Source organism: Conger conger, chromosome 7 (genome assembly GCF_963514075.1).
Source record: "Conger conger chromosome 7, fConCon1.1, whole genome shotgun sequence".
In the NCBI taxonomy this organism is placed as follows: domain Eukaryota; kingdom Metazoa; phylum Chordata; class Actinopteri; order Anguilliformes; family Congridae; genus Conger; species Conger conger.
In genome coordinates this window covers 45,710,112-45,965,423 of record NC_083766.1, presented here as the reverse complement: position 1 = coordinate 45,965,423, position 255,312 = coordinate 45,710,112, and the positions used below count along the sequence as shown (strand labels likewise).

At 41.6% G+C, this 255,312-nt stretch overlaps 2 protein-coding genes across 9 annotated transcripts; both read right to left on the bottom strand.

Annotated features, from left to right (window-relative positions):
- Positions 1–15,713: 15,713 nt before the first annotated feature.
- LOC133132631 (teneurin-4-like) lies at positions 15,714–224,188 on the bottom strand. 8 transcript variants are annotated; one of them, XM_061248181.1, is made up of 32 exons: positions 223,936–224,164; positions 219,689–219,952; positions 178,796–179,017; positions 161,752–162,001; positions 159,128–159,202; positions 158,634–158,732; positions 157,405–157,640; positions 145,265–145,423; positions 140,412–140,626; positions 138,622–138,832; positions 132,892–132,993; positions 130,714–130,908; positions 126,490–126,690; positions 122,621–122,806; positions 119,286–119,312; positions 116,015–116,161; positions 113,465–113,681; positions 99,463–99,582; positions 95,163–95,424; positions 92,757–93,024; positions 90,226–90,369; positions 88,248–88,497; positions 87,647–87,667; positions 82,538–82,770; positions 75,093–75,247; positions 63,082–63,959; positions 57,914–58,086; positions 52,932–53,167; positions 39,406–39,702; positions 35,085–36,699; positions 28,971–29,113; positions 15,714–18,853 (listed from the first exon to the last, which is right to left on the bottom strand). In XM_061248181.1, the coding sequence occupies exons 1-32, from the start codon at positions 224,162–224,164 to the stop codon at positions 18,092–18,094; spliced, it is 8,592 nt and encodes a 2,863-aa protein (XP_061104165.1). In that variant the 3' UTR covers positions 15,714–18,091. The 8 variants fall into 8 exon arrangements, with proteins under 8 accessions (XP_061104165.1, XP_061104164.1, XP_061104172.1 ...); XM_061248180.1 differs by having other exon boundaries at positions 219,689–219,958; positions 223,942–224,164; XM_061248188.1 differs by lacking the exons at positions 159,128–159,202; positions 178,796–179,017 and adding an exon at positions 186,043–186,062 and having other exon boundaries at positions 161,752–161,987; positions 223,936–224,188.
- LOC133132448 (small ribosomal subunit protein uS2m-like) lies at positions 200,923–201,640 on the bottom strand. Its single transcript, XM_061247894.1, is given in 2 exon segments — positions 200,923–201,346; positions 201,348–201,640. Coding segments are annotated over 2 exon segments (717 nt in total).
- Positions 224,189–255,312: the final 31,124 nt, after the last annotated feature.

Here is a 255,312-nt window from a genome sequence, read left to right as displayed (position 1 = left end):
ATTGTGGAAGGAAATATGTTGCATTTTGGCAGATAAATGAAACTATATGCTTGAAATACGTAAGACAGATCATTCTGATTTGAGCAGAAAGTTTATTCAGTTTATTCCATTTCTTTTGTTTGCAGCCTTGTTACCATCTATACAAAAGTGATCATACTTGCATTGAAATGTGCATGTATATAGGGTAAATATAGATGTAGTTGTCACTGAAGAGATTTTTCCACTATTACTGCTGTATATGTACTGCTGAAACACCTGGCTGTCATTTCAGTGAACAACCTACCCAGGTGTTTGTTGTTTGTGCCCCGTTACCACATGTAAAAAAGGGGCCACCTTTGGATTGGCTTTTGCATTCTTTAGCCTTGGTGGGGAAAATGGATGCACCCAGAGGTAACACCAGAATGTTTCCGCAGGTTGATCAAAGCTCCAAAGAATGTCACGGTGCTGCACGAGAAAAACAAAGGCGAGTTCTGGAGTGATCATATATTTTGTGATGTACTCTCACAGGATAATAACATGAAACAGAGGGAAGAGATTACCAGTCAAATATTTTGATTTTGCTCTATTATGCTAGCTAACAATAGCACTATGCTTCAACAAATATCCGGAAAAGCTAATGCTGGTAAACCAGACTGGAAGTCAGAAATTGCGGATAACGTTATTTAGCTGAAGTAACGGTACTTGGCTATCCGGCTGTTTTATTGTAGCCTACTAGATCTGCAATATACAATATTCGCCAAACATTCTAACTGAACCTGAATCGTATTCCAGTTAACGTTACTGCTTACTGCGTACAATAAACAGTGTGAGCTAGCCAGCTGCGTTACCTGTTGGGTTTTTCGTTCGGTCTAACGTTACTCAGTAAAGTGCAGTGAGGTCCCTCCAGAAATAATATTTTAGTTACTCACTGAACTAAAGAGGGGTTTCCAACGATGAAAGCCTTTTCTCCGTCGTGGCTGCAGTTTCTACTCTTCAACCCAATTAAGCATGAATTTCACTTGCTGAAGACCAGACTGAAGGCAAATAGCGCCCAAATCATGCAGGAGCTGAAGGAGGCAGCGCATCACCAGGGAAGATATTGAACATCGTGATATCTATGGGCTGTAGACTTCAGGCAGTCATTGATTATAGCACATCTCCTATAATATGCAAGGCAAGCGTATACTCCATTACTACTATTCCCTCTTCTGGATTGCATCAAAGGACCTCCTTCACCCTCTGTTTGACTAATTGGATCACTCATCCATCCAGCTTCTTCCTGCCTATAGGCATAAGTTGAAACAGGAAGCGGCCGTACTAAACTCTACATGTGCACACTACTGCCTTTCACGCTGGGAATGTGGAGAAACTGTTAAAAGACCTGTTATAATTAGCTACCGTGGCACCACATGTCTACTATCTTAATTCGTTTGCCTGTTAAAACCTTTGTATTAAGATTTTCTATTTAATCTTGTCTGGATGCACAACTACACTCACCGAGCACTTTATTAGGAACATTTTTACTTTATTGAATCTACTTATTCATGTGATTATCTAATCAGCCAGTGGCAGCAGTGCAATGCATACAATCATGTAGATACGGGTCAGGATGTTCAGTTAATGAGGTTAATGTTGACCATCAGAATGTGGAAAAAATGTGATCGAAGTGACTTTGACTGTGGAATGATTGTTGGGAAAGTCAGGGTGATTTGAATATCTCAGAAACTGCTGATCGCCTGGGATTTTCACGCACACTAGTCTCTAGAATTTGCAAAGAATGGTGCAAAAAACAACAACAAAAAAAAATCCAGTGGGCGGCACGGATGGTGCAGTGGGTAGCACTGCCGCCTCACAGCAAGGAGGTCCTGGGTTTGAATCCCGTCGGCCGGGGCCTCTCTGTGTGGAGTTTGCATGTTCTCCACGTGTTCGCGTGGGTTTCCTCCGTGTACTCCGGTTTCCTCCCACAGTCCAAAGACATGCAGGTTAGGCTGATTGGAGAGTCTAAATTGCCCATAGGCATGAGTGTGTGAGTGAATGGTGTGTGTGCCCTGCGATGGACTGGCGACCTGTCCAGGGTGTATTCCTGCCCTTCGCGCAATGTATGCTGGGATAGACTCCAGCCCCCCTGCGACCCTGTTCAGGATAAGCGGGATAATGAATGAATGAATGAATGAAAAAAATCCAGTGAGCAGCAGTTCTGCAGACAGAAACACCTTGAGAGATGTCAGAGGAGAATGGCCAAACTGGTCAAGGCTGACAGGAAGGTGACAGTAACTCGAATAGCCACACATTACAACAGTGGTATGCAGAGAGCATCTCTGAACACACAACGCCTCATAGCTCTAAGTGGATAGGCTACAGCAGTAGAAGTCTAAAAAATAAGTCTCATAAATACCATATAAAGTGCTTGGTGAGTATATCTTTGTTTTACTTTTCCTAAAAAGGCCGCCAGTGATTGCTTACTAAAGGCCGGATTAGTGATTACTTAGATTGATTTTGTGTATGACCATTGCCTTGTCTTTTCTGACTCTGACTCTGTATACTCAGACAGGAGTGGAGTTACTCATCTGCAGTGTTCATTTCCGCTCCCCACTCCACACCACACCCCACTCCACTATTCTTTGTCCTGTTACGGCCGGAAACTAGACCTGGTTATAACACTGCCAAAGCATGAACATGGCTGTCTGCACTTTTAGTCACTTAGCCACTGGGCAAGACAATGCTATTTTCAGCGCTATTCTGACAGCGCCATTCTCTTCTCTGTCCTGAGACAGATTTAACCTTAGGAATGATTACCCTAATAAAAGTACTTGAGTTGCTGTCAATATGATTTGGGTAATGTGTGAAGCTGCTGTCTTGTCCCTGAATGCACAGCTCATCTGACCTGAAGAGTCCTCTGCTGACATTTCTGTTGGTGGCAAGTGTGTTTGCACCTGTCAGAGGGACCACAGTGAGAACCTCAACAGAACCTCTCTTCCTGTTTAATATTGCAAAATGTCTCCCATCGAGTCCAGCTCCCAGAGGAGCAGTCATTTCTCAATTAATTCCTTTAAATTTTTCTCCCAGCTTCCCTTTTATTTCTCCCAGCTTCCCTGTGCTTTCAGCAAAGGTTACTTACATGTTTTATGTTTTTGATGTTGATATTAGGTTAATGGCTAGCAGCAGCATTTTCATCGGTAAGTAAGATATCAGATATAGACTACCAGCAGCAGATGTTGGTTTTGTATATTTTAGCACTGAGACTGAATATTAATGTCATTTTGTACTTAGTATTAGTAGGAGGGGCAGAATCACACAGTAACTTTCAAAATTGAAGATAAATGTACCAGGCGATGATAAAATGCACATTTTTTATATTTGATGTAAAAATGCACATACCTCCTGGATAGCCTTTGGGAAGAAAACAAATAAGCCAAAATTTGCACCCGTTTTTCCAGTCTTTTTAAGGGAGGGATATGTCAAAACGGATTTGTCTCTAACATTGTACTGGCTGCGTGCAACACCCCCCCACCCCCCCCCTTCCTTGTCCTTGTCCCCGACCCCGATGGGTACTGACATCTCCCCTCGTAATGGAAACCAATCTGACGTCTCTCTGACCTTTTTAAAAATTGCACATCAAAGGCAGCCCACGCGATGATCATTTACAAGTCTACATTCCCTTCATTAGCATGCCGGCTGCTCCAAGGGTCTGGAGAAAACTGTTGCACCCAATGAGGCTCAAACAGTAGAGGGATGGGCCACAGCCTCTCTTTCTCATAGCCCATAGCCACGTTGTAATTCCTCGCCTCTTTAGCTGGTGATTTTCCTGAGAAATAATTACAGGCAGCAGGGCATTTATGTGCTCCTGAATTGTAAAACGGCAATTATGTGTAGGTTGCATAAAAAACATGGGTCTATTAATACGCAGTAATTTCACACTGAAGAGGTGTGAATTTACAGCATATTACAACATATTGTACATACATAGTCACAAAGCATTGGCCACTGAAGTCTTGTCTATTAATCGCTTACAGTGTGGCTAAATGTGAATGTATTTAATAGTGCAATGAATAACAAGAAGATATCAATTTTTAATCTTGACCAGGAGCCTACTGCATATGACAGCAGGATAGTTGTTTAAGGCTCATTTCATACCTTGGACCCTTGATGACTTACAAGCATTTAGCCAAAAGATTTGTTCCATATAGTATCAACATAATTTACAGCTGACTCCAGCCTCACCCCAAAATTACCATTGAGATCCATTAACATGCAAAGACTTTTTTAGTATTGCTTGTAGGACTACCTGAAAATAAGATATTCAGACTCTGATGAAGTCACAGACATCAGGAAGTCATAGCATGCCAAAAGATATGTAACCAAATAAAAAACATGACTTGATTATGTTCATTTTTTGTCTCAAACATTGAAATGGGAGACTAAACATAAAAAGTTCTGGAATTACTACATGGTGAAACCAAAATATACAGTCAGGTCCATAAATATTGGGACATCGACATAATTCTCCTCTTTTTGGCTCTATACACCGCCACAATGGATTTGAAATGAAACGAACAAGATATGCTCTAACTGACTTTCAGCTTTAATTTGAGGGTATTCATATCCAAATCAGGTGAACGGTGTAGGAATTACAACAGTTTCTATATGTGCCTCCCACTTTTTAAGGGACCAAAAGTAATGGGACAATTGGCTGCTCAGCTGTTCCATGGCCAGGTGTGTGTTATTCCCTCATTACATTTACAAGGAGCAGATAAAAGGTCAAGTTTCATTTCAAGTGTGCTATTTGCATTTGGAATCTGTTGCTGTCAACTCTCAATATGAGATCCAAAGAGCTGTCACTATCAGTGAAGCAAGCCATCATTAGGCTGAAAAATCCAAACAAACCCATCAGAGAGATAGCAAAAACATTAGGTGTGGCCAAATCAACTGTTTGGAACATTCTTAAAAAGAAAGAATGTGAGCTCAGTGTAGGAGGGAGGCGAAGTGTGACTGCCATTTGTGAGGAGCCTGTGAGCTGGGGGTTCTGGAGGAAGCCAAAGTGTGACTCTACCATTTGTGAGGTGGGGGTTCTGGTGTGTGTCAAAAGGGACAAAGGACAATGCTGTTTGTAGTACCTTTTGACGAGTTCCAGACCAGTGACGCCAAGAAGATAAGGGATAGATATATGGTGGGTGGATGAGCGGTTCCCGGGCAATTAGGCCATGTGGGCCATTAAAACTCCTGGGAAAAGAATGTGCCTAAAATCTTATGACCCCACACCTGGTCACTTCCAGGGGGAAAGACTCCGGGCAGTACCACAGTGCCCTCCTTTGGGCACTGCTGTCATTACCCCAGGGACTACTCTCTTGGAGGAAAACCTCAGAACTGTGGTTGAGATAGTCAATAGACCCGGTACAATATTGTAAACATTGCCCATGTGATCCTTGTTGTATTGCATTATGCCCATTGTTGTAATAACAGGAATTACATGTAAAATGGATACACAGGAGGGAGGTTTCATGATAACTGCTCCATAACAAAACATTAGGATAATCTGTTTGGTATGGATGTGATCCAGTAAAATCAAGGAATCAGATGAGATACATTTCATACCAAATGGATTTTAATAAACCATAGTTTCAATAACTCAAGGGAAAACCTACACGTCCTCTCTTGGTAATCATCTCATTTTCCCTACGCAACAACCCCCAACGGTGGGGGTCTAAATTCCAGATTCGACAACCCCACCAGGCTAATTTATGGCACTGCCGCCTGGATCAAACACATGATTTGGCATAAAAGCCAGGGAGACGAGCCTATCAGGGAAGATCGCACTCGACTTCCCACACTGTGCATACTTTGTATATGTGTGTAGCGAAAGCAGGCTGGGTAAGACTATGTCACTCTATTCTTTTTATCTTCAATTTGTCTTTTCGTAATTGACAGTGTAATTCTACGCTAACTGCCTACCCGTCTGCAAATAAACTATTTTGTTTGTAACTTGCGTGATCTCCATGACTCTAATTCATCTTGTACCTTTTCTGCCTAAATTACAACTGAATATTGAGGGGGACAATGGGGACCAAGGACTGACCGATCGGCAGTCCCTTGGTACAGATGATAGTTCTAAGCTGTGAGGCCAGCAAGTTTCTGCTAACGTAAAGGGTCGGCTATGCACGGCTCTAGTGGTTTGACGCGAAGGGAACCCCTGGGCATTACGGCGCTGGTTCCTGTCAAATTATCTCTAAGGAGCCCAGTTAATGCTACGCCGACCTGGGCTCACAACTATCATGACTGTGTTGCATGTATTGTGTTGACTGGACCCTCAGCCTCTGAGTTCTACACCAAACTGAGAGCTTGGTACCCATGTGATAGTTCTAAGCTGTGAGGCCAGCAAGTTTATGCCAACTTAAAGGGTCGGTTAGGCACGGCTCTTGTGATTTGACGCGAAGGGAACCCCTGGGTGTTACGGCGCTGGTTCCTGTCAAATTATCTCTAAGGAGCCCAGTTAATGCTACGCCGACCTGGGCTCGCAACTATCATGACAGTGTTGCATGTATTGTGTTGACTGGACCCTCAGCCTCTGAGTTCTACACCGAACTGAGATTTTCAGCAATAATGTTAATCGCGAGAACATATATTGAGTAATGGTGGCGCAGGTACGAGTCGAGTGTAATCACTCCCGAGGTTCGCGTAAATTTCAAACCCAAATTTCTAAATTATATATCTTAAATGGAGTCAGATAAACGAGTGGAATGAGAGTAACCACTAAGCTTTCAAATACGGCCCCGTTTACGAACGGAGAATATTAGGAATTTTACTGATCTGTTTCAGGCCAGTTGTAAGCGGGATATGGGGCAGGTCAATCCATATCCGACCCGTGGCAACAGACCCAGTATATTCCTAAACATAATTGTGCTCTGTCCGTGTGCGATTTTTAATGATAATTAAAATCTTTCATTCACTTCCAAACAGCCAGGAAAGAACACGTCGTCCCTTCACCTCCAGCTATTCCCTCATTGGTCTAGCTGTGCAGGTTCTACATCAGCAACACCAAAAGACCCGGAAGACCACGGAAAACAACTGTGGTGGATGACAGAAGAATTCTTTCCCTGGTGAAGAAAAACCCCTTCACAACAGTTGGCCAGATCAAGAACACTCTCCAGGAGGTAGGTGTATATGTGTCAAAGTCAACAATCAATAGAAGACTTCACCAGAGTGAATACAGAGGGTTCACCACAAGATGTAAACCATTGGTAAGCCTCAAAAACAGGAAGATTAGAGTTTGCCAAACAACATCTAAAAAAGCCTTTACAGTTCTGGAACAACATCCTATGGACAGATGAGACAAAGATCAACTTGTACCAGAATGATGGGAAGAGAAGAGTATAGAGAAGGAAAGGAACTGCTCATGATCCAAAACATACCACCTCATCAGTGAAGCATGGTGGTGGTAGTGTCATGGCGTGGGCATGTATGGCTGCCAATGGAACTGGTTCCCTTGTATTTATTGATGATGTGACTGCTGACAAAACCAGCAGGATGAATTCTGAAGTTAAATACAACTGTAAATAACATGCACTCTCTCAAATAATGAAAAATAATTCTCTATTACTGAATGAGTGTCAGTTCTTGATGCAGTCATGAATATGATCAAGGCATCAGTGTATCCAAGACACAAAAACACAAGTAGTGGCTATTTCTGAATGACCCTGAGCTTTTGTAAAAGGTCAGCCACATCTGCATATTCACCTCTGTAATTCAGTTTTAGGAGGTGAGTTTCAGAAAACAGAAATGGGAATCTTGAAATTGTTAAGATGAAGAAAGAAGAAGAACCTCCGTAATTGCATTGGCAGTGCTCTTCGTTTTTACTCTTTCATGTTCTTTTAAATACAAGATTTCCAAATAATGTTGTGCCAAACAACTCCCCTGTGTTAATCAATACAACTGAAATGTGTGCAGGGCTCTCTACTTGGACAGCGTGGGCTTGTGGCTGAGAGAATATGTTCACATAAACAGTAAAGGAACAGGTATGACTCTCCCTACCCTCTCTTCAATCTAATTACACTGCCAAACAGTGTGAAGAATTGCCTGAGGCGCTGGAATCATGCCATTGTCCTCATGTTACTGATAGGCAAGTTTTGATAGACACCCTGAGTGTAGCTTTGAACCTTTGCTATTAACAAGTAACTGCACTGCCTTTTCTCTGTTTTACGAATAATACATTTTCATTTTCAATATGTATGCTACAGATGTGAAAAGCCAGCAAATGAAAGCTGCCTTTCCTCACCATGCTCCCAACAAAATGTCAGAGCAGGAAAAAGATAACCTGAAAATGTAGAAAGCCACCTCATGACCAGACATCAAAGGCGGACATTGGTAACTGCAGGAGGCAGGACGACTGAATATCTACACCTTTGAGTTCTTCCCATTCCATCAGACTTCCTGCTATTTACAATGCCCCCTATGAATCAAAACGGTCATTACCAGCTGTTTCTCTTCAGTGCTGGCATATTTGGTATCATCTGTACATTTGCCTTTGAACTGCAAAAAATAAGCTACTTACCTCTGGACTGTGACTGTGGAATGCTGGGTAATCCAGTCTGTCCTGTGCTCAGGAGAATACTCAATCTTCAGCCTGGAGGCATTACCTGAGGGCCTTTTCTAACATGCCATTAACTGAATTCACAAATGCAAAAAGGATCTAATGGGCTACAGACATTTAAAACAACAGCTTTGGTAACAAACAATTGTAGCCAAATAATCGTAGCTAAATATATACAATAAACACACAGCGACTGTTTTGTCTTCTGAGCTGAAGGATACACAGACCATCACTTAAGAAGACATAATACCTCACCACCTTGTGTCCAAGATGATTTCAGGGTTAGTTTCCCCACCAGTGTTTGTTTATTGACCTATAAGTTGCATCTCAAGTGCAAATCCAACAAATAGTGTCAGCAGACTGTTAATGAAATAGTGTCAACAGACTATCAGCTAATAGTTTTGAACGAATGCTTAAAAAAGAGTAGTTTCAACTAAACGACGGATCAAAATAAAATGTTACCCAAAGGATCGAATGGCTGATTAACTGATTGATATGCACTGCTAATGACTCCATTACCCCTATAAGCCATAGTGGCTGAATAGGTGAACCACAGAGGCTGAACCTGTTTGAGTAGTGTCATGCTATACCTGCAGATGTATTTTTCCAGGCTTCACATGGCTTCATTAGTGTGTATTCCTTGTATGCTGACAAGTGGAGGGACATGTAAGGAGGCCTTCAACCCTTTGGCTTTGCTGTTTTTCACACCAGTAGATGTGAGGATAACTACTACAGTACCTCACTCTGTGCTAGCTGATGCAATTGTCTATATTGCTACTGGAGAACCTGCAAAGCTGCTGACTTGTGACATTGTCACAAGATTGCCTGATCATCTCTACCTCTGGCAGTTGAAGGTGCTATGCTATAATTACTTTGCATTATGTACAGTATGAACTTAGGTTTCAGAATTAAGACCCCAAAATCTTTGCCCATCAATCTACACTCAATAACCCATAATGACAAAGTGAAAATACAGTTTTTTAAAAAGTCAAAAACTGAAATTTATATTAGTATTCAGACCCTTAATTAATTAGTTTGTAGAAGCCCCTTTAGCAGCAATTACAGTTTCAAGTCCACAAGCTTTGCACTGTATTTGGCTGCAAATAGGCTGCCTCAAGAGTGGCTTCCATCTAGCCACTCTACCATGAAGGCCTGATTGATGAGTGATGAGTGCTGCTGAGATGGTCGTCCTTGTGGCAGGTTCTCCCATCTCTTCAGAGGACTTCCGACACTCTGTTAGAGTGACCGTTGGGTTCTTGATCACCTCCCTGACCTTTTTGCCTGGTTACACTAGGCCAACTCTAGGAAGACTCCAAACTTCTTACATTTCAAAATTATTGAAGTCACTGTGCTCCTGGAAACAGTCACAGCTTTAGAAATGGTTTTATATCCTTGCCCTGATCTATGCCTCATCACAATTTTATGGTCTACAGAGAGTTCCTTTAGATTTACAACACAATAAATTGTGCAAAAAGTGAGGGGGTCTGAATACTTTCTGAAACCACTATATGCTACTCTTTTGAGATAATTCCTTGTGATGATTGTAGAAAAAGTGTCATTCTTAGGTTAGAAAATGTCTCCTTATTGTTCCATGAAACCATTTAAAGAAGCAGTAGCCGTGCCCGTATTTAAATATTTATGAGCCTGGCATAGTTTGTCAATTGTCATGACTCAATGCTAAAAATATAGCATTGCATAATATATTTCCTGTCAGTATTTTTGTTCAGCTTGTGTTTTAGCAGTGATTCTGGCAAGGAATGTGTCTAACCATGGCGGTGCTAGTGCTACCCCAATTTACTGCTATCCTAAGGTACATGGACCCCAAAATTCAAATTAAGAAAAGGTTTTAGTAAATGTTCTCTTGTCAAAGTTGCCACACACACTATAATCCAATAAATTTAAGAACTCCCCTTACTAAAAACTCACATGTGAAAATCATGTGAACACAGTAGGTGACGTGTACAAATGTGAACAAAAAAATTATCAGATTTTTTCATTTTAGCCCATATCGCCTGAATCGTTTGATCAAGAATCTAAATTCTCTTTTCCCCAGATGCTGCAAACTGTTTGCCCACAAATTAAGAATTTTGATGCAACATTTTTGATGAGTATCCAATGACAAATTGGCAGTGTTTGCAAAAAGTGGTGCACATAAATTAATCCACAACGAGGTGTGAGTGACAGGGTTTTAACTATGGTGGCCCACAAGGACATTCATGGTTCAAAAAGGAAAGCACAAGCATTTTAGGGAAACGTGCTCCAAATCTTGAAACAAGATGTCCTTTATAATATAGTATATCTATAGTACTGTAGGTGGGTTTAAGATCATGGCCAATGGGATTAACAAGAACAAGGGACATCTACCACATTGTCGGCACCTGATTAGGTAGACTGCTGTTCATTGGTTTTTAGGTAAACACTCTCTTATTCATCCTCAACAGTCCACTAAAAAATATTTCTGAAAACATTTCAGCTCAGCCTATGGATAGAGACTGTAGTCTTATTCTGTAGATCTCATCTAGATTATTCAGAGATCATGGAAGAAGGACATTATACTTTCTCCATTCTTGACTCTCTGTTTCATGTTTCATGGTTCTTTGTTGTCTCCCAAGGATCTTACTACACAGTAATATCACCTTCTACAGCTTAGTCTGTCTGTTGTTATTTAGAAAGCTGTTAGACTGAAGGTCAGTGCTGATTATATGAAGCAGGTGTAAAACACTTGCAGTACTGATTGACATTCAATTTCCTGAGTTTGCATAGGAAGAACAGTCTTAATTTACATATGGCATGCAATCAATGACAGTTTGCATCACAACATTGTTGGACCTCGTTGATAGTAGTTTGAGTGTATCCTCAGAGTTTGAGGTGACCACAATTGCCATGTCATCTGAAGATCACTGAGCTTTGCAGTGAGCCTGTGGAGATGCTCCTGATGTCACCGCATTGGCCTTTCTATCAAACCCATGGAGGTCTTTCTGTCATATAATACAATATAATATAAACACCATAAGATGACATAAGATGGGTTAATATGTTTGAAGTTTCCAAATCATCAAATGTGGCTGAATTGCATTGAATGCACAACGGAAAATCTATAAACACCATTTTGCAACACCATAAACGAGTGGGGTCAGAGGACCAAACATGACCAAGAGGGGTTCTAATAGTTACCCACCAGACGTGGGATAATCACTGATATTTTCAAGGGGTATCCCTAGAGGAAGGGGAAAAAAGAAAGGGAATAAATAACTCCCCGACACATTATTACATTACATTATTGGCATTTGGCAGACGCTCTTATCCAGAGCGACGTACAGTTGATTAGACTAAGCAGGAGACAATCCTCCCCTGGAGCAATGCAGGGTTAAGGGCCTTGCTCAAGGGCCCAACGGCTGTGCTGATTTTATTGTGGCTACACCGGGATTAGAACCACCCAGTGTCCCAGTCCTTTACCTTAACCACTACGCTACAGGCCGCCCACTTAGCCAACAAAAAGAACAACCTATCAAAATGGTCAGGAGGAGTCACAAACGGTAGGGAAACTCAACCTCATGCCCTACTGATAACAGCGATTGTAAAACAATAGGAAGTAGGTATGCAAACAGCATCAGGGAGAAAACTACACAGGCTCCCAACTGTGTTATAACCTAACTAGGACTGGGAACGGGCAAGTGATAATGATAAGACAAACAAGACATCCTATCTCTAATTCAACTGACAAAGCAGGATTACTGATACTGACACTAGAATACACAAAAAACATTAAAACTCGAATTCAACTGACGAAGCAGGAATACTAATACAGAAGTAGGAAATGTACACAAACAGCAACGGAGGTCTCAGTCACGGAACCCCGGGCTTATCGGCGAGTTCACAAAGCTCTTCTCTGAGAGGGGCGACACTCCAAAAACCACGTACACCACAGAGATTTAGCTGATGCTCACCTTGGCTCAACAAACCAGGCAAGAGACTTACAAGTGCGCCAACTAAATGCTCACCAATGAGAGGGGCGGTCTCTAATGACCATGCATTCAGCCTCAGTGAAATCCCCACACTAAAAGCAAACATACATTAATCATGAAACAAAGACAATGGGGTGGATCTCCAACGACTGTGTATTTAGAATTTATGAGAAAAATCATTACAAACATACACTAAGACGGAAATACAGTGCACTTCTCGGCTCTGACGACCCTTATACTTGGCCTAGACAGAAGCTGCTAATGGGGTCTCAATTCCCAGAGGAATCCTGTCTTCCAACTGTCGTGTGTCTGACATTTGTGCACAAAATAAAATGTGAAGGTGAACTTGTGACAGACAGTCCTCACTACCGTAAGGTAACAAAGGGTTGGTGCATGTTCAGCTCTCATACCCTTCGCAACAACAGGTAAATGAGTATCGTCAGTCATATACTTCCCATAGTGCACAATAAAAGACACAAACGTGCAATGGAAATAAGACCCAAGCCCCAAGTCAAAGAAACGCAGGATTTAAATAGAAAGACTGAAGCTGACCTTCAACAATAATCAGACCATGCGTGGCAGACAATTGGAATCAGTCGTCAGTACCAAGGTATTGATTACCTGAGCGGCGCTCATTGCCAAAGTGAAACTGCATCCCAAATTGGCAGAAATACGACAAGAGACGGCAAAACGTGCCAAAAGGTAATGCCCAAAAAATCAGAAGAGCAGGCAGGTAAAACCGTGACAAGTAACTGTGTTACTGTTCAAATACTTATGGACCCTACTGTGGAGTAGGGTTGCCACATTAGATTTGTGAAAAACAGGGACATTTGATGCATGACCCGGGGCGTTAAACCTTATTTGCGAATATACTATGTTAACAGTTGTAGGACTCCCTATTGCCTCTCTTACCTCTATTTGTCCTGACGTAGATGCACCTTGTGGCAACCAGAGGGGAGATGTGCACATAATCATATTTAATCATTATCTTGGCTGGACACAAAATACATGTAGTGGAGAACGGATCTCCTTGGGTTGGCCTTATCCATTCAGAAAAGTGCTCTCTTTTTGCCCAGTCTGAGTTGTACGTTGTATATGGTTTTTTTTTATTTTTTGCTGCAGGTTGCTTGTCTGATTTTGTTCTCTCGTCCTCCTCGTCCGTCTCCGTCCCACCATTTTATAAAAGCAACAAAAAAAAATTAAAAAATCGGAAGTATTAGGCGATTACCTCTAGGCTAGTAGCTAGCTGAACTTTCCTACGGTAGGGTCATTGAAGTGAATGCACACGCCAGACTGCCCATGTAGCAGTTGCTTTCGTATTTCTGCTACTAATTAAAAAGAAATATAGGCATATGGCCAATCATCGCTGTGTTTTATTCATTTTTACCTGTTTACAGACACAGGATTGGATGTCTAAACGTAAAGAAGAAAAAACTGAATAGCAGTAGAAGAATCCGGTTTTATTTGGAACTCTGACATTTACAAAAAACTGGGACAATTTGTGTCCCGGGAAAGAAGTCGCTTAAAAAAGAGAACAATCCTGGGAAAACCAGAACGTGTGGCAACCCAACTGTGGAGGAACCACTGAAGGCAATGGGTGCAGTAGATATAGTTTTGTAGCTAGATGGGGAGTCTGACTACCTGTTCTTCCTGATGGAGGTCAGGATGCACTGGTGTTGAAAATAATGCAACGGGCTTGTGCTGGATTCTGGCCCTGCTGCTACTGGCTGAAACAGGACTCTCGCTACTCTAGCTACGTGAGGCACATCCACTTTCATCGCTCCTTTCTTCTTGTAGGACTGCAACTAGGTGGTATCTGTCATCCCTCTAAAGCTGAATTGGCCATAAGGCAGTAGCAGCAAAGACAATCTGGTTCAAAGGACTGTGTGAAAGATCCTCAAAAATGCTGCCAGTAAAGACGGTTAGTCACACAATGACTCTGGTTGGAGAACATAGTGCTAAATGCAACAACAGAATGACAATGATTATAATACGCATACTCACATTATACAAATAGCACACAGTGAAATGTAATATGTCATGCTTCCAAATTAACCCTATTACAGTTCCCCCACCACTGGATTAGCTTAATTGTCTTCTACAACCAGGTTGGCACCACATTTGCATAAAATCATAAATTGCGTTTTACCGTTTTTTACGTTTTACCTGCCAGAATGAAATCACAAAGCATAATTACAATCAGAGCAATGTTACGCTTGTGTGGAGAACACACATTAACAAGGCCAGTTAGGCTGCTTAATTAAGTTTGTCGTCAAAAATTGGTTCAACAACAAACTTAACTTATTATTATCATTCACTACAGAGGACCTTGCAGTAATATTCATGTGTCAGCCATTTATGTATACACATTAATGCGCCAAATAGGTCCTCTTTGGTAAATGTTCACAGAGTTACACTGTGTGTTAAGAGCAAGAGTCTACTTGAGCGAGACAGAATTCATGAGTTTTCCCTGACTACTTCACAGTGCTAATTGCTTCAGCTGCTGTGTGGAGACTCCGCTCGCACTAACTTATACTCATCAAAGCAGCCTTGGCGGCGGTGAAATGAATGGTTGAACTATGTAATTGCGCTGTCAGATTGTTGCTTGCCACTTTCAGAACAATAGCATTAATGGACAGGTTTCATCACAAGTTCTAGTGAACAAATCCACAGACAGACTCACCACAAATATATCAACCATTTCATAAATAGGACTGGCAAACAGTACCAAAACCACACTCTAGCTACGTGAGGCACATCCACTTTCATCGCTCCTTTCTTCTTGTAGGACTGCAACTAGGTGGTATCTGTCATACAGCTATTTACTAATGGATCAAGTGCGATAGTCAAACCTCGGGAAGGGAGATGTGCAGGGCACAAACGGCCAAGCAAAGAAATGCTAATGTTAACTTAAAAAGCAGGTTACCATATCATATCATAGATGCTTGAAGTATTTTCTTGCTTTACACTACAAACCCCATAATGCCCTTACACCAGCCACAGTAAAGCCAGCTAGTTGTCAGAGACCTTGATAAGTAGAATATTGTGCATTGCACATAAAAATTGTCAATTAACATATGTTAAAAGTGAAATAATATCAACAAACCTAGAACATGAACTATAGTTTTAAAAATAAGTGCAACCCCCATCATAACTACTGTAGCAAAACCATCAGGAAGATAATATAAACACAAAATATTATTTTTATTTCTTTTTTTTTTTACCTAAAGACTACACAGGATCACCAATGTAGCTCTAGAAGGCATCTACATTTGCATTTTATTTACAGCAGTTTTTCTTTCTTATTTACATAGTCAAAGAATACAGTGTTGGAAACAAGTGTTGAGGGGGAAAAAATGAACAGAAAACAAAACTGAACAATCCTCAAAAAGATTTAAAAAGAATCTTCAGAATAAAAAAGGGCCTTGTAGCAATGGGACAGTTCTCAGTACAATTTAAATCAGTACAATTTAAATTGCAACAGCGAACAAATCCCATCTCAAATGGGCTTAAGTTCATGAGAGTAACAAGAAACACCCATGATAGATGGGGCATCCCTAGAGTTTTTAAATTCAGATCCCAGTGCTATTTGGATGTCCATGGATCGTGGGCAAAGGTGTCACAAAGGGTTGCACAACACCATTCCCATAGGGCCTATGTGTTCGCAGGTTTTTGTTCCAACCAATTATTCATGATTCATTTCCTAAACAGCTCTATGCACCAGCGTTGACCCACTCCTCTATGGGACCACAGTACAACAATTTCAGCTCATGACTTTATCAAAAATGTCAGACGAAATAAATGATCAGACTAATTAAGTGATGAAATGCAGAAGTTGGCAAGAACTTGATCCCCAAACAAGACCGGCCCTTATGTACCCTGGGTATAACATCTGAATTGTTGACAAGTCACTTTAAGTCTTCTTAAGACCGATTCAGACGTGAGTAAGCTGTGTAATAGCATAAGCACTGTAACACACTGACTGCATAAAAACATCTAAAGGGAAAGGATACAGCACATTGGGAAATGTAGGCAGCTGGACTGATCAGGGAGTGAGCATGTGCAAGGGAGGGAGCAGAGCTAAGGCTACTCACATTTCAACTGACTGCAGCACAGTTCAACAGACCTGCAGACTCCATATTAAAAAAATCAGGCATATAAGGTTTATGTAGTACTGTGCTACATCTTCCATTTTGTGTTCCCCTTTGTCACTCGGACAGCCTCTCTGACACAGACACAGATAAATTATGCTTTCAGTAAAAGCACATATCACTAACAAAAAAAATACGATAAAATGAACAAAAACAAGCACCCCCCCAAAAAAAACAAAAAAAATACTTCAGACATTATGAATGCTGGCCTAAAACAAGTCAAATGCGTCCCTGTACACTTAAAGTTCCACATTTCTAAAAACATTCTTATTAATAAAACAGCTTTCCAAACATGTTTTTACATTATTTCACATGTGGAAACACCCTTTAACATTTTTCAAGTACAACAGTTAGCAATAAATGGGACAATAGTTCACACTGCTTAATTCACATTTCTTATACTGTAGTTATATATATAAACAAGTCAAAAGAAATTTAAAACCATTTCAGTAAAGTACCTTTTGCTCTTTTATACAGGATAATGATTTCAACAGTATTTTTCTCTGGCTGCGGTTTAAAATGAGTCATTTAGTTTCCACATGTATGATATGAACAATGCTTCTGCTAGTGTCTCTCTTGTATAGCAAAAGGGGCAAAACAAATGAAAATAAATATTTCATAAAATGGATATTGTTACCACAACTGGTACCTACACACTCCCCATTTGGTCAAAGTTTAAAGAAAGGATGCATTTCAGTTCAGGCAATGTGTAGGGGAAATTCAGCCCTTTGGAGCTTTGAGATTGTGTGAGTCTATGTCAAGGAGCATTAGAACATTAACACAGAAACCAGCAGGCATGTGGACCCAGGTCAGAAGAACAGCAAAGGTGATGGGTACCAAGTCGCATCGTACTTCCTTTTGTGCTTGTGCGTGTATGTGCTCATATGCAAGTTTGTGACGGTGTCTCTGCATATACGTATGTCTGTGTACGTATATAAGTGTGTGTGCATGTGTGTGTGTGTGTGTGTGTGTGTGCGTGTGTTCTCCGAATGACTATGGGTTTTCAAGTATAAAATGCAAGGAGGAAAAGAGAAGGCACCTCCTTGGCTGAAACTTGACCAGGCAGTATAGAACAGGTTTGTGATTTACACCGCAGAACACAAGCTTTTCCACCACCCCTTCACCAAGTATTTTATTTATTTTACCAACAAGGGGCAAAAAAATGTCTCCAGCTTCATTGTTTAGCAGCTGTACTTTCGAATGACTGTCCATCGACAGCAAAAAACAAATGCAAGTGTAAAGTAAAAAATGGGCACTCATTGTTAAGTATAGTGCAACAAAAGTTTAAACACACAGAGAAAGAAATGAAAGTGGCCACTTAAGCAGCTGTCTTTGGCAAAGAGTCCTCAACACCGTCTGTGTCCTTCTCGCACATGCACACGTGTGTGACGGGGGCTGACTTGGCCCCCGTGTCACCTCCGGCCCATCTCGCTCTGTCTCATGAAGTGTATGTTGCTGACGCTGTCTGAGAGCTCGGGGTACTGGTCCACCGAGACCACGAAGTAGCCCTCGTACCCCTGCACCCGACCGGTGCCGAGCAGCTGCTGCCTCTCCCCGTCGGTCCAGGGTCGCGACCCGTCTTCGCCCTCCCTGAGTCTTTGGCGCTCGCGCACCCAGGCCTGACTGACGGCCCTCTGTCGAGCCAGCTCCAGCACCCGCGCCTTCTCCTCGTCAGCGGTGCTGCCGTAGCGCGTGTTGAGGCGGAGCGTGCCGTGCTCCAGGGCGATGTCTGTGATGCGCCTCGCCCTCCCCCCGACCGCCGGCGTGTTCACCTGCGTCACGGTCACGTTCACGCCCGTCTCCAGGGTGCGCCGTCCCGTCGTCATGCCCACCAGCGACAGGTCGGCCTCGGCGGGGCCCGGCTTGACAAAGTAGTGCGTGTCCACGCCGTCAACCGTGAAGTGCAGGCCCTGCAGGTAGAGGGCGCCGTGGAGCACGGCCGCAGCCCGCCGGCCGTCCTCGTTGGCCACGCTGATGACGTCGGCCTCCACCCGGCCGGCCCGCAGGGCAAACTTCACGCCCTTGCCGAAGACGCTGGGCCCCGAGGCGAAGAGGGTCCGGCCGGGGCCCTGGGGACAGCCCGCGCTGGCCGCCCCGTAGATCTGCCCGAATCGTTCCAGCTTCACAAAGTTGTGCACCTGCCTCTGTACCTCGCACTGCACCCCCATCAGTGACTGCAAAACACAGAAAGAGAAACTACCATCACTGCCATCATCCTGTACTACAAATGCTACAAATTAATTCATGGTTGTTTTGCCTAAACATTGCATGCCTCCAAGTGGCAAAACAAAGAAAACATTTCTGAATGCTAACATTGGGATGCACATCCAACGTTTGACCCCCCACCGGGTGTAGAATTTGGCCGCATCACATTGAGCTGGTTCAGCTGTGCAGCAAGCATGAACAGAAAGAGAAACCGGCTTCATTGACACCCTCTGCCATGCTGTACATGCACTACTCTTCAGCATTCATCAAACAAACACTACATTCATTAACGGGTGCAGTGAAGCACTCCCTGTTTCAAGAAAACTGTTCAAGCTGGTAGCTGGTTGACCAGTTAATGCAAGCTCCCAGCTTGACATCGTTTAGCTGGTTGACCAGTTCAGGCCAGCTCCCAGCTCAGCATGATTTAGCTGGTTGACCAGTTCAGACCAGCTCCCAGGTTGACATGTTTAGACCAGCTATGTTTTGAAACAGCCTGCTGGTTGCCCAGCTCATACCCAACTAGGCCAGCTTTATGACCAGCTTAGCCATGCTGGTTGACCAGTTCATACCCAGCTAGACTAGCATATGATGAGCTTGACCAGCTCAGTTTTCAAACTGGTCAAGCTGGCAAGGCTAGATTTTACAACAGAGCTGCTACACTGTCTTTATCTATACACGGCGTGCTAGAATTTCTACCAGCTCACAAAGACCCCGCAGTGATTCACACTCCTACCCTCCTGCCATTGCGTTTCTCCAGTGAATGCCACGCTTCCCAATAGCACGCCTCTGTAGGCGAGCAACAGCAGGGAGCCGTCTCTCTCCTCCGAAGCTTCAGCTGTTCTCCTCCGCTCCCTCAGTCTATCCTTCTTTCTTAGAAAAGAATCACGCTGCTCCATTAACACTTCAAACACTGAACGTTCTTTCACCCGAGCTATGATGAATTATCTATTCTTTTCATGTTAAGAAAGGTGTGTGCTGTACCATAGGGGGTATGAGAACCATGGAGAGACTAGAGGGATGAGAACCTCCCGCTTGCTGGAGAGTCACTATGGAAGCAGGCCACCACTCCAGTATTACATTTGTTTGTTTTCGGCATTCCCTTTTTTCATTTTTGTTGCATCGCCGTGCCCCTGCTAATGTAAAAGCACAGCATTTGCCCTCGGCAGTGAAACGAAGCGCTCCAAATACAAAACATCCCCACGATTAATACTACTAGAATACATATTCGGCAACCAAAAAAAAAAATCAGTATCTGACTTTAATATAAGATGCACCTATGGAAGGGAGAAGTATCTTGTTTTCCCCACCACTTCCAATTCAATCTGAATGAATGCAGTCTCATTCACTTCCTGTCTTGTGTTTGTATCAGGATGCATATTAGGTATCACTGTAAAATCTACAGAAATAAAGAAGAATAATAATAATAATAATAATAATAATAATAATAATAATAATAATAACAACAACAATAATAATGATAATGATAATTAGATTAATAATAATTAGTATTATTACTATTAAAAACATAAGCAAATAATATAAAATAATACCACTCAGGTCATAGTTTATTTAGTAGTGTGTAAGAGTTAGAGATGAGAGACCAAATTTGAGTGCCTTGGCAGACATTTTCCCCCTGAATGTGAAAAGCCTCCCCTCTCTTTCATGCCTGGCTTTGACAGCTTCTTTGATATGATAAATAAGATAATAAATAAACTCTTGCCAGTATCCCTTTGGTAACCCGCCTGTTACTAATTTCATGTCTAGACTGCAATGGCCGTGATAAACAGCAATTGCCTCACGCTGAAAAAATAATTGGCAGCCCATTAATGCAAAAGAACTTCAGCCAGAGTCACAGCAAGAATAATTGCAAATTAATAAGCGATAAAGGTATTTGTACAATTTCAATTGATGCAAACTGTTCGCTTTCATACTGTGCATTATCACAGGTTGCTGTGGTTACAAGCACAGTCTCTAATTTATGTCCACCTTTTAAAATATATACAGAGTCATGTTTGGGACAAAGACCCATTAAGTCTTGATTTGTCACAATTGTAGATTTGGAATCACACAATTAACATGTGGTTAAAGTGCACATTGTGAGATTATATAAAATTGTATTTTTATACATTTTGGTTTCGCCATGTAGAAATGACAGCGGTGTTTATACATCGTCGCCGATTTCAGAGCACCATAGCCTAGAGACATGGCTTCACAGGTTTTTGTAATTGCTCAGTTGTGTTTAATTGCCTCCTTAATGCAAGGAGCTGAAAGCTTTCCTCTAGTCTTTTGATCACCTTTGGCGACTATTATTGCTGTTTCACATGAGGACCAAAGTTGTGGCAATAACAGTCAAAGAAGCCATTGTGAGACTGAGAAACAAGAATAAAACGGTTAGAGACATCGGCCAAACCTTGGGCTTACCAAAATCATAACATAATTAAGAAGAAAGAGACCGCCAGTGAGCTTGCTAATAGCAAAGGGACTGGTAGGCCAAGGAAGACCTCCACAGCTGATGACAGGAAAATCTCCATATTAAAGAAAAATCCGCAAACACCTGTCCGACAGATCAAAACACACTTCAGGAGTCAGGTGTGGATTTGTCAATGACCACTGTCAGCAGAAGACTTCATGAAATACAGAGGCTACAGTGCACGATGCAAACCACTGGTTAGTAGCAAAAACAGGATGGCCAGGCTACAGTTTGCCAAGAAGTACTTACATTTACATTTTACATTTTAGTCATTTGGCAGATGCTTTTAATCCAAAGCGACTTACAAGTGCATAAGTTCTTCCATAACTAGTAAAATACACATGAAGTGCTGTTCTAAACATACAGTCATCATAAGTGTAATTATTATTAGTATTATTTTTATTTTTTGGGGGTTAGACAAGAGGGATAGGGATATTGGAAAAGGGGGGGGGGGGATCAGGAGGTAGGACTAAGGTACAGTTTGAAAAGGTGTGTCTGCATTGAAATAGTCCTGACAGTGGTAGGCAAGTCATTCCACCACTGAGGAACCAGAACGGAAAACAGGCGTGAACGTGCAGCTCGACCACCAGGTGCTCGTAGTGAGGGAACCATAAGGTGACCAGAGCTGGCAGACCGGAGTGGTCTAGCTGGGGAGTAGGGAGTGATTAAGGATTGTATGTAAGGTGGGGCAATCCCCTTAGCAGTCTGAAATGCCAGCACTAGGGCCTTGAATCGGATGCGTGCGGCAATAGGAAGCCAGTGGATGCCAATGAGGAGTGGCGTGACACAGTAAAAGAGTAACCACAGTTCTGGAAAAAGGTGTTGTGGACAGATCAGACGAAGATGAACTTATATAAGAGGGATGGCAAAAGCAAAGTATGGAGGAGAATTTAAACATTTGTCCGGGAATTAAAAACATTCATTGCAAAGTTCCCCATCAAAAAGTTAAGAAAGGCACCATAAAAACACTCATTTTTTTTATGTAACAAGTGGCTGAAAGTTTGAGAAGGGTCTGGCTGCAGACCTCCCCAACCGGGAACCTCCACCTCAAATGAAAGCTGCTGCCTTCTAGACCGAATTAGACAATGAAAATATGGGAAATATGTGGCTTCCGCCTCCTCAGTGAAAACTGTGAGGTAATGGGTCCCAGTGGGGAGGTGAACATAATGGGTCCTCACTGGGGATTTCGGTCCTTGTTATCAATTTTACAGAATTAATGCACATAGAAATAATTCATAACAATATTGACCAAAAAGGTGTAGGCTGAAGCTTTAGCTTATTATACCCACCATTTTTACATAACATATTCTAATAATCAACCCTTTCACAACAAGGTTTAGGCTAAACAAAACAGAAATAAAAACAAAAGTTCAAAACGTTTCATACACAATAATAATCATACCTCAGTTGTATATTTGTTTAACACCTTTTTTTTACATTGTAAGTGTAGTGTCTGCCATACACTGTTGGACAGCTGAGAGTAGTAAATACCAGGAGATAAACCATCTCCCATTCTGTCTGTTCCTCCAGTCCTTTAATACCAAAAGTATGAACATACACTCAACCCAGGATCTCCACACTAAGCAAACCAGTGGTTGGCGGTCCATGACGGATGTTAAAATGTCAGCGTCAGCGGCGATAGGGAGAAGGCTCTAACCTTCTGATGAGAAGGTGTTTAAAGCTTAAACCTGGCGGTGTGATAACACTGTTACACCTCTGTAACAGGAAGGCACTGAGAGGCTCTACTTAAGAAAACTGCAGAAGAGATTACTGAAGCCAGTGGTGGAGGGTTATGGAGTATGTGTGTGTGTGTAATGCATGTGTGTTTGATCTTAATTTGCAGTGTAAAAAGTGTGCTCGCATCCTAAAGAACTGATGGATAACCTTTGGCCATCTTCCTAAATTCTCATTCTGTTGACCCCCTTCTACTCCTGATGAGGGGGACAGGGGGGTCCCCTCTCTGTCCTGTTGCTGCTTTGAAGGCCGCCATGGAACAACCATGGAAGGCCCCGAAGTTGTATGTGTGTTTGTGTTGTGTGTGTGTGTGGGGGCTAAAGAGAGGCAAACCCCCCTGGAGGGCTGGCTGAGTTGACATTCTGAGGGTTTTCAGTAGGACACACCCAAAAAAGATTAAGACTAATTAAGGGGTACCTGGGGTTTGGATTTGGTGGAAGGGGGGTGGGGGGTGGGGTGGTGGTGGGGGAATACCAGAAGGCCTGTTCCAAAGAGGGCGACTGCAGAATCTGTTGCATTATAATGCAGAGCTGACATTTTCATAGGTTCCCATAAAAGTCCAGATGAACTAACAGACACCTGTGTGTGTCTGTGTGTGTGTGTTGGAGTGGTAGGGGGCACCGATATAGGATACAGTACTGAAAATGCTTTGATTGCACAAATAAATACATTCCTCTAGGGTACTTTTATACGTGTTATTTTGTCATAAAATAACATTTCCGATGAATAACAAACCCCATGTAAATATGTAAATGATTTGTGTAAATGACTCCACTGGTGGTGTTTCGTGGGGTAGGTGCCCTTTGTGAAATGTTAAATTCTAGATTAATGTACGGCCCTTACTGGCATGAAGAGTCATGCTTTTTTAATGTCAGAAGAGAACAGTGCCCAAAAAAATAGCTAATCTGAGAGCTCCACAAGGACTCAAAAAGATTAAGTGTCCTCGTTACGGGGAAACACACTGCTAATTTCAATTTTGAAAGGGTAGTTTTACTCAACAAATTACCAACAGTATCTCTAAAACAATCTCTCCCTTGTGGCTCACAAAAGCCTTCCGGTTATTTCTATAAAATTGCATGACCTCTCCTGGGCCGTACCACGGCTCTGCGTGTAATAGAGGCTGCCTGAAAGGGTACAGCCACAGAGATAGAATAAATGATATTATTGCTGCTCCAAGGTTACTTGTACCGTTTTGCCTTTTTATGTTTTTAATTTATTTGATTTTAGTGTCCTTGAATGCATATGAAATCCATATTAAAACCCAGTAAGACTGCTGCTTTCTAATTGCTTTTGCGGCTGATCTACCATAACATCTCTATTCCACTCACCAAGTTTTTTGAAGCCCATGTGAATACCTTTATGAGGCCTGCAGTGTGCTTGAAAAATCTCATCAGGATTCAGTGATGATTTGAAAAGATACCTCTGAGCGGAGCCTAATTCCACAGTTTGCCAGGGAGATTGAGACCATGGTCTTTCAGCATAGCCGTAAAAGAGAATTTCCACCTAATCATCCACTGATTTAATTACCCAAAAAAAGCTCTCTCCCTTTCCACACTAGCTGATGTTCATTCTGGAGCAAAATGGCTGCTGTTGCATGACCCCGCTGGGTCGCTGGGTGACTGTAAAGCAAATTGAGTGTGAGAAAAGCGCTATATAAATGAAACTACATATCTCTCTCCATCTCAGAGACTAAAAGGCACTGCATGAGATCGGATTTTAAATCATCACTAACCTCATATTCGTGATTGTCACCATAAAAAAATTTAAATAAAAAAAATGACAGTGGAGAGGCTTCAAGGTATTGTCTAGATTGCTCACGGAAACCCACAAAAATGATAATGCATAGATGGTCCCCACAGATATAAAATGTAGACCATGCCAGTGCTGACAAAGGGCAAAGCACCAGTGGTTCTGGTATCATTCAGAGGAGGGAGGGTCCAGTTGGCTGGGAATACAGCATCTCATTGCTCACTAACGACCCCTACTGCACAATGGGGTGCCTGCAATGCGCAGATTTTCATCTACATAAGCTAGACTATATGTGTCCTGCAATGAAGACTGTCTGGTGTCGAGCCGATCCTGCACGCTAATTAATCTGACCATTTTGTAGTTGTGTTCCATGGTTGTGGGTGCCTTGTCATCTCCCTGCGATCCTGGCCTGTACACTTTTTCCCTGAATAGCCCTTTACTGACTTGACCTTTACTCAGCCGAGCAGCAACTTTTATCCCTGAGTTGTTATAAACAAACTGATGTTTGCACAATTAGCACTGTGTCTGCCCTGTTTAATTTGCCAGACCTTTCCACTGTGCTATTTATGTACGCTTCTGTGGGCAGGAGACATGAAAACCATGTTTTGGATTCAAATACTTTTCTGTGCACGATTGATCTTACCTAGTGCAGCTGAGCCAACCAAGAGGACCAGGAGGGGTTTGCACTTTTGAGAGTATTTCATACAGGTAGGTTCCAATACACCAAACAAACTCAGCAAAGCATAGAAATGTTTTTGAACCCAAAACGTATTTGACCCAGGTGGAAACATGCAATGACAAAGTGAAAAAAGGGGTTTGATTTTGTACACTAACTAGGTAATAAAGATGCTTTTCTCACCATTTCATGACTGAAAGATTGCTTGGCTAGTCACCTAGGTATCTTGTCAGCTAACACAACTGATCAAGTATGTAGGGCTACCGCAATCTATTGGCATGTTATAGCTAGCGATGGTGGTTTACTTGTTAGCTAAATATTGTTTTGGACACTATTTTCCAGCTACCTTGGTGGCTAATAGCTGCATTTTGTAAATACTGTATATTTCAGATATTAACATCTGTATGGAGGCAGGGAAATAGATTAATTACAGAAAAGTAGAGAAGATTGGACGCTCACAATAAAACTTAACTTGATTAAAATTATGACCTTGTAAGGCGGCGGCACAGATGGTGCAGTGGGTAGCACTGCCGCCTCACAGCAAGGAGGTCCTGGGTTCGAATCCCCGTCGGCCAGGACCTCTCTGTGCGGAGTTTGCATGTTCTCCCCGTGTCTGCGTGGGTTTCCTCCGGGTACTCCGGTTTCCTCCCACAGTCCAAAGACATGCATGTTAGGCTGATTGGAGAGTCTAAATTGCCCGTAGGCATGAGTGTGTGAGTGAATGGTGCCCTGTGATGGACTGGCGACCTGTCCAGGGTGTATTCCTGCCTTTCGCCCAATCCAGCCCCCCTGCGACCCTGATCAGGATAAGCGGGTTCAGATAATGGATGGATGGATGGATGACCTTGTAAGTGTCATTTTTTTGAACTTTTGAACAGGAAGGGGGTACCTAGAGAGACTACAGCACTGCACTGCAAGCATTTAGTAATATTTTATGGTTATGGCACATGGTATTATAGAACTATTAGGTAACAGACATCATAATTAGTCCATTACTTTTTAATCATGTGAGTCAATTGAGGGAGGCTTAGATTAAATTAATGCCAGAGTTTGCAGGAACCCTCAGAAATGAATTGCTCAATTTCTGATTGCTCCCATAGACTGCACTTTTTCTTAGTTAGCTCGCTAATCTAAAATATGGGGAACACCCTATGCAAGCCAAGCCCAGCATTTACTTATTGAAGCGGCCTCAAACCCCTGGTTGGTGCCTGTCTGCCTGACGGACAGAATGAGAGCCACTGACAGAGCTGAAATAAGTGGGGTTGAGGGGGACATGGACATGATTTTCCCATTAAGGAGAAAAAAGACATGGCTGGGGAGGGGTCGAGATGGGTCATTATGTAGTCCTGTCAAGCATTATTTTGGGTACCAGATTTGTTTCCTGGTGAACCTGCTTCTACTTTTCACAGACTGAGGGCCATATTTTGTCTGGTGTGTTGCAAGCTGGCGTGCTGTTGAGTTCGTATTTTCTGGACGATCCAGATGCCTCTGGAAATTTCTGGCAAAGTGGGAGGAGAGCCATTGCTCGGGGTGTATCATTTGTGTGAGCAGCTCTTTGCCATTTTCATATAGCTTACCTTTTCCAGTCAGAAAGGTCCGCATTTCACCCTTTCGACACCTGCCTGCACAAACCAGGTCTAAGGCACAAGTTGCAGTCCAGTCTATGGCATATTGATCATTTTGGGGATTTCAAATGCAATGCGTACATGATCAGCCAATTAACAGTTTTATGCTGTTCAGTTTGTTTTTAATATAGCTAAAACCCACCAGCAGGAAAACTGCATGGGCTACATTGTATTTATTGTTCATTGTTTTTTTTTCTTCTTTATAATTTTAATTCCTGTATTTATTTCGGTTTTTAATTGTTTGTAGCTGTTCTGATTATAGACTGTGATCCCTGGGGTACTGTATTTTGTTTTCTTACACCTGTTTGTAATGAGAAGAATGGCATAATGCAACTTGAACAATCTTCATGTTAATTAGGTGACAGTAGTAAAAAAGATAACGACAGTAGGTCCTAGTGACGAAAATTATGTATAGATTACAATTTCTCTCTTGGTATAATACATGTAATATGTATTAAATATAATATCAATGTAAATGTAAAGACATAATTACTGTTTGTTTTAAACAAGCAATGATCATTACACCTACCATTATGTAGCCTACTGGTTACTACCATTGACCAGTCTTGCTGTTAAGAGAACTAAACTGCACTGTGTTTCTCATTTGTGCAAGTCCTGCAAGCAGCATTACGTTATCTTCATTTAGTTGTGCTCAATATCAAAGAGGCCAATAAACAACAAGGTGTGTTATTATTTTTTGTCTGGAGTTCAGGCAAGATGTGAAGTTGTGGAGAAAGGGTGGAGAAAGTCGCACATGAACCGTTTTTAACTTGCTCAGTTAAGTTTAATAAGCCATATCATTCATATGAATTAATTATTTAATTGTATGCTTTTTTTGGTTTTGTTTGAGCAACAGTTCGTACTGAGCCATTCACTGCTGAGAACAGCTGGATAGCCTGTGTTATCTTCCCTGGTTTTATTTTGTTTTATTTTGTTTATCCGCATAAGGGGTTAAAGGTAATGAAAATAGTTAATTTGATTGGATATGGATATGATAGTTGATATGCAGGCTCCTCGTTTCACTTTCCACATGCAAAAGCCACATCAAGTGCTCCACGCATCTCGCCAGTGGCTGTGCCCAGGCACCATGCGAAGTTGATTCTGGAAATTACGGCCCTAAATGTCTGTAAAGGAGGCTCTCTAAACCAAATGGTGTATATTTCTCAACATTATGCATCAGCGGAAATTTCATTGGCTGAGAGACTTTGAAAGAGTTACGTTATCTCAAGATAAGTCACTCCTAACTCAGCAAACTGCTATATTTATAGTTGTTTGATTCATTGTGTCAGAGATATCATAAACTCGTAACCTAGTAACACAGAAGTACTCCGTTCTGTTGTAAAAACAGCGAAATAAAAAACGTTTGAATACGATCGGCCTTCAGCCTCATGCCTGCAAAAGCAGCACTGCAGTGACAATATCTCACAATATCTCTTGGTAAGTCACTCCTTGTGTAAATTTGTTTGTCATGTAATTTTGTACTTTGTATTTTCAGCCATCATTTACTGCAACTTGCTGCTACCTTGGACTAATTCTCTTTTGAAAAATGATTTAAATGCAATGGGATTATCATACAATCATAATTAATGTCATAATTTCTTCCCCATTCTGACATTTTCTCTGAAAAACAGCTAAACTTCTTGACCACGTCTACATGCCTTTATACGTTTAGTTGCTGCCACATGATTAGCTGATCAAATATTTGCATTAACACGCTGGTGTACAGGTCTACCTAATAAAGTGATCACTGGGCTACTACCTAGGTCTTGTAGAATAGATTCTTTAATCTGGATGGATAAATGGATGGATGGATTGATAGATGGACAGTATACCTTGCTGCTGTCCCATTCTTGGGTCTTGGTCTGTGTGCGGGTAAGCTCGTAGGATGGCTCCATGGCCTCTGTATTGGGCTTTGGGTATCCAGGGATAACGTTGTATAGCTGAAAACCAAAAGTCAGCAGCCAGCTGTTCACATCTGGAGGAGAAACAGAAGTGATGACATATTTACATCATATCAGTGTCACAACCAATATAATTAATTACACAAACATAAAATGAATGGTATGTGCCACTGTAGATGTAGGAGATATACTATATGGAAGACATAGTGCTTTAAGCTGCAAATTGGTTTGAGGGTACACCAATAAATGTACCAGAAATCATATTTAAAAAATGTAATGTATAAAAAATAAAAAGAAACCATTTTGCTTTTATGAAACACACTTTACTATGATTGGAAACATATAATTTGGCTTCATAAGAAAAAGCCGTATCCAAAAAGGCCTCCTTTCATTATTGCATTACATTAGACACATTTTAGTTACATTTTGTTTTGAGCAAACTTTACAGAGCCATCAACCACTGACAGTAGACCTAACGATGTACACTTTCTACTCATATATCAAACAAATGTAGATGCAAAGCCTTTTATGACACTGACAAATTGAATTTATTATACATGCACAAAGAACCAAAAACAATGGCATGTGTTTAGCATTCCCCTTGCAGAACATCTTTAGGATATGACACAAAATATGACTTGCAAGCACAAGCAGACAGTTGCATCTGCTCCTACATTTGTGAAAGTAAAAACCATAATGGGATTTTCATACACATTGGTCTCTATGGTTCAAGATATTTAATTCCAGCAATACACACTTGGGTTGATTTAGATTACAAATGATCGTTTTGAAAGCCTCAAAAAGTAAATTTGAGCTGTTTTGATCTGATGTGATTTCCTATTTAAATATCTTCACATGAAAGAAAGCTGCAAAGAGTGTGCCACAGTAAGGTTTCCATTTTAGAACCTGGCATTATTTTATTCCACTATTTATTTTTGCAGCCATCCTACCGAGGCATCATGAGACAATTCAGGTTTATGTTGCCTAGTAAGCACTCCATTACTTAACTGGATCACAGTAAACAAATGCAGATGACCAATGCTAAAGGCTCAGCTTTGCACTATTTAGCCAGACCAAGGAGTGTGGCACCCCAGGGAAAAGCCAGCCTACGCCTTGGTTTGAGTGACATCTAATCGCCATTGTTAGAGAAGGCTATTCTTTTCTTCTCTGAAGAGGGAGGACTGCAGAAATTGACTCATGAATTGAAAATTGATGCCTGTCATTCGGCTGTCAGAATAGCCCTTCATTTGAGAGAAATTTGGCATAATGGTACGGGCGAGGTTTGTCTTGGAGGATGGTGACCGCTTGGGGAATATGCATATCAAATGCAAGCAGCCGTCAAAAAGTCCATCTGCGGTGTCACTGATAACAAAGCGTGAAAATGAGAAGACCATAGAATATTTATGAACCCTTGTTATTGTGTATTGGCTGTCAATATGGATTCCAGGATGATGACCTTTATCTACAGACTGAAATATAAGAGAAAGGTAAGCTATTTGTGGCATATGCAGATATGAAAGCCAAGCCCATATAAAAAAACTGCTTGGGTACAGTTAACTTTTTCTGCCAATTCCTCCTCTCGTGCTAAGTGTTTTTCTATGGAGCACCTCACGAGAATATTAGAGGCACAAATCCACTCAATCCTCAATCATTAAGCTGATTTAGCAACTGGACACTATCATATACAGTAATTTGCAAAAGTTTTAGGCAGGTGTGAAAAAAGTCTGTAAAATAAGAATGCTTTCAAAAATAGAAATGTTAATAGTTCATTATTTTAATTATTAATAAAATGTTCCAAACATCTTGGAGAACTAGCTACAGTTCTTCAGTGGATTTAGGCAGCCTCAAATGCTTTGGTTTCTTCATGTAATCCCAGACAGATGTTGAGATCAGGGCTCAACATCCACCATGCTTCACCGTTGCCTGCAGACACTCATTCTTGTACTGCATGGTTGAGTCGCTTGGCTTTGTTTCCACTTCGGGGGTATAGCTTTTTGGCCGCAATTTTTCCACGAAGACCACTTCTGACCAGACTTCTCCACACAGTAGATGGGTGTACCTGGGTCCCACTGATTTCTGCCAATTCTGAGCTGATGGCACTGCTGGACATCTTCCGATTGCGAAGGGAAGTAAGCGTGATGTGTCTTTCATCTGCTGCACTTCCTTCTGCTGCCGACCACTGCGTCTACGGTCCTCACTGTAGCCCATTTCTTTGTGCTTCTTCAACAGAGCTTGGACAGCACATCTGGAAACCCCTGTCTGCCTTGAAATTTCTACCTGGGTGAGACCTTGCTGATGCAATATAACCACCTTGTCTTGTCTTGTTGCTGAGCTCAGTCTTGCCATGGTGTATGACTTGGCAAGTTTAACTAACATTAAACTGTCTTCAGCAACCTCACCTTGGAAGCAGAGTTTGACTGTTCCTCAACCAGTTTTAACCCTCCTACACAACTGTTTCTGTTTCAGTTAATGATTATGTTTCAACCTACATATTAAACTGATGATCATTAGCTCCTGTTTGGTATAATTGGTTAATCACACACCTGACTATATGCCTACAAAATCCATGACCTGTATCTACATGGATTGTATGCAATAATAAAAATAATAACAAAAAATCTTTCCTAATAAAGTGCTTGGTGAATGTATATATCTGAATTAATCACAGAATTAATGGTCTTGTGTCAGGATCCATTGGACTTAAATTGAGTTATTTTTGTGCAAAAAAGTCTTAATGTTATATGCAATTATTTTATCCATAACACAGAAATGACGCAAAATTACGTAGCAATACCAAAATCAGTAGTTGGCAAGCCTGTTGCCATTGTGAAATGGCACTGCAAAATGCATTGAGGTTTTGAAATGGGTGAGATATTGAGTTTAGAAATGTGCTATTCTGAATTTAAGTGCCAACCAATGCAAACAAACAATACTACCACAATCACTATAATCTAATTGACTGATGTTTCGTAGAATGTATTCTTTCATATAATGAGACAGTTATCTAATCTAGTACTAGCATCTGTTTGGTCTTACTGCTATTTGTTATTTTTAGCATATCTTAAATGTATATAAAAAGTGAAATACAGTTTATCCAGGTTATCACCGGGGTCCAGGGCCAAAGAATATGACATGCTCAATGTTACAAACACAAATAACCTTTAAAGATGGTGTTCATAGTATTTTTATGTGCTGGTATAGCTGCCGCTCACCCACCCACCGCAAAAAATCCAGTTTTATGAGTAGAGGTGACTTGAAAGAACCCCTTTTTACAGATCATCTGTTTTTACGGCATCTTGCCACTTTAATCTTTCACGTTTTATTGCTTACAGCAAATTCTGTCTTTTTCTGACGGCCGCAAAAAAAAATCTCACCAGGGAGAACAAAAAAAACTGAAAATAACTGGGTCAAAAAAGGCCTGAAAAGAGACTTTAAAGACATACTTAACTGCTAGAAATGGTCAGTAATTACGGCACTCCTGTTGTCACTAACTCTTTGTTCTGCATTGTGGCACCTGACAAAGCCTTTTATAAACACATTTTCTTAGGATGGCAAATATAACGCTCCTTAATTCTTGGAGACGGATTGGAAATGTCAATGCCATCCATCAGAATTGTGGAAGCTGGCCTGCCACTGTGAGATGCCTCAGAGCACAAAATCTAACAGTCTTTTTAGCATTCTGCCTCCTGGTTAGAGCCATAATGGCGGTGTGCCAGCGTAACAGCTCACTGTTTAGCTTGGTAATAACTACAGCCACCACAAGCTATTACACGCATACAAAGAGAAGTGGAATGGGAGCCGACATGGTGTTACCTGTTGAAGTGAGACATGAATGTGAATGTGTTTTTTTTCAAAATCATTCACTTAAATGCTTGCACCTCAGTTATTTTGCATTGTGAATTACATCCACTAGTTAAACTAATTTTTTTTATCTAAAAAAAAAAAGTAGATTTTTACATCTAATTTACCAGCCATATCCCTCCTTTTTCTCCAGCAGCAGTCCCAGATGGAACTACTTTGGCTGGATAGCATTAAACAGCCAGTCACAACAGGGAAGAACAGACCCATTAACAAATGAACTTGGTGCATCGGCAAATGCATGACCCAGTTTTGAGTCTGGTAGAGAGCTGGGTATCACAAAAATCTATTTCTCTGATTTACTGAACCATGCCTCGAAGACGCCTTTGAGCATAGGCCGAGCCTCCTAGACAACTGTGTACACTTCAAATAATTATTATGTATTATTATTATATATATTAATACTGAGAGAGAGAAAGAGACAGAGACAATTTCATTCTTTAAAAGCCCCATACTGACCCCAGCCACGATGGCTGTCTGCCCACAACTTGACATGCCTGTCATCTTAAAACTGGTCCTCAGTTTATACCACAAGACATGCCAATGTGGCAAAGAGGATGGCGAACTAGGCTGCAAGTTGAAATTCCAAGGTGGGGTGCTGCTGTTGAACCACTGAGAAAGGCACTTGACCTGCACTGCTTTAGCGCATATTCAGCTCTTTAAATGGTGTTGTAATTTGTGTTATGTAGCTCTCCCAGGGTCAACAAACATATATGAATTATATTTAGGTAACCCCTTAATTATCGCCCCTTTTCTTGACACAAGCTTAAAAATGACATATAACCAAAATAAAATGGTTATTATTCTTCATCCCTTTGACTACAGGCATAATCCCAGCTTTTCTGAAAGGTAACCCTTTCAGATTTGAATCAGAATTACTCCAAATATTACTAAAACAAAGTTACAGAAACTTTTTTTCTCACTGAGCCAAGTCACAACACTGGACAAATTTGAAGACAATATCACCAAAAATGAGCATTCTGCATTGCTTTTTTCGAATCAATGTATTCAATTATATGATGGCTCTTATGAGGTATAAAATACTGCATTTTGATAACTAAACTATACAACACCTTTTATCCTGAAAAAAAGTGTTGTCGCCTGTCACCCTCTGCTACCTCTCTGTTCCAAACTCCCTCTCCTTGCAGCAACAGGTCGAGAAGGTCATAAAAAATAAGTACAATAGTCACAATAATACCCTCTTGTATACTAATATATTCATTGAGGTCCATTGATTAACATTCTTGTCCAATACCCAACCTTCATCAGTAAGTTAAACAATCCATAATTTCATGTTATTTATTATTCAAAAGCAGACTGGATCCTTATTTATAAGCATACTGAATAATAAAACATTTTTTAAATGTATTTAGATATAAAATGGAGTCACGTCACTGAAAATGCCCGCTATATGGAGATAAAGCAGAAGTATGGAGACCAAAACTTCCCGTATACTGCTCCCTATTAAATAGAGTGGCGAAAGATAAATATAAGCACACTACGTAATGTTGAAGTGGTCATTCATTATACTGAATACGACAGGATTTCAGAGTGTAAAAAGTCATGTTCTGCATATTTAGATCGCAGAGATATACTACACCTCAGCCTCCCATAATGCTTTCCCTTTCATCGTGACAAAATCTCCACAATTTCCACCATCCTAATGCCACCGACAGTGTGCCTGTATTCATTTATTGTTCATTTATTGAAAAAATTTGACTTAAGTAGCATGATTCTAAGTAAGAAACTTGATTTACAAATAGGATACATTCGTGCAATCAGTGGCCTATTGATGGCCAATACACTTGTATTATTACAATATTATTAAAAGAGCACAATTTTAATCAATAAATGTTATGGAATATATAGAATATATGGGTGGACAACACCCAACCCTGCCCACTACGACTGTTGCACCTAGTTTCAGTCTAAACCCGTTTGTCGATGAATACTCAGCCAAAGAAGAGTCAGTGCCAGTAAAGCATAGAATAAATTGATCAGAGACATAGGAAGACCACTTCCATGGAAGACCGCTGTACTGGATGAACAAAGAATAATGTCAATTGTAAAGAAAAACCCTTTAAAACTGTCAAACATATTAAGGACGCTCTAACAGACGAGTACAAGAGAAGATTATACCATCATAAAATCCCAGAATAATATAACTCCCCAGAACTCCTGACTCACCTGTCATGTAGCATTTGGTCTCACGGCTGTTACTGACAGGGTTGTTGCTCTTGAACATGTAGAGGTTGAATGGCACAATGTTGTTGGCATTCAGTTGCTTCCAGATGTTGTGGTCCGGCGTGGTCCATCGGCCGGCCAGAACATCATAATCCCTTCGGCCCATATGTACCAGCCTGGTCAGAGGTTCATACAGGCCCCCTTGGTAGCCTACAATTAGCTGCAAGCTGGGGTTAGAGTCCACGTAGACGTCCCCATAGGCTGTGTACAGCATCTGTTTGATCATGAGGCCAGTCCCGCTGAAGACCGCCAGGGGAGTGCCAATGTTGTCACAGGCTACATAGAACTCATCCCCGCTGCTCAGTTCCATGGCGAACAAGTGTCCTTGGAGGTCATAGTAGAGTGAGGTGATCTCGGAACTTGAGTGGTTGTACAAGTGGGTGACCCGGGTGGGGCTGGATAGGTCAGCGTAAAATAATTGCAGGTGATGCCCATTGCTGGTCCGGCTTGACACCCTTCGGCCCAGTCCATCATAGCGGTACTTCACGCTCCACCCGTTGACCCGGTTGTAGGCCCTCACGAGCAGGCCGGCTGAGTTGTAGTCGAAATACTCATTGCCCCTCTGCTTGAGGAAGCCGTCCTCGTCCATTCGGTACTGAACGTCTCCTAGCCTGGTGATGCGGTCCCGCAGGTCATAGCGGAGGGGAGTGAGCCGAGCACTGTTCCCAGGGCTAAGTAGGTGGAGGTTCCCATTCAGGTCGTAGTTGTACCTCCACAGGGGTTTATCATTGATGGAGACAGTCTGCAGCTGGCCATCCACATCGTACTCATAGGTGTAGCGGGTGGTGTTGGCATAGGGCCCCACCTTCAGCTCCTTGGCCACCACCCGGCCCATGTTGTCATACTGAACCATCATCCAGTACATGAGAGAGCGGAAAATCTCATACTGCACCTCCTTGATGCGTCCGTAGGCATCAAAGTGCTTAGTGTGTGTCATGACAGCGGTGGTGATGATCTGGTTGATGTCGTAGTAGATAACACCAAACTTGCCAAACTGCTCTGTCTTCCCTGAGACGTCATCATACCGGTAGAGGTCGATGGGAAGCGGGGTCTCATTGATGACCGCCTGCATGCTGGTCACACGGAAGCTGTTGTCATAGTTGTAATCGAATCGGGCATTGACCATCCCCTCCTCGCTGAAGCGGAAGATCTGCCGATCGATGAGCGGACCGATCTGCCGGTACCGGATGGTGGAAGTGAACCCCTCGCTCTGCAGGTTGACGGTCTTCAGCATCCCCGCTGTCTCGTCGTAGCCGAAGGCCACTCGCGTGGTGTCGTACAGCAGCTCCAGGAGCTTGGACAGCTTGCCGTACTTGTAGATGACACGTCGTCCTGTGCCCTGGTACGTGGTCCGCAGCAGGTTCCCATCCTCACTGTAGTCCTGTAGGACGGATGCATTACCCTCAGGCGGCCGATATGTGTTCCGGTAATACCCAATTGACCTCATGGTCTCCAGGGTTTGCCTCGCGACATTGGGCATGGTCACAGAGGAAAGACGGTCGTTCTTGTCAAATTCAAAGATGTACTGTCTCTGGCTGTAAAGTAGCAGCACCATAGACTGGACAGACAGGGTGAGACAAAGAGAGAGAGGGAAGAACAATTTATATTTACATGTAATACACATTTAGCAGATTCTCTTTTCCAGAGCAACTTTCAACAGATAGTAGTAGTCAGTAAATAAACCACAAATATATTAGGTGCCACTGTAGGTGCAAGAGGGAAATTTAAGATATAATAAATACAAGTGCTAAGTGTCAGTTCAGCCAAGAAGCTATGAAAACAGGAAGGCTCTCAGGCTGTGGCCAAAGATAGACATTGACCTGGCTGTCTTGACTGTAGTGGGGAGCTCATTCCACAACTCAACCAGGGTAAAGAAGAGGGATGTTCACAGAACAAAATTAGAAAAGCACCCATACACGCTCACAGTTTCAAACTAAATTCCAAACTTTGTCTTACTGACCCAGGCACTCCTCTGTGGAATAACCGGGATGTGCTCAACTGCTACCTGACCCAGAATACACAGTGATTAATCCTGGAACAAATAATCCTCCAGGACACCACAAAAGACACATAAACATTTCTGATCTTGTGACATCCATAGACACAATTGTGTGGTGTATTTCACTGACATTCTCTGGTTCTGTCACTTTTCCTGAAATACTTTCCTGCTGATTACCTTTGAAGGTTTTTATTTATTTATACTGAGCAATAACTGATATAAAATGTTATTAACAGGTTTCAGTTAATGTCTACACAATACAACCTTATAGAAAAAAAGAGCAAATCTCATGAAAGGCCTGTATTTTTAAAATCTTTAGTAGTCTTCAATTTTATGGTCAAATTCAGAGACATTACAGTCCCATAGATTCACAAAATAAGGTTACAAAGACACAGGCATTGAGTGTCAATCTTACGCTCACATGCTCAGCTCCCAAAATGTCACGTTTCAACGAAGGTGACCATACTGGCTTATTATTGGTTTTGATTGTAATGAACTGAAATAAATTAACAGAAAAAAAAAAAAAGTAGTGCAACCACCACAGCCAATCACCACTATTTTGGCCAGAATATCGTTTTAAATAAACCATCATTCAGAAGAGATGTTTCATTTAAAATGTTCAGTAATCTATGATATATTCTTTTAATGGATAAAGTATTTCATATATTTCTTCCAGGTCTGACTCTGATTCTGCAATATTTAAGCTCTTGCCAAGCATTAGTCTTGCCATCTTCTGAAATTCAGGCACTTTCTGTGCTTTCGAAACATGGGGTGCTTTCTCACTCCTTCAATACGACTAAGCGTGAACAAACATGGAGTGTTGCTTCCTACAACCCAGCAAGTGTGTGCGCGTGCGCGTGAGCGTGTGTGTCTGTGTGTGCGTGTGTGAGAAAGAAAGAGAGAGAGTGAAAACCCTTCCTGGGAATGAGAATAAAATCCTAAACAGATACTTTAATGATGGGAAAACAGAGTGGTCAAAATGACAGAAAGTAGTTTTGGCTATACATTTTTAAAAGGCGTCAAAATTTAATTAAGAATACAGCTGTGATTATTATAGTGCACCAGTGCAATCAACTTCAATTACTGTATACTATATCAGATCAAAAAGATAAAGGTTGTGGTCAGATGCTAAAAACATAATTAACGGTGAAAGACAAGAGTGGGCAATTTGTTATCTTAAGAATATCTTCAAAATGATAATAAATGTGGGTGTCACTTTTTTCCATTCTCAGAGAGCTTTGCATTCATTAACCAGTGGAAAGTGACATTTTTCTGTGTTATACTGATTAGTGCAATTCTAGGTCAAATCTGTCAACCTGTCTGTTGTAGTGTCTAATCCAGGAGAATGTGGTGCCAGTTTGATGTAATTTTCACAGATTTCTAGGAACTAACATGACAGTGGCATACTTCTGTGACAGACAGCAAGGTTAAAGGGAACCTCCAATAGATAAAAAACAGTGGATGACTAGCATGATGGCAGCAAAGTGGAAGCCAATGCTTTGGATACAGTTATGTTATAATGAGGTGGCTAGCTACTATGTCAGGGAAAGGTTCTGCAAATAAATAAAAACTATATAGGTGAATAAAGCGAATAATCCAGAAATTAAGCAGGACCAAGAACCAAATGAGAAATGTTTTTGCCATTCTCTACAATTTCAGGATGCTTTTTAAATCTCCTTTCAAGACTTTTAATTTTATATGCAAGCCATTCTTCCAATTGTTCACTGATTTCTATTTAGTAGTGTCTTTGTGCTGAAAGATTTGAAGTGGTAAATCGGTAAAATAAATGTTTTATAGATTCTTTCCACTCCCATATTTCAATACACATACAGTACATTCCGTAACTATTTGAACAGTGTTACGATTCAACAATGAGGGTATGAACATCCATTTTGGGTGATTCATGCAAGAATTACATACTCTTTTTATACATAGTCCCCCTATTTCAGGGGAACCAAAATAATTGGACATATGGCTTCTCAGCTATTTTTGATTAGGCAGGTCTACTCAATTTCTCCCTTAGTGCAAGACATCTTTCAGTATCTTGTCTTGATTCTAGGCTTTTGTCTGTCAGAAAATGTACCACTGTCCAAATAATTTGCACTGTATATTTGTAGATCCATATGTTCTGTCAACCAAAATAAAAAAAGGATAATGAAAGAAAGAACCCCCCCCCCCCCCTGCCACACCTCCACAGGAATAAACACAACCAACAAAATTGACAATAAAAGAAAAAATAATTCATTAACAAATGTAGTTTTTTACCTTCTCCAGGTAGGTGTAGGTCCAGGATTTCCCGTCTGCAAATATCTGCGAGGTGATGCGGCCGTTCTGGTCATACTCCATGCGCACAGACATCGTACCCCTCTGGATGCCCGCCACATGCCCACTGGAGGAATAAGTTACATTGATGCCATTGAGCCGGCTGCTAGGGGCCCAAAGCGTGGGCCTGCCGTCCGGATCATAGTGGATGCGCAGGGTGAACTTCCTGTGGTCGTCGTACACCTTTTCTGTCCTGGTGATTCGGTCAAAATCCAAGGACAGCAAGTTCCTGTTATGCACCTGTTGAAGGATGAATGTGTACAAGGAGGAGAGACTCCTGTTAAGAGATGCAAATGATAATATTAAATACATTTGTATTGTCCAGGGTCAAAGACATTTAGTAGCCACTACTACAGAAATAAATAAGTAACAAAGTATGTAAGCATTTTTGTTCTTGGAATGACATGAAGAGCGATAGTTTATAAAAGCAGTTTTTTACAAGGGAAACCAAGTCTACCAATGAGCCAAACAAAGGTGAATAGTGATTAAGTGGGTCTCAGGAGTTTGAAGGAGCATTGTTAAATGGAGATGACTTTTCATCTTATCCGCAGCTGCAAATTCGGAACATGGCTTGAGTGACATCTTGAAGTAGGCTTGCTGGAGTTCAATTGTGATGCACAACCAACTGGCTGACCCAGACCCTGGACCTGTGGCCAATCCTCTGCAAACAATGGCATTGGGGTCAAGTCAGAGTCAGCCAAGTCTGGACTGCATAAATTTGCACGTGAGCAGAAGCAGCACAACACTGAGTTAACATAGTGCAGAGCATTATTTGTGGTCATCTGCTTGACTAGTAATGCAATACATTGTCAACTTTCAGACATTGCTGATACATTGATTAATTTAACTTAATTTTAACTTTACATACAGTCTATACAGTGCAGTCCATATGCCTTTGGACAGTTTATGTTCTTTTGGCTCTGTAGTCCAGCACAATGGATGTAAAATGAAACAATAAATGTGAGGTTAAAGTGCAGACTGTCCCCTTTAATGTGAGGGTACATCCATATCAGGTGAAGTGTGTAGGAATCATATCCCTTTTTATACATAGCCCCTCCACGACCATTTTAGGGGAGTAGTCAGGTATATTCAATTGCTACCTTAGTGCGGGGATAAGAAAGCTTATAGTATCTAGTCTTGATTCTAGGCTTTTGATTTAGGCTTTGAAGTCTGCTATTGGCATCTGTCAACATGAGGTTCAGAGTTGTGCCAATGACAGCCAAGGTACCAGGCAGGGTGGTTTCAGTATCTCAGAAAACTGCCCTGGGATTGTCACACACACAGAAAATGGCGCAAAAAACAAAAAACATCCAGTTGGTAGCAGTTCTGTGGCCAGAAAAGCCTTGTTAATGAGAGTAAGAGGAGAAGAGCCAGACTGGTTCCAGCTGACAGGAAAGCGATAGTAATGCTAATAGCCACACAACACACCCTTGAAGTAGATGGTATACAGCAGCAGACTAACAAGTAAAGAACATGTGTTTAATACCTAATAAACTCACTAAGTGCATGTATAGCCTACATACTACATGCATACATAGAAAAGCACAGGCTGCAGGTGTGACTGAAGTTCCACCGAAGTCTGGAAGTGCCCACAGAAAAGCAGTAAGCGGTAGCTACACATTAGCTAATGCCGACCTACGACCTTTCCTCCCTCATACCCGCCTGCTCGCTTCAGAACTTCACCGTCTGGTGGAGTCAGTGAATTCTGCGTGGGGCCTGCGGGGGGGTGCGGTACAGACAGCGAGCTCTAATTAAAACCCTTGCTGATTTACTCCCTGGCAATCCTCCATCCTGTCGCTCAGGGTAATCTGTTAAAGTTGATTAATCTGTTGGGTTCGTGCTCTCCCCCCACACCTTGGCCTGCAGATTGGCGGAGCCGACTCTTAAGCGCCGGATTGCATTGGCCTACTTCCAGTGACACGAGGACGAGCGATCGGCTTATGAGACGATGCTGGCACTACCTTTCATAGCCACCTTCAAGCCTGGCCCCGGTCTGCTAAGAACCAATTATACTGAGGCCAATTAATGCTACTAATGCAACTAATACCTAATTGAGAGGATTATTTTACAGTTAAAGTGACTAGTTAATTAATAAAGGGGGCTGGACTCCTTTCTATATCCCATGAGTTTGTTATCGAGATACATTAGAGTACATTTAATATGATTGATGAGGCTTTTTAAAGTTTTCTTTAATTTACATTGCTTTTGCTTCTTTTATTGTGTTTCACAGTATATCACTGAAAGTGCTTTGGAATCTGTCAGTGACTCAACTTTTCACTAATCTGGAGCAAATAAGGGTCAAGAATAGCAAAATAATCGATTTTTAGATGTTAATTTTTTGGTTTAATTGTCCAAAAGAAGAGTTTGCTGGGTAAAAGATGTAGTTTTAATCAATACATCTGCAAGCTTTCCTTTTCTATTTTTGGATCTGCCTCTATTTTATTTCAATTTTGATGAACGCTGTAAATGAAGTGCTCAGAGAAAGTTCAGTCAGCATGGTTGGTGGTTCAATCCCCGGTGTAGCCACAATAAGATCCGCACAGCCATTGGGCCCTTGAGCAAGGCCCTTAACCTTGCATTGCTTCAGGGGAGGATTGTCTCCTGCTTAGCCTAATCAACTGTACGTCGCTCTGGATAAGAGCATCTGCCAAAATCCCATCAATGTAATGTACTGTGGCCAACCAATAGTTGGCCTCAGCAGTCACATACACAGGCAACCAATTGCATACACACAACACATTTTCTTGTACTCATCCAATCATGTGCACACATCACTCATTACCTATGAAGGGCTGTGTATATGCAGGTTTTCATTCCAATTACTGCTGCCTTAATTGATTCCAATCATTCATTCAGCCATATGCATTAAAGCACAGAATAGAAGCAACAGTTGTACATTTCACTTTATATACATTATACAGACCTACAGCCATAATTCAGCAAATAACTGAATTATATAATCAAAATCTGAGGTTGGAATAAAAACCAGCATACACACGAGTTTGAGACCACTGCACTACAGGCAATTATGTGCTTCCCCGCAGGCCTGACGGCCACAGTTGGCACTGTCTAAAATTGGATTCTATACACAAGCCTCAACAGAATGAGCCATCCACCAGTGCTGCCAAATTATGATTTTGTGATGAGATAAAATGTGGTGAAAGCATTTATGGCTGTGGACGGGAATGCCCAGACACTCCAAGCAGAGAAACGGTAAACAAGCTCATACTGTAGCACCTGCCAGAGCAGCCTTCAATCATTTAAAGGTAATGGGAATTTGAGGAGGCCTGCTCAGACAGAGCACCTCTTGTGCATACTGTTCTTTCTCCTGTCTGAGCTGAGGCACAGCTAACTAAAACAACAGAAAAGCCCAATTCGGACTAGTGTCTCCAAATCGTCTGAATTGACCATGTCAATATTTTCATGCACTGCCTCTGTGAAAATTACGGAGCAAATTATAGATTTTTCATTTAACTGGGGGGTACTGTGATACACTGAATCCTGTCTGAACTGAAACCTTGATTTGGAACCTGTCAATTTAAAACATTTCTTTTTGTACATAAACATGTTTTAGCCCATTATCAGGTAACTTTCTTTATTATCATTATTGTCCTGAAGCATGGCAATATAAATAGCTGTTTCTTGTATGTTTTTTTTTTAACCGTGTGCATGTGGGTCATGGCACATCCACACCAATAACTATAACAACAGCAATAACTATAACAATAACGATGTGAGCATCCACACTGCTGAACAATAACGTTCTGAAAACAGTCTCTTAGCTAAATAATCTGCCATTTTGCATGTGGCACCCTGCGTTTTATCAATTATACAGCTGGAAACAATTGCTCTGAAAGTGATCCCAATGATATTGATTGTCACTGTTGTTGTCGTTATAGTTGTGGTGTGGACTCCACTTGAGTTTGAACGATATTTAAAAGGACATATTTATAGGTATCATTATAGTTATCGTTCTTGGTGTGAATGAGCCTTTTTTCCATGTACGATTTACCATTAAAAACAGACATCTGTATCCAAACAGCTGAGTCTATTGTCATCCATTTTCCAGCAGACTGCCAATAAAATGTGTCCCTCAAATGTTGTCTGCATCGTGATTGGATTTCACTTTCCCCTGCACTGTGTAAAGAAGGCTGTAATTCCGTAACGGGTGGGGGCAGCCCGCAGACGTAGACCGGGGTTATACAATCAATGTTGGACCCACGAGTTGCAATTTCTGTGCAACCGTCTTTGATGATAGTGGCCATACCGACTAGTTAGAGTTGCAGCCTTGTAGTGGCTGGCCACTGGAGCTGGCGACAGAATGACCACTCATTTATTAGTTTAAGTAAAGAATCGGTGTGGATATTCGTACATGAAATGTCAACATACTGTAATGCTGTAGAGGGGAGAGGAAATTGTGTCTGGCTTTGAGAGCAGATGGGATTTTCCCCCGTGCACAGGGACAATAGATGGTTTCCGCATAACCAAAACGATTTAACTGGAAAAGGTGTATGTTGGACCACAGGCTGTCATGGACCATCAACACTGGTAAGAGCCGTATTTCTCTTATGGTGTTTCAATTGTCCTTGCGAGATGACATAAGGGGTGGGATTGAATAACCATGAACCATTTCCACAGCTCAATGCGTTTACACACCTCCGGAGGTGGTTTTGTTGATCCGATCACGATGACAAATTTAAATATGTCTCTTGTGCGTTTACACCTCCCCTTTGACATATTAATGTAATGTAATCAGAGACTTGTTCTTGGAGTGATAGACAAGAACAAAAGAACATAACATAAGAATACATAATGCTGGAAAGAGGTCATTCAGCACATCGAGGCTCACATACAAACTAGAGTATTCAAGTGTCAAGCTTGGACTTTAATAATCCTGTGTCTCTTTTCTTCATGGGAAGGAGAGATGTGAAATAGAAAAAATAGAGTCCTCATGCTGCCTTTTGATGAACCCAAAAAATGTCAAGTACTCCACTGAACTGTGAGTCGGATGCTATCGAGCTAAGGAATGTCGCTGATATGTAGTTTAAGTAGTTCCATCCTAGCACAAGAAGTTTTTGCCAGTATTAATGCCACAGATGTGCTTACCTTTATAATATTCCAAAAAAGCAAACACAAACAAGAGCTAATGATTAAAGCATCTCCGCAGGTTTAAACAAGATTTATTTGGCTTGGGCTAAATCTTATCATCGCAATGATAAATTATTCATTTTGTTGTAATTTATTCACTAAATCTCCCACACATCTAATGGTGTTCATTTTAATAAATCCTTGCCTAATTTACAACCCCTATCAGTAAATATTGAAACTTCCATGTTTAATGTCCAGTGCTGGTTGGGATTTATTAGATTTTTCAAAATGTGCTCCTGCTGTTCACAGAGAATATTGATATCTTATTAATATCTTGTTTGCGCAGTACAGAATGTTCTCTGCATACATAAATACAAGCTCATGTACACACACACAGAAACACACACACATAGGTGGACAGACAGGCACACAATACAGTTTGTATGCATAATGTCTGATTTGTGTGGACAGTCAACTATAGGCTAGTTGATACTCCAACAGCACACTGACACATGCAGGTATCTAGATCAGCTTCCAAACAAATGGCTTGTGACTGAACTCAAGTCAAGATAAACTTACGGACATTTAGACCCTTATGGAAGTAGAATGCACTGCAATATATTGCAAATATACAGATTTTTTGGTGGTGCTAGTGTTGTGCCTGCATAAATCTGGTGGCTATGCAACAGGGAAGCTGAGGGCCAACATTGATTTGTTTATCTGCATGGCACACACACCCACACACCCACACATACACGCACACACGTATATACAGTGCATCCGGAAAGTATTCACAGCGCTTCACTTTTACAGCCTTTTTCCAAAATTGAATAAATTCATTTTTTTCCTCAAAATTCTACACATAACACCCCATAATGACAACATGAAAGAAGTTTTTTTGAAACTTTTTCAAATTTATTAAAAATAAAAAACTAAGAAATCACATGTACAGTTGAGGCCAAAATTATTAGCCCCCCTTGTGAAATCAGACAAAAACCTTTGATTTCTCCATGGAAATGACCATTAACAGTGTTTATAGTTTGTTTGTTTCCAAAATATCAAAGACAAAATGCCCACTAAGTTTGATTAGAATATTTTATTGATGCACTGAGTTGAAACAAGAAAAGGCAAAAATGACACAGCCAAAATTATTAGCCCCCTGGCCATTAATAGTCAATTGTGTACCCGTTCTGGGCCACAACTGACAACAACCTCTAAGAGTAGTTCTTCACAACGTTGGCACATGTCTCTTGAGGGATTTTGGCTCATTCTTCCATTGCAAATTGTTCCAGCTGGTCCAAATTGCGTGGTTTCCGAGCATGGACATTCACTTTGAGCACCTGCCACAGATCCTCAATGGGATTGAGATCTGGGCGATGTGCGGGCCACCTTGGTTTTGGTGTCCTTTAAGAACTGTTGGACCAATTTTGAGGTATGCTTTGGATCATTGTCTTGTTGGAAAACCCAGCGACGACCTAAGCCTAGATTAAGAGCAGATTTCTTCATATTATCCCTCAAAATGTCAATATAATTTTCTTTTCTCATGATGCCATGCACCCAAACAAGGCTCCCTGCAAAACCACAGCATGATGCTCCCACCACCATGTTTAACTGTGGGAACTGTGTTCTTAGGGTTGAAGGCCTCTCGCCCTTTCTTCGCCATCCATGTGCCCAAACAGTTCCAGTTTAGTCTCATCAGACCAAAGGACAGACTTCCAAAACTCATCTTTACCTTTCAAATGTTCACGGGCAAACCTCAGTCTGGCTCTGATGTGCCGCTCTTTGAGTAAAGGGGTTCTTCTGGGACGATGGCCCTGAAGCCCACCACGATGAAGAGCCCTCACAACTGTGTTCCTAGAAACATTAACTCCAGAAGAGGCCAGGTCAGCAACAATCATCTTGGCAGATGTCCGGGGCTTCTTGTTGACATCTCTGACTATTTTCCTCTCCAGAGTTCTTGAAATCTTGCGCTTTCAACCACGCCCAGGTTTGTTTCTTACAGAATTTGTCACCTTGTACTTAGCAATTCTAATAGCTGTTCTAGACACTGTAAAACGCTTGGAAATGGCAGTATACCCTTCCCCCTTATTATGAGCCTCCACTATCTTCTTTCTGAGCTCAAGACTGATTTCCTTTGTCTTTGGCATGGTGAGTAAGAGTAGTCCCTCTCAATGTGTTCAAGTGCCCTGTTCTTTGGAGTCCCTTAAGTAAAGCTCAATGAATAAGTAAAGTTGATTGAATGCTCAGGTGTTATTGGGAAGCGAATTGACTGCACATGTGTGGTTTGAAAGCTAATTGCTTGATTGTATGTGTTTTAAAAGCAAAAATGCACATGGGGGCTAATATTTTTGACCACCCAATTTTTCACTACATTTGATATAAAGCAAGCCTAAAAATGTTTTTTACATTCCAAAATGTACCAAAAGCTACTAAATAGCACTGGTGAATGTTTGATTATATCAAGTTTTAGCAATAATGCAAGCATTTAGCAGAATTTTAGGAAAATGTTCATAATTCCTGGGGGGCTAATAATTTTGGCCTCAACTGTACATAAGTATTCACAGCCTTTGCCATGAAGCTCAAAATTGAGCTCAGGTGCATCCTGTTTCCACTGATCAAACTTGAGATGTTTCTACAGCTTAATTGGAGTCCACCTGTGGTAAATTCAGTTGATTGGACATAATTTGGAAAGTCTATATAAGGTCCCACAGTTGACAGTGCATGTCGGAGCACAAACCAAGCATGAAGTCAAAGGAATTGTCTGTAGACCTCCGAGACAGGATTGTCTCGAGGCACAAATCTCGGGAAGGGTACAGAAAAGGTTCTGCTGCTTTGAAGGTCCCAATGAGCACAGTGGCCTCCATCATCCGTAAATGGAAGAAGTTCGGAAGTTCGACTCTTCCTAGAGCTGGCCGCCCATCTAAACTGAGCAATTGGGAGAGAAGGGCCTTAGTCAGGGAGGTGACCAAAAACCCGATGGTCACTCTGTCAGAGCTCCAGCGTTCCTCTGTGGAGAGAGGAGAACCTTCCAGAAGGACAACCATCTCTGCAGCAATCCACCAATCAGGCCTCTATGGTAGAGTGGCCAGACGGAAGCCACTCCTTAGTAAAAGGCACACGGCAACCCGGAGTTTGCCAAAAGGCACCTGAAGGACTCTCAGACTATAATAAACAAAATTCTCTGGTCTGAAGAGACAAAGATTGAACTCTTTGGCGTGAATGCCAGGCATCATGTTTGGAGGAAACCAGGCACCGCTCATCACCTGGCCAATACCATCCCTACAGTGAAGCATAGTGGTGGCAGCATCATGCTGTTTTTCAGCGGCAGGAACTGGGAGACTAGTCAGGATTGAGGGAAAGATGAATGCAGCAATGTACAGAGACATCCTGGATGAAAACCTGCTCCAGAGCGCTCTTGACCTCAGACTGGGGCGACAGTTCATATTTCAGCAGGACAACGACCCTAAGCACACAGCCAAGATATCAAAGGAGTGGCTTCAGGACAACTCTGTGAATGTCCTTGAGTGGCCCAGCCAGAGCCCAGACTTGAATCCGATTGAACATCTCTGGAGAGATCTGAAAATGGCTGTGCACCGACGCTCCCCATCCAACCTGATGGAGCTTGAGAGGTGCTGCAAAGAGGAATGGGCGAAACTGCCCAAAGATAGGTGTGCCAAGCTTGTGGCATCATATTCAAAAAGACTTGAGGCTGTAATTGCTGCCAAAGGTGCATCAACAAAGTATTGAGCAAGGCTGTGAATACTTATGTGCATGTGATTTCTTAGTTTTTATTTTTAATAAATGTGCAAAAATTTCAAAAAAACTTATTTCATGTTGTCATTATGGGAGGTTGTGTGTAGAATTTTGAGAATTTTTTAAAATTTATTCAATTTTGGAATAAGGCTGTAACATAACAAAATGTGGGAAAAGTGAAGCACTGTGAATACTTTCCGGATGCACTGTATGCATGCACATACACACACACAAACATCCATACAGACATGCGCAGGCACACACGCACACACACACACACACACACACACACACACACACAGAGGGACACACACAGCTATACATGCACACACAGACACACATGTTCATATGTGTGCACATACACACACACAAACATACATACAGGCATGTGCAGGCACACACACACAGAGGGACACACACACAGCTACACATGCACACACAGACACACACATATATACTCAGAGAACATGTTGTTAGGAACACTATACTCATACTGGGTGGGGCCTCCCTTTGCTCTTAGCCTCAATTCTTTGTGGCATGGATTCCACATTCTGTTCCATGTTGACAGAATTGCATCATGCAGTTCTGCAGATTTATCAGCTGCCCATTCATGCATCTCCTGTTCTACCACATCCCAAAGGTGTCCTATTGGATTCAGATCTGGTGACTGGGAAGGCCACTGAAGAACATTGAACTCGTTATCATGCTCATGAAACAAGTTAGAGACGACTTTGCTTTGTGACCTGGTGCATTATCATGCAGAAAGTAGCCATGGTACATCATGGCCATGAAAGGACGCACATGGTCAGCAACAATACAAAAAAAAGCTGTGGCATTCAAGCCAAGAAAACATTCCCTACACCATTACACCACCGCCACCAGACTGTTGACACAAGGCAGGCTGAGTCCATGCGGTTGCTGCCAAATTCTGACCCTACCATCTGTATGACTATGTTTTTTCAGTCTTCAACTGTTCAGTTTTGGTGAGCCTGCGCCCATTGCAGCCTCAGCTTTCTGCTCTTGGCTGACACAAGTGGAACCCAATGTGGTCTTCAGCTGTTGTAGCCCAACCACCTCAAGGTTCAACGTGTTGTGCATTCTGAGATGCTTTTCTGCTCACCACAATTGTTAAGAGTAACAATAGCAATACTCTAAAACTGGATATTTTGTGTTTTTCGCACCATTCTGAGTAAACTGAAACTGTCGTGTGTGAACCAGCCTGTCAGGCACCAACAATCATGCCACACTTGAAATCACTGATGGTTGATGGGAACATTAACTGAAGTTCCTGACCGGTATCTGCATGATTTTATGCATTGCACTGCTGGCACATGTTTGGCTGATGAGATAATTGCATGAATAAATAGGTGTACAGGTGTTCCTAATAAAGCACTCATCAAATTTGAGCCAAACAAAATGTGTGATTCAACAAGTTCTCGGATGTCAGCTTTTTAGTAGGAGCCGAAATCTGGCCTCTCTTAACATCACATGTAAATGTATTGCTTTAGCCTATTACAAGATTTGAGGCATGGTGTAGCCTAGTTCGGAAAGAATGCATATTCAAAGACCGAGCCGATTTCTTTGTTGAGGCTCACAAAAGATACAAACAAACAATAACAGCGAGTTCAAGTTCAAACATCATGGTATGGAAGTGGCATAGCATGTGGCTGATGCGCTTCATTTGTAATGAGTTTTTTGCCTCGCATATAATTTCAGAGGTTGACGTGAACTGTTTTTCCCAGTCGGAAGGTGGTAAATCGGTCATTCCGATATGACTTAAAGATTAAGACTTTTTAGATTACATTTATTGCTTTAATAGAAGATTAAAGTCTGGCTTACTTCCAGAACATGGTCAGGTGCTTTCCGTCCTCAGCTTCTTGCGGACTGGTACAGGACAGTGAAAATATATCACTCCTTGATAATCCCAGACTGTAACGTCTCTCCTATAATTTTATAAATTTGCCTCCAATTTTATGTCAAACCATTTTTGTTTCACCTGTTCCACATTATGTGGAACTCAACACAGAGATTACAAAAACAGCTATATCTCTGATGCATAGGCCAATGCAGCATTCCAGTCCTATGTGGCACATACATAGTTTATGCAGCCTATATAAACAAAAATAGGCTAATTACCAATGTTTAGATGTTAGTTTGGATGAAAAGAAGGACCACTGCACACTGATATGCTCCTTCCACACCTTTATTGCAGACAACGTTTAGATCCCAGTGGATCTTCATCAGGCTTGGCACATCGCTTTATGTTTCTCCACGAGGACAATCAGCTTAATTTCCTTGTCAGTTTTTGAACAGAATAAACAACAAATAATAACGGCGAGTTCAACTTCAAGTTCATGGTAAGAAAACATCATGGCATAGAAGATGTTAAGACCTAAATAAGTTTTATGTATTTTCATGTTCGCAAAGAGAAGTTACAAAGTAGCTGTAGCGCACACAGTCAATAAATTAATCAAATCATGTGTAGGCTACACAGTATTTTTTTCTCTGCCATCTCTTTAAATTGGCTGAAATTGATTTTCGTGGTCCCTATAAGGTATTTAGGGGTGTCAATTTATGCTAATTATAAATTTTGTGCACAGTCTTTTAGTTTACGATTGATTGATACAAAAAAAATAGGAAAAAAAGCCATGCCTACTCCTTCATAAATCCGGCACAAATTTTTAGTTTGTTTCCAATCACACAGACATTTTCACACAGATTTCACACAGGGGGCGACATGGCTCAGGCAGTAAGAGCAGTTGTGTTGCGGTCGGAGGGTTGCCGGTTCGATCCCCCGCCCGGGCTGTGTCGAAGTGTCCCTGAGCAAGGCACCTAACCCCCAAATGCTCCTGACGAGCTGGTCGGCGCCTTGCATGGCAGCCAGTCGCCGTCGGTGTGCGAGTGTGTGTATGAATGGGTGAATGAGAAGCATCAGTTGTACAGCGCTTTGGATAAAGGCGCTATATAAATGCCAACCATTTACCATTTCCAAAAATATTGATAAATGAGGCACGATATATACATACGTATATGCATGCACATACACACAGGCACACACACATACAGGTATGCGTGCACACACACTGCCACACACGCACACACGTGCCTGCAGACAGACACCACTTGACACCCACTCAAGGTCATCCAATGACTCAGTCCCTTGGCAGTGATTCCAGCTCCTCATCCTCCTGTTCTCACCATTAAGCTGACCCCATTTCCTATACCCCCCCAGGGGCCACTGTCTGTTACATGCATTAGAGGCTTTCACTTCAACTCTGTCCAGAGGGCTATTAAATGAACAACCAATGACAGACAGCGTGGCACCTTCCAGTCAACTCTGCTTCTATTCACAATGACCAGACAGCCATCTTGACAATGTGCCACCATTTTCCTTCTGTGTACTCGCCCGTGAAAATAAAAACACAACAAAAATGAATACAAATGAAAATAATTAAGTAACTAAAATAGAATTATTTATAGGGACACTGTAACCAATGAAACGTCGAAAACTGAAAATACAAAAAACACATTGTATTACATGCTGGTGTGAATATTGATGAAATAAAATAATTTGTCATTTAGCTGATGCTTCTTTATAGCAGGTGACAACCCTCTCTTGCTCAAGGGCCCAACAGCTGTGTGGATCTTATTGTGGCTACACTGGGGCTTGGACCACCAATCTTCTGGGTCCCAGTCATGCACCTTAGCCACGAGGCTACAGGCTGCCCCATTGATGGTGCAGGAAGATGGAAAGCCCCTCTTAGAAAAATGGCATGTGAGGTACTCGGTGCAGCATGAGGAAGATAGATGGCTCAAAGGCCTTGGAATGAGTGCGCAAGTTTGTTACTGCTGTCAATTTATTTCCAGGGCCTACTTACAACTATAATATACATTTCAACAGGTGAGACCGATTCACTGAGCCCTATATAGCTATTTGCATCACAGACATTGCATTTTTCACGCAGCCCTAGGTAACACCCCAAGAAATCAACACCCTTGGGGGTTGCTGTCATCCTCTTTTCGTGTTACTCATGACCTAAATTTGAGCTTGGCATTGTTTGTTATGCCCAGGTGTGGCAGGAAATGTGCGGGTAGGTGAAAGCCACTCCCTGGTAATGTTGGGGCCGTGGTGCATCAGCCAAAAGCTACTCCAGTCAGGAGAGTAATCTACTGTCTTTCTGTCTTACCTCTTCATGGCTTAACTGAATTAATTATGTGAACAGGAAATCTGTACTGTGGCCAAGATTTGGTAGGTGATCTAATCGAGAGGAATTTACATACAGAAGAGCAGAGATGATATCCAGTATGATGGTTTCCAGTGTTACAGCTGGTTGGATGGTGTTCCACAGATAACTAGAATCGTTATAGAAACCAATAGACTAGTTATAGACAAGATCTATTCTCCTGAAGATCTATTTCAAGGCAGAAAGAATAAATAAATTTTCTGAAAACTGGTCAAAACTGAGGGTCATTCAGGAATTTTGCTAGTGCCTCAGGGCACTTTCATATTAAGTATTTGACCCGAGTCTGCACATGACTGCATTCGCCTGAGTGAGTGTGACTGCACGTGTCTCTGCATAACCGACCACCTCTGCGTGTGTGCAACTGTGACGGTACAGTCCACTCACCCTCAGCCTGCGCCCGAACACGGTCACCTGACCACGGGCCTGCTCCTTACGCTGCCTCCACTCCACCAGGTTGAGGCCGTTGTCGATGGGCAGGGTGACGTTCCTCCTGCTGACCGTAGGGTTGACCGTTCCAGCCAGCAGGTGGGGCTCCGTGTGCAGGGACACCTCCATACCGTTCGCCAGCACCAGCCGCAGAGACCCGTCCATCCCCACGTAGTAGCTGTTTCGCACTTGATCTGAGGGTCATTCATGCATATGTAACAGGTGAGAAATTGCCTGAGTCCGAGGTGGGATTTGAACCCCGGCCTCTCACTTGTCCAAATATTTGTTGAATGAACGCGTTACCAGTCAGCTAAAGACAAACTCGCCTCTAGCCAAGGGCAACAACGTTCTTTTGAATTTGAGGGTTACGTCATCGGGGAGTGTTGTCGCAATAACCTGCTACCAGCCTTCGCTTTCACTGCACTTCACCATACTTACTAGCGAACTAGCTGAGCTAACCATGCTACACATATACATACATACACATGTACACAGAAACACACAGAGACACACACACACACACACACACACACACACACTTAGTTATACACACCCACTATACGTACACTGGGCAGTACGTTTCGCTCCACAATGCCTTGATAGTCCTGAGATTCAATTGTGCCCTGGCTTTTTAGTTTTTCTAAAGTCCTCCTGGGTCTTCTTCCATGGAGCCCACTTTCGCTCAAAAAGCAACGGATGGTGTGATCAGAAACTGACGTACCTTCACCTCGGAGTTAAGCTTGTATCTCTTTGGCAGTTATCCTTCGTTCTTTTTCTACCAGTCGCACTATCCTTCTGTTCGGGTTGATTTTCCTTTTGTAGCCATGCCCAGAGAGGTTGGTTACAGTTCCATGGACCTTAAACTTCTCAATAATATTTGCCACTGTTGTCACAGGAACATCAAGCTGCTTGGAGATGGACTTGTAGCCTTTACCTATACCATGCTTGTCTATTATTTTATTTCTGATTTCCTCAACAACCCTCTCCTTTGCTTTCTCTGGTGTTCAGTGTGGTGCACACAATACCAAACAGCACAGTGACTACTTTTCTCCATCTAGGCTGAATGACTGATTACGATTGGAGATGTGTGATACTAATAAAATTAACTAATTAGTTTGAAATATCACTATAATCCAATTATTTATTATCGTTTTTAAGGGTACCAACAAATATGTCCAGGCAATTTTAGAACATCTTTGTAGAATAAGCAATAATTAATCTATTTTCACAGCTACATTGCTTTATTTTGTGACATACCAAAGGCATGCAAGTATAATGACAAAATAGCCTTTAATTTAATCACTTTTCAGGAGGAATGAAGCATTATTATGAGCTGTAAGGGTACCAACAAATTTGACCACGTCTGTAAATGCAGTTAATTTCTCCATTTACATTTACATTTACACGCTAACATTTTTTAAACATACAATCCATTCTCACAGCATCCTATTTACTAAAGCAATTCCAAGTTCAGTGCCTTGCTCAAGGGTATCTTTGGTACATAAGTGTCAAAATTGGAAATCAAACCTACAACTTCAGATTTAGAAACCCAGTTCCCTGACCAACATCTGCATGGTAAAGTTTTGCAGTAGCTCTGTTCTCAGTTGAGGAGAAGGTACGCAGTCAAGCTTGGCCGAGTTTGCCTGTCTCCTTCGAACCACCCTGGGAGCTGAGAGCAGGAGGGACTGTCTGTCATCATCCCCTAGGGGTTGTGCGATGCTCCAGGTAAGAGATGAGTGAATGATCCCTTTGCCGAGAATCTCCTTCACCACCACTGCTGTCCTGAGCCCATCAGCTGTCAGGGCCTGCTTGATGTATACTGGCATCATTAAGCACTATTGTGACTAATGAGATGCCGGAGGGGATACTAATTACTTCATTGCGTGCACTCTGGAAAAATGCACTACGTGTATAGATGGTGTATAGCAGGAGTGAGGAGCAGTGGTCGCCACATTAGCTTACAGGAAGAAAATTCCGGACTCTCTGTTTCTCACAACTGGCTGCTCCCATCCTATCCCCTCCCCACCTCTCTGCTGAACTGGCGCTCAGACAAAATGAACAAAATTAAACCAAAGAAAACAACAACATGTCCATGATTAATGGTGCGTTTAACTTCACTTCAGAGAGACTCCTGCAAGCTCTCCAATTCCCCCTCTCTCCCCAGTTGTAGGATTTGAGAGCCCCGAAAGACGAGGGTGAGTCGGGCCGTCTTTGTGCCAACCTCTGGCCTCATTCCATCTTCTATTGGACAAGCACTTCAGGGACCCAGAAGGCCTCCGTTGGGCCCCCTATCTTCACTGTATTTGCCTGATGTAAGCTAAAATTGTGCTGATCGGAGAGATTTGTTTCATACTTTTTCCTTTAATCAGAAACAAGCACAGAATCTTGCCATGACATTTACTGCTGTGTGATGCCCTCATTTTGAAAAAAGCAGAGTGTTCATTTTGATGTAGTGCAAACAGGAAGTTGGACAATGAGCATGTATTGTATCGATATTCCATGAACATGAACTTTAATGAACTACTGCAAGGATCTCAACCTGCAGTCCTAAGGGCTAGCGTGTCTTTTGGTTTTCAGTGTGTTTGACCACATAATTATTAGTCATTGATTAGATAAAGAGTCCATGGACCTTGTTGCCAAGGCTTAAATTGGCTGCTGATTGAAAAGACACCACCATGGCCCTCCATGGCTGGAGTTAAACCTGTAGACACTACAATCCTCCAGGACTGGATATAAACTTATAGACACCACAATCCTCCAGGACTGGTTTTAAAACAGTAGACCCCACAATTCACCAGGACTGAATATAAACCTCTAGACTCCACAGAGCTCCAGGACTGGAGTTAAACATGTAGACACCAAGGCCATGCAAGAATGGATTTAAACTGGTAGAGATCATAGCCATCCAGGACTAAGGTTAGACAAGGACTAGAACAGGGGTCGGCAACCCTGGTCCTGGAGAGCCGCAGGGTGTGCTGGCTTTCGTTGTTACTTGGCATTAATTGATCAATGAAAGCCGTTGATTAAACAGTTAACTCGCCTCACCTGGTTTCTTGGGTCTGAATCGGTTGCTTATTTTAAGGTGGAGACGAAAGCCAGCACACCCTGCGGCTCTCCAGGACCAGGGTTGCCGACCCCTGGACTAGAGTGACCCCTAAACCTGTGATCTATGCTCTCCCTCAGTATTTAAGAAGTTAATGCTTTTGCCTGGCCACCAGAGGATGCCAGCAGGTGAACAACTGGAGGGACACCGGGGGAAGATGGGCTTTTTGGGCTCCTGTTGTCCAGCATCAAAGCAAGGCACGATGCTGGAGTGGAAAATGGCTTTGATGCCTCCATTACTTTAGAGTGTTGGGTTGGGTCATTATCTCCCTCTGGCTTAGCTTCAACCCTGGGGTCACATGGCTGTTGGCAGTCTTTCAAATGGGGAAAATGAGTCGTCGTCCACCCCACCTCCCATGCTCACTGTCTCTTTAGGAGCCAGCACAGCAGAGTTCAGAGAAATCACCAGAGAAAACACCAGAGCACACAGGAAAAACAACAACTCTGGGGGCCTGACCTCAATCACAGAGGAACCTAAGCCTTCCATTTGATTCAGGATTTTCTAAACAGCATTATTTTCAAAAACACACAAAGCCAGATTCTGTGCTGCTATTCTTTAACCCAACATCTTGACAATAACAGTTGCAACGCCAAACCAGCAGCTCTCCTTCAAAAGGCTTGTATGCCTGTTTGACTTTCAAGGGAACGAACCCTACTTATCATGCAGCGCTTTTTTTTTTGTAATTGCCATCTACGCCGGCTTCCGGAGTTAGGCAGAAAATGCTTGGAGCGAACAGGTAATTCTGAGTGTTTACAGAGGCTTTGCAGAAAAAAAGCAGTCCTCCCTTGTGATTCTAAATGCTGATTTATTTATTTATTTTTTGTACGGTTTCCCTCCCTTCAATCAGCCAACATCATTTCGCTCCCAGGGTACAATGAGCACGTATGGCCTTTTCTTCTCCACTGTCCTGTCAATCAATCACAGAGGCTGACTGTTTCAATCTCCCCCCCCCCTCACCAATTCTCTCTCAGCAACCTCGCTCACAATTCAATTTTTTGGCAACGTTGTGTTGTTGTGAAGGAAATGGGCTTGCATGGTGCTGAATTGCAGGTTGGAGCTCTGCATGGGGGCATTACCTTTATAGCACTGGTGCTTAACCTGTAAGACAAGAAATAGTAATCCTCTGTCCAGGATTAAGGTATGGTTTTTTGCTTCATCCAAACCCCTAGCTATATGAATTGTTCCCTTATTCAGGCCCAAAGAAAACAGGTTTCAGAGTTCAATTTAATTAGACACATAGTTCTGAAAATGTTCTATAATGATCTGATAGAGGAGGGAACAAGAAGTATGATATATGATGTAATAAGATGTAGTATTCAGCTTCTTTAAAAAACACTTGGTGTTTTTGATTGGATTGGTAATTGGTTGGATAAAAACCCAGGTGCACACTGAGCAATCAATACACAAAGCTTTGATAGAACAAAACCCAAAAAACATCTCTGGCCCTCCAGGACCAAGGTCAACTACTGCTACTGTACGGAATAAGCAAACCGATAATATGAGGTAGAACATTTCACCCTTTTATTTCTTCAGTAGTTGATTTCCTCTAACCTTCCTAGTGGTAGAGAGATAAGAGATAATATGTGAGGCACGGCCCCACAAATGACAAAATAAGGAACAGTTGTCTCTAAAGTAATGGCATCATGAAATAATTTAACGGTATATCCTGTGACCATTTTCGAATGAAGGAATTTCCACAAATGAATGAATACAAAAAAACCCCACTCCGCACTTATGGGGTTAAGTAACTAAATTACCAAATTGGCATTAAATCCCGAAATAGATTGACCGCCAATGTGTATCCCCTGGTACAGAAGGTTCCGGAAACTGAGCTTACCCTGCATGAGCGTGTAGAAAGTCCCAGAGGCCGACAGGTTGGTGGATATGGTGACATCCTCCTTGCTGGCCGTCTCAGTCTGGACCCTCACAGCACTGTCCAAATCCATACGCAGGCTGCTGACCTGTCCAGTCGGGTAGGTGACATTTCTCAAGCGGCCGTAGCTGTCATACCTGAGAAGAGAAGGGCAAGTGTGGTATAATGGTCAGAGCTTGTCATTTAGAGGTTACATATTCAATTCCCAGATGGCAAAGGTACATAAACTGAACTGTAGTAAATATGTCAATACATGTATAAATGTATTATATAAATGTAATTATAATTATTTACAAACACATACGTATTAAACAGTGTATTCATGATGATCTGTGATTATCCATTGTTATTTGTGACTACTGCTGCTGCGACACAATTTCAAAGAGGGTAACAACTCGGGAATAGCCTCCTACACATCCAAATCCAATGCATCAATATGCTCTCGCTGAATCATACAGCAGCACTGATGTGCAGCAGGATTGTGTCCTGATTCGTACTGTCCAGGCAACGCTACCCAGCACAAAGGACCCACTGTCAATACAGTCAGGTTGGCCCCAGGAATAATTAGCCATACCATCCAGCAGATGACTGCTTGTAAAAGCACTGTGCTCTTACGGCGGTCCTTGGTCACTCAGAAGGAATTATATAAAGGGTGGGTCAGGGCAGGGAGAAACAGCGATCATCATTCTGCAGGAATGTTGGCCTCTGCAATCCCGCATAGCTGATTTCCATTACAAAATGAGACAATGCTGTGCCGTTTAATTTGAGAGAGAGAGAGAGAAATAAAAGATCTGTTTGTCTGTAGAGATAAGCTGACTGAATTGGGAGGCACTGAAAGATTATGAATGGGGGGGAATACATATTCTTCTTTTTAGAAGCACTCCCTTCATCTACAAGGAGCCAAATCAGTCATTTTTTATGAAACAGAAGTGCAAAACAATAAGTCATTGCTTAAGACAGAATACTAACTAAATACTAACCTAAGTGGCTAAGGTGGTTACCTTAAAATAGGGAAACACATGAATAAATGACAGTTTGACTACAATAGTGGCCACAGTTGTGATTACGGCACTAGAGGTGTGGGCAGTCCTACACCCACAATTCTCACAGGATTCTCGTCTACAATCAGTCTAAATATATATATTTCCCTATTCACCGCAAGAGAGGCTTTTTACGTTTCTTTCAATAAAGACTTAAAAGGGAAGCCTACAATCGATTATTCTACCCTGTGTTACCCTGTGATTATCAACTGCAGAAAATGTTCTCACCGTAACTGGCAGCCATAATTGACCAAAGAGAAATGGGGTCTACTTTGGAAACTTTCACAGTTCCAAGTAAGCATAAAAAGGAGAGAAATACTACATTGCAAAAACATATTATATGGTGCACAGTTTAGACAACCTTGGATTTCGCATTTGGAATAATGCTGATGGAAAATTAATCAGTGAGACATATGGGGTCATCGACAAATCAATTTGCAAACAACAGCAATTCCAAACAAGAAAAGAGTAATCTCAGGATAATTTTATTGTTATGTTATTATTATTCCACAACATTCATCAGACTTTAGCATGAGATGATCTCTGGGTATACCCATGAGCTTTTTTAAATTAAACATACAAGAATTGTTGAGTTGAAAGCTCTCACCTACTGAAACCCCTTAGCACATTTATTGACAAATGTTTGATATGCCCAACATAGAACACCTACCCAAAATTCCACATTTAATATAAAATTGAAAACAAATGTGATCCTGTGGGTATGCCAAGTAAATTCTGCAAGTGATTAATTTATGCTAGCTCAAGGGCAAGTGATATTCTTTTCTCTTCGTATTTCAGAGTCCTGTGCCAAGAACAGCATTCCTTCAACAGACGACCAGGTGGTCATCCGCCATTTTGGAGCCCACTGGGTGTGAATCTGTGACGAGCTGGTCCGCCCCAAGCACAAATGGTATTGCAGACTGAAAGCACGATCACAGAAATGTTATGGACATAATCCAGATTTCTGCTATTTCAGTTATGGATCTATAGAGGAGAGCCTGGACTGGGCATGTTTCTGATTCCTAAAGACCGTAACTTGATCACTGTGAGCTAATATTGATCATTGTGTATTGGGCTTATTGAGAAATTAAGAGAAGGTAGCAGTGATCTGTTTATACCCCAGGGATGGCCAAATCAATTTTAACCCCTCTGAAGTCCTGACTCTAGGCTCCACAAGCCTGCTCTCAGTCAAACATCCCATAATGTAACACAAATATCACATCACTAAACTGGCTATTTCCATTCCACTTTATCACTGGCCACGTTCTGTGAACACTAAAAAATGGAAACTGACAGTTGCTGCTTTAATCAAAATAACAGTAAAAACATTTAAAAAAACTACTCGACACTAACATTTAATTTCCCAGAGCCAGCAAAATGTCTTTTGTAATTGCTTGTGAAAATAAATTCCATCTATAGGCTAAACAGCAAAATCAATTAATCCCTTTCAACTGAACGGGAAACATCAGCACAGGAGGAGACAATGGGCTTCATGCGTGTGCCAAATCGCATTCAACAAACGCTCCTCATTTCAGACAACTGTCCTATATGAAGATGTCCATTTTAATATGGTATACACGATACTGTAGGTCAGTTCCATCGGATAGATGCCAATGGGATTAACAAGAACAAGGGACGATTGATACCTGATTGGGTAGACTGCAGTTCATTGATTTTTGGTAAAACGTTGATGGACGTTCTTTTTTTTCTGCTAAACAGTCCACTAAAATACACTTCTGAAAACATTTGAATCGAGAAATAAGTTGCTGAATCTTGACTCATATTTGATCTGCAATGCCTAGTTTGATCTGAGTTCTGTGCGCCAGGCGAGCGGCGCGGACATGCGTCTCCATGGAAAATGAATGGGATGCTTTCATACGACAGGTTGGGACCACTCGTAAATGTTGCACCTACCTAAGATAAATATGTAAATAAGTTCAAATTGATTAACGCTAAGCTAAGTTCTCTTAAATCACTCGTACAAGTTTTAAGCAATGTTTAGTGCTTTGCCCACTGGGGGGGATTGTATCCTGCTTAGTCTAATCAACTCAAAGCCTTTTTGGATAAAAGCATCAGCCAAATAACATGCAGTATAAAAGCAAAGCAAAACCCATCATACAGGGGATACAAATGGAACCTGAATAGATAAACTGTTTTATTGGGAAGCACATAAATATGTGTATCAATAAAGTTTTTGACTGTCTCATTGAGAGTTTCACAGCAAAGTCATTTCATTTAAAACTTCTTCCACAATCATTCTTACTTGGTTCTGCCAAGGATAAAATAAGGGACAACTTTTCTCAAAAATATATTCAGAGGAAAAAAAACAGAATATAATAAATAAATAAATAAATGGAAAAGAATCCCATCAAAGCAAGAAACAGCCGGTGACTCACAATGATGGCCTCGCGGGTCAACAGTGTTGAAGAGTTCTAAACAGCAAACTATTTAACAGTTGAGTCAGTGATGAGTTCTGAAGAGACCATTGGAAACCTTCTCAACAGCATCATGAAAGAATAATATCTGAGAAAACACAAGGGGCTTTTGATTCCACAGGAGACAAATCCATGCTAATGAGCACAGGATTTTGACAGACAGCAATGATCTGTGTCAGGCATCTTGACATGGAACAGACTGCACGCCTGTTCCTGTTTAACCTCAGAAACTGCCGGTAAGCTGAAGGATTCTGACAGTTAAAGTACACATTTCATATTAAATAGCCCGCTGGTTCATAAAAATAAAAAACAGTGATCCCAAAAGGGAGGCCAATGTGATTCATTGCTTAGTAGCCAAGAGTAATGGGGACAATACCACAGCCACAGCCATGATGCTGTTGCCTCATCTGTGCTAAGGTGATGGGGCTCAAGTACACCTGGGTTGAATACGTAATTCAAACTCCTTAGATGCAAGAAAACACTCTCCTTCCCCCCCCCCCCCTTTTTGTTTCAGATTCTTCCCATTTCCCCCAATTTGGTTGGCAAAGTGTTTATTTCAATCGCCCATGTTAGTACAGGAAACACCACTACAATCCTGTCCCCCGGCAGCCGGAAAGAGTTCAACGCGCCTTCTTCAAGCCACAATGTCCCCGTCCGAGGCGATCAGGGCACTGCTGTATGTGGTGAACCTCCCTCCCGAGCCCTCCTCCCGCCCTCAAAGTGGCAGGGCGATTATGTTGCTCCCTTGAGTGACTGGACGCTGGCAGGACCGGGTGTGAACCCTGGTCCTCAGTGTAAAACACACTACAGAAACCAAAGTGTACTAACAACGTCGTGAGAATTTTGTATGGAACACTGGTAAAAACGGATGTTTCTTTTAAAGATTGCCAGCAAGTTCCAGGAATTCTAGTGTCTAAAGGGTTAGAGCACAGAAAATGGTTATCTGACTGAGGTCTGGGCTCAAGAACAATGTGCAAATATTTTTGCTGTTAAAAGACAGCACCCTGAATGGAAGACCTCTAATCACAAACATTGTTGAGATTATACAGGCATGAAGTTCAAACCGTGATGCACGGCATTCTTCAATTCATTGTTGCAAAAACTGTGTTCTGTATCTGCCTTCTCCTTCAGGAAGCTGTCACACAGAACCCCCCTGTTGCCAGGTGTTATTATAGGTAATAACTGCTTGCTGGACCTGGTCCAGTTCAGCGGTACTTTCTCCTTGTCATTGGAATTTAAATCGGTGGTGTGATGTCCGGTCCACTTTAGACTTCAATCTGCCAACATGCCACAGCTGTAACTGATAATCATCCGGGTTGGGCATTTCAAAGGCACAGTGGTTTTAAATGAAGCTATCACTGGACCTGGAAAACTGTGAGACAGCTAGCAGGTGTAATTCTCATCTGTTGCAGAATTGTGGGGCTAATCTGAGGACCAGGTTACAAAAAACAGATTTCACATATGCTAATATATAAGGGATATATAAGAAAGTAAAGGACTGGATCCAATCACTCACTCTCATATAAATTCAAGTGAAACTGGTGATTTGAAAGTTGAGCAGCATTCTGTGGACACGTAGGTGGCTTGAGACAACACACATTTTTTAAGTGTTACTGGGAATAGTACATGCAGGATAAAAAGGTATAAGTGCACTTACTCATAAAAAGTTGTCCAGCCGTTTTCATCGGTCATGGATGCGAGCAGTCCTGAACTGCCATGGTAGGTCATCAAGGCCAGCTCCTGGTCTTGTGCAGCCACACTTTTGAGGGCGTCGTTGGTTCCAATGGTCACCCAAAAGGTCTGTCCATCCGGCACCATGATCCACTGGGCCATTCCAGTAGCATCCCGGCGAATGCTAATTGTGCTTCGGTTCTTATCTGTGACGGTGCTGACGTCCCCCTCTCCAGTGTAGGTGAGGTTGTACAGGTAGTCCCCTGTGGTCAGGCTCTGGGTGTAGATGTGACTGCTGTTGGCGTCAAACAGGTAGAGCTCATCGTCGATGGGGGAGGAAACCTCGTAAAGGTTGAGCGGGCTAAGGTAGGGTCGGTTCTGCCGCACATAGCGGATTCGGATGTTACCTAGGTCGGCGATGAAGAGTTCACCATCGGGGGAGATGGCCAGGGAGGACGGTGCATTGAGCTTGGCGTCTTTGGCATAGCCTTCGTCCCCGGAGTAGCAGTCACAGTTGGCGTCGTTCTTGCAGTCGCAGCCACTGGCGGCCCCCGCCACCAGGGAGATTTCCCCACTGGTGGACACCTGCCGCACGCGGTTGACCTTCTTCTCGTCCGATTCGGCGATGTAGAGGATGCCGTTGTGGGAGACTGCCAGTGCTGTTGCCGACTCTAGGGTCGCGTGAATGGCCACCTTGCCCAGCAGGAAGTGGTCAATGCCAGGCACCTGGCAATGCATGGGACGCCCTGCCACGATGTGGACCTGGTGACTTTCGGAGATCTGAAGGACCACGTTGTTGTCCAGAACATACAGGGAGTTGTCCATGGGGCTGACGGCTAGGTCTGTGGGCCACTCCAGACGGATCTGGGTAAAAAGAGATCATAGGACGAGAGTCTCCAATCATACTTCGGTCAAATAAGAATTTGAAGGAATACTATTAAACCTGTGGTCCTGGAGCCAAGTGTAGCTGTGTATAGGCATAATCTTTGCCCTTTGTTGATTGAAGAAAATTACACATCAATAATGAGATATTAAGAAAAAAGAAAAGCTATAATAATAATGTGAGATTCGGTCTGTTGGAGAAACAGAATGTCTCGCGCCTGCCTACTGGTGGAGAGGGCACAGCACAAACAAGTTTTTCTGTTGTGGTTTTTATTTTGTTTATCCTTCAGTTCTTCACGCCGCACGAGAAAAGGAAGTCGCAGAGGAAAACTATTTCTTTCTTTTGGCTTTTTAATTTTAGTTTATTGTGTTAATTATTATTATTTTTTTAGAATTATTTTTGCCCGGAACCCATGAGGGGAAAATAAACTTTTTATTATTTATTTTGAGTTGGTGTGGACGCTCTCTCTCACCATGCGGCAAACAACAGCAAGATACCCAAAAGTGTCATCTCAGGGGAGTCACATGGTGTGTGACAAATAATAATAATAATAATAATAATAATAATAATAATTTGCAAATAAAATGAATAACAACAACAGACTGTCAAACTGCTAACACAGATACAGAAAAGAGTTCCAAGATGTCCACAAATGCCATGGCTAGCAATAGCAAGAAAAGATAGGAGATCCAAGTGGAATGATCAGATTAGCACGGTTGAACACCATTTACCAGATACAGTCTATGTAATGCCTTTCTTTGCTGCGGGTTAATACTTTCCTAATAGACAGAGACTGCTGGAAGCCATATCCTTGAGGGAGATGTGCTACACCTTTAATATGTAGCTTCGGCTGATTCCACATCCCAAATTATTACTTATTACTCTGCAAATAGTGGACCTGTCTTTTACAGAATTGTGATAATCATCTTGCAAAAGAGCTGAAGACCCTGCTCTGCTCACCAATAAACCCCGCTGAGCTTTCTCCCTTCATGTGAAAATGGCCAAAATGGCTGACTTTCATCATTTTCTCAGAAGTGAAACAAAGAGGAGGGAATCAAAGATGGTGTCATTTCAACAAACAACAGACTTTTATTCTACCTGCTTGGTTCAGTTCTAGGAAAGTAAATATTTGCTTTGCAAAAGATCTGAACAAAATTCTTGTCTGTGCTGAAATGACTCAAAAGAGGTTCTACTCTGAAGAACTGCAATACCTTCTAACTTCAAAGGCTTCCAGCAAGGAGAGACACCTACAGTACAGTACCCGAGTTCTAATACTTCTAAGACTAAAAATGTCCAGAGCAAGCACTACTGATGTAGATTATTAGATTATTTTAAGAAAGCAAATATTTCTCTTTGCCAATGGGAAATCTGCAAATTCTCTCAAGGTATTGCCCAATTATTCCAGTTGAGCAAGTAAAGAAGGCATGCATGAGTTAATCCAAGAAAAAAATATCTGAAGATTATACCTCCAAGTATCACTTTACAAGTGCAAAAAGCCTCAAATAGATTTTTTCAAACACAATAATTAACAGAAAACGCAATGTACTTGAAAGAACAGGGAAGTAAATCACAAATCCATATTCCATTTCATATTCATAGATGTAATTTTATCCCAGACTATTTCTGTAGATGACGTAGTGACTTATCAGTGCACAAATAAAACAAGGCTGAGAAATGCATCCTGTTGCCAATCAGGCATAGAACAGTTTCAGTTGCCTCTCCAGTTTTTGTCCTGAGACAGTTGGAATACGTCATTAAAACCTCAGTTAAAACTTTTAAGGGATAATTGATTAAAATCCTGCCAAGTTGAAGACCAACTTCTCATTTAAAATAGTTTAGATACGGGCAGAGGATGCACACACAAAAATGTAGCAATTATTTAATGGAGAAAGATTGTCGCACACTCTATTATGCTCCCAAGTAATACATTACAAAACCAATGTTTTGACACACATTGTCTTCTTCAGCCCCCACTATCATTTCTGGAAAACAAAGACAAGCAAATGCTCTCCTCTGAAACATGTGACATAAAGCAAACACTTCTTAGCACACCACAGTTTGCAAGTTTGAGGAAGACGAAGCATGTGCGGCTTGAATAAGATGATGGTGGGCACTCAATTTACCACCAGGGTTTGCGGGTGAGCAATGCGACATGGTACTCCTGGCTGACTGAATCCCTCCCTCTTTGAATGATGCTATGGTTAATTATACAGCACTTTGCTGAACTGCCTGCCACAGTCGGCACTGTACAGTCCAAATTTGATTGCCACCCTGCTGTAAAATGCAGCAGGTGAAACTGGTCATAAGCTGGTCTCGCTGGGAATGAGCATGGCCAAGCTGGTCATAATGTTGGTCAAGCTGATTATGAGCTGGTCGACTTGCTAGTGCTGGTAGATTGTCAGAGCTGGTAGCTGGTTAACCAGTTTCCAGCTGTTTCAAAACATACGTAGCTTGAGCTGGTCAAACCATGCCAAGCTGGGAGCTGGTCTGAACTGGTCAAACAGCTACCAGAGGTTTCAAAACCTAGCATAACATGTTTTTTTCGGTAGGAAAACTATTGGGGGCCATCCACATACTGGATCATTGTGAGCGAGGATGAGCCACCCAGCAGCAACTAAGGTTTTTTTCATGTTTAACGGTACTGGGAGTAATCTGAGCTTATTCAATTCTGTTCTACACAGTTCTACACAGTGCTACAGAGTTCAGCTAGATTGGAAATAACCAACACAGACTGTGGCAAGTTGAGCTTGTATGGTTTTTGGTGCATGACAAATTCATCCAAAACTATTTGTTTCCTTAATGTTTCTCAGTTACCAGATCAATCCTGAATATTTCTGAAACATATGGCTGTTGCAGATGTCACGGCAACGGTAAATTTGAGTGTCTGGTGCAGTGTTGGTTATCACAAAATCTATTACTCTGATTTACTGAACCATGTCTTGAAGATGCCTTCTGAGCAGAGGCCAAGCCTTCGACTAAAAAAAATGGGTGTACTGAAGGTCGTAAGCAATATCTCAAAAAAGACAGCCAGATATATATACCTTGAAAGTGAGGGGGGAGCACTAAAAGGGCATTTACTTTCCAAAAAGCTAGGGGGGCATTAATGTCTTAAAACCAATTTTTTATCAAGACTTATTGTAAGCGAAATATTGTAAGACCTGGGGTGGGTTGGGAGGGGTGGGGTGTCTTGGGGGAACTGAGTGGAATGCATTCTTGCTGTTTTGAATGATGGGACTGACATTTCCCTTGGTGGCTGCCCGATCCTGCCCTGTGCCCCTCATCACCAGCAAAGCTGAATGGACTGGATTAACAGTCATGCACCGACAAAGAAGAGGCTATATACTGGTACTCTCTTTGGGTTTCACAGTGCTACTGCTTTTCATATTTATCAAGCCCTGCAAATATCCCCAAATCTGTACTGCCCCCACTCAGTTTTAGACAGTGGGTCATCAACAGTATGGTTCACTGGATGCTTTCAGGAGCTCATAATGCACTTTTAAGCAAAATAAAATAAATAAAATAAATGCTAATAATAAAAAATAAAAAACTTTTTCTGCTTGGGGTTCATGCATAGCAGGGGGTGAGGAGGACACTAATGCTCTGTACCAGTAATTATGTTTTCAGAACATGTTTCTGTATAGAAATACACCAGGAGCACTCCTCTACGGCTTTCAAACATCAAGAGACATCTCCAAAGGAATCCCTCCCAAAAGCTCATAAAGGGAATGAAATCTTATGGCTGAGTTTACAGCTCGTATTGCACACCTTACATTTCACACAAAACCTCATACTCTTTCTCCAAATAGCATGTGCTAATAAATGTTAATTTGGTATATTTGTGCATGACGTGAGCCTGATTAATAACTGAAAATGGTAAATAGACTGCATTTACATAGCGCTTTTATCCAAAGTTCTTTAAAATTGAAGCCTTTCATTCGCCAATTCACAAACATATTCACACACCAATGAACATGCAGTACCATCAGCTTGTTGGGAGCAATGGGGATGAGATGTCTTGCTCAGGGACATTTCAACACACCTGGAGGGCGATCGAAATGGCAGCTTTCCGACTGCCAGACTACTGCATTTACCTCCTGAGCTAATGTAATATTTAAGCAATAACTCACAACAGGCAGTGGTATATAGAAATTGTATCACAGCTAAGGGGCGTTGTTCAGTTGTTCACGCAATACGCTCACCGCCCTGCTATGAACCAATCATATTGTGAGATTTGACTTACCCGTTTTATCATTTAAAATAACTTAATTCCAATTTGATTGGTCTAAATGATTGCAAATAATTATTTGACATTATTGGACACGGGTCACAGTGAATTTCATTTTAAATTTTCACATAACTCAAAATTTAAAATGAAATTCACTGTGACCCGTGTCCAAATTTTCACATAACTCAAAATCCCCTCCGAGGAATCGCCACCTTAACGTGGTGGAGGGGTTTGTGTGTCCCGGTGATCCTGGGAGCTAGGTTGTCGGGGGCACTGTTAGCCCCCAGTAGGGTCTCCCAAGGCAAATTGGTCCCGGGGGAGGGGCCGGACTAAGAGCGATTCAAAGACTCCCATGACACGGCCACACAAAGACCCAGTTACCTCGCCCGGAAAAGGGAAACCGGGGCCCCCTGCTGGAGCCAGACCCGGGAGGGGAGCTCGTCGGCGAGCGTCTGGTGGCCGGGCCTTATCCCATGGGGCCCGGCCGGGCACAGCCCGAACTGGTCACGTGGGGTCGCCGCCCTGTGGGCTCACCACCTGCAGGGGTCGGCATCGGAGTCGGGTGCTTTGCCCAACGGGCAGTAGGCAAAGGCGGGGATCTGGGCGTGCTGATCCTCGGCGTCGCAGACTGGTTCTGGGGACGTGGAACGTCACCTCTCTGGTGGGGAAGGAACCTGAGCTAGTGCGGGAGGCGGAGCGGTACCAACTAGATATAGTTGGGCTCACCTCCACGCACAGTACTGGTTCCGGAACCAAACTCCTGGAGAGGGGCTGGACTCTGTTCTTTTCTGGAGTTGCTCAAGGTGAGAGGCGCCGGGCGGGTGTGGGGATACTCACAAGCCACCGGCTGAGCGCCACTGTGTTGGAGTTCCACCCGGGGAACGAGAGGGTCGCTTCTCTGCGACTACGTGTCGCTGGGGGGAAGGCTCTGACTGTCATTTGTGCGTATGCACCAAATGGCAGTTCAGAGTATCCGGCCTTCTTGGAGTCACTGGGTGGCATCCTGGAAAGGGTGCCACCCGGAGACTCCATAGTTCTGCTGGGCGACTTCAACGCTCACGTGGGCAATGACGGAGAAACCTGGAGGGGGGTGATTGGGAGGAACGGCCTGCCTGATCTGAACCCAAGCGGTGTTTTGTTATTGGACTTCTGTGCTGGCCATGGATTGTCGATAACAAACACCATGTTCGAGCATAGGGTAGCTCATAAGTGTACTTGGTACCAGAGCACCTTAGGCCAAAGATCGATGATCGACTTTGTGGTCGTATCATCAGACCTGCGGCCGTATGTCTTGGACACTCGGGTGAAGAGAGGAGCAGAGCTGTCAACTGATCACCACCTGGTGGTGAGTTGGATCAAGTGGCCGGGGAGGCTGCCTGACAGACCCGGTAAACCCAAACGTGTAGTGAGGGTGAACTGGGAACGTCTGGCGGAGGCCCCTGTTCGCGAGGTCTTCAACTCCCACCTCCGGAAGAACTTCTCACGCATCCCGGGGGAAGCTGGGGACATGGAGTCCGAGTGGGCCATGTTCAAAGCCTCCATTGCAGAGGCGGCAAGCAGGAGCTGTGGTCAGAAGGTCATCGGTGCCTGTCGGGGCGGCAACCCAAGAACCCGCTGGTGGACACCAGCGGTGAGGGAGGCCGTCAAGCTGAAGAAGGAGGCCTTTCGGGCTTGGCTGGCCCGGGGGTCCCCTGAAGCAGCAGATAGGTACCGGGTGGCCAGAAGGGCTGCAGCTTCGGCAGTCACTGAAGCAAAAACCCGGGTATGGGAGGAGTTCGGGGAGGCTATGGAGAAGGACTTTCGGTTGGCCTCGAGGAAGTTCTGGCAAACCATCCGACGACTCAGAAAGGGAAAGCAGGGCTTGTCTCAGGCTGTTTTCAGCAGGGGAGGAGAACTGCTGACCCGGACTGGGGATATTGTCGGACGGTGGAAAGAGCACTTCGAGGAGCTCCTGAACCCGAACAACACGTCCTCTGTGGAAGAGGCAGAGCCTGAAGACTCGGGGGAATCTGCACCTATATCCCTGGCGGAAGTTGCTGAGGTAGTCAAAAAGCTCCTCAGTGGCAAGTCGCCGGGTGTAGATGAGATTCGCCCTGAGATGCTGAAGGCTCTGGACATTGTTGGGCTGTCTTGGCTGACACGCCTCTTCAGTGTCGCGTGGAGATCGGGGACAGTACCTGTAGAGTGGCAGACCGGGGTGGTGGTCCCCATTTTCAAGAAGGGGGATCGGAGGGTGTGCTCCAATTACCGGGGTATCACACTCCTCAGCCTCCCTGGGAAAGCTTACTCTAGGGTACTGGAAAGGAGGCTCCGACCGACGGTCGAACCTCGGATTCAGGAGGAGCAATGTGGCTTCCGTCCTGGCCGTGGAACAGTGGACCAGCTCTTTACCTTGGCAGGGTTGCTGGCGGGGTCATGGGAGTTTGCCCATCCAGTCCACATGTGCTTCGTGGACTTGGAGAAGGCTTTCGACCGTGTCCCCCGGGGAACCCTGTGGGGTGTACTGCGGGAGTATGGGGTACCGGGGCCGTTGTTACGAGCCATCCGGTCCCTGTATAACCAAAGTGAGAGCTGTGTCCGCATTCTCGGCACAAAGTCAAGCACGTTTCCGGTGGGTGTTGGACTCCGCCAAGGTTGCCCCTTGTCACCGGTCCTGTTTGTGGTATTCATGGACAGGATCTCAAGGCGCAGCCGAGGTCAGGAGAGTGTCCGGTTTGGTGACCTCAGAATCGCATCTCTGCTTTTTGCGGATGATGTGGTTCTGCTGGCTTCATCGGACCGTGACCTTCAGCACGCACTGGAGCGGTTTGCAGCCGAGTGTGAAGCGGCCGGGATGAGAGTCAGCACCTCCAAGTCCGAGGCCATGGTTCTCTGCCGGAAAACGGTGGATTGCTCCCTCCGGGTTGGGAACGAGTCTTTGCCCCAAGTGAAGGAGTTCAAGTATCTCGGGGTCTTGTTCACGAGTGAGGGTAGAAGGGAGCGTGAGATCGACAGGCGGATCGGTGCAGCGTCAGCAGTAATGCGGGCGTTGCACCGGACCGTTGTGGTGAAGAAGGAGCTGAGCCGGAAGGCGAAGCTCTCGATTTACTGGTCGATCTACGTCCCAACCCTCACCTATGGTCACGAGCTTTGGGTAGTGACCGAAAGAACGAGATCGCGTATACAAGCGGCCGAAATGAGCTTCCTCCGTAGGGTGGCCGGGCTCAGCCTTAGAGATAGGGTGAGGAGCTCGGACATCCGGAGGGAGCTCGGAGTAGAGCCGCTGCTCCTTCGCGTCGAAAGGAGCCAATTGAGGTGGTTCGGGCATCTGATCAGGATGCCTCCCGGGCGCCTCCCTTTGGAGGTTTTCCGGGCTCGTCCAACTGGGCGGAGACCCCGAGGGAGACCCAGAGCCCGCTGGAGAGATTATATATCTCTCCTGGCCAGGGAACGCCTCGGGATCCCCCAGGAGGAGCTAGAATGCGTTGCTGGGGAGAGGGACGCCTGGAATACCCGGCTTTGCCTACTGCCCCCGCGACCCGACTCCGGATAAGCGGGTGACGATGGATGGATGGATGGATGGACATAACTCAAAATTAGAATTCAATTCAGTGTAAATGTACAGTTGCATATTTAAATGACTATTCTTAATTACTCAATAGGTTGTGAAAATGGCAGTAGCTCTTAATTTCATATTTTAAAGGACCTTTCGATTTTTTCATTCAAGCACGAGGAGATACGGCATTTTTGCAGAAAGCAGCAGACATCCGAATATAAGATTGCTTGCAGTTGTTAAATTCAGAAGTCAGAAGCAAGACCATATATAGTATATAGTAGTCCAGCACAGTCACTAGGTTTCTTTACTCTAAATGACCCATTATTTGTTGTCAAACCTTGTAGAAAGTGTTAATTATATCCATCAAGCTATTACCTTGCATTATCTATCTGAAGCCCATTATCACGGCCCCAAGTTCACAATGTTGGTGCTGCCTCTGATTTCCACATTTTTAATATTTGGCCAGAAACATTGCAAGAGAAAATGGCTGGTTTCTCCTATTTATTTGGCCTGCCAACACCATGAACATAAGAATGTGTTCACTTTATTAGGTATTTACTAAAACCTTTTTATTTTTTGTACTTCTACTGCTGTAGCCTATCCACTTAAGAGTTATGATGCGTTGTGTGTTCAGAGATGCTCTTCTGCATACCACTGTTGTAATGTGTGGTTATCTGCGTTACTGTCACCTTCCTGTCAGCTTTGACCAGTCTGGCCATTCCCCTCTGATCTCTCTTATTAACAAGTCGTTTCTGAGATCAGCAGTTTCTGAGATACTCAAACCACCCTGTCTGCCACCAACAATCATTCCCCGGTCAAAGTCACTTAGATCACATTTTTTCCCCATTCTGATGGTTGATGTGAACATTAGCTGAAGCTCCTGACCCATATCTACATGTTTTTATGCATTGCACTGCAATTGCCTGATTAGATAATCGCATGAACAAGTAGGTGTAATAAGGTTCCTAATAAAGTGCTCTGTGAGTGTATATTTTTATAGCTTTCTTTCTTTTTGAGTTGCAATACTGAAATTGGGGTATGATATAAACCCTTCACTAATATAAGAATTGGAGAGATTTCACAGAGCCTTGGATAGCTTGCATATAGATAGCAGGTCTTTCCTGCCAGAGAGAGGCAGTGGCAGACATCCCAAAATGAACCAAGCAGATAGGTGTGGGAGGAGGGGGGGACTGACATCTGGAGGTTATTCCCTGTTCTGTCTTTTGGTCTATCTCGCCACAGAAATACAACTCCACTCTCCGGCAGCTGGGACCCCTTCTGGACCTATTTGCCATGAGTCACAAATAACCTTGTCCAGCCCAGATGCTACAAAAGTGGATTGGGAGGGAGGGAGAGGGAGAATGCCCACGAGAACAAACAGGGCTGCAGCTCCACCGATGCCAATGCTGCGGGCTTCCATAGCATAACACGCTCTGTCCTGTTTCTCTGCGATTTCAATTAAAGACACCTTGCTTAGGTGCCATGTACATGGAGTCCACTACAAGCCCAAAATTTGAATTAATAACGGTATACAATATGTCTGTTAGACAGGCTAGGTGGCCGTTTGAGACAATAAAGTGCTACTTATGTTACACTCTCCCTTGCATCTACTATAGTATTTAATGTTGAGGTCTATGCAAAGTCTCGGTACTGTGAGTTGTGATACAGTCACGTTGATATTGTTTCTGTTCTTTGGTGGTTCAGGAATTGAATCCATGGCAACCTGGGGGGATTTGCATATGGGCTGAGAGTCGGCTGTCCTATGGATTGCATGTAGGCACATTTTATACCCCCCATTTTATCCACTCAGCAGTGGATAAAATAATTTGCTCAATTTCTCAGTGTAATTAAGGATTTCATGACAAATGTCATTCTAAAATGGCAGGGGTAAACAAACAGAACCAACCCGGTAGAGTCTGTGGAGACAGCGAGTCCTAATATCACAACTTTCAAAGTCCCCCCGGTACATAAACAAAGATTAACAGCAATTTTAGGGGTAGTTTTGGTAGAAAATGGGCCAGAAGAAGAGAACAAGAGAAACTAATTTACCACTAAAGATGAGTGTGCTAAGCCGTTAATCTTCGTAATATGCAGATAGTTTAATATGCTCATGTCCAGTTTAATAAGCTCATGTCCAGGGCTTAATTAGCAGGATGAACTGTCCCATTGACTGGAAAATAGCAATGGCCTGAGATCACACAGGATGGTCAATGTAACAGCTATAATTTAGTTCTGTTCTCTGGCACTGTAGCAATGCCTTATACTGGATAACATCAGCAAAATGGTGAAAACTCATCTACGTAATGATAACGACAGTCCAGGCCTGTTTAACTGCTCGTAATTATCAAAACGAGCTTCAATGCATTGCATTTTGTTGTATCTCGAAATGAACTAATGAGACTGCACTTGGGTAAAGATATATTGTATTCAAATCTGCAAGAAAGGATAAGTCTACAGTATGTATATTATGCTACACCACCTTTTGTGACCTAATGTATAAGTGTTTCAATGTTATCAGCCAGTTGGACACATTGGTATTACCAAATAAATAAATAAATAACAAAGTTGGTAAATGGTAAATGGTTGGCATTTATATAGTGCCTTTATCCAAAGCACTGTACAATTTATGTGTCTCATTCAACTGCTCTCACACACAAACGGTGATTGGCAGCCATGCAAGGCAGCGACCAGCTCATCAGAAGCAACCCTCCGACTGCCAGACAACTTTTACCTGAGCCATTGTCACCCCCAACATTGGAAATTCAGGAAATTAAGAGTAATGTCACTGACGACAAACCCCGGGACTAAATAACTTTAATTAGTTGGACATTTTCCCCCCTGTTGTGTTTAGCACATTTCTTGTTATTAAAGACTGGGGAATATAGTATACTAGAAACAAATTAATTTAATGTAATCTAACAAAATTCCAGCATGGACAGACAGCAGACCTGAACTTTTTTTCATACAACAAATTGTATTACTTGTATTACTATGTTTTCTTTTAAACTGCTGGTAAAGCTGTATGACCTGTTACTAACTATAACCTATAATCATATGAAAGGGAAATTCTGTCCTGGATATTGGTGAAAATTGTAACACCAAAGGTTTGTTGGTTCCTGTCTCAAGTAAAGCTAGGTAATTACCTGGAACAGCCTGTACATGACTGGGACCTGGAGGGTTGGTGGTTCAAACCCCAGTGCAGCCATGATAAGATCTGCACAGCTGTTGTGATCTTGAACGAGGTCCTTAACCCTACATAGACCCAGTGGGATTGTCCCCTGCTTAGTGCAATTCACATGAGATAAAAGTGAAATAACAAATAATTGATGTATTATTTAATGGCTGGAGGCATACCTGGGACATGTCCATGACTGAATCACAGCTGAGGGGTCGGGCTGAGGTCAGGTCGTTGGAGCCCAAGAGCGTGGAGATGATCCCGTTTCCGTCAATCCTGCGGATCATGGTGCCGTCTACAAAGTATACCAGGCCAAACTTGTCCACTGCAATACCTGTACACAGAAGACAACCAGAGCGTCTGTTTAAATGCTTATTGCTTAATTAGTGTTATAAAGTACTTTTTTTTTTTTTTTTAAGATTTTTTTTTAGGCCTTTTTCAGCTTTATTGGACAGTATATAGCATAGAGAGACAGGAAGAATGGAAGCGAGAGAGAGGGGAAGACATACGACAAATGTCGGACGGTCGGATTCGAACCGCCGACGTCGCGGCTCGCAATGAGCATGCGGTCAGTGCTCTACAGGCTGCGCCACCGAGACACCCATAAAGTACTTTTGAAGATATGCGGTATTTGGTCTGGACCTGGGTTAAAACAGTATTTGTTTTGGATTCAAATACTTTTCTGGATTTCACTAAGCTTGGAACAAATGAAATTATCCCAAAGGTGTAAGCCCTGCCTTTATGCTTGCAGCAAATACACCTGGCAAGATGAATAGATCACAGTAATTGAATCTAACATATACTATTTGAAACCAGGTCTGATTCGGAAATAATACATGATGCATAATTATAGGGGAATCTTAGATGAAGGGAACATGATTAATTTAATAAAACAATTCATTAGGGGGAGAATTCAGGAAATTAATCACAATTAAATTAATTAAAGTTAATTTGTTGTTCAATAATTAAATGTCCCAGGGCCCAGAACAATGCATTAATTGAAATACAACTTAATCTTGAGTGCCAGAATCTGAAGAGCTTGTTTCTAACTGAGGGACATAGTTTCACATTAAATAAATGTACATTTAGAAATGAATTTTGCTTTGATCATTGGACTCATAAACAACCACATACACAACCCAAATACTGCTAATAAGTGACAAGAGAGAAATTAGTGCATTCAATTAGCAGCCAAATAAAGAAGGGTCTTAATGAACAATCATCAAATCCAGCCTACATAGTGGACCACCTACTGTAGTCCAACAGACCCCAGTCCAAGGGGAAACCAGATAAATAGATTATGGGGTCACAAATAGAACATTTATTTTTAGATCAACATTTATCAGTTAGGCTGTGAAATAACTTCTGCATTGTAATGTCAGTCGTGTAATGTCAGTCCATGTGAACTACTGTACATTATCATTATCACACATGTGATATGTGCCATATAATTCCAAATGCCTCCACAGAAAAAGGAAATAATAAGAAAAAACAATTGGAAAGGGAAACTGGGATATTTTTTTTTAACCCCCCCCCCCCCCCCCACCTTTTATTTGTTATTTATTTATTATAACATTTTACCCGTGAAAATGCACCAACAATCTACACAACAATATTTTTTAAGATCAGGTTCATAAACAAGTGCGAGGGATCTTCATCGGTGTGAAGGAGGTATATTGATGCAGGATTAAAAACCTCTCTTTTTCCAATCAGATTACACTCCTCAGCTCTGAACAATAGACTTGGCAGACAGGGCTGTTGGCGTTTATTGGAAATCTAACTTAATTCCACCCCATTCTCACAGATAAAGGAGTAAAGGCTTATGTTATGGGTGCCAGTAACATAACTAACTAAATGCAGTTGTCATCCAAAATATATATTGAGCTATTATTACGAAATGACCATTTTACTATTAATCTGACATCGCAAAAGAAGAAAATCTGGTTTGCAGCAGCAGAAGACTTCTTATTTTCCAATGGAAATCACCTCACACCTTTTTTTACACATTATATACACTGAAGAAATATTATGACCACTCACAGATTATCTCGTAACAACGTCGCAGGTCAAGGTCTGGGATATATTAGACAGTAAGATAACAGTTGGTTCACATAGTCGATATGGCGGATGCAGGATAAATGGGCATGCGTAAAGACCTGAACGACTTTGACAAGGGCCAGAGCGTTATGTCCAGACGAATGGGTCGGAGCATATCCGAGACAGCAAAGCTTATGGGGTGTCACAACACAACCCTGGGTCCGGGCATTCATGAGGACCTCAATTTGACACGTGCCACCTACCTAAACATTGTTAGGGACCAGGTACACCCCTTCATGGCAACAGTATTCCCTGATGGCAGTGGCCTCTTTCAGAAGAATAATGCACCCTGCCACACTGCAAACATTGATTGGGGTTTTTCTTCACAGCTCTCACAATGATTCTGTCATCAACTGCAGTTGTTTTCCTTGGTCAACCTGTATGCCAGTGGTTTCATTCTTTTTCAGGACGTTCCAAGTTGTTGTACACACTATCCCCAATGCTTGTGCAATGGCTCTGTTCCCCTCTTTTCTAAGCTTCAAAATGGCTTGCTTTTCTCCCAATGACAGTTCTCTGGTCTTCATGTTAGTTTATCTTTTCTAACACAAATGCAGTCTTCACAGGCAAAACCCAAGTCTAAAACCAAGAGTAGACATTCAGAACTATTTATTGCTTAGCCAATCAATCTTACAGGACACAAATGGGAAACAAGATACACCTGTCAGTCACATGTTCCAATACTTTTACTCACATAAAAATTGGGTGGACTGATACAAAAGGTGATATATTCTCAGTTGTGTAACAAATCTAGATACAAATGCCAGGAAATAAAAGCTGAAATTTGAATCTGTCATCTCATGTACATGTTTTGGAGGGGACTGTATGGAACAGTCCACTGCACGAAAGCATAGTGCTAAAGGAACAGCTTTGGAGACATGGATCAATGCTGCTGCAGAGGTGAAGTCTTTTTCACAAACTTAACATCAATCTTCTTTCCCATTTTATTTTCCTACAGTGGGAGCAATAATTATTTGATCCCTTGCTGATTTTGTAGGTTTGCCCACTTACAAAGAATGGAACTGTGTAGAATTTTAATCATAGGTACATTTTAACATTGAGAGATGGAATATCACAAAATAATCGTATTTTTGCATGAAATAAGTATTTGATCCCCTACCAATCAGCAATAATTCTGGCTCCCACAGACCAGTTCGTTTTCCATTAAGAAGCACTCCTAATCTCAACTCATTACCCAAAACACCTGTGTCAACTCGTTACTGTAGCCTGTCCACACAATCAATCAGATTCCAACGTTTCCACCATGGACAAGACAAAGGAGCTGTCTAAGGACATCAGGGACAAAATTGTAGACCTGCACAAGTCTGGGATGGGCTACAAGAAAATAAGCAATGGAAGAAACACAAAGTCACCGCCAATCTCCCTTGGTCTGGGGCTCCACGCAAGATCTCGCCTCGTGGGATATCAATGATCATGAGAAAGGTCAGGGATCAGCCCAGGACTACACAGGAGGAGCTTGTTAATGACCTGAAGGCAGTTGGGACCACAGTCACGAAGAGAACCAGCAGTAACACACTACACCGTGAAGGATTAAAATCCTGCTGCGCGTGCAAGGTTCCTCTGCTGAAGCAATTTGGCATCAACTGGACTCGCCGTGTTTGGAGGAAGAGAAATGCTGAGTACAACGCCAAGAACACCATCCCCACTGTGAAGCATGGAGGTGGAAACCTTATGCTTTGGGGGTGTTTCTCAGCTAAGGGGACATGACAATGACCCAAAACATATGGCCAAGGCAACAAAGAAGTGGCTCAAAAATAAGTCCTATTGTTCTATGGATCAAATACTTATTTCATGTGAAAATATGATATAAAATTTATATGATGTTGTTATTGTGGATTATTTTGTGATATTCTGTCTCTCAATGTTAAAATGTACCTATGATTAAAATTCTACACAGTTCCATTCTTTGTAAGTGGGCAAACCTACAAAATCAGCAAGGGATCAAATAATTATTGCTCCCACTGTATGTATATTTTTTACTGCTGTGTTATGTGTCTATGTATGTATCTTTCTAAGGGGTTACCATCAACAAGGGTATTTGAAGGGGGTTTGGGTTTGTATCCAAATACTAATTCTGATACGCCGACTTTGTATACGTAAAAAACATTTGGTAACGAAAACACAAAAATATATTGCTGCTGAAGACAGACACGAGAGTTACCATTTAAAAAAAAATCTTCTTCCTTCACTTTTATCCAGTTTGGAATGCCCTCATATTCAGCAGCCACACTCATTGCTACAACCGCAATTATCAATTTGAGTGTGGACAAGCCCACGCTCCATAAGATGTCATCGAGTCACTGCTTCCAGAGGTGTGAAGCCCAGGGGTTAGAAAGTAACAGTCCTGCCCTATGTTTTTTCCACCCATTAACTCATCCAGCTGATTTCACTCATTAGATCTAGCACCTGGCTGAAGAATTGTGCAAATTAGCAAATCCAGGTGATTGAAACAAAATACTGGGAAGGACCTTTACTTTCTGAAACTGGATTTTCCACCTCCAGCCACGAGCTTGCACAGACACGAGGCAGAGGAAGACACTTCCTGTACATCTTGAGCAAGCAGACTGCCTGACTGACCAAAGGGGGCAACAGTGACTAATGTAATGCATCCCAGCCAACTGAGTCCATCCCTCCCCGAGTGACACCACACCCAATCACACTCCATGCTGCAGGGCTGCAGTTACAGTTGGCACTTGCGCGATTCGATGCCAGGCCATGGAGGCTATCCACACACTTTAGACTGTAGCCCAGTGGCTAAGGCACATGACTGAAACCAGGAAGGTTGGTGTTTGAAGCTACAACAAGATTCGCACAGCTGTTGGGCCCTTGAGCAAGGTCCTTAATCCTGCATTTCACCAGATCCCCTGCCCAGTCTAATCAACTGTAAGTCACTTTGGATAAAAGTGTCAGCTAAATTACCAGAATTAACAGAATCACCCAGCAGCCGCTACAGATAGACATACATGGGTTGGTTTCCATTGCGAAGCAGGGCCATGCTAAAACCTGCCCTTTATCATCATCAAAACAGCCAGATCGCAGCCTTTTTCCTTATTATTTTCCATACTTATTAATTCAACGCAGGTCAGCGGCCAGAAGAAATCCTCTCATGACTGTTCTCAAATAGCTTTCCAAACCCCTCCACCACGTCCCCCAGTCCCCCTTCACGCCTCTGGCAGTAAACTGAGACAGAAAATGAGATTCCGTCTCGGTGGAGCCGTGCTGCTCTAAATATCTTCAAACAGACTATTATTGACAGAGAAAATACTCGCAGTGCACTTTGTGTTTCCAAGGCTGAATATTTCACCTACACTGTTGCTGGCATCCATCATATTGATCATCTTCACTTTCTCTCCAGAACCCCAGAAAAAAAAGCTTCAACCTTTTGTTTAGGGAAATGGAAAAACAAAGCATTTCTTGGTGCTATGCTCCAAAATAAAAAGTTAGAATCCACCAAAGCAGATGCAATTTGTGCCTGTTCTTACTCTCATTTGTGGTACAGTAACTTGGAGTTACTATAGAGCTGACATAGCACATTAACTCTCTTATTCTTTTATTTTTATAAAAATGGTTCAGTTTTGTACCTTATTCACACAGGGGCACAGAGCACACTAAAACAGGAATCTGATCCTGGAGAACCACAAGATCTATTGTTTTGTTTTTTTCCAAACAATTTTAGCCAATTTGGATTTAACCCCTTAAGTAAAACTGCCGTTTTTCTTGGCACAAGCTTGAAATGACCCAAAATAAAATGGGTACTATTCTTGAATCCTTTTTACTACAGGCGTGATCCTGGTCTCTTCTGAAGGAAGATTTTCTGTTTTTGACTGGATACAGAATATTGTAGCTGTGGGTGGTGCACTTAGAAACACCAAGTGCACCACCGAAGCCAAGTCACAACACAGGACAAATCCCTTTCAAATTTGAGGGCAACATCACCAAAAATGAGCATTCTGCATTGCTTTTTCTAATCTATATCTAGGCAGTTTTCCAAAAAGAACATTTGGAGACTCCAAAAGATACATGGAAACTAAATTATATTATGGGTCTTACTTGGAAAATACTGCATTTTGCTTACTAAATTATATGACACTTCCCCCCACCTGTCGCCCTGCCCTCCGTCTCGACCTCCCTCTCCTTGCACTCTCCTCAGACAGTCGAGACGATCATACAAAATAAGTACAATAATCACAATAATAACATCTTGCATAGTAATATATTCATTGAGGTCCATTGATTGAAGTTTTTGTCAAATTCCCAACCTCCATCAACAGGTTGAACACAGTCCTCTATTTTACATGCTATGTACTATTGAAAAGCAGGATGGCTTCTTATTTATAAATATACTGAATAATGATAAAATACTTTGAGAATGTATTTAGATGCTCACCAAAATAAAATGTGGTCACGTCACTGAATGCTCTCTATTGTGTATTCAAAGGTGTTTTCACTATCTTCCTATATTCACAGACAAAATAATTGTTTTATTGTATTTTTGGTATAAAATCTGAAGAACTGTAATAGTCTCAGCATGTGTATTGAAAATTGTACAGTTTTGTTACACAGGTGAAAAAATGTGTTGTTTGAAAGCTTTAGCCTAACATACTATACACTGCTGGAAATGTAATGTCATTAGCTAAAATGCTTTTATCAGTTGTCACTTCAGTAACATGACAGTTTGTAAAAAATCGTTTTTTTGCTAGACATAATTTATACTTACAAACATGTATGGCGGTAATGTATTCACTATGCAACTGAATTACCAATACTGCCCAGAAGCTCATACGTGGGTTCATCATGTTCCAGAGAGCCTATAGAAAATGTAGATAATAGCATCCCTATGTACAAACACTTGTATAGGAGTATGCAATGGCCAAACAGACAACAATGATAATTCCTCCAGAGAAATTTTAAGTAAACAATGGACATTCTATCAACACTTCTCCAAGTTACCACGTTTTTACAATGAGAAACTAATATGCATTTGGTCTGCTGGACCCTTGCCATGAAAAGGACACTGACATTACCATATTTCTTGGAGTATGAGGATTTCCAAAATACAATTCCAAAAGGCGAGGTCCCCCCACACTTGTTTTACTACCCACAAAATAAGGAACTGTCGCTAAACCAATGGCATCTTGAAATACTGTAGGTTGTACAGATAGAACTGTGAGTTTTAACACTTTAAATTGGTATATCCTGTTACCATAGCGATGGAAAATTGAACCTGGAAATGGACTAAATGAAGAAGAAAAAGAAAAAGAAAAAGAAAAAAAAACCACAACAGCCCTGAATGGAAAATTTACCTACCACTGAATAATACCAAAAGTCAGCACACCCTGTGACCCAGTCCCCTGACCTAAACCAGTAGCACAATGTCATATTTTATATATCACATTGTATGGTACATGATCAATCAAGTGCAGAGTAACAATGAAAACCAGCATATACCAGCATAGGTTCCCCAGGACCTCCATGTTTTATAATGGCATACTCTTAGTACAAGACCTACCTCGGGGGTTGGTGAGCGTGGCCTCCACAGCCTTCCCTCCATCCCCACATCGAGTCTCATCGAAGGGGAGGCATTGGTCTCCGGTCCCAGCAACCAGCTCCAGATTCTTGGCCACATCCTTCACCACGTTCAGAGACTTCACCTTGAACACCTTTCTGCTGTTGGTGTCTGACAGGTAGACTGTCCCCATCACTGGACAGGCCGCCAGGTAGTACTTGTGTGCTGGACTGTTACTGGGGGTAGGGGTGAAACAAGGGACAGTCATAAGTCAAGAGGATGCTATTTAATTGGGGCATAGTCCGATTACTGCTGGTGGTTGATGGTTTTTGGATGGTTCCTCCTAAATATTGTTTAATCAAGATAGCTGTACACACATAGCAAAATGCTTTCACCAAAGACTCATACGCAGTTTCTGTCTGCAAGTGTAGCACATGGTTTCATCAAAAATGTCAGTTCAAATAATCAGTCGGGCTAATGACATCATCAAGACAAGAAGTCCTGAAAGAGATCAGACCTCCTTGCCCACCCTTGAAACAGTGGCTCGACATCTCTCAGAAGTAACCAGGTCACCTTTCAGAAGAGACTGCTTTTTGCTGCTAAATACCTCTTCACCTATTTTTATCTGAAAAGCACAGCTGACTCGAGAATATCTAGTAATTACACTTACTCTGGAAAAGCCAATTAATCTTTTTATTATGAGGTGCAGTTCATCTCAGAGAAAGAAAAGGTACATGTAAAACTTGCTATATCTGCCTGAAACACTTTACGCTTTCCTTAAATAAGGAGAATAAGATAATAAGGCACCCTATTAAGGCCTGGGGAGTCCTCAAGACAATCTTTCATTTAGGTTAGCAATGACAGAAACTAAACTAAGTCATAAAATAAATCAACTGATAATATCACATTGTGCACCAGGGCTACCCAAACCCTGTTCCTGGAGAACTACCATCCAGTAGATTTTCAATTAACCCTAATTTGGCACACCTGACTCTACATATTAACAGCTGGACCGAAATGTCTAAATGTTGTTGAATGTGGTGTGCTTTGTTAGAATTTAAAAGAAAACCTACAGGACAGTCAGTCTCCAGGAACAAGGGCAGCCATGTTCTAGAGATTTCACTCAGAACATCTGCAATGATAGAGGTTGGTAGGAGTGCACCTGCAAATTAACTGATATAAATTCAACATACAGTACAGCCACAGCCAGGAAGTTCGCAGCCACACATTAAACTGTGGCAGATTGTTTCAGAATTCAATAGGAATCAAGGCTCATGATTTGTAGTATCCGACACGGAATAGAAAATCAATACTTGGCAAATCGGTCAGAAAGCGAAATCGTCTGTGCACGAATATAAACGGCGGTGCACCCAAGCATTTAGAGGTCGCTGGCTGCATTCGAGCTATGGAAGAGAGACGGTAGAGGAGGTGAAGGGGGAGGGCAAACTTTGGCGGCGTTTCTAATAGTGGCTATCGTTTCATGCCGTAACTGCCATCAGTCAACCGCGCAGTCCTTGGGCAACCTTCAAGGATGAGCAAGCCGAGGAGACAGAGACAAAAACACTGTAGATGTTTGTTCTCTGACGTCTTTCGAAAACAAAGCCAAAACTTCTGAAGGAGTGTGGGCAGTACAGCACGGTGGTGCAGTGGCACTTTCAAGATGGCTTCAGTCAGAGGCCTGAGATAAGCCCCATCCATTTCTGCCAAATGTGATTATCGCTGTCGAACAACTTTCCAGAAAAAAGGAAGAAAAAAAATAAAATAAAAACAAAATAAACAAAGAGAGCTGGTGTGTATGCTGCAGGACTTGCATCTTCGTTGTGTGAGGATCTTATACTGGGTCCTACCAGTTCCACAGTGTCAAAAACTCCCACCCAGTGAGAAATCTAAAGGACAGGGGGCCAGACCAGTCCAGTCCAGTTCTATTGTGGCACATTTAATCATTTTTATTGACAAGAAAACCCCAGAGGCAAATCTACATAAAGTACAGGGGCAACTGACCAAAGGGGCTGTGGTGCAAATGGAATGTTTTGACTCCCCAAGCACCTGTCGAGTTCTTTCCAAAAACAGTCATTGGCCGAACTGTACACAATATGATGTCCAATCTTTGTCCCAAATAAAATCTATATGAATTTTGCACTTATTCATGCACAGAAAAGCCCATGCCATGCAATTTAACAAAATGTTTACAATTTTCTCTTTGTTCTTGAAAATATTTTCAAGCTTACATTTTGTTCTCAGCCAGCTCTAACACAATAATTCACTAAAATCTGAACATTAACATTAATATAGAAACTACTTATGAGCATAAGGCACATACAAATTGCAGTTCTTTTTGCGAAGATTTAGAGATCCACCACTCAACATTTCAGTTCAGTCGGTTTACAACTGCTAATTTTAATGGGTCATGGCCCTGATGTCTTCAAGAAAGCAAAATTACACTGTTTAAAGTATACTACTATACTACACATCCTTACAAGAAATATTTTAAGTGTAAACAGGGGTGATATGCCTGGTGAACAACTTCAAATCAAACCCAGAGGTTATGATATGCTGAACAGAGGATAATTGTTGGCAAAATAACTGGTCATCACTTACAGTCAATTAAAGCAGAGCTGTATATGCATGTCAAAAAAAGAAACGCTTCAGGTTTTATATGTAACGTTCCCATTCTGTGATTTTGAATTTGGTACTCGGCCAGAAGTGGTGAGTTGGCAAACAGTGCTGAGGGATTGCTTCAAACTGTCTGTGTTGTAGGTTTATAACAGACAGAGCATTTTAAATCTGCAAAGTGAGAATTGACAGGATAGCAATTGGTTCTGGCAGAGGACTTGGACTCGCTTCAATTCAGGAAATCGGTAGCTGAAAAAACTCCCTGGACCAGCTACTCAACAGGGACCAGAATTGGGTGGTCTGGTCTAGCAGAAAGGTCTGTCTGCAGGCTCAAAGAGAAAGTTATCCAGTCCATTGCTCCTTTTCGTGAAAGCACTACCATCTCTGTGTGATACTCAGAATGGCAAATGAATGATAAAAACTCTGACCTTCTGTGCATGGACTCCATCAATGCGCATTGCACTTGTGATACCTGGCTGTGTACTGGTACATCATGGGAATGACTGGGGGTGGGATGAGGGGGATGAGGGGCATATAAGAGTTCCGGCTTTTCCCGACTGCATAGTCTCTGTACAACATGGCATGACTTATGAAAAGTCAATGGGTGACGTCACATCCACTTTGTTCATATTTCTTCTACAGTCTATGGGCCCAGCCTTGGTGGTGAGTGACTTTATGGAAGTTTTCTGAAGCCATACCTCACCATAGCTTATGGTGGAAAATGGTCGGTAGCAGTTTACCACAGTGCTCAGACTCAGAGGTCCACTGCTGCTGTAGGTATTGTCAGGGTAGAGGAGACAGCCACTCTTCTCTACTCTGTCTGCAGAGACACATACCTCTTGTGGGCTCTCTGACCCCCTGATATGGAAATCAATCAGTCCAAGTAGACCACTGACATGTTATTTAAACTCTGGATACACTGTGCATTCCCCTGCCGCTGCGTTACGGGTCTGTGTCACGCATTGCAATTGAAAAGAGCTCAGGGGCATAGCTAAGGGCGGGACTGGCAGTTCGATCGCATCAGGGCCCGGGTGGGGAGGGTCCGTGCTGGAGTTTGAGCGTCGGCGACAAAAAGATGAGTTATATTGACAAACAAGTTGATATTTGCTCATGCTAAAAATACCTTTGATTTGCATAGCATATCTCCTCCACGGTTACAAAGCAATAAAGTTTTTTCGCTATTTTTTAGTTTGTCAGTAGCCCTCGAGCAAATGACGGACACGTTAATGTTGTATGAGGTGGACAAAATAAAAAAAGGTTGCTTCTATTATCTGTATATTTATCTGTTTGTAATTGTGCTTCACAAAGGTTTGTGGGAAACTATTTGTTTTTGACAGTCAATCATATGATTGGCCTGCTTTGAACTGGGTTTCATCTATGAAGTTTAGTGTCACGATTACCTTACTGTACATCAGCAAAAGTTTGAAAGTGATGCACAAAAAAAGTACAAAGGAGGAACTGTACAACGCAGCAAAACTACCAAAGGTAGATCCGCTTTTTTAACAAGCAACTGCCTTTGGCAATGTGTGCATTACCTTGATTCTCAATTTGACCATACAACTGCCACCAGAGCCACACTCGTTCTCAAAACTAAAAACTTATCAGGAACTGCTTAAGGAGCAGAATGTAGCAAGAGATACTAAGTGCGTTATCAATACTTTCAATTGAAAATCTTTTTTACTGCTAAGCCATTGTTAGTCAGAAAGAGTAATGTAATATTGTGATGTCTCCAATCTGTTAGTAACATTACTGCTAACTGTTAGGAGGACTGGATAGCGCTTATCCCAGTGGTTTATCTACTGTCTGTGGTTCTGAATGGCCGGAACATGTGTGCTGCAATTGTGCTTGTGGGTAATGTTATTGAAGGGGAGGGGCACCGGGGCACGATGGGTCTTACTTAACCACTGAAAGAGGCACTTTTTGATCTCCTCCATGAATATTTCTACTATGCTCCACACTCACAAAGCCCAAGAAATTATAGCTCCAGAGATGCTTTTGCTTTTCGTTACAATATTTTCTCCAGGTGTAAATAAATCACACTTTTGCCAAATATCTGTAGCTTTGTGCAATAATGGAAAAATCTATTTCACATTCAGCCATTTTAGTTATTTTAGTTAAGCCACAAACATTTTAGCAAAAAATTTAAAAAAGGGTGATTATCTTCTTAAAAACCTTAAATTGAAAAAAGGTTCAATTAAATTAAATGAATGAAATGTAATTCTTACCCATTTTCATTTGACATTTAAAACTGTGGTTCATGAACACACACACACACACACACACACATACACACAGAGCACAATACAGCCAGATGATTGGCTGTATTGTGGACAATGCCTCTTTCTGAGTCATAAATATATGTTTTTCAGAGTAAACTTTAGTAATAGGCAAGTATTTTACACACCGTTTCTCACCTAGACTTAATTTTCACAGTAATTTACACAAGAGCTGTATTAATTTACCACCATGAAAGAGTTACCACTGCTTTCATTGCCTTACCTATGCCTGAAATCTTTATTTCTGACAGAACAAGCCCACAAGCAGCCGGAAAAGAGAAAGAACACAGAGAGAGAAGTGTTAATGAGAGAATTAGTCATTAGTCATGATTTTTCAGGACCAACGGGATCTTATTATAGTCACTTTGAAGAATTCTTAAAGAAATGATCTTGCTATCTTGCTAAAATAATGTGTGAAAGGTGGTATATGTTAGTGGTGTTAAGAGGGCCATAGTGCCTGCTGTTTATTGATGGGTTACATGCATTAATTGAAGTGTGTTGATTGAAAGAAAACCAAGAATAAGAAAAAACAACAATAGACACTGGACCGCAACAAGACTGGCGTTTGGAATACCTGGTTGCACCCATTCCACCAAAACACATGTATAGATATTAATTTCTTAGAGAGTCAAGAAAAAAGTCAATGTACTGTATAAACACTATATACTAAAAGGCCAAGAGGCAGTGACTAAGCAAAACATGTTTTTCAGCTGTTTAGCAATGTGCTGTTAGTATAAATGTACTGTCAGTATTTATCCATAAATAAATAGACATTAATTAATGGATAAATACAGTAAAAATAAACGTTAAAAGTCCATTATTACCTTAGCTCAAGGACGCTGGTGACATTGCCAGTGGAGAAAATCCGGCGCACGTAGTTGAAGTCTCCCACATAGAGGCTGCCGTCGGGCCCACAGGCTAATGCCACGGGCGCTAGGAGCTTGTTGCCATCAGCGAGGCCGTTGCAGCTGGGGCAGGAAATGCTTCGCCGCCGGCCATTGCCCATGACGCTACCCACCACCGGGGGCTGCTGGGAAATGAAGATGTTCTCCCCATTACCTTTGTGTAGGATGCCTGCAGACGAGGAGGGAAAGACGTCAAGTGCTAATGGCCAAAACCCCAGAAAACCCCTGCCACATCAGGGCTCATCAGGCCTCACAATGAAACAATTTCATGTGCTTGAACGAAGGGATACGTTTTTACTGCGTTGTGTTACAAGTTGTATACTCAATAGCAGGCAGGTGCACTGATTCCAACAACATGGCCTTTATCTCACTCAGCTCTAACTTCAGAAAGATTTCCATAGATTTAGAAGTGAAAGAACGGTTGACAAAAGTGAAGTCATTAGCAGTAAACCTCCCACATCTTTTCATTAAACCAATCAAGTTACACTATAGCAGCCTCTGTTTCAAAGATTCCACACACTTGTGACCCTCAATCGCACCTGTTGATAGAAAATAATAAACTTGTGAAGCTTACTCTTCTTGTAAGCCTGCTCCGACAGAAGATGGTGGCCTTCTGAGTTGATTTTATGACCATTAAAATGGCTCACTGGCCTGAATCTAGCCTTCCAGTGTTCCCTTTTCTCCATTCACATTTATAAAACATTTTTTTTTTCAAAAACACAAAAATAGGCTGAGACAAATTAAATACCTTTAAAAAAAAAACAAAAAACAAAAAAATTCTCCAAAGACCTGAATTGTATTGGATATCTAGGGCAGATATCTGGCACTTGGCTACTGAAGCCATTTGGTTCAGCTCGGCTGAGCAGCCCAGAGGAACGCCCGTCTGGATGCTAGTCACGGTGACAGATCACGCCGCGAGCTTCTTGCGCATTTCTCCCATAACTACGGCTCATTTCCTCTGACGAGGCTCCTCCTGGCACTGTCTGGATGAGCCCGGAGAGCTCTGTACTCTCATGCCTCTCATACCGCTGCCGTTCGGAGCCAATTCACCGGCAATAAGAAAATTGACCCTTCTCACCCATCAGAAACAATGGCAATAAAGAAAAAAAGTGGCTTCTCCAAAGAAATGAGATCCGTCCCCAGTCAAGATATGACATGGGGCTGTCTGATCTAAGGCTGTAATTGGGACATGGCTAAGAGGGGTTCAACTCATTGGCACGCCAATAAACTGGAATCACCCTGGGTGCATGGACACAACCACTACGAATTACAGGAAGGGTAAGGAACAGGAAACATACATCACAGAGGCATAATTTAGAACATGTAATGCTTAATTAATAAGAGGCCAGTTTAGGAAGTGAAGTAATCACCTGCACCAAGTGCACCTGCCCACACATTAAGAGGTGTTATTTTGAATGTAAATTATTCCACTTTTCCCAGCACAGTATAGTTTGTGTGTGGGATAACTAATGCCCTGCACACAAACTGAAAAAGTTCAGGAAATCAATTGAAATTAGTTTAATAAAATGCAAAAAAGGCTATAATATACTATTAGGATTTTTTTTAGGTAACTTGTAACCTAAAGTATAGAAATTATAAACAAATCTTTCCTGTACTGGCTGAATTGCTATATACCTTTCACACTATTAAAACTCTATAAAAGTCTATAGATATAATATGTATAATATGACCATACATCTTTGTCCTGATTAAACTCACTATAGCGCCTCCCCCATCCTGCCCACATTTCTCAGACTGTCCATGATTTAAAAAAACTGCTTGACAGCCTTCAGGTGAGTTTGTCTGTGTAAGAGCTGTTTTTCTCGGTGTAAGAGCTGTGTGTGGTTGTCTCTGTGTAAGCACTGTGGTTGTTTGTCTATGTGTATCCTGTGCTTACCACTCTGGATGTTGAGGGCATGATGTTTGTCCAGTGCCCAGCCACCCAAATTGGACGCCACACTTTCATACGCCTGTAAGACTGCAGTCCTCTTCTCCCAGAGAATGAGGTCAGGGCATAATTCATACTCAAATCCAACTGAAACTGAGAGAAAGAGAGAGAGAGGTTTCACAGGTCAGCTTGAAGTATACAATCCCCACTCAATTCCCCATATGTATTTGAAAACATGCAAATAATATCACAAATAAATAAGTTTTTGTTACACAAACTGCATTAGCTGACATTGACAGATAAATGTAATAGACAGAGCAGGTAGCTAGCTTTCATGCAGCTTGAGACTGTCGCACACAGCTATTAGTGTTGTATATTTAGCTATATCGAACTGAATAAAACAGTCAGATATCCAATGTTGGGGATGGGAAATTGAAGATAAAGCTAGGCCTTTAAAAAATATTAACTGCAGCTTTTTTTACACACAGGTTTCCTGAGGAATGAAGGTGGTTGGTATCCACTGATGTGGGGGCTGTTTGGCAGTTCCCCACCAATGGTTAAGTAATTATCATTCTCATTATTACATTAGTAGGACTACAGTATATTATTATTACTATATTTACAGTAATTGTCAGCATTCATATCGAGGGAAACTTCTACAGCGCAAAGGGTAATATGATGTAACTTATGTGCGAAAGGGTTAAAGACAACCTAAAAAATTGAAGTTCGAGCAGCACTAGCTTACGCAACGAATCTTTCAAAGGAATTTTTGAGGGGCGGGGAGTCAATTTCATTGACATTAAATGAGGAGGGGGACGTGAAATGAGGATGCATGCTGCTGTGTGGAAAGGATATTAATTGGAGGGGAACAGAAAATCATAATTTGTCTTAGTTTTAGGCACCCTAGACTTTGTTTATTGTATTTATTTCTTTGTGTGTGTTAGTATAAAATAACACATTTCATATTTCCAAATGTTCATTTTCCATATATTTAATTTTACAGAGACATTTTTGTATTTAATTTAAAAAAGTAACATTACTGTAAGCAATTGACAACTTTTTACATAAAAACTTGATCAAGGTTGTCTGAGATCAGAAGCAAGGAGCCAACCAAAGTCTGCAGAAGAACTGTGGCAAGTTCTCCAACATCCTTGGAACAACCTCCCTGCCGATTGTCTTAGCCAACGCTGTCCTGCAGTTCTATATCTCAGAGAAGTGATGCAGTTTTAACACCGCAAAAAAGGCCAAAAAAAAAAAAAATGGTCACTAAAAATATTGATTTGATTCACTATTCTGCCAAATTACTAAAACGTAATGTAAAATGTATAGTATGTTTCTTTAGGACATTTCATTAAATTATTTTTGAAAGAATCTTATCTGTACAGAGTGAGATACAGGTGCCTAAGACTATTGCACAGTACTGTACATGCCCACTGATAGACGATGGGCTCCAGAATTATTGAAAAAGGGCTGCATATAAAATACAACATGGATAATTATCTATATTTTATGTTCAAACATACAAGAAAACTATATACACTGAGTGAGCACTTTATTAGGTATTTATTAGGGGCGGCCTGTAGCATAGTGGTTAAGGTAAATGACTGGGACACACAAGATCGGTGGCTCTAATCCCAGTATAGCCACAATAAGATCTACACAGCCGTTGGGCCCTTGAGCAAGGCCCTTAACCCTGCATTGCTCCAGGGGAGGATTGTCTCCTGCTTAGTCTAATCAACTGTACATCGCTCTGGATAAGAGCGTCTGCCAAATGCCAATAATGTAATGTAATGTAAATTACTTATTTTTTATACTGATTAAGTCTTCTGCTGCTGTAGTCTATCCACTTAAAGGTTTGACGCATTGTGTGTTGCTCTTCTGCATACCACTGTTGCATACCACTGTACGTTACTACATTCCTGTCAGGCTTCAACCAGTCTGGCCCTTCTCCTCTGACTTCTCTCATGAACAACACGTTTCTGCTCACTGGATGTTTTTTGTTTTTCGCACCATTCTCAGAAAACTCCAGAGACTGTTGTGTGTGGCAGCTTGTCTTTAAGAAGCTTATACTTTATTTAAAAAAAACACATCCCCACATTATTGAACTGTTGATCTCAGAGTCAGTGTTCATATAGATTTAGTCTGTCTGCTAACCAATGTATAACCACAAATGGATTAAAAGGGCATTCTTTACAATGTCCACACAGTAATACACAACCCAGCATGAAATGCAATTTCAGGGGAAGCAGACTGTGGGAAAAACAAATTATGAGCTTTGTATGAATGCTTTGTATCTAAACAAATTGACATGCATCAATGTATTTTTAAATACTTTCTTCTGAGGATCACCCTTCTTGAGCAAAAATGTAAATCTTGCGAAGGACTAATTAGGTTCTGAAATGTTGCCAATTGGAGATGTTTTCTCTTTTTTCCTCACTTGTTCAAAACCAAATAACCATTAACAAGCTCTCTTTGGAAAACTAAAGCAAAGAGCAACGTCATTTTAAAAACCTCGAGTGGCAAAACGTCTCATGACTCACTGAAGGCCTCGCTTAGTCCATAAACCTTCTGGCTGTACACATCGGTCTTGTCCCAGACAAAGTGGTAGGAGAGATTGGGCGTGGCAGGAAACCACTTCCTGTGGAGACGTCCCTCCACCGTAACTGTTAGGTGCACCTTCATCAGGTTAAAGGGGATGGTGGCGTGCGTTAGCGCCACCCGCAGGATGGACTTGTACCCTGCGGTGCGGCTGCTCAGATGGGAGAGCTTCATGTCTGTCCCAGGGATACGGACCTCCTTCTGGAGAGCCTGGAGGAGGGAGATGCCAACAACCTGTTACATTCCTGAAGAACTGGCTGCTAAGAGGCTTTCACATGATCAGCATCAAAATACTCAATATGGCGTCAAGCCATTAAATTGCTATGGAGTGTTTATGCCTGATTTGGCAGCAATGCTAAGGCTGTGTGCAGCTCAAAATAAATCCAAGATGAGAGCCGTCAGAGTTCAAATCGTTTAAACTTCACATCACAGCTTTGTATTAAGCAGGTTGATATACCGCTACTGGCAATATAGAGCCCAGGGCCAAGCTTTGTGGCTGAGTTAGCCCGATTAGTTTGTTGAAATTTTGGGTTTGAAGCAAAGCAAGTTCCAAATTTTGCCTTATATAACTGCAGACAACCCACAACCCTATTGTTATGCTATTAGTTTTGCTCAGGGGCATGAGCTCATTGTGGCGAGATGATTGGCAAAAAAGCCAATTAGCGACCAAATTAAAACTACAAATAAAACTCATCGTGTAGACTCATCGTGTTCCAAACACGTTAGCAAGTTAGAACACAATGTTCCGAAGATTGAGTTTGATTCTTCCCATGTGTAGTCACTGTCTCACTTGGAATTAGACACTTGACATTTGATTCTTTTCATGTGAAAGCAGATTTACATTAACATACATTCACCTGATACTCTCATAATTGTTGTAAACCCTGTTAATGGCCTGTTAATCTCTGACTGATATAATCTCTCAGACAATGACCTGTAATAATTAACTCAAACAACTGTTGTAATCCAGCACAATATCCTGTTACACACAACAGCCTGTCGGTTTTATGATAAGTGTGTAGTTAACTCCTATTTAAATTCTACACCACCCTGGTAAAGGCCAATCCTCCCTGGAGCAATGTGGGGTTAAGGACCTTATTGTGGCCCCACATCTTATTGTGATGGCACTGGGACTTGAATTTACAAAACCAACTACGTCTTTTGTACAACAGTTTACATATTAGCCAGTATTACATGGAAGTATGCAAGAAGATGGTGGTGCCTGCAAAACCTTTCACACACTACTATGTACAGTGCTATTTAGACTCTCGTCATTTATTTTAACTGGCAGGAAGGCCAAATGCAGCTTTGGCCCGTTGAGAAACAGCATAAATGTATTATCCATATATCTGACAAAATAAATAAGAGTTTTGAATATCATATGTATGGTATATAGTACTTATTTTACATATAGCTGGTGAATAAAGACTTACATATATGTCCCATTTTTAGAAACAGCCTGGCCCACATGCAAAAAAAAAGGAGCTGAAGAACTTGCAACTTGATGCCAGCCATTTCACTATAAATCCAGGACATGAAAGCCAGATCATAAACAACAACCACGGCTCTCTGAGGAACACTTTCCCTGCAAATATAATAAAAAACCTCTCTCATCCCCAACAGACTTCTTGCTTCAATTGCAGCAAACTTGCAGCAAAAGTCTTGCGCAGTAGGTGGGTAACACGGGTCATTCCCACAAAATAAACCTTTAATCTCTGTGCTCGGGCAGGTGTGGGGGGGCACACACACACTCCTCCCAAAATGCTGCACCTGATGATCCACAAATCCAAAGGTCTTATAGGCTATCCCTGACTGACCTATTTCCACTGGCCTGGGTCACATGGTCATGGTGTACCAATTAGGGAGAGCGCTAGTTCGATTACTGCACCGCTGGTCACTGTGGTCTTGGTGGTTATCATGCAATTGACTCTAAAAACTCCCTATTTGCACTCAAATTGCCCTTAATTGGTCAGTATTAACCACCTGTTTAAGTGTTTAAGCCACAAGGGGGTAAAAAAAATCTTGTTATTAATAGACTGCACCAAACATTAACTTATTGGGAGGACATTAATCTTGTAAAACTGAGTAGAAAACATAATTATTAGACAGAGACAAGAACACGATGAGAAAAACAATCACTCTGAAAGCCAGGCTATCAAACTACCAAAGCCCCAAATATTGAGGGCGATTCTTCCTTTCTCTTTCTAAGACATAAATCTGTCCTTATTTCTCTTATAGTTTGCTGCTCGATTTCCTCACCCATACATATTTTATGCCGCAACAGCAGAAAGCCAGAAGGGCAGTGTGCTTTTCGCAAGATTCCGGAAAAGGGGGTGGGGGGGGGTCACCTGGATTTCGGGGACAACGGCTCCTCGCTCAGAGCAGGTTCCAGCAAATGCAGTGAGGGGAGCAGGGACAACCACAGGGGTGGGGCGTGAGAAACTGCTAATATCACAGCTGGGTATGTTGTTTTCCTCGTGCCGCATGACGACGGTGTCCATCACAAAGAAGCGTCCCCACGGCAACCAGACAGTGTGCTCCTGGGTTATGAAGGGAGCGCGCTCGAACCGCAGGCCGATGGCCACGCCCCCGTTGGTCACCAGGTCAAAACTGAGGTAGAAAGTGAAAGCACAGAGAAATAAAGTTAAACTTGAAAACAAACTCCATATCCACTTTATAAATACAGTAAGAACCATAATGTTTGGGACAAAACATTTTTTTTCTTGACTTGGCTCTGTACTCCACAATTATAGATTTGTAATCAAGCAAAATGCTAACATGTGGTTAAAGGGCATACTCTCAGCTTTTATTAAAGGGCATTTATACATTTTGATTTCAGCATGGATAAATTACAGCATTTTTTATACATAGTTCTCCCATTTAAAGGGAACATATTGTTTGGGTCATATTAGTGTTATGTAACTTTGACTTTGCAATGAGTGCTTGAAGCCTGTGACCCAGAAACATCAACAGGTGCTGAGCATGTTCTCTGGTGATACTTGGCTTTGAAAAACTCATTTGTTGCCTTAGCAGTACAGTATGCTTGGGATCATTGTCTTACTGTAGTTCAGTCAGATAACTCACAATGAATTAAGCAATATTTATTGAGGTTTAATATAAATGTAAACATTGGCATCAAGGCTCTGCCTCTCATCACTCCCTGTTGTAAGCCAGCCGAAACAGGGAGTGACTACAACCCCACTGGATCTTGGGTAGTTGCTTTTGGCCTTTTGGTACTCATTGACATATCCACACCTGCCTCCTGAACAGTGGTTTTAATGATGCTCTAAACAATTGGTTTTTGGAAGCCTGAGGTATGTCTCTGATGGTGTTTTCTCAGTCTCATTGTGGCTTCCTTGACTTTCATCAGCACAATTCTGGGATTAATGTTGAGTACTATACAGTAACAGACTCCAGATGTAATCAGAACACAACTGACTCATCAAAAACACCTGTGAAGGCTTTTGTCCCAAACATTATGGTGCCCTGAAATGACTATGTATAAAAAGTGCTGTAATTTCTACACAGTGAAACCAAAATGTATAAAATTACCTGTTAATGAAAACCGAGATTAAAACAAAAATTGTGGAGTACAGCACCAAATAAAGAAAAAATATGTCTGTCTCAAACATTGTCCACTGTATATGTTCACTGACTCAAGGCCAGTATTTGTCAGGGCAAACAGAAAATAAATATGATTCAAACAGATTAGTTACATTATAAAAAAAGGTTTCATTTTTAAAGTACTTGATGCAGATAAAATGCACACTGCACTGTAATATATTACCAAACTGGACAATTAAGTAAACTCAGCATACAGGGTGAGGGAATGAGAGAGGAAAAACAAATTAAGAAAATAAAGCGCAGGGCAAAAAAAGGACTCTGGACTGAGAAGTAGGCCTATGGCAGGATTTTTTTTCCTTCTTGCAGACGGGGGATTTAATTTGTGTACTGCTGAGTGCAGTCGCCTCAGATTGCATCCGGAGAGAAATAGCGGCTGACAGGGCTCTGAGAAATGCAACGGAGGCGAGGCGGCGAGACGTCAAGGCTAAGTCCAAACGCAGTAAAGGGGCTGTAGAGCCGCGCACTTTCCATTAGCATGAGAGTGCTGTAATATAATTATCCTGGGGAGATACGAGAGGCTGTCTGTTTCAAAGTGTCCCTGGTCCCCCCACAAGAGGATGCGCCTCGTCGTTATTCATTATTAATTTACCACACTTATTTCAATCTTGTGTGCTCACATACTGTCTGTGTATCCTTAATTGTGGAACTGAGGTCGGTGCAACAAATAATTGACAACACACAATATGTATTCTACCTGTACCACTGAGCTACCTAGTTACAGAGCATCCAAACACTTGTACATTATAACTTGGTTTAACTGTATTACACCACAATCACTGCCAAATGTGTTCTGTGAATTTGGTAATTGTCAATATCTTGTTTACAAGTTCCAATTGTATGATCATACTGATTGTTGTTCTTTAATTCTGATTTTACTGTGTAAAGTAATTTGAGCATATGGGAAATTTATTAAATAAATAATATAAATTTCATAATTAAAATATTACATATATTATTATCATTATTATTAGTTGTTTTGATGTATTATTATTCTTCTTATTATTCTTATTATTATTCATTTTCATATTCACATTCATATTCTTATTCTTCTTCTTCTTCTTACTATAATGTCCTCTGGTTCCCATTCATTTCATTGACTGTAGGGGCCGTGTCTCTATCAAAGCGTGCTGCACTTGTGGCATGTAATTAATGGCAGAATATGTGTGGGTCCCTGAGCAGAGACGGCTGGTCTCTGTAGGGGACCAGATGCCCACCCCCACATCTTACAGTTAAGGACAAATGGACAGTAACCGGGAGCTGGTGTCATGGTGATCCACTAGTGGTGATGGCGATATCGTTCCCCACACGGTGCTATAAAAAGCTGTTCGCTACCTCAGGCACTGCGTCCTGAATGGTCGAGGCGGTGCGCTGAGACCCATTCTACCCTTCATTGCGTGTCCTCACCCAGAAATGCAAGAACCACAGTGGAGGTGGAGTCAGTGGCCAAGTGTGGCATTCATTACATTACATTAAATTATATTTAGCCATATCTAATTGAGTTTCTGTTGTATTGTATTTGTATTGGTACTGTGTTCCTTCCTGACTTGGCTTATTTACCATATGTACTGGAAATAATGTTCATGGCTGTACAACTGTTTCTTTGTAAATTTGTACAGTGGGGTGCAAAGATTTAGGCACCCCTGGTTTAAATGTCTGTTACATTGAATCTGTATGTGATTGAAAGCAAATCTGAACTGTAAGTGGTAGAGTTAAACATGAGACCTTTCTGCAATTTAAAAAAATGTGTTTTACTGTTTATAAATGATAGAAAAAGGGCCATGTGCAAATGTTTGGGAACCCTTTTGGATTATTATTTGCTATTATTTAAAAAAAAAGAAAAAAAAGAGTAGCACACAGAGGTCTAGCTGTTCACAGAAAAAAAAAATACTACATACTTTAAACATCTAAGACCAATCTGGCAGAGTTGCCAGAAAGAACAACCCCAAAACAACCCCAATTCTAGAGGCTAATGTTCAAAAGGTCAGTCGACATTGAAGTTGAAGGGTGGTTGGGTATTTCAGCAAGACAATGATCCAAAGCATACCTCAAAATCAATCATGAAGTATGTGTTGAGCAAGGTCCTTTTAAGTTGCTTTAACTGGTCTCATATCCAATGAGTTTACACTGGACATTTTACGATGTAGTTTTACATATAGCATAAGCGATCATTAAGGCCATTAAAAGTTCTGCATTAGGCAAGAGACGATGCACAGGCAGCCAGCGGAGGCAGAGGGATGGGCGTGACATGCTTGCAATGAGGCTGATTAAAGGTAGGATGAGCAGCAGCATTGTGGATGAGATCAAGGGCCAAGGGGATCAGCAACAGGATCACTCCAACAAAATGGCCTGTGCTCAGGGGTAGACCTTGGCCAGCCCCCCTGCCCCACCCAACCCCATGCTGCACCACCCCGGTCAGAGATTGTTAAACTGCGGTGGATCAATGAGTTCTTCGTGGGAGGCTTTCAATCACTCTCCAGTTCTGGCTTCTTTTCTCTCTCTCTCCTTTTTGACTTTTGAGAAGGCTTTTTGGGGATAGTCAGAAAGCAATTTTCAGCACGGGAGCTTCTACTCTTCTCGTACAGCATGAATCACATTGTAAAAAAAGAGCACCCCCCCCTCTCCCCGCTCCCCCTCGCTTTTAAGTGCGTGAACAGGTGCGTTTGTGATTTCACACTGTGCTGAGTCTGTTTACAGCAATTCAGGGAGGGGGGGAATGGGGGGTGGGTGGAGGAGATGAGGGTGTTTACAGGAGGAATGGGGAGATGGAGCTGTGTTTACAGCTGGGAGGGACAGAGGGAGATAGAGAGGGATGAGGGAGGGAGGGGGAGAGGGAGTGAGAACAATATTTCTTAAAATATATTGCTTATATTATCTGAAAATGGTAATAATTTGTACATTTGTCTATGGGTTGTGAAGACTTTCAGGATATCTTACTCTGGTCTTTGATACATTTTATTTCAATATGTTGCAGTATACTCCATTTAGTAAAGTGGTGGGGAGGGATGATAGTGATCGAGGGCTTACCTGCCATCCTGTCGGGTGATGGTGTATCCATATGTGGGCTTGTTGATGAAGCTGACGTTTACTCCTACAAGGGGGGTCCCATCCGAGGTGACCGCTTGCCCACGTATCACACATGCGTGGCTGCAGGGGGAACGCGTATGCTCAGGTGAGGGGGTGAACAGACCTGGATCAAATACCTATTTGTTTTGGGTTCAAATACTTATCTTGCCTGGAGCAATTGAGCTTAACAAGAGGACCAGAAGTCAGTGTTTGAGAGAATGTCATCAGTTCCAATACACCAGACAAGCTCAGTAAAGTGTAGAAAAATATTTGGCTTCCAAAAAAGTATGTATTTGACTGGCATGGAAATCATCTGAGGGGAGGGGGGCTGTTTCTACCAGTTGGTCTGGTTGTTTCTGATATTCAAGAGCTATTTCTAATTTCAAATTAAAGCACATCATGCATGCCTTCTTCAAGGAAACAATAAATAAAAGAACCAGAAAACAATAACCTTCAGCTGCTTTTCAACAGAACAATAGGCTGAATTTGAACAGCCCTTCAAAAAAAGGTTACAAAGGCTTCAATTCAGACACCATAATGTTGTTGAATAAGCTTCTGTTTCAAACAAAAGCAAACTGTTGTAATGTGGCAAATTAATCTTCTGGGCCAGAGCTAGGCAATTCATTGAAAATGAATTGATATTCACAATAGGTGTCCCTAACCGACCTAATTTTGTTGGTATGTTCGATAAAAGCCTTTCTTAAATTATTTTTGATAAAACTGTTGGGCAAATTGCACCATTGTGAACCATCCATTTAAACTACAATACCCAATGGGCTATTTTGTAATGCCCAGTCACATGTTTATGCCTCGTCTAGCCTTTGAAATTCATAACTGAAGCTGTGAGCTCATGAGCTTAACTGACGAGTGCAAATGAGACACAACTGTACCATAACGCCATGATTCTTCTGACACACATCCGATTAGCAGCAGTGGCTGACATCTTAGTGACAGTTAGCTAGCTATATAGCAGGAAAACGTATACAAATTTGTGGTGAACAAATGTTGGTATAGCCTTATTTATATAAAATAAAGTAACTTAAATAAATCTATTTAAGTAAAAAGGGAAAATGCTTAGCAGTTTGCATAGTAATAGAAAACGTGATATTCGTGATTAATGTTTCCAGTCAGTGACATTAGCAGCGTATGTCGTTTTATGCCCTAGCTACATTGTATTTTTAGCTAGACAGCTTACATTCTATTATATTTTAGGGAATATTTCTTTATGTACAGTATAAGATGTGAGATACTTTTATAATTAGCTTGCATTTAATATTAAAAGTCTGATAGTCACATCTTAAATTGACTAAAGTCCTAAAATGTGCATTGTGCAATATGTTAATGGTAAATAATGTTCATCACAATCTTAATTGTAAATATGTTAACTCTCAATATGTTATGTTAAATAAGTAATTAAAATGTTAAAGAATTTTTAAATGTTCATTAAAAGATTGTGTTTCATTGAATTATTTCCTAAAATTGCTTGTAATACATGGAGATGAGATAAGGTGCATGTAAGCATTCCTTTATTGCCAGGAAGCTGTAATGGTTTTTTGTTTTTTTTTATCATTATTGAGGTAAATTTATAAAATTATTGTGATATTGCTTTGAAACCATATCACCCAGCTCTATTCTGGGCCATCAAGGACCCAAATAAAAGTGGAAAAATACACACTAGGAGCACTGATATACAATCATATCCCGTCCATAATCAGCCCATGTCCATCCAGGATTCATAAAGAGCCTCAGTGCTGAAGTTCTGAGCAAGGATCAGGTTTCTCCTGGGAAATGCCACACATATTCATTCATAGTTAAAAGGCTAAACTGATCCCAGAGTATATCAGCACTGCTACTATAAGACACCAATATCTATATGAATAAGCCGTGACCTTCCTAAGCAAACTCAAGCAAAATGAACGTCTGTAATAACTGCTCTGTAGTGAAAAACGACTCTCCCGTCCTTTGATCTTGTGATATAAAGCAAAGCCAGACTATTGTTAGAAATAACACCGCTCACAGAAATGACTAAGGCCAGTATTGCAAATAGCTGGCCTATGTCATCTCCGTGTCTTCACTTGAGGCAAAAATTCACTATATGAAAACCAAATAAAATACTAAAGAGACTATTTCTCCCTCCTACTTCAAAAGACCTTGATTATACACAATCCCTCAACAAACAAGCAGGGACGGTCTACTCTTGCCCTTTGCTCATCCCATAAAATCGATCTGTGCATATATTACCTCAGCAGGGAATATGGTACAGCTTTTTCTTTCTTTTTTATTTTATAAATATTGTTTCGGATTTTTCCAGTTTTGCCCCAATTTAACCTTATCTATTCCAATTGCACTGTGCGTAAGCAGGAATACACTACTTGATCCTGAACAACACACCTTCTCCAAGCCGGGTGCTGTCCATGACTGTGACTCCGAGGTGCCTGTATGCAGTGACCTCACAAACCCCCTTGCTGAGTTCTCTCCCTGCCTTGGAGCAGCGAGCCAATTATGCTGCTCCACGTGCCAAACTCAGGAATCGAAGCCCAGTCCTCGGTGTGCAACTGCAACAAATAGATGCCTGCATCAAGGTTTAGCCGTGTGCCAAGGGCTTCGTCTGTCTTTTCAAACAACTTTCAAATACTGTTCATTTCCATTACAATGTGAGAGGTGAGCAGTATTTAAGACAGTATTTAGTATTTAGTTAGGAAAAAAACAAGAGTTGAACCCCTCTCGATCTGTTCAGGCCATGCACAGGTGGGGTTATTACAATGATAATATTGTGTTTATTGAACTTATTAGATTAACTATTAGACACAAATATAAAATGTAGATATGCACATCACGTTCAGAGTACATTAACACAGCATCCAACTTGATTCTTTAACCCATACTACAATTACCACTAATTCAAGTAGCAATGAAATGAAATCACAAAACAGAATGATGTCTTATACAAACGTGTCCCTATGAACTGAAATACAATACTCATAAACATTAAAAAGTATGAAGCTGTTTTAATTTTATGTTGTTTTATCAGTCCTTGTTACATTTATTTGAAACAGCCACAGAAAATCTGCGGTATCTTTCACACCTTTAGACAAGCACATGTCCCATATGATGTCAAATTTCCTGTTTTTGGGGCCGTGGCTGGTCATGTAACTCTCGTATGTGGTTATCACGTAATCACTTAACATTGATATCACATTTTCAAAACTAATCAAATTAGTAGTTATCAAGGACCTGTTTGGAAATTGTTTATTGGCCAATGGCAAGTCATTTACAATAGCTTTCCCACCTAGTTTCAGATTTTTTTAAAAATTAGTTGAAATGGCCAACTCCTCTACTTACTTGAAGTAAATTACATAAATGTGTTAATGTGTACATTCAAACCAGAGTCTGTTTATGAAAAGCCATTGCTTGAAAATAACTCTCTTTAATTCTCAAAGCTAACAAACTATTGAGGAAAGTGTCCTCTTTACACCAAGGTTATGCCCTAAATATTGGGCACTATTATTCTTCTCAGCATTCATTTATGTATTATACAAATGGACTTTCTACTAATAATGCAGCACATTTTGTAGTAGTAAGCACTTCTACACTATTGCATCTTTGCTATGTTACTTTCAACAAGGTCACTGTTCCTGCGATACGCACCAACAAACAGAAATGCAATGTGCCATTATCCCTGGCCTGAAGACAAATGACGTGATTATCAAGCAGAATGATAAGTAAATAAACATATTACCACCTTATGACCACAACTGCAGGGCACTGCCTCTTTCTGAGGGTTTGCTAAGTAACCCCGTTCTTAAGTGGGCAAATAGAATAAAAGGAAGAAGCACAGCACTCCCATTACATTTTTTTTAAGAGGAACACGATTTAGCCATTGCCAAGTGCATTTCAGATATAATAAATGGATTATTAGCAGGAGAAGCTTTTGGAAGTCTTAACTGTCTTGTTATAACAAAAAGGACGAAAGACCGGAACTGAACACAAGATAACATGAAAGCACAAATGGTGACCCAGAATGGTCTGGTATTCTGTACTGACAGGTGTGGTCTTTATGATAAGAACATAAATTTATATACTGATGAGAGCAAGTCATTCAGCCCATCAAGGCTTATCATTTTCCTACAGACCAGGGCAGGGATCATAAAATAGCAGTCTTTGAGGGCTCAGAACTGCTGGTTTTCCAGTCTCCCTTTAGGCGTGAAGGTCAATCAGTAGCACAAATTGTTCCCAATAACGGTGTCTCTTAGTGTTTTACAAAGACTCGAAAGGTATACCTTACTAAAGCTGTTTACTTTTCTATTCGTGTTTCCTGAACTATGTCTTCGGAGGTTGCTTAAGCCAAAGCTTCATAATTAAAAACGTATAAACTGAATTATCCAACAGTATATATAATTTTTGCCAAATAGGTTCAAGAACACGACACCTCAGACAGTGGTATCACACCTCGTCCCACTATGCCACCTGGCAATACACATTACATTACATTACATTAATGACATTTGGCAGACGCTCTTATCCAGAGTGACGTACAACAAAGTGCATACCCATAACCAGGGATAAGTGCGCTGAAAGACCCTAGAGGGAAGAACAATTTCAACTGCTACCTGCACAACAAACAAACAAACAACAAACAAAGCAAAAGTATGACAAAACCCCTTAACTAGCCAAACACTGCTTACCGAACCAAACTAAAAATACTGATACACAAAAAAGTAAATCACAGAAAGACAACAATTAAGGTTCACGGGGAGGTAGGGAGGGACGGGGAGAGGTGTTGCTTGAAGAGGTGCGTCTTCAGTTTGTGCTTGAAGGTGGGAAGAGATTCTAAAGTTCTGACCTCAACGGGGAGTTCGTTCCACCACCGTGGAGCTAGATCAGACAGTAGTCGTGAGCGTGAGGAAGAAGTTCGGAGAGGGGGAGGTGCCAAGCGGCCTGTGGAGGCTGAACGAAGAGGTCTGGCAGGGGTGTAGGGTCTGATGATTTTTTGTAGGTAAGCTGGGGAAGACCCCTTAACTGCTTGCAAGGCTAGCACCAATGTTTTGAATTTGATGCAAGCGATGACAGGCAGCCAGTGGAGGGAAGTAAGCAGGGGGGTGACATGTGAGTATTTGGGATGGTTGAAGACCAGATGAGCTGCTGCATTCTGGATGAGTTGGAGCGGCCTGATGGCGGATGCTGTGAGGCCAGCCAAGAGGGAATTGCAGTAGTCCAGGCGGAACAGAACCATTGCTTGGACCAGGAGCTGGGTCGAGTAGGGGGTGAGAAAGGGGTGAATTCCCCGTATGCTGTATAGGAAGAACCTGCATGACCGGGTCACTGCCGCAATGTTCTTGGAGAGGGACAGTCTGCTGTCCAACACCACGCCGAGGTTCCTTGCACTGGGTGATGGCGTAAGTGTGGTATCCCCTAGGGAAATGCAGAGATCCAGATGGGGAGAGGTAATGGCAGAGATGAATATCATTTCAGTCTTATCTGGGTTGAGCTTTAGATGGTGGTTGTCCATCCAGCTTGCTCAGGCAAGCAGAGATACGGGCTGAAACCTGTGTATCAGTTGGTGGGAATGAGATGAAGAGTTGGGTATCTTCCGCATAGCAGTGGTAGGATAGACCATGTGCAGTGATAACAGGGCCAAGGGAATGAGTGTAAAGAGAAAAAAGAAGCGGGCCTAGGACTGAGCCCTGGGGAAGTCCTGTGGCAAGGGGCCGAGGTGTCGATACCGTACCAGCCCAGGCAACCTGGAAGGAGCGACCAGAGAGGTAGGACTCAATCCAGTCCAGGGCTGTGCCACAGATCCCTGTTGCTGACAGGGCGGACAGGAGGATGGAGTGATCCAGAGACGGAGAGGAGCGTGGTCTCTGTCGAGTGGCCAGATATGAAGCCAGACTGATGGGGGTCTAGTAGTATGACACGCCTTCTTTGGCATGTCATGTTTCATTATTTTACATTATTTTAATATCTTTGTCAAGGTGCCTTAAATGACTTTGCAGGGTTGGTTTGTGAGAAGCACCATCACATTACTGGTGTAATTCACTATTTTCTCTGATTGGCTGACGTTTTCAATAAAAGCGCACCAACAAGCAAAATGCACCAACACAAAAACAACATAAGCTATGGGGGGGGGGGGAACGAAGAAAGAAGCGGTCCCACAGCTTTACAGCAACCAAAATGTATATATTATTAGAGGAGGTGGCGCTGAATAATGAAACCAGGTTTAGGACTATGGTGTCCAACAAAACAAGGAAGGAACTATGGTTAAACATCGCTCTAGCCCACAGAGAGAGTGGGAAATTGTCAGTCCATAAATATAATTTAAAAGGCAATTAGGCTACATGTTCAATAAGGTGCAACATGCATCCATCGTAATGTACAATTTCATTTTTTGTATGAAAACAATCCCATTAATGTGGTATTTTAGTCACATAATTAGCCAACTACAACTGTATAATTATTATTGTACATATTGCTTAACAGATTGAGATGTAACTAAGAGCAACATTTCAGAGGCTTAACAGTGGTGGCCACTAGCAGCGTGAGCTGACAACATCGATAAGGTATAGCTAAGAGTGGTCCAGACCAACCTTATGAAAGTATCACTTACAGAAGGTATACTTAGCTAAGAACCTTTCGGGAAACACGCTGAAATGTTAAGGTACAGCTTAAGGTATAACTTACGAATGACATAGTGTTAAGAAGGCTTCGGGAAATGCAGCCCAGTTCATTAGTGGGAGAAAATAAAACCAGGGCTGGATTTGGATTGTGCGTCGCTCTGGATAAGCCAAATGTCTGTAATGTACTGGATTGGAGGGCCAGATTTCAAGATCCTTGAACAAGGGAATATCCAGCAATTCCAGAATATCCTCTGCCTCTGTGACATGACCTGGAAGTATCCCACGCATTAGCACTCAACTCTCTGGGTAAAATGCTTTCTCATATAGTGTCGGCAAACTTTATTGTTCTGTTGAACATTTTTGTACTGTCAGTGTACCAGAGAGAGATTTACATATCTGTTTGAAAGTGTCATTCGCTCACATTTATTGTCAAACCTTGGTTGACAGAGAAGAAAAAACACTCTTGACCACTGGTGTCTCATTAGAAAAAATGCTGTTTCACAGGGGCAGGGATCTACCTTATTACAACACATTCGCACCGAACACCTGCACAATAAGTGACTTTTCTCGACTGGGAATTGATCGCCTCACGAAGCCAGATCTGTCAATTCATGAATTGCCCTGCATTTCCGATCAGCGTTATTGAGGCAAGAACAGAATTTCTATCAAACTTTCTACTATGTCATGTAGTAGACATTTCCCAGTATAAAATGTCAGACATACTGCCCTGCTGGTCAGCATAAGGCCCTTCCTTGCAGCCTTTTGTTGAAAGATATATTGGAGACATCCCTCGGACATGCTGAATAGCAAGAGAAAGGGGTTGGAGATCGATTGAGAGCTCACCAGGCACCCTGCTCTCCTCACCATAGCAGATTTGTCTAGGGATCCCAAAAATGGCACAACACACACACTCCCTGTCTGTTTGTAAAGTAGGGACAAGGAGCATCGGGGTTAAATAATTTATAAACACTGATATTTTTAGGTGAGGAGAGGTCTGCGCCATTTTGCTCTTCATTTATTTATGGAAAGACTTCTTCAGAGAGGACACTGATTACTGCCCTCCTCTTCCATTTTGAGAAAAAATATATAAAAGCAGGTCGTCCTGAAGTTGGGCATCAGAAAGCTTTTCGTAAGAGTATCAGGTGACGTGCATAACGCCTCTGCCAGAATGCTGCTGAAAGAATGGCGAACAGGGTGTTTACTAATGATCCTGTTCGTTATCTGTTCTGATGACTTGAGTAGCTTGTCAGATGCAGTGATGCATTCCAAATTCCATCATGAGCATTAATTGAAAAAGATAATTTTTATTCCCTGTTGGGACAGCGAAAATGATGTATAAGCTGGAGCAGGGTTTGTACTGTGGACTGCAGTGGAGTAGTGTGGGTGGGGATATAAGATGGATGAGGGGTTTGTACAGTGGGCTTTAGTGCAGCACTGTAGGTTGGGGTATAAGATGGAGGTGGGGTTTGTACTGTGGGCTGGCCCCATGATCCATGGCCATGGCTCCACGCCTGGTAATGCCCACAGAAAGGCCAAGTGCAGGGCACGGAAATCATAGCTATGTGTCAATTAGCTAGCTAGATATAGATATTCTCATAGTAGGTGTAGTTGTAGAAGCTGTCTCGTGACAATCATGTTATAGTAATATGTGATCGTGTTGGCTATTGTGATTGTAATACCAAAGCTAAATTACATTAGAGCTACATTTATAATAGTTATTTAGCTGACACTTTTATCCAAAGTTTAGCTGTAGCAGTTCAAAATGTAAGCTAATAAATATTGCAACTTTTGAAAATATCACCATGAACAGGGTTGAAGACCTCTTAGAGAACAAATTCAGTTCCCTTGAAGAAAAACTGGTGATCAAAAGGTTGGGACCTCACCATTCATAAAGTATTAGCATCACCCAAGCAGGACAGGATAAAACCCACAGTGTTAATCCGATGTTGTTCCAGAAAAACCCCTGGATCGCTTTGTGTAGCTGCGGTTGCTGGAAAATGCACTATAAACACCAAGTTTTTATGGTGAAAAAAAAGCTACTTTTCAGATTGTTCACCATCTTTCATCATAATGAAGCAATACGTGTTTCTTTTCACCTGACTGACTGGGGGCAGCAGGGGAGACGGAGACTATGTCAAGGATAGTGACAACAATATGAGATTCATAAACTTGCAGATACATGAACTAGCAGGGGTTCCAAGTCTATAACCGGCTTGAAATTACCATAACATAACATAAGGTAAGGGTGAAAACAGGGCATTCATCCCAGCAATGCTCACCTTTTCCTATCCCTAAGAGTACCTACTGCCTACTTTGCCACACTGTATCAAGCCTGGTTTGGAAACACCCAGTGTTTCTGCCTCCACTACATTCACTGGCAAGCTATTCCACACATTGACCACTCGCTGTGTGAAAAAATACTTCCAAAAATCTGTATGGAATTTATCTTTGCAAATTTCCATTTGTGTCCTCTCATTCTGCTAACCGAACTCAACCTGAAGAATCCCCTATAATTCACTTTGTTAATCCCTTTAATGAATTTAAAAGCCTCAATCAAATCCCCCTTAAGCCTCCTTTTACTAAGCTTAAAGAGATGAAGCACCCTAAATCTATCCTCATAACTCTTATCTTTAATACATGGAACCAATCTGGTTGCCTTTCTCTGAACCTATTCCAAATCCTCTATGTCCTTCTTATAGTGTGGTCCCCAGAACTGCACACATTACATTACATTAATGGCAGACACTCTTATCCAGAGCAACATACAGTTGATTAGACTAAGCAGGAGACAATCCTCCCCTGGAGCTGTTAAGTTTCTGAGTCTGTCTGTTAGTTAATTTATTTAATTCTTGTAATACATTATTTTTAATGATCATATCTGGTTTTCTGTTTATCATCAATTACTGTTCATTGCATTTCGTCATCCCCTGTTATGTCTGTGTCAGGATGTTTTCGAGCCATAGTCACTCCCCAGTCTGCATGCTGCACTATTCGGGTGGTTTCCGAGATTTCCGGGTTACAACGATTCCTTCCCAGTCTCGCATTTCCTAACTTCCTGCTTTTTTCGCTAGTTAATGTTGTATAGCACTATACGTACTAATAACTACTAATATAGATGTTGTACAGTACTAATTATAGTAATACACTGACTGTCTGTCTAACATGTAACTAATTTACTGATGTTATCTCCTGTTTCAAGTCTGCTCTGTAACTCCGCCTCTCTGTTCTATCACTGATTACTTACATTACATTCCTGGCATTTGGCAGACGCTCTTGTCCAGAGCGACGTACAGTTGATTAGACTAAGCAGGAGACAATCCTCCCCTGGAGCAATGCAGGGTTAAGGGCCTTGCTCAAGGGCCCAACGGCTGTGCTGATTTTATTGTGGCTACACCGGGATTAGAACCACCCAGTGTCCCAGTCCTGTGCCTTAACCACTACGCTACAGGCCACCCCATTGCTTATCGTAAATCCTTTTTGTGGCCAGGGTCTTTTATTTACTTAGGTTGCATAAAGCACAGGCCTTTGTTTGGGGCAGGCTTGTATTCGAGGCAGGCCTTTATTTCTTTTTAGGCTTCTGTTGTAGAATTTTATTCTTAGAACTAATGTAAAAGGCTACACTTAAAGTGGGCCAACACTGTTCAACACTTCCTGTAACCGTTCAGAAATCAGTGTAGGCTAATCAGGAACACCGTTTGATAAGTCATAGTGTCAGTCTTAACAGACTTAGTTTATTGCAAATATTCTCAAACACAATAAATCACATGGAAGACCAGAAACCATAAAATAACAACTTGCCAGACACGCCTTCATGAACAATAACAAATTAGCGTAGATAACAGCAATTTAAGGATCTTTTTTTCCTAAAGTGCATTTTATTGTGAGACATGCATTTCGTTTGGAGCAGCATACTGGTAGGCTATCAAAAGATTTTTGCTTTGGTTTGGGATTTAATTTACTTTTGGACTGTTTGATTCTATTGCTAAATGTTGGGACTGATGGGCACTGAAATCTGGGGGGTATTTGATGGTTCACTGTTAAGTTTTATGTAACAGTGTCTGTTTATTGCGAGCCAAGGCAGCCGCTTTCATTCATTCATTGAACGTGCGCTGTGCTGTAAATACATGGAAACCTTATTGCGTAGCCAAGTAGCCTAAATTGAGTTAATTTTTAATTTTGCCTGATTTACTTTTTATTAAATTCGTAGGCTGGAATGCCTCGCGGCAACAATTGTGTTTAAATGTATACTGCTTCAGCCTTTGGCAAGCTACTCAGAAGGGGGCGGCAAGCGACTGGTAACTTGAGAGCTACGTGTTGGAGACCCATAGTGTAGGACAATGACTTTTCATTGGCAACAGTATTAAACCAACCAACAATATAAAATATTAAGAAGAGCTCTTTTATTTCATTGAGTTAAATCGAAACAATGTCTTCTAGTGCTCATGGACTGATAGCCCTACTGGTAGGCAATATTACCCCGGCTTGTATGTGGGGGCCGGCCTTTATTTGTCCGAATCGACCACGCCCCCGGCTATTATCCGAGGCCCGGCTTCAAATAGAATCCCGGACACAATTTGAGGATTAACTATAGTCTCTCACTATCACTACGTTCCTTAACTCTATGCAAATGTCTACTCCCTAATCCGGAGCTGTCTGTATTACCTGTTGGTCTATGTGCATCGAGTCTGTGTTTTCGTTTCCCCCGTGTTATTGTTTCATTACCCTATTATGTTCTACACCTGTTGTTTATTTGTTCAGCCCTCCTCACTCCGGTGCCCCACCTAGTATACCACTTCCCCTCATGTATTTTAACCCCAGTCTCTGCTTGATACTTTGCCAGAACGTTGATACATTTTCAGTTTCCAATTCTTTGTAAGCCAGATTATTTGAGATTCATGAACGACACCCTTTGCCATTGACTCCGAGTTTGCCTTACCCTTCTGTTTTGTTTGCCATCTGATTATTTGGTTATTTTGACTTTTTTTCTTCTGCCTTCATTGACTTCGTTTTTGTCTAGCCCTTTTTGTTTTTTGACCATTCTTTTGCACCTCGATTCTGGCATTGTTTGAACTCTGATTACCTGGCTTGAAATTGGACTGAATAAAGACAACTTTTGAATACTCACAGGAGCAATGCAGGGTTAAGGCTGTGCGGATCTTATTGCGGCGACACCGGGATTCAAACCACCGACCCAGTCATGTACCTTAACCACTATGCTACAGATTGCACACAGCACTCCAAGTGTGGTCTAACAAGAGTATTGTATAAGGTGAGTATAACTTCCTTGGACTTATAATCAATACTCCTGCTATGTATCCTAACATCCTATTGGCCTTCTTTACTGCTACGGCACATTGACTATAACCTGACGGACTTTGGTCAACTATGACTCCCAAGTCTTCCACTTGAGCACTATCCAATTTTGAACCCCCCATGAAGTAATCCTGTCTTATTTTTTTATTTCCCACGTGTAGAACTTTACATTTAATTGTATTGAATTTCATTTGCCAGGTTTCAGCCTGGATTACTTTAGTAGAATCTATACTGTTAGCTAAACCTCCTAGTTTTGTATCATCTGCAATTACTTTCAATACTCATGTCTTGGTCATTTATGTAAATGAGGAAGAGCAGTGTCCCCAGCACTGATCCCTGTGGGACTCCACTTCCCACAATACCCTGCTCAGATAAGGCCCCTCCTACTGCTACTCTTTGTGTCCTTTCGCGCAGCCAATTCTGAACCCACTTCGAAATGGCTCCTACAATTCCTACCATCCTAATTTTGATAATGAGTTTGTCATGTGGTACCTTATTGAATGCTTTTTGGAAATCTAGGTATACAATATCAGAAGCCTTGCTATCATCAAAACACTTGGCAGCATTTACATTTACATTTTAGTCATTTGGCAGAAGCTTTTAATCCAAAGCGACTTACAAGTGCATAGGTTCTTCCACAAGTCAAAGCATCACATCCATAACTAGGAAAATACACATGAAATGCTGTTCTAAACATATAGTCATCATAAGTGCCATTTTTATTTTTATTTTTTCCTTTTTTTGGGGGGGTTAGACAAGGAGGATAGGGATATCAGAAAGGCGGGGCGGGGGAAATCAGGAGGGTGCTGAGGGTGCTGTCCTGACAGTGGTAGGCAAGTCATTCCACCACTGAGGAACCGGAATGGAAAACAGGCGTGAACGTGCAGCTCGACCGCCAGGTGCATGTAGAGAGGGAACCATAAGGCGACCAGAGCTGGCAGACCGGAGTGGTCTAGCTGGGGAGTAGGGAGTGATCAAGGATTGTATGTAAGGTGGGGCAGTCCCCTTAGCAGCCTGAAATGCCAACACTAGGGCCTTGAATTGGATGCGTGCGGCAATAGGAAGCCAGTGGAGGCCAATGAGAAGTGGGATGACATGAGCCGACCTGGGCTGACTGGTGATCAGGCGGGCTGCAGCATTCTGGACTAGCTGGAGGGGCTTGATGGCACATGCTGGGAGACCGGCTAGAAGGGAGTTGCAGTAATCCAGGCGGGAAATGACGAGCGCCTGGACTAGGAGCTGGGTGGCTTTCTCCGTCAGGAGATGACGGATACGGCATATATTGTACAGATGCTATATTGTATAGCATCCTTAAAGAATGCCAAAAGTTTTGTCAGGCATGACCTACCCTTTCGAAAACCATGCTGACTAGCCCTTAGAATGTTATTATTTTATCCAATATTTCTTTATCCCCTATCTCAATATTGGCAAAGACATTGTTAGTATTGAGTATGCCTTCCGGTCATTTTCCTACTGCAGTATTGAAAGAAGTGTTTGGGATTGCATTTAGCATCATCCGTGATTTGCCTTTCAAATTGCCTTTTGGCTAACCTTAGTTCTTTTTTAACCTTAGCATGCATATTACAATATTAAGCTTTCTTACTCTCAGTGCTGTCATTTTTATATATCTGATATATTTTATATATCTTTATTCTTTTTTCGTAAACACTTATGTATAGCTGTATTCATCCACTGTGGAGATTGTTTTCTCAACTTATATTTCTGCACCTTAGAAATTAATTTACACTGTCAAGTCAAGTATAACTCTTTTGAACCTGCTCAACTTTTCATTCACAGACCTGCAATCAAGAACTGGCTCCCAGTCTACATTACTTAAATCTGATTGCATCTTTTTAAAGTTGGCCCACCTAAAATAAAAAATCCTGGACATGGAGAAACCCCTTTTAACTTGCCAAAATACATCAAAATTTAACAGACCAGCTACCAACATAACTTGAACTGCTTTTTTTCCGCAGGAAAGGAAGAGGAGAAGGAGCGGCAGTTTCTCTCAGCTGCAAATCCCGAGGAACACTCACCTGCTGTCGAAGGGGTTGGCTCCAGGGACGATGTGCGTGCTGTCACGGCCCACCAGGAAGCGGACACGGTCGTAGAAGGACTGCAGGTTCCTCTGGTTGGAGGGCAGCTGTGTTTCCTGGATTATGTCCAGGGGGTCTGGAGAACCCACACACAGCGAGGTCACGTGACACGAGGCCTGGAGACAGCAGTCTGGATCCATGCAGTCCACCAGACCATCTGCAATGGGGAGGGGGGGTGTGAAGGGAAACCAAATTCATTGCCCACCAGTTCAATTCTGCACCTAGGAATCAAACCTGAAACATCTATGTCATAAGCCTAGGTCCTTAGCCATTATACATACTACACATCAGCTCAGAGATTATACATGCTATGCAGCAGCTCAGCCATTAAACACACTACACAGTAGCTCAGCCATTATACATACTACACGGCAGCTCAGCCATTGTACATATTATACAGCAGCATAATGATTATATCATACTTTATCTGAAATACAAGTACAGTGCAACATGATCAACTCGGTGTGCCTTTCTTGCTGCAGCTCAGGTTTTGGAAAATAAATGACTTGCACTCTCCAAAAAAAGTATCGTAAGTTTATTAAGCCATGAAAATGGTCTTCATCATCATAATTTACTCTTTCTGATGAAGACCATTGAGGTCGAAACATTAACTATTTTCATGCCTTAATAAAAAATTAAATTATTTGTTGTTTTTGGAACATTGGGTGAGTGTGTGTCTTTTCTTGTCCAACTTTCATATGTTCCTGTTACCCCGCACCTTCCATAAACTTTGTTTAGTGTGTTTCTGATCTGTCTACTCCCTGCTGTAAAATCCAGCTATGCCAGCTTGACCAGCTTGGACTTTCTGGGTATGAGTTGGCTAACCAGCATGGCCAGGCTGGGCATAATGCCGGTCTGAACTAGTCAACCAGCTGCCAGCTGTTTCAAAACCTACCTTGAGCTGTTTTTTCAGCAGGGCTTTGAAAAGCAATTCCACCTTCAGAGTGCTGAGAAATACTTTCCAACGGCCATATGGGCAACACTCATGTGCACCGGTGCTACCCGGCTGGACTGAATCGATCACTGCCCACTGAGAACACGCTCCGCGCACCAGAACTGGGTCATCTGGCTCTCCCGTTTGTCACGGCTTTGTGGACCACATCCAGCCAGACGGGCTGATAAAAAAAAATGTTCTTACTAAGTCTGTCAATTTCCTTCCCAGGATAGGCTGAAAAGCAGTCCCCTCCATAAATAAAAGATGAAAAATGCAGCCAAACGTGGTGCAACTTGGGAAACCACTGTTGCCGTAAAAGCATCCAGTTAAGTGACGGCATTTTCCTTTTGGGATTCGTGAGTGGTGTAATTTAGGACCATACTGTTCAGTCGTGGTGGTGGACAGGAGGTCCCGGAGGCCGGTGAATTACCCACAATCCCTCCAACTGGTTCCCTTATTCAGAAATGTGACCATTCCCTTAATCATAATATAATCCAGACAGGTTCATGCATGTCCTAATTCCTTCAAAACTGTGACAAACTCTGGATCCCCACAGGTTTCCATCCACAGGCCTTCACCAGCACACGCTTCTTATGCTCGATAGCGAAACATAGCTCGACTTTTGAGTAGTTTTAAGCAGACATGGTGTAGGCACACCAAATACATATTTGAAGTATTCTTAACTCCTTAGATACCAGTAAAACACTCCTGCTGATCCCTGAGAATTTTCAACAGGTTATTGTTAAAACATACAATCATATGAAAGAATAATAATGTTTGTCAGCATAATCTGTAGGAATTCTACTGGTGTCTCATGGTTAAAAGTATTTAAAAGAAGTAGTTGACACAGGTATGCCTCATACTCAGGGGTTGACACAAGTGGTATGCAAGTATGCATGTGTGGGGAAAAAGATAAAAATGTGAATAACGCCGCAAATGTTTAAGTATTTTTGTTATACTATAGTCACAACCTAGCTCATACTCTTGGCTTGCCAGCCATCAAGCTGAATTTAGTGGCTCAGATTCATTCATCATTGCACACTCAAATAATTCACAGCAGCACCTTGAAACTAACACAGAATACATTCCTACAATCTTCAACCACACATAGTTTAAGTAATTTCAGAGAAGGTAAGACTACATCATTTTACTAGCAACCATTTGACATGTATAAAATAGTGTTAAAGACAAGCTGAAATGGAGGCGAGCACACTAGCGATATGACGTATACACAAGGGGAATATTTGAAGGACAGGGAGTCGATGTGGCGTCAAATGAGGAGGGGGACGTCAAATAGGGATGCGAAAAGGATAATGAGGGGAAAATTTTATTGGCATACATGCCCACCGGAACACAAAGACATAAAATCTTTTTTACAATTTTATACTTTTTTGGGAATGTATATTTGTAACACGTGTTCGTATTGTTTTGAAGAATTGACTAACTTGAGGAAAAGGTGAATTTTGATTTCAGCTTATCTTTAAAGCAGTTAATGAAAATATTTGTCCCAAGTGTTGTTCTGGAGGCGACACCTCCTGTGTCTGGAGGGTGGTTACCTGCGTCATTATCCTTGCCATCGCTGCAGGCTGTCTCCATGGAGGTATCGCAGCCGGTCCCTCTCCAGCCCAGCTGGCACACGCAGTACCAGCCTCCATTACCCAGAGTGCACCTGCCATTGCCATTACACAGACCCGGGCAGCCCTCTGCATGGACATAGGCAAAAGACACCACAAACACAGTCGGGTCATCAGTAGCATCCCAATCACAAAAAGACTGTTTACAAAAAGGAGAAGACTGTAAGGCTTAAATGTTGATGCACCTGCAACTTGGGCCAATATTGATCGGTCCTAATGCTAAAGACCCTGAAAAGTTAAAAAAATGTATAGTAGATGGAGGACTTGGAGGTCATTTTTTAAATTCTAATTTAAGATAATTATTATTTAACTGTGCCTATATTCCTACTAAGGCAGAATGTTATTTTCCTTGAACAGAATTACATTTGTCATAGCCAGCGTATTGAAATTCTCAGCCAATCAGTTACAGTGGTCAAACGCAAAAGCAAAATATATTCACTCATAACATCATCGCATGCCCCATATTAAAGACTTAAACAATGCCTCTTTGTCGACAGGGTGTGTCCCACCTGATATCAAATTAGTTCTGGTTATTCCCATACCCAGAAAACCTGGCCTTAAAATCAAATGGCCTGGAATCAATGGCCTGGACTCAAATACACAAGCAATTCCAATCTGGTTTTAGAGTCCTTCACAGTAGTGAGAGAACACTTGGCTTAGACGTCTTTCAATACTCCAGCTACGTATTTGAATCCAAAACATTAACGTATTTGACTCATTACATTACATTACATTAATGGCATTTGGCAGACGCTCTTATCCACAGCGACGTACAGTTGATTAGACTAAGCAGGAGACAATCCTCCCCTGGAGCAATGCAGGGTTAAGGGCCCAACGGCTCTTATTGTGACTACACCGGGGATCAGGCCGCCCTTCTGTTGCAACCCAGGCCTGGTTGCAACATTGATAGCTATACTGCTGTCTTACAGGCTTGCAATCTCGGGGTGTTTTTTTAACCCAGCTCTCTCTGTTGAGGCCCATGTCAAGAATACTACTAAGATCCCCTTCCTGCACCTCCACAATATCGCCCAACTAAGACCCTCCCTAACCTTTTAAGATGCAGAAAGCCTCACATGTCTTCAATCCCTCAATCCCTCTCTACGGCATCACTAACAAAGTCCTGAGCAAGTATATACAGACGCCCCAAATCTTTAGCCATTCTCAGATTACATCACTCCAATGTTGCTCAGATTAGGTTGGCTCCAGATCTGCCCTGCCCAACTGATCTGTTCAAACCCTGAGAACAAACTCATGGTCAGATCTCCAGCTGATTTAAATCAGCAGAATAACCTTTTGGTCAAACGATGGTCCTGGGGAGATGGAGCTTTCAGCTCCACATTTCCATATAGATAAATACAGCATTCTGCAGGAAACTTAGACTTTATTATCTGGGAGCATTTAGATATTTGGACATTTGGATCAGAGCTTTCAAATTCAAACCTGGAGAATGTTGGGGGATTGGCAGGTTTGAGGAGAGAGAGAGAGAGAGAGAGAGAGAGAGAGAGAGAGAGAGAGAGAGAGAGAGAGAGAGAGAGAGAGAGAGAGAGAGAGAGAGAGAGAGAGAGAGAGAGAGAGAGAGAGAGAGAGAGAGAGAGAGAGAGAGAGAGAGAGAGAGATTTGCAATTTGCAATAGCATTGGTGTGTGGGTCTTTGGTGTGTCTGTGTGCATGTGTATGTGTGTCTGTGTGTAAGAATGTGTGTTTGTGAGGACAGATAGTGAGAAAATGAGGAAGAGAAGAGAGACTGGTTAAGAGGGGGCGTAGGTCAAGCAGCCTCATTTATTTATGAGCCCTGTTTGAGTGGACCTCTTTATCTCAAGTGTAGGCAGATGAGCCTTCAGCAGCTGAAGGTTCTCTGCAGTGCATTGTGGTCAACTTGGACCTCCTGTCTTATAGAAGCCAGGATTGTGAAGGGTGAGGTTATTATCATCCACTATTGACAACTTTGATTAGACAAGCCTGTGACTTCATTCTCAGGACCCTAAAAGCCCAGGGGCAAAACTATTTTAGCCAACAGCAGAATATATTAAAATGCTGGAAGCAGCAGAAGTATGAAGTCATGCATTCAGAGGATAAACTGGAGATAGGGTAGAGGCTGAATCACCCTCAGTCATATTATAAATAATAGTTTTAAAATATCTTCTGAAACAGGACAGCCACCCACGCTATTTGCAGAGATCTCATTGGAAGTCTTCTTTCCACCTGAAAGTGGGTCCCATCCATGTCTCACACAAAATGGCCGCTGCGCATTTACCTTTTCTTTATAACCCACAGCAGAACACCCACCTCCTGTTAACTAAACAAACTCAAGTCAGCTGCAAATTAGCCAAGCCATCCCAGGAGGCTTATTAAAATAATCAATAAAATCTGTCTTTCTCAGCTGGAAATGGTTCAACCAGGACAAGGGAGTCTTTGCAGAAAGACTGAGAAACCTGTGGGGCATCTGGCCTGAGGCTGCTTGACAGAGGCTTGGCACCAACACCCCCAAAGCCCCCACCAACTCTGCATGGCCCCTGGACTAATTAGCTAGGATGTGGCTTGAATGCTGAAACATCCACTGGCCTGCTTTTAGTTCCACACTCACATAAATGAAAGAATAAATGCAAAATAACTTCACACAGAAACCAAATAATATACAGTTGTAATTGTGTTTTTTTTAGCACAAGGCATGCCCATTTTTTACAGTGCATAACCATAACTAGGGACAAGTGCGCTGAAAGACCCTAGAGGGAAGTACAGTTCCAAGTGTTAGGAATGACAAAGATAAGAACTTGGACCTTGTAGATAATGCTAGTAATAAAACAAGCATATACTTACGTGGGAATGACAATAAACAGCTTACATAGCCAAACAAAACATGAGCTGCAGAGAGTGTTTCCAGCAAAAAGTGGTAATTTATTTATTTATTTATACCTTATCAGGGAGCCCGATTGTGGGTATGCACAATGCTGTGAGTGCGGTGGTGCTAGGTGGCAGTTTTGGGGTGTGTTGGGGTTGCCAATGGACGGTGGGAAGATGGAACTTTCCGGATTTGCATGTCGCCATGATTAAAAACAGGGGTGCACAGGGGGGTGGGGGTGGTGGCCAGTGATAATGCAGGGGCCCGGAACTACTGTGAATATCCTGATGATGAAGGGTAGACATACAAAAAAGAAAACAGATGGAAGGAAAGGAAGAGAGGAGGGCGGCCATACCTTTCACTACCTTATCCAGATAGTGAGCTTGGGAGATAAAAGACAGGAGGACATTTAAGGGAAATCGAACAGTGCCATTTCCACCCACGGATAAGACGCGTGACTGTCTCAGCCCAGCAATGGTGAAATTCCCAGCATGCAATGCAACCATCGCAGCAAGCACGAGGCAGAAGACAGAGGGAGGGACAGACAGACAGACAGACAGACAGAATGTGGTAACATCTCAATCGCTAATTGTTTACCAAGGCTGAGCAGTATCCCTCCACACAAATAATGATTGAGCAGCCATATATAGAACTCATCGGACACTCTCCCCGATTCTGAGCTGTCTTCCCATGACAGGACAGTTACCACAAAAAAAACCCCATTTCAGACTACATGTGTTAGGGGGGTATATCCATCTACATACTGAGGCTGTATTAAGCGAAAGGAGATGCAAATGAAGACCTCAGGAGGAATGCATTGAGATAGTCCCTGCGTGGAGGTATATGAACATCTTCATTATGGCGAGGAGCCGTTCAGCTCTAATAATGGAATTCCATTTCAGACTGAGATTTTTTTCTTCTTCCTAATGGACTCTGCTACTTTCTCTCAGAGAGGTTCTAGACTGGAATGTCTTTTTTCAATATGAAATGTATAAGAGGAGTATCAATAATGCAGACACAGCGTATTAAACATTCACAGACTGTACGTGCACAACTTGTCTTCTCTTAGCTGCAGCTGAAGACATCCCCTAATGTTCTTTGTGAAGAAGAATCTTCCGAAGGTCTAATTCTGGAATATGCTTTCAACCCTAATGATGGCAATTTTTCTCTTTTATCTGTCCTTACCTTGCACCCCCTCTGCGCCCTGGCACCAAATCTATTTAAGATGCAAGATCAGTAAAGGGCCAATGTTGTTTATCTATTGAGTCCTTTATCCTAGGGGATGCTGAACCTTGTTTGATAAACAGCGCAATTAGAAATGTTACGGAAAGTAACGTTAATGACAAAACAAAGAAGGGCTTCTGAAGACCGGCCTCTCCCTTTCAGGGGATAAATCAAAAGCCTTTCTTTGAAGGAAGGACGACAGGCCTGTGTGTAGGGAGATGTCCCCCAACACAAAATGTACTCACAGTGTTGCTGCAATGTTGAGGCGCGGTTATAACATTAACGTAACATTTCAGTAACACGGTGAGAACATTTTGTGTTAGCTGGGACGTGGAGCAAGGCATTCTTGGAAAAGAGAGCTTTTCGGCATGTCTTCTTGTTTTACTTGGCTGTTCCAGTGGATGGCATGGGTCCACATTTCAGGCCAACTGAGTGAGAGAAAGCTAAGCGATTCAATGGTTAGAGCACAAGGTAAGCTGAAAATCTTACCCCTCACAAACATGCACGCACACTACATAGAGACTGGCAAGTTCCATCTTGTGGAGACTTTACTCATCAGCACACTTAACACTAGAAAGTCTGGAGTTTTTATGACCTAGAACCACCAAGCCTGATGCCCATGTCAGGATTGTTCAGCATTAGGGAGGACAAAATGGAGCCTTATCTAGAATGTAGACCACACTGAGCACATGTAAACTCAACAATCCATTTCTCACAGAAAACAAAGTTTGTCTACCTTTTTTACTTAGCCTTTTTTTAATAAGCCTTTACTTTTTTACACTGCAGTGGTAATAAAAGGAAGTGCTGGTGTGTTGTTAGCCTTCATTGATCCTCAGATGAGATTAGTATGATGCAGCTAGTCACAAATAGTTGTACTTCTTCAGAATTTCAATAACGCAATGGTTTTACACCCAAACTGTTAGGAAAAGTGGAAGAAGGAGTATTGCATTTACAGTGTTAGTGTAAATTCAATTTTAAAGTACAAACACCCAATGGCGTCGGCTCTGGCCTTTCTAGTGTTAATGTGCAAGTAGCATCTATTCACAAACATGGATGCATGATTTCATATAGACTGTACCCCACCCGGTAACAGAACCTTAGCCTTCTGACCACAAATGCAATTACCACACTGCTTGTCTGCATGCCTATGGAACCACATTCCCCAGTAAATCAGTGGAGGTGATAAAGCCATAATCTCATAGTACTGCAGAAAACTCCATACCAGATTTACCCAGATCACAGAAGAACCCCCTGGTAATTTGGTGCCAGTTGGTCTACGTGCCTGGCATCGGCGTTCTGATTGAGATTATCTTCAGGAGATGAATGGAGGAGGGGGTGATTACTTTGCTTAGGCTGTGTGTAGCGGTGTGTGCATTTGCACTGTAGTTTCCAATCTCGCTGCCTAGCCTTGTGTTGAGCTAAGCCTGCCAGGCCCTGCGATGCCCTGCCATCACAAACACTTAAGGCCTCCCGGGCAGCAGTCACACACCGCCGCTCGACCGGGAAGCTCCGTCCGTGCTTCGGCTCATACACCAAGACTCAGCGCTCCTGTGGGGGCTGATAATTAATACCGCGCGCACCGCGCACACCGTAATCTTCAGAAATCACTTGTCGCAAGGCTGAATGTCATCAGAGGACAATTACTCAACGTGAAAAGGCTGTTAATTCATTTAGCTCATAGCTTCAGTCTTTGGAGACTGAAGCCGAGCTGGATGAAATGGAAGCTTTACTGGACCATAGGGGGCACCAGACTTTTTTTGAGGTCTTAAACACACGGTTTAAAAAAACCTTATACTAAGTGCTAAACCCTTTAACTCAACCCAAACTGATTTATTCCTTTTCTTTTATTTTTTGTTCTCTTTTGACTCTTCTCTAAAAGAATGCCTTTTCCAGTGGCTGCGCAACCCGTCATGAAGCAAATGTTTGCATTTGAACTCAGGTACCCGGAAAAAAGTCAAAAATAATAATGGAAACGGTAAAGGATGATGGATGGGGGGAGGAGAAATGAAAGGACAACGTTAGCACGCTCCCACATTAAAATGCATGAAGTCAAGCCTCAGATCCCTGCGCAAACCTGCTCATGCTAAGCTAAGTTGCACAAATTCAATTAAGCATGCTTTTTCCAACCATTTTTTTCCACCAACCCCCCTTACACACCCGCCCCCCCCTCCACCCCAAACCCATCCCTCGCTTCCTCAAGTCTAGTGATGGGAGATTGAGGGTTCCTCAACCCCGCTTCCTCAAGTCTAGTGATGGGAGATTGAGGGTTCCTCAACCCCGTAATGAGTGGAGCTACAGTACACCGAGCGGTCAAGCACTGACTTGATGAGCAGTCCACAGTAAAACATGAGGATTAGTTCAAACAAGCGAGTCACCGCCAGAGTAACCAAACTCCGGCCATTTTTGGGCACGGTGAAGCCTCCCTCTTTCATCACTACTTTCAACCTCCTCTCCTCTCCTCCCTACCAATGGTGCAGTGTTCTCCATTCCAGCCCGGGCTGCACTCGCACTTCCCGTCTTTGCAGGTCCCGTGCTCGTTGCATCGCGGGTGACACGCCCTCTGCTCGCACCCGGTGCCCATCCAGCCGTCGTCGCAGCGACAGGTGCCCGACACGCAGATGCCGTGGCCTCCACAGTCTGATGCGCAAATCTCTGTGGGAGAGAGGGGTGTGGGAGGGGAGGGGGGCAGGAAGAAGAGATAGGAGGAGCAGCGGGAGAACAGAGGGAGGGAGGGAGGGGGGGAAGACAAATCCCAGGAATTATTGTCAGGGAGAAGCGGCCACGCTCCGCTACCTTGTCCGATGGCAACTGAAAGGAAATTCCTTCAGCTCATAAGGGTAATCCCCTATGACAATAAGAATCTAATAAGTAGATTACAAAGGAGAGGACATGGCTTGCAAAAGCCTTAGCTGACTGATCTCACCTCCCTCCCCCAAGCCCCTACTTGTCTCCTCTCTCTTCCCCTTTTGGAAATTATTCTTTGTGTGTCACAGGGGAAGAAAGAAAAAAGAAAGAATGGCTCAAAAAAAGAGAAAGAAAAGCCCATTTTGTGTCTTTCTGAACGAACTCAAACATATCAGATTTAATTTGATACCAGTGAACAGCTATAGAAATGCAACCTTTTGGTCACGACACATGCAACCGTGCCACATAGATGAAGAATAAAGATCTAAACATATCGATCCCTATGTGCTGTTCTTCCCTTCTCTGTCAAAAGAAGCAGCACAAACTGCAGACAAAATATTACAGCATAGATATTTTTTTTTTAAACAGTCCGTTGCCATAGTGACTTATCAGATGAGATTCAGGAGATCACAGATGGCCTGGGATGTTTGGGAAGTCAGGGAGGACAAATACTGCTAATCTGCCACGTTTGTTCTGTAGCCTTGGAGATCCTGGATCAGTTGCTCTCAAACCTGGCTCCAAAAATCCAGAAAAGGAGATTACTGGGAGGAAGTGGTAAAAATAACGCTGCCTAAAAGAAAGAAAAATAAATATCTTGACAAGGTACGCAAATTTTTTTTTAATTCTGTCAAAACATTTTGTTAATTCTCACTGTGAGCAGTTTGAAATTGACCTTCTGTGAGTGAAATCTTGACTTGAAAGAGAGACTGTACTGTATTCCAAGCATAGGCTGTAGAAAAAATATTGAGCAAATGTCTGACTTACTATGGGCTTGTGAAAAGCATTTTCGACACCACAGAAGTTAAGTTTTCGGCAGCGCCAAGTACAAATTGGAGCCATAGTGCACAGTAGGGAAACAGGAAGCCCTTATATACTGTATACATGATGTCTGCCAAGTGCGGACCATTCACCAAGTTTGTGAGACTGTCCACAAAGTATGACTATATTGTCCTAATTGCACTATAACTTCGACTGGCTGAAACACCTACACTGGAGCCAGTTGCAGTACTGATAGTGAGCAATGTCTCCATACAAGACCAGGAAATGAGCTTAAAAAATGAAGCCCGGTTTTGACCGCTTGATTCCAAGCCATCTATTCAAACTTACTTCAAAGGCCATCTGGAGTCAAGCAATTAGAAATCGAGTCAGGATTGAGTCAATTACAGCCTGCGTAACCGCTTTTGTTATTGCTGGAAATTACACTGTGCTAGCAGAAGCCTCTTACCCAGAGTACATAACATGGAATTACCAAATAAGTAGTTCTGAAGAGAGATTCCTCCTCCTTGGTAATTACTGAACAAGGCTTTCTTGAATTATGCAAATGCTCTTAATATCGCATCATGTGTCTTTTCAATTAGATGCATCTGCAAAGCACTTAATTCAGAGGGACTTAATGTAGTCAGGAAAATGGCACACAAACACCGAGACACACACACACATGCACACACACATGCACTCATGCAACCACCTGCGCACGCACACGCACACACACACAATTGTTAATAACTGATCCTTGTTCTTTTACATCAGTAGAAAGATGTGCTATTCTTACCCAGGAAAGCTTTGACTCTCAAAATCAGTACTGCCTAACCGATGCAAATGGAATAATTAATGAATTGAATGCTTTCTCTGGAAAATACCACATGAAGGCTGCAATTAGCCGCACAGAGAAGTGAACAACCAAGTAAACAGATGTAATCCTGACATTAATGCAGCCAAATATAATCCTATTTTCCAGGAATTGCAAAATAAATGTTTTTGGAGGATAATAAATTACAAGAAATAATTACAAGATTACTAGAATGATAAATACAAGGATACACTGAAAAAATGCTATGCCAGTAAATCACACCTTCTATCTCATAATTATGCTGGTTCCATACACAATGCATTTTCATGTGATGTGAAATGCATGTGAAAGCCTCTACCATACGGTATTGAAAAAAGAGTTGTGGAAAAAAACCACAAAAACTGTAACCTAAAAGTCAAACATATCACAAAGTCGGAACAACATAATCGCTATAATTTAGCTGCCAAATTAATAAAATTCTATATAATATCACTTACATTTATATAAGACCACCTGGCTATCTTCCGCTTAGGCAGTTAATTTCTGAGATGATTGTGCAGTTATACCCTGCCCAGAGAAGAATGCATACGATTCTACTTTCCGAGTCATCTGAATGAAGGCACCTTGCCAGGCGTCATTTTATGCCAACTTTTGAATGAGACCTCAATGCCTTCCTCCCTTGAAATTCTGCCTGAGCAGGCAGCTTTTGCATGAATGAGACAGAGCCATAGTAACTATGTTAACAGGGTGAAGGACAGTAAAGGAGTGTGCATGCTTCAATTATACATCTTTCTTTTGAATTTGTTTGAGTTGTAAAGGTATTGTCCTCCATGGTGGATTTTAAATGAGTGGAGAGAAGTCCTGGTGACTCAGCAGAATACACACATCATCCCCTCCCCCCACAACACACAACATACACAACCATTCAAAAGTTTGAGGTCAGCTTGACTTTTTCAGCTTTTTCTGATTTCGTATTTTATTTTCTCTGTTTGTAATCAAACAATTCATACGTGGTCAAAGTGCAGACTATAAAATAGCTTTTATATAAGGGTATTATCAGCCTCAAACCACTGTGATGCTGTCAGCTATGCAGTAGATACTACAAGAATTGTTTGTCCTGAATATTCTTTCCATTGAGTTAAAAAAATATATACGCTTTAATACGTACTTTGACAACGTATGAATTGTTTGATCTCAAATAGAGAAAATACAATTATTGGAGTAAGCCAGTAGCAGTTAGCTGTATTCATCTTCTTCAAGTTGCAAGTTGACTTCTGGATCACTGTCAACTTACATTTCTCAGTAAGCTATAACATCCAGAACCCATGATGGACATTAATTTCTACCCCAGCATCTGTCTTATTCAGCTTCACTCACCTCCTGCGATATTGCTAAACACTTGGTTTGCGGTAGGTTTTGGCTTTGTCATTTAAAATCTTTATATGATTTTGTAAAACTTTATATGTAGCTACCTAAGAGAATATGCTGTATAGCTAGCATAAATAATATAGTAACATAGTAGCAACCATAATAACGATTAGATACTTAGAGCTACACAAAGGTGGAGCCACATGGATTTCATGATGGCAGAGTTATTGTAAGTAACAATGGCACTTATTTCTGCATAGCGTTATGACAATAGTTCTCAGCTAAAGCGGACCGTTGCCTATAGCAGCGATCATTATACGTTAACATCAGACCACTGAATGCCTGAAGTGACCATTCCGAATCGAGCATTCAACAAAGCCATGTGATAAATGCCTGTAAATCTGAAGGCTGGCTGCACAGTAACCTTTTAAGCTGAAGCACAGGCATACATGCAGCATACAGACACAACATGGGCTTAAAGTAACTCACTCACCTGTTGAGCAATCGTGTCCGGACCAGTTTGGGTCGCAGCTGCAGGTTCCAATTTCAGGCAGAAAAGCCCCGTGGCCTGAGCATTGGTCCGTACAGGATGCCCGGGGGTCCTCACAGCTAGCCCCCCCCCAGCCTAATGTGCAGTGGCACTCCCCTCGGACACACACCCCTCGACCAGAACAGGTTGGGTCCAGACAGTCCACTGGATGAGACAGGAAGATCCACAATGACAAAATATTATTTTGTTTTCTTTTTTATTCTCACTTTTTCTTTTATTTTTATGTTGCTTGGTTGTTAAACTGTTGTTTCCTCATCAGATTGCACTGACATTAAAAAAGAAAATGGTTCCACTAGTTTTTTGTACTACTCTTTCGCCTTTGATTATCTTTTAAATGTCCCGCAGCACCTATTGCATTGATGAGGGAGTTCTATGGCTTTGAAAAAAATCCCAAGTTTTCTTCTCTCAATCTTCCCATTTAATCATCCCACAGTTTAATCAGCTCTGTAATTCTCTCCCTCTCCACCTCAGCTGATGAGTGCTGAGTCTTCTGAAACAAAATGGCTTTCGTATATCACCCAGATGTTAAACATGCTGGAGGTTAAGACGAGCCTCCCTTCTTCACTGTACAGAGCTTTGAAATCATGAAAGCCATTACTATTAGACATTACTAATCCATTACTACCATTAAAATTATTACGCATTCCAACAGAGCGGGACCCTTCTGTTCCACAGGGGGACAGCAGCTGAATGATGGATCTGGAGTACTGAGGAGTAAAAACCCGCACACCCATATACAACACAGACAGGACAACAACTGAAGAAAACTTGGTTCTCTGAGCCCATGAAAAGTCAAGGATCACAATGTTTTGAAGTGGAATCCTCCACAACATGGTCCCACTTTCTTTAGAATAACCTTAAGAACACAAAGTGGAACCAAGAGTAACAACAAAGTGTGGCCTGTGCTCCCCTTAGTACTACAACAGTAACCAGAAATCGCATTGGAGTATATACAGTGGGTTCCAGAATTATATGGTTACATATAATGGCTTCATATAATAAACAACATGGATCATGATCTATATTTCATGTTAAAACATATGGGAAGTATATACTTATCTTTGAATATTTCAATGTTTTTTATTTCGTAAACTAATTTTTTCTGAAAACCCAATCACTTCCTGTTTTACAAGAGTATACAAAAATCCCTTTGTCAACTATCAGCATGGGAAAAGCCAAAGAACTGTAAATTCAGAAGACCCAGATGGTAATTGACGAACACAAGTCAGGTAATGGATACTAAAAAATACATCAACGGTTAAACATGCTTCTTAGCACTGTAAGGGCAATATTAAAAAGGCAGAAAACATATGGAATGGTTACAAATTTGCCAGGAAGAAGACGCAAGGGCATATTATCCCAACAGAAGGTAAAGAAGATGGTGAGGGAGACCCAAGTAACCTTATGATTGCATTTTAAGAATTGCAGAGACTGGTTGTGTTTTGGGGTCACCAAGTAAAAAAAAACAAAAAACATAAAATGGCACCTCCATGCCAACAAGCTCTTTGGAAGGGTGGATCAAAGACAGTCCTTAGTGAGCACAATTAATAAAACCAAGCATCTGCAATTCTTTGGAATTATGACAGGAAAAGAGTGCTATAGACCTATGAGACCAAAATTGGCCATAGACACCATCAACATGTTGCAAAAAGGCAAAAAGGCAAAAAGGAATCCATGCACCTCATACCTACTGTCAAATATGGCGGTGGGTCATTATTGATTTGGAGATGTTTTGCTGTCAGTGGTCCAATGCGCAATGGAGTACCAGGAAATCTTGGCAGAAAATCTTATTGCCTCTGCTAGGGAGCGGAAACTTGGTTGTAGGTAGATTGTCCAGCAGGACAATGACTCCAAGCATACATACACAATCCACACAGAAATGGTTAAAACAACAACCAGGTTCTGCAATGGCCATCTCAGTCACCAGACTTAGATCCCAATAAAAACCTGTGATCTGAACTGAAGAGGGGGGTATCCAAACGATATTAATGATTCTGAAAAGTTCTTCAAGGAGGAATGGTCAAAAATACCTCCAACTGTGTTTTCTAAACTTATCCAGGGGTGTTTGCCAGGGGTGTTTGCACAAAGTATTAAACCATGGGTGCAAATAATTGTGGAACCAGATTTTTGGGTAAATACATTTTTTATTTGAAACATTTAAGACTTTGGTTGATTCAACTGAATCATTAATAAAGCACACTGCTTTACATGTTGGGAAATCAAAGCTTATTCCAATAACTGTATTATTATTTTAGTTTACAGCATTTTTTGTGCATATCTAACAAGGGTGCCAATAATTCTGGAGCCTCTCTCTTCACAAGAGGAAAAACCGAGCTGGTGGTTGCATCTTAGCTGCAATGCTGTGTGGTTAAAACAAAATAAAACACTATCTGAAAAGAGAGGGAATATTTCTTATCTAAACTCAAAACATAAAAAATAAGGGACAGACTAGAAATATTCAAGATGCAATCATATCAGACTATAGACTATAGACTGTGATCCAAAAAGGCACCATGGACCTATTAGTGAGAATGAGCATGGCAACAGTTTAATAGGTAGTGCTGGGGTGTTTGTAGAAATATGCATGACGATCATTCCTTCAGCGTTACCACTGAAGACACTCATCATATACAGGCTGGCAAATGCGATGTCCTTCCATACGAACTACAATAACAACAACACCCATTTTCAGACAGCCAGTGAATGCCAAGCTGGACACAACAGGCAGTGGTGGCCAAACCATGGCAACTCCTCTTTACTATAACACAAATTGGTAGAGCACTATAATGCCGAAGGCGGGACTTCTCATCTCCAAGCAGATGGTTTGGGCTCAAGGCGCAAAGATCACTGGCTAACTGACAGGAATGTCTCTCCTGGCAATTAATCATTACAACCGAAGGTCGGTGGGAAAAAAAGGTACAAACCTTAAAGGGGCCTTTGCCCACGCTCTCCTCCCCTCTTTATGGCCCACATCAGACCCAAAATAGAAAGACAGTCTACGGGGTGTCAGGAACCCCCATTTGTCATACTCCAAAGGCCCATTTTTCATCTAGAAACGTGCCCCTTCAAGAGCTGTCATAGACAATAGCTACTTCAATCTTATCTCAGCACTTCTTATCCCTTCAGCAAGGGGACTGGGAAAGTCATGCTTTCCCCCCTCTACTTTGGCCAGAATCGAGCTTATGGGATTTCCAATGACAAAGGAATAGTTTTGTGTCGTTAATGGCGAAACGGCAGGACTCAAATCGGCTGTTTTGTTCAATGTGGTGGGAAAATGGTGGAAATCGATCAAGATGGATGACCTGGAATTCTGGAATACCCACCACCAATACTTTGTGCTTGACTGGGGTGAACAGATGCTCATTGTTTGTGTAATGCAATACCTTTTCAGATAATTCCACAAGTATTATGGGCCAGACAGATGAACGATTTACATCTAACATACAAAGCTGAAGTTATTACTTAACTTGACATGGCTTTGAAGATGGCCTTTTCCAGACTATAAATTTAATGTTTTTAAATGTTATGAACAAAGGTAACTGAACTATGTGGAAATGATATATCAGTAACGTGAAGAATATTAGCAGACCCATAGTATATTCCAATTAATAAATGAACTGGGTTCTGAAACAAACCAGACTGGAAAATAAATTTCTATCATGAGAACAGTATCCACAAGACGTGGGCCAAATGCTTTTGTGAATAACCATGCCAGAAATGAGAAAACATCCCTGTGGAGCCCTGCGAGCGTTCAACAAAGCATGTTATAAATATACTACACTGTGAAATAAATCTTTTCTGCTGAATACTGGAATTCGATGATGAAATGCATAGATAATAGTTTAGACATGTCTTTCAAAACAGTCAGTTGGAATTTTGGTGGTGTTACAATTAACCCAGGTTTACAGTGCAGTCTGTAAACAAATTTGAAACAATTTTTTTTTTACTTAGGTTAATGTGCAGATTGTCACCTTTTATTTGAGGGTATTTACATCCATATCAGGTGTTCTGTGAAGGATTACATCTCTTTTTATACATAGTCTCCCCCGTTTCTGATTAGTCAGGTGAATTAAAAGACTGAACCACTGTATTTACGGACTGCACTGTAACTCATTTGCTAACCAGCTCATTATCTATGTGAGGTGCCCAAATGCGGGCCATAGTCACCTTCCTCGCAGTTTTCTCCCTTGTATCCAGGGTTGCAGATGCAGGTTCCCACGATGCAGGTACCGTGGCTGCTGCAGGTGACATCGATGCACTGGTTGGTGGGCACATCGCACTCCACGCCCTTCCACCCACTGTGGCACACACACCTCCCCTTCAGGTACTGTCCGTTCCCGCTACACAGTACAGGGCATGAGGCTTGGGGGAGGCACAGGAAGACAAGGACAAAAGAGTCAAGAAGTGCTAATTGTATTTTATTTTTTCTTTATTTGTTATGGAAATTCTATCAAATATAAAGAGGGAAATAAGAGTTAGTTTTTATGTCATATATCCGTTAAAAAACTATGAAGTAGGTCAGTAGGACTTGCCAGTTGCCACCTTCACGCTGTAATTTCATCATTACTAGCCTTGGTATTTGCGAGCAAGTAAGCTAGTCTAATTACTGTATCATTAAAATGACGTTATCTCCATCATGCACAAATTTTCTGAAGTTTTCTATTTCTGAAGCAGGTAGTTACGTTTTGCATAGTTTTGTTAGTTTAGTCACCCCCTTTTCTTCATAAAACTTTTCTAAAAACGTGATGTTTAAAAGTCTATTTTTGTTTGGGCATTGTCAGAATTTCAGAACGAGAATAGCCAACACAAAGAACGGATGGATTCAATCAACAATTTACCATAACTTTGACCTCACAATTAAGAAGAGAGTCTTAGTTACCATTATCATTCACTCACAAAACACAACCAAATACAGATCTAGCACATTGACTAACAGACAGTATTTAGCTGCAAGTCAAAAATCTAATGTTGATCCGATTACTGTAAATCCAAGTTGATTGAATATCTGTGCTTCTGCATCTTTAATAAATTATGCTCAGTTGGATTGGTGCTACCAAAATCCTTAACTACATTACAGTTTATGATGTGCTGCTGGTCTACTCCTATGGTTTACAAGATACCTTCAGAAACAACAATCTTTATGTTACTTCGCACAAGAAATTAAATGATTATTGCATAAGCAAATTGGGGATGACCAAAAAAAGTACACCTCATGCGATTTGTTTGTTAGTAAAAATACTTGTATCTGCCAAATGGCAATAATGTGTATTTCTCCCTCATATAATAATCTGTTTTTTAACAGTGAATGATTTCTATTCAGATTTTAAAAATCTGCCATTATCTGGCATTTTGATTTTGCATTGGTTCATTTATGTATTTGTTTCCATGGCAAAGCAGTCTTTGGGGAGGTTCAAAGATGGTCTCATGTGGATTTGATGGATCTTCATTGCTTTTTGAGAAAATAAGAGAAGACTTGGCCCCCTGCGGAGATCTGATATTGTGTCTATTTAGATGTGTTGAGCATACAAAAAAAAACTGACAAGGATTAAGACCGGTGTGGGAGACTCAAAGGATTGGAGCGCAGATTTGAGAAAAATGGCTGTCTAGATTTGATGACCACAACTGCTGAACTGTAAGGCGATCAATGAGCGTTGATCATCTGTCGAGCAACCGACAGCTCACCAAGGACTTCAAAGGGGCCAGAGACACAAAATAATATGAGCAGCACCTTCATATGCTTCTAGGTGCTTTTCAAGTGACATTTTCAAAAAAGACGACAGTCTGGCTTGCATTAGCCAGGGGCTCTTTCCCCAAAAGATACGGAAGAACACATGAAAGATATCTAAAGCATCATTCCATGTGCTGAATGTACAGCAGGCTCTTTTGAGCAAACAAGTTGGAGGCACAGAGTTTGATTCCTGAGAGGATAGAATATGTTATTTTGAGCATTGGAAATTATCAACAGAGGACAGATACAGTGTACAACTACTTTGCTGATTTCAGGGCACACAGTATGCCAAAACTGTTCCACTAAAATAAAAAATAAATAAGTAAATAGTAATTTAATTCAGCTGAATTTAAAATGGTGAAAATAGCTGGTAGAACCTGTCTCTAAAGAGCTTCTTCAGTACGTTGAATAAACAGTGTTTGAATTTATGTTATTTACATAATATACAGTACAACTAATGCATATGGAACAAGGGCTAGCAGAACAGGATCCTGCTCTGCTTTAAGGGCGGTATTTGGGAACGAAGAGCAAAGCCAGTACAAGGAGGGGAAAACAAGGAGGTGCAGATGAAGAGAAAAGGAAAGAGAGAGGGAAGAGAATGAATAACAAAAGCTCACCTCTGCCACAGTCTGCTCCTCGGAAGCCAGGAAAGCAGTGGCAGGTCCCCGAAACACAGTCGCCATTCCCGAAGCAGTTACTGGGACAGTCATCAATGGAGTCTGGGGAAATTACAGGAAGGGGACATGCTGAATTAGTGTCCGACAGAACCAGTACCTGCCAATAAATGACTGAAATGAAGTAAACATTGAATATAAATTGATTTTAGGCCAATTATGTTGATTTCCTTTGTTGCAATAAATTTTGATTAGATTTCAAGGCCTTACATTATTTCTATGGGAATCTGGATGTTGAATCAACATCAGATGTCAACATTGAATCAATGCCTCATCTAATGTTCAATGCAGATTCAACATTTCCTTGCTGTCTAGGGAGAGCTTACCCATTACTTGAACAACCAGAGCTGGGTCAAATACCAGTATGAAATACTCTCTCCAGATGCCAGTAAAATCTGAAAACACTCCAGTATCAGTATATAGCAAATCTTACTGAGCGCACACATTCACCCCTCACCAGTGGCAGAGCTAGCCTGTCATATTTATGGTTATGAGGCACCTTCACCTACCCCAAAAAAAAACTGAATGAGGAGAAGATTTTACAATGTGATCGCAAGTTTATAAAAACTTAATTTTCTTAAAACATCTAGGCTATGATCATGTCAATAGGCGACTGCTCCTTCTCCTAATAACAAATATATCGCTTGCATTGGGCTACCAGTGAACTTTTCATTGTTACAGTACAGTAAGAATACAATGTTTATCACTTGATGAATGTTCTTCAAAAAGCCATGGGCTGACCAGTAATGACACGCAGGCAATAACACGCATTGGATGTAAATAAAGGGCATGTTTAACAATAATAATATCAAATAATTTCAATAACTACAAATTCAGATCCACTTTTGCTTTTCATTGTATGTCACTCCTTTGACCTCTTTCTTTGGTCGTTAGTGAGTTAGGGATCCCAACCATCTAGACTAGAAATCCGAACTAGCAGACATTTACACCACCAAAACTAGCTCAGGTAACTACAGCATTCTGCCATCTCATCATATTATAAAAAATAAAATAAATAATTGACATTTGAAACACTTGAAATATCATTGCAAAGTCATTGCATATCAAAAAATAAGAAAATGGCCTACTGCTTTCAAAGAAATTATGACAGATAATTTAGTTTATTGTGTTTGGAATACATTCTCTGCACTATTTGTCATGTTCGGAGGCTGCAGTCATTTTTATTTTAAGTGAGTCACCATGAAGCTGATATGTTTGTTTAATTGGAAGTATATAATATACTCTAATGCTGTTTGATAATGGCATTGATGCTGGATTGGTAATGTTCTTGCGCCGTGTTCATGTTTAGCTGTTGAAATCAGGAAGTGAAAGCAACTAGTTTGCTTTTAGCTTCTGTAGCCTAGATTGGGAGAGAGGGGCAAGAGGCACTGCACATCTGACCAAGTTTGAATATGGGCTGAACATTGCAGGGGACGGATAAGGCTTTTTAAGATATTGGGCACGTCCCCCATGTCCCCTGTGTAAATGATGCCAATGGTAATGTTCCAATTTGATCGGTAAAGTACGTAATTGAGGAATACATTTTATATATGTATTTCTCTAACAGTGCAACCTATTGGTTAAACTACTGCCCCCAGGTGCAACTATTGCACATTTTTGCCAAGTTTCGTGATGATCGGACAAAGCATTAATTAGTTACAGCTGTTGATTGACATATCACGGACAAATTGTATTGATTCTTGACCAAAATGGGCTAAAAAACACTACGTGCTTGGTTACATCACTACGTGCTTGGACCCCTAAAACAGAACAAAAAGAATAGTGTTCTAGCACAACATACTTGAACCCTTTAAAAAACCATAGGGTTCTGCACTTCGAGCTTCAACCCCTAAAAATCAGAATACAGTCCTTCAGATCCCTGACATTTTTTTTTTAAATGTGCTACTAACAAAACCTTACAACCATATGAAAAACTATTTTTTCCTTGTTATTAATGTCACTAATCTAACATTGTAACCAATGATGTACATGAACTGTACTGGTCTCAAAATGGTTAAAAACAGCATGCAAGAGAAATGCTATTCCATTTTACAGCGACAATCTTTCTGCCTCTCGGCTTTCAGCTCCAAAGTCAAAAGCACTTTTTTCGAACCATGGCTGAAAATAAAAAAATCTACAGTGGATGCAAGACAGGAAAAGAAGACTATCACAAGCATAAGTAAAATAAAGCCACCTTTGGTGTCTCAGAATTCAGCATTAAATAACAGTGAAACTGGTTTTCTCTTGTCACATGCCAAGAGACACACCTGCTCCTAGCAAGCGCTCGCGGAACAAAGCAGCATTTCTGTCCGATAGAGGTTAGTTACATGAGCAGTGACCGTTTTCTTTCCTCAGGAGAGCCAATCATTGCTGACAATGTGATAGGAGAGAGATCGAAGGAAATAGAAAGAGAAACAGAAACTGAGAGAAGGTGAAAAATAGAGGGAGAACTAATGATCAAATGTGAACGACCATGACAAAGACATGGGTATGGTGTCTATGTGCGTGCATGTGTGTGTGTGTGTGTGTGTGTGTGTGTGTGCGTTCACACATGCATGACTGCATTTTTGTGAGGGTCAAGCAGAGATACTTTCCCATCTCTCTTTCACACATGCAACCACAGACAAAAGCATACTGCAGCATCAAGTGGCAAAACGGAGGGGCTCTGATGCAAACTGAGAGGAGTGTCTACCAAGGGGAAGCACGTATCTGAGCTCAGAGCTGGTAGGAAGAGAAAGAAGAAGTCCCAGATCTGCAGGGGTCTGCCGTTTGATTTCCCTCTTAGAAATACAATCGCACAGACGCTATTCCCATTGTGAATTCCACTGTATCTGCCATGAAACAACAAACACCATGTTTTATGGCGTGCGTCTTAACATGCAGGGTCTTCCTGCATAGATTCTATCACCACACAAAATACGATTGCAAGACTTCTTACCCCGGTATCATTTCTGACAATGTCCCTGATTGATTATGATTTGCTCCACAATATAAGGACTATGCATGTGATGCATGTGAGTGCATGCTTATGTGAGTGAATTTGAAAGTGTGCATGCTTGAGGCATCCTCCTGAGAATTTACTCTGGAGACCCACTATAGATAGTATCATTGGACATTCTTACTGTGAATGACATATTATCACAGTAACTACACAATGAGGAAATTCATGGTAATAAGGCCTCACATTTACAATATTTCAACATGTAAGCCCATTCCGCTGACCCCTCCTGCTTGTTTGACAGCCACTTGTGAAAAGGTAATGCTGAACAAACAACCATTTGAACACGCTCAAGCGGCATTACATAAGGCACAACAAATCTCTAATCTAAGTGCTTAATTGCTTTACATTGACTACACTTTGTAGTAATTTTGGCAGGAAACCAGCTCTCCATTGTAAGTTTTGATTATTACAGACAAGAAACAAGAACCTCCTTTTGTGAACATCAGGTCTCTAGGAAATTCCACCACAACAGTGCGAATTACTTGTCTGAACTAGCAAAGCTTCCCGAAATCCAACTTCTCAGCACGTGGAAGTTCATTAAAACCCAAGGCTTCAAATTAATTACAACCCAAGATTCTGCACAATAGCCTCTTACCCCATGGAAGATGTGAGGTGACTTTTCTATCTCTGCTTTTCTATATTTTCCTCCACGAAAACAAGGCTGCAAGGCTTGTTCTAATTAAGTGCTTCTCCCTCAGTTCGTTGTTATTTTTCTTTGCCGGCTGTTTTTTAACTATGACCATAGACCACAGATGAGGGAGAGGCACAGGAGCTCTGTCTATGCCGGAACAAACAAATTAACAGATATACCAGGAATACTGAGCCGGAAAGTGCCTGAGCCGCAAGGAGAAAGCGGAGGCTGACATGGACACCGAGCTAGGCTGAAGGAATGCCAAGGCCTGCAGGGGGGTAGAGAGGGCGGAGGATCTGTCTGCTGGTGACTGAAAAATCATAACGGCCCAACAGCTATGATTGGCCATACTTTGATGGGAGTGGGTGGCACCATTGCTGGAGGAGGGCAGGTGGGTAACACTCCAGGACCCTTATTAAAAAGATATGCGTAATAGGAAGCCGAAGGAACATTCCTTTCCTGTCTCCCTTTATTGTACATTACGTGGCTCAAGTAACTGTAATTATACTGTAACTACAAAGGTATGTGAACTGTAACTATTGTAATGAAGGTACAGTGTAACTACTATAAATGGACACATTGTTTTTACAGTTTTTACAGTAAAAAAATCTGAATATGAAATCCTTTTAAAATTTTATAAGGAGAAACAAATGTGCATTTATGATTGTGACTGAGGGGACTTCTTTTTGGCAGCAGTAGCAAATCAAGCTTAAGTACCATGTGTACACACACATTATACTCACTGTACTGCTATTGTAGTTACACTGTAATTACACAGGTATTATGATAACCTTATGTAAAGTGGGCCCTACCATACAATAACAAAATGCCCCCATTTAAATTAAAAATGGAATAAATAGTGCTTTAATATAGATTTATATATGAAAGCTCTATAAAGTCATTCTACATCATATACAAAAATTGCATGAAAGCAGAACATTCCTATGTGGTATATTTATACATATCTGTCATAACAAAATAAATAAATGGTAAATGGCAGGCATTTATATAGTGCCTTTATCCAAAGCGCTGTACAATTGATGCTTCTCCATTCACCCATTCATACACACACTCACACACCGATGGCGATTGGCTGCCATGCAAGGCCCCGACCAGCTCGTCAGGAGCATTTGGGGGTTAAGTGTCTTGCTCAGGGACACCTCGACACCTGAGCCATGTCGCGGTAAGACATTTTTTTGATGTATAACCTCTATTTTGCCATCATTTTCTGAAAGAAAACTACAGGTACATTTTTATTTAGCTTGCAAGTAGAGCATATAGCACAGGGTTAATGGAGTAAGAGAGAGGTAATGCTTTTGATATGATTCAGGGAAAACAAATTAGTGTTATTTTTCCAAGGTGCAAGCTTTGATGGTTTTGAAAAATTGGCACAACTGTTTTTGCCTATTGCTTTAACGTCTAATTTCAGGAACAATGCTTACATCCAGATAATGTACATGTATTCATTTCATTTCATTTCATTTCATTTCATTTCATTTTATTTCATTTTATTTCATTTTATTTCATTTTATTTCATTTTATTTCATTTTATCTAATTTTATTTCATTTTATCTTTAATTTTATTGCCTGGTTTTGTACAGCACTTTGGTCAACCATGGTTGTTTTAAATGTGCTTTATAAATAAAGTTTATTATTATTATTATTATTATTATTATTACTCAGCAGGACAGGACAAAAGGATGTCAAACAAAGCAGCACTCTGAAATCAAAAGAGCAGGCCTTATTCTCAGAAGCTGCCATTTTGTTTTTCTCTGATGAAAAATACTGAACCTCTGTTTCTATCTCCCTCTCACTCCTACACATCCCTCTCTTTTACCCTCTCCCTTTCTCTCTCAGCCCTCCCCCCCCCTCTCTCTCTCTCTCTCTTTCCTCACCCTCTCCCTCCCTCCCTAAAGGGCATTGCTCAGATGACCCATTTCCAAAACGGGAAATCGCCAAAGCTACGCTGACCTAATCAACTTGGGTCCACATGACCAGAAGCACACAAACACACACACACAAGGTCGGTTCCGGTTATTACCTATTGCCGTGGTGATGAAGGAGACATGCTCCGCTTCTTTCCCATCATTGTAGACAGCCAGGTGCCAGATGCCAGAGTCCATGTACTGGATGAATCCGGTGTCGTGCCTGGAGAAGGGCACCAGTGCGCGATGCTGGTCCTGAGAGCTCTCTAGGCCCCGCCCTTCCTGTACCAGCAGCCTTCTACCGTCCAGCAGCTCCACAAAATCAAACTGTAGGCACAAAGCACACCTGAGCATCAGAGAGAAACGACTGAACATTTCCCTCACACAGACAGGCTACACGGTAATACATGGCAAATGTGTTGACTTTTTGGAAGATATCAATTTTTTACAGAAATTATTTTAAAGACTTATATGGCAATATTTGAAAACAACAATAATTTGTGAGTGTAGTTACAGAATATATTTTATTTTATATTTTATTTTTTGTTAGATTACACAAACAATAATTCATTTAGATACCTGTACAGGCCCTTATTTGCTTTTTGGCAGGCCCACAGACATATGTAACAAAACTCAACAAAAATATACAAGACATATTTAGCTATTGTCTTTTCAATACTATTTCTATAAGAGCCACATATTTAAAAAATACTAGAATTATATTTTGTAAGATCTTGTTGTCTCCCAAATCCCCAAAATAGTAAACACCTCTGCTTTGGAGGCTTTAAATTATTCCAATGTCTGTGCAATTTATGGCAAAATAAATTTAAAGTTATTATGGAACAACACTGGTTTGTGTGTGAGACAGCTGGCTGAATACCAAGGAGACAAGGCTCGTTTTCCTTCCATCTGTGCCTGGTAACCTTTCCCGGTTCGGGAAACCAGCACGGTGTTACAGGCAGAAATCTATTCAGGAAAAGCCCGTCTTTTTCAACTGCTTAAATTATTGATGGGATGTACTCCTGGGCCCTGTTCAAATCTGCGAATCAGCAGAGCTTTTATTGAAAAGATCCGCCCAAATACATATAATTAATCATTTGTGCGATTTTGAATGCGTGAAATCCAATAATGGGTTGGACCGGAGGTAATGAAGATCTCTTGCATGTATCCAATAACGTGCGTCTGCATTTGCTAGGCTTAAGGCGAAATGATCGTGTGTGTATTAAGTGCAAATGGTAATGAAGAGAAACCAGACGGACTGTCGTTCCTGCTAGGCACACATATGTGCAGTATATTTGTACCAATTATAACATCAAAGAAAAAGGGCATCTGGCACTGCTTTTGGTCCATAGGCCCCAATTAGTTTACATTAGCTTTACATTAGTTTGTGAGAATAAATGTTGGTACAGTACATCTCCTATTCCATGTACCTCACAAGTGGACAGCCTTCAAGAGACCATCTGGTTTTGAGATGCACACACACTATAGACACTGTACCAGACATATCATATTGAAATACCACAGCAATTAGTCTCACTTTTCCAGAAAAGGCTGATGTGTATATGTGCGTCTGTTTGTGCATATGTGTGCTTATGTAAGTGTGTATGTGTGTATTTGTGCATGTGGCTGCATGTGTTTTTATATACTGTATATATTGGTGTGTGTTTATGTAGGTCAACCTGTAGCCTAGTGCTAAAATACATGACTGGTATCCGGAAGGTTGGTGGTTCAAGCCTTGATGCAGCCACAATAAGATCCATGCAGCTGTTGAGCCCTTGAGCAAGGCCCTTGACCCTACATTGCTCCAGGTGGGATTGTCCCCTGCAGCTAAATAAGTGCAATGTAATGTAATGTGATATGCATCTGTGCATATGTGTGTTGTATGCTTGCGTGGGGGGGCTCCAACCTGTGTGTGTGAGGGGGGCAGGCCTCTCCTCCCATAGATTCCCACCAGGGCATCCTTGCCGAGGGACATGTTGAACTTGAGGTACATGGGGTGGTCCACATACACCTGGGACCTCCAGAAAATTCCGGGAAGCACCTCCTGAGCCACCTTCCGCCCCACATCAATCTCGCCCATGTCTATGAAGCTGTCATCTGGGTACCAGCTGTCAAGTTTGCCTGCACCACAGCACACAATTCATATGAAGTACACATAAATGTGTCATGGATAAACAGGACAGAGACGTGTAAGGTTGGCGTATCACATTTGAGATTTCTTTATTCTCTCTTTTTTGAAACATTACAACTACAAGCATATTTATTGTTGTTCTGAACTTTTCATATCATCCTGGAGCTTTTGAATTCAGTTCCAGTATGGAACAGTATTTTGAATACTGTTCCAGTATGGAACAGTATTTTGAATACTGTTCCAGTATGGCACAGTATTTTGTTCCATGCCGATTCAAGTTGAGCAATTTTGGTATAAGTATGCATATTTTATTAGGTGTTTTACCCACATGATGTTTTTGCATAATTATCAGATGCTGCTAAATGTTAAGCCAGATAGCTGACCACAGGAGGTCGAAAGGGAATTGGGAATCTGGGGGTGGGGTTAGGGATGTTTCCAAAAACCAACGTCACTGCTCTTAGTGAACGTTTTTTGGGCCTTTTAGATACTAAAACCAGGAAGAGAATGCTGATGTGTGTGAGCTTTTAACATGTCCTACATTTTCTCCCCTTCCCTCCAAATTTGGATTTGGAGGCCTGTCCCCACTGCCACACCATGGATTCAGTAGGGAGTAGATCGTAAAAATGGAATAATAGTAAATAAAAAAAGCACCTATGACATCATAGACCGTCCGTGTTTTGAAACCGCAGATGACAAGTTTTCGGGTGCCGCCATATTGTACAGTTTTTGGAGCCTGAGACTATGCAGTAGGGAAACCAAAAGCCCTTATGGGTCCACTGAGTGTGGCTTGTCCACTAAGCATATGGGGTAGAGTGACGCAGCAGTGACACAAACTGTCCCTGATTCGTCCATAAAGTGCAAAGCCTTACATTGCCGTAATAACACAAAAACGTTACATAGGGAGACATTAGATGAAGAAAAATACAGATTGCAACAACATTTTCTTGTGGAAAACAACTTGGGATTTTTACCATATTGTTACCATTAACTTACATTGAAACACCTATTCTGGAGCCAAACGCAGTGGTGCTCATGAGTAACAGCTCTCAACAAGAACAGTGGCTCATTCTAAGAACTTATTTCTCACCTTTTTTTTCCCTTGCTCCTGACCTAGAAATCAATCAAGGTCCGCCAACTTCCCATTAAATGTTCCTTCTAGGAGCTAGAAGTAGAAGTTAGTGAGGAAAGTTGCCTCTCCCCATCTGCCACGCATCTGCCATGTTCGTAACCGACATGGCTTCGAACTGACATTGGAAGGAGCAAGGACATGCCATTTGCCTAATTCGTGTTTTCTGTTTTTTCCTAGCTTATTTTTCTCACCTCGTTTTCTCGCCTCTCCCATTGGGTGGAGACAGTCGTAGGAAAAGAAAAAAAGAGGTGAAAAATAAGCGACTGGAATGAGCCCCAGGAAATGCATTTCAAAAATGAAGTCTTGACCGCTTGGAACAGGTGTAGCGTAAGCTCCCTGCTGCCACTTTCACAAGCTCAGCAGAGCAATCAGCAAATGCACTGTGTAGTATCAGTTCATGCCGGTAATCACTTGCTTTATGCATTATGTTATTGGTAGCCAATGCGATTACTTATTGTATTCTATGCTTGCATCCTCAATCTTCAATCTGCTTTTCACAAGTGACCTTTTAGCGTAAAAAACATTTAAGGGCAGATTTACTAAAGGGTTTAGCACACACAAATGAAATTGATTTCTTTACTCCCAGAACCAATAGCTTTTGCACTGACTATACTTCAATAAAATCCAGCTTTTAATAGTAATTATCATCACAAATATACTCACTTATTATGTGAAGTATCCTACATGTTGCCGAATGCCTATGTCTCATTCTTAGCAAAAAGCACAATGCAAGACAGACCAGCTCATACATGCAAATAATTTATCCAGTGCAGATTTGTGTAACGAAATCCCAAAACACAGATCCTGCAGAATTTGAACACAGATGCGGGATCAAGAACATTCCGTCTGACAGATGGGAGTCTACCCTCTTGTGCACAGTCGATCCTCTGCTAAGTAATTTCCAAGTCGACATGCTTGCCTACCTCCCACTTTAATGGCTTAGACAACAAATTCATGTATTGCTGCAGATAGATTTTTCTTTTTTATGAGATTAAACATATGCATTTAGAAATAGTTTATTATTTGTCTTTTCACATTATGAAAAGACAAATTGGATAATAGTTTACTTCTGATAAAAAAAAAGAAAAAAACAATATGTCATAAAAGTTTAAACAGTTAAGAAGAAAAATTAAGAGAAAGCCCAGGGCACAGGCTTTTGATCCTAAAACTCGTTGGATGAAGCAACACCTTGGAAATTTTTCTGAGCGAAATGTAGGTCAACCCCCCTTGCTAGAGTTCAGCTCATTCTGAAGCGACGCTTCTCGTTATGGGAGATACAGGATGAGAGGACTTCAAAACAATAACTTGGCTTATTTTCTGTATTGTTCCTGATGTCTGTGCGCCGTAACGTGGAATTGGAGAGCCGTAGCTATCGACTTTCTTTCAGTGGCAGCTGTCAGTCAGAGAGGCAGTCATTTGGGGAATTGCGAATGCTGCTCCTGCTGTTTATGCGCCAGGGTGGTATTTAAACTTGTGGGATTAATCAATATGGTAATGGTAGAGCTCATCTCTCACCTTCGCCTGTTGTCTGTGGCAATTAGTGCAGCTAAATTGGCAGTGTTTGTAAAAGGAGGGGGGGGGAGCGTGAGTGGGTCAAAGTTTGCAGCCATGTGTGCCTGTGCTGCAGGGGTGTTAGTGCCAAGCTGTTGCCCTGCTTTCTTCTGCCGCCAGGAAAAGAGTCCAAATTAAGAGATGAAAGGAGCACTTCCGCACGGGGGGTGGGGGAGCCGGTCAGAATCGTTAATCCCCCCCCAAAACAACTCAGCAACGGGTAACTGAATCCCTAAAGCTGCCCACGTCTCCCTCCAGGAACCAAATCACATTATTCCGCAGTTCCATAGTTCCGAGCAACTTTATCTGGACTTTTTCATTGGATTAAAATGCAAATTTGCGCACGGCACCCGAGCTGGCCTCAGTGTGGGACCGGATGACAAAGTGGAAAGACTGCGGTTCTTTTTCTTCCCTTTACTTTTTTTTTTTTTTTTACCAAAGAATACATTTAATGGGGAGCAATGTTTTCCTGTTACCTTTAAGGCCTGCGATTTGAGTGTAAATTACTTGTGTGGCTCCGGTATGAACCTTGATATGTGTGTTGCCAGCGTCAGCCTATTGTTCATTGTTTCAAAGAGGGCTGTGGAGTCTCGGAGTATTAATTAGATCAAGTTTTTGTGGAAAAAAATCTAATTTTTTGACTGCTGAAGGACAAGAGGTCCAGTTACCACACCTTCTCCGTGTGGAATTTAATCACTTTCTCTTGGACACAGTGACGTCTTGATATGAACGGTGCACACAATGGCACAATTGGATGCATCTCAAGACTTTTCCATTTTACTCAGTTGACACTGATAATACGGGCTGGGGTGCGTTGGAGACATAATGGTATTCTAACCACCCCCCTCACCCCCCTCCCACCCCAGCCTCAATAAAAAAGGTCCAAACAAGCCGTGTGGCAGATGGACTCATGTTGCACGTCCTGTTACTTTTAAAAATGTGGCAAAGCAGCCAGTTCAAATGAAGACAGTGGTCCATTATGGAAAAAGAACGAACCGAACATATATCAAAATAATGTGTGAGCACATACCTCTCATATTGCTTTCAGCTTTTGCAATATTTATTGTCAAAGAATTGATCATATTTGCAATATACTGATTTATATTCAATTTCTATACGTAAGGAAGAGGTGGAAGCAGGATGTTCCCCAAACACCGACTGCCAGCCAAGTGGTTAACAAATATTTCCAACCCTTTGACAAGAAGTGATAATTTCTGAGATAATGTTGTCCCTGTGCACCCCTACTACATTGTCTTCTTGTCTTAATCACTGGCTACTTGAAAATCTGGCCAACACCTTGTGGAAGGTCATGAATTATCAAGTGACATTCACATTCGAGGGTGATAATTGCCTCAAACCTGAAAACAGATATTATGTGTTTAGACCAGCATGCTCAAGTGATTTATGTCTCTGTACCACATAAACAGGACCCCATCACCACAGGAAAAGCACTGACAAAAGGCTGACAACATATCCACAGTATATTTCAGTATATTAAATATTCTTCATAGGTAACGGTGGCACTGTGAAAAACAAAGTCAATCTCAACAAGTATTTTAGCCAGGTTGACTCATTGCAATATTTGCCAGTGGGGTTAGAGAATTTCACCTCAAGGAAACAGTAACTTAAAACAAGCTAATATGTTCGATTAGAGAAAGAAAGATCTTACATCATTACAAGACTAAAATGTTTGTTAACCCTGGTATGACCAGTTTGAAATTACCAGCTACCAGCTGTTTAAAAACATAGCTTGAGCTGGTCAAACCATGCTGAGTATGGAGCTGGTCTGAACTTGTCAACCAGCTACCAGCTGTTTAAAAACAGAGCTTGTGAGCTGTTTTTCTTAGCAGGGGAGACAGTCAGTCTTTGCAGTGCATATATCTGGGAGGCCCAAGTGGAGAGGGTTCAGATGGAGAAAGTGGTCAGGCTTTCATGGCCAGCTCCTTACCATCGTCTTTGCCCCTGCGGTCGGGCACCTGCAGGCCTGTGTTCCATGATGGGGGCAGCCCCAGGTCTGTGGGCGTGGGGGAGCTGCTTTCGCTGTCCAGCCGGTACGCCTGCCCCTGCAAGGGCTGCAGGTGCCAGTTCAGCCCCAACAGATAAATGGCTGCAACACAGACGCAAGCACACACTGTCATAGACACAATCACTCTACTATACCTATACAACTATACACACTACTATACCAATACTACTACTATACTATATCATTTATCATTTCTGCCCAGTGCATGCCATTAACTGGGAGCAGCCTGTAGCGTAGTGGTTAAGGTGCATGACTGGGACCCGGAAGGTTGGTGGTTCATACCCTGGTGTAGCCACGATAAGATCCGCACAGCTGTTGGCCCCTTCGCAAGGCCCTTAACTCCACACTGTGCCAGGTCTAATCTTCCAGGTCTATTGCTTAGTCTAATCAACTGTGAGTCGCTTTGGATAAAAGCATCAGCTAAATGGAAAACCTTTAACCTGAGTGAAGTACACAACTTACATTTTTACAAATGTCAAATCTTACAATGGTAGCGGGGTCAACCTGTGTTTTTTTTTACTGTACATATAAAATTATTTAAATAGCAGACCCACACATCCAAGCCCACACTCTTTCTTCTCTACCATATTTTTTAGTGCATATTTTACTTACACTACAGGCCAAAGTTATTAGGCTACCTGTAATTACTTCCAAGTTTGCTTGGCAGCAATTAAATAAATGTTATGTCTAAGATTATTTTTGAAGTAAAACAAATCTTGTTGTAATGTATGTTATTGTGGGTAGAAACTGAATAGAAATGTTTGTATGTTGCTATTCTATAAATGTGCTTAAATGAACTAAATGGTGAATAGGCGGGGGATGACACCGAATGGGTGGGGGTGGGGGCACAAAGGCCCTCAATACAGTGAGGGGTCCACTCAAAGCAGGAGTTCCTTCTTCTCGGCCCTATTGTAACCATACGAATTCCAAACATGACCAGAGACTTAAGGAAGTGATCGTGTCAGCAGGATCAGGGAAAAGGCTTAGACAGTAAAGACAAGAGCTCAGGGGGAGAAGGCGCACCGATTTTCACAATGTCAACAAAATAAATGCCCCATGGGATACGGGACAAGGTTGGGCGGGGTCAACCATGATCGATGGATTGGGTGAAGAATAGGGCCGGGCTTGGTGTAAGCTAGGTCAGAAATGCGCCAGTCAGCAGAAACAGACCAGGAAAGAAAGCCATTACGGAGCTTTTATTGGCTTGTTGACGCTGCTTTTGACTAAAAGGCCTAGCCGCTCCACATCCAGATTAAAAATGTCTGCAGCACAGCAACATATTTTTTCCTTTGACTCTTTATTCAGCTCTTGCTAGGCTTACAGTAAGCCTGTCTCTCGCTCTTCTTCCTGTCAGAATTTAATTAGCCATTAGTTATCTAGAGTTTTGGGTAACAGATGCGAAGAACATGTGTGAATAGTTCACAACCTTTTTATGCTCAACCCAAAAGGATGGGTTGTGCATTTTGCTTGTTTGATTTCACAAACGAACAATAAGATTGAAACATAGAAGAATATATTGTCACAGCCATATAACAAGTAACTGTAACTACTGTACATAGCAATCCTTTGTGTGTCCATACTCAAGTTTTTATGAACACTACACACAGAGAGATGGAGCCTTATAGAAATAGAAAACCAACACAATGACCTCAATTTAAGTAAAAAAGAAAAAAAAAGGACAGTTCCAATGGTGTGCATCATTCAGTCATGTTCCTAACAGTCTCCAACTGCATATTCCAGCTTGCTGATCAATGATCCTTTTAATCGACAGAACCTATTTGTTCTAAATTAACAGTTCGATCCTAAATTGCCTAGTAGGAAGCATAATGTGATTCTGACTTGTCGCAGGTCAAAGCCGATGCTTATTGCTTGTCTTCAGAGGACAACCTCTCATTAATTGCCGGAGGATTGGATTGCAACGCTCTTTTAATTCGGGCCCCCGGTATTCAAACACTGCTAAATGTCGCAGTCTGAAATTACGAGGCCCTCTCACTCAGCCCTAATAAAGGACGGGCGTTCCCTCGCAGAATGAAAGAGAAGAATTTCACCTCTGGAGGTTGAGAGGAAATAGACAGATATAAAACCACTGATGTGGACTGGGGGTGAACTTCATGAGATGATGGCGATGATGTATTTGCTTTGCGAAATGGCCATTGTCAGAAACCAGCCCGACAGAGTGATGGCTCATTATATCCCTCTTGTCCCTTTGCTGGCTCCTCGACAGTCCCACCCCCTACTTGATTTGTGGTTCTAGATCAGAAGCCAACATGGGTGTGAGGTGCACACAGAGAGAGCATCCCAGCATTGGTAGAATGTTGTGTCACCAGGGTTTTCTGAAACAGCTGGTAGCTGGTTGACCACTTCAGACCAGCTCCCATCTCGATATGACTTAGCTGGTTGGCCAGTTCAGACCAGATCCCAGCTTGACAGCTCAAGCTGTTTGTAAACAGCTGGGAGTTTGTTGAGCAGCTACCAGCTGAGACAAGCTACCAGCACTAGTGGGTTGACCAGCTCATACCCAGCTAGATCAGCTTTATGACCAGTTGGGCCGTTCTGGTTGACCAGCTCATACCCAGCTTGAACAGCTACATTTTCAAGCTGGTCACACACCAGACACAATAAGTACCAGGGTGCTTTTGGAAATGTCGCTAAGCGTGGCAAACAATCATAAGTGAGACCAGCAAAGGGTTTGTAAATTATAGACGTGTTTGGCAGAAGTGGCTGTAGAGGTGTAGACTTTGTAGTATTTGTGTGGGATACCCACCCAGTTGCACTTTACCTTGGGTTCAATTTTCAACACTTGACTTTTTCCACAAGAAGAAATATAATTTCAATATCTCATCAGGTGCATGCCTTATAAGCCAGCTGTACAATTAAATCCAAGCTGGGTTCAATACTTTTTTAAATTTGAAAATGCTCCTGCAGATTCAAGTAGTTTCAACAAATCATTATGCTGACCAAATGTGCAATCATATCAAATAATTTTCTTCACGCTAGTGAGTCAGGTGGGCACAGACAGGTGTGTGTTGTCCTCCGAAGGATCCAATGCCAATTCTTAACACACCAATAGGTCTCACAGGTGTGAGCTGGAAGAAGACACATCACTGGGTGCTAAAGCCAATTTTGCTTCCTCCTACAGAGCTGCCTGGCACATTTAGTGCTGACACAGTTTGGATCCCATACCAGACTGTGGGGCCCATCCATGTACTAGAACAGGAGCAACTGCAAACCTTGGTTTTTTAAAATATGCTGGACTGTTATTCTTCACGGCATGCATAGCAATTTTAGACATAATGGCTTATGATGATAAATATTCCCTCTAAACATGGCAAGTACCTAATTTAGATAAGTTAATAGTTTTTTCAAATATTGGGATCGCAAATGAAAACCAACATACACAGAGGCCCCCCAGGACGGAGTTTGAGAACCCCTGATCTAAAGGGTGAAAGTATTTAAAATAAAGTATTTGACCCATGTTTCTGCTGTCACAAGTTACCGTGGCTCAATCAGCGAATTAGCCACATGCACAATGACTGATTCACTGAATTGGTTCACACACTAATTAGACCAAAATAAAATGCTACAAGACAAGAACATTTATCAGCTGCTGTTTATATCATGGAATGTGGCTAAAAATGATCATGTAAATGATTGGGTTAATTAAATAATTCAGGCAGACGTTGGTCTGAAATCCAGAAACAGCTATGGCCCATCCCTGATTTAATTGAATGCAATTCTTTGGACACCTGGTTTTTCAGGTGTAAACCAGACTCGAAGAATGCCAGCAGTACTAGTGGCCGTGAGGGACAAATTTAATAACCAGTTAACATAGGTTTGATTTTAAATGATTAGCCTGTTGCCTGTGGTGGTTCACTTCCTGATTTGTTGAGGTAAAAACCATGAAAGGACTGTACAGATCGGAGATGAATTGTGGTTTGTGATGGGTTTTCCTGTGTTCTGATCTCTCCTTTTCATTTTTTTTGACATCCATCTTTTTCGTTCCAGCTTTTTAATTGATGTGGTTCAACATCTTCTCTGACTAATATTATGAACAGCAGCAGATCTGGAAATTTCTCGTAAAGTCTTCATCTAAAGTTCTGGCATTTGGGGACTGCATTTGTCATGTGATAATCTGCACTTATGACAATAAAACAGGAATTTTAATTATTCAAACATTGCTTGATATTAAGGCATGTAAAAACAGCATGAGCAGCTGAAGCGCAATTCATATATAATGTATAAACCACATCTTTTCCTCACACAGTCATGCATGCATAAGGCATATGTGCTATTCCTGCCGTGAAAAGTACTTATACTGGCTCCCATGTGCAGGACAGATTGCCAGTGTGACATATTCAGTCTTAATCTCTTGATTTGAATGTGTCTTACACCATGATTGTACACCTGGATATTGTCAGGTTTGGAACAAAAAAAAGACTTTGTCTTTTTGGCATAATACATGTCGTATGTGATAAACCTAATGTCAACATGCTTTTTTAAATTTAAATAATGAGCATTTGTGTCAAGCAAGTAATAATCATTCCACCTTCCTACATTGAGCTGTCTAATGTATCTAACTCTTAGAAATAAACTTGAACTTATAGTTCTTTGTCCAGTATTCCTCTACACAAAATAATAATATATGGGCAAATACGTTTTTTTATTTTCCTTGTATAATTTATTTAAAATTACTGACATAATGTCATTACCATGCGTGGTCAGAAAAAATAACGGTTTAGAATATAAAAATTACAGAGAAATGAACAACAAGAGAAGAAAGGGCACAAGTAAAAGTTTGAAGAAACTTCTTGAAGTACAAAGTTTCTATTCCTTCTGCCGGTACTGTAAATTATTTTGACTACGTATTGAACTGAGGTATGTACCTGTTTTTCCCAATCATTTCTACTGCTGTTTCAGGCCTCGGCTTGTAAACAGAGAAAGTGTAAAGGCTAAATGGCTCATCCGTTTCCATTTACGACCCTACTACTTTATACTTCCATCACAAAAACACCACTGCACATTGAACCTTGGCTCTGTTCCAAAACCGCCTGCACATATATTTTAAAGGAACCTAGAATCATTCAGAAGAATAATAATATAAAAAGGGTACTCTCAGCAGGAATGCGTGTCAGTAAATCAAAAGTGCAAAACCGGTTTCAATTGTAATATAACTCTGAGCTTTAGGTTTGTTTCTGCCTTTGGCAGGAGGAAAGATGGATAACAGGATGTATTCTGCTGCTAGCTGCAATCATTAATTTACCAGATTAAATTTCACTGCAACATGCTCCTCCCTTAATGTGACTAACACAACAAAGAACAAATTGGTGTTTTCTAGCAGCCATGAGTTCAGTGGTGGATGAAGTGAATTAAAAAAAAACAATGCAAAGGATAATGTTAAATAGTCTGCTCATCATTAACCCAGTCAGGAGTATGTATGTATGTATGTATGTATGGGATGTTGAGTCCCACAGTGAAAAAGTAAGCATTATTAAATGTACTCAACCTGATCATATTCATTCAATGCAATCATTTAATGATTAAGTTGTGATCACGCAAACAATACAAACATATCAGGTTAATTTAAAGCAAGCAAATCATGTGGAACCACTATCCACAATTCAATTGAATAAATCCAATCTCCACATGCCATTCCTATGCAATATGTACAGTAGGAAAGCACTTGGGAAATTATTATCAATGAGTAAAGGCAGTGACATAATAAAGTACAAAAAATGAAATATTGGCATTGAACTTGATATAATTTTATAGAGGTACAGGAAAAATAAAATAAATATGTGATGTTCAGTCAAGTAGATCCCATGGAAAGCAGAATACAGGGAAGCAGTGGTTATGGAAGTCATTAATTGTAATTATTTTGGATTCAAATACTTTTCTGTACTTTCTGTACATTGATCTTGCCTGGTACAATTGAGCCAGGGCAGGGTTTGCACTTTCTTTTAAGTACTTCATAGGTTCCAATACACCAGACAAGCTCAGTAAAGCGGAGGAAAGTATTTCAATCCAAAACAATTGCACATTTGACCCAGGTCTAGTGTGGGCGCACAGTTTTATGCTAAGCCATTGTGACAGGTGTCTCAAGCATTGTCAACCCAGGTGACAATGCTCTAACAAGGACACCACTGATGGAGAGGCAGCCAGATACACGATAATTGCACGTTAATAAATGATCTGCTTCAAACTAGCAGCAGCAAGCAAAATACATCCGTCACAGTGTTTAAAGGGTGCTCGACAGACAACTCTGATAAGGTTTCCAATTATGGGCCTCAATAATTAATTGCGCTCAACATTAAATATGCTCGCTTGTCAGCATTCAATTTAAAGGTGGGTCTTGATTTGGAATCCGGATCTTGTCTTGTACCAAGATTCTTCAGTTACCATGGGAAGAAGACCTGGACGGTAGTAATTACATTTTTCAAAGTAATTACGTGCTGTAATTAAGCTGCATTGGCCTGGTGGGCTATTCTGGCTCGCAGCCAGGCCGTGAACGATGCAATCTATTTTTAGAGATTGTTGGGCTGGAGTTTCTCAAGCATTTCGGGAAAGAGAGTAGGCTCCACCCCCTTTGATGAAATCACCTCAAGCAGAGAGACTGAAGAGTTTCCACTAACCATCATGAGTGAAACTACACTGAATGAGAAGTTTGAGCCAATTAAAAAATATTATGTGCCAGTAATCTTAGCGCCGCTATTAGCTACTGCAATATCGGAGACACTGCACCATCCCGGGCAGAGACATGCTCTAAATTGAAATGAGAGCTTGTCAATTAATTGAAACAGCTCAACCGTACTGCAATGAAAGCAGTGAATCAACTCACTGTCTCCATATATGCTTATGTTGGAAGTCTCTTAATATTCTCTCGCATGTTGAAGTGTGCTATTTGTGCAATCAACATAAACGAGACCAGACCAGCCATATTCAGAGGTTTTTGTTTTTTCTTTTGCAAAGAGCGTTTTAATTATTTATTTGTTATTCTCATTGCCTTCTAAGGCAACGAAACATGTCCTCTGCATTTGACCCATCCTAATTACTTACGAGCAGCGGGCAGCTATAGTGCGGTGCACAGGGACCAACTCCAGTTCTGAGACCAGTGCCTTGGTCAAAGCAATGGCAGGAGCACAACAAGGGACAATTTAGACTCACCAATTAACCTAACCTGCATGTCTTTGGACTGTGGGAGGAAACCACAGTACCCAGAGGAAACCCAGAAACCCAGGACCTTCTTGCTGTGAGGCAACGATGCTACCCACAGTATAAGTTTTTGATTTGATTTTATTTCACTCTTATAATGGTTACCTTGACTTGAATTGTCACAACGTTGGTCCTCATGTTGACAAAGGCAAATAGCAGACTCCAAAGGAAAACAAAACAAAATGGAGTTTGTATATTCTCCCGGTGTCTGTGTGGGTTTCTTCCGGGTACTCCGGTTTCCTCCCACCATACAAAGACATGCATGTTAGGCTACTTGGGGGGGCATTACCATGCTGCAAAAGAGCATGTCTGTGAACTTACCCTGTATAAATAAAGATTATTAAATAATAAATAAATAAAACCCTAGAATCAAGACTCGATACTGAAATCTATTTTATACCCTCCCAACTTAATTTACATTTACATTTTACATTTTAGTCATTTGGCGGACGCTTTTAATCCAAATGCATAGGTTCTTCCACAAGTCAAAGCATCACATCCATAACTAGGAAAATACACATGGAATGCTGTTCTAAACATATAGTACAATCATAAGTGCAATTTTTTTTTGGGGGGTTAGACAAGGAGGATAGGGATATCAGAAAGGGGGGCCGGGGGAAATCAGGAGGGAGGGCTACGGTAGAGTTTGAAAAGGTGTGTTTTTAGTCTGCGTCAAAATAGGGGGAGGGATTCTGCTGTCCTGACAGTGGTAGGCAAGTCATTCCACCACTGAGGAACCAGAACGGAAAACAGGAGTGAACGTGCAGCTCGACCACCAGGTGCACGTAGAGAGGGAACCATAAGGCGACCAGAGCTGGCAGACCGGAGTGGTCTAGCTGGGGAGTAGGGAGTGATCAAGGATTGTAAGCTGGGGCAGTCCCCTTAGCAGCCTGAAATGCCAACACTAGGGCCTTGAATTGGATGCGTGCGGCAATAGGAAGCCAGTGGAGGCCAATGAGAAGCGGGGTGACATGAGCCGACCTGGGCTGACTGGTGATCAGGCGGGCTGCAGCATTCTGGACCAGCTGGAGGGGCTTGATAGCACACCCTGGGAGACCAGCTAGGAGGGAGTTTCAGTAATCCAGGCGGGAAATGACGAGCGTCTGGACTAGGAGCTGGGTGGCTTTCTCCGTCAGGAGATGACGGATATAGCGTATATTACGGGACTCCAGTTTGTAGGGGGTGAGGGTCAGAGACTGAGCCCCTCCACGTCACCGCGACCAGAGAGGTAGGAGGAAAACTAAGCGAGTGCAGACCCAGTGACACCCATCCCAGACAGCGATGAGAGCAGAATCTCATAGTTGACTGTATCGAAGGCGGCCGACAGGTCGAGGAAGATGAGGACAGAGGAGAGGGATTTGGCTTTAGCAGAGTGGAGTGCCACTCTTGAAGCCAGACTGGTTGGGGTCGTGGAGATTGTTCTGGAGAAGATAAGTGGACAGTTGGGAGCATAAAAATACCCTTTAATAAAACCTGCAATTAAGCACATGTGGACATGTGGACTGTATAACATTATGACCACTCAAAGATGCAGCGAATACAGGGCGGCCTGTAGCATAGTGGTTAAGGTAAATGACTGGGACACCAAGATCGGTGGTTCTAATCCTGGTGTAGCCACAATAAGATCTGCACAGCCGTTGGGCCCTTGAGGAAGGCCATTAACCCTGTCTTGCTCCAGGGGAGGGTTGTCTCCTGCTTAGTCTAATCAACTGTACGTCGCTCTGGATAAGAGCGTCTGCCAAAATGCCAATAATGTAATGTAATAATGTTGATTATCTCGTAACAATGATGCATGTCAAGGTCTTAGGTATATTAGACGTAAGCAAACAGTTGGTTCTCAGAGTCAACATGCTGGATGAGGGGGAAAAGACCTGAGCGACTTTGACAAGGGCCAAATCGTCATGGCCAGACAACTGGATCAACAAAGGCTATCCCATCTGGTCCAAACTGACTTTGTCACATGTCGCAGAGAATTTTAATGATGCTTACGAGAGGAATGTGTCACAACACACAGGGCATTGCACCCTGCTGCATATAGGGGTGTGTAGCTGCAGACCCATGCTAACCCCTGTCCACGATCAAAAGCGCCTACAATGAGCATGTGAGTGCTGGAACTGGACCTTGGAGCAATTGAAGAAGATCGCCTGTTTTGTTGTTTTCTTTTACATCATGTGGATGACCGGGTACGTGTTCGCCGTTTACCTCAGGAACGATGGCACCAGGATGCACTGTGGGCAGAAGTCAAGCAGGTGGAGGGAAACCCTGGGTCCAGGTATTCATGTGGATGTCAGTCTATCTAAACATCGTTGCAGATCAGGTACACCCCTTCATGCCAACGGTATTCCCTGATGGTAGTGGCCTCTTTCAGCAGGACAATGCACCCTGCCACACTGCACAAATTGTTGGTAATGGTTTCAGAAACGAGAGTTCAAGGTGTTGCCCTGGCCTCCAAATTCCCCAGAGCTCAATCTGTGGAATGTGCTGGAACAACAACTCTGATCCAAGGTGGCTTACATCTACTGCTAATGTCTTGGTGCCAGTTACCACAGGGCACCTTCAAAGGTTTTCTACAGTGCATGCCTCGGTGGGTCAGAGCTGTTTTGGCAGCACGCGAGGACCAAAAGCATATTAGGCATAATGTTTTGGCTCATCGGTATATAAGCTATTACACCCAAGGACCAGATGGTTTAGGTGCAGCTGGCCAAGGGGTTGCCTACTCCTATGCCAGTTGTTACATGCCCAATATTCGCCAAGCTACAAATTGAAAATGAAGCTACAATTTTGTCCAATTATGAAACAGAAGAGAATTTCAGGTAGGTTGCCAAACCTTATTTATTTCAGCCAGAATTTTCTGGTTAGTAGTTCAGTCAGACAATTTTTGTTTGCAAATAGGATATTTTTAATACTTACAGATGTTTTGGACCACCAGCTGACTTGACACTGGCTATTATGGGGGCAACACAGCTTTACTATAGCTGGTAAAGGAGCCTTTGTTGTCGAAACCATCACTTCAAATAACTCTAAAGCAAGCATTTGCATAGTTGCATATACTGGCTAATCATTTCGAATATTTTGGTTTGTGTTGTTTGCAAAATACATCTTTTGACATACGTCACCAGCTGCTCAGATTTATAAGAAATTACCAATCACTGCAAACTACAGTTCTAAACCACTGCTATTGATCGGGGTAACTATTAGAACACTTATTACATCAAAAAAAAAACCTATACACAAATACTTGACAAAAATGTCACATTAAAATGATATATATATACATATATAATTTAAAAGGCCCACTGACCCTGAAGGATAATACAAAACTGAAACTGTATCATGGGTGTTATATAATGTATACTTAGTTATATTAGTGCCGGAGAGAGTAACACTATTTATCTCTGTGTTGACAGCTACACTGAGTCAGCAGATTCAACTAGTATAATTAATATGCTGTTTTTCCCTCATGTTGACTACACATAGTTTTTCATGTATTTGCTCTCATACCCGAGATATACAGTATAAAATCTACCAACTCCAGAATATACAAACAAAAATGTATATGCTAAACAAATAGAAATGTTGTCATTTACCTGTTTACCATTAATTTACCCATAATATGAATCTAAAGCTTGTGAGTGTTTCATTTTTAAAATAATGAAGACATTCTAAAAAAAAAAACTAAATAAACTGGAAATGCATAAAAGCAAACGTTCATAGACAACCCAGTTCACACTTAGGAATGTGTACATGCTCTGTTTTTGTGTGGGCCATACTGCCCCTGGCCAAAACTACGAGAATAAACCGCTCCATGTAATTTGATAAATATCACACATGGGTGACAGGTGGAGGACAGACGGGGGGAGGAGCCCCGGGCCACTGTCCAATCTGAGATGAAGATGAAACAAGCGACATGGTTATGTAATATTTCATCTGACAGAACCGCTGCGAGTTGCTGCATGCGGGCAAGGCCACTCAGCAGGGGAAGGCAGAGGAAGTCTGGCTACAGGCATTTTCACAACAAATCCACTTCGACGTTTGACGCCGTGCCTTGCAGATAGGCCAGCCTTGGTCTGACCCCGCCCCCATCCGTTTCCATGGAAACGTATTGCAGTCCGCAGGGGGTAATCTACTCATAAGCTTTCAAAAATGACTTTTCATATGCAACGGTTTTCTTTTGGCGGCATCCTGGTTTAATGACCACGTTGTGTAATGCTAAATTAGTATGCGAAGGGCACTGATACAAGCAAGCTTTGACCGGTGGAGTGTAGCTCCTATGAAATAATGAGAATACCAGACATGTTTCTTTCCGCTGTATGGTAAAGATTTATTTTATTAGGCCATTGTTCAGCATTAAACACATATGCATCAGAGTAGCCCTCTTGACGTTATTTAGAATGTGTCACGCTTTAAGCTTCAGAGCACAGTATCATTTGTCTCCCCCACATCATGTTGAGCCATGCCCCCTCCACACTTCTTATAAATGTCAGGCACATGGAATGACTGCAGATTCACCTCTAAAGGCTGCACTTTGCCCCTCCCCTCCCTACCTCCCTATAATTTCTAATTAGCCATGTAATTATCGCGTGTGTATACTTATTATTCCTTACACAATTATTCCTTGTGTTGAATTTGCTAAAACTGTTTAATTGCTGCTTCTTGGTAGGTTTGTTTTCATCAGATGAATCTACATGGTTCAAGTTTTTATCTATGTGGTCACTCCAAGCACTCGGAACCGCTGTAGGATCAGTGCACTTGTCCCTGGTTATGGTTATGCACTTTGTAGTATGTCGCTCTGGATAACAGCATTGGCTGAATGCCTGGAATGCAAATGTTGATGCTCAACCATCATTACTCACCGATGAAGTAGGCCAGCAAGAAGATCAGCGTGACGGACACGAGGATGGCACTGAGGGCGGCACATTTCCAGTTACAGTGCTTGTAGGGCTTGTTCAGGCTGAAGGCTGGGCGAGAGAAGGTGCTTCTGGGAAGGGGCCGGGGTGGGGGAGAATAGACAGTGCTAGACGTCAGGGGGTAGCCTGGCGACGTCGTGCAAAAGAGGGGCGAGGTCCCGCCCGGCTTGAACAGAAAGTGCCTGCATTGAGGAAAAGGGGGGTCAGTCACCGTAGTTACCATCGCTACATATTCCCCCTGACGCCCCTGAAACTCTTGCAGTCCATTAGCTGGCCAGTGACTCTTACACACACACACCCCCCCCCCACCCCAAGGCACATGCACTGCCATTCTCTTATAGAACTGAGACAACTGCTTGTGGTATGCCCAGTTTATTACCGAGCTTGCCCAGTGCAAAGCAGTGTCAAATATGAATGAAAATACGAGTGACCAATGCACCAAGCCACATTAGTGCTAATTCATAGTGCGTCCAATCCTGTTAGGATACAACAGACTGTTCTCAGCGCAGGGCCGGCAACTGTTTATATAACAAATAAGACATATTAAACAAATGGTAGAGTATTCTCTGGCTCTATGCTGATCTGCACTACCATACAGATGGGTCACATTTTAGGCTACAAGCAACACTAAATCCATCTTCAGCCTTTGCACATTATAGCTAGAATGCCATTTGGAATTATAATGTGTTATTATCAGTAGGTTTATCTTGCATCTTTGATTGATAACTATGACAAATAATACAGAAATAGGTAGCAGTCATCATCACACAGAATGAAGTTAATTAGCAGTGCTTTGTATGAAGAAATGTCAGCCTACTGCACTGAACCCCAGATTTAATAATAAACCAGAGATAAGAAGATAACTCCCATATGAGTTTTGAATGGTTTGCTCCAACATCGATGCTTTACACAAATTTAATATATGACTCATATATGTGATGAATATGACTCTGAGTCAGACCTGTGACAAACCTGTATCTGAAATACTTTGGATACTTGGAAACTCTTTGGATACTTGTCAAATTTGAAAATATTCCAGGATTTTTTTTAAACCATGACTGAAAAGAACTGAAATGACTACAGAGGCTACAAAGACATCAACTGAATGCATGGCAAAGCAGATTAAATCCAAACTCTAAATGAAAAACAGGTCCCTGACAGGTCCTTTCACATACCGGTCATTGAACGTAGCGTCCGTGCGAGTGGACGCCAGAATGTCCATCTCAATGAGGTTGTCCTGTAAAGTCTCTAGGAATGTCTGCTTTGCTATGTTTCTACACACAGACAGAAAGATGGATGGAACTAGAGTGAGACATGCATGTAAGGAAACAAAGTGAAAACAAACATAACGACAACAACATAGGAGAACAAAAAGGTTTCCACCAACACATGCAGCAAAAACACAGAAAATAAAAAATGACCCTTATGGAACAGGGCTACTGTTGATATCAAGGTTAGAGTCAAATTCACTTCAATTCAGTAAATTCATAAAACGATCAAAAATTTAATTAATGAATTGGAAAACACTGTATTCAATGAATATATTGCTCTACCCTGAATTAAAATGGAACTGACCCCACTGATGGCTGACATTTTAGTGCAACAACATCTACCTCTCCCACTCCATTTTAACATTGAGCACACTGGCCTTTACCAGAATGCTCCGTACCTTGTAGTGAATGATCCCTGCCCTTCTCTGAATGCGTCTGGCTCTTCTCTGATAAACAATAGAGTATTCCGGGTCCTTTGAGATTGTGATTAAAAGGAAAGAATGCGTCGTATACAATCGTGCCTCCCAGTTTTATACATATTCTATAAAGCTTCATGAAGAGTGTGGCTTAGCATTTCTTTAAAAAGGTATATAAAAAATCAGCCACATATGTACCATTTTAACACACAGTTCACTACACACAACCTCTCACAGCATAATCACCGACCCCGATCCTGCATGGGTGTTCAGAACACTACGCCTTGCTGTGCCATGGCTTTTTAAAAATGAAATGTTCTGGAATTCTCACTCTCGACAAAGCCTGGGTGGTGGGCTATTGACCCCATGAAAAAATCCATAACATGGCAAGTTTAATGTACACTTCTGTGTTATAAAGCAGCATGTACTGTGACAGAGGAGCCGTTCCATAAGGAGAGCCCAGATAATGTCATGGAGGAATGAGTCGTCAACATGCAACATGCGTACCAAAAAATGTACAATTCAACGGGAGAAAAGGGAGACCTTGCTTTCATTTTTTTCCAGACACGCACTCGTTCAGCAGTCTGTTTACCGCGCAATATGCCCGGGGAGGCAAATTGCACTTTTAATGAACAAGACAGGTGGGGGGAGGCTTTGGACCAGAATTGAAAAGGAGGAGGGAAAGGACATCTCTGGGCACTCCTCCAGATGGAGACTGGGTTAAACCCACATGGCCAGGATTTTTATAGCCAGCCGCTAAATCCTTCCTTGCGAAAACTGCCGGCAAATGAGTCATTTCGCTGGCTCTGCTCCAAATCTGGAACGTACAAAGGTGCCCCTAAAGGATCTTGTTTTAACAGCAGCACCCTAATTGACAGAAGATTGCGCAGGCAGCTAATCCGCATGGAGTTGTTGTGGTTCTTCAGACTGCCACACCGCCTCTGTGCCATCTGCGTTCACTCCTTTGGGAATACCTGCCCGCGAACGCAGTATCCCAGAATCCTCGGAGGCGTGTAATCCTTCATTAGGTTCCTAACCGTCGTTCCGCAATCAAACATTAATGTAAATTTTCCTGCCTAGTGAACTGCTCGCACACACCGATAGGCGTGTGTAGAGGAACAGACTGCCGTGCTGAGGTCCAGGGTAATCGGGCCCTAAATCAACTTGGTAACAGAATTGTCATTGGGTGTATCCTAAGTTGCCAGGAGCTAACAGCATGCCCTGAGCGTCTGGGAACGAGTGTCAGCAAATCTCCAGGGGCCTCTTTGTGTCCAAAAGGCCTCGGATGCGTTCGTCCTTCCTCATCAGCCATGGCAGTGTGACCTCTCAGTCAGATGCATGCTTTATTGTGACTTTATTGACATCCAAAGCTGGGAAGGTGTAGAGCCACAGCATTGCTTGGACAAGCCCATCTGAGCAGAGGAGGCTTGTCCAAGGAGGAGAATATAAAATGCCTCTCAATCCTTCCATGTAACGTGCTACAGTGCAACAAAAGGCAAACTCCAAAATTTGTGGGTACAGTAATTTGTGAATTGGATCCAAGTATTGCTAGTTCCAATCCAAGAGGGTGCACAGTAATCCTACCAGCATCCCTTAACTTTGAAAATATGGATAAATCTGGAAATGGATAATGCGCAAAATGCAAAGATGTAACCGTTAACTGCCCTAAATAAATGTGTAACAAAAATAATGTAACAAAAATTATATATTATACAAAAAAGCAGCATCAGATAACTTTCTCCTCATACATCTCCTGACCGATTTTTGTCAGGACGAAGTGAAGTGGTATTTGGTTTCAAACAAAGCCCACTGCTGTGCATCAAGCCCCACCTCTTTTGGTCCTAAGTTCTTGAAAGTATATGAACAAAAGGTTGTCTCATATCCATTCAGATAACAATCCGAAAGCAGACATAATTCAGTACCCTGGCCACACTGAGGCCCAGTGTCGTAGAAATGAAGTCACTCCTCTCCTATTTCTGAGTGAAGTCAGGAAGCATGTTGGTGATAAGTCTTGGCGATATGTTATAATGGGGTTTTGGAAGAGGCTAATGTCGGTTAGACCCAGTGCTGCACACGTTTCCTTCTCAGCTCGGTATAATACATTTAAGCAAGCATGTTTTCTGTTTGTTACATTGTGCATTTGGCAGTCATTAAGACTGAAGAGAAAAAATGGCTTGGATTCCATCGGCTTTTGACGTTACATTTCTTTTTGGCTTACAATGATTTGTATTTGTGTCTTTCTTCACAAACACATGCTGACTGGCCAAAAAAACTGGAAAAACATTTCACCAATTCATGGTGCTTTGCAGATAGACTGAACAGAGGATACAGGTGCTGGTCACAACAGGAACAAGCGTGGGTGTGTGTGTGTGTGTGTGTGTGTGTGTGTGTGTGTGTGTGTGTGTGTGTGTATACACGTGTGCTTGTGTATATGTTTGTGAACGATAAAGAGAGAAAGACAGAGAGAGACAGAGAGAGAGAGAGTTGTATTCTACACATCAGACAAGGGCGCATTTTCTGTTTAAAAGACACTTCATGGTGTATGGAGGCATCCGGCAATGGAGGCAAACCACTCTTACACTGGTTCCCAGGCCGTGCTCGCATACCTGGTCTCCAGGGGAATGTTGCTGTTGAGCAGCCAGTTGTCCTGGGCACTGCCCGAGTCCTGGGTGCTGCCAGGCCCCTCAGGCAGGATGGAGGAAGGGTCGGTGGGGGCCGGGCTGGGGTTGCTGCGGGGGGTGTAGGCGCCCCGGTTCAGGGAGTCCACGGAAGCACTGTGGTGCTGGCTGGGCGAGTGGGAGTGAGAAAGCGGGAGAGGAGGAGTCCGGAGCCGAGGAATGTTCTGGAAGGCGCTGTCTGGAACGAGAGAGAGATATTTCATGAAAACACTGTGCTGTATATACAGTGCAGTCCATAAGTATTTGGACGGACACTTCTTCTTTTTTTTCACTCCAGCAAACAAACAGTTGAAACCCTCAAATTAAAGCTGAAAGTTTGCACTTTAACCACATAGTGATTGATTTATTTCAACTGTTTGTTTGCTGGAGTATAGAGCAAAAACAAAAAAAAATGTGTCACTGTCAAAAACACTACAGACAGCACTGTATGATACCCCCACCTGTTTGACTATTTTGTGTTTTAAATTACTGTTTGGTACATACAAAAAAAAAAACATTTAATAAAAATCTATCCATTTAAAAAGTACTTGCAGCCAAATCATTTGCCATCAGTGTGTTCTTGGATCCCCTTTCAGATTAGACACCTGCATTTCCTTTCATGCTCAGAGTCTTTCGACACCATTTTGTCTTTCAACTTCCACAACGTTCCAAGTGCCACCCTGCGTCAGACATATGGCCTGCGATCATGACGGATAGGTGGTCTAATTTTGAGCCAACGCGGCCGCTGCCACATTTCACCTGCCTCCCCACATTAGACATCTGGCCTGTGCTCATGACAGATAGGTGGTCTAATTCTGAGCCGGCATGGCTGCCGCAGTGTTCCACCAGCCACCCCACATCAGACATCTGGCCTGTGCTCATAACAGACAGATGAGGTGATCTCATTTTGAGCCAGTATGGTGACCATTGGCTTTTCACCTGTCACCCTGTACCTGGCCTGTGTTTGCTACCCTGATGGAGTCGGGTTAATTAGGAAGCTCACCGTCCCAGAGACTGGTGCATTAGCATTAGCGGCACACTTTCTGACATTGAGAGAGGCTTATTATGCCACTCCAGAGCCCCCCAGCACCAGCAGCACCAACCGCAGCTCCCACTAGTAACGCTGCCACGTCTTTAGCATACTTTCCTTTCTCTGCTACGCCTGTTGGCATTTGGCAGATGCTCTTATCCAGAGCGACGTACAACAAAGTGCATACCCATAACCAGGGATAAGTTCGCTGAAAGACCCTAGAGGGAAGTACAATTTCAACTGCTACCTGTACAACAAAGATAAAGACGAGGGCCTTTTTTTTTTTTTTTTTTTTTTGCGAACAAAGAAACAAACAAACAGAGCAAAAGTGACCAATGTTAACTATCCAAACACTGCTTACCTAGCCAACTAAAAATACCGATACACAAAGCAAGTCACAGAGACAACAATTAAGGTTCACAGGGAGGTAGGGAGGGATGGGGAGAGGTGCTGCTTGAAGAGGTGTGTCTTCAGCTTGCGCTTGAAGGTGGGGAGAGATTCTAACACTTGCTTTCTTTCTGCCTTCACCCTCGTGTGGGAAAGAAAAACCTTTTGAAGAAGAGAGTTTTGAAACCGCGGAACTCAAGTTTACCAGTGCTGCAAATTTGAAGCCAGAGACTTAGCAGCAAGGGAGCCAAGTGCAGCTCTTCCACTAAGCACGCAAGGTAGAGGAATGTAATCTGACAATGATTCACCCAAAAAGTATTGCTATATTGTCCTAATGAGAAAATAAGCATTTAAGGAGACATTAGATGAAGAAAAAACACTGATTGATCACTATTACTGTATTGATTACTGATTGTAATGATTTTCTTGTGGGTAAAAAATAATGACTTTGTAATTTGATCGCATTTCTACCATTGACTTTACATTGAAAATGGGTCTCTCAGCATGGCCAGGAAATGAGCAGTTTTGGCCACCTGGGTATGACACATGCATGTCACCCACTTGGTCTGTTATACAGCTAATGATGTAGCCGACCAAGACGTAAATGCTAACTTAAAAAATAAAAAAATCTGAAGGGCTTGTCACTTCAGTACAAGATATTCAGCAAAAATTTGTATTTATCACTGACAGTGGCAATCTGTCATTATCAACTGTGTTTTCATTATCAGCCTAATCCAACCTTTTTTCTTTTTTTTTTGTAGTACCATTTTCCGGTACTACAAATGGCCTGCATGCGATTAATTAACACTGTTGCTAGGTGAGAACACCTTTTTTGCCGTAATGTTTTTCCCACGTGTTGTTTGAAATATGTATAAATTTTTAGAATTCAAGTTGTTCATTTCTGCTCAGGGCCTCTGAAATGATCTGGGTGCCCATATAGCTCAGTTCAGTGTAAACAGATGGAGGGTAATATGTGTGATACAGCCAAAAAATCGTATCAAGTCTTTTTCAGATGCTTTGGAAATATACGATATACGTATATTGTGTTGTTCTGTTTCATAAACAAATCTTGAAAACATGGCTTATAAATAAATGTGAAAATACAACGCTCATTTTCATTCAATTAATTTGCAGAAGCATATTTTTAGTACCAACTGATACTGTAAAACTGTGGTTACCACATATTTTTTAAGATGGTTATACCTAATTGACATTTATCAGAGCAAGCAACACTAGTAAACATGTTAGCTGGTTAGTGATAACATCCAGAGTCGCTTTTCATAAATGTTCTAAGGATAACCGACATGATCTGAGAGACAAAATACAAATCATGGCCAAAATTGTACTGGTGACAATATACAGATAATATCACTATATTTCTGAACCGTAAGCAAGGGTAAACACAGCACTCTGTGGAGGGGGGCAGGGTCAGGGGGGGGCAGCATGTCAGCTGTTATAGCGAATAGCGAATCACAATGCATACTGCAAAGCCCATGCAAGACGATGTACGATGCATTTTATATGGACTCTCGTGACTTCAAGGAGATAAATGAGGCAATAACTTAATCTTATGGGAAAAGCAAGCTTATTTGGCTTAAACAATGTGTAGCATATGTTATAAATGACAGATTTCCTGACTCAGTCACTGTGCTAGGAGTTCACAAGCATTGCCTCAGCCACAAACTGCACAGTTTAACCATACTAGCAAGCTAGCTATCCTCTAGTCATTTTATCATTTTACATTAAGATTAATCTGTGACTGCATTGAATTTTGCACACTCAACACTCAAAAAGCTATCGGGGGCAATAGGTAGTCACTACTCCCCAATCTAAGTACCAATCCAACAAGATGAAAATTATATAATAATGACGCATATGACCCTAAGAGTAATCCCATGTGCTCGTATGTCCACACCTTGATAGCAGCTTGCTAACAGCTAGCCTCTTTACGCAGTCAGCCAATTTGCAAGGTGTAAGGGCCAAATGAGTTTGATGCCCTACTCCAGGTATCCTCAACCCTGGTTCTGGAGAGCTGCAGGGTGTGGCTGGACCCACAATACCCCAATTAGATTATTAAAGATAACTCCTTCTAAAAGTTCAGGAGGCCAACCTTTACTGGATTTTACAACCATTTCCTAAATGAATTGCTTAAATAAGTTGTGGCCTTTTAGTTCCAATTATTGTATATAAAGTGACTGCGATACCTGAACGACACTGACAAATAAAGAAAGAACATCAAGCTTCAAAATGAACTAGGTACATGCTTTTTATCTTGTGCTATGAACAACAGAAACCCAAAACATGAATTTGAATGAAGACAGCAAATGGCAAATTTATTCAAACTGTGATCCAATTGCTGTATGGCCCGATGCATGATGGAAACAGGAGACTGGCCCCCTGGAATTGGCATTGATGGACTGGAGTTATCCACTACTACATTGGAGAATCAGCATATCATGTCTTGGAATGCTAATTTTGACCTCTGTAGCCAGCAACACCATATTGATGTTAATCCTTGATTCAATATTCCCCCACCCATCAAAGCTACAATGTCTTCATCGATCTGAGACAGTGTTGACTGTAGTCACAAGGCCAGGAATTCTGAAAAATTGCAGCACAATGTCTAGCTTGTGTTGATCATGGCTGGTCCATTTCATGATTTCAAGCCAACTTCTGGTCAAAATTATCTCATATTAGTTTTTCTAAACTGTGACCTACAGCAGCAGGGTGACATGTGGTTGGATAAAACTTTTTAAACTTTCAAAAAATATACTTTTGTTCCTGGTGAGAAATAAGAAGCAGTCAATGATGGTGTTAGTGGCAGGTTGGAAGTGGCAGGTGGCTTCATTTTCCAGCTTTTTTGATAGAGCAGTCATGGGATAGCATGGAAGAGGCTAAGGTAATTTAGGTAACTAAGGCGATGGTCTTATGGCGGCACGGATGGTGCAGTGGGTAGCACTGCCGCCTCACAGCAAGGAGGTCCTGGGTTCGAATCCCCGTCGGCCGGGGCCTCTCTGTGCGGAGTTTGCATGTTCTCCCCGTGTCTGCGTGGGTTTCCTCCGGGTACTCCGGTTTCCTCCCACAGTCCAAAGACATGCAGGTTAGGCTGATTGGAGAGTCTAAATTGCCCATAGGTATGAGTGTGTGAGTGAATGGTGTGTGTGCCCTGCGATGGACTGGCGACCTGTCCAGGGTGTATTCCCGCCTTTCGCCCAATGTATGCTGGTATAGGCTCCAGCCCCCCTGCGACCCTGTTCAGGATAAGCGGGTTAAGATAATGGATGGATGGATGGATGGAAGGCGATGGTCTTGCTCAGCACCTGGTTCCTCAATGATCGTGAGGGAAAAAATACTTCACATGCCAGGTAGTTTCACACCGGTGAGAAGATTTCATAAACAAAAGAAAGGCTGAGAGCATAACCAATGTATCTAAGACAAGGGTGTCGATGTGGATGTGGATGAAAAGGGCTGATGTGGGTGCATGTTTTTGTTTTAACCCAGCGCTGCAATGTCTGATTCAACTCATCAACTAATCATAGTCTTCAAACAAGACCTTGATAGGTAGAATCAGGTATCTTAGTGCAGGGCTAAGACAAAAACCTGCACCCAGACTGCCTCTTTTCAGATCAGATCGGACACCCCTGATCTACTCACATAGTGACAGGGTACCATTTCCTGAGATGGGGGTGTCAGAGGTGCAATATTTGAAAGCTGAAAAAAGAGTCAGTTGCCAACAGTGAATCTGATTAACAAACTCCAGGAATATGGAGCTTTGTATTTCACCCAGTCTAGCATGACACACAGGCACTCAGATTCTGTCACCCAGAGTGATGGGACAATCTGTTAAATTTAACAACCTAGACCTGGGTCAAATATGTATTTGAAATACTTAATAAAGTTGAAATATTTGACCCAGATCTCTATCGACCGACAGCCGACAGTGTTCCCTCAAGCAGGCACAGAATATTATACGCACAGTATCAAAGCACTGGGAGAAAACCAAAAGTCCATCCCACACAAAACAGGAATTGTACCTTAAAGTTTAGGATTGTTGTGCATGCACCACACAGATGTGAAATCCAATGATTCTGCTTCATTAGCCTCAGGAGCAAGAGAACTATTTAACATAAATATCAATTTATGAACTTATAAATATAATTAATTGTTGCTGCTCATAAATCTTTAATAATCTATTAAACCTCCAATTCATTGTTTTGATTTGATCACCTGGGCAGGTTCTTTGATGTGAATGAATTGATGATGACTCATATGCACCCAGGTCGACAATCTTGTAAATCCAACAACCTGCATCTTTTAATCTGAAATTGATTAAATGTCATGTTTTTGGTCAATAAAGATTTGTTTGCCAGATTTGTGTGCTCTCTGTTCTTGATGGCGGCGATCCCCCAATTGTAGACCAACAGTGGTAGCAAGAAGGCTTTTAATTGGGTCAAGAGATAAATGGGAACACTTGCAGTACACTATTTGGCATTGTTCAACCCTTTTTCCATAGATATGCATACCAGTGAAATTAAATACTGTACTCGTTACATACACTGAACACACAGTGTTACAGTACAGTGCACAAGCAGTTTTTGAGAAACAGTTACCTGAGAAACAGATTAATTCTATACTTGAGCATATGGTAGGTCACATTTTAAGAAGGGGTCGGTGACAGAAAATGTATCGCCTCATTAAATGGGCTGTGGGCTCAAAAAGTTTGGGAACGGCTGTTCTACAACATCACCATATGTAAAGGCTTCAGCACACCAGTCTGACCTCCAACAGGCCTGGAGGGTCGTGGCGATGTACAGAGGCCAATTAACATTCTGTTGCGGTACCAAGATGCACCGGGGCAGAAAGGTCCGATCCGAGGACGCTTCGCTTCGCTACGAGGTGGAGGATAAACATTTTGGGTCAGACGCCTGGTCAACACTTGAGTCAGGGCCTATCCACACAGAACTTAACTGATCAAATCCGGAAGCAGCTGCCGCTTCCATCTTCAGTTTGTTAAAGACCCTGCATATACTCACAGTTTCCAAAAATACAAGCAGTAAAATAGAAACAATTTGGGCTGCTGGCTTAAGGCATCGTGCTGTGGTGCATAGAAGAGTGCCATGGTCTCGAATCGAATCCGGACCACGTCAGTGTTGACTGTGGACAGTAGCTGCATAAGGAAATGCGCAATTGGCAATTGTGTTTCCCAGGGTATAGGAGGGTTCTGTTGGTTATGGGTCTACGTATCATCTCTACTGTACTGTATCTACTGTAGCAACCCCAGCTGGTCAGTCAGAGACCCGTGGACTGCATGTCAAACACAAGCTAAAATGGAATTTATAGCTTGCAGCAGCTTCGTGAAATGACGTATACATGAGTGAAACTGATCTTTCATGGAAATTTTTGAAGGGCGGGGAGTCGATTTGAATGACGTAAAATAAGGATGTGTGCCACTGTGTGAAAAAATACTTTTGATTGACATACACCCCCACTGGTACACAATGATGTACAATTTATGTTTCCAGGAAGTGGATGGAAAATAGCTTGGTGTGAAAATACCCAAGTATTACAATTTTTAAATTTCTTTGGAATATATACTACAAGGCGTGTTCACATGGTTATGAAGAATTTACTAAATTGAATGTTTATTTCAGCTTGTCTTTAAAGGTACAATAGATCATTTCTGACTTACCTACGGCAGTGGCAATTATAACCAATTTTCAGCTTGAATTCTTGTACAGCTATACAATGTTTTGGAACAGAGTATCGGTCTGTCAACTGTATATTTTGAAACACAAACTTAAGAACTATAAACACAGGCAGAGGGTGAGTCAAAATGTCATTGAGCCTTTTTCAATGATAGGAAGGGACTTGGTCTTGTAACAATGTTTTAACACAAAAATCTTACCTATTGTACCTTTAAAGCCACATTAATTAACTATTGATAGGCAATCCACTAAACAAATACACCGCTGATTGGTTAAAATGTAAATCCCCACGTTGCTTACGCAAGGCAATGCAAGCATGTTTTGCTTCCTTGTATGTACAGTAACTATTCAGGTTCTGATTGTCAAGGAGTCTTTCGGACTGGTGTGGACAGGACCTGCATTCGTTTTTTATTTCCCCCGTTCTGCAAATGACCCCTCTCTCCCATCCTGGCGAGATGAAGCCTCAGCTGTGTGGCGTGCCGTGGCCCCGCCCCGCGAAAGTCCCAACCAGCGCAGTGAATCCATCTATTTCCCCGCCCGTCGAGGCGCTCATCAATCAAATGGCGGCCTGAAGTGATGAGGCTCCCTCTCGCCCTTAATGGTCCCGCCGCCTTTACCGCGCCGATATCTACTGCAGCAGATTGCCAATTATCCCAGGGAAGCAGGTAAGCGGTATGAGCCGTCGCCGGACCGGGCCCCCACTTATTATCCTCCTAGGGGTTCTTCTCCCCCGTTTCGGTGTGGTAAGATGACTGATTCCCGGAAAACGGCTGCCGAGACGGGGCTTATCGAGGGACCGGAATCATCTGTCCCCTTAATCAAACCGTTCCGGAGATCCAATGAACACGAGCCGTACAAAAGACACCGTGCAGCCTTCCCAGTTCCCGTCAAGACCAAAAGTGACCTCTGACAAGCATCGGCTGCCGCAAAAGAAGTGAGGATGAGTTTACTAGTTTGCTGAAGGAAGACGCCTATACTGTTTTCAGTCAGGGGAGACAGAGACAAAGGGAGGTACCACTAGCTCAATAATATGCAGTAAAAAAATATATCAGAGAAAACAATAATGTCAAAGCACGAATCATTTCGTAGCTTCTGCAGTCTCACCTTCAGCAGATAACATTTTTGCAGATTATGTAATGATGGTTCTACGAAGATTTATTATTTTTTTAAACACACTTCAGTTGTCGGTGTGTGGAACAGCTCACTAGGTCATGCGGCCGCAGAGGTATAGACCAGATGTTCAAGTCCTGGCTTCAGACAGCCTAGTTGGGGTGACTGGCATGTTCTATTAATTTTGTATTCTTAAGATTTTAATTATTTACTGATAAAAGTGGTTCCTAATTCAAATGTACGACAACACTCCAAGGATTCAACCTCACAGCATTCTGGATGCAAGCCTATTTCTCCACCAATCAACCTGCACAGAGTTATTGAGATCTTGTGGCAGTGTCTCTGTAAAAATGGTTATGCACATAAAACTGAACAAAATAAAATAAATAAAAAATCCCTCAATAATATGCTTTTCAGCTCCCAGAACAGTTATGGCAGGAGTGAGAAAAATCCAGTAATCCCACAATGTTGGTAAGTAAGCCATGGATTTCTAAAGCCGCTCATTAAGCGATTTAAAAAGGTCAAAAATCCAGATACAAGTCATGCTGTATTTGGCCTTACTTTGCACATTGAAGACAGATGGTTACATCCGCAGCCACTTTACAGCAACCCCGACCCTACGACCACTCATGCTGCCATTAGTCCGAAGCCGTAAATATATAACACACACTAACACTAAAGTATTAGTATAAGGTTCTCTTCAATATGGTTAGGCTGACTCCCCCAGGCTACAGACAGACACTGTTAGGAAAGCCATTACAAAAGCAGGCAAAAAGTTCCTGGTCTTCCTCTCGGGCAAAGGTGTCAAACTCCAGGGCTGCAGTGCTGCTGGCTCTCACAGTATTCTCAACACCAGTGGTCCATTGAAACCACTGATTGGCTAAATAATCCACAAACCTTGTTCTCAAGGCCTTAAATGGAAACCACAAAAACCTGCAGTCTGTGGCCTGCTGGGATTTTTCAATTTTTTAAATATCATTAACAATTTCTAGAGCGGTATCTTGACAGTAAAGCAGTCCCAAATCCAGTAGGATTGGTGATCTCAGATTATGTTTCCCCTGTCCACATTGCAACCTCATCCATTATGAGATAAAAGGCTTTGCTAATTGTAGTACAGCACTCCCACTCTAAGATGCCTTAAGAGTATGGGCCCTGGCACGTTAACCACCATCACACAAATATTCTCTAAACAGAATTTAATCAAATCTGAATGAACGCTGACACTAGTAATTTGCTGAATATTACCTATGTGAGGACAGTCATTGACTTGAGCTATGAGGCAGAAACAATGGAAAACAACTGAATGAGGAAGTAGAGTAGTTTTTCACAAGAAATGGGCAAAGCGAGGATAGTACCAGTGTGAAATGTTTTCAAAATCCTTGAGGGCGTTCAGCCTCCTCTCTCTGTCTCCCCCACTGTCTGAATACACAGGGTTATGCAGACAATGGGGAAACTGCATAAAAATTGAGCTTCGTTGTCATCTTTTATCTGAAACTAGCTGAAAGCACGGTGTGATCTCTGTTCAGACCATGTGTGGGTGTCCTTGATCTAGACTATGGTGCTGGTAACAGCTTTGTTGACACAGTAAAGCTAAGGCAGAAACCAAGGATAAGTGTTTTGATTTTCCCCGGGAAACCCTGGAAAGACACTCCAGCGCAGTTGCTATTCACCAAAATCTCTGAACCATGCAGTTGACGTGGAGAAAAGGGATTTCATAGAAAACTGTCATTGTGGTTTTGAGGTGGCCATGCTGTGGGAAGCAGAAAGATTTTTCTACTTGTGCTTTGACAGCAGCCTATTCCTGGACTGAACTGGTTAAAACCAGAACCCTGCTCTCATAATCTTGGATGCAGAACCAGCGCGTTTTTCCAATGGTTGCTCATGTTCCTGAGTCATTGGCTATGTGTGCGCTTGGATGTCGGGCGATGATTAAGAAGGGCCATGGAAGTAGGGCAAGCAGGATGAGCCGTTAACTTTTGGAAATGGATATACTGTAATATATTCTAAATATATGTATCTTACAGCTATGTATTATTAAAAAAATACCTGGCCATATTTGTAAATGGTTCAGTTGCTGTTATATTCCAATATATAGTAGTATATTGCAGTCTTCGCCTCACAGCAAGGAGGTCCTGGGTTCGAATCCCCGTCGGCCGGGGCCTCTCTGTGTGGAGTTTGCATGTTCTCCCCGTGTCTGCGTGGGTTTCCTCCGGATACTCCGGTTTCCTCCCACAGTCCAAAGACATGCAGATTAGGCTGTTTGGAGAGTCTAAATTGCCCGTAGGTATGAGTGTGTGAGTGAATGGTGTGTGCCCTGCTATGGACTGGCGACCTGTCCAGGGTGTATTCCTGCCTTTCGCCTTCTTTTACTTTACCTCCCCCAGTCTTTTACAGTGAATCTCTTCAATTCACATTATTTATTTATCGTATTTAGTATGGGAAATTACATACAGTATAACAGCCACAAAATGTATGTTACTCTACAAGCAACGAGAGTGATGAAATTAATTCTTCCCATTTAAGGCTGCCTCGAGAGGTGATGAGTGTCAGGGTACAAAATAAAATAACAGGTGGTCAAGCAAAGCTGGAAAAGCCACACCTCATCAGTGAAGAGGATATGTCCCATCTCTGGACGCTCAATCAAAGCAATGATGCGGATGATTCAACATGCAATTAATTGGAAGAACCTGCCAGCCGGACCAACTGTTGCCCCACGCAGGCTGCCGGGCGAACAAGTAAAACAATCCCAATCCCACTGCAACAGAATCTAAAACTGCAGTGCAATCCACATTTTTCTTACAACCCAACATGGATGTAAAACCCTCAAATTAAAGCTAAAAGTCTTCTTCATAGTCATTGTTTTATTTCAAATTCAATGAAAAGACAAGAAGAGCACCACCACTGTTATATGTTGTATCCTGTTAGTGCTTTTTCTTCACAGAAAAAAAGCCAGCTCAGCCCTAGGAAAAAAAAGCGAGGAAAAAATTGTGCCCCTGAATCGCTTGGTGCTGGTTGTGGTTTCAAACATTTATTTGGCAGAGGGTCAGGATGGCAAAACATCAGCCAACAAGCACCAAGAAAAACACAGGAGCCAGTTGTGAGTTGGCAAACCACAACCATATAAATAAGCCAAACGGTTCATAATGCTTTGTGAGAATCACTTTGTCAGCCTTGCTCTAAAATCCAGCTATGCCAGTTTGACCATCTTGAAAATGGAGCTGGTCAATCTAGTCACCGAGCTGGGTATGAACTGGTCAACCAGCTACTGGCCAACCAGGTAGTGCTGGTAGCTTGTCTGTGCTGTTTCAAAACATAGCTTGAGTTGGTCAAATCATGTCAAGCTGGGAGCTGGTCTGAACTGGTCAACCCGCTACCAACCCGCTACCAGCTATACCAGCTGCTTTAGACAACCCACCACCACAGGGCGGTGTGTCATCATGGGCGGCCCGCTGGCCCTTTAGCTGAGAATATAGCAATAGGAGAAAACAGCACCGGGGACCCATGCTGCTCCTCTTGAAAAGAGGCAATAAGAAAAGAGGAACACTGTGTTTGTAATATCCCTGCCATGGTAGGGAAGCTGGCCCCCCCACAGGCGGACTCCCGGTAAGAGGCTTTACGGGGGCAGACCCCACAAGAAAGCCAGGGGCCACATAGAAACACATGCTGCCACATGCTGAGCAGGGTTCAGTGAGCACTCTCTAAGGGCATTGCCAGCCTCATTAGCCCCCCTGGTGGGGGGGGGGAGAGAGAGAGAGAGAGAGAGAGAGAGAGAGAGAGAGAGAGAGAGAGAGAGAGAGAGAGAGAGAGAGAGAGAGAGAGAGAGAGAGAGAGAGAGAGAGAGAGAGAGAGAGAGAGAGAGAGAGAGAGAGAGAGAGACACAGGTCCTCGCCACCATCTCTCCAATAGTGAATTCACCACCATCCCTTCAATAGTGGATAAACAAGATATGTATATGTACCCCGAGAATTTGGATTTGAAAATGTACTGGGTTTTGTTAAGGCGGGCTGCGCCACACATACCCTTGAGCAAATATCACTCCCTCACTTGCAAATATTTTACGCCCCAATCTGGAGTAACAAATGCCTGGCATGGCTATTATTTTTGGTCTATCAATATCCCAAAGGCAGGTGCTCAGAGAATGATTTTGTACAGTCTGCAAAGCTGCTGCATACAATTGCCTTCTTCAGAACCCTTAAGGATTCACCAAACTAAACTGAAATTCAATAGATTGCTTCAAGTCTTTCATTGTCAAAGTGAGACATTTTGATACCACACAAACACACACACACATGTGCACACACATGCACACACACATAATTTGGGTTGATATGAATGCCACTACATTTAGAATTTATAGTAATATACATGGTGAATCAACAATATAGCTAATCCAATATGTACAAAAACACATTTCTTTGTCAACAAATTGATGCAAAGACATTAAGTAACTGAGCAATGCCATTATGATTAAAGGCTTCAGATACGCATGTTCTTTTGATTTGAAGAGTTTACTCACCGGTTTTGAAACAACTGTTTTTGTTGAGTACACAACCTTGCAATAATGACGGAGATGAAACAGAGTGAATGGAAACAAAGCTGCCAATTTGCCACATGAAGAAAAGGCAGGAAAAGCAGCTTTTATAAATACGCAAAATGTGCCTGAGTGCCTGAACTCCAAGCCAAGCAAATGGGATACTTTCTGTCTATAATTTAAATTGGACCCTTGTGTTGTCAGCTCTTGTGCTAACAGTGGAGAAAACAATATAAAATAACTGAGCAGGAACTAACTGTAAGTTCAATTTGCATAATGCACTGCGTATTTACATATCATCAGATATAGAGGTGAAAGGCCCATTAAGATGAGCAGTGTTTTTTGCGGGCATTAGCTGGGTTTGTGTATAGGGGAAAATTGTGCACGTGAAAGTGGTTGTACATCTCTAGTGAAACAAAAATGACCAATTCCTGACCAGTCAAATATACCATAGAATAACATGACCCATGCCAAAGGTGCTCAAAAAGCAATACTGCAGTAGAAATACTTTTGACTAGTGATTCGACATGTATTACATACATGCACATGTCGGCGGTCTGTAGCGTAGTGGTTAAGGTACATGACTGGGACCCGCAAGGTTGGTGGTTCAATCTCCGATCTAACCACAATAAGAGCCGCACAGCCGTTGGGCCCTTGAGCAAGACCCTTAACCCTGCATTGTTCCAGGGGAGGATTGTCTCCTGCTTAGTGTAATCAACTGTACGTCGCTCTGGATAAGAGTGTCTGCCAAATGCCATGTCATGTCACATTAGGGATATGACAGAATTTTTCAAAAACGATTAACCATGTAACTAAAACGTCCTTGGGTTCTAACCACCTTTCACATCATGTCTACACAAGTTCCCCACCAGAAAGGTCCACATAATGCCTTACCTTACTTTCACTTGTCAGGTCACTAATTTTCTCGGGAAAACATCACAACTCGGCCATCTGTCTCGCCCACATTCACATGATTTGCGGTTGTTCAGTTGAAAGAAAGGTTTTGTGCGGCTGTGCGGCTGTGCGTCAGTTCCTGTTGGACTGTTTACATTGTAGGCTAGCAATCGACTAGCTAGTTATAGCAAGCAATTTTTGTCTATTTCTGGGGGTACTACTGCTAAATGAATGCTGCAGTATGATATTTATTCAACAATGTTGGCAAGAGCTGTAAAATCCAGCTATGAGCACATCGAAATTCTCAGCTACCAGCTGTTTCAAAACATAGCTTGAACTTGGTTTTCAGCAGGGAGTACGTCATAACTTGGCCAATTCGTGCTGCATCTAGAATCCAGATCTCTCCGAATTGATCATGCAACATAACTTTCATGTGGACCTTTCCGGTAGGAAACTGAAATTTAGCCAATTGAATCCAACACCAATTGAAAGCAGGGTTATTATGCTGGATGATAACACAACATGAACTTAATTTCACTCTGCAATAGTCACTCCCGCAACCCCTCCTTTACAAAGCTGTGGACACGAAAGAAGCAGATCAATTATTTACATGATTGTCTTTGCATACAATGCACCATTTTTTCAAACGAAACGGCCTCCTAATTACCAGGAGCGAAGGCAGGATAAGCTTGTAATTGCACTGCACTTTATTAGGTATTTATTAGACTTTTTTTTACTTCTTTTTAAAAATTTTTAACAAAACCCAAATTCCTCCGTGCACACCTCCCATGAAAACTTGTGCAGACCCTGATGGTAGATGCATGTACTTTGACATCAACTGTGGGTCTCGTGATGACATTTTAGGATTGTTGGAGACTTCCTTAAGCATCTTGCGGTCTGATCTTGGGTGGAACTTGCTAGGACAGCCTGACTTTAAACATTGTTTAACCATGTTGGTAGTTGTTTAAATGTTCTTTCAATTATTTTCCGGACAGTGGAATGACTGATTTCTAATTGTCAGAAAATTTTTTGAATCCCTTCCCAGGCTCATACACATCTACAACCTTATTTCTGAAGGCCTCAGAGAGCTATTTTGATCTCGCCATGCTGATACAACTTACTTCAACAATCTTCATATTTCTGAACCATTTTACAAAAGCAATAACTCAATCCAGGCAGTGGCATATTGTCATTTTATCACAGCTACAAGGGTTGCAACCCTCCACTGCATGTCAGTTACAATATAATTACAATAATTACAATATACCACTGCATGTCCATCTTTTACAAGGACAGGGAGAAATGCCAGAGAGAACAGTTGCAAGTGGGGAGAGTGAGAGATATAACAAGGGTAAAACCCCAGGAGCAGTTTTTGGCCTAAATGCCTTGCTCAAGAGCCCACCGGCAGAGTACTTCCATTTTCAACACATGGGTGTTCAGCTATCTATACAAAGCAAACTGATCCAGGTCCCAGATACATGCCAGTTTTGAAGAACTACTTGAAGACCAACGAAGAGCAAGAAGTGCTGCACAATCTACAATCACAATCACCTGACCTCAACCCCATGGAACATTTATGGGGACACTAGAAAACTGACAAAAGCAAAGCATTCAGTAAGATCACAAGATGCTCTTTGGAACATTGTCATATCATGGTGAGATAACATGGATCATCGGGTTTTGCACAGCCAGCTTGATTGCATGTTGCCATTAAAGCAGTTATGATATTATCATAATAAATTATGATATTCATGTACATTTTTCAATTTTTCACTTCTCACTCAAATTGTTATGCTGATATTATACTTTTTAATAAAAAGGTTTGTATTTGAATTATATTTTCACTTGTGGTCTAGACTTTTAGACCCCACTGTATATGTGTGTGTATATATATATATATATATATATATATATATATATATATATATATATATATATATATATACTGTATAATACAAAAAATACATTTGCTAAGGGAAATGTATTTTTTGAATTAATTATTATTATTATTATTATTATTATAGAAGTGACAGAATAACTACAGGTCACTCTTGTTACAGTAACATTCCACTGAAGTGGGCTTACAGCTCCTCTTCTATTCCACTTTTTAGTTCATTAGCGAGAAATCTGTCAAACTAAACAAACTAGCCTCTGCCAGGACAATGGGAAATTATTCAATGAAACTTGGACAGCCAGATTAGCAAACACATTGTCATTCTCACTTTGGGTCATAGAAAATTAAAACATAACAGTAACAGTCAAAGAACAGTAAATGTGAGCGCAGCATGTCCACAGCCAGAGAAGAACCAAAGCACTTAGCCTTGTGGTGACAGGCTCCACCGCTATCAAGCAAATAAACACTTCCAAGTTCCTCCTACAGAAGGGTCCAATTTGGCAAAGGGTAACATTTACCCTGACAGCCATCTCACAGCAAGTCTGCCAGGTTCTGATTCCTGATCCGAGAACCCGGGGCAATGCCAGATTTGGGTTTAGTGAACGGAACGCCAGGGATGATCAAATGCAAAAATGCCTCTAGCCAAATAGCCATGCCTGGAGAAATCCTAACTGTATTCTGCCCTCACTCAAAAGTGTTGAGGTTCAGTCGAATCCAAACCCCCCCTTATTCCCAGGACAAAAAGAATGGTATGCAAAGATTATGAGGACCACAATGACACACTCTATCCTGCCACATCACTTTATAGTAGTGGTTGACCTGAGAATTTTTTTCCCGTTTCTGCCATTTAGAAAAAAAAAATGTATCAATAATTTTCTTTGAGCTGGTGGTCCTCCCACCTTATCTGAATGACGTTCACATGACAAAGCACTATGATGATGGTTTCCCTCAGGTACTCATATGTAACCATAAAAAAACCGAATAATAATAGTGCAATATTTGCTAGGAAAAGAATGCACAAATGAAGGTTGATTTGTAAATTGTATTTCTTCTTTCCTTGAGGTCTTCCCTGAGACAATGTTCACTGAACAGCTGATCTACATGAACCAGAGCGATTTTGCCTGGCTTTCGTATCCATGTACAAAACACCCTGTAAAAAATCAGTCATGGGAGTGTTGCAGCTGTCCTCGTTCCTGGTAAAAATACTCTACCCCCAAAACTGGCCTCAGGAGAGCTCCTTGTAAAAATGTTCATTGCAACCGAGGGAACAACTTTAAAATGCTAACAGGACAACTCGAGACCCATCTGCCTCACCTCAAACGGCCCCCCTCTGAAACTGACTGCAAACAGTATGACACATTCTGTGAGCAACACAACAGGACCACTGGGGGAACATTGCAGCCCTCCAGCTAGCACACAAGAGTTTCAAGAACCCAACTCACCGTCAGCAGCCACGGGGGCAGGAGAATAGAGGGTCCCAGAGCCTGCTTTAACTAAAAATGAATTGGGGGCAAACTCCTCTTCAGACTCAGACTCCTGGGCTGGCTGAGTGACACAGTTACCTAGCAACTGTCCCTGGCTCTCATTGGCTTCAAAGGAAGGGGGAGGGGAGGGGCCTTGCTCAACAGGGCTAGAGGAGGCAGATGAACAATGCAAAGGAGGACCTGTGGATCACAAACACAGACAAACACGGGTAGAAAATAAAACACAATTCACGGGAAAAAACACACCACAAAGGAAGACTGCATGTAACATGCAAGAACTGAGAGTCACAGAATAAATAAAAAATAATGAAACACAAAACAATCTGTTTGATTTCTGTTGACAAATTCAATAGCTTCAATTTGCCTTTTTAAAATTTCCAAATGACAAAATATATTGAGGATTTCTGCTATTGAATTTGCAAACATAAATTAAAATTTTCCCAAAAAGTATATTTTTAAACCAATGCATATGGAAACCAATGAATGAATTCATTAACTAAAAAAAATACAACATTTGCATGCCTGGTGAAATATCAAAATATCTAGTGGGAGGGGTGAAAATATGAAAGAACTTTCACATCAACTACAAAATCAGTTACAGCCTTCCTACACCGTTGAAAAAAAACAAAACACCTTTTATACAGTGCAGAAAGGAACTTTTTAATCTCCTGATTTCTACTGAGAGAGACAAAGAGCGAGACAGAGAGCGGGAGAAAGAGAACAATTTTAAACCTTATTTTCAGGAGCCACTTTTGAAACTGTGCAGATGGTAAGATTCCACACCAATTAACAGAAGTTAAAACTCTCAGACAACCAAAAACTTATATTGCAAGAACCTAGATGCATATCCTTACTGAACTAAATGCGCAACATGAATTCCTTCTTCAAACAGTAGATACTATTTTGGTTCATGTCCGATTAGTAGTCTCCAGCCTCTGGTTTCCATCCAATTTCTCAGCTTGAGGTGCAATGTCTCCACTCGTCATCTCCGCCACAGTGAAATTGCTGCAGTGCACCTATACTGTGTGATTAATATTTGATACTGTTCAGTGGCCTGCTGGGAAATGTAGTCCTTAAGTACCAGTACTGCAGGGAGGCACCATATTCCTGTCAAGTACATTAACTGCCATTGTTTTGATAGAAAATCTCAACTGCATATCATTTCTGACAGAGCACTTTATTAGGTATTTATTGGACTTATTTTTTTTGGCTTCTTAGGTCTTCTGCTGCTGTAGCCTATCTACTTAACAGGTTTGATGCATTGTGTGTTCAGAGATGCTCTTCTACATATCACGGCTGAAATGCATGGTTATTTGCGTTAGTGTCAGCTTCATGTCAGCTTCAACCAGTCTGGCCCTTCTCCTCTGTCTTTCATTAACAATGCGGTTTTGCCTGCAGGACTGCTGCTCACTGGATTTTTTTGTTTGTTTTTTGCACCATTCTCTGCAAAATGACTGTTGTGCATACCAATATAGGAGATCAGCAGTTTTTGAGATACTCAATCCACCCAGTCTGGTACCAACAATCATTCACCAGCCAAAGATCACATTTTTTCCTTCTTCTGACATTTGGCCTGAACAACAGCTGAACCTCTTGACCATGTCTGCATGCTTTTATACATTTATTTGCTGCCACATGATTGGCTGATTAAATATTAGCATTAACAAGCTGGAGAACATGCCTACCTAATGAATTGATCACTGAGTATTTATCTGTGAGAGCAGCAAGCCAGGCATGGAGAACAAAAAAAAAATTGGTAATTTGTCTATGACTCGTTGCACACACTATGCAGCCTGTGTAACAACTATAATCCACTAGCAGGGGCGCCAAAAGGAAGCGAGCCAGGGACTGCGAATGCAACACGAACACAACACTTCCGGTGTAATTCAGGCCTTACATTGCAAATTCGAGATATGTCTTTGTGAATACTCATTTTAACAGCTCATACCATCAAAACGGTATGACAGGAAATTTTACTGGTTTTAGAACCGTGATGTTTTCAAACTGAGGTATACCAATGAAAGCGGAAAACGGGCCCATGCCTTTCTGAGAGTGTAAGAACCTGTGGAGCACACATCAGCCAGCACAGGCCACAGTGGCAGGTACACATCTCACTTCATCAATTGCACTCTGGGTCAGAACGACAGTCCTGCTTTACTGGGGACTTTATCATCTCGCAACCTGGAAACGTCCTCTCGGCACACAAACCTGATGCAGCCTGTGGCCTCTTGAAGTCTCCACTCCTTTTTTTATCATTGCGTGCGCACCTCTCTCCTCTCCTCTCCCATATCAAAGTCCCCAATGAGAATTCAGCACACACCAGTCAGCTCTTTAGGTGCCTTTTAATAATTTACTTGTATCACAGAATCTTTTTGATGTCATTAAGGGAGGCTCCCACCTTCACCTTCATTTTCATCCACATATCATTAATTCCTCCCCCCCTTGAAAAATTACTTCCTTTGTTGCTCATGTACGTTGGAAAGATTACAGTCCTCTAAAACCAAAGCCAAAGTTAAAAAGCAAGTTAAAGTAGCACACTTTCTTTAATACCAAGCTCAAGCTTGTGCATCTTTCAGGTTTTTATTACATCCTACACAACCCAACTCTAAAAACAGTCAGAGTGACTCAGCACAACAGTTACCCTACACTCTGGTAAATTAGGGGAGAAGACTGGTGTCAGGGCAACAACAAAAAAACTTTATTGCCAGAAGATTGTTATTTTATTATTATTATTTAGATTTTTTAAATGCTTAACTTTCTTAAGAGCAATTGATTTAGCAGACATTCACATTCAGAGTACTAATACAGTTTAAACTTTCACATACAATCAATATACAGAGCTAGATATTTAGCGAAGCAGTTCAGGTTCTTTGCCCCAGGGTACAGGGCAATGCATATAGTAGTGGAATTCACTGCAACCTGTGAATTACAAGTCTCTTGAGTAATAACAATTATACTACACTAATCCTGTGATTTTGTACTGATCAGAGGAGATGGAGGAGTTGAACACATGGCATCTGTCAGGTTGAAGAGGTACACATTTGTGTTATGTCCTTTACCATTACACCCTGACGACCAACAGAGGATGGGGTCTCCCCGGGTTCCTCCTGAGATTTTTTCTCACCACTGAGTCGTTTTTAAGTAATGTGCTTGCTATTTGGGGGTTCAGGCCTGGTGTTTGCCCTTCTGTTACTCTGGAAAGCAGTGGTCCTGGAGAGCTGCAGCATGTGCAGACTTTCATTGTTCCTCAGCACTTAATTGATCACTAAAAGCAGTTGATTACACAGTTAACTCACCTCACCTGGTTTCTTGGGTCTGAATTGGTTGCTATTAAAAGTAAAAACAAAATCCAGCATACCATGTGGCTCTCCAGGACCAGGAATGAAGATCACTACTGTAAAGCATATAAATAAAATGAAATTGAATTGAGGTAAAAGCTGCTTTTGGTCAAAAAGTTGGCCATTGCTTCAGTCATATCTCACCACCGTCCAGAGGTGATGGAGAGAGCTGGCACAGTGAGGTGATGTGCCAGGAGAATGAGCAATGCCAAGGTATTTTGTGTCATATTGTAACTTCCAATAATGGCCACCAATACAACAAGTACAACTAACAAACAAACAATGTAGCAAGTGTATAATTATCCACTTGAACTGTCCACACTCTGCTGAAATATACCAGTAACATTATTTGTTAACTGTGCTATGATCTAGCTCCTCAAGTATAATAGCCTATGTCTAGCTAAATCAGTAGTTAATCAGCAAAAGTCAGTGGGAGGCTATATTTCCCAATATTTTCACGTTTTCGGTACTTTTAGCGTTTTCCAAAATAACTATTGTGCAGCGACCAGAGATGTTCACAAGTCATCAAATGCAAGTCCAAGTCAAATCTCAAGTCTCTGAGCTAGAGTCCAAGTCAAGGCTCAAGTCTCTGAGCTAGAGTCCAAGTCAAGTCTCAAGTCTCTGAGCTAGAGTCCGAGACAAGTCTCAAGTCTCTGAGCTAGTGTCCGAGACAAGTCTCAAGTCTCCAGAATGGTACAGCCTAAACAACAGTATGGCTACAGAAATTCATCACGACTCCTATGCTAATTGAAGATATAGAAACCAGAAGTGTAGAAAACATATTATGTACAGTGGTGTGAAAAATTTGATTTCTTATTTTTTTGCATGTTTGTCACACTTAAATGTTTCAGATCATCAAACAAATTTAAATATTAGTCAAAGACAACACAAGTAAACACAAAATGCAGTTTTTAAATGAAGGTTTTTATTATTAAGGGAGAAAGAAAATCCAAACCTACATGGCCCTGTGTGAAAAAGTGATTGCCCCCCCTGTTAAAACATAACTTAACTGTGGTTTATCAAACCTGAGTCCAATTTCTCTAGCCACACCCAGGCCTGATTACTGCCACACCTGTTCTCAATCAAGAAATCACTTAAATAGGACCTGCCTGACAAAGTGAAGTAGACCAAATGATCCTCAAAAGCTAGACATCATGCCGAGATCTAAAGAAATTCAGGAACAAATGAGAAAGAAAGTAATTGAGATCTATCAGTCTGGAAAAGGTTATCAAGCCATTTCTAAAGCTTTGGGACTCCAGCAAACGACAGTGAGAGCCATTATCCACAAATGGCGAAAACATGGAACAGTGGTGACCCTTCCCAGGAGTGGCCGGCTGACCAAAATTACCCCAAGAGCGCAGCGACGACTCATCCAAGAGGTCACAAAAGACCCCACAACAACATCCAAAGAACTGCAGGCCTCACTTGCCTCAGTTAAGATCAGTGTTCATGACCATAAGAAAGAGACTGGGCAAAAATGGCCTGCATGGCCGAGTTCCAAGACGAAAACCACTGCTGAGCAAAAAACATTAAGGCTCGTCTCAATTTTGCCAGAAAACATCTTGATGATCCCCAAGACTTTTGGGAAAATACTCCCAATGTGTCCCATTACATCTGGCATAAAAGTAACACCGCATTTCAGAAAAAGAACATCATACCAACAGTAAAATATGGTGGTGGTAGTGTGATGGTCTGGGGCTGTTTTGCTGCTTCAGGACCTGGAAGACTTGCTGTCATAAATGGAACCATGAATTCTGCTGTCTACCAAAAAATCCTGAAGGAGAATGTCCGGCCATCTGTTCGTGACCTCAAGCTGAAACGAACTTGGGTTCTGCAGCAGGACAATGATCCAAAACCAGCAAGTCCACCTCTGAATGGCTGAAGAAAAACAAAATGAAGACTTTGGAGTGGCCTAGTCAAAGTCCTGACCTGAATCCTATTGAGATGCTGTGGCATGACCTTAAAAAGGCGGTTCATGCTCGAAAACCCTCCAATGTGGCTGAATTACAGCAATTCTGCAAAGATGAGTGGGCAAAAATTCCAATTGCAGTTGTTGCTGCTACGGGTGGCCCAACCAGTTATTACGTTTACGGGGCAATCACTTTCTCACACAGGGTCATGTAGGTTTGGATTTTTTTTCTCCCTTAATAATAAAAACCTTCATTTAAAAACTGCATTTTGTGTTTACTTGTGTTGTCTTTGACTAATATTTAAATTTGTTTGATGATCTGAAACATTTAAGTGTGACAAACATGCAAAAAAATAAGAAATCAGGAAGGGGGCAAACACTTTTTCACACCACTATATATGACATCAAGTATGTGACAACTGAAGAAGCAGTAGTATCAGGAGCACACTATGCAAGAAATACAGCGTAGGGTGCTGCTATAGTTGCAACTAAAAGGTGCACGGTGTGGCGTGTAAAACGACGTTGGGTGTGTTTTAACTAAGGAATAATAAATAATTATTCATATAAATAATTGAAAAATAATCATTGGCTGTGACATTATTCACTTTGTCATTTTCACGATGCCATTTGCAAGACTCTTATTGTTCACAATTCCGAGTCGAGTCTCAAGTCATTTTTGGACGAGTCCGTGTCCAGTCTGGAGTCTGTGTATGTGCGACTCAAGTGCGACTCGAGTCGCTGACTCGAATCCCCATCTCTGGCAGCAAAGATAACTTTCAGAGATAATTTGTCTGAACCAGCTCACTAATAACATTACAAATAATAGCTTCTGGAAACATAATAGAAAAAATATCTAGAACAGCGGGGCAAAAGCATTGAAGCGTACCCCCCATCCCCTTTACCCAGTGGTGCACAAATTAGTGCCTTTCGCATAGGACGCCTCCCATGAATGTATAAACAATTTGCTTCTCTGATTGGATTCCATATTTTGACCAAGCAAAATGTGCTAACAAGAGAAACAAATCACTAGCAAAAATAAACACTATTCTTATTCAATTCCTGCAGACAAACAAATTATCACCGATAACATTACAGACTGCTGAAAATCTGACTGCTGACAAAATTGTCATGAGTGACGAATAGCATGTCCATATTTAAAGCCTGTCACTATGGTGCATTTTCCGACCTGTTGTTAAGATAATGCTATACGTGATAATTCCCCCCTAGCATCTCTAGGAACGAGGACTTTCAAACTTTCGAAACCACACTTTCAGAAAGGAAAATAATCTTCATTCGTACACAATATGGATAATTAGAACTACAGTTTTACAGTTTTTTTTTCAATTGTTCAAAAAATGTTTTCTGAAACCATACCTCATGTTTTCAAAACTCTAAAGTTGATATTTGCTCAGTGAAAATGCATGCGACTAGTTTGTGTTTCTATAATGTGTTTCAAGTCCTGGTGTTAGTGTGTAAACATTTTTTTTTTAAAGAAAAAAGAAAAAACAATAGAGGTGGTCCGAAACTGAAGAGCTCCCTGTCCAAATTGGGCCATTACCTGATTAAAGCACTTAATAGGCCTAGTTAGCCAACAAACTCAACAAGCTTTACAAAAAGCAGCTTACCTGTTCTGAACCAGTGACGATGGACATGAATGACATGGAGGTGTGAAAAGCCCAGCACATTCGTCAGCTATTACTCCAAGCCCATGGTGCCACATTTTTTTCTGTTGTCTCTGTTCTTCACATGTTAATGTATTTGTTTTCAATTAATTAAGGGGAACGTAAAAATGAACAGTTTTATAAGGAGTTCATTTTCTCAGAATGTCTGACAAAGAGTATGGTCGTATGCGAATAGGCAATTGCTCCATTTTGTAATGATAAATATCAATTGCATAGCTCCCGACAGATAACTCCCCTTTTATCCTTACAGTACAGTAACAATACAATGTTTATTACTTGTATTGTTGATGCATGTTCTTCAAGAAACTGTGGGCGGACCGACCAGAAAGGACATAGCCACTGACAGCAACACATGTCAACAAAAGACGTAAACTAAATAATGGGCAAATTTTATAATAATCATCATGACGCAAACTCGCCAACACAACAGATTATTAGCCAATAGGACAAACTGCATACAATCTGAAAATCATTGCATCGGTAGTCCCATTGCTCTGACTAGTCACTTAGAAGCCATATTTAAAGAGCATGGAAATGCACTGGAAATAAATACATGTAGCTTAAGAAAGCCGAAGTCTCTTAAATAGCCTCAGCCGGTCATAAATTAAAGAAGCAAATATTCAAACATTACATTACATTAATGGCATTTGGCAGACATCTTATCCAGAGTGACGTACAACAAAGTACGTCATGTGTAGGAAATGTGTAGTTTTACCCATAGTAACATTACATTTTTGCGACTCGCTGTATTGCGAACTAAAGTATAGCAACCTCATTTCTGTATTTCCACCTTGATTTGTTTTTTGTATTTGTGCATATAAACAAAAAAAAATCAGCCTGCATTGTGTTCTTTATTGTAACGACCATATAGACCTGCTCATTCAATGCACAAGCTTGCATTCTAGCATTTTGCTGGAGAGTTATTACATTTATTTTTAAAAGTTAGTTTGGGTGTGCCTTGTTACAGCTCCAGGGTGAAGTTGCCCTTATGTGCAGATCAGATTTCTGATCAGATCAGGCCACAGCTCCAGGTAAACCCATGAAAAGACTTCAGAAGTTCTCTGCGCTGCCTCACTTAACTTGCTTTGCATAGCAGTGGCATTATCTGCAGTAACGCTCCAGCTCTAGCTTTGGACTTATCATCAGAGGCAGAGCATAAGACAGTACGCAGGCTTTGACGGAAAGCGCTGTTGCTTTCCTCCCATGAATCAGTACTGTTAGTCAACAGCATAAACGGTGGCGGCCAAGCACGTGGCACTGCCCTGTCATTCTTTGTTCCGTGGCAGCTTACACTGGTAAGCACAATAATTACACCCACACCTCCACGGAGGACAGCTTGGAAGGGCACCGCTATCAGCTGAAATGACCTTCTACACAGTCTTCTACTTCTTCCTTGCTTTGCTTAAAATTCACTCAGGTCTCCCCCGGGTTCCCGTTTGCTGGCTCAATTTTATTTATTTTTATATTAAAAGACCTTTCAATTCAAAGCCACATTCTAGCAGCTCAGACAAACTACCAGCACTCGCTGGTTGGCCAGCTCATGCCCAGCTAGACCAGCTTTGTGAGCAGCTTGACCGGCTCAATTTTCAAGCTGGTGAAGCTGGCATAGCTGGATTTTAGAGCAGGGTTACCCATAGGTCCATATGCCAATGCACACCCTGACAGTAAACGCTGATTCCTCAGGAAGGATGCACACTTTCCCCAAATGCACCTGCGATGGAAAACAAATAAATTGCCTCTGACAAAAGCCATAAACCTGCAGAGAATCAATACCTGAATGTTTGACAGGCTGCATAAGTTATGTGAAAGTGCAGGCTAATTCGAAATACCCATAAATGTTTTTTTTTATAGACAAGACCATTACTGAGAAAATGGAAATGATATCCGTATGTAATAAAATATCATTTAATGACCACAGACAGGAGGCCTCCATTTAAAGCTAAGCTCTCTCTGTCCACACACGCATCCATTTAAAATGACTTTAATGGGCCACGTGCAATACAAAATGGCTGTATTCCGATGTACTCAATGAGAGAGAGCAGCTCATCAGATTTGTAGTTGCAGGTCATTAAAATGTTGTGTGACCACGCACATTCAATCCCATTTATGGCAGCATGGCTATGTGACCTGCTGTAAAATTCAGCTATGCTAGTGTGACCAGCTTGAAAATTGACTGGCTATGACCTGGTCAATCACCTAATGCTGCTAGCTTGTCTGGTAGCTAGTGCTGGTAGCTTGTCTATTTCAAAACACAGCTTGAGCTGGTTAAACCATGTCAACCACTACTGGGAGCTGGTCTGAACTGGTCAACCAGCTTAACCATGTTGAGCTGGAAGCTGGTCTGAACTGGTCCACCAACTACAATCTGCTTCAAAACATAGAGCAGTTTTTTTCATCAGGTTGCATAACTGACCACATTGTCACCCAAGGAAAAAGGTGTGAGTCAGTGCATTCACAAACTGTTGCTAATTTAATATATAAAAAAGCATATATCGTATACTTAATACACTTACTTAAAATATATTTACATAAAGAAACAATTTGGGATAAAAGCTTCCAAAGAATTGTAAAGATTGTACAGATTTCCTCAGGCCCCTCTGACCCAACAGAGGGATTGTTACAGTTCATAATAATGTAGGCCATCAGTCTCAGAGCAGCCATTTTGTTTAACTACTTCCGTACAGTGCGAATGAAATTGACTCCCATTTCCTTATTTTTACGTTACATCTGCTAGTTAAATGTGAGCCCCTCGAACAGCTCCCAGAGATTGTGAGGAGATCAAGCCGCACATGCTTCTGAGTCAGTTGTTGGGAGAAAAAAACTGACACACACCTAGTTCTGATGACAGTGAGGTTTCTCCTGTACCTACTGGCAATTAGCTTTCTCTGTTTCTCTCCTAAACTCTCACTGCTTGATGACTGTTTACTTTCCACGCAAACACCAGTTTCTCTCCTGAACTTGCACTGCTAGCTGGCTTTTTATGACTTGTACTCACCCAATGTTTTCTATCCAGAACTCACCATGCTCACTCATACCAGACTATAAAGGAACACCGTTAGCGAGTATGTGGGCTAGCAGTAGGGTGGCTGAGCATCCTTACGCCAGCCTCTGAGCCAGCTGCTGTCATTTTTCCCATTTCCTTTCTCAGCCTCCCAATTCTCTTTATCAATAGGAGGGGGGGGGGGGGGGGTTGTGATGACAGTGCAGAGTCTCTTCAGTTAACCCTTCAGTTAAAACACAGTGTCTGTTCACCACAAAAAGGTTTGGGAATCAAAAAAAGTAAAAAGGAGAATGCGGTTACAACAGCTCTGTGGGGCCCTGTGCAATCTATGTAGTCTGATTTAGAGACCAACTGCTAATAAAACTATGACCACACCCCCAGCAATCCTGAAAGGTCTCTTAATTTCTCTGGAGGTAGAAGTTTTGTTTCAGTCGTTTGAGAGTGAATAGGGGCCTGTAAATGCACAAGGCTCATTATAGCTTCCTGGAACTGCCCTGGGGCTTTGCTCAATAGGAATGGAACAGTACCCACAATCCTTCTGTACATTCAAAAAGTATGCCTGGGAGAGAAGAGGCTCTTCCCTGATCAAACAAAAAATCTTTTTTTATTTGCCTCTAAAAAGTTTCGAAAACACTACAAAAATGTCTTTTTAAAATACTTCCAAATGAAATAAACAGCCTTTTCCAGTCCTGTAGTCCATCTTGCTGTGGAACACCTTGAGAGATGTGTGGTTGTTAGAGTTTGCTACCAGGATTTATGTTGCTGAAAATATAGGCAAGGAAAATACAACCGCCTGAAAGCTGCCGTTGCTGTCTCATCTATAAGGAAGCTGAAGTCTCTATATTTCACGTTAAACATAACGTTCTGTACTTCTGTCTCTACTTCCCACTTCAAAACAGCTATGAAGCACTTTTTGAACAAGTTGAAAGTTTCCATATTTTCCACAATTACCAAAACATATTATGTAGTTCTGTGTTTCCAAACTATGAAGTGCGCTTTTTGAACAAGCATGGTTGAAATGTTAAAAAAAAATAAGAGTAAGCATCGTAATAACAAGTTTCAAGAGATTACAGATGAAGTCAATTTAAATTAGTGCGGGATTCTGCAGGTCCTGCTAATTTCTGTTGCAAATGAGGTGCAGAAATTAAGGTTCCCTGTTGGCAGTTTTCTGATAGCAGACAGTCTCCTTTCATTTCTTTGGTCTATATTTATTTGCCTGGACTTTAAAATTCTGTAAGTGAAATCACCATGAGAAAAGGTAAAAATAGCATAGGTGATCAGCAGAGATGAATAGCATATCAACCAGGCAGTTAAAGCCAGCTGTGGCTAGCCAACCAGCTCACTCAACAAGTAGTAACAGAGCTTGTGAGTGTGAATGTGAGTGCAATATCAGTGTTATCAATCAATCATTTCACTCACTACTAAATGCAATTTATTACTTTCACTCTCTACTGGCATAGAAGGAGTATAGACACAACCACATCTCCAGATTTTTTGAATGTGACAGCACAGATTATAAAGATTGGATCCTATGGATTCTATGGTTGACCACCCATGCCACGAACATGCTACAAGATACAGTATATCAATAAAGAAAGTAAAAAATGATTTGAACATTTGTTTGAATAAATAGTTTAGAAATTACACAAAATCTGAAAAAAAGAGTAAAGGGACTGTAAAGAGGGTGGAAAATGTTGAAATAACCATAAATTATCACAGAGGGATATATCTACAACACAACCACCAAATGGCTGGGAAAGGGATAAGATTGGTAGAGGGATTAAGAGCATAGCAAAGTGGAAACATTCAAACCCAGGATGTCGTTGTGAGGTGACGGTGTTACCCACTACACCACCATGCCGCCACAAAGCTCTCAATACAAATCTCATGAAGCTATGGGTGGAGATACAGTACGCAATGAGACTAAAACATTAATTGGCCATTGGGTCAGGGAATTCCCAATAGCTCAGAGTCTGGTAATAAATTGAACACATTAAATCAAAATGAACTCCACCAATTAAATCCCCAGATAGGAATAGATGGAAATGGTTAGATTGACTGTAAGGGTTAAGAGAAAAAAGAAAATTTGGATTACCACAGGCAATTCAAGACACAGATCCTTAAATGCAGAGTGTATCGAATATGCTCTTGAACAATCTTGTGAGAATTGAGTGAAAGTTCAACATCTTCCAGTGATTATGAGGTGAGATATTGCATTTTACATTGCACAAGAAAACATCTGTGGGCAATAAAAATTGACATTTGCATTTCTCTAAGATGAAAGTTCAAAGACAGAAAAAAGGTACAGGAGGAGACAAAAAGGAAGAAAGAGAAATTGCTAGAGACAAGAAAAATGCAACAGAAAAATGAAGATGTGCTCTACCAAACAGTCAATCAGAGCATTACAGTCAATCAGTGTTTACATGTAAGTAAGACTGAAGGCTAAAGAGTGAAGGCTAACCCTTGCCTTTGATAAATGGCCTGAACAATGTAATCTCTGGCCCCTTGTTGGTGGAATAATCTAGTCCAGGGGTGATATATTATTATAGATCAAAATGTTCTAACCAAGGATACATACAGTTGCAATCAAAATTATTCAACCCCCATTGCACATTAGGTTTATTGGCAAAATATACAATTTCTCAGCTGTTTGCAATAAACAAATTACACAAGAACTGTTTAAGTAGTTCAATGAAACATAATATTACAAAATATTACGAGGGTTTTTATCCACATTCAACATAAAATGCTACTTTTAATCACTACTGCAGTCTCAAAATTATTCAACCCCTTCATGACAAGCATCTTCAGTACTTAGTAGAGCAACCTTTTGCTGTTATGACCTGCTGCAAACGCGATGTATAGCCAGACACCAGGTTCTGACAGCGTTCCTGAGGAATCTTAGCCCATTCCTCATAGGCAATGGCCTCCAGTTCAGTAATATTCTTGGGTGTGCGCTTGGCAACCGCCTTCTTCAAATCCCACCAGAGATTTTCTATGAGGTTCAAGTCAGGCGACTGTGACGGCCACTCTAGAATCTTCCATTTCTTCTTCTGAAACCAAGCCTTGGTGGGCTTTGAGGTATGCTTGGGATCATTGTCCTGCTGGAAGGTCCAACGACGCCCAAGCTTCAGCTTCATCACAGACGGCATGAGGTTTTTCCCTAAGATTTCCTGATACTTGACTGAATCCATCATGCCCTCCACACGCTGCAGGTTTCCAGTGCCAGAGGCAGCAAAGCAGCCCCAGAGCATCACTGAGCCACCGCCATGCTTCACTGTAGGCAGGGTGTTCTTTTCAGCATATGTTTCATTCTTCTTCCTCCAGACATACCGCTGATCCATAGGCCCGAAAAGTTCAAGTTTTGTTTCATCGCTCCACAGAACAGAATTCCAAAACTTGTGTGGCTTATTTAGATGGTTTTGAGCATATTGGAGCTGACTTTTCTTGTGCTTTTGGGTCAGTAGTGGTGTACGTCTTGGAGTCCGGGCATGGAGCCCTTCAGTGTTACTGTGCAAACTGAAACCTCAGTGCCTGCTGCCACCAAGTCTTGCTGCAGGTGTTTTGCAGTCACTCTAGGGTTTTTGACCACTTGCCTTCCTCAGGAATCTGGTGACAGCCGCTGATAGCTTCCTCTTTCTGCCACGTCCAGGTAGTGTAGCCACTGTTCCTTTAACTTTAAACTTGCGAACTATGCTTCCAACTGTATCTCTAGGAACATTCAGTGGTTTTGCTATCTTTTTGTATCCTTTTCCTTGTTTGTGCAAGGCAATGATCTCTTCTCTGAACTTTTTGGACAATTCTTTTTGACTTAGCCATATTTCTAACATGCAATCAAACGTCACTCCCAACAAACCCCTAGCCAGTCCAGGTATTTATGTGTTTTATCTCAAGCTCACCTGAACTAATTAGTTGCACCAGGTGTGCTTGAAACAGGGGGTTGGGTAATTTTGATTAGTTGCATCAGGTGTGCTTGAGACAGGGGGTAGAATAATTTTGAGACAGGGGGTTGAATAATTTTGAGACTGCAGTAGTGATTAAAAGTAGCTTTTTGTGTTGAATGTGGATAAAAACCCTTGTAATATTTTGTAATATTATGTTTCATTGAACTACTTAAACAGTTCTCGTGAGAGATACATTTTATTGCCACTATCTCGGATCTTTAAAGCATTTTGTTCCCTTTGAAAATCAACCAATTTGACACAGACATGGCAGCTTTATGCATAAACATTTCAGTGCATATATTCACTTCAGAAATATTTCCTGTTTCAATTGCATAAACAATATGCATAAACATTTCAGTGCATATATTCACTTCAGAAATATTTCCTGTTTCAATTTCCTGGTCGGAAGAAAAATGCAGGAAGCGACAGTACCAAATTGGCTTCTTTGCCCGAAATGCACAGCAGTCCGTCAATTTGAAGAATACAACACTGACAACACGGGTACCTGCTGCTACCCATTTTGCAGAATGAATGCCCCGTAGCAAGCCAGCATGACACAGCCAGTATTTTTCAAAACAGGAGGATGTGTGTATGTAAAGTAAATCAGAATATTATTCCTCCTGCATTTCTCCATATTCCCACTCTCTGCACGTCATCCACAAATGACAGGCACCTGAGTTTGTTTTACAGAGACACTAAAAGAAGTGGAGAAGTGCATTGCATTTGAAATATAGCATGTGAACCGCGATGCAGGAAATGAGATTGAGCTTTTGATGTCCACATGGGATGGTTTCTATGGATTGTAAAAGAAATAAATAAATAAAGAAAACAATAAAATCCTGTCTCAGTCACTTTATTGATTCAGGGGGTAGCCACAAATCAAAACTTCAAATACCAGTTTAAAAAATACCAAACATTTTTTTAAAAACAGGACCCCTCAGGTGGTAAACCCAGTTAAAACACTGAGTCCAGTGCAATAACCAGCCTTCTGCACTAGAATTCTGTTCTGTAAGGTATGATTAACCCACGTTTACTTTTTGATGTGGAATATATTGAATCCCTCGCTATCTGGATTATAAAGAGTTAAAAGTGCTATAAAAACACAACACTGTGAAAATATTAAATGAATCCTTATGAAGAACCATTTGGGCTTCCATGAATTTGTGACATTACACCAATAAGTTTATTTGCTATGTCTGACTTCAGCCCACCGTGTAGCCTGAAAACAGCATTCAGATGGTATTTGGTTAATTGGAGCTAGCCAGTAAATCAGAGGTGCATTGATATTAATTTGGCTTAAAGACACAGACAGCTCTTGAGAGGCAAGGGAGGATGGAAAAAACTGGATATAAATTTTTTTTGGTACTTAAACCACTCAAACTTATAGATATCAGGACCTAAAATAAAACACTGGAAATGTGTACAATATGGGATCTTTAAAATAATACATGGGCAAGATATTTAGCATTTATTAGAAAGTCTACACATTTATAATGTATTGCAATATTATGTATATATGTATTGCTTATATTGATTTGAATTTATGATAAGCATAAATTGACGCCCCTAAAAAAAAACATATATGGATTTTCGAAAAAAAAGATAGTTGAAAAAAAAAAATCTTCTCTGAAGTTCTGTTAATGGAAGTACAACAAGCGAAAAACATACACCGATCAGCCATAATATTAAAGCCACCTGCCAGGACCTATAGAATTTTTCATATTAAAAAAATAAATAAAGACCTGCCATGTTTCTTGTTAAATATAAAAAATTCAACAGGTCCTGGAGCATACACGCCATCGTGAACACCAGTACGTACCAAGATATTCAAATAACAAAACAGTGCACACACAACCCCCCTCCCAATAAGCTTACAAGACTTCCATTTTCATTTAAAAATTTAAATTTGTATGCAGTGAATTGTCAGACTAAAGCCTGGTAAAATAGCCTAGCTGTTGTAAACTCTTTCTCAAGTAACATGCACTATGCAACAGGTAAAAAAAAAAATGGTTTCACATTTGGCACTTTCTTCCCACAGTGATGTCTGCAAGGCAGCCATTTCAGCTCCACCAACCATGGAATTATGTGTACATATTATAACTTCCCCAGCAACTTTTCTTTAATGTATTTTTATGAAATGTATCTGTATTTATGTTACTGAGCTAGCTAGTTTGCTAAACTCGTCACAATTAATTTGGGCTGGAGAAACGCATTGGCACATCATAGGAGACATTGTTATCTGGAATCTCACAGGTGGGTGACAGCAATAGCCTATAGCTATGTTTTACCTGTCCTTGCAGAGGGCCAGAAGGAGGCGTCACAAGCCTCAAACCAAGTGATTAGATGGCCATGCTTAAAATCTTCTAATAAAACTGTAAATGTAATGTAAAATGATAGCAATGAAGCCTAATACTGCATTCACATCAGATCAGAATGAACTAATTACCTCCTTCCGACTGGGAAAGAACAGTTCACATCAATATATCCTGTATCCTACGAAAAACTGACATCCAAACTTTGACAATGTAGGGGAAAATTCACAGAACAAAAGATCTCCCTCCTAAAAGCATGATAAACAATCACAAGTCAAAATCAGACTCAACCTTGATGAGCAGGCTGGTTCCTCCAAAACTCTTGATGATTTATGCTAAAAGTGTATCAATATATCAATATTAAAGTATGATGTGTGACCTGTATAGCTTCAAACTGATTAACTGCTAAATTGTGTTAGAATTACACAGTGACCCATATGTAACCGGAGTTGAATAAAGCAGCCAGCTGGGGGGGGGGCGTCTTGAACTTTGTAGACAGGCAAGGACAGTGGGCAGAGCGAGATGTCTGATATGCCTGTACAGCTGGTTTCTCCAAAACTCTTAATGAAGTGTATCTATATGTAAGTGGCTTATAATCAATATATCACATGTATGCTGCTTGTTATCCAATCAAATGAACCTAGAACATTAATTACAGCTGAGCTTATGAAAACGCAAGAAACCACAGTGAAAACTGTTGAAATGAGAGCAAAGAATACAAAGAATGCAACGTACATTTACTCACTTAGAAGAGAATATCAAATGTTTAGTATGTCTGTATATTAGAAAAGAATATTAGAAGAGAATATTAATCAAATGTTTAGTATGTCTGTATATTTTCAATGATTTACTGCTGATAAATTTGTGTTAGAACAGTGACTCATATGTAACCTGAGTAGAAAAATACAGAGTGATGTGTATGTTTAGAAAAACCATGGGAAGATACAATATGATGTGGTTGTTAGAAAGCAGTTCTTGAGGGCGGGGGCGTCCTGAACTTTATAGAGAGTTGGCAGAGCACCCTGAACTTTATAGAGAGTTGGCAGAGCATGAGGACCGTGGGCGATTTGCCACAATGATGTGTGCACCTGTTTTGGGAGGAGCCATGGGAGGAGCTTTGGGAGGAGTTAAGATAAGAACAGTGTGGGTGATTGCCACAATGATGTTTCCACCTATTTTAGGTAGGAGGAGTTAAGCTTGCTGCCTTTTCCCTCGTGAAGATGTTTTTCGACAAATTGGAGATTGGACTCTGTTGTTTTCCTAGATACCAACCAGAACAACTTTGATAAATCCCACATTATTTGTGGAAATGCATTTCCGATGGGTTTGTTCGGCTCACGTTTGATAAATACAATATATACTATACACAATAGTTACTCCGTACCTACTGTTGTATTAAGGCCACTTACTGGGTATCCTAAATTGAGGAATAAATACAGAAATACCACTGCCACATGGGGTGGCCTGTAGCGTAGTAGTTAAGGTAAATGACTGGGACACGCAAGGTCGGTGGTTCTAATCCTGGTGTAGCCACAATAAGGTCTGCACAGCCATTGGGCCCTTGAGCAAGGCCCTTAACCCTGCATTGCTCCAGGGGAGGATTGTCTTCTGCTTAGTCTAATCAACTGTACGTCGCTCTGGATAAGAGCGTCTGCCAAATGCCAATAATGTAATGTATACCAGTTAATGTGCAATTATAATAGAATTTAATTTATGTATTTAAATGTATTGCATGATAAACAGTGGGGTCCAAAAGTCTGAGAACACTAGTGAAAATGCTTCTATTTTGCATTATTTTCTAATTTATGACACACTTTTTAATTACAAATTATATTATCAGCACTTTGAGTGAAAAGTTGAATCTTTGAAAAATGTAATGTAATTTTCACCAATATGACAATACATTCCTGCCATGTATGCCAGTTAATGTGCAAGTATAATATAATCAAATTTGTGTATTTAAATGTACTGCATAATATACAGTGGGATCCAAAAGAGAACACTAGTGAAAATGCCTCTATTTTGCATTATTTTATCATTTAATCGAATAAACATTTTCAACAACATAATCAGCTGAATCTTTGAAAAATGTACATGAATCTCAGAATTTCTTAGTATTGTCCCTCTCAAGCTGTCTTGGACTCCACGCGTGTGCAAACCCCGATGATCCATGTTATCCCATCATTATTTGACAATGTTCCAAAGAGCATCTCGTGATGTTACAGACTGCTTGGATTTTGTCAGTCTTCAAGTGTCCCAATAAGGTCAGGTGATTTGGATTACGCAACACTCCTGGCTCTTCTTTGGTTTTCAAGTAGTTCTTGCAAAGCTTTGAAGTAATTGTTTTACATTTTTTCTAAATCCTAAAATGTTCAATTTATTTCCAGGATTACATGAAAAGAAATCCCAGATTTTCAATGTCTCGGACTTTTGGACCCACTGTATGTTCACACTATTAAATAATATATAATGTAGTATATCAAACAGGTTTAATATGATGGGACTTAAAATAGTCAGTGGTAAGATGTGCCTGGTAGCTGTGGCATTGATGTTGGGTGTTGGAAATTGAAATAGTAATATGTTTTTTTCAATCCATTGAAATTCCCATCATTGTTCAAATTCCATGTAGTCACATTCAGAAAGGGTGGTGAGAGAGGTGGGGTTTTTTTTACTTTTAACTTGGTACACTTCTCTAGGGAAGAGAGTTCAAAGATAATGCTCCTCCACACCAAGAAATCAGAAGGCTTTTGTTACACCAACGACTGATTTTGTGAAGCTGTCAAAGATGTCAGAATGTAACTAGCTTTAATTTGGATATTTGAAAGTATAATTATAAATATGCAAATTGGTTATTACTGCCTTAATCAGCCGAGAGATCATGGGTAAAAGTATACTCAAATATCTGAAAAAAATATTTTTAGGGAAAAATACATAATGAAAAATGGTGAACTCATCTTGCAGGCATCATTTCAATATCAAGCAATGCAGTGCAAGTGCGGGATAATGCATGATGATTTGAATGGGGATTGCTGCATATTTATCCTCCAGCACTGATAATTACCACAGATAAGAAAATAAAAGGAGCTATGAACCCAAATAGGCCTGAGAAATCCAGATTCATCCAAACCCTTAATTTGTTTGGAGCTGAGGAGGAAACGTATGCAATTCAGCTGAATATAAAGACCTCCTACTGCTTTCCAGGGCCTACAAGACAGCTCTCCTGTAAGTGGTGGCGTGAGAGTGTTATTAGCCAGTCTATGAGCAAATGAACTGTAATGCTAATCCATGGTGCTAAGCAGTCAGCCTGCCAAACAAGTGTAGGGCATAATTACAGGGTCAAAGCCACGGTTTATTATTTCAAAAGGCTTCTTTACAGTGTGATTTATTACTTTTTTTCCTTCAACTTCCCTCCCATTTAATTTGGTCCTGAATTGAAAAAAGACCATACATGGGATCATTCAATCACTCACACGTCCAATTACAACTCAAGCAGTGAGTTGTAATTGGGCATGAACTGAAATTGCACTCTCTTCAAGAGCTTCTCCTGAGTATGTGAAACAACTCAGTGCTGCCTGCACCCTACAGAGCAGAACACAGTCGGCTAACAGCGAGGTTCCTCAAGTTACATGAACCACAAGTTCTTCACACTGTTCCCAACTGACATTATTTAAACTGCATATTACCACATTATGGAACTATTGGCAATGAAAAATGATAGTCCTCTAGACCAGGAAGTTCCATTCTTTTTTTCCATTTAGGTTTTTGGCTCGACCAATTACCCATTGTTCAATTAGCTAATTAGCTGTATGGACCTAACACTCGTTAAATTGTAGATCTGACTAGAGCGGGCAGATTATGAAATGTTTGGAAGAAAATATTATTAGGAAATTACAGGGAAGAAAATTAAAGGAAAACTACAAGGTAGTGGCCTATATACAAAACATTAGGTGTCAGCGAGTAGTGCATTGTGTATACGTGGATACTAATTCCATTTTCCGTTACTCACAAGACTTTCACCTGAAGCACAACTACTAGACTACAGCTTTGCAATGTTATGGAGGTACATGTCAGGTTCTGTGTTTTCACTGTCTTATCTTTTGTCTATGTGCCTCGCGTTTCGGTGTTTTGGTACCCACTGTGCACACCGTAGTCACCCTGTCAGTTTGTTCATTCATTGTTATTCATTTCACCTGCGTTTTCACTTCCTGATTGTTTCCCACACCTGATTGCCATTACTCTCCAGCGTTTATCTCTGACTAATACCTGGTACAACTCATTTTGTTTTCTACTTCCGCATTCTACTTATCCCGTCTGTCTAGTTCTGAACTGCAGTGTATCGATCTGTTTTTGTTTTCGACTTTGTTCTTTGGATTTTGTTTCTGTCTGATTTGCCTGCTTGTTTTTGACCCTTCGCCTGTGACCACAACTATGATTTGGATTATCTGTGTTATACCCATTGCCTGGATTATTAATTATGAACTGCTTATTCCCTGCTATCCTTGTTTGCTGGCTACTGAACACTGCCTGTCTTACCTGCCTTTATTTCAATAAATATGAAAAGCTATGCCTTGGTCTCGCATCTGGGTCCAGTGTTAAACGAACCTGATAGAAAATGTATATTAAATCTTTATCTGGTCAATCTTAACATAAATTTAAAACCGAAACTGTCTGGTTTTATTTGGAACATTATTTGGAACATTATTTCGACATTTAGAAGTACAAAAAACCTAGACAATTTGTGTCCCGGGAAAGAATAGTCATTTTCCTGGGCAGTCGCTCAAAAAAGAGAACAATACAGGAAAAACCAGAAAATGTGGCAACCCTAAGTCTGACCCAGGTAGAAAGCTCACTCACAAAGTGCCACAATTCATGTTTTCAAATGTTTGGGGTGTTATGGGTTCATTCAGCGCAGTAATCCTGCTGTGTCAAATACCACCATTCAGATTGCTAGCTAGCTAGCTACAGCAGATACTGTTGTTAAATGCATGCTGTACATCCATCCATCCATCCTTCCATTATCTTAACCCGCTTATCCTGAACAGGGTCGCAGGGGGGCTAGAGCCTATCCCAGCATACATTGGGTGAAAGGCAGGAATACACCCTGGACAGGTTGCCAGTCCAACGCAGGGCACACACACCATTCACTCAAACATTCATACCTATGGGCAATTTAGACTCTCCAATCAGCCTAACCTGCATGTCTTTGGACTGTGGGAGGAAACTGGAGTAACCGGAGGAAACCCACACAAACACGGGGAGAACACAGAGAGGCCCCGGCCGATGGGGATTCAAACCCAGGACCTCCTTGCTGTGAGGCGGCAGTGCTACCCACTGCACCATCCGTGCCGCCATGCTGTACAGTAACAGTAATAAGCCAACAGAGTCCACCAAGATAAGCGTTTAACATTATAGAACACCAACTGTTAGATAAGTAACATGAAGGACCAGAAACGGAGGCGATGAGTAGTTAAACCTAGACAAAGAATGGCTAGACATCAAGGATTTTCAGTCGTCCTCGCACATTAAAGTGTATTCAGACCACTTCAGATGACAGGTAGGTTTTCTGGTTTCTGGTTTGACCAGAAAAATCACTCATTAGCTAGCTAGTTACATTAACATTACAGCAATCTAAACAATCCAACGCAACATCATTACATTACATTACATTATTGGCATTTGGCAGACGCTCTTATCCAGAGCGACGTACAGTTGACTAGACCAAGCAGGAGACAATCCTCCTCTGGAGCAATGGAGGGCCAAGGGCCTTGCTCAAGGGCCCAACGGCTGTGCGGATCCCACTGTGCCTACACCGGGACTGGAACCACCGACCCTGCGGTTCCCAGTCATGTACCTTAACCACTACGCTACAGGCCGCCCCATGCTGCCTCCTATCAAGTCACTAAGGGGGGGGTAGGGGGGCAGGGAGTGAGTGAGGGGTCACCGAGTGGGTCTTCACAGGAGCCCCGTGTTCTTGTGAGGCAGGTCTGGTGACGCCATGCAACAACTCCATCTGCTTCCTCTTCTCCTTGGCACGGTTAATGGTCACCTTGAACAGCTTGCAGTAGAGCTCCACGGAGGAGGGCGTGTCGTCGTTGCCGGGGACGGGGTAAGTAACCAGGCTGGGGTTGCAGTCCGAGTCCAGCACACCCACCGTGGGGATGTTCATCTTTGCAGCATCGCGGATGGCCATGTGCTGCTGGAACACATTATTGAGGGTGTTGAGGAAGATCATGAGGTCAGGGAGCCGGACGCCTAGGCCGTACTGAACGTGCGCGTTGGTAAGCAGGCCGCCTTGCCAGAAGCGCGTATGGCCGTACTTCCCGGGCAGTGTTCTCTATCAGGTGGCTGAACTGCCTGCGCCGGCTGACAAATAGGATGACCCTGCCTCGGTACGCCACGTGGGCAGTGAAGTTGAGCGCTTGCTGCAGGTGCTTCATTGTTGTATCTAGGTCAATAATGTCCTGCTCCAGCCGACAACCGAACAGGTAAGGCTTCATCAACCTAGATCTGCAGCCTCTTTTGTGGCCAAGGTGAACCTTAGCTTGAAATAGGTCCTTTAGGGAGAAAAGTTCTGACAAGTGGAAGTAGTCAGGGTGCTTCAGGGGCAGGGTGAACATCACTGTGAACAACTTCAACTAACAAATCAAACCAATGGCTATCGCCCATACGTGTCACAGCACAATCCTAGTACCTAGCTAGCTGGCTGTGAATAACTAAATAACAAGAATCACCACCAGGAAAAAGCTAAATGTACTACCTTACCTCTAGCTAAAATAATGTCCATTTCCACAAAATCATGACCGCATCCTCCGTGCTTACAATTAACACAGGCATTTTTAATCCCGGATGATTCATGTCGAAACTAGCTTGTTTGAAGCATGTGGCTGTGTGTTTACAATGGGTCACCTCTTCCCCGTAGGCAGCCAGTCTCTTGACATGCCCGAGAGAGAAGTGAGGAAAATAGTAGTAGTTTTACTGATCTAAGGGGGAGGAACCAGGGAGGAACTGGACTATCACAAAGCTGTTTACATGACGTTACGCATTCGTCACTGATGTACAGCTACAGCAGCCAATGTAAAAAATAAATAAAGCAAGCCAATTCTCCCATTAAGGATAATGAATCCAAATTACTTGTTCATTACATTACATTACATGGCATTTAGCAGACGCTCTTGTCCAGAGCGACATACAATGAAGTCCAGATCAAACACAAGTATAAGTGCGAAGAGGACCTGAGAGGACAGTACAGTTCCGAGTCCTAGTGTAAACACAGATAATCAGAACCCTTGAAGAGTACAATCAACTTCCAAACTAGCATACCACAGTTGGCAGCTAGAACACCCTGAGTACAACAATACAACAGCCAATAAAAAACAATATCTATACAATCTATACATAAGTGCCATTACAGTCTACGGCTAATCATGGCGGTGAGTGGGAAAGGTGTAGCCTGAAGAGATGAGTCTTCAGTCTGCGCTTGAAGGAGGTCAGAGACTCCCACACCGTGGGACCAGGACAGACAGCAGTCGTGAGCGTGAAGTGCAGGTGTGGCGAGGGGGAGGCGCCAGACGGCACAAAGTGGCAGAACGGAGGGGTCTTTTTGGTGTATAGGTCTTGATAAGGGATTTAATATATACAGGGGCTGATCCCTTCACTGCCTGGTATGCGAGCACCAAAGTTTTAAATTTGATGCGAGCCATAACAGGCAGCCAGTTGCTGAGCAGGCGGGTGACATGTGAATGTCTGGGAACATTGAATACCAGACGGGCTGCAGCATTCTGGATCAGAAAAAAGTTCAACATTCGTATTCAGAAAAAAGTCAATACTTGTTACTTGGATCACCCATACAAAACATATATATTTCTATAAAAATGTACATATAAATATAAATTGATACATATAAAATTGATATCAGAGTGTGTACATACAGTGTACACAAAAGATACATTAAAATACAAAAAAATTACTAAACGCCTTATGTTTTTATAATTTTATCATTTCTGGACCAACCCAGAACTACTTTATATTTGTACACAAATTTGATGTCAACTTGCTTCCAAAATGTGGTAAAGACATTGACAGTTCTCCAAAAACTGCACCAGATATCATCAAGTGTCCCCAATCTCTCTTTTAAAATGGATTTATTTTATATGTAAAGAAAATAACCTTGTGTATATGTATTATACAGCATGAGAGTATGTTTTTATAAAGCATGCCCAAAGTGTCCAAAAAGTGCTCCTAAAAGGATTACTCACCGTAATGCGTTCTAACGAACAGGTCTTACAGGTTTATCTATAGCAAGTCGAAATCCTGTAATTGTCTGTTACCACCTCATATGGCATGGACGTGGGGTTGGACTTTAGGAGGCAAACAAACATGAAACTATTTACAAAAGTACAATATCAGACTATACACAGACCAAAAGTACTATGACGTCACCACACTTCAACCCACACATTTGCAAAAAAAACTGTCCTCTTGCTATTGATATTGCTAGATAAATACCCTCAGGATAAGCTAAAAACCTGGATTTACAGTGATATAGTCCAACCCAGTGGTGAAAGCTTTGTGTATTCTGCACTGATTTATGTCGGACAAAGATTTACCTGCAATGCAAATGCTCATAGGATGGTTACGTATGTCTGTATATTCATTCGGCTATGTGAACGCACATCTCGAAAATGGCTGAAAGTATTAAGAAATAAATAAACTTCAACGTTAGTCAGAAAACAGTAGTAGCTTCATAACCAGGTGGGATATTTCCACCAATATGTCTCATGTGTCTAATATTCCATAAATATTTCTGCATTGAATAAATTGCAAAACAAACTTAAATCTCTACCAAACCAGAAATATGTCGGCCGGACGTGCAATAAAACTGAGATAAGTAAAAAATTAAATAAAACTATGTGTTGTTCATACGATTCTGAATTGTATACTTGTGTTCTTATATTGGAACATATATTTTGAAGCAGAGAAATGGTATCAAGGATAGTTAGAATATGCCTTTTATTGTCTGAGTCTGTGGCGAGGTGAGGGTTGTAAACCGTGAGAGTGGCGAGGGGGAGGCTAGAGTTTTATTGCCCTGCTTTGCATATAAGAGCATCTAAACTGTTGTTCTCACTATTTAACAATCTAGCATCGCCGTGTTGTGGTTTTATTATGTCGCAGTTTTTTTAATTATAGAAATATGAACACAACAATAATTTGGGACATTGACTACTCAACCACACGGGGGTAAAATTTGATATGGTTAACATTCAAAAATTATGAATGTCATAAAAATGTGTTTTCAAATTGAACAATAGTCTGTTTAATTACAGTATAATCCTAGCAGTGTTAGACATTAGACATAATATACAATTTTTGTATTAACTTTACTTCTGTGGTACTTGGGAAAATGTACACACACACTTAAGCTCTAACTGAAAATTGTATTTCTTTAAGTATAGCTGTTATAAGAAAAACCCAATGCAAAACCTAGAGTCAACTGCTTCTACATGGCTTTGTTTACAGAAAATAATAAAAGATCCCAGCCTTATATTAGACAAAATGAAAACATTCCATAGGGACGTAAATATAGCTATGAGATCTGGCTAATGGGCTGATCAATACATTTAAACAGATCACACATATGATTGGATCAATTAAATTAATGCAGAGCAGAGAAAACCAGGAACTTCAATGCAAATCGCATTGCCTATCCCTGCTCTAGATTTTTCTATTTAACCCAATCGCTGCTTTTAAGCATGGGCATTTTAAATACCACCTCCTTCGTGTAGCTCCGCATGTGGTCAGCTGTGGTATCCAAGGGGAATACTGCACTGTGGTGAATCCAAATTTTCTAGCAAATGTATTGAGCAGCAGGTGAAGACTAAATAAATAATAACATCAACGTCTTAAAAAATAAAAAAAGTGGAGGGGGGGCCTCAAACCATTAGAGACTTAGGGAATTTATTTTTTCCTTTATTGGCGGCCTGCCAGGCACAGGGAGTGGTAGCAAAAACTGCCTAACTCTTTGAGGATCTAATTCCATTTCGCTGTGAATATTAAATCAAGGAAAACCAATAAATTTGCGGCAACTGGGATTCAGGGTGCAGTAATGCAATTGATTGTTTCATTTGGCACACATGATGTTCAAATGCAATGATATTCAAAAGCTTGCATATGTGCACATCAGAAGGTAATGAAAGAAAACATCTTCTTGGCTCTTCAAGCAAAGTAATTGCTCATTATTTCATGTTGTACATTTATTGAAATGTAACTCTGTTCAGACATATTCAAGTAAATGAGAGCTGATGAGTTGTCCCTGTTCCAATCTGTAATTAGATGGGCTTTTCTATAAAGCAAGAGAATATGGATACACAGGATTCCAGGATTCCAACAATTCATGTTCTTAGCTGGACTCACTCACAAATGGAAGCTTGTGATATGATCCATGGCTTCATAAAGACAGTTGGGCAAATTTAGCCAACACCAAAATAAGGTAATTGCATTAATGTATAAGCAGGACAAATCAAGTGCTAGAATTACAGTATATTTGAAACCTTTGAAAAGATTATTTAAGCCCATGGGAATGTTGTCTTGAACATGAACTGAAAATGAACTGTATACATATAAGTTCTTGATTTACATCTTCAATTTACAAGGATTGGTAAAAATATATATAGCACTGGGCAAAGGTTTTAGGCAGGTGTGCAAAAATGCTGTCAAATAAGAATGTTTTCAAAAATAGAAATGTTCATAGCTTATTTTTTATCAATTAACAAAATGCATGAACAGAAGAAGTGAATGAACAGAAGAAAAATCTAAATCAAATCAATATTTTGTGTGACCACCCTTTGCCTTCAAAACAGCATCAATTCTAGGTAGGTATACTTGCACACAGTTTTTGAAGGTTGTTCCAAACATCTTGGGAGAACTAGCCACAGTTCTTCTGTGGATTTAGGCAGCCTCAAATGCTTCCGTCTCTTCATGTAATCCCAGACAGGCTCAATGATGTTGAGATCAGGGCTCTGTGGGGGCCATACAATCGCTCCCAGAACAGCATATCTTCTTTATGCTTAAGATAGTTCTTAATGACATTGACTGTATGTTTGGGGTCATTGTCCTGCTGCAGAATAAATTTGGGGCCAATCAGATGCCTACCTGATGGTATTGCATGATGGATAAGTATCTGCCTGTACTTCTCAGCATTGAGGAGACCATTAATTCTGACCAAATCCCCAACTCCATTTGCAGAAATGCAGCCCCAAACTTTCAAGGAACCTCCAGCATGCTTCACTGATGCCTGCAGACACTCATTCTTGTACCACTCTCCAGCCCTTTGGTGAACAAACTGCCTTCTGCTACAGCCAAATATTTAACATTTTGACTCATCAGTCCAGAGAACCTGCCGCCATTTTTCTGCACCCCAGTTTCTGTGTTTTCATGCATAGTTGAGTCGCTTTTCTACGTCGGAGGTATGGTTTTTTGGCCACAATTCTTCCATGAAGACCACTTCTGACCAGACTTCTCCGCACAGTAGATGGGTGTACCTGGGTCCCACTGGTTTCTGCCAATTCTGAGCTGATGGCACTGCTGGACATCTTCTGATTGCAAAGGGAATTAAGCATGATGTTTCTTTCATCTGCAGCACAAAGTTTCCTTGGCCAACCACTGCTTCTACGGTCCTCAACGTTGCCCGTTTCTTTGTGCTTCTTCAACAGAGCTTGGACAGCACATCTGGAAACGCCTGTCTGCCATGACATTTCTGCCTGGGAGAGACCTTGCTGATGCAGTATAACTACCTTGTGTCTTGTTGCTGTGCTCAGTCTTGCCGTGGTGTATGACTTCTGACATTAAACTGTCTTCAGCAACCTCACCTTGGAAGCAGAGTTTGGCTGTTCCTCGCCCAGTTTTATCCCTCCTACACAGCTGTTTCTGTTTCAGTTAATGATTGTTTCAACCTACATATTAAATTGATGATCATTAGCTCCTGTTTGGTATAACTGCTTAATTAGACACCTGATTTTGTGCAAGTGAACCTCGAAGAATTGATGCTGGTTTCAGTTAAGGCAAAGGGTGGTCACACCGAATATTGATTTGATTTAGATTTTTCTTCTGTTCACTCACTTTGCATTTTGTTGATTGATAAATGCTTTAGAGCATTTTTTCACACCTACCTAAAACTTTTGCACAGTACTGTATATTTTTCACCAATTTAAAGTATTTACACATTCTGTGGGTCCCGGGCTGTTTGATAATTTAATTTAGTTTGGCCTGTTCTGACATTTTTAAGTCTGCCCGTTCTAGTGAACAACAAAGTTAACTAAATGAAGTTAAATTGCAGTTGTGTTTTTTGGTGGATTTAGCACCATCGGTGGTCACTGATGGTCAGAGAAGTTCATTTTCTCTATCCAAATACCACAGTTCTATTTGAAACGTAGCCACAAGCTACTACGAGGCAAGGAGTACATACATAGAAGGTTTATATAAAGACCATCAAATGGTAGTGTATTTTGGAGAAAAAAGACTGCTTAGAGACAACCAACAATGCCATCTGACATGGTTGACATATGTTGAGCAACATATCACACCTAATTTAAGACCCTCATTGGGTTTTAGACACTTGGGGCCAGATTTACAAAGATTTATAAAGAGGGGATTCACAATTAATGTCTGCTTTGTCTGTGATGTGGTTCTATGGCCAGACAGGAAGGAAAGAAAGGATGCAGATCCAAAATGTTTGTTTTTCTCATTTTGATATTTAGAATTTTGTTTTGTTACTGTATACAGTATTTGTATTTCTCTCATGTAGAGAACACCTTCAATAACAACAGCATGTGTTGAAATGTTTACATTAGTTTTGAAAAAGAAAACATTTTGTTATTATTGGTGTGTTTGTTTTGTACAGTATTTTATAATATTCAGTAACATGTTCTATAATCAGTTACTGTCCATAGTCTGTATGTGCAACACTGAAAATACAATACTGATAAGGAGTTTCTCCAGCATGGTTAATGGTATTGTGGGGTTTTTATAGATTTGAGAACATGTGGTATGGTTTCTGAAAAGTGTGTAAACAATGGAAAAAAACAGTATACACCCAGACCCAAATCAGGCAAAAGTGTTTTAATCTCACTTTTAAAAGGTAAACTACCCTGCTGAAAAAAAAGTTCAGACTAGGTTTGGAAACAGCTGATAGCTGGTTGACCAGTTCAGACCCTCTCCCAGCGACCAGCTCAAGCTGGTTGGAGAACAATGTATTCTCCCACTAACTGTACTGCACTTGGCCAGCCACCACCCCTTTTCATTACACAGCCAGCTCAGCTCAGTCATGCAGGGTCACCACAGGGTGATGACAGGAACCCAATCCACCACAAGCAGTAGGTAGTAAGGATGAGCCATGGATTAATCAGCTGACTGCAATCCTGAGAGACCAATCGTGTGCTGCCCTGAGGACCTCCTGACCACAACAGGCCCTGGGACAGGCGCAGGGACAGTCACAGGCACACCTAGCCATGGCGCATCAAACTCATTTGCAAATCAGTCTACAGTAAATACAGTCGTGAATTATCTCAGTTCGACTTTCCTTTCTACTCAATTGCTGTTATAATGGATGTTCTGTTCCAACCACGATGAATTGGACCACTAACAGGTGAATAGTGCAGCATAGCACAATGGTGTTCACTTAATTAGCATATCAAACGCTAACCATTTGCAAGAGTGACTTGCACACCTGAAATTAGTTTTCACATCATCCACAGTAGATTTACTAAAGACAATCAAGTGAAGTGTCTTTCTCAAGGTTCATGATTGGTTAAATATGTCAATTCTTCTATGGAAATTGAAAATACTGCAATATATGTCATATTAGGGCAGTTCATAAGTATTTTGACAGTGTTACAATTTATGTTCTTTTGGCTCTGTACTCATGCACATTGAATTTTAAATTAAGCAATGAATGATGTGGTTAAAATACATGTCACCATTAATTTTAGGGTATTTCCATATTAGGTGATCTGTGTAGGAATCACACCCCTTTTTCTAGTCCCTCCGTTTTAGGGGACCAAAATTAAATGGACAGTAGGCTTTTCAACTCTCTTCTCAATTTCTCCTTAGTGCAGAAATAAGAAATCTTTCAGTATCTAGTCTTGATTATAGGCTTCTAATTGCCTAGAATCAAGACTCTGGTTCTCATATTGACAAACGCCAGTCTGTTATTGGCGTTTGTTAACATGAGGACCAGAGTTATGTCAATGGACGTGAAGGAAGCAATTATGAGGCTGAGAAATAAGATTTAAAACATTGAGGAGATATAGGTCAAACAATAGAACAATCAATAGTTTGGAACACCTTCCAATGTGCTGGATTTCAGAGTCAAAAGAATAGGAACTGTCCAAATACTTACGGACTGCACTGTATATGGAAGTCAAAATGTTACGTACATTTTACAGCAATTTTACAGTTCCCTAGTGAATGAGTCCACTAGTTTATTTCTTTTTCAAGGCTTTGCAAACTGCTGTACTTCATAAATCCAGTTTCTGCACTATCCTTCTTAATTAATCCTCTGTCCTCTCAGTCTATTGATTTTTTAGCCATAGTTTGTCCTCAGGTCTTCATGACAGGACCCTTCTAATTTCTAATACAATCTTCACAGACTAAAACCAAGACTAGACACCACCAAAACCACAAACATGTCAGCTCACCTGCATTGACACCAGCTTACCGTGTCTATCGGTGAAATTAGACAAAATATGAAGCAACACACAGGCAGTAAAGTCAGCAGCATTTGGACAGCCTTTCCCAGCAGATTATAATGGGCAAAATAAAAAACAATGGTCCTTGGGATGTTTTAGCCACAGATATGAGACCCTACACCAGTGGACCTTACACCAGTGGTCTCAGTGCCATGGAGGACCGTGTATGCTGGTTTTTATTCCAATAATAAGTTCACTTATTTGCTGAATTAGGGCTGTAAGTTTACATCAACCATCAGAATGGGGAAAAATGTTTATATCAGTGATTTCAACTGTCGCATGATTGTTGGTGCCAGACGGCTGGTTTGAGTATTTTTGTAACTGCTGATCTCCCGAGATTTTCACGCAGATCTTCAGCCCTTAGAGTTTACTCAGAATGGTGAGAAAAACAAAAAACATCTAGTGAGTGGCAGTTCTGTGGACTGAAACACCTTGTTGATGAGAGAGGTCAACAGAGAAGGGCCAGACTGGTTGAAGCAGACAGGAAGGTGACAGTCACGCAAATAACCACACATTACAGTGCAATGCAGAACAGCATCTCTGAACACACAACGCGTCAAACCTCTAAGTAGCAGCAGAAGACTTAAGTCCAAAAAATAGTTCACATGCTACTAAATATATACTGCTCACTGTTTTAATTATAAATTTGTCAGAATTAGATTCAGAATCAGAATCAGTTTTATTAGTAGTAGCGCAAATATTAGTTAAAGGGCAGTAATAACAAATAATATTATTGCATTGTTTTATGATAGTAATATTATATTAATAATAGTTGTAGCAAAAAAGTGCAATACATTGCATAAATTGCATAGGCAGAAAGTGCAGATGGCAGCTGAAATAAATATCAGATGTGTAGAGACCAGTGGAGGCTCCTCCATAGAGGTGGAGGAGGCCTGGCCTCCCCAATAATTTGAGAGAAGAGAGAGATTTAAAAAAAACAATAAATATATTTATTTTATTTATTTATTTGAACAAAAAACATATTTTTTATTTTTTATATTCATATTATTTTAGTTTTGTTCATAAATCTAAATTTTCCCATGGCTAAAACCCAATATTGCAATTGTAAAGCAACAGGCCAGATTTCCCTATCAGTTTGTATTAAGGGAGGCCAGGCCTCCCCTAGGAAATGAGATTCTCATAGAAGGCAATGTAATGCATTTTTTTTCATGCCAATATGTGATTGGCCAGATCACTGAAAATGGGTGGGCAACGGAGGCCTGGCCTCACCATGCATTGTGTCCAGGGCTGAAAGATTGACATTTTGTTCGTCCAATCACATGCTACTGGTTCATTTGGAATCAACTATCCTTTCCTTTCCTATTCAACACAGAAGCCATTTTGAGAATTCGCTAGTCACTTCAGTCAAACAAACACTCGCCATAGTGGGTACGAGTTTATAGCTCATTTGGCCAAACACTTTTGCTTAAAACTACCTCGGAAGTCGGCGAGATTCTAGCGCAATTTGAGATCTTGGGCTGGAGATATGCAGATTCCAGATACTAGGGAGTGAGAATGACATTCAATAGGTCATGTTAGACACCATTTGGGATTTATTGAACAGTTTTATTTTGAATGTAGTCCATTTCGTTTTATTACAAGTCAATTTAATAATCTTCCATATCAAATTACCGAATTGTTGCTCTGTGAGGAAATTCACTCTAAATACGAATAGAGTGCTGCCCTCTAGTGGATAACGTTAACGTTAGATAAAGCCAACTGGAACCATATTTTTACATATTTTATATTAAATATATTGAATAAAACTACATATGATAAAGAAAGTGTTATCTTATCTTTTTTATATGCTAAACTTGATTAAATTGGTGATTACATGTTGAAGCTGTAGAAGAATGAAAAATGTAAGCTAAACAAAATTGTTTTTAACTACATAATTAAAATTCCTGCCTTTTACACATGTTCACTTGGCATTTATATTACATCCAAATGTCATTTCTCAGCTTAATTATCAGGCAGGCTCATAGACTTACAGCAATGTCATTTCTTCAGGAAGGCACAAGGCTAAGCTCTGCACAATGAATTTCATCAGCCAGAACTTTCTGACTGTAGCTTACACTCCAAATAGTATGCCTTTGGCCAGCACAAAGACAGATAAGAGAACAGGGAACATTCCATCGCGAGTGAAGTGAGCAAGCGGAAAAAAATGGCCTCCTCAATTCTGGAAGTCACCAGCCTCCACTGGTAGAGACGAAACATTGCGCATGTATGTGGCCTTTCCCGTGGTTTGCAAAGGGATCTTGCATGCTTGTTGCCTCATTTTTTATAGTGTAGTGAAACAGGAAGTGATGGAATGACACAATATAGTTGAGACTGAGATTAACTAAACTAAATTGTATAGCCAATTTCACTTTGTTTGATTTTATCTGCAATAACTGTATGTGGGAACAACTGCCTGGGCTTGTGACAGGTTGAAAATCTCAGTCAGCTGGCCAGCACAGGCCTTGAGCACACGGCCAGGGATAGCATCAGGTCCCGCAGCTTAATGTGTATTCACCCTGCTCAGTACTGAATACACATCGGTGGTGAAGTGTGAGGGGCTGTTCATCTGGGGGGAGTTCAGCTTTGATGGCTGGTTCTCTGTTGTCCCGGGCAAAGCAAGCATAGGTTTACCTCGTTTGGAAGGAAGGCGTCGTTGGTTGGGGGTGATGTGTTTTTGGGTTTGTAGTGTGTGATGGCCTGGATTCCCAGCCATATGCTTGGGGATTGGAGTTATTGTGGAAGTTTGTACTGGTGTTTGGCTTTCCTGATGCCCCTCTTCAGGTTAGCCCTGGATGAGCTGTAGGCCCCGTGCAGCCAGATCTAATGGCAGTCCGATTTAATAGTGTGCCTTCAGCAGTCGGACCTCGCTGTCCATCCAAGGCTTCTGGTTGGGGAAAGTTCTTATCGGTTTGTGGGTGGTGACATTGACAATGCATGTCCTGGTGAAGTCCAGTACAGATGAAGCATATGTTTCTGTGTGGGAGTCTGGGGTGACATGAATGGCAAACTGCAGTCAGTGGTAAAACTGCTGCTGGCCCCCTCTGGCCACACCTTTGTTGTCCTCACCAATTGTTTCACACATCTGATGAGTGGTGTGTATTTGGGGAGTAGGAGCAATGAGAAGTGGTCAGATTATCCCAGGTGGAGGAGGGGAAGATCCAGGTGTGCAGTTTGTTGTTTACTAAAAACAGCAAGCAGTTCTTTCATTGCTAATTTATCATTAGCATAAATTAGCATAAATATCAATGTAAGGCACAATCTCAGACATTCCTTTTCATTTTATTCCAAATTGAATTGGAATTTTGTGAATTATTATAATATAACAGTACATTTAGCCATACACTGTCAAGTGTTGCAATATTTTATTAATATTTAGACCAACCGCATAAACAGACACAATCCAAGTACAACATGTCCAAAGATCAACCAGACTTTTGTCTATTGATAAGAACAACACTATTGTAAAAGGAAAGTATCAGTCTCTCATGCTACTGGATTAGGAACCACACATCACAACACAGTCTTGAAAAGATCAATGACATATAACCCACATCCAATTATGAGCAAATCACTTTATCTGGCCTCTAGAGCACAGGTCTTTCATGCAGTAAATATGCAGCTCAAAGGTCTGAAGAAACCCTCACATACTTTACATTTGCTGTCAGTGATGGAGGCGTTTTGGAAGTTTCAGAGACACCTTTCTCATTTCTATAATCTACTTCTTTCATTAGCATTGGGTTCCCAGGAGAATACAGGGAACTCGGGAAATGTTAGAGTGAACATAACCTTCCCCCAGGGTTCTTCAGAGAAAGGGAGAGATTGATTATCAGCAGCAATAATAACTTCAAACTGAGCCCAATTCCAAAGTCTGAGAGGCTGTGAATGAGAAAGGTATTTGTAAACAACCATTTCTATTCCCCTCCTCATTCTGCCACAGGCTGTCTCACAGCTAAGGGCAAATACATTTTTTATTTGTTCTTTTTCTCCCAATTTGTAAAGCCCAATAATATACACTCACCAAGCACTTTATTAGGTATTTATTAGACTTTATTAATTTTTGACTTATTGGTCTTCTGCTGCTGTAGCCTATCCACTTAGATGTTTGATGTATTGTGTGTTCAGAGATGCTCTTCTGCATACCACTGTTGTAATGCGTGGTTATTTCCGTTACTTCCTGTCAGCTTTGACCAGTCTGACCCTTCTCCTCTGACCTCTCTCATTTTTGCTGGCATAACTGCTGCTCACTGGATGTTTTTTGTTATTCTCACCATTCTCTGCAAACTCTAGAGCTTGAAAATCCAAGGAGATCAGCTATTTCTGAGATGACCCTGTCTGGCACCAACATTCCACAGTCAAATTCACTTCAAAAACAGCTGAACCTCTTGACCATGTCTGCATGCTTTTATGCACTTAGTTCCTGCCACATGATTGACTGATGAAATATTTGCATTAACAAGCTGGTGTACAGGTCTACCTAATAAAGTGCTCACTGAGTGTACAATCAGCAGTCATTGCTGTAATGTTCACTATCAATTCAGGAGAGTGTACAAGCATGGACTAGGCTCTGAAGCCTGCAATGTTAACTTTTTCATCACATTTATATTGAGCTCAGGAAATCAGGCTCAGCATGAGTTAGAGGAAGACATTCATTCATGTGCAACTCAAAAGTGACCTCTGGTGCTCAAAAAAACAGTCATCTTGGCCATCTGAAACCATCTCATCCTTGGGAGAGGCTAGATGAGCAACAGCAATTTGACTTTGTCTTTTCCCATCAAGGTCCCCTCATTCTATTGAATGTTGGTGCAATGCCTTGCTTCAGCATGACTCAAGCAGCAATGCACTTACAGGATGGGGCAATCTGCAGCCTCGGCCCCAGTGTAGCCGAGATAAGATCCATGCAGATGTAGGGCCCTTAAGCAAGGCCTTTAACCCCACCTTGCTCCAGGGGGGATTGTCCCTTGCCTAATCTAATAAAATATAAGTCACTTTGGATAAAAACTGTAATGTAATGTTTTATAATGGACGTTGGACCCCCCCCCCACCCTTGGAGGAGTGTTGGTGCTAAAGAAGAAGGGCCCATGATGGAACTAGAAAGAGGAAAGGCTGTATAAGATGGACGGCATATGGCTGAACAAAACATTTGTACAGCAACAATCCCTTCTCAAAAGCCTTGCCCAACCCCACTCCCAAAACGAACATGCGCATATGGAAGGGGAATGAGAAACGAGAGGGTAGGAGAGAGGGGAACAGTCTGCATTCCCCCCCTTCCCTGCCGCCATGACACCGGGTCACCTCACCCCACTGACATCGCCGATGGCAGTGCCTCCGGCGGCAAAAGGTCACCATGGCAACAGCTGCCCGGGCTGCAGTTCCTCCAAGCAGACCCCATGTGAACATTTCCACCGGGCAAAACCGGGCACCGATAACTGCAGGCTCGCCTTTGTGTATCTGCTGCTAATTAAGGCAGTGGCAGCTCAGACCGGACGGCAGCCTCTATTTTAAACATGGACACTCTCTTTGACTCTTGGAAAAGAAACTGACTGGAATAGTAAAAAAGTTGAATAGTAGAAAAGAAAGCAATAGTGAAAAATAAATAAAAAAGCCGAAATCTTGCTATGGCATGCACCTGCACAGGCCCAGATCAGTGGCAGAAGCTTCTCCCCTGATCTTGACTGTCTCAAGGGAGGCAAAAATAATTCTCCTCCACACTTGCTGTATTGTCACAAATAACATATTTGAAACTGGTATCGTTAATTAGATAATAATGAAACTTTGTTTTTAGCAAAGAAAAGTTTCAGTTTCTCAGAGCCATATGCAAATCCATAATTTCTGTGCAGGTGGTTGGGTGAAAAAATAGTAATCTAAAATAATAAAACAACACAAGCACGTCGTTCAGTTCAGTAAATTCAGTTTAACCTATGAGCAGTGTCAATACTAAAAGTGGCCATGCTAGTACACCTATGTTTGATCAGACATTGTCACTGCTCACAGAGTATTATTATTATGTCACTTTATGACAATAGGATAATACTGACAGTGCCATGAAAATGTATTTTCCCCCTATCTGATTTCATGTCTGATTCCTATCGGATTTCCTGTCTGAATTAAAGCAGTTCTGCAAAGGGGAGTGAGCTAAAATGTGAAAGACTGATATCAAATTATAGGAAGCAAGTGGTTGCAATTACTGCTGCGACCAGTTACTGCATTGTGTTTATGGTGGCAATTATTTTAATACATAGGGGTGATGTGATATTTAATCATATTGATTCATTATTATTTCATTGAAAATTAAATAATAATTTTAAAATGTAATTTGTGTTTAGTCAGGTTCAATTTTGTCTCAAGATCTGACACATATGCAATAACAGAGAAAATCAGGACAGCACTGTTGCAGTGTTAGCCAATAAAATGTTGTCACATGGTTGTTCACTGAACATAATAGCAACCGAGGGGCTCTGATTAGTCCTGAAAAATACAAAAAGCACTACATTGGGATGTACAGTACACTGTAAAACACCACACTGAGATGGGTCACTGCGGCAATAGCTGCCACAGCAGTCACTGCATAAGCACATTAGGTATAATGGGATTCAAATCGCTGGAACATTAGACCTGTATGAGTCAGTATTCATTATATGTGTGCTTAATGCCTCCAGTTAAAGAAACCACACAGGCACAGAAGAAAAGCTGGGCTTTGGTTAGAATAAAGAACTTGAGATTAAAGAGATTAAACTGCTTGCAAAGGCAAACAATATGTTAGTTCTTAATTAACTCCTGCATTCCATTTATATTCACTTTCATTCACTATAATATATATGACTATATTGCAAAACACAATATGTATGCTATGGACAATTAAATACATCCATCCATCCATCCATTATCTTTACCCGCTTATCCTGAACAAGGTCGCAGGGGGCCTGGAGCCTATCCCAGCATACGTTGGGTGAACAATTAAATACAATAGCATGTAAAAGCGATGAGATTTCTTTGTTTTTCCACCATCTTTTGATATTCTAATTTACAATTTGCTTTGTACAGCCAACTGCTAACACAAAGTGTAAAATTAAAGGAGCACTGTCACACTTGTTACAGGTGAGATTATTTGGATTAAATGCTTAAATTCTGTGTAGGCATTTTTAAAATCACTCAGTGTAGCCGTTATATATGGGGCAAATATGGGGCAAAACGTCTAAGAGCAAACACGGCCAGCCCGTGTTTCCCAGAAGATAACGGACACTCAACCTCCACCCTTGAACGCAGACACTGGTTTATGGGCGGCCACCCATCCAGGCGATCCCACGACACTCCAACAAAAATATGGTAACGTTAGCATACAAATAACATGTAACCTAACTTGAGTAGCCTGAGCTATATGGTGGACAGCTCTGACTTCGCGAGTTAGAGGACGCGCTTTTAGATTTTGATGAAGAACTACAACCATACAGTTTTGAACCAGAATTTACAGAGGGAGAACTGTGTGTGCAAGAGAGACAGACAGCGGAGGACAAGATAGCCAAAGCAAACAGAGATCAGAGAAGTGGGAACAGAAATTGGTGTGGGAACTGTGAACTGGGAACTGTGAACTGTGAACTGTGAACCCATGCCTACCGAGATGGAGAGCCTTTGCTGCTACAAATGCGACGGACCGAGAGCAACGGCTGTTGGCAGAAATCAAACACGGATCACTTCCAATAATAACTTTGAACCCTTGCTACATCCTGCAGTACATACCAACTTCTGCTGCAGATTAATTGGAACAAGTATCCACAACCAAGGGGTCCAGGAGGGCAACTAAGCGACGAGGAAGTAAATATCTAGCTAACAAGCTGTATCAAAATAGGTTGGAGATTCAAGCCAATCATGTCCAGTGACATCACTGGATGCGTTTGCCCTCAGAAGTTTTGCCCCATATGTAGGAAATGGCTACACTGACGGTGATTTGAAAAATACACCCAGACAACCCTACACACAGAATTTAAGCATTTAATCAAAATAATCTCAACTGAAACAAGCATGACAGTGCTCCTTTAAACACAACCTTTCTTTTCACATGGTTGTCCTTGGTGTTTGAACTTAAATTATGTTAAAAATGCAGCATTTCAGTCATTCAAATCATTGGATTCAGAAGTTCTCCAAGTTCTCCAAGTGTTGTAACAATGTAACATGGAGATAGTTAATAAGATGTAGCTTACTGCAGAATCAGGTTTCTGTCAAAATTATCCATGGAAACATCATACGTATTTTATTGAAATAATTTCTTTTATGAATTTTTTCTCACCCACCCATCAGCCATCTGTGATTAATCTGGACATTTTTGTGATCTGAATTCATTCAAATTAATCCTTGCTTGCAGTTAGTGTGACACAGTCCTTTGTTTTTGTATACTAAATGGCACATCTCATTCATACCCTTGAGTGTGGTGGCTCTCTACCTGGATTGCCCTGGAAAAATCCTTCCGGAGAGGGATTGGGTTTGAGAAGTGGAGAAAGGCTTTGAACTGAAAGCATCAGTCACAATCATAGTTTTTGCCACCAGAGAACAAATGGATTTGCTGAGGCAGAGTCACACACGGCTCTTAAATACTATTTCAAAAGAGCTTAAAAACTGGGTGCTAAGCAGGGATACATTATGTGTTTTCATAGTAAACGCATGAACTACACTATGCAAATCAACGTAAATTTATTAACTAAATTTACCCAGATGCATTTTGTTCCAACTGTCACTGGCTTAATAATATCCACACTTGATGTGCTTTATAGTGTCAGATTTCGGGAACAGTGTAACCTTGTAAGTGAGGAGAGAGTCATTGGGCCTTTGGGGGCTATTAAGAAATATCAGGCAACAGGAAGAATGAGACTGCAAAGATGGGTTCTATTTACAGGCCCTTTATGTCATCAACAGTGAGATCTCTCTCTCTCTCTCTCTCTCTCTCTCTCTCTCTCTCTCTCTGTCTCTCTCTCTCTATCTATCTATCTATCATCTTAGTCTTTACATAGTACATAATATTACATAAAATAAACCTCACACCAATCGAGGACACCAAAATGAACCAACTTCAAGCTACTGACTCTACAGTAAATTAATTAATTAAATTTCGGAGAGAAAATTCAGCAGAACTCAAGAGAACCATTTCCAGAAGACAGCTTTAACGAACTGACAATTGGTTTATATTTCAAGGTGAAATGCCCAAAGCACAGAAGTGTTAAACCTGTGCATGGAGGTGCCTCCTAGCCGGTCTCCCAGCGTGTGCCATCAAGCCCCTCCAGCTGGTCCAGAATGCTGCAGCCCGCCTGATCACCAGTCAGCCCAGGTCGGCTCATGTCACCCCGCTTCTCATTGGCCTCCACTGGCTTCCTATTGCCGCACGCATCCGTTTCAAGGCCCTAGTGTTGGCATTTCAGGCTGCTAAGGGGATTGCCCCACCTTACATACAATCCATAATCACTTCCTACTCCCCAGCTAGACCACTCCGGTCTGCCAGCTCTGGTCGCCTTATGGTTCCCTCTCTACGTGCACCTGGCGGTCGAGCTGCACATTCACGCCTGTTTTCCGTTCTGGTTTCTCAGTGGTGGAATGACTTGCCTACCACTGTCAGAGCAGCAGAATCCCTCCCCCTATTTCGACGCAGACTCAAAACCCACCTTTTCAAACTCTATCTTAGTCCTCCCTCCTGATTTCCCCTGCCCCTCCTTCCTGATATCCCTATCCTTGTCTAACCAAGCCCGCCCCCCCGAAAAAAAAAAAAAATGCACTTATGATGACAACTATGTTTAGAACAGCATTTCATGTGTATTTTGCTAGTTCTGGATGTGATGCTTTGACTTATGGTAGAACCTATGCACTTGTAAATCGCTTTGGATTAAAAGCGTCTGCCAAATGACTAAAATATAAAATGTAAATGTAAGACCCTTCCTGCCTTACCGTTCTCCGTGTTCTCGTGTTCGGTGTCGGTGAGTGTCAGGTTGGAGTTGGCCCGGCTTGAGAGGCAGGAGCTCCGGCCGGATTTGGCATTCCGTCCCCAGAGTCGGACCACATGCTCCGGGGACATGATGCCTTCCGTCTCGGTGTCTGCATCCGAGCCGACGCTGACGGAGTACCCGCGGTGCTGCATCCCCAAGTCCCCGTGGTATCCTGCACCGTGGGATGGCATAGCGTCGCCAAAACCAAGGTCCCGGAGTGAGAAGTCTGCACAAAGAATTCAATTCAATTTTATTTGTATAGCGCTTTTCACAGAGGAATGTCAGAAAGGCGATTTACAGAGTGAAATAAGGGAAAGAAGATCACTTAGATCACATTTCTTCCCCATTCTGGCATTTCAGCTGCATATCATTAACAAGCTGGTGTACAGGACTACCTAATAAAGTGGTCACTGATTGTATCCCTTTTGGAATTTTTAGTTGCAAATTATTAACTCCTGCTCTCCTGATAAGCGCTTCATGCTTTTATATATGAATGTGACATTTGCATTTCTCATGAAGCAGTGCTTGTCATAACTCCTGTACGGAAAGCATTAATCCAGCATGAACAGCTATATTATCCACTGCATTAGTAAGATAAGCACAAACAGCCATTCTACTCTTTTATCTTTCACAGCACGTACAATCTTTCACAGCACGTACGTGTATCTGACACATGTGGCAAGATGGAGGCTGGCTTGACTCAAATCAGATAAAATCTTTTTGTATTCTTAATTGCTCATCTTTAGTCTTCTGCCAAACTCTCAGACATGTTAATATACATAAATATGACACTATATGTTACTTGTGAGGGGGATTTTTTATCAATTTGGTATCGTCAAACAAAGATGCCATATGGCTATTCATTGCAGTGTGCATGAATGCCAGTTCCCCATCATGTCAATTTCTTTCTTCTTCAGTGCACATAGAATATGCCAATATGCCATGTGTTTCAGTGAAGCAGGGGAGGGAAATCCACATTCCATATTTAAGCCGAAATCTAAATTCATGGCAAGCCCTCGGCCCAACTGCCAGCAATCCATTATCCAACTTCCAATCTGGCAACCACACGGATGTGAAACAACAATAACACTGTCACAGCCCTTTCTTTCATCCCACTGCAGAAACTCAGTAGCAAACTCCAATATTGACGACTGAAGTATTTGCAGCATAAAGGCATTGTGCTACAACACAAGCAAGCATTCAGAAGGGCCAATGGATAATACAAACCAATTAAAATCCTTTATGCTTCGCATTTGCAAAGCAAGGGAAGACATAAGCCATATTTTAGATATGTATAACTCTTTAGATACTGGTAAAATCAGAAAAAAATCTTGCAGATCACTGGGGGTTACAAATGTAACAATGGTTCTGAATTCTGGATGGGGGGGACTCGGCAGGGAGGATTGCCGCATACAAGCACCCCTGATTGTTCAGCGACAGAGATTGAAGAAGGCCTGCCGATCTCCTTCCGGCTGCCGGGGCAGGGTTATAGCAGTGTTTCCTCAGCAGTACATGTGCGATTGAAAAGAAAACGGTATAAATGGCCACCAAATTGGGAGAAAATGGGAAAAATCTTCCAACGGTGTTTTCACTGTCTTCCTCAGAAATATTCACCCAGACAAGAGATTCCTTTGAATCTCTTCATTTAGACATAGGAATCGCAAAATCTATTTTCTGTTTATCTTTTTTGGCATAAAATCTCAAGAACTGTTTTTGCCAAAACGCAACAGTCTCAGCAAGCATGTTGAAAATGCTACGGTTTTGCTACAAAGGCAAGCCTAGAAAACTATACACCGATGGAAATGTAATGTTATTAGCTAAAATGCTTTTTAGTCATCACTTCAATAACATGCCCATAGTTATTACAAACAGATGGGGGTAACGCTTTATCTCTGCAAGTACATTACCAATACTGGTCAGAGACACTTGTACTTGGGCTCACTGTGTTCGAGAAAGCTTATACAAAATGTAGATAATAGTATTTCTATGTACAAGTACTTTTGTAGAAGTATCCAATGCCGAAACAGACAATGATAATTCCTCCAGAGAAATTCTAAATAACAATGGACATTTTATTGACGTTTCTGAAGAGTTAGAACATTTTTAGAATGAGAAACTATTATGCAGGTGGACCTGTGTCGTGAGAAGGACATTGACATTACCTTGACTTGTTTTACCACCCACATGTTACAAGATAAGGAACTTTTGTTGCTAAAGCAATGGCATCTTAAAATAGGTTATACAGACAGAACCGGATGATGCACCCTGATAAAAGGAATGAATGCTAAAAAGGGTTAAACAGGAATTAAATTTGACATCCTAATTAACCCAAGGACTGAATTTATATGTGATGAATCTGAGGAAGTACATTCATTTTCACACCACACACTCCTACTCTGGCCTTTTGAAGACTGAGGGAGCCTGAAATGGTCAACAATCAGATATTCACCAAATAAATGCATAAATTCCTCTGTCCTACACAGCCTTTTGAGGCAAACAAGCAAAATACATAAATAAAACAGGCAGCCTAAGTGTTCACTTTATGCCCAATTAATTATGTTCTGAATTAACCTATTTCTGCTGACAGAACTGCGCTTGGCAAGATGGCTTCTTTTTTTAATTTCCTGAAGGTTCCCATTTTAGCCCTGTCACACAACATGACATCCAACTGCTAACTAACAGCAACGGCTAAAGCTGCCAGTGTTGCTGCCTCTATGAGCCTTTAAAGACTGAGCTAATCTACAGTCACTGTGACCCCAGCTACCCTCTGCCCCCTTTTACTTCCCACCAATCTCCTCCAAAACCACTGGCTTAACAAGATCAAGGGGCTGCGGTTGGGCCCTGAGCTCAAGTTTCACACAACCGCTCTGAAGAGACACTGTCTGCCACACAGACAGTGGTGGTGTTTGTGGGGAAGGGGGGGTCCTAGAGTCAAACCTTGCACTGTGCTTTAATTTGAAATATAATATATTCACCGATAGACAAACGACAACACAGCTGCATTTGGTAAAATCTGAAGTTGACCGTAAATACTATGCAAGGCAAAACTTCTCATGCCCTTATCACTAGAAAACAAAACATAAAGCAATTAAGAAGAACATAAAATACCTAATGCATAAAACAAACAGATAAGCTATACACTGCTACTATGACTACTACCACCATTACCACTACTACTATTACTACTACTAATAATAATAATCATAATAATAATCTTAATATCATAAAATGGTAATTACATCACATTTATTTTCTTTTTTTTCGTTTACTGATAATACATTTGTCTATGGGGTGAGTTTAGTTTTTAAAAATCAAGTTTTGGAAATTAATGCAAGCTGAAATAGGTAGCCAGTCGAGGGAAGTGAGAAGGGAAGTGACATACACTCACTTTACCACTTTATTGGGTATTTATAAGACTTTTTAGACTTCTACTGCTGTAGCCTATCCACTTAAGAGTTATGATGCGTTGTGTGTTCAGAGATGCTCTGCTGCATACCACTGTTGCAATGTATGGTTATTTGCGTTACTGTCACCTTCCTGTCAGCTTTGACCAGTCTGGAAATTCTCCTCTGATGTCTCTCATTTACAAGGCCTATATGTCTACAGAACTGCTGCTCACTGGATTTTTTTTGGTTTTTTGCACCATTCTTTGCAAACTCAAGAGACTAGCATGCGTGAAAATCCCAGGAGATCAGCAGTTTCTGAGAGACTCTGCCACCAACAGTCATTCCACAGTCAAAGTCACTTAGATCATATTTTTTCCTCATTCTGATTATTGATGTGAACATTAACTGAAGCTCCTGACCTGTATCTACATGATTGTGTACATTGGACTGCTGCCACACAATTGACTAATTAGATAATCACATTAATAAGTAGGTATAATAATAAAGTGCTCGGTGAGTGTAGGTAGCCAGTGGAGGGAAGTGAGAAGGGAAGTCACATACTTGGTTTCCATATACCACTTTTCCATTCATCATGATGGCTGTTTTTAGGCCCCAAACATACATTTGTCTATGGGCTGAGTTTTCAAGAACCACGAGTCATGACAACCCACTGGCCTGTGAACTGGTGGCCGCAGTGGAACGAATGAGGGAAATGTTCAGTGGGGGAAATTCATTTATGTTGCATTGTTTTCATGTTCTTAAATTACAACCTGAAATTTACTGTTGTCAAACTGTGTAGCCCATTGAGCGAATTTGGCAATGCACTCACCTTGCCGGAGGAACTCGTCGGCCTCCTGGTGCACCAGGTCTTTGAGGCGGCTGCCGTAGGCCAGCCTGGAGTCCTGGTCGAAGGCTTTGAGCGTCTCACTGGAGCTATAGGACTTGGGCTGCGGGCGGCCGTCCTCACTGTTAGCCGACGAGCTGGTGTAGCGGCGTTCTGCGTCCGGCCTGACCGTCAGCGAGCGATATGGTTTGCGTTCTTTTATGTCCATGGCTGCTCCTTCTCTCGCTTCAACATTAAGACTGGCGACAGGCGTGGATCAATCCCGAGACTTTTAGCAACAAAAAAAAAGAAGAAGCCCGAAGGGATTTTCAGTGTTATTGTTGCATTTTGTTTTTATATTTTTCTTTTATCAACAGAAATTATCAAAAAAACTTCCTTTGAGGTTTACTTTACTGAATGAACACTCGTTTAGCCTCCTTTTGAAATAATAATTCTGTCCATATCAATTTTGAATTGGAAACATGAAAATCAAACTAAGGCTACTGTAAAATGTTATAGTAATCCCCATTTCTTGAAATAATTCCAGGGAAACCTAGCACACTCAGAAAAGAATCATGATTGCATATAATAAAATGAGCAATTCAGCAATACACTTCAGTACAATTACTTGGGAGACGCTCATATCAACAATGACATAGAGTAGTACAATAGAACATCAGTACTACTCTCAGTAATATAAAAACACACTATGACTAAGAAGGCACATTTTAATCAATAATGTAATGCCAACCTACCAAATAGTAAAGGTATCATTAGACAGAAGCAACGATATCTAAGGGGTTCAGGCAAGCCATGAGGTGTGTTTTCAGTTTGCTTTTTGAAAATGGGCAGGGTTTCTGTTGTCCTGTCTGCAGTGGGAAATCTATTGCACCATTTGGGGGGCCAGAAAAGACTGAAGACATGACCAGGAAGTGCAGGCACACAAGGGGGAGGTGCCAGAAAGTAGAGGTCTGGTGTTAAGTGTGGTGTCTGATGAGCTTTTGAATAAATAACAGAGCTATCTCTGTGCTTCCCGGGCGGGGTTGTACCATGCTTTAGAAGTTGCAATACCATTGCAAGAAGTACCATGCAAGCTGATATAGGTGAGAAGGGAGGTGACATACTTTGTTTACGGTAATAAATAAAATATATTCCACGTTTTCTGGCCCCAAACATCAATTTCAGAAATAAATCTGCACTTTCTAAAGTGAAACAAAACCAGAAAAAAGTAATATAAAGAAAAATTATATTAATCATGAGGCCAAAAAAAGAAATTTATTTGTATAAATAGTGCCACCATTGTGCTGTTTCCAGGGGGATGACAGTAGATATTCTCAAAAGGCTAAATACAAAAAAACCTACAGACAACTGTGACAGCTGATTAAACAGACCCCGCTAACTGCACTGTGCACATCTCATCTTCCTCACATGTATTACCAGCCTACACATCTATTATCATCCATTCTAACAACTGCATGCATGCACACAAGTGTGTGTGTGTGTGTGTCTGTGTGTGTGTGAGCGTGTGTGTGTATGTACGTGCAAACATATTTCATAATTTCTGTCTTACAAAAGATTAACTCAATCCATGCACGTTTCTTATGCATGCACCCAGCTATGACCATCTTGAAATTACAGCTACCAGCTGTTTCAAAACATAGCTTGAACAGGTCAAACCATGTTGAGCATGGAGCTTGTCTGAACTGGTCAGCCAGCTACCAACTGTCTCAAAACCTAGCTTAAGCTGTTTTTTTTGTCAGATTTTAATAAATCAATTAATCAATTAATATTGTTTGAAGTTAAATTTGGCTTTATATTTGCCAATTTAAAAATAGATGTGACGATCCTCTCAAGATATCAGTGGATTTATTAGCCCATTATTCTATTGGTAGAATAAAAAAACATCTGAAACATCCATACATACATGCATGATATACACTCACTGAGCACTGTATTAGGAACACCTGTACACCTACTTATTCATCAGCCAATCGTGTGGCATGTATCATGCGGATACGGGTCAGGAGCTTAAGTTAATGTTCACAACAACCATCAGAGTGGGGAAAAAATGTGATCTCAGTGATTTTGACTGTGGCATAATTGTTGGTGCCAGATGGGCTGGTTTGAGTATTTCTGTAACTGTTAATTTCCTGGCATTCTCTAGAGTCTCTAGAGTTTACATTGCGGGAAAAACATCATCCAGTGAGCGGCAGTTTGGCAGATGGAAATGCCTTGTTGTTCAGAGGTAAACAGAGAATGGCCAGACTGGTTTGAGCTGACAGAAAGGCTACGGAACTCAGATAACCATTCTGTACAATTGTGGTGAGCAGAAAAGCATCTCAGAATGCACAACATGTCGAACCTTGAGGCAGATGGGCTACAACAACAGAAGTTCTGTCAGTCAAAAACAGAAAGCTGAGGCTGCAGTGGGCACAGGCTCACCAAAATTGGACAGTTGACTGGAAGCACATAGCCTGCTCTGCTGAGGCATACAGATGGTAGGGTAAGGTCGCCAACAGTATGAACTCCATGGAACCAAGCTGCCTTGTGTCAACAGTCCAGGCTGGTGGCAGTGGTGTAATAGTTTGGGGAATGTTTTCTTGGCTTCATGTTTTCTTCACTTTTGGCCTGTTAATGCCAATCAATCATCACTTGAATGCCACAGCCTATTTGACTATTGTTGCTGACAATGTGCATCCCTTCATGGCCACAATGTGTCCATCTTTTGTTGGCTACTTCCAGCATGATAATGCACCATGTCCCAAAGCAAAAGTTGTCTCAAACTGGTGTCATGAACATGACAATGTTCTTCAGTGGCCTTCCCAGTCACTGGATCTGAATCCAATAGAATAGAATACCTTTGGGATGTGGTAGAATGGGAAATTTGCAGCATGAATGTGCAGCTGACAAATCTGAAGAAATTGTATGATGCAATCATGTCAACATGGAACAGAATCTCAAAGGAATGTTTTCAACATCTAGTGAAATTCATGGCACAAAGAATTGGGGTTGTTTTGAGCACAGGGAGGCCAGTATTAGTATAGTGCTCAGTGAGTATACATCACAGTTTTCTTCATGCCTTACTTGTCTGTAGGGAATAAAATCAAGTCTGCATTCTTGTGTTCCTACCTAGAAACTCATCTGCGGCCATAGCCTGTTGGATAACAATTGCAGCATCAAAGATAGTGCCAGAAGGTACATTTAGAATGGGGTGGGACTTTATACGGTCTCTAAACAATGGCAAGCTGATTTGTCCTTGTGTCTGCTTGAGTACTTTTTTGTGCCTAAAGCTCGTTTTTCAGCAGCAGACCCGTTTAAATATGTCAGAGAGAATTTCCCGGCTTTAGTACACACACAACACCAGGACAGGACAGGCTTTTTTCCTGGGTGTTTTCCATGGAAAAAATATATATATTAATCACTTTAAACAGTATTCATCATGTTGAAAACAGCTTTGAATATGAATCATTAGGCCAAATATCTACATATATAAATGACTCCAAACATAAATCAAAATCCACACAGAAATGGTTAAGTGAAAAAAAGTCTTAAATCCCATCAGAAACCTGAGGTCTGAACTGAGGAGGGCTGTATATAAGCACAATCCTGAGTCATTAAGAATCTTCCGGCGAGTATGCATTTACTCCAGTAAGCTTCCCAACCTTCAAGAAGAATCAAAGAACTAGTAAGAGTAAAACATTTTTTTTTAAAAGCAATCAGCTGTAGGGGAATCAGTGAATAATTAGACTAAATACAAGTTGCTGAGGAATTAAGATTGTTTTCTCTGAATTCATATTTTATTATTAATAATATATTTTATTAAAAATAGGCTGTGGTGACAATAAGCAGGATGAAGCCCCTGAACATAGACTAGGAAGAATCTCTGGGATTCATTCTGGGAATATACAGCACTGCAAATAATCTTGCTGTAAAGTTTACGAATTTAAACAGAATAGAAATTTTTACTCTTTATTTCTTACATGGCAAACTGAAATGCAGCACTTGCACCAGGGTTTAAAAGTGGCGGACATTATCACACAAAAGCAACAGCTCTATGTGTGATGTATTAGGGATAAGAATCACTGTTGTACTCCCTCTGACTCAAGGCTGAATCTAAATTATTGATTTCCCATAACCCTCCAATGACAATATCCTGAGAGTGGTTAAAAAAAATATTCAAGAACCTACAGCCACCATAATTGCAAAGTGTGCTCTGTGAATTTCAGTAAGTGAAAATCAATTTGTTATAGTTATAACAAAAAACTTAATACAACAGTAGTGCTTACTTAAAAATGTTTTACTGCAAAAGAGGCAATCAAATAAACACCCAAGATTGAGAATATTTTGAGAGAAGTGATGCATCTATTCATGATAATAAAAAAAGACTTAAAGACAATCCAGAGACTAATGGGAAATGTGCAGTTGTGTTCAGTACAGAAGAAGCAGTCAACAACTTATCAGATAGTATATTATTCAGAAGATTATCATGAGGGTGAAGTGACACTAAAGGGGCTTAACGTGTGTCGGTGTGTATTTATGAATTTGATGATGTCACGTTTCAGGTCTGTCTTGCCATGTTTTATGTTTATTCATTTTGTCTTAGTCACGTATTGTCTTATCATGTATTATGTTAGTCTAGGTTCGTCATGTTGTTTAGTTTGTTTCTTGTTACGATTTATTTTCTCGTCATGTCTAGTTATCTTTCGTTACGATTATATTACCTTGTTATGTTGAGTGGTTATCGTCTTAGTTTCATTTTGTGTTATGTTTTGATTTATGTTTATTGTTACGTAGACTGGTTACTGTTTAAACATACACTTTTACATGTCTTTCCGCAAACCCCGCCTTTTCTCTCTCTCTCTTTCTGCCATTTACACCCTAATTGTTTCCATTTGTCTATTTACTAAAACTACTAACGCTAGATCAGGATTGGGTAGAAACTAACAAACTAATCATGTGTTCATGTTACCTTACGTTTCTCGTGCATGTCATTTACTAATTTACTAATGCTAGGGCAGGATAGGTTTATTACTAACGATTACTAATTACCTTGTTAAATTTGTCATCTATCGCACCTGTTTTTCATTTCCTTGCTGCTCTCTAACTAATTGTCTACACCTGTCTACACCCGCATTTATAGCCCAGTCGCACTACTGCTCTTCGTGAAATTGTCTGCCTCTTGTTATCAACGCAACGCTTGAGCATTTACATTATTGATTACACGTTACGATCCAAGCCTGTTTTACCGACCATTGATTATTGATTTCTGTTTTGTTGACCATCGTTTGTTTTTGACCACGTCCTCGCCTACCGATTTTGTACTTTTGCCTCGCTGTTTGTTTTATGGTTTCGACTTCCGCATCGCCCACAACTACGACCCTGCCTGCCGTCCGCCTGTACTGCAGCCCCGCTGACCGCTTCCTGCTACCGGACCTCCCTGCACGTCTACCGACTACGAGTTTGCCTCTTCCCTTGGTACTGTGCTTTTTGTTTGTTTGTTTATTGTTTGTTTGGCTGGATCTTCGTGTATGGACTTTGCTTGTGTTGACCACTCTCCTGGGATTCGTCCTGAATAAAGCCCTGACGGGACTTTATCTACTCATTGTTTCTGAGTCGTGCATTTTGGGTCCAACCCCCACGCACCCGTCTCAGATGAGAAGTTGGCTGAGTTGAGTTCTCTGAGGCTGGAGTGGGGGGAGGGGTTCCCTGAAATTTACTCAATCCCTGCAATTTTCCATTACAAAATGTGCCTCTGTGTCCCAAAGCAGGCAAGCTCTTCACCTAAATTAAATGTGGCAGCCTTTTTTTGATTGGTCTGAGCTGCAGTATTTATGGTGAAGGGCCATTGCAATGAGACTGAGAGAGAGACAGACAAATTAAAGCCCACACAGCCCCAAAATGTACAATTTTATTATGGTGTCTTTCTTTAATGTTAAGTGGGTATGTGGAACCTATGAAGCCTTGGTTGTATTAGAAGAATTATAACTCTTTGAAGTTGCACTGATTGTTGATAAAAGTTGATTAAATGGATCTATGGACTGCTGCACAAGCATTAACGCAGAATACAGGTTCAAAGGGTGCAATATGCTGAAGTGCAAAAGAACTAACTAAAGTTACACAATCAATTCACATGATAATACATGGTTGTACTTGTTCCCATGGTTGGGAACAAGTGCGGCACCTTCTGTTAACCAATCAATGCTACATTTGATAGTTGAATTGCCACCAATTGCAATTATGACAAACAACAATTTTTCACATTTAGGGACACAATGTAAGGTAAATAGTATTCTGCACATTTGAAAGCAATACTTGAAAAGATGCCATCTAATGATGCCGTTCGACCATGCCTTTTTACAGATTGGAATCTGCACATCCGAAGCACAGTGTACCAGGGTTTCTATTTTTTATGTATTTTTTCTGCTTGCAACTGCTTTTATGGACCTGGGCTATGACAAACCTGGGGTTGAGATCAAAGAAACAAGTTCGCATAAACCAAATTCGCTTGCCATTTTTGAAGCTTGCCCTTACAATGAGATCTTGGATTAACCCCTGTTTATGACACCTGCAGTTAATATTAGACTGAACAGAAGTGTAAGACTTTCCTTCTGTTGTCCAATCACCACCCACTCTACAGGTCATTTGAGTGAACTGACTATCAAATCACACACAAGGGTAATGCGTGTGTGTAAGTCCATGCCACTCGCATAGAGACGAGGAAGATTCTATGAATTGCAGATGCTTTTGTGTATGTGAGGCGGTCACCTTTTGTTTGCATTGACAGCTAAAAAGATGGCTGTGATTAATGACTTGTAACCCTCAGTGAAAGTAAGCCCTGGCTACACACATTTTTTCTCCTTTGAGTAGAATATACTTCAGTCTTGTCGGAGAAATTTGAGTCCCGTTTCCAGCAGGTTACTAAGGTTCCTTCCTTCGTTTTAGCAAAGACCATCCACACCTACAGTACGTATTCAAATTCAATCAGTGCAGGGACATGCAGGACCCTAGAATTTAAATTTAAACGTGGAAAGTGCATTGTTTTAAGGTTGCAATAGCCACATTTTTGCATATCCTTTCTTCCCATTTAATTGGCTGTTATGCACAGTTCTCTGCCCAAGGGACCATGGGAATGACAGACAGCTCTTTTAGCCAGAGCAACAAGCAGTAAAAATCTTTTGTCAACCAACAAGTAAATGCAGATAATAACACGCCCTCACATCAACCGGTCTGAGCTCAAACACAGCTCAGACTGAGCTCGATCGCTACATTTCTTTATGCAAAGGTCATCGTCTTCAAAAATGAATAGTTGAGCCACAAATCAAAATATTGATTTTATTTCCTCAGAAACATTGCTTTTGCTGATATTTACTTTTGAAACCCTTGGGGGTCTTGTACAATAAATAATATAAACACTGAATACAGCTGTTAAATCACAACATCAAAAGGAAAGTTACAATATAGATATAGGTTATGGGATTACAACTCAAGCATGAATTATGGGTTAGTTAATTTTTCCATTTTTAAAAAATAGATTTTGCAGAGAAACAGCAGAAAAAAGCCTGTGTTGTCAATTTATCCATCATCATGGTTTTTCCTGCATGGTAAGATCTTGGGTGGGCTGCCTAAATGCAATTTTGAACCGCCTGAGGAAAACTTTGGAAATTGAATTTAAATCCGCTTGAAAATTGCATTTAAATAAAAGCCTCTTTTAGATGAAGGCACGAGAGAGGATTGTGGTGTGATGAAACTGGCCACCGACAGAGTGCATGCCAGGACATATAGTAGAGGCAGAAACACTGGGGGTGTTCAAGACCAGGCTTGATACCTGGCTAGATACAATTTTGTTTTTAGACAAACTAAGCAGTAGGTACACTTTACTGGTAGGAAAATCAAGCATTGATGGGCTGAATGGCCTGTTCTTGCAATTAATATATGTTATGTTAACTCTATCCATGGTGCAAAGTTATAGAACATTTCTGAGCTCAGACAGTAATTGTTGGCGTTTTTTATTCATTTTATTCATTTCTTAATGAGAATCCTAGCCTATGCAGCCTCAGTTTTTTTTGTTTTTAATTACTTAGAACCTTTGGTATCAAACCACCTGATTTTTTTTTGCTGAGCAAAAGTATTGGAACAGAGAGTATTTAAGCGAAATTTAAATGAAAGTAAAACACTGCATCAAGCCTGCGACACGTTGACATTCCATTCCTCTTTTGTGATGCTTTTCCAGGCTTTTACTGCTTTTTCCTCTTTCAGTCTTTCCATCACTTTGGTAGAGGTTCATCTTGGTCGCAGAACTTTTGTGGCTCATCTTTGTACTTCTTTGCAAATTGTAATCTCGCCATCCGATTCTTTTTAATGATGAGTGGTTTGCATTTTGCATCTTGTGGTATAGCCTCTATATTGCTGCTCTCTAAGTCTTCGTCAAACAGTTGATTGAGATACCTTCACCCCTGCCCTGTGAAGATTTGTTTGTGATGTCACTGAGTAATGTTTTGGGATTTTTCTTCACAGCTCTCTCACAATGTTTCTGTCATCATCTGCTCTTGCCTTCCTCGGTCAACCTGTTTCATGTCTGTTGCTCAGTATGCCAGCAATTTCTTTCAAGGACTTTCAAAGTTATTGTACATGCCCAATGCTTATGCAATGGGTTTTCCCTTTTTTCTAAGCTTCAAAATGGCTTGCTTTTCTCCCAAATACAGCACTCTGGTCCTCATGTTAGTTTATCTTTTCTAACACAAATGCAGTCTTCACAGGCAAAATCCAAGGCTAAAACCAAGAGTAGACATTCAGAACTATTTATTGTTTCACCAATCAATCTTACAGGACACATCTGGGTAACAAGAAACACCTGTTAGTCACATGTTCCAATACTTTTGCTCACCTAAAAATTGGGTGGTCTGATACAAAAGGTGATATGTTCTAAGTTTTGAACAAATCTTGATAAAAATACCAGGAAATAAAAGCTGAAGGAATTGACCTTGCTGTTCCAATACCTTTGGAGGGGACTGTATTTTTAGGCAATGTATGGTGAAAGTACCAATGAAACAGCAGGACCGGATATGGTTGGGCTCCACTAATAAATTATGATCAGTGTAATAAATCACGCTACGTCGTTTGTAAATTGTACCTTAAGCTCTACCTTAATGTTTCAGTGTTTCCCGAAACGTTCTTAGCTAAGTATACCTTCTGTAAGGTTGGTCTGGACCACTCTAAGCTATACCTTATCGAGGTTGTCAGCTCACTCCACTAGTGTTATTATTGCAATGTTGCGACCGCAAGCCTTTGAAATCAGCTGTTGCTCTTAGTTACATCTCAATCTGTTAAGCAATATGTACACTAATAATTCTACAGTTGTAGTAGAATAATATTACTAATATACCATATTAATGGGACTGTTTCTGCAAATAATAAAATTGTACATTACGAAGGATGCATGTTGCACTTCATTGAACAGGTTGCCTTTTAAATTATATTCATAAACTGACTTTTTTTTTTAAATAAAGTGATTTCCCACTCTCTCTGTGGGCTGGAGTGATGTTTAACCATAGTTCTTTCTTTGTTTTGTTGGATACTGTAGTCATAAAACTGGAAAATAATGCTTCTTTATTCAGTGCCACATCTGCTCATATGCGAGTCCAATGCATCATGCCTGTAGTTTCTACAGGGGACGTCTACGAATGGCCTTTGAGATGGGCCATATATTTGAGATAGGCCATGTTTAACTCTCTGCTCCTGCGAAAATCTGCATAAACATCCCTAGGAATAACACAATGAATAAACATATAAATTGCCTATGCGGTATATTAGAGAAATTAAATATAAAATAGCAGCAATTCACTTGAGGAAAAAAAAAAATAATAATAATTACTTGAATAGTAATTGCATCCATATCAGGTGAACTGGGCAGTGAGGGGCCTGCAGAGTGGCTGAGATAATGATGAGGGGGCAAAGCTGTTGTGACAGTAAATGTCCTGGGTGTGAGTGGATTTGTAAGGTACATTTACCGCAAACGGTCAGAGACTTAAACTGAAAGATATTTATGAACAGTGCGATAACCCAACCCTCCTACTGTGTCTGCTCCAGGTCTCCAAAAACACCCTCTCCACTGGCACGGCCAAGATCTCTCGCGGTGCCCAGTGCTATTTTAGAAACATTTAGGAAAAGAGCCGGAATGGTGCTTGCAAGAAAGTTACATAATCGCAATGTGAATAATGCATCTCTCTATTGCTCAAGTACTTTCATCCCACTGCCTCACAGGACGTAACAGGCTACTCTGTGTGTTTTTGGATGCTGTTCTTTCCACATTCATTTATATGGAATATTCCGAAGGCTAGCGTCTATGGGAGAAGAATGAGAACATCTGATTCACGTAAACAATGTTAAAATAAACTTGGATGAATGCAAACAGACGAGACAAACACACTGACACGTCGGGGTCTTACTTTTTCAGCTGCACTCTTTTATCCAGACAGATTAGAACCAAATCTGCCATGTACAGAATCCAGTGTATCCAGAAGAAAAACAGAGAAAGGCAGACTACTCAGAAACATGGTTGGCAAGTATAAAATCAACCAGGGAAATTCAGCACATCATTCTCGCACGCACACTAAAAAACCTTAGTGCCATGCAGGTAGACCAGGACTTCCCGTCTTTGTCAAATCAAATAAAATGAAAATATAACACATGGAAATAGTATGGAAATAGTATACAAAGTTACCACAGCAGCCCTCCACTTAAGATTCAAACTGGCAAACTTGTTACCCGTTACATGCAACAACAAAAAAAGTTCAGTAAGAACTATTTTACTTATAGGACAGTAAAACAACAAGCCAATGGATGAAGGCTGTTGAATCCTTGATTATTGGGATGAGATTTGTTACTGAAAATAAAATGATAAATATTACTTTCAGAATATCCCAAACATAATAAAAATCAATTAAGCATTCAGCTCCATGATGCCAAGGCAAAACCTTTGGCACCAGAGTTGATAGTAAGTAGGGCCTTTGCAGTGCCCTCCACATAGAACAAAAAAAAAAAAGAAATTCAAAATTTTTATACCAGTAATGTCAAAAAAAAAGAAGAAAACTGGGAACGTACCCAATTCCTACGCTCCACTTGTGTCCTTGTGCAGAGATGCACACATAAACAAATTAAGCTGACAATTATGTATGTACCTTGAACATCATATGGCCTCATTTGAAAGTCAAATGGGCTCTTTCAGTGCATGAGTTATTCCCAGTCCTTTGTTGACTGTTTTGTAAGCATTTCATTTGTGGTTTTAGTTCCCTCCCTCTCCTCCAAACTGTAGGCTGCATTTCACACAGCACCTGGTGCCCTTTCATACAGCCAGACCACCCATTTGTCTTTCCAATCCTTACTAGCTGCAATGCTCGATGGGAACACAAAGGGAAAATGGGAGACTGTAGGTGAACACCAGGTGGAAGTCTGGTGGCTAAGCACCTTGTAATGCCCTGCCCCTTCTTAACTTATGCATAATATAACTTCTGCTCAAGGCACTAAGGAATAGGGGGGGTGCAGTTTGTAAGGTTTAGGGCACGACTTGCACTCTTTACCAAGTATTAATGTAGAAGCCCGGAGAGCTGCAGGGGGTGTTGGGAGAAATCGACTTGCCAAAATCAGACTCCTTCCTGTTTGAAAAGCCACCCTGAAAAGCCTTAGGACACACAAGAGCAGCTCAGAGCAACTGGTACAATACCCCCAATCCCAACCCCCAGAAAAACTACTAATCACTCCAAATGCTTTGTATCCTGAACCTATCCAGACCTCCTGACCTACACAGTAAATGACAGGACGGAGGGATGCATTCATTCATTCCTTCATCCTCCTTTGTGGTACCGCCACCCCCCGCCACCCCCCATTCTCTCTCAACCTTGACCGTCATATGCTAACTTTTTTCCAAGACAAGGCTGATTTATAAAACAAAACCATTTTAAAGAGGAAAAAAAATTAACTTTATTTATTTAAAGCTGAGCTGGGAAAGTTATGAAATACACTGGGCTCCAGAATTATTGGCACCACAGAAAGTGCTCTAAACCAGGGGTGTCAAACTCAAATACACAGTGGGCCAAAATTTTAAATTAAACAAAGCCGCGGGCCAACGTTGAACAAATGAACCTTTTAATATGGACCCCAACAAGTTTTGCTTTAACACTGAATATGGAACAAGCAACGCTTATATAACTTCGAATTTCAAATAAAAAAAAAAAAAACATATCAATGGCATATTAAATAAAATTTAAATAAAAATTGTATGCCTCTTTTCTATTTGCAGCCTTCTGAGGTAAATATCAAAATAAACTTTTTCCACAGGCTAATAAATTTGAAAATAAAATAACAACAATGAATGAATCAACCATTCAGGCCTTGGAGTAGCAAGAAAAAGTGCATAAAGAAAACGTTAATTATTGCTCAGTTTGCGACGCACTGATCTAATCTGATGTGCCCAAGCCAGATACCTGGCATCTTTTCTTGGATGCTAGTTCATCAATGTCTGGGCTCAGGCTCTGAGCTGAGGAAACCCTCAGTATCGAACGAAGGTGTTCATCAGTCAGACGTCTCCTGTGAGATGTTTTCGTCATCTTCATCAAGGAGAAAAGTTGCTCACATAGATAAGTGCTGCCAAACATGGAGAGCAATTGAGCAGCTTGGGTGCGGAGCTGAGGCATTGTGTCAGGGATGAACTGTGGAAACTGCGGCGCCAACAGCATCATACTTTGACTTCAGCGTGTCATTACACTGGAGTTCAATCAGCTCCATTTGGAGGTTGGTTGGTGCGTTTTCCACATCAACTGCGAAGGGATTACTAAGCAGTTCAAATCTACATTTCTGTACATCAAAGTCGACAAATCGCCGGCTAAACTCAGCGCCGAGTACACCGAGTTTTTCAGCAAACTGCGCACACGGCGGTTCCATCAATGTTAAATGCTGGACCCCGACGGCACCGAAAAACAGGCAGATTTCACTGCCATTCCATTGTTTACATTTATGGAGATCGAAAATGGTGACGCAACAATAGCTTTAACTGGTTTACTTCACGCGCTCATACATGGCAGTTGATGGCAGTTCGAACTGTCAAAAGTGTGACTGTAGCCAGGTCAATATTTTTGCTGGGTACTCGGTATGTCCAGCCTTATAAGTCCAAAGTCCCTGGTTACTTTTTAATAGTTTCAATGGATTTTGACAATAGACATGTCGGACTTCAATCATGTTAACGCTCTCGAGCGTGCGTCAAAGTTTAGGTAGCAAATAACAGTGCTGTATCCTTCTGACGTCATTTACATAGCTACAGAACTGTCCGATCACGCCGAATCACTGATAGAAACAGGATGAATTAATGACGATTCAGAAAATGTATAACTTTTAAAGATTTAAATAAATCCTATGGTGGGATTTTTGCCATTTATGGACGGTACGACAGAAAATTCCGGTGCCGTCGAACTTAATCGAATGCTTTTATTTATATCGTTCGAATGACCAAGTGCCGTTAAAAAGCAAATTGTATGGCTTTGTGCTATTCGCGTATGCTAGCTACATCATGCTAACATCGTACAGGGACCAGTAAAGGCTTAGAACACACTAGCACTTAGTTATTGTAAGTTTGATCACCTCTACTGTGAAGTAAAAAAGTGGACAAATTACGTTTTCTGTGAGAAATGTATTGGCGAGCTCACGTGCACACACAGCGGTCTACATTCTAAAGCTCCACTTTGCCCTCCCTAAAACAAGACAAACAGGTCTGTCTTTTACACATGTAAACAGATATTCTGCCTCCCACCTGTCTAGAAAAGTTCTGTTTTCTGCCTTTCTTTTCGACATTTTTGGGAAGGGGTAACACGGTGACAGTTGTAGTATGAGGTCGCGGCGTTGTCTGGGAGAGAGGCACGGGGAGGCGGGGTGAGCGGGGGCTTTCCTGCCGAAGCACGGATCGCTACTGACACAGAGGAGAGGGCATGTCTGGGTCCTGTCCTGATTGACGCGCCAAAACAACAGCAGAGCATTATGGGATCTGTAGTATTAGCGGTGAATACGCTGTTCGCTTATTACGCTTAATACCGGCGGGCCAGCTCTAATAGTAATTTGATATTGCCTCGCGGGCCAAATATAATTACACTGCGGGCCAAATTTGGCCCGCGGGCCAGAGTTTGACACCCATGCTCTAAACTAAAAGAATAATTGTTATCGCACTTAATTAATGATTCAATGGAATCAACCAACATTTTTCAAATAAAAAAATATTTCTGCAAAAAAAGGATTCCACAATTATTGGAACCCCTGGTTTAATACTACCTCTGGCAAAGCTGACAGCCTATAATTTGTGATAAGGTTAGAGAACACATTTGGACTGATTTTTGAACCTTTCAGAATCATTGATATCCTTTTTTTCTTGGGATTTAAGTCAAGAGACTGAGATGGCTATTCCAGAACATGCTTGTTGTTTTTACTTAACCATTTCTGTGTGGATTTCGATGTATGCCTGAAGTCATTGTCTTGCTGGACAATCTACCTACAACCAAGACTCAGCTTCAAGATTTCTGGTACTTTGTCTAATTCATTGTGGCATTAAATAGTGCCCCTGGACCACTGGCAGCAAAACATCTCCAAAAAACCTCCGCCATATTTGACAGTAGGTATGAGGTGCTTCTCCTTGTATGCTTTCCATTTTGGAGATTAACTAAATTAAAGTAAAATTGTATTGCCAATTTCATTTTGTTTGACTTTATTTACAATTGTTTGGGGTGCCAATCATTATTAAATAAAAGACATTGACACATGTATTGAAATAAAAGCATATATTTTCTGGTGTGTTTGAAGATAAAATATAGATGATTATCCACATTGTTCATTATATGCAGCATTCTTTATACATTTTTATTAAGGGTGCCAATAATTCTGGAGCCCACTGTATATGGACGCTTATGTTTCTTTTACAAATTACATTACAGCTGCTTAGCTGACACTTTTATTCAAAGTGGCTTACAGTTGATTTGACTAAGCAAGGGACAATCCCCCCCGGAACAATGTGCAGTTAAGGGACATGCTCAAGGGCCCAACAGCTGCACAGATCTTATTGTGGCTACACCAGGACCACCACCAACCTTCTGGGTGTCGGTCATGTACGTTAGCCACTAATAGAGCTCCATCAAATAGAGCCCCGCTCAGCAGTATTTGTTGAGGAAATGTGACACCAGAGACTGGCTGGTCAGAGTTGATGTCACATTTTCTTTCTCATTTGGCTGTGATTACGGCGCATTATGCACCTGGATCTGATCTAAAGCAAAGTCTCCAGGTTTTAAACCAATGCTAATCCCAGCAAAAGAATAATCAACTCGTAGAAGTAATCCCAGGCACTCGAGCCAATCACTGCAACTTCGACCTCTGACAAGCTGACTTGGCACACAACACCTAAGAACAGGCAGTTATGTGTTCAACTGACGACACTCGACTCACGCGTGCCTGGGCAGGAATCATGTTCCCGCTGTTTCCTGCATGTGGGTAAGTGTTCCACACACTCCTATTTGTAACCCTTATTTTCCACCCCATTCTCTCTTACATAATTATAATAATAAAAGAATAAACTGCAATATTGTTAATATGTAATCTATTTTCAAGACAAAAACAATGTATTTCTTTAAAGTTTCTTTAAAATTCTTCAATCCAGTACATTTTTTAATATTCCAGTTCTGTAAAGAAATGGACGACTTATACTCCATCATTGAAATCAACATGGCGATGTTTTGAAAAGAAGTTTGAATTCGTTGGAAGACTTGGATGCCCTGATCTGACCCACACAGTTATCCTCCTCAAAATCCCTGAATTTTGGATTGTTGTTTTTGCTGTGGGCCCTTATCAGTCAGATAGACAATACCATGAGTGAAGTTCAGTCCGGTGGAGAGATTATCTCGTCTATGCCTGCAGGTGGAGAGAGCATGTGCCCCTGGGTTGCGTTAATTAACCAGCCAAGATTCTTAAAGTGTTCTCATCTACACAGTGCGTGGCCAAGACCAGGAGAACACTCCGAGAGAGCCAGTTTTGTGGTGGAGTTTTTGTTTATCCGTCTGTTCGGCACATGGCATTTGAGAGGAAGACAGCTAAAAAGTGGCCGGCTCTGAGTGGCAAGCGGAGTTCGGTTTTACTTTATTTTGCCTTTTTTATTTTAGTTTACTGTGTTCAATTATTATTTTGCACGGAACCCATGAGGGGTTCTTTACATTATTTTTTTTGTGTTGGACAAGGAAAATATCAGAAGTGCCGCATCTCCCTCCCTAAGGATGTGACACTATATAACGTGCCAATATCATGTAACATGTGCCAAGACAATATGACGTGTCTATACCATGTAACATGTGCCAAGACCATGTGACATGTGCTAAAGAGCCACTCAGTGAATAGTTTTGACTTGGATTTTCCAGGACATTCAAATGTACTGCACTGTCTGTGTACCTCAGAGGTCAGAGATAAGGTCTCCCAACCTGCTGACACAGACTGTTTCAAAGTATAGATACAAAAACCAGAATGTGAAACACATGCCATTTGTTGTTCTGGACTGGTCTGCATGCCTCAATTTCTAACTCATCACAAATTTCACAAGCTGTGCTCAAAAGACCAGCAATGTATATCCTCCAGTTTTTTTTTTGTTTTTTTTTAGTTTTTTTTTTTTACTTCTCTCAGAATGAAAACACCCTTCAGGCAAAGACACATTGCACCATACTCAATTTGCCTTGATGAGTTCTGACAAACGACTGAGATAAGTGAGAGCATTAAACAGGTTAAATGTTTTTCTTGAGAAAGATATCAAAAACATATTTGGTTTGGTGGCAGTTTTCTGTTTTCCCAAAAAAAACACTTTCTATAATATAATATTTTTTGAAGTCTTGGAGCTTGAAGCTTGGAGGAGATTTGAAAAAACAAAGAGGCTGCAAAGGCATTTAGCATTGCTCTATTCAAAGAATTATAACTGAATGGCAACTGTGTTGAGCTTGTGATTTTGCTGTGGCTTCTCCAAACTACATACAGTATAACATCTGTCATGTAGTGTGGTAAGGAATGTTGAATACAGTGGTCTAATCCAAATAGTTGAATAGTAATTTAAAGCAAGGCCTGGAAAGTTGTTTTTGTTGTCAATGACCCATTGTAACATAAATACTGCTGTAAATTACCCAGAACATTTTGCATATGTTCTGTTTGCTTTCATTAAAATGCTGTTTTTTATTTTATTCCAGGCACTATGCCTGAAATTAAACACACAAGACAAAGACAATATTCTCATCTTTACCTTTAATTGTAGAAAACTTGTCTTGCATACTCTGAGTGCCAGGTAATACCCTTCCAATTTGAATCCACAGGTGTACATTATGTGTGAAGACATAAACGTAAAGAATTGTGCGAAAGAAAGCCTTTGAATGAATAATCGAGACCCATTCAATAGTCAGGTCTTCATTCAGAGGAACTGAAATGAAGGCTTGATTTCTTCAATGCCTTCATCACAAACTCTCTGAATAGGGGCTAAATGGCTTTGTGTTGGCTTTGCCAACCAGAGAGGGGAAGTGTCTATACTGAAACCGGAGAAAAATTGCACTAATGAGGCTAGACAGAAAAAGAATGTGCCACAGCAAATCAGGAGATGGATGATAATTAGCAATAATTGAAATTACCACTGAAACAATGTTGCATACAGTACAGTCCCTACATGAGTTTCTGATGAGGCCTTTAGCAGAACATAAAGGAAGGATCCTTAGATGGGGAGGAGGAGGCACTGTGATCCAAACCTATAAGCCCATCATGCTGTGCCTTATAACATTTCTTTCGCCCAGCAGGTTCAGACTGCACATAGTCTAGTGGGGATGCCACTGGATCCAAGGCTATCGGGAGATTAATTGGAATTCCGTCACAATAGGGGTCTGCAGACACCGGCGCAACATGAGACGCACCCCAATTAAACTTGTTATAGCAGGAGGGACTGCGCACCAGGGGCTGTTAGACTCAAAAGGAACCTCTGAAACACCAAAATGGGCCGGGGAGGGTGGGTCATTCTCTCCACAATTTTACTAAATCCCATGACCAGAAACAACAAGTGTCTCGTGCCCCGTGGCTACACTGTTCGCCAGACTGCGATAGCGTCTGCTAGCCTTTCTCTATTTCTTCGCTTCTCATTGTCGACTCCGCAGACGAGAGCGAGATATTAGGGTTTAATCCCCAGACTTCTGCCGGTGTAAATCCGGCGCGGAGTAAACACTCCCAGGATTATTCCAGGAGACCCACGGTGCTGTTCTCTATCTCTTCAGCCCACATTTTTCAAAAAGCACGTCTTACTCCCACACGTCTTACAAGGAGAGCATAGGAGGTGACTCCTGTGAGATGAGAGAAGGCCGTCAAGAGTCAGATCTGTGGCCTTCCCGACCCCAGGAGCGGCTAAACGCTTCGCACATAAAAAGCGCTGTCTGATATCCAATCTCAACCATCCTGACAAGAATTACAGAAACCCTTTGGAATATAAAGCACCAGCGCTAAGATGGCTTGGAATGTTGACAACCCCATGACTATGCCAGAGAGCTCCATTTTGGAGTCCTATCCCAGTTATGATGTGATTGTGAATGGGTGATTACAACTAGACCAAGCATCCATATGAATTCCAAATGAAGTACAAAGGTTTTTGAAATGTTTTAAATCTAGACAACTAAACAGAACAGAACTTAACCTGAATTTAAATTTTAAAAAAGTTGTGTGTGTCTGTGTGTGTGTGTGCGTGTGAGCTTGCTTGTGAATTCTGAGCTTTATCTTCTTCTGAAATAAAAGCATTGCCATCAAAAGTTACACTGCAGCCTGGCACTGGTTATGTGTGTCTGGTTATGTTGTGAAGGTTATGTGTGAAAATAAATATAGGATCGGAATTGTGTAAAGATACAAGCCAGAAGAATGGAGAAGACACTTAAATAGCAATTATTTTATGGTGTTCTGCTATAACAGGACAAGCTGTCACACAAAGAAATAAGGATATAGCTCCAACAGAAAAAAAGCAACACCTATCAAGCATCTCATAAGAAAGGCTGAATAACTGTGCTAATGGCAAAGTGGTAGCACTGGCCAAACATAAGCTATCTGCTCTTTCTGTTGTCTAGCAGTCAGAGCTAGTGAGCGGAGCGCTTTTTAATTTAGAGGCCGGAGCGGCCGCTCTATTTCGCTACAATTTCGCTCCGATACCGCTCACACCACGAGTCTGAGCCAGAATTAATTTCTTCCTAATACAACCAAGACCGTTAGACTTCAAGAATTGGCCATTGTAAGCTTGTTGCTGGAGATTACATTACATTACATTATTGGCATTTGGCAGACGCTCTTATCCAGAGCGACGTACAACAAAGTGCATACCCATAACCAGGGATAAGTTCGCTGAAAGACCCTAGAGGTAAGTACAATTTCAACTGCTACCTGTACAACAAAGATAAGGACAAGGGCCAATTTTTTTTTTTTTTTTTTTTTTTTTTTGAACAAACAAACAAACAGAGCAAAAGTCACCAAAGTTAACTATCCAAACACTGCTTACCTAGCCAACTAAAATACTGATACACAAGTCACAGAGACAACAATTAAGGTTCACAGGGAGGTAGGGAGGGATGGGGAGAGGTGCTGTTTGAAGAGGTGTGTCTTCAGCTTGCGCTTGAAGGTGGGGAGGGATTCTATAGTTCTGACCTCAACGGGGAGTTCGTTCCACCACCGTGGAGCCAGAACAGACAGTAGTCGTGAGCGTGAGGTGGAGGTTCTGAGAGGGGGAGGTGCCAAGCGGCCTGTGGAGGCTGAACGAAGAGGTCTGGCAGGGGTGTAGGGTCTGATGATTTTTTGCAGATAAGCTGGGGAAGACCCTTTAACTGCTTGGAAGGCTAGCACCAATGTTTTGAATTTGATGCGAGCCATGACAGGCAGCCAGTGGAGGGAAGTAAGCAGGGGGGTGACGTGTGAGTATTTGGGAAGGTTGAAGACCAGACGAGCTGCTGCATTCTGGATGAGTTGGAGGGGTCTGATGGCAGACGCTGGGAGGCCAGCCAAGAGGGAATTGCAGTAGTCCAGGCGGGACAGAACCATCGCTTGGACCAGGAGCTGGGTCGAGTAGGGGGTGAGAAAGGGGCGGATTCTCCGTATGTTGTATAGGAAGAACCTGCAAGACCGGGTCACCGCCGCAATGTTCTCGGAAAGGGACAGTCTGCTGTCCATCACCACGCCGAGGTTCCTTGCACTGGGTGACGGCGTGAGTGTGGTATCCCCGAGGGAAATGGAGAGATCCAGATGGGGAGAGGCATTAGCAGGGATGAATATCATTTCAGTTTTACCTGAGTTGAGCTTTAGATGGTGGTTGTCCATCCAGCTCTGGATGTCCCTCAGGCAAGCGGAGATACGGGCTGAAACCTGCGTATCAGACGGCGGGAACGAGACGAAGAGTTGAGTATCGTCCGCATAGCAGTGGTAGGATAGCCCATGTGCAGTGATCACAGGGCCAAGGGAGCGAGTGTAGAGAGAAAAAAGAAGCGGGCCAAGGACTGAGCCCTGGGGAACTCCTGTGGCGAGGGGCCGAGGTGTCGATACCGAACCAGCCCAGGCAACCTGGAAGGAGCGACCAGAGAGGTAGGACTCAATCCAGTCCAGGGCTGTGCCACAGATGCCCGTTGCTGACAGGGCAGACAGGAGGATGGAGTGATCCACAGTGTCGAAGGCAGCAGAGAGATCTAGAAGAATGAGGACAGAGGAGAGGGAGGCTGCTCGTGCGGCATGAAGTGACTCACTGACGGAGAGGAGCGCAGTCTCTGTCGAGTGGCCCGATCTGAAGCCAGACTGATGGGGGTCTAGCAGGTTGTTGTTAGAAAAGAAGGAAGAAAGTTGAGTAGAAGCGGCTCGTTCTATAGTTTTAGAAAGGAAAGGAAGAAGAGATACCGGGCGGTAGTTCTGGATGATGGAGGGATCCAGGGTAGGCTTTTTTAGCAGCGGAGTGATGTGGGCCCTCTTGGAGGATGCCGGAAAACAGCCGGAAGACAGGGAGGAGTTGACAAGGGAGGTGACAAATGGGAGAATGTCAGGTGTGATAGTTTGGAGAAGAGAAGAGGGGATAGGGTCAAGGGCACAGGTTGTAGGGCGGTGGCAGAGCAGGAGTTGAGAAACATTAGAGTCTGTAAGGGGGGAGAAAGTGGAAAAGGAAGGGATGGGCCTAGAGGGGGGGAAGGGCACAGTGAGGGGGGCGGCGGTTGTAAAGGATCTGCGGATGACTGCGACCTTCTCATCGAAGAAATCAGCAAAGTCATCAGCAGCGAAGGAGGACTGAGGAGGAGGAGGCGGTGCGTTGAGGAGAGAGGAGAAAATGGAGAAAAGTTTCCGGGGGTTAGAAGCAGAGTTCTGAATTTGCGTTTGATAGTATTTTGCTTTGGCGGCAGTGACATCGGAAGAGAATGCCGCCAGGAGAGACTGGTAAGTCGTGAGGTCGGAAGCGTCTCTGGATTTCCCCCACTTCCTCTCCGCTGCGCGGAGGCTGGCCCTGGAGGTACGGAGGGTGTCAGATATCCAAGGACTGGGAGGGGATGTGCGAGGTGGCTTTGAGACAGGGGGACAGAGAGAGTCAAAGGCGGAGGAGAGAGATGAAAGGAGGGTGGCAGATGCAGAGTCAGCGGGGAGTTTGGAGAAGGATTCGAGAGGGGGGAGTGAGGCGGTGACGGTGCTGGCAAAGGAAGAGGGTGAGAGGGAGCGGAGGTTACGGCGGGCTGAGGAAGTGTGGGAGGGAGGAGGGAGAGGAGGATGGGGAGGAAGACGGAGGGAGAATGAGATGAAGTGGTGATCAGATGTATGCAGAGGGGTAACCGTGAATTTGGAGCATGAGCAGTTCCTTACAAAGACAAGGTCTAGGACATTGCCCGCCTTGTGGGTTGGAGGAGAGTGTTGCAGGGAGAGGCCGAAGGAGTGGATTAGCGGTAGGAAGGCAAGTTCGCAAAATATTTTAGAAAGGAAACTGATAAGTCATACAAGTGTACTATTCCTACCAAACAACTAGATACCAACAATGTAGAGCAAGAACAACCATGTGGTGACATTGTTTCAGTGAGTAAAGATTCATTTTGGAATCTAAGAAGACACATTTTGCGGAAACATCAGCGTGTGCTACGCGAACACACGCAGAGCAAAGAAAAACGTGAGCAATTTGAATATGCTTCATATCAAGTAGAAGGCTAAATTAAATACAGGCTAATAATACAAATAAAATAAATTAGTTTTTCCATTCAAAGTAGGCCTAATACGATTTTTTTAAATTTACTTATCGCTGTTCATGAAATTGTATTTCATAGAGAAAGAAATGCAGCAGCAGCAACAACAGAAAAAAAGTGAGGCATTTAAATCTGAGTTATCTGAGTGAGGTATCTTCACTGCAGCCAGAGCCCCAACTATATCTAGGACAAGAAAGAAGGAACTAGACACAGCCTTTTTTTAAATGATCTACATGGACTATGAACCAGTGAGTAAAGGAGAACGAGAAGGGATGCGACACTTTGCCAGCGTGGCCCAGCCAGGCTACACACCCCCCTGCTACAACACTGTGCGGGACACCCTCATGCAGCATGCTCGTGAGGAGATGGAAGAAAAGCTGCGAGACCTACTGCAAAATGGTGATGGGTTTGTTCTGTCAGCGGACATTTGGGCCAATAGAAGAGGGCACAGCTTCCTCGGCATCGTGGCCAGTTTTATTGATGGGACGTTTTTACTGGTTTTACACATGGTTTTACTGGGCTGTGACCACAAACAGGGGAACCACACCGCTGATCGTATTTACCAAAAGTACGAAAGTGTCCTGCAATATTGGAATGTGGAGCAACATGGTAAAGGCATTTAACCTCATCCCTGTCACTGAAGAGGAGGCTGAGAGCGAGGAGGAGGCCGCGGGTGCCAGCAGCAGCGCTGACCAAGACCAGGAGAAGGATAGACCACCTGCGCTCTCGCAGATGGAGGTGGAAGAGGTAGCGGCCAACGTTGAGACAATGATCAACCAGTACTTCACCGGAGGAGCGGCCGAGTGAACAGCCACCTAAGCGAGGAGTGGGATATTCTGACCTGCTAGCAGTTCCTAAAAATCCTTTGCAAAAGTTGCACCCACATATACAGAGTTGCTGCTAATTGTCCACATAATGTAAAGGAAAATATCATTTGGTTGAAAGAGTTTAGGGATCCTTACGAGGCCACTCCTGCTGTCTTACTGTGGGCCATATCTTCACATTTTGTGGTCTTTGGTTACCAGGACATGCTTATTGTCAAAGTAAAAGCATAAATATTGCTTGTGGTTACAGGGTTTTTCATGAGATAACAAGTCTGGATCGACAAATGTTTCAAATCCATGTTTTTATTTTTATTTTGGAGATACAAGATTTTTCTCCGACACCGATGACATATTGTAAATGCCCAAAAAGACCAAACAATAAATAGAAATACTGATGATTATTATCAGGACTAGAAACCTTCCCTGACATCAATGGAATTCCAGTAAAATGTGAATGCATCTGACTGTGCGTATGTGCCTTAGCATTAGTGTCTGTGCAGCCTTATTGACGGAGATGTTGAAGCATGCTGTGGGACGTTTCAGGCCTGCGGTCACAATATTCCAAGCATAAAAAACAAGCATGAGCTGACACAGATTCCTCTCCTGGCCTGGCTCAGAAACACTTCCTCCTCCCCTCTGCAGGCACTCCCACCGCCCACTATCCCATCATGCATCTCTGTCCAACTGGCTGAATCTCCTTTGCTCAGAGGAGGATCCGAAATGGTGAAAGAGCTTTGATGTCTGTCTGGGAACCCAAAGGTAAAACGGGGCATTTCGGGTCATTGTGGTAATACGACCCCTTTGTTTTTGAGCCACACATTTAACGCTGAGGGAGGAAGAGAGCTGGGGCGGGGTGCCAACTTTTGCTTTGCGTTGCGCTAATCAGTTGATCCATTCTAAACTCGTTACGGGGGTAAAACGGGCCGTTCTCATGACCATTACACTGTTACACCAATATGCCATATGGAACTCTACCGTAAACTAAAGTACCGTAAAATCTCAAGAGAGCCATATGGCACTCTACCGTAAACGAAACTACCGTAAAATCTCAAGAGACTCTTGACCTTATACCTTTTCAACCGATAAAAATGGCTGCTATACTATTGTTTTGAGCCCCTATTAAAACCCTACTAAATGCTCTCAGCTTTCTCAATTTTCTCAACCACTGCCAAAACCCCTTGGGATTTGGGTGGAGCCACGTCATATTGGGCTTGGGACCGAAAGGATCAAACAATGTGTGCTGGCCTTTCTCTAGGGCCCTCTTTGTCCCATTTCTTTGGAGTGCTAAAGTGTTGAAAAAATAAGTGAGTGTGTTTCTGTGTGTGTGTGGGGGGCTGTCTTTTCAACTGTCAGGTTAGCACACTGCATAATTTATAAATTAATCTAATTTCCTGTCTGAATCAGGATTGATCACCAGAGCCACGGACTGCAATCACCAGCCGGGATCTAATCAGGTGAATGGCCAGTATGGAGGCACGCTTCTTTGTAAATACAGTGCATCCGGAAAGTATTCACAGCGCTTCACTTTTCCCACATTTTGTTATGTTACAGCCTTATTTCAAAATGGAATAAATTCATTTTTTTTCTCAAAAGTCTACACACAACACCCCATAATGACACCATGAAAGAGGTTTTTTTGAAATTTTTGCAAATTAAAAAAAAATAAAAAACCAAGAAATCACATGTACATAAGTATTCACAGCCTTTGCTCAATACTTTGTTGATGCACCTTTGGCAGCAATTACAGCCTCAAGTCTTTTTGAATATGATGCCACAAGCTTGGCACACCTATCTTTTGGCAGTTTCGCCCATTCCTCTTTGCAGCACCTCTCAAGCTCCATCAGGTTGGATGGGGAGCGTCGGTGCACAGCCATTTTCAGTTCAATCGGATTCAAGTCTGGGGTCTGGCTGGGCCACTCAAGGACATTCATAGAGTTGTCCTGAAGCCACTCCTTTGATATCATGGCTGTGTGCTTAGGGTCGTTGTCCTGCTGAAAGATGAACCGTCGCCCCAGTCTGAGGTCAAGAGCGCTCTGGAGCAGGTTTTCATCCAGGATGTCTCTGTACATTGCTGTATTCATCTTTCCCTCAATCATGACTAGTCTCCCAGTTCCTGCCGCTGAAAAACATGATGCTGCCACCACCATGCTTCACTGTAGGGATGGTATTGGCCAGGTGATGAGCGGTGCCTGGTTTCCTCCAAACATGACGCCTGGCATTCACGCCAAAGAGTTCAATCTTTGTCTCATCAGACCAGAGAATTTTGTTTCTCATGGTCTGAGAGTCCTTCAGGTGCCTTTTGGCAAACTCCAGGTGGGCTGCCATGTGCCTTTTACTAAGGAGTGGCTTCCATCTGGCCACTCTACCATACAGGCCTGATTGGTGGATTGCTGCAGAGATGGTTGTCCTTCTGGAAGGTTCTCCTCTCTCCACAGAGGAACGCTGGAGCTCTGACAGAGTGACCATCGGGTTCTTGGTCACCTCCCTGACTAAGGCCCTTCTCCCCCGATTGCTCAATTTAGACGGGCGGCCAGCTCTAGCAAGAGTCCTGGTGGTTCCGAACTTCTTCCATTTACAGACAATGGAGGCCACTGTGCTCATTGGGAAATTGTTCTGTACCCTTCCCCAGATTTGTGCCTCGAGACAATCCTGTCTCGGAGGTCTACAGACAATTACTTTGACTTCATGCTTGGTTTGTGCTCCGACATGCACTGTCAACTGTGGGACATTATATAGACAGGTGTGTGCCTTTCCAAATCATGTCCAATCAACTGAATTTACCACAGGTGAACTCCAATTAAGCTGTTGAAACATCTCAAGGTTGATCAGTGGAAACAGGATGCATCTGAGCTCAATTTTGAGCTTCATGGCAAAGGCTGTGAATACTTATGTACATGTGATTTCTTAGTTGTTGTTTTTTTTTTATAAATTTGCTAAAATTTCTAAAAAACTTCTTTCATGTTGTCATTATGGGGTGTTGTGTGTAGAATTTTGAGGAAAAAAATGAATTTATTCAATTTTGGAATAAGGCTGTAACATAACAAAATGTGGGAAAAGTGAAGCACTGTGAATACTTTCCGGATGTACTTAAATAAATAAAAAAATCAGCAATGTTTCGAGCTCGATTTTTTTTTGCATCACACTAGCATCACTGTTTGAGTAGAAATGTGCACCATGGAAACACCAGTGCTTGCCTGGTAACGCAAAAGAAAGCACAGGCTGTAGCGCAGAAACACTTGCCCTCATCATCTGGTTATAAATTAGCCCAAATTAACAATCGAGGTGACGCCTCGCCTCTCTCCTTCCCCTCTCCCCTCTGCTCAAGGCCGAATTGATCTATTAACCAAAATGGATGTGGTGACTCGACCTCTCTCTGTGCTTCACTTTACAGCTAAAACACCCTGTTTCTTCCCTCAAGTCTAATGATAATGTCTGGTAGGGAAGTGTTCAATTTGATCACGGACCAGGCCACCTCATTTAAGAAGCAATTGATCTAATGACTGCTCAGACTTCAGTGAATAATAATAATAAGTGTTTTTCATGTAATGCCATGTCTGTGGCTTGATACAAGAACAACAGTAAACCAGTCTTACCATTTCTAGTGGGGCCCATACCCCCTTTTATGGTTCTGGATATATCTCCATGTTTTTTTTCCCGAAGCCTAAAGTATAAAAGTATTGCTGACCCAGACAACTCAGGAAGGACAAAGAAAAAACTTGAAGTTGTTTAAATTAAATCAACCCTATACATTTCATTTTCTCCATTGCACGAGAGAGAGACGACTGCTACAGCTGGTTGTAATTTTCCCCAGAAGTCTGTTTCCCTGGTGATTAAAAGCAAGCCTGACAGCCATGTCTCACTGATAGTTGCGCGCACCTAAAGTGAGGTTCGGATGCCAACCTGCACCTCCGTATCGCTCCTTATTAGTCCTATCTGCCGGCAATCCCTGACAGGATCGCGGAATCGCACAAAGCGCGCAGGACAGCCCATTAACCCTGCCTTCGCAGCACCAAGGAGAGTTCAGATAAGCCTGTAGTCCTGAACTTCCTGAGTCCGCCCCACTAAAGTAAGTGCCTCTAGTTGCACGTTTGTTAACCTACAGTACCAAACATCCTGTCATCCTGCCATCATATCTCCATTTCACTGTCCAAAATAGAGACAGGTCATTAGAGAGATCATACAATGCATGATACAGGCAGAGCAACAACAAAGCAAGGAGGTAATCAGCTCCCTAAACTGAATAGTTATCTTAAGCAGGACGAGGCCCAATATAGAGGCACACTTCTCCGTAAAAATTAAAAAAAAAAAAAAAAACATCTGCAGCTAAAGTGGCTAGGTTTTCTAAATGCTGGTTCACTCCTGTATTGGAGTCAAATATTTCCACCAAAGAAAATGTAGCCTGCAGATCAGACCAGGGTCTCAAAATACTTCTCTGTGCTTGAGTGATCTTGCCAGGTGCAATTAAGCCAACCAAGAGGACCAGAAGAGGACCACAAATGCACAGGGTTTACATAGATTCCAATACACCAGACAAGCTCAGTAAAGGATATAATATTTTTTTAATCCAAAGCAATTACGTATTTGACTCGGGTCTGCTGCAGATGCAGCTAAGGATTTTATCAAACGTCAGATCGAAGATCGAATAAAATCGATCAGCTTTTGTGCCGCCCTGAAGAATGCGGTCTGTCTTTTCTCCCCACAAGCATGTAACACAGATATCTTGATAAAAGAGTATATTGTATTTCTCATTTGTTTAATGCACTGAAGGAAAATTTTAATAAATGTGGGTCTGATATAGAATGACCACTGCTGAAAGGGAAGAACCACTTATCAGCTGCCGATACATAAATAAAATAAAAACGTTATTTGCGAAAATGGCCAAAAATCATTCCAGCCAGGCAGATGAGTGTTAGAAGGTGGCAGTAGGGATTAATTTACATTCAGCATCATTTAATTAGGTTCTTCTAAGAAAGGAGTCCCTTGCTGGCAGGCTTCGGTGAATCTGTGCTATGTGGGTTTTTTGCAGAAGCAATCGGCCCACTACTAAAAGAGAGGAGAGAGGAGGCGGGGGATTTATGGAGATTCCCTTCATTTTACCATGTGTTAATCAGTTCTTTCATTGCCTTTGGCATGGTATGTTCCTCCACTCCATTTTTTGGAGGAAAATGTATGTTCTTCATCGCCGATCGTCAAATCAGAGCTCCAGCCAGAGAAATCTGCATCATTTTCTACTAAAATAAAACTTGTAATTACAGTCACTGGCTTCCAGGGCATACAGGAATTTCTACTGTACTAAGTTCTTGAAGAAAAAGAGTGCACTTAATTTCTATTTAAAATGTATGTTACCTTTTGGATTTACTGCCTTCAATGCTGATCAATAGCCTGCTTGATAACAGAAGCTCTGATTGGTATTTCCTCTCTAATTAGCTTGTGACTGCCAGCAGTTGAAGGTTTTTAAGCCTCATCCAAACTTAACGTTGAGTGTGAGCTTTTCAGAAGGTTCATTTTTTTATAGATACACAAAAAGCTGACTTCAGAGACATGAATTGTGATTGTGGCCACCATTTTGTGATCACCCCTGGAGCTTCAATAAGACCAGTTCCTTTGGCTGGGAACCTTGGACCTTATGCTGAATAAACTGGATCTCTTGAGAGGTGCAGTCAATTGTGGTTGTTTTTATTAGCATGTAACATATCTAGCCCTGTTACCCACAGCTTTCTAGGTTGTCAGGGAATCTTGACCTAGCCTGCCACACAGCCAGCTCAAGGGCTGGGACATGGTCCATTCTCATTCTTGTTGGTTCCTTCACCTCAATACATTTGGTGCTTTTATTGCATTTATTGAACAAATCAAGACTGGAATAAGACAGCCCATTCATCATCTTTCTTACTACCAAGAGCCATTGCCAGTCACTAATTAGAAAGAAACATGAAAAGCCATAATGTGTTAACTAAACAGCTGGTGAATATCGCAAGTTAGAATAGATTCCACTGAGATAAAAAAGAGGAAGGTACTACACTATTAGAAAACAGGTTCTTTGGCTGTTCTCTACAGATGAACCCTTTTTGTTCTCTATGGAATCCTCTGTTATAGTTGTGAAGTATGAAAGCTCCCAGGCAAAGAACCATTTTTCCTGATAATGGAGATTTGAATTAGATAGGGTTCTTCTACAGTTCATTTTCGGAACCATTTTTCTGAGTGTGTAGGCTAGGGCTATACGATTAGAGGAAACTATGCGATATTTGATGATGTTGTTGAATATTGCAATGACGCGCTAAATACATATTGATGTGTGCACAGTTCCAATCTCTTTCTGCTTTAGGTATACTGCTAACACCCAGGCAATGAATAGCCTATTCCCACTGAAGAAAATGTTTTATTAAATACATTATTTCCACCGCGCTTTTATTGAACAAATTGCACATGAAGAGCCAATCAATTTAACAGAACATCCCTTGAAATAAATACTATTTATCGCATTTTAAGCAGTCTTTTACAATGTACTCATCATGCATGTTAATATTGCAAGGGCGATAAATACTGTATTCAATATATTGTGCAGACCTCAATATAGGCATTCTCAAACTCACTGGTTACTGTATATACTTATGCCAATTACCAGGTGCAGTAGGTACTCAGAACAGATCACTTTAGCATAGCTATCTCCAAGGCTAACCCTGGCCATCCAGCCAGGCTAAACCCAACCAGCAACTCCCCAACACAAAGAACAGATTCCTGGTGCCAAACATCAAACTACTCACTCAACAAAAGGTATACTTGAAACCAAATTAGGATAACACGGTTTAAACTTTTACATGAGACTGTGTGCAGTGCCCGTTTTTGTTTACTTTTTGAGCTTTCAGAAAAGCGAGCCATCGCAGTGAGTCCATGCTGCTGAGTGGCGCGTGAAAAAAGAAAAACAAATCACCCAAAATCCTCTCCCATGGAGACATTCAGCTCATTGTTACACACACTCTTGCCGACGGTGGGGATTAAGACAAGGCCATTTTTATAAAACAAATGGCTTGGGGTAGAATGAAAGAAAGAAAGAAGTAAAATGAGTAAGAAAAATAAAGGCTGAACTAACAGGACTCTAATTGAGATGCGTGACCGGGGGCCTGAGATGGCTTTCTCCTCCAGACGTACCCAGTTCCAGATGGCGGGGCTGTAACACCGCCACAGCCCCGCTAATGTGGTGCGATGCGAAGCCGGTCACCTGAACACCCCGTTAGGAGCCGAAAAGGTAGGACATGCCATTTTGGAGGTGAGTGGTTGAACTGTAACCACAAGCTTTAGGGAGAGAGGTGCAGAGTCTGTTGTTCCCATTGCTATGTTGTTTCTCAGTTTGCAATTTGCTCAACTAAACAGCTGACTTACTTCACCTGCTTTTAATGTGCTTAATATACAGGTATGTCTGAAAGCACTCATTTATATATTTGCCTATATATTTGCCATAAGTGTTGCAATAGCTTTCCTGGCCTTGATAATATATTTTTATCTCAATACATTGCTTTTATTGATACTCCTCCCTCCACTACCCCCCTATACTATGACATCCTTCTTGCTCATAAGCCACAGCATGTTCCTCATCCTACAGCCTGAATAGAACCACTGCAGTTCTCCCACATGGAAAAAGCATAATACAAAATGTACACTCAGTGAGCACTTTATTTACTTTATTACACCTACTTATACAGATGATTATCTAATCAGCCAATTGTGTGGCAGCAGTGCAATGCATACAATCATGTAGATACGGGTCAGGAGCTTCAGGTAATGTTCACATGAACCATCAGAATGGGTAAAAAATTTGATCAAAGTGACCTTGACCATGGAATGATTGTTTCTGGTTTGAGTATCTGCTGATCCCCTGGGATTTTCACACACACACTAGTCTCTAGAGTTTGCAAAGAATGGTGAAAATATTTTATTATTTTTTTTATCCAGTGAGCAGCAGTTCTGCAGACAGACAGCCTTGTTAATGAGAGACGTCAGATGAGAATGGCCAGACTGGTCAAAGCAGACAGGAAGGTGACAGTAATGCAAATAACCACACATTACAACAGTGGTGTGCAGAAGAGCATCTCTGAACACACAACACATAATAACTCTAAGTGGATAGGCAACAGCAGTAGAAGTCTAATAGATGAGTGTGCTCGGTGAGTGTATTTTTTTCTGTGTGGGCTTCCAGTTAGCATCGCTTTTACTCCCTAAAACTGGAAATATGAACAAGCAAAAAATAATTGCATTCTGGGGTTTAGTTTAAAAAATATATATGTGACCTCTTAATTAAG

Coding starts and splice junctions, on each gene's coding strand:
- LOC133132631 (XM_061248181.1), bottom strand. CDS start 224,164: ATGGACATAAAAGAACGCAAACCATATCGCTCGCTGACGGTCAGGCCG. Junction 90,370..92,756: donor TGGACTAAGCGAGGCCTTCA/GTGAGTCATGAG, acceptor TCTTTCTCTCAG/TTTCAGTTGGATTTGAGTAT. Junction 18,854..28,970: donor AAGAATGGGACAGCAGCAAG/GTATACTGTCCA, acceptor TGTGTTTTGCAG/TCACTGATGGGGGTGCAGTG.